General features: G+C 44.8%; 1 protein-coding gene across 2 annotated transcripts; it reads right to left on the minus strand.

The window, feature by feature from the left end:
• Positions 1-1024: 1024 nt before the first annotated feature.
• CCR6 (C-C motif chemokine receptor 6) lies at positions 1025-133490 on the minus strand. 2 transcript variants are annotated; one of them, XM_077292791.1, is made up of 4 exons: positions 133397-133490; positions 97433-97509; positions 32936-32969; positions 1025-3132 (listed from the first exon to the last, which is right to left on the minus strand). In XM_077292791.1, exon 4 carries the CDS (start codon positions 3105-3107, stop codon positions 2025-2027), a length of 1083 nt encoding a protein of 360 aa, XP_077148906.1. In that variant the 5' UTR covers positions 3108-3132; positions 32936-32969; positions 97433-97509; positions 133397-133490; the 3' UTR covers positions 1025-2024. The 2 variants fall into 2 exon arrangements, with proteins under 2 accessions (XP_077148906.1, XP_077148907.1); XM_077292792.1 differs by lacking the exons at positions 32936-32969; positions 97433-97509; positions 133397-133490 and adding an exon at positions 3216-3352.
• Positions 133491-288358: the final 154868 nt, after the last annotated feature.

Genomic DNA, 288358 nt, shown 5'->3' on the forward strand with positions numbered 1-288358 from the left:
GTGAGGTCACAGACTGTAGGTTATAAAGTTGCTGGCAGGCTTCCAGGGGGGAGTTGTGAGTTTTTACCTGAAGCGACCTGACTGCGAGTGCTAATGCACTGGGATAGATGGAAACCCCCCTAGCCTGGTTGCCTGCAATGCTCTGAACAACTGTAAGTGTATTTCTCATGTTATTCCCTGTTTTTTTTATAATAACCTTGTACATATTTGCAATTGTCTCATTTGTAACATCTCTGTAAAATATTTTTGTAAAAAGCACTGCCTACATTTTTTGGGGTATATTATTTCATGCCAGTCCTTTCTCCCTGCTCTAAAAACGTACCCTAAGTCTCTTGAAGGGAAATTACGCTACTGTTTTGGGTTAGCTCCAGACCCGTTTACTCGGAGCTGGTGGCAGCTTACCGTGTGCAGGCTTTTGGGGTGTTGTTTCAGCGACTGCGGCTTGATAATTATTGTTCCTGCCTGAGTGGGAGTAGTTATCGCGTCGCTGCAGCGCGCCCCATAGCCAGTACATAGCAGGCAGCCTTTCTGGCGACTAATTACCCTAGGTGCAGTACCTAATCTGACCTGAGAGTAAGGGGGGCGCCAGAGAGCTGCAAGTGTTAAGTGGAACTGTAAGCGGGATATACACAAATCCCTGCAGTTCATGGTATATTGAAGAGCAGTGGGATACCTAAAATAAGCCCCTGCTGTAAACTAAGAGGTCAATAGCATTGTGTGTGTTTTTTTTCATCACATTGTGGCAGTGGAGGGATAACTAGGATAAGCCCCCTGCACATGTGATAGCCGTCTGTTGGTCTAAAGTCACCCCAATCCGTGACATATTGGTGGCAGTGGTCAGGAATCCCTGTGGATTTTCGTGACAAACTGCTGGCCACGGCTAAGGGATCGTGACAATTGGTGACAGTCTCGGTGTGAATCGTGACAGTTACCATTGGTTTCATTTGGTGGGTAACCATTCTATGTGATTAATACATTTCTACATACCAACAGTTGGTCATAATAAAAATTCTATTATAAAATATTCAAAATGACTTCAATCCAGGGCTGCATTTTATGTTTAGTATTGCTTTATTATTTTTTTTGCTCACTTTTATATCGCCATTGATTCTACAGTGCTTTACAAACATCAGCATTAAAGAGAACCTCTCACTTGAGTCATACTGCCATAGGTATCAGGAATCAGAGCCTGGCTTCTGGATTTCAGCCAGGAATGTGTTTCTGGACAAAGCCTTAGCATTTTAGAGAAAACATAGTTTGAAGAGCCATACTCCAGGTGATTGACAGGTCACTTCTGCTGTGTGTACATAGGTAAAGATTTGTCAAAAAAGTAGAGCAAGCATAAGCTGACCAGTAGCCCCTGACGGCCCTTATAGTTGAGTCACAGGAAAAAAGCATGCCTAGTTGCATTTGTCCGGCCAAGCTCTGATTCATGCTGCCTGGGGGTTTGGTAGCGTGATTCAGGTGACAGGTTCCCTTTAACTATTAAAGTACAATCATAGAAAAATCTTTTTTCATCAGTATTATATTGTCTCCAACATTGAAATATTCTGTAACGTTATTATTGTTAATTTTAAAACTTCATTATATCCTCTCCAACTTGAGGCCTTTGGAGCATGCTTGTCCTTCGCTCCATTCAAACAAGTGATGTGGGATCCCTGTCCTCATGATTAGTGGGGGTCAAAGTAAATTGGTGACTATGAAAAAACAGCTATAAAGGTTTCGTTAGTTACATAATATATGAACGCATTGTTTTTCATAAAGGGATTCTTTACATGTCTTAGTTGTCTACCTTAAATTTAGTATTAATCCGTTGTATTGTTTTTTTTTGTACATACTGGGAGACGCTATCCTATGTAAAGACAATATTTTAAACAGCATTTTAATAACATATAATGTGACTTGCTTTTAGAAATCTAGCATGCTAAGAGTTCATACAGGTTCATATGGATTTATTAACTATTTTTCAGTTTGTTTATAATGAAGAAATGCTCTTATTTTTTCATAAAGGTTTTTTTTTCATTTCACATGGTAAAAGATGAGTCACCGTCAATTGCATACACTTCGCTTGTTTTCCTTGAAGAGTATATGTCAGAAGATGCTCTTGACCAATGAGGTCTAAGAATGCAAACTTTTCGAAAGCACCATAGATCTTGCAGAATTTTCAAAAAACTATTTCGAAACTGAACACCGATGAAAGCATAGATCACTGGATTTAGACCACAGTGAAAATAAGCCAATGTCATTGTTATATAAAATGCGTAAGAATTCTGAATTTCCTCCTGACAGCTCAGCGTTTTAAAAGCTTTTCTGAAGAGAAGTACATTATATGGAAGTTGGCACACTAGAAATACGACGACCACAGTGACGACAACATTTATTGCTTTATGTCTTTGAGAATTTTTTGCTTGCAAGAGAGTTTTAATAATAGAGACATAGCAAAAAAGCATGACAATAAAAGGAATTAGGAATCCGACACCGACCTCAACAAGTTTCACAGCTAACTTCCATTTATAAGCTGTTAAACTTTTAGGATAAAAGGCTTCACAAACTAAGCGTTTATTGTTATCCTCATAGCAAGCACTGAAAATATATGTGATCATGGAAAGTATGCCAGAAATAATCCAGACAGAAAAGCAGAGCGCTCGCTTATAAGCCAAAGCCATTGTTCGGAGTCGAAATGACTTTGTAACTTGTACAATGGCAACGTATCGATCAATGCCCACGCATGCCAACAACAGGATGCTGCAATTGAAATTTACGGCGTAGATGAAACTTACCAATTTGCACATAAAGTCACCAAAAATCCATTGCTCGTAGTGAAACACAGCCTTGAATGGAAGGGTGAAAGTAAATAGTATGTCTGCTATGGCCATGTTGAGCAGATATATATCTGTCATGTTTTTTCTTTTCTTGTAACAACTGAATGTTATCACTACTAGTGTATTCCCCACAAGCCCAAATACAAATATAAAAGAAAATACAAGAGGGAAAAAGGTTTTCAAAAACACTCTGACAGTATTCTGATCGCAAGGTACAGCATTAGTGTCGGTCTCAGAGTCGTAATAGTAATCTGTGGTGGTGGTGGTGGTGCTGGTATTTGCCATTTTCTCTGTGGTAATTCACTGGATACTAGAATATACAAGAGAGACAATTACTACATTCTCAAAGCTTAAAATGTACATAAAATGCATTTTGTTAAAATAGGTATTCACATTTTGTATGGTATGAGTGGAGAAGATGGAGTCAATCCATGCGGAATTGGATCCAAGACGATTTTCCTTAAATTTGTAGGTCTCCGTAAGTTCGAACAGTTAGCAATTTGATTCGCAAGTATCGAGAAAAAAATAAATGCTGGTCTTTATTTCACACATTCTGATGAGTCATAAAGCGTGCTAATGAGGCCACACCCAACCAGGTGGGCTTCGCCATAATGCCATGCAGCCATCACATCACATGGTCTAGTACAGCCAATCAGGAAACTATAACAGGTAGTATAAAAGATCGAAGCTGGCCAAGCAGCGCCATTCTCTGCTATCAGAATGTAGGGACAGAGCTCATTCCTCATAGGGTTAGAAAAAGGTACTAGTATTGAAGAGCATTTACTGTAGTTGCCTCTATATGGAGAGAGAGAGGGGTAGTTGGCAGTAGCAGTACGTTTAATTGATTAATATATTCCAATTACACCTGTTCAAAAGTTTGGAATCTCTCTGTCTCTTTGCCTTTCTCCCTTTATCCCCGGCTATATTAACAATAAAACAGATTGGATTCAGTATTTAGCAGGGGTTGGCTGGGCCGGGGTACAGAGGGGCAAATGCCCCCCAGGCCGGTTCCCCAGAAGCTATTCGGGACCACTCTGCAGTCTGTTGTTTTAGAAGCTGGATGCTGGCCCTGTACATTTAAACTTGTACAAGTGCTGGCCAGATCCCTGTACGGCAGACAAGGTCACACTACATGGGCGTGTCTACAGAACTGACGTCACCCAGCGCACCTCTGGCTGGCAGGAGACAGATTTAAAAGCAGCCTGTAAAGGGCCAGCATAGGGCAAAGGTGAGGCAAGAGGTCTTTGATGTTCCCACAGTGACAGGACAAGGCTCACTTTTTTGGTATGTTCACAGCTTCTGGTCTGTCGGCAGTCACCCTGTCTGTGGCACTGTCTGATTTATTGCAACAGCTTAGATCCTCATACATATCAGGTCGCGCCGTCAGTGGGATTGATAGGCTCCAGCGTCACCCGATCTGTATGGAAGATCAGTCTGTAGCAATAACTCACAGGGAGAGTCAGATAGAGACTGTAGGTAATGTATACAGCACCCTGCACCGACTGATCCTCAACCTGCAAGACATATATATATATATATATATATATATATATATATATATATATATATACACAACCCTTGGCAAAATTATGGAATCACCAGTCTTGGAGGATGTTTATTCAGTTGTTTAATTTTGTAGAGAAAAAGCAGATCACACACATGGCACAAAACTAAAGTCATTTCAAATGGCAACTTTCTGGCTTTAAGAAACACTAAAAAAAATCAAGAGCAAAAAATGTAGTAGTCAGTAATGGTTACTTTTTATTAATCAAGCATAAGGAAAAAAAATATGGAATCACTCAATTCTGAGGAAAAAAATATGGAATCATGAAAAACAAACAAACAAAAAAAACACTCCAAAAAAATCACTAATATTTTGTTGCACCACCTCTGGCTTTTATAACAGCTTGCAGTCTCTGAGGCATGGACTTAATGAGTGTCAAACAGTACTCTTCATCAATCTGGCTCCAACTTTCTCTGCTGTTGCCAGATCAGCAGGTTGGAGCCTTGTCATGGACCATTTTCTTCAACTTCCACCAGAGATTTTCAATTAGATTGAAATCTGGACTATTTGCAGACCATGACATTGACCTTATGTTTCTTTTTTCAAGGAATGTTTTCACAGGTTTTGCTCTATGGCAGGATGCATTATCATCTTGAAAAATGATTTCATCATCCCCAAACATCCTTTCGATTGATGGGATAAGAAAAGTGTCCAAAATATCAACATAAACTTGTGCATTTATTGAAGAAGTAATGACAGCCATCTCCCCAGTGCCTTTACCTGACATGCAGCCCCATATCATCAATGACTGTGGAAATTTGCATGTTCTCTTCAGGCAGTCATCTTTATAAATCTCATTGGAGTGGCACCAAACAAAAGTTCCAGCATCATCACCTTGCCCAATGCAAATTTGTGATTCATCACTGAATATGACTTTCATCCAGTCATCCACAGTCCATGATTGCTTTTTCTTAGTCCATTGTAACCTTGTTTTATCTGTTTAGGTGTTAATAATGGCTTTCGTTTAGCTTTTCTGTATGTAAATCCCATTTTCTTTAGGCGGTTTCTTACAGTTTGGTCACAGACGTTGACTCCAATTTCTACCCATTCATTCCTCATTTGTTTTGTTGTGCATTTCCTATTTTGGAGACATATTGCTTTAAGTTTCTGGTCTTGACTAGTGTTGAGCATTCCGATACCGCAAGTATCGGGTATCGGCCGATACTTGCGGGTATCGGAATTCCGATACCGAGATCCGATACTTTTGTGGTATCGGGTATCGGTATCGAAACAACATTAATGTGTAAAATACAACATTAATGTGTAAAATAAAGAATTAAAATAAAAAATATTGCTATACTCACCTCTCCGACGCAGCCTGGACCTCACCGAGGGAACCGGCAGCGTTGTTTGCTTAAAATGCGCGCGTTTCCTGCCTCCCGCGACGTCACGGCTTCTGATTGGTCGCGTGCCGCCCATGTGGCCGCGACGCGACCAATCACAGCAAGCCGTGACGTAATTTTGAGGTCCTGGAAGCCTAATTCTAGGCATTCAGGATTTTAAAATTACGTTCCGGCTTGTGATTGGTCGCGTCGCGGTCACATGGGCGACACGACCAATCACAAGCCGTGACGTCACGGGAGGCAGGACACGCGCGCATTTTAAAATTACGTCACGGCTTGTGATTGGTTGCGTGCCGCCCATGTGGCCGCGACGCGACCAATCACAGCAAGCCGTGACGTAATTTCAGGTCCTGAATGCAGAAATAGGCATTCAGGACCTGAAATTACGTCACGGCTTGCTGTGATTGGTCGCGTCGCGGCCACATGGGCGGCACGCAACCAATCACAAGCCGTGACGTAATTTTAAAATGCGCGCGTGTCCTGCCTCCCGTGACGTCACGGCTTGTGATTGGTCGCGTCGCCCATGTGACCGCGACGCGACCAATCACAAGCCGGAACGTAATTTTAAAATCCTGAATGCCTAGAATTAGGCTTCCAGGACCTCAAAATTATGTCACGGCTTGCTGTGATTGTTCGCGTCACGGCCACATGGGCGGCACGCGACCAATCACAAGCCGTGACGTCACGGAAGGAAGGAAACGCGCGCATTTTAAGCACAGAACGCTGCCGGTTCCCTCGGTGGGGTCCAGGCTGCGTCGGAGAGGTGAGTATAGCAATATTTTTTATTTTAATTCTTTATTTTACACATTAATATGGTTCCCAGGGCCTGAAGGAGAGTTTCCTCTCCTTCAGACCCTGGGAACCATCAGGAATACCGTCCGATACATGAGTCCCATTGACTTGTATTGGTATCGGGTATCGGTATCGGATTATATGCGATACTTTGCCGGTATCGGCCGATACTTTCCGATACCGATACTTTCAAGTATCGGACGGTATCGCTCAACACTAGTCTTGAAGCTTTGATGTCTTCCTTGGTCTACCAGTATGTTTGCCCTTAAAAACCTTCCCATGTTGTTTGTATTTGGTCCACATTTTAGACACAGCTAACTGTGAACAACCAACATCTTTTGCAACATTGCGTGAAGATTTACCCTAAATACATAAAATGAGAATAATGGGGATAGGGGAAAATGTGTAAGTGGGTTAAGAGCTGGCTCAGGGATAGGAAACAAAGGGTGGTTATTAATGGAGCACACTCGGACTCAGTTGCAGTTAGCAGTGGGGTACCACAGGGGTCAGAAATGGCCCCTCTTCTTTTTAACATATTTATTAATGATCTTGTAGGGGGCATACAGAGCAGAATTTCAATATTTGCAGATGACACTAAACTCTGCAGGGTAATCAATACAGGGGAGGACAGTTTTATGTGCTTAATTCTAAAACTCTGGACAAAACTGTCAATGAAAAAGAACGGGGTGTATGGGTGGATGACAAACTGACATTTAGTGGCCAGTGTCAGACAGCTGCTACAAAGGCAAATAAAAAATGGGATGCATTAAAAGAGGCATAGATGCTCATGAGGAGAACATAATTTTACCTCTATACAAGTCATTAGTGCGACCACACTTAGAAAACTGTGTACAGGTCTGGTCTCCGGTGTATAAGAAAGACATAGCTGAACTAGAGCGGGTGCAGAGAAGAGCAACCAAGGTTATTAGAGGACTGGGGGGTCTGCAATACCAAGATAGGTTATTACACTTGGGGCTATTTAGTTTGGAAGAACGCAGGCTAAGGGGTGATCTTATTTTAATGTATAAATATATGAGGGGACAGTACAAATACCTTTCTGATGATCTTTTTAATCATAGACCTGAGACAGGGACAAGGGGGCATCCTCTACGTCTGGAGGAAAGAAGGTTTAACCCCTTAACGACCGCCGATACGCCTTTTAACGGCGGCCGCTAAGGGTACTTAAACCACAGCGCCGTTAATTAACGGCGCTGTGGAAAAAGTGAATAGCGCCCCCCAGAGTCGGATTTTCTCTGGGGTCTCGGTTGCCGAGGGTAGCCGAGACCCCAGAGAACATGATTCGGGGGGTTTTTACCGACCCCCGAGTTGCGATCGCCGGTAATTAACCGTTTACCGGCGGTCGCAACAAAAAAAAAAAAAACGCGATGTGCCGTTTAATTTCTCTGTCCTCCGATGTGATCGCACATTGGGGGACAGAGAAATGTGGTCCTCGATGGCCCCCAATAGCCCCCCAATACTTACCTACCTCCCCCGGTGCTCCTCGTGTCTCCCCATGGGCGCCGCCATCTTTTTTCCGGGAAAAAATGGCGGGCGCACGCGCAGTACGCCCGCCGCCCGGCACCCGGATGTTCTTTGGGGTCTCGGCTGCCGGGGGTAGCCGAGACCCCAAAGAACATGATCGGGGTCGATTTGCACCGACCCCTGCTTTGCGATCGCCGGTAATTAACAGTTTACCGGCGACCGCAAAAAAAAAAAAAAAAAAAAAGCGATCAGTTATTTCTCTGTCCTCTGATGTGATCGCACATCAGAGGACAGAGAAATAGGGGGATTCGGGGACCCTATCATACTCACCCGGGGTCCCTGGGTCCTCTTCTGTCTTCTCCTGCCAGCCGGCTTTTTCATCATGGCGGGCGCATGCGCAGTGCGCCCGCCATCTGCTGCCATCTGCCGGCCGGCAGGAGAAGACAAGTTGGGGCTAAAATTAGGGTTAGGGTTAGGGTTAGGGTTAGAGTTAGGGTTAGGGTTGGGGCTAAATTTAGGGTTAGGGTTAGGGCTAGGGTTAGGGTTAGGCTACTTTCACACTAGCGTTTTTTGGCTTCCGTCGCAATGCGTCGTTGGAGAAAAAACGCATCCTGCAAAAGTGCTTGCAGGATGCGTTTTTTCTCCATTGGCTTGCATTAGCGACGCATTGCGACGGATTGCCACATGTCGCATCCGTCGTGCGACGGATGCGTCGTGCTTCGGCAGACCGTCGACACAAAAAAAACTACATGTAACTTTTTTGTGCGACGTGTCCTACATATTTCAGTGCCACGTGCCACGTATTTAAGTGACACGTGCCACGTATCAAAGTGCCACGTGCCACATATTTCAGTGCCACGTATCAAAGTGCCACGTGCCACGTATCAAAGTGCCACGTGCCACGTATCAAAGTGCCACGTGCCACGTATCAAAGTGCCACGTGCCACGTATCAAAGTGCCACGTGCCACATATTTCAGTGCCACGTGCCACGTATCAAAGTGCCACGTGCCACGTATAAAAGTGCCACGTGCCACGTATCAAAGTGCCACGTGCCACGTATCAAAGTGCCACGTGCCACGTATCAAAGTGCCACGTGCCACATATTTCAGTGCCACGTGCCACGTATCAAAGTGCCACGTGCCACGTATCAAAGTGCCACGTGCCACATCTTTCAGTGCCACGTGCCACATATTTAAGTGACACGTGCCACGTATCAAAGTGCCACGTATCACGTATTTCAGTGCCACGTATTTAAGTGACACGTATCACGTATAAGTGCCACGTGTCACGTATTTAATTGCCACATATTTAAGTGCCACGTATCAAGATTTTCCATGGAGAACAGACACATCCAGAGATATGTCTGCTCTCCACGGCTGCAGCAACACACTGACAGGAGCCATAGTTCCTGTCGGTGTGTCACTGCGCATGCGCGAGCGAGTTTACCGGCGGTCATTGACCCCGGCACTCTCGCTTAACGGCAGTGCTGCGTGGGAAAGTTCAACGCAGCTGTACTGCTGTTAACCGAGACGCCGGAGTCATTGAACTCCGGAACAGTACGCGATACACTGCTAGGAGCTTCGCTCCTGGCAGTGTATCGCCGGAGAGCAGCCGATCGGCGTGGGACACTCGTTTTATGGATTCTGCGGACAGGGAGTATGAATTTGGTTTATTATTTTTGGATTTTTTCCTGGAGGATCGAGGGCTTCACCTACAAGTGTGCTGTTGGTGAGTATATACTCTGTGTTATATGTTGTATGTACTGTGTGTCATGTATGTGTATTGTGTGTAGGTGTTTTGTGTAACTTTACAATTGTGCTAAGTCGCCGGACACAGGGACAACTCTCCCATCCTAATACCGGATGGGAGTAGTAGTCCCATACGGCGACTTAGCACAATGGTGGCACTAGCGTCGCATGGGGACACACACACGCACACACACGCACACACACGCACACACACACACAGAAGGACTCCATGCTGCTTCACTGGGGGGCGGGGGCTTCCCTCTTCCTGTCCGACGTCACGTCCGGTCCTGGGTGTCAACCCCTCCGTACAAAGACGCCGACACCCAGGACAAAGGCGCTGTGTGTGGAAGGTAATATGGGGCCCTAGGGGGATACGCAGACACGCCGCTGCGTAAAGAATTGACATGTCAATTCTTTTTACGCCGGCGTGTTTGCAGACAAAAGCGCCGCGTTTTTTTGCGGTGTGTCTGAACGGCAAAGTGAATTTCTCATTCACTTTGCCGGCAGACGAAAATGACATTGCGCATTTTTGAAAAGCGCCCGCAAAATAGCGCTCAAAAATGCGCTATGTCTGAAAGTAGCCTAAGGCTTCTTTCACACTTGCGTCGGTACGGGGCGGTCGCAATGCGTCGGCCCGATGTACCGACGCACGTTGTGAAAATTGTGCACAACGTGGGCAGCGGATGCAGTTTTTCAACGCATCCGCTGCCCAGTCTATGTCCTGGGGAGGAGGGGGCAGAGTTACGGCCACGCATCCGCGGAAATGGCGGACGCGACGTACAAAAAAAAGGTTACATTGAACTTTTTTTGTGACGACGGGGGCTAAAGTTATGGTTAGGGTTGGGGCTAAAGTTAGGGTTAGAGTTGGGATTAGGGTTAGGGTTTGGATTAGGGTTGGGATTAGTGTTACGTTTGGGATTAGGGTTGGGATTAGGGTTGGGATTAGGGTTAGGGGTGTGTTGGATTTAGGGTTTTGATTAGGGTTATGGTTAGGGTTGAGATTAGGGCTGTTTTGGGGTTAGGGTTGTGATTATCGTTAGGGTTGTGATTAGGATTATGGATCGGGTTGAGATTAGGGTTAGGGCTGTGTTGGGGTTAGGGTTGGAGTTAGAATTGGGGGGTTTCCACTGTTTAGGTACATCAGGGGGTCTCCAAACACGACAGCCAATTTTGCGCTAAAAAAGTCAAATGGTACTCCCTCCCTTCTGAGCTCTGCCGTGCGCCCAAACAGTGGTTTACCCCCACATATGGGGCATCAGCGTACTCGGGATAAATTGGACAACAACTTTTGGGGTCCAATTTCTCCTGTTACCCTTGTGAAAATAAAAACTTGGGGGCTAAAAATCTTTTTTGTTGGAAAAAAATATATTTTTTTATTTTCACTACTCTGCATTATAAATTTCTGTGAAGCACTTGAGCTTTCAAAGTTCTCACCACATATCTAGATAAGTTCCTTAGGGGGTCTAGTTTCCAAAATTTGGTCACTTGTGGGGGTTTCTACTGTTTAGGTACATTAGGGGTCTGCAAACGCAACATAACGCCCGCAGACAATTCTATCAAAGTCTGCATTGCAAAATGGCGCTCCTTCCCTTCCGAGCTCTGCCGTGCGCCCAAACAGTGGTTTACCCCCACATATGGGGTACCAGCATACTCAGGACAAATTGGACAACAACTTTTGGGGTCCAATTTCTCTTGTTACCCTTGTGAAAATAAAAATTTGGGGGCTAAAAAAATCTTTTTTGTGGGAAAAAAAATATTTTTTATTTTCACTACTCTGCATTATAAACTTCTGTGAAGCACTTGGGCATTCAAAGTTCTCACCACATATCTAGATAAGTTCCTTGGGGGGTCTATTTTCCAAAATGGGGTCACTTGTTGGGGGTTTCTACTGTTTTGTTACATTAGGGGTCTGCAAAGGCAACATAACGCCCGCAGACAATTCTATCAAAGTCTGCATTCCAAAATGGCACTCCTTCCCTTCCGAGCTCTGCCATGCGCCCAAACAGTGGTTTACCCCCACATATGGGGTACCAGCATACTCAGGACAAATTGGACAACAACTTTTGGGGTCCAATTTCTCTTGTTACCCTTGTGAAAATAAAAACTTGGGGGCTAAAAAATCTTTATTGTTAAAAAATATATATTTTTTATTTTCACGACTCTGCATTATAAACTTCTGTGATGCACTTGGGCATTCAAAGTTCTCACTACACATCTAGATAAGTTCCATGGGGGGTCTAGTTTCCAAAATGGGGTCACTTTTGGGGGGTTTCTGCTGTTTAGGCACATCAGGGGCTCTCCAAACGCGACATGGCGTCCGATCTCAATTCCAGTCAATTTTGCATTGAAAAGTCAAATGGCGCTCCTTTGCTTCCGAGCTCAGCCATGCGCCCAAACAGTGGTTTACCCCCACATATGGGGTGTCGGCGTACTCAAGACAAATTGTACAACAGCTTCTGGGGTCCATTTTCTCCTGTTACCCTTGGTAAAATAAAAATTTGGAGGCAAAAAGATCATTTTTGTAGAAAAAATGCGATTTTTTTATTTTCACGGCTCTACGTTATAAACTTCTGTGAAGCACCTGGGGGTTTAAAGTGCTCACCACACATCTAGATAAGTTCCTTAAGGGGTCTAGTTTCCAAAATGGTGTCATATGTGGGGGGTCTCTACTGTTTAGGCACATCAGCGGCTCTCCAAACGTGACATGGCGTCCGATCTCAATTCCAGCCAATTCTACATTGAAAAAGTAAAACGACACTCCTTCTCTTCCAAGCTCTGCGGTGCGCCCAAACAGTGGTTTACCCCCATATATGGGGTATCGACGTACTCAGGAGAAATTGCACAACAACTTTTGTGGTCTAATTTCTCCTGTTACCCTTGTGAAAATAAAAATTTGGGGGCAAAAAGATCATTTTTGTAGAAAAAATGAAATTTTTTATTTTCACGGCTCTACGTTATAAACTTCTGTGAAGCACTTGGGGGTTCAAAATGCTCACCACACATCTAGATAAGTTCCTTGGGGGGTCTAGTTTCCAAAATGGTATCACTTGTGGGGGGTTTCCACTGTTTAGGCACATCAGGGACTCTCCAAACGCGACATGGCATCCGATCTCAATTCCAGCCAATTCTGCATTGAAAAAGTCAAACGGTGCTCCTTCACTTCCAAGCTCTGCGGTGCGCCCAAACAGTGGTTTACCTCCACATATGGGGTATCGACGTACTCAGGAGAAATTGCACAACAACTTTTGTGGTCTAATTTCTCCTGTTACCCTTGTGAAAATAAGAATTTGTGGGCGAAAAAATCATTTTTGTGAAAACAAATGCGATTTTTTATTTTCACGGCTCTACGTTATAAACTTCTGTGAAGCACTTGGGGGTTCAAAGTGCTCACCACACATCTAGATAAGTTCCTTGGGGGGTCTAGTTTCCAAAATGGTGTCACTTGTGGGGGGTTTCCACTGTTTAGGCACATTAGGGGCTCTCCAAACGCGACATGGCGTCCGATCTCAATTCCAGCCAATTCTGCATTGAAACAGTCAAACGGTGCTCCTTCACTTCCAAGCTCTGCGGTGCGCCCAAACAGTGGTTTACCTCCACATATGGGGTATCGGCGTACTCAGGAAAAATTGCACAACAAAATTTGTGGTTAAATTTCTGTTTTTACACTTGTGAAAATTAAAAAAAATGGTTCTGAAGTAAAATGTTTGCAAAAAAAAGTAAAATGTTAATTTTTTTCTTCCTCATTGTTTTAGTTCCTGTGAAGTACGTAAAGGGTTAATAAACTTCTTGAATGTGGTTTTGAGCAGCTTGAGGGGTGCAGTTTTTAGAATGGTGTCACACTTGGTTATTTTCTATCATATAGACCCCTCAAAATCACTTCAAAGGTGATGTGGTCCCTAAAAAAAACATGGTGTTGTAAAAATGAGAAATTGCTGGTCAACTTTTAACCCTTATAACTCCCTAACAAAAAAAAAAATTGTTTCCAAAATTGTGCTGATGTAAAGTAGACATGTGAGAAATGTTATTTATTAACTATTTTTTGTGACATATCTCTCTGATTTAAGGGCATAAAAATACAAAGTTTGAAAATTGCAAAATTTTAAAAATTTTCGCCATATTTCCATTTTTTTCATAAATAATCGCAAGTAATATCGAAGAAATGTTACCACTAACTTGAAGTACAACATGTCACGAAAAAACAATCTCAGAATCAGCGGGATCCGATAAAGCGTTCCAGAGTTATAACCTCATAAAGTGACACTGGTCAGAATTGTAAAAATTGGCTCGGTCATTAAGTACCAAATTGGCTCTGTCACTAAGGGGTTAAGCATAATAACAGACGCGGATTCTTTACTGTAAGAGCAGTGAGACTATGGAACTCTCTGCCGTATGATGTTGTAATGAGTGATTCATTACTACAATTTAAGAGGGGACTGGATGCCTTTCTTGAAAAGTATAATGTTACAGGGTATATACACTAGATTCCTTGATAGGGCGTTGATCCAGGGAACTAGTCTGATTGCCGTATGTGGAGTCGGGAAGGAATTTTTTCCCCAATGTGGAGCTTACTCTTTGACACATGGTTTTTTTTGTCTTCCTCTGGATCAACATGTTAGGGCATGTTAGGTTAGTCTATGGGTTGAACTAGATGGACTTCAAGTCTTCCTTCAACCTTAATAACTATGTTACTCTGTTGATAATCCTCTCCTTTGTTTCAATTCACATCTCTCGTGTTGGAGCCATGATTCATGTCAGTCCACTTGGTGCAACAGCTCTCCAAGGTGTGATCACTCCTTTCTAGCTGCAGACTAACAAGCAGATCTAATTTGATGCAGGTGTTATTTTTGGGTATGAAAATTTATAGGGTGATTCCATAATTTTTTCCTCAGAATTGAGTGATTCCATAATTTTTTCCCGACGCTTGGTTAAAAAAGTAACCATTACTGACTACCACATTTTTTGTTCTTGATCTCTTTTAGTGTTTCTTAAAGCCAGAAAGTTGCCAGTTGAAATGACTTTAGTTTTGTGCCAGGTCTGTGATCTGATTTTTTTTCTACAAACTGAATGAACATCTTCCAAGGCCGATGATTCCATAATTTTTTCCAGCGGTTGCATATATATATATGTATGTGTATGTATATATATATATATATATATATATATATATATATATATATATATATACACTCACTGGCCACTTTATTAGGTACACCTGTCCAACTTCTTGTTAACACTTAATTTCTAATCAGCCAATCACATGGCGGCAACTCAGTGCATTTAGGCATGTAGACATGGTCAAGACAATCTCCTGCAGTTCAAACCGAGCATCAGTATGGGGAAGAAAGGTGATTTGAGTGCCTTTGAACGTGGCATGGTTGTTGGTGCCAGAAGGGCTGGTCTGAGTATTTCAGAAACTGCTGATCTACTGGGATTTTCACGCACAACCATCTCTAGGGTTTACAGGGAATGGTCCGAAAAAGAAAAAAAATCCAGTGAGCTGCAGTTCTGTAGGCGGAAATGCCTTGTTGATGCTAGAGGTCAGAGGAGAATGGGCAGACTGGTTCGAGCTGATAGAAAGGCAACAGTGACTCAAATCGCCACCCGTTACAACCAAGGTAGGCCTAAGAGCATCTCTGAACGCACAGTGCGTCGAACTTTGAGGCAGATGGGCTACAGCAGCAGAAGACCACACCGGGTACCACTCCTTTCAGCTAAGAACAGGAAACTGAGGCTACAATTTGTACAAGCTCATCGAAATTGGACAGTAGAAGATTGGAAAGTCTGATGAGTCTCGATTTCTGCTGCGACATTCGGATGGTAGGGTCAGAATTTGGCGTAAACAACATGAAAGCATGGATCCATCCTGCCTTGTATGGAGCATCTTTGGGATGTGCAGCCGACAAATCTGCGGCAACTGTGTGATGCCATCATGTCAATATGGACCAAAATCTCTGAGGAATGCTTCCAGTACCTTGTTGAATCTATGCCACGAAGAATTGAGGCAGTTCTGAAGGCAAAAGGGGGTCCAACCCGTTACTAGCATGGTGTACCTAATAAAGTGGCCGGTGAGTGTATATATATATATATATATATATATATATACACAGTACAAACCAAAAGTTTGGACACACCTTCTCGTTTAAAGATTTTGCTGTATTTTCATGACTATGAAAATTGTACATTCACACTGAAGGCATCAAAACTATGAATTAACACATGTGGAATTATATACTTAACAAAAAAGTGTGAAACAACTGAAAACATGTCTTATATTCTAGGTTCTTCAAAGTAGCCACCTTTTGCTTTGATGACTGCTTTGCACACTCTTGGCATTCTCTTGATGATCTTCAAGAGGTAGTCACCGGAAATGGTCTCTCAATGTACAAAACTGATAGAGACATACCCCAAGCGACTTGCAGCTGTAATTGCAGCAAAAGGTGACAAATCAAAGTATTAAGTTAAAGGGGCCGAATAATATTGCACGCCCCACTTTTCAGTTTTTGAATTTCCACAAAAATTTAAGATCACCAATAAATTTTGTTCAACTTCACAATTGTGTTTCACTTGTTGTTGATTCTTCACCAAAAATTTACATTTGGTATCTTTATGTTTGAAGCATGATATGTGGGAAAAGGTTGAAAAGTTCCAGGGGGCCGAATACTTTCGCCAGGCACTGTATATATGTGTACGTGTGTGTGTATATATATATGTAATATATATTAGCATATGAGGTCCTTTAGCCAGGTGCAGGATCAGTCAGTGTATGTAACTGTATATCTGTGCACAGTATAACACATCCAGTGTACACATTGTTGTTATACATCATCCGAGGTCTGTAGTCACAGTACATCATGCGAGTCTTTATACTGGCTGTGCTGTACTGTGTGCATGGACATTAGATGGTCCCTGGTGTTTTAGGGAACATTTGGACCTGGACCCACCAGCAGTTTGGTCAGGTCCATTGGCCCCTGTAATAAAGTCATCTGTCCTGGCAACATCCTGTAATAATGTCCTCCATCCTGTGATCTGTATGTAATGATGTTCCTTGTCCTGTATCAATGTCTGTCCTGTATGTAATAATGTCACAGTCCTGGGCCCTGCAAGTAATAATGTCCTTGTCCTGGGAACTGCACTTATTAATGTCTCTGTCCCGTAATAATGTCCCCATCCTGGGCCATCTATGCAAGATTGTCCCTGTCCTTGACCTTATATGTAATAATGCCTCCCATCCTGTAATTATGTTACCTTTCTGGGTCCTGAATGTAATAATGTTCTCGCCCTGTAATAATGTCTCTAGCCTGGGCTTTGTATGTAATAATGTCCTGATCCTGAGCCCTATATGATAGAATGCCCCCATCCTGTAATAATGTCACTGTCCTGGGCCTTTATGTAATAATATCCCCTGTCCTATAATAACGTCACCGTCATGAGCCCTATAAGAAAGAATGTCCCTGGCCTATAATAATGGGGCATTGTATGTAATAATGTACCTGTCCTGTGCCCTTATGTATTATTTTACCAGTCCTGGGCCTTTTATATAATAATGTTCACATCATGGGCATTGTGCTTAATATTGTCTTTTGTCCTGTAATAATGTCCCTATTCTGTGCCTTGTTTGTAATAATGTCCACATCCTGTAGTAATGTCCCCATCCTAGGCCCTCTATTTAAGAATGTCTCTGTCCTGAAATAATGTCCCCATCCTAGGCACTGTATGTAGGAAGGCCCCATCCTAGGCCCTGTATGTAGGAATGTCCCTGTCCTGGGCCTTTATATATAAGAATGTCCCCCCTCATGTAATAATCTCCCTTTTCTGGACTCTCTATGTAATAATATCCCCATCTATAATGTCACATCCTTGACACAGTATGTTAGAATGTGCCCATTCTGTAATAATGTCGCCATCCTGAGCCTTATAATTAATAATTAGATGGTGGCCCGATTCTAACGCATCAGGTATTCTAGAATATGTATGCAGTTTATTTATGAAGTTTTCAGAATAATGCAATTTATACACAGGATTCGGTCGGCCAGGCGCGACCAATTAGCGAAGCGTGGTTCAAATTCGGCACCAATTCGCGGCCGGCCGGGCGTGACCAATCAGTGAAGCCAGGGCCTGCTCCAGGTTTTTGAGGGCCCCGGGCGAAAGAGTCTCAGTGGGCCCCCCTCCATAACACTTACTACGATTCATGATGCACAGATACAGCAGAGAAATAAAGCACAGCCACGTAGCATATAACACAGCCCATGTTGTATATAACACAGCCCACGTAGCATATAGCACAGCACATATAGCACAGCCACGTGGCATATAACACAGCCGAGTAGTATATAACAGCCCATGTAGCACATAACACAGGCCACGTAGTATATAGCACAGCCACATAGTATATAGCACAGCCATGTAGTATATAGCACAGCCACATAGTATAATGCACATCCACGTAGTTTATAGCACAACCCATGTAGTATATAACACAGCCACATAGTATATAGCACAGCCCACATAGTATATAGCACAGGCCACGTAGTATATAACACAGCCCACGTAGTATGTAACACAGTTACGTAATATATAACACAGCCATGTAGTATACAGCACAGCCACGTAGTATATTGCCCAGCCACGTATATTGCACAGCTACGTAGTATATAGCACAGCCCACGTAGTATATAACACAGCCACGTAGTATATAGCACAGCCCACATAGTATATATCACAACTCACGCAGTATATAACACAGCCACGTAGTATATTGTTCAGCCACATATATTGCACTGTGACGTAGTATATAGCACAGCCCACATAATATATAGCACAGCCCACGTAGTATATAGCACAGAGATGTAGTATATAGCACAGCCCATGCAGTATATACAGTAACACAGCCCATGCATTATATAACACAGCCCATGTAGTATCTAACACAGCCCATGCAGTATATAGCAATGTGGGCACCAAATCCCTCTTAAAAAAAATAAAAATAAAATATAGCTATATACTCACCTTCCGGCGGCCCCCAGATCCAGGCCAGGCATTTAGCGATGCTCCTCGCGACACTCCGGTCCGAAGAATGCATTGCGGTCTTGCGAGATGATGACGTAGCGGTCTCGCGGGACTGCTACGTCATCATCTCGCGAGACCGCAATGCATTCTTCGGACCGTAGCATAGGCAGCATCAATAGTAAAAAGTTGGTCTCACAGGGTTAATAGCAGTGTTAACGGACTGCCTCACACCATGGCATAATGCGGTGTAACGCAGCCATTAACCCTGTGTGAGCGCTGACTGGAGGGGAGTATGGAGAAGGCACTGACGGAGAGTAGGAAGGGGCAAATTCGTGGCCGGTCTATGCCGGCCGTGACCAGTCAGCGTCGCGGGATTTCCGAGACGGACAAACAGATGGAAGTGACCCTTAGACGATTATATAGATAGATGTCCCCATCTTTTAATATTGTTCCTGTATTGTGCCATGTATCTAATAATGTTCCTACCTTGTAACAATTTCCCTATCCTGAGACCTACATTTAAGAAAGTCCCTGTCCTGTAATAATGTCCCTGTCCTGGGCCTTGCATGTAATAATATCCCCTATCTTGTAATAATGTCTCCATCCTGAGCGATATTTGTAATAGAGTCCCCATCCTGTAATAATGTCCCTGTCTTGTGCCCTGAATGTAATAATGTCCCTGTCCTGTAACAATGTCCCCATCCTAGGCCCTGTATTTAAGAATGTCCCAGTCTTGGGCCCGATATGTGATAATGTTCCCATCTCTGACCCTGTATCTGATAATACCCCTGTTCTGGGCCCTGTTTGTATGTAATAATGTCTTCCATAATATAATAATATCCCTATGCTGTGCATTATATGTAATAATGTCCCCATCCTGTAATAATGTCCCTTTCATTTGCCCTGTATGTACTAGTGTTCCCCATCCTGTAATAATGTCCCCATCATGGGTCTTGTATGTAATAATGTCTGCATCCTGTAATAATGTCCTTGGCCTGGGACCATTTTGTAATAGTGCCCTGCATGTAATAATATCCCAGTCCTGTAATTATGTCCCCGTCATGTAATAATGTCCCCATCCTGGGCCCTATATGTAATAATGTTCCCGTCTTTGACCCAGTATGTGATAATGCCCCTGCCCTGTGCCCTGTTGTAATAATATTCCCCTTCCTGTAATAATGTCCCTATCCTGGGCCCTGTATGTTACAATGATTCCCATCCTGTAAGAATGCCTCCATCCTGGGCCCTGTTTGTAACAATATCCCCATCTTGAGCCCTATATGTAAGAAAGTCCCTTGCATGTAATATTATCCTCTGTCTAGTAATAATGTCCTCATCCTGAGCAATGTTTGAAATAATGTCCCCATCCTGTAATAATGTCCCCGTTCTAGGCCCTGAATGTAATAATGTCCCATCCTGTAACAATGTCCCCATCCTAGGCCCTGTATTTAAGAATGTCCCAGTCTTGGGCCCTATATGTGATGTTTCCGTCTCTGACCCTGTATCTGATAATACCACTGTTCTGGGTTCTGTTCGTAATAATATCCTCCATCCTGTAATAATGTTCCCATCCTGGGCCCTGTATGCAATAATGTTTCCCATCCTGTAAGAATGCCCCCGTCCTGGGCCCTATTTGAAATAATATCCCCCATCTTGCAGTAATGTCCCTGTTCTGGGCCCTATTTGTAATAATATCCCCCATCTTGTAATAATGTCCCTGTCCTTGACCCTGTATGTAATAGTATTCCCCATCCTGTAATAATGTCACCATCATGGGTCTTGTATGTAATAATATTCACATCCTATAATAATGTCCTGGCCTTGGCCCTGTATCTAATAGTATCCCTGTCCTGTAATAATGTTCCCCGTCCTGTGCCCTGTATTTAATGATGACTCCCATCCTGTAATGGTATGTAATAGTGTCCTTATCCAGGCATTTTCCTCAAACACATTTAAATACAAAGAAATAAACAATTCCTCTCAGTTTTCCTTTCTCCTTTCTTTCTGCTCTATAACCGGCGCAGGGGCAGCAAGCGGCTCATGGCAGTGATATCATGCAAAGTACGCAACAGGCATGCCAACATGGGCTGCTGCCTCTGATAGGTCAGAGGTCACTATATCACAGCTGCAGATTAGGCAGGCGTCAGCGGGCCCACTTAGGCTACGTTCACATTAGCGTTAAGCTAATGTGCGTCGGGTTTGCGTCGGCGACGTAGCGGCGACGCATGCGTCATGCGCCCCTATACTTAACATGGGGGACGCATGCGTTTTTTTTGTTGCGTTGTGCGACACATGCGTCTTTTTTGCCGCAAGCGTCGGACCAAGAAAACGCAACAAGTTGCATTTTTCTTGCGTCCGATTTTCGGCAAAAACCGACGCATGCGTCGCAAAACGCAGCGTTTTTGCGTGCGTTTTGACGCGTTTTTGCGTGCGTTGTGCGCTGCGTCGCCGACGCAATGGCGCACAACGCTAGTGTGAACGTAGCCTAACTCCACAGGCCTGGCCGTGGTTGCACCCTCTGTTACAACGATAGCTTATGTACTTTCAGATTATATATACTAGAATATACAGTGTCGGCAAAAAAATCTTTACAAGTTCAATGAAACCACAAAATCTTAATATTCAAGTGGATTCAAGTGTTTTATTGTGGATATTTTATTACAATTAGTATTTTGTCACGTCACCCTTACATTTTATCACCGTCTGCAGTCGTTTAGGCATGGATTCAGCAAGGCTGGCTAAGTATGTGGAGTCCATGTTTACCCACAGTGTCTTCAGCACCTCCTTTAGATTGTTGATGCTGCTGGGTCGTGACTCGGACGACGCACAACCTTTGAGCCTCCCCTGACCAGCCTGAAAGTGCTCTCATCGCTAAACATCACTTTCTTCCACTCTTCAGATGTCCAATCTTGATATTTCTTACAAAAGGCAAGCCTTTTCTTCTTCATTGCTGCTGTGAGCAGGGGCTTCTTTGCGGCACGGCAACTTGGTAGACCCAGGTCCATCTGCAGGCGGTGACGAATTGTCCTAGTTGCGATGTTCTGGAGGAGCATAGGGTACTTGTTTTTTAGTTCAACGCCAGTTATAGAAGGATGTGACATCACTTCACGCTTCAGAAGCTTATCAATCCTTGGTGAAGCCTTCTTAGGTGTGCCAGAGCCTGACTTCCCCTGCGGTACCATCCCAGGAGGCAATGATGCCGCCGACCGCTTAAGTTGATAAATTGCTTCTCTTGACACTCCCGGATCTCTAGCTACAGCAATCACCGAATCCCCCTGCTCGAGCAGAGTCAAGGCACAGGATTTCTCTTCCATTTGAACCTTCTTTCGACCCCTTGTGGGAGATAATAAAAAACTGAGGGAGATAATAAAAGACTGCCTAATAGCAAAACTGGCTGAGCTGCACATAACAACCAATCGGAGTGCAGCTTTCGCTTTACCAGAGAAGTGAAAACTGAGCGTTGATATTTGCAACAAAGCCAGCTTTAATATTAGATAGTTTTTTATTATCTCCCCCATTGTGTACACTTTTAAAAAGTGAAATTATGATGTGGATTTTATATGTAAAGTTTTTTTTTTGCTGCGCAAGTGTAAAGATTTTTTTTGCCGGCACTGTACTACCACAATAATACAGTGACATGTAAAAGTTTGGGCACCCCTGATTAAAATTACTGTTATCGTGAACAGTTAAATAAGTTGAAGATTAAATGATCTTTAAAAGGGCTAAAGTGAAAGATGACACTTTAATTTTAGGCAAAATATACATACACACATGGTCTAAATTGTTGGTACCCCTCGTTTAATGACACATAAACCCACAATGGTCACAGAAATAACTTGAATCTGACAAAAGTAATAATAAATAAAAGATCTATGAAAATGAACAAGTGAAAGTCAGATATGGCTTTTCAACCATGCTTCCACAGAATTTAAAAAAGAAACCTCATTAAATAGGCCTGGCCCCCTTTCCAGGGTCCTGTGAATTAATTCATTCCTCTCTATGCATCAGTCATGTATTCTCCTGTATACTGTATGTGGTATAAAATGTATTTTACCTATGTGCACACATCCGATGTTATATAAAGAATAATATGGGACTGGTATAATGTCTGATGTCTGTTGTCATATTATATCATATTCCAATCATATATTTTCTGGTTTATCTATATATATAAAGCTGAGTGTATGCATGGGTGTGTGCATATATCAGGCCACTCCCACTCCACATAGCCCCTCCCACTCCATATAGCCACACTCATTCCACACGCAAAGGCCTGCTTGCTGCAGGTTCGGGATGCCGATCCTGATGATCACCGCATTCCCCAACATCTCTTCCATCCGCTGGCCGGGTCGGTCTCTGTCTGAGCCGGGGGGGTCTCTGCCTCTGTCTCTCCCCAGGGGGGCTCGGGCAGAGTTCTGCACCAAGTCTGTCTGTCACTTTTAGGGGAGTTGCTGGTCTGGTTCTCTCCGGTGGGGTCGGCGGTGTCTGGAATCAGGGAGCCTCTACCGCCAGTGATCAATGCCAATAGAGGGGCAGAATTTCTGCCTCACAGCGGCTCCGTGCTCTCCGTTATCAGTGTCGACGATGCCAGGATCTTCTCTGCTGTCTGAGTCTGGGGAGACTTTGATGATGTCGGGTTGTCTGTCCCTGGTGATGGGTCTTCTCCCTCTTCGGGGGGGACTGTCCCACTGGCTCTCGGGTCTTTGATTCTCCCCCGGTAGAGGAGCGGAGAGTACAGGGAGCCCCGAGATCCCTCTGGGGGGCTGAGTGAGGGAGGGTCAGGTCCACTCCACGACCTCAGGAACCGGAGACACATCATGAGCAGAAGAAGGGGAGGAGCGGAGAGACTGCATCTCATAGAGAGAGGGGGAGAGGGGGTGAGAGACAGCACACCCTGCATGTAATACAGGGGAGAGCTGCAGGGGCACCATGCCTGAGGGAGAGCATGGAGGCGGCATATCAGTCCTATTGTTAGCTCAGGAGGACACTCCAGTGGCTAATACCACAGCATTTGGGCACACAGTGCCGGTAACAGCCATAGGACTATGTCCAGTCAGAAAGAGCGGGAAGGGAGAAGTCTGCACCTCATGGAGGAGAACAGTGTCACTGGCACCCTGATCATACACTGCAATGCCAGGCCTGGAGCACGGCAGCGGGGGGGGGGTGATACAGAGGGGACCTGTGTATATACAGCTCTGGCAAAAATTGAGACCACTTAAAAATTTTCAGTTTGCCTGATTTTTCTCTTTATAGGTATATTTTTGAGTAAAATGTAAATTGTTCTTTTACTCTAGAAACTACTGATAACATGTCTCCGAAGTTCCAAGCATTACATTTTGTATTTATTTTCTGAAAATGAGAAATGGTCAAAATAACAAAAAATGCATTGCATGCAGACCTCAAATAATGTATTAAAAAACAAGTTCATAATCATTTAGAAACAACAATATTAATGTTTTAACTCAGGAAGAGTTCAGAAATCAATATTTTGTGGAATAACCATGATGGGCTGCCCATGACAGGGATTTGATGTGATATTCCTTTATCCACACCTTGATTGATCTAGCTGTGTGACATGGCGCATTGTCCTGTTGGAAAAAAACAGTCCTCAGAGTTGGGGAACATTGCTTGAGCAGAAGGAATCAACTGTTTTTCCAGGATAACCTTGTATGCGGCTTGATTCATACGTCCTTCGCAAAGATTAACCTGCCCAATTCCAGCCTTGCTGAAGCATCCCCAGATAATCAGCGATCCTCCACCAAATTTCACAGTGGGTACAAGACAATGTGGCTTGTACGCCTCTCCAGGTCTCCGTCTAACCACTAGACGACAGTTGTTGGGCAAAGTTGAAAATTAGACTCATCAGAGAAGATTACCTTTCTCCAGTTCTCTATGGTCCAATCCTTATGGTCTTTGGAAAACTTCAGCCTGGCTCTCCTTTGCTTCTCATTGATGAAAGGCTTTTTTCTAGCTTTATATGACTTGAGTTCTGCCTCTAGGATCTTGTTAGGAACTGTTCTTGCCGTGCACTTCACCCCAGCTGCCATTTGCCATTCCTTTTGTAGATCACTTGATGTCATCATGCAGTTGCTGAATGACATTTAAATAAGATGACGGTCAGTGGAGAGTCGTTTTTGCCCTCTGCCGGTCTGTATCTTTGTTGTCTCCAATGTCTGCTGCTTGACTGTTGTGAATTTGCTTTTTGCTCCCTCTAGTGGTTACTAGTTTTTTTTGACTCTGGTTTTTCTGTCATTCCTTTTATCCGCACCTGGGTCGTTAGTTGGGGGTGTTGCTATATAAGCTCCCTGGACCTTCAGTTCAATGCCTGGCAACGTAGTTATCAGAGCTAGTCTGCTGTGCTCTTGTCTACTGATCCTGGTTCCAGTTATATCAGCTAAGTCTGCCTTTTGTTTTTTGCTATTTGTTTTGGTTTTGTATTTTTGTCCAGCTTGTTCCTAATCTACATCCTGACCTTTGCTGAAGCTCTAGGGGGCTGGTGTTCTCCCCCCGGACCGTTAGACGGTTCGGGGGTTCTTGAATTTCCAGTGTGGATTTTGATAGGGTTTTTGTTGACCATATAAGTTACCTTTCTTTATTCTGCTATCAGTAAGCGGGCCTCTCTGTGCTAAACCTGGTTCATTTCTGTGTTTGTCATTTCCTCTTACCTCACCGTCATTATTTGTGGGGGGCTTCTATCCAGCTTTGGGGTCCCCTTCTCTGGAGGCAAGAAAGGTCTTTGTTTTCCTCTACTAGGGGTAGCTAGATTCTCCGGCTGGCGCGTGTCATCTAGAATCAACGTAGGAATGATCCCCGGCTACTTCTAGTGTTGGCGTTAGGAGTAGATATATGGTCAACCCAGTTACCACTGCCCTATGAGCTGGATTTTTGTATTCTGCAGACTTCCACGTTCCTCTGAGACCCTCGCCATTGGGGTCATAACAGTTTGCCAGGCCAGTATTAAATGTTTAATGCATTGCAGAAGAGGGATTATAAGAAAGAAGATTCTGAGTTTTTTTTTTTTTTTCTTCTTCCCCTTTACCTCAGAGTGGCTATGCTTGCTGCAGACATGAATGTCCAGACCTTGATTACAAGTGTGGACCAGCTGGCTACTTGTGTGCAGGGCATACAAGACTATGTTATCAGAAATCCTATGTCAGAACCTAAAATACTGATTCCTGAACTGTTTTCCGGAGACAGGTTTAAGTTTAGGAATTTCGTGAATAATTGTAAATTGTTTTTGTCCCTGAGACCCTGTTCATCTGGAGATTCTGCTCAGCAAGTAAAAATTGTTATTTCGTTCTTACGGGGCGACCCTCAGGATTGGGCTTTTTCGCTGGCACCAGGAGATCCGGCATTGGCTGATCTTGATGCGTTTTTTCTGGCGCTCGGTTTACTTTATGAGGAACCCAATCTTGAGATTCAGGCAGAAAAGGCCTTGCTGGCTATGTCTCAGGGGCAGGACGAGGCTGAAGTGTATTGCCAAAAATTTCGGAAATGGTCCGTGCTGACACATTGGAACGAGTGTGCACTGGCCGCTAATTTTAGAAATGGCCTTTCTGAAGCCATTAAGAATGTTATGGTGGGTTTTCCCATTCCCACAGGTCTGAATGATACTATGGCACTGGCTATTCAAATTGACCGGCGGTTGCGGGAGCGCAAAACCGCAAATTCCCTCATGGTGTTGTCTGAACAGACACCTAATTCGGTGCAATGTGATAGAAAAACCGCAAATTCCCTCATGGTGTTGTCTGAACAGACACCTGATTTAATGCAATGTGATAGAATCCTGACTAGAAATGAGCGGAAAATTCATAGACGCCGGAATGGCTTGTGCTACTACTGTGGTGATTCTACACATGTTATCTCAGCATGCTCTAAACGTATAGCTAAGGTTGTTAGTCCTGTCACCGTTGGTAATTTGCAACCTAAATTTATTCTGTCTGTAACTTTGATTTGCTCACTGTCATCTTATCCTGTCATGGCGTTTGTAGATTCAGGTGCTGCCCTGAGTCTCATGGATCTCTCATTTGCTAAGCGCTGTGGTTTTACTCTTGAACCATTAGAAAATCCTATTCCTCTTAGGGGTATTGATGCTACACCATTGGCAGCAAATAAACCGCAGTATTGGACACAGGTTACCATGTGCATGACTCCTGAACACCGCGAGGTGATACGTTTCCTGGTTTTACATAAAATGCATGATTTGGTTGTTTTAGGGCTGCCATGGTTACAGACCCATAATCCAGTCCTGGACTGGAAGGCTATGTCAGTCTCAAGTTGGGGCTGTCGTGGTATTCATGGGGATTCCCTGCCTGTGTCTATTGCTTCTTCTACGCCTTCGGAAGTTCCGGAGTATTTGTCTGATTATCAGGATGTCTTCAGTGAGTCTGAGTCCAGTGCACTGCCTCCTCATAGGGACTGTGACTGTGCTATAGATTTGATCCCAGGCAGTAAATTTCCTAAGGGAAGACTGTTTAATCTGTCGGTACCTGAACATACCGCTATGCGTTCATATATCAAGGAGTCTCTGGAGAAAGGACATATTCGTCCGTCTTCTTCCCCTCTTGGTGCGGGATTCTTTTTTGTGGCAAAAAAGGACGGATCTTTGAGACCTTGTATTGATTATCGGCTTTTAAATAAGATCACTGTCAAATTTCAGTATCCTTTACCGCTATTGTCTGACTTGTTTGCCCGGATTAAGGGTGCCAAGTGGTTCACCAAGATAGACCTTCGTGGTGCGTACAACCTTGTGCGCATTAAGCAAGGTGATGAATGGAAAACCGCATTCAATACGCCCGAAGGTCATTTTGAGTACTTGGTGATGCCTTTTGGGCTCTCCAATGCGCCTTCAGTTTTTCAGTCCTTTATGCATGACATTTTCCGGAAGTATCTGGATAAATTTTTGATTGTTTATCTGGATGATATTTTGGTTTTTTCTGATAATTGGGATTCGCATGTGGAGCAGGTCAGGTTGGTCTTTAAAATTTTGCGTGAAAATTCTTTGTTTGTCAAGGGCTCAAAGTGTCTCTTTGGTGTACAGAAGGTTCCCTTTTTGGGGTTCATTTTTTCCCCTTCTGCTGTGGAGATGGACCCAGTCAAGGTCCGAGCTATTCTTGATTGGACTCAGCCCTCGTCAGTTAAGAGTCTTCAGAAGTTCTTGGGCTTCGCTAACTTCTACCGTCGTTTTATCGCTAATTTTTCTAGCATTGTGAAACCTTTGACGGATATGACCAAGAAGGGCTCCGATGTAGCTAACTGGGCTCCTGCTGCCGTGGAGGCTTTCCAGGAGTTGAAACGCCGGTTTACTTCGGCGCCTGTTTTGTGCCAGCCTGACGTCTCACTTCCCTTTCAGGTTGAGGTGGATGCTTCGGAGATTGGGGCAGGGGCCGTTTTGTCGCAGAGAGGCCCTGGTTGCTCTGTTATGAAACCTTGTGCCTTTTTCTCTAGGAAGTTTTCGCCTGCCGAGCGAAATTATGATGTGGGCAATCGGGAGTTGTTGGCCATGAAATGGGCATTTGAGGAGTGGCGTCATTGGCTTGAGGGTGCTAAGCATCGTGTGGTGGTCTTGACTGATCACAAAAATCTGATGTATCTCGAGTCTGCTAAACGCCTTAATCCGAGACAGGCCCGCTGGTCATTGTTTTTCTCCCGCTTTGATTTTGTTGTCTCGTATTTACCAGGTTCAAAGAATGTGAAGGCCGATGCTCTTTCTAGGAGCTTTGTGCCTGATGCTCCTGGAGTCGCGGATCCTGTTGGTATTCTTAAAGATGGAGTTATCTTGTCAGCTATTTCTCCGGATCTGCGACGTGTGTTGCAGAGATTTCAGGCTGATAGGCCTGAGTCTTGTCCACCTGACAGACTGTTTGTCCCGGATAAGTGGACCAGCAGAGTCATTTCCGAGGTTCATTCCTCGGTGTTGGCAGGTCACCCGGGAATTTTTGGCACCAGAGATCTGGTGGCCAGGTCCTTTTGGTGGCCTTCCTTGTCAAGGGATGTGCGGTCATTTGTGCAGTCCTGTGGGACTTGTGCTCGAGCTAAGCCTTGCTGTTCTCGTGCCAGCGGTTTGCTCTTGCCCTTGCCTGTCCCGAAGAGACCTTGGACACATATCTCCATGGATTTCATTTCTGATCTTCCGCTATCTCAGGGCATGTCCGTTATCTGGGTGATATGTGATCGCTTCTCCAAGATGGTCCATTTGGTTCCTTTGCCTAAGCTGCCTTCCTCTTCCGATCTGGTTCCTGTGTTTTTCCAGAACGTGGTTCGTTTGCACGGCATCCCTGAGAATATTGTGTCAGACAGAGGATCCCAGTTCGTTTCCAGGTTCTGGCGATCCTTTTGTAGTAGGATGGGCATTGATTTGTCGTTTTCGTCTGCTTTCCATCCTCAGACTAATGGACAGACGGAGCGAACCAATCAGACTTTGGAGGCTTATTTGAGGTGTTTTGTCTCTGCTGATCAGGACGATTGGGTGACATTCTTGCCGTTGGCTGAGTTTGCCCTTAATAATCGGGCTAGTTCCGCCACCTTGGTTTCGCCTTTTTTCTGCAACTCTGGTTTCCATCCTCGCTTTTCTTCGGGTCATGTGGAGCCTTCTGACTGTCCTGGGGTGGATTCTGTGGTGGATAGGTTGCAGCAGATCTGGAATCATGTGGTGGACAACTTGAAGTTGTCACAGGAGAAGGCTCAGCGCTTTGCCAACCGCCGCCGCGGTGTGGGTCCCCGACTACGCGTTGGGGATTTGGTATGGCTTTCTTCCCGCTTTGTTCCTATGAAGGTCTCCTCTCCCAAATTTAAACCTCGTTTTATTGGGCCTTACAAGATATTGGAAATCCTTAATCCTGTATCTTTTCGTCTGGATCTTCCTGTGTCGTTTGCTATTCACAATGTATTTCATAGGTCCTTGTTGCGGCGGTACATGGTGCCTGTAGTTCCTTCTGCTGAGCCTCCTGCTCCGGTGTTGGTTGAGGGCGAGTTGGAGTACGTGGTGGAGAAGATCTTGGATTCTCGCCTCTCCAGGCGGAGGCTTCAGTACCTGGTCAAGTGGAAGGGCTATGGTCAGGAGGATAATTCCTGGGTGGTCGCCTCTGATGTTCATGCGGCCGATTTAGTTCGTGCCTTTCATGCCGCTCATCCTGATCGCCCTGGTGGTCGTGGTGAGGGTTCGGTGACCCCTCACTAAGGGGGGGGTACTGTTGTGAATTTGCTTTTTGCTCCCTCTAGTGGTTACTAGTTTTTTTTGACTCTGGTTTTTCTGTCATTCCTTTTATCCGCACCTGGGTCGTTAGTTAGGGGTGTTGCTATATAAGCTCCCTGGACCTTCAGTTCAATGCCTGGCAACGTAGTTATCAGAGCTAGTCTGCTGTGCTCTTGTCTACTGATCCTGGTTCCAGTTATATCAGCTAAGTCTGCCTTTTGTTTTTTGCTATTTGTTTTGGTTTTGTATTTTTGTCCAGCTTGTTCCTAATCTACATCCTGACCTTTGCTGAAGCTCTAGGGGGCTGGTGTTCTCCCCCCGGACCGTTAGACAGTTCGGGGGTTCTTGAATTTCCAGTGTGGATTTTGATAGGGTTTTTGTTGACCATATAAGTTACCTTTCTTTATTCTGCTATCAGTAAGCGGGCCTCTCTGTGCTAAACCTGGTTCATTTCTGTGTTTGTCATTTCCTCTTACCTCACCGTCATTATTTGTGGGGGGCTTCTATCCAGCTTTGGGGTCCCCTTCTCTGGAGGCAAGAAAGGTCTTTGTTTTCCTCTACTAGGGGTAGCTAGATTCTCCGGCTGGCGCGTGTCATCTAGAATCAACGTAGGAATGATCCCCGGCTACTTCTAGTGTTGGCGTTAGGAGTAGATATATGGTCAACCCAGTTACCACTGCCCTATGAGCTGGATTTTTGTATTCTGCAGACTTCCACGTTCCTCTGAGACCCTCGCCATTGGGGTCATAACACTTGACCTTGTTGTAATGGACTGCCGTCTTAGAAATTTTAAGGATGGAGGCAACATGACGCTCATTGTGTCCCTCTGCTAGTAAAGCCAGAATTGAGCCCTTCTTTTCCTCACTCAAGACTTTTCATTTCAACTCCTTTGACATGGTTAAAAGTTATTTTTTCATTCCTATTTCTTTTGGGATATTACTAGCACTTGTTTTGCCATCCAGCTTGTCTTATTGCAAGAGGATTGTGAACACCACATTAGTGTTTTTTTTATACTTTCCTTCATTAAATAAGATTTGGTTCAGGTCATCACCTAATCAGAAGCACATTAAAGGGAACCTATCACCCCGTTTTTTAAAGATTAGATAAAAATAGTGTGAAATAGGGGCAGAGCTGGGCTTTACATTAGTGCTTTTTTGGTGCCTTTACACCCCCGTTAGGCTGCCGAAATACCTTTGTGATGTGGCCGTTTTGTCCTGTCACTCAAGTTGGTCAGGTCGGATGGGCGTGGTCACAGCGCTGTTTGTCCCCCAGGATCCTGCTCATCATTACGTTGGTGGCGTAGTGGTGTGCGCATGTCCAGCAGGCGAATCCACTGCCCAGGAGATGAATAACAGCGCGGTCTTCGCTATTCAGCCGTTTACCGGTGGGCGCGGCCATCTTTCCTGTGGCCGCGCCTGCGCAGATGGAGCGCTCTGCTGCCCGGGGCTTCAGGAAAATGGCCTGCGTGTGCAGATGGAGATCGCGGCGGCCATTTTCCTGAAGCCCCGGGCAGCAGAGCACTCCATCTGCGCAGGTGCGGCCACAGGAAAGATGGCCGCGCCCACCGGTAAATGGCTGAATAGCGAAGACCGCGCTGTTATTCATCTCCTGGGCAGTGGATTCACCTGCTGGACATGCGCACACCACTACGCCACCAACGTAATGATGAGCAGGATCCTGGGGGACAAACAGCGCTGTAACCACGCCCATCCGACCTGACCAACTTGAGTGACAGGACAAAACGGCCACTTCACAAAGGTATTTCGGCAGCCTAACGGGGGAATAAAGGCAACAAAAAGACACTAATGTAACGCCCAGCTCTGCCCCTATTTCACACTATTTTTATCTAATCTTTAAAAAACGGGGTGATAGGTTCCCTTTAAGTAGAATGAAGTGTGCTCTGGAATTCAACTGACACTGGAATGGAATGGAATGGCTGTCAGACATGTAGAGAAGCTGATTTTTATAAAACTGTGCAATGGTCTCTTAATTTTTGCCAGAGCTGTATACACACACACTAGAAAATATTGGAGACTGCAATACCACAGCTGAAGCATGACAGTGGGTGAACCACAGTTTGTTACTATGCCCAGGCAATGTCAGGCTCTTCAGCTAGTTTGAACAAAAAACAAAGCAGAAAAGGTATTCAGAGGTACATTTAGTATTTAGTGTCCTATATTTATGTGTGACCACCTCTGCTTCATGTTTATGTCATTTTCACATTGCTGTACAATATGTTTTCTTTTTTGCTGCACTTTTTCAGACGGATTTGACCTGTAAAAGATGTCATGTGCATATACCCTAAGGCTATGTTCACGTGCAGCGTTTTTGCAGTGCCTTTTTATTTCTTTTACATTATCAGCAAAGTCTATGAGATTTCAGAAATCTTATGCACATGCACGTTTTTTTACTGACTGAATTTGAGTACTGCAGCATTTTTTCAATCTGCATCATGTAAATTCTTACAGCATTTTGCAGTGCTTTTTCATCCATAGAAAGTAATGAGAAAGTGAAAAAATACTGCAAAAAAGGAACAGCGTTTTCACAGAATTTTCTAAGTGTTTTGGTGAATAAAATTAATTGTATTAAGTTTGTACTGTGGACAAAGCACCCAAAAATGCTGAAAATGGGTATTTTTACTGCCAAAAGAGCAGGTGTTGGTTGCAGAAAAAAAAGCTGTGAACATAGCCTTTACTTGGTTTTGGTACCATATCTGTGTAGAACACTTGGTTGTTTTACTGCTTCTATGTAGTTAGCTTGATTCTAGTACCACTTCTGTGTAATGAGCTTCAGATCTTTGAAACCATATAAGATTTGCCAGGAATTACACCAGAAAATGTTATTTTTGGGAAAATTTGCTGAACCTGAGAAGTTCGAATTTAAAACAGTTTGATCATCTCTAGGTATGCGGATTTATAAAGGAAACACATCTCTCTGCTTTAATCTATACTAATAGTTAAATGTCCTTGTAATTTATACCAACCTGAATCAGAGCTCCTCTTCAGTTTCTTTTGGATCTGAAAAAAAAGAAAAGATACACTTCAATTGGTAGCTATGGGAAACAAGGACAGTTTTTCTATTAGAAAATTTTGATAAATCTCTTTTTGAATTGTGTGCTAAATCCTATCAACCATATTTGATTCATAAATTTCACAACAGTTAATACAATACTATACAATTAACATAATGCTTTCGTCAATACGATGCAAGTGTGCTCTAACACATTCCTCAACAGCCATTTATTTACCTCCCTTCCTTAATTTTAATATTTCTGTTAGTATACTGAAAGCATGCTCCAATAGCTGCTGTAACAGATGACAGCCAACATCCACATTGAGCACGCTCAACTCTTAAGATTGCTACATATTATTATTCATATAGCACCATTGATTCCGTGGAGCTGTACATGAGAAAGAGTTACATATAAATTACAAATATCACTTACAGTAAGCAAACTAGCAATTACAGACTGATACAGAGGGGCGAGGACCCTGCCCTTGCTGGCTTACATGCTACAGGATGGTGGGGAAGGAGACAATAGGTTGAGGGTTGCAGAAGCTCCGGTGTTGGTGAGGCGGTAGCTTCGGTAGTGATGAGGAGGCAGCGGGGTCAGTGCAGGCTGTAGGCTTACCTGAAGAGGTGGGATTTCAGGTTTCGTCTGAAGGATCCGAATGTGGTTGACAGTCGAACGTGTTGGGGCAAAGAATTCCAGAGGATGGGGGATATTCGGGAGAAGTCTTGGAGGCGATTGGATGAGGAGCGAATAAGTGTGGAGGAGAGAAGGAGGTCTTGGGAGGCCCGAAGATTATGTGAGGGAAGATATCGGGAAATGATTTCAGAGATATATGGAGGAGACAGGCTATGGATGGCTTTGTGAGTCAGTATTAGTAATTTGAACTGGATACACTGACGGAATTGGAGCCAGTGAAGAGATTTGTAGAGGGGGGAAGTGGAGGAGTAGCGAGGAGAGAGATGAATTAGTCAGGCAGCAGAGTTAAGGATGGACTGGAGGGGTGCAAGGGTGTTAGCAGGCAGGCCACAAAAAAGGATGTTGCAGTAGTTGAGGTGGGAGATGATGAAGGCATGCACAAGCATTTAAGTAGATTGACGGTTGAGGAAAGGATGGATTCTGGAGATATTTTTGAGCTGAAGGCGACAGGAGGTGGAAAGAGCTTGGATGTGCGGTTTGAAGGACAGGGCAGAGTCAAGCGTTACTCCGAGGCGGCGGACTACTGGTACGGGGGAAAGCGTGATGTTGTTAATTACGATAGATAGGTCAGGTAACGAAGATCTATGAGATGGAGGAAAGATGATGAGTTCAGATTTGTCCACATTGAGTTTGAGGAAGCGAGAGGAGAAGAAGGAGGATATGGCTGATAGACACTCCAGGATTCTGGACAGCAGAGAGGTGATATCTGGGCCAGAGAGGTAGATCTGAGTGTCATCATCAGCATATAGATGGTACTGGAATCCATGGGACTTTATGAGTTTTCCCAGGCCAAGTGTATAGATTGAGAAGACTAGGGGTCATAGAACAGAGCTTTGGGAGACTCCCAACAGAGAGAGGGTGGGATGAGTAGGTAGTGTAGGAGTGGGAGATGCTGAATGTGCAGTTGGAAAGGTATGAGGAGATCCAGGATAGGGAGAGGTTTTTGATGCCAAAGGAGGAGAGGATCTGTAGTAGGAGGCAGTGGTCAACTGTGTCGAAAGCAGAGGACAGGTCTAGATGGAGGAGTACAGAGTATTGTCCTTTAGCTTTGGCTATAAGTAGGTCATTAGTAATTTTGGTCAGCGCTGTCTCAGTTGATTGATGTAGCAGAAACTAGATTGTAGTTTGTCAAAGAGAAAGTTAGATGAGAGGTGGGATGAAAGTTCAGCGTGGACATGCTGCTCCAGGAGTTTGAAAGCGAATGGGAGCATACATAAGGCCAAAGACCGGGCTGTGGGTACCAACAAGGCATCGTCTCCAGAACTGCCGGGGCCACGTCCAGTGTTGCAGGGGGGAAGGAAATGGAGGATGGAAAGGACCCATGACCTGCAGAGAGTGGGCGTGGTAAGTGAAGGAGGAAAAAGGGAGCTTTGCAAGGGAAGGGAAAAAAACTTCATGCCAAATCCACCGGCCATGACAGACAAAGCACGTCAAGTGGGAGATCGGGGAATGGGACTTCGGACTGTAGAGCATGTTGGAGATTACTTGTGGGTGGCTCCCAGCTGCGGAGAGCAGAGTGATAGACTAGGGGCTCAGTGGGTCAGACTGGTGACCGCCCGCAGCCGTCAGAAGAGTTGGAGCAGATCTGTTGGGCCTAAAGACCGCAACACCGGCATCAGCTGGCTTTCAGCTTTTATCTGTGGAGAAGTGATCAACATCAGACTCACGTTTAGTGGAACAGATACTTGTATACACTGTTGCCTTAACTTACCCCGTTCTTTGCACTCTCTAGTTTAACCCCTTTGCGACATGCACGGTATTTGTACTGCGCTGCGGGAACTGCATTTGTGCCAGCAGCAGTACTGGTATGGCGCCACGACCGCCGAGGTCTCACGGTGAGCACCGCGGAGATCACGTGTGCCGCCCGTGTGCGGCCTGAGGACCACATGGACCGTGCAGGAGAGACAGTGCTACAGTAAGCGCTGTCCCCAGCATGTGGTGCGTGTGGTGCTGAAGGCGGCATTCATCTCTTGTACCCTGCAGCGCTCGCAGGAGAGAAGAGATGAAAAATCTTTTTTTTTGGTTAAAAATAAAATTTGGGGTCACCTCCCGCCTCCCACCCCCGTGCGCCCGCCCGCTTGCAGAAGAAATACTCACCCAGCTCCCGCGATGCCTCCTCTCTGCGCCGGCAGCTTGTCCTGTGTGAGCGGTCATGTGGTAATGCTCATTACAGTGATGAATATACGGCTCCACCCCTATGGGAGTTCATGATGTGACACAACCCAACGGGGGGTCGGTCAGCAGACAGCACAACACACACAACGGGATGGAAATGGGGAGAGGAAGACCCTACTGATAGGGAAATGGGGGATTATCACCACCTGAGCTCCAACCAGAGCCTGTCCCTGCACTCCCCTAACACCCTAAGTGGGTCCTTCCATCCACCGCCATCAGGAACCTCATCCCTCGCTGTCACCTAGCATTGCCCTGGCTAGTGCACTGGCCGGCAATGGGCGCTAGCCTCACCACTGCAGATAGTATCATGCAGTGGACAGTGACAAACACGAAAGTGACAAAGAGAAAACACCACACTTAGCTTCCAGACTCCGCTGCCAAGCTCCACACCGCAGATGGTACAGAGACCAGACTCCAAACTCCAGAAACAGCAAGCACCAGAGAGCTGCCATTGCAAGGCTGGTCTGCATAGAGATACCCTATCACCAACAGTCAGCTGATGCATCAGGTGACCATTTAAAAGATGGCGGGAGTGGTAACCATCCACATCAGCTGACCCAGCAACTGCAGTTGCAGCAGATTGCCAGCGAGAGAAATACTCACATTAACCCCCTGCTGGTCCTGAAAGGAAAAAAGCTACATTTAAAACAGAGTGGAACCAGAGCAGCCACAAATCCAAAAATGGATCATGACACCAAGTTTCCTGTGCCTTTGTAGCTCACACATCCCCAAAACATTAGCAATCCACCTCCATGCTTTACAGTAAGAATGGTGTTCCTTTCATTATAGGCCTTGTTGACTTCTCTCCAAAGGTAACCTTTATGGTAGTGGCCAAAAAGTTCAATCTTGGTCTCATCACTCAAAATCACCTTGTTCCAGAAGTTTTGAGGCTTGTCTCTGTGCTGTTTTGTGTATTGTAGGGCAAGATACTTTGAGGCATTTTTGCAGTAATGGCTTTCTTCTGGTGACTTAACCATGCAGCCCATTTTTCTTTCTTTCTGTTTTTTTTGGGGGGACATTGGTAACTTTAAGTGGATACTCAAGGGTATTTGTTGTTGGAAGGTGGCACTTGGGATATTATATCCTTCAAAGGAGCATACAGGCCTTTGCACAGTAGGAGCATTACTGAAGCACTGAATTTTATAAGAAACTCTATAATTCAGCTACTGACCCTTCAATTTCTCCCTATAATTCTGAGAATACTATCGCATTTTTTTTTTACTTAAACTTACCCAAAACTGATACAGCAGAAATGGAAATTTTATCTGCGCCATTTTCAGCTAAAGAAATAGAGGACACAATCAAGAAACTCAAACTACAAAAATCTCCCAGACCGGACGGCTACACCAACGAATTCTATAAAACTTTTTCAAATTTATTATCCTCATGTTTGGCTCAGGTCTTTAACCAAGCAGCAATACTCGGAACATTCCTTAAGGAAATGTTAGAAGTGACGATCATATTAATACCCAAGCCAAAACGTGTTTTAGGTATGGTCCAAAACTACAGACCCATATCACTGATCAACTGCGATATTAAAATCTACTAAGATTATTGCAGACAGACTGAATAATATTCTTCCCCATCTTATCTGACAGTACCAGGATACTACTTAATATTTTAAACATGATTAAATCATCAGGCACCCCCTCAATTTACCTTACACTCAACGCAGAGAAAGCATTTGATAGGCTCAACTGGGACTATTTGAAAGACTCTCTGATCAAATTTGGCTTTAACCATAAATCACTATCCTCAATTTTCGTACTATACTCAAATCCGAGTGCAAATATTTACGTTAACAATCACTTATCCGAATCTTTTCTCATATCCAATGGAACCAGACAGGGTTGCCCTCTCTCCACTCTTATTTATTCTGGCTATTGTACCCCTAGCTGACAAAATAAGAAACAACCCTCCTGCACTACCCCTACGAGACAATTCAAAATCAGCTTATTTGCAGATTATATTTTTCTAACGCTGATAGACACTATCAAATCAACCGACGCTTTATTATCTACTCTTGAATCCTTTTCAACAATTTCATATTTTAAAATTAACTGGCAGAAATCTAAAAGTCTATATTTCTTTATTGATAACCAAACCATCAACTATCTCGCTGATGCAACTAATTTTGAATGGGTGGACAGGTCACTTACCTTGGGATAATTATTAGTGATGAGCGAGTGTATTCATTGCTCGAGTGGTCTCCGAGTATTTGTAACTGCTCGGAGAATTAGTTTTCCTTGCCTCAGCTGCATGATTTATGGCTGCTAGCCAGCCTGAGTACATGTGGGAGTTGCCTGGTTGCTAGGGAATCCTCACATGTATTCAAGCTGTCTATCAGCTGTAAATCATGCAGCTGAGGCAAGGAAAACTAAATCTCCGAGCAGTTACAAATACTCGGAGATCATCATCTGATCTGGAACTTATTACCAAAATTATTGCTAAAGATCTGAAAAGTTTTGGAAACTTTGGTCTTTCTTGGATGGGAAAAATACCAGTTATTAAAACCTTCATTTTGCCAAAAATTTTATAAATCTTTAGGACTCTACCTCTAACTATTCGATAACATTTTCTGGACAAAATTAAAGCGACTATCAACTCTTTTTTTATGGAATGGGAAGAAAGCTAGGGTAGTGTCAGATGTATTATACAAATCCAAAAATAATGGAGGTATTGCCCTCCCCAATATTAAAGCTTATTATCTATCTAGCTTGGTTAAACACAGCATATACTGATTCAACAAAAATAAGCCCCCAGCATAAACCCAATTAGAATATTCATTCAATAATTACCGTCTCCTACAAGAAATAATATTTAATCACCTATTCAAACCATATCTACCTAATCCTAAATTTCTCATCTCCCAGGCACTGATTAATGCTTGGACTACACTAGCCAAACCTGACAAGAAAAGAAATAAACTATCATTCATATTTTCCTGGTGATTAGGAATTCCCTGGCATTGTACTGGATAAGAGTAGATGTACCTAAATTTTTAGATATTTTGGGAAAAATATTGTTACACTACTCATTAGAACTATGGTTTGCCATTATTATTGGCAACCTAAAAAAGCACTCTAAAAAATGGGATAAATGGAAATCAATTTCTGCTATTTCCTAAATACAAGAAATATCTTGGTGTTTAAACTGTTTCTTGACTATTGGAGTCAATGTCTGGCTGATGGATATTACTTGCCAATCTGGTCAATACACAATTTTTGTATTCTTGTTGGTTTAACTTTATATACTGGTCACTAAGAACTTCCAAATCTTAATATAACTTTAAGGTAGATACACTCTACAACTGCTTAAATTCCATATACAAATGTGATGGAATTTTGTATTTACTGAGTTTTCTAGTTTTTATTGTTATCTCCTTCCCCTCTCACTTTCCCTTTCCTCCCTTCTAGTTATACCTCCTCCTCCCATCTCATTGGTTCTTCCCTTTCCCATCCTCATCCCCCCTTTAACAAATTTTAAAATCAATAAACACAGTTAAATAACAGTCCAAGTAACACTGTATGTCTGAGAAATAGAAGCCTACAAAATGTTTGAAAGCTTTTGTTCACTTTTAGAGATCACAGAAATATTCACAAAGTAACACTGTATGTCCGATTGGAAAAATGAAAAATATGGAGATGCTTCTGAGCGATTGTAAAAAAATCCCAATATGTCAAAAAGTCATATAACAATGCATCCATTTGTTGGGGGAGGAGAGGGTAATTGAGCTGCAGTCCATAAGGATTGAATGACCAAAAGTAATAATAAAATGTATTCAGAGTGATTGCAATTACTACTGAGACAGCTACATTGCATATATTAAAAAATGAAATACCTTTATACAATGCGTTTCTGCTTCAGGAGCCTTCATTAGATATATAAAAATACATAACGTGAGATATTTATACTTGTCCCCATTAGTTATGGGTGTGGTTTTCTTGCTCAGAACATCCATCCAACCATCCATCCATCCATCCATCCAACATGGGTGTGGTTTTCGTGCCCTTACTATTGTGAATCCTATAGGATAACGTGTAGCAGGAAATAGTAAACGGTAATATGATACGGTCACCTGGTGAATATTGTAAGGCTTCGTTATACTGTGCACACAGGCCTAGACAAGCACTCTCTCCCTACAATACAAAGTGCCAGAGAGCCGTGCAATGCTGTCAGTGTGAAAGCCGGGCAGCGCCTGTCCTTTTATAACATCTGATGATGTCACACATGTGCTGTTCACTATGAGACTAAGGTATATAATTTAATCGTGATGAACGAACGTGCTGTCCACTACTCGTTACTCGCCCGAGTATTGCTATGCTCAGTGTACTCGGGATTTTCGGTAATATTCGGCGGTAACTGCAGTCTCCACCCAGCAGTTTTGGCGGACTTTAGAGACCCAAACACGGTGCAGGGATTGTCTGCCAGGTCGTGAAACTTTGCAGCCATCTTTGTTGTGGCCGTGCAGGGATTGGCTGGGCAGTACAGCATCATCCCGAGTATAAGAGACCTGGCACCGCCCTGCTCGCCGCATTCTGTTCCTGTTTCAGCTAGAGTAGGGAGAGCTGCTGCCGAGATAGGGTCAGAATCATAGTTTTAGAGTTAGTGTAGGTCTGCAACTCTTACATCCACAACTCCTGAGAAACCAAGTCCTTTTTAGGGCTAATTTGTGGGACCCGATATTGCAGCGCGAGGCAGGCAGGGCACAGCATATCCACATCAGTGCAAGGGCTGCAGTTCCCAAAGCTCCATAGCTGCCTGCTGCAGCTTATTTACTGTCTATATACTTTTTTTTTTCCATAAATTCCCCCCAAAATTTTTTTTTTATAAAAATATATATATATATATATATATATATATATATATATATATATATATATATATATATAGTCTGTTCTGTCAGCCTGAGGCCTGTTGAAAAGTGATAGTTTGTCAGGCCTACGTAGCATAGCTGTGTGTGCTACCCTTGTGCCCCTTTTTTGGTGTTTTAAATTCACCAAAGAAGGCCACATACAGTATATCTGTCTGCTCCAAGTTTGGTCATTGGAGGCCGGTGTACTTATTTTGTGGCTGTGTGATACTCAAATTCTATACAGGGCTATATAGCATCCAAAAAAATTGAAAAGCCACAGATTTGCCAGTGTGGTATTTCCATTACAGCCATCATATATCTCTGTGCTCTAAGTTTGGGCATTGGAGGCCAGTGTACTTATTTTGTGGCTGTGTGATACTCAAATTCTATACATGGCTATTTAACATAAATTAACTTAAAAAAAAATTGAATGCAGTCTGTTAGGTCAGACTGAGGCCTGCCTGGTGTTTGGGTTTGAAAAATCGTTGATTTGCAGGCATACTGATCACATATTATTTTACTAGTAATAAAGACATTTTTGTTGAGCATTTGAAAAAGTGCAGTAGTCCATTTAAAATGGCTAAGGCAAAGGGCAAGGGACGGGGAAGTGGACGTGATGCTGATGGTGCATCCAGAGGATAAGGCCATGGGCCAGGTGAAAGTGGGCAACAGCAAAGACCCACATCTTCTCACTCGACCTTCCTGTCCCAGTTTCTGGGGGACATAGCACACCACTATTGAAGCCAGAGCAGTGTGAAACAGTTGTTGGTTGGATAGCGGATAATGCTTCCAGTCACTTAGCCACCACCACCACCTTGTCTTCCAAACAGTCAAGTCTGAGTAGCCGTGAGTGTGGCCAGGACATTCCTCACCCTGATCCTCCTTCCTCCCACCATGCCGAGTGCCCTGAGACAACTGATCTCACACTTGGACACTCTGAAGAGCTGTTCAGTTTTCCATTTCAAGATTCAGAAATCTCTGCCAGTCAACTTGAAGTGGGGATAGATGAGATCGCATGTAGAGATGCCCAAAGCTTTGACCAGCCCCGGTCACAAGAAGGTGATGGTGGGAAAGTGTCACAAGAGGTTAATAATGATGAGATACAATTGCCAGAAAGAAAGAAGGAGGAGCAGGGTGCGGATGTGGAAGACGAGGTGGTGGATGACATAGTGACTGACCCAACCTGGCAGGAGGACATGCATAGCAAGGACAGCAGCACAAATAAGGAAGGAGGCATATCCTCAACAGGCAGGAATAAGCAGTGTGGTGGCCACAGACAAAAGGCATGCACCCATTCCCCGTAACACCAACATGAGTGAAGTTGCCATTCCACCTGTGAGATATTCCCGAGTCTAGCTATTTTTTAAACACTCTGCCGATAACCCCAAACAGGCCATTTGCTGCACCTGCCATGCCTGCATCAGCAGGGGTAGCAAAACAACCAGCCTGACCACCACCAGCATGATCAGGCACATGAAAGCAAATCACCCGACTTTGTGGGCCGAACCCCAGGCTCCAGGACCACTGCCTGCTAGTCACACCACTGCTTCTTCCACTGTTTTGCGTAGAAGCCAATCCTCAGTACACCGTGCATGTGAAGATGCCTCTAGCCCTGCTCCTGTTATAGCCCACAGTCAAGCAGCACCATCAGCAAGCCCATCAACAACCTTGTCCCAGCACAGCATTCAGTTGTCTATAACCCAGTCTTTGGAACACAAATGGAAATATCCAGCCAACGCCCCACAGGCCACAGTCCTCAATTCTTATATTTATCTTCTGCTTGTGCTTAAAATGCTGCCTTTTATCCTTGTTGAGATGGAAGCTTTCCGCAACCTGATGGCGGCGGCCGTGCCAAGGTACTCGGTCCCCAGTCGCCACTATTTCTCCCGGTGTGCCGTATCGGCATTACACCAGCATGTGTCCCACAACATTACTCATGCCCTCAGCAATGTTGTTACCGGGAAAGTCCACATAACCACGGACACGTGGACAAGTGCTTGTGGGCAGGGACGGTACATCTCAATGATGGCACACTGGGTTAACATAGTGGAAGACGGGACCCAGTCGGACCTTGGGATGGAACACATCCTCCCCACGCCGAGAATTGCTGGCCCTACGTCAATCAGGGTTGCCTCCACAGTCTACAGCTCCTGCACCTCCTCCACCTCCTCCTCTTCATTCTCTGAAATCAACACATCAGTCAGAAGCTGGAAGCACTGCAGCACTGCCTCAGCCAAGCGCAACAGGCTGTGCTGAAGCTAATCTGCATAGGTGACAAACCGCACCATGCAGAAGAGTTGTGGACAGCGCTGAAAGAGCAATCAGATGTTTGGATGACACCACTGAACCTACAGCCAGGCATGGTCATGTCAGACAATGGCCATAACTTGGTGGCGGCTCTGAGGCAAGGTGAGCTCACACACGTACCTTGCTCGACCCATGTGCTTAATCTCGTGGTTGAACATTTTCTGAAAAGCTACCCAGAGCTGCCGGATCTGCTAGTGAAAGTATGCCGTCTGTCTGCCCATTTTAAAAAGTCAGCTACAGCTTCAGCTGCCCTTGTCATGCTTCAGCAGCGGTTTCACCTTCCAGCTCACCGACTGTTGTGTGATGTCCCCATGCGCTGGAACTCTACGCTGCATATGTTGGAAAGGATTTGTGAGCAGAAAGGAGGTTTGTTGACTACCAACATCAACAAAGCCATCGAATTTCAGGTCAGACTCCACACATAAGACCTCAGGAGTGGACATGGATGTCAGACATATGTAACTTCCTATAAACATACTGACCAACTATGCACTTATTAAACTGCGTGTTGAATCAAAGAGTGTTGTTTCTTTTTTTTATAAAAAGTTATAACTTTATTGACACAGACAATACACACATTTAATTAAAATAATGCCTCTAAGCCGTAGAAAAATTGTAATAACAGGTAAGCGTAGAGAAAGTTTACAATAATAGCAGGTAAGCACTAAATAACATTACAAAACAGCTTGATTTGTTAGTATTAATGATAGAGCATGCTGAGATAATATCTCAATTCAATTAAAGCATACTAAGAAAATATCTCAATTAGATTAGAGCATGCTGAGAAAATATCTCAATTCAGGTGAAAAAAAGGCCACAGAATTGCCAGTGTGGTATTTTCGTTAAAGCCGTCATACATATCTCTGTGATCTAAGTTTGGGCATTGGAGGCCGGTGTACTTACTTTGTGGCTGTGTGATACTCAAATTCTATACAGCGCTATTTAGCATCCAAAAAAATTGAAAGGCCACAGATTTGCCAGTGTGATATTTCCGTTACAGCCGTAATATATCTCTATGCTCTAAGTTTGGGCATTGGAGGCCAGTGTACTTATTTTGTGGCTGTGTGATACTCAAATTCTATACATGGCTATTTCACATAAGTTAACTTAAAAAAAAATTTGAATGCAGTCTGTTAGGTCAGGCTGAGGCCTGCCTGGTGTTTGGGTTTGAAATATCGTAGATTTGCAGGCATACTGATCACATATTATTTCGCTAGTAATAAAGACAATTGTGTTGAGCATTTGAAATAGTGCAGTAGTCCATTTAAAATGGTTAAGGCAAGGGGCAAGGGACTGGGAAGTGGACGTGATGCTGATGGTGCATCCAGAGGACTTGGCCGTGGGCAAGGTGAAAGTGGGCAACAGCAAAGACCCACATCTTCTCACTCGACCTTCCTGTCCCAGTTTCTGGGGGACCGCAGCTCACCACTATTGAAGCCAGAGTAGTGTGAAACGGTTGTTTGTTGGATAGAGAATAATGCTTCCAGTCACTTAGACACCTCCACCACCACCTTGCCTTCCACACAGTCAAGTCTGAGTAGCCGTGAGTGTGGGCAGGATATTCCTCACCCTGATCCTCCTTCCTCCCACCATGCCGAGTGCCCTGAGACAACTGATCCCACACTTGGACACTCCGAAGAGCTGTTCAGTTTTCCATTTCAAGATTCAGAAATCTCTGCCAGTCAACTTGAAGTGGGGATAGATGACATCGCATGTAGAGATGCCCGAAGCTTTGACCAGCCCCGGTCACAAGAAGGTGATGGTGGGAAAGTGTCACAAGATGTAGACGATGATGAGATACAATTGCCAGAAAGACAGGAGGAGGAGCAGGGTACGGATGTGGAAGATGAGGTGGTGGATGACATAGTGACTGACACAACCTGGCAGGAGGACATGCATAGCGAGGACAGCAGCACAAATAAGGAAGGAGGCATATCCCCAACAGGCAGTAAGAAGCAGTGTGGTGGCCACAGACAAAAGGCGTGCATCCATTCCCCGTAACACCAACATGAGTGAAGTTGCCATTCCACCTGTGAGATCTTCCCGAGTCTAGCTATTTTTTAAACACTCTGCCGATAACCCCAAGCAGGCCATTTTGAGCACCTGCCATGCCTGCATCAGCAGGGGTAGCAAAAGAACCAGCCTGACCACCACCAGCATGATCAGGCACATGCAAGCAAAGCACCCAAATTTGTGGGCCGAACCCCAGGCTCCAGGACCACTGCCTGCTGGTCACACCACTGCTTCTTCAACTGTTTTGCGTAGAAGCCAATCCCCAGTACACCGTGCATGTGAAGATGCCCTGCACCTGTTGTGGCCCACAGTCAAGCAGCACCATTAGCAAGCCCGTCCACATCCTTGTCCCAGCACAGCGTTCAGTTGTCTATAACAAAGTCTTTGGAACACAAGCGGAAATATCCAGCCAATGCCCCACAGGCCACAGTCCTCAATTCTAATATTTATCTTTTGCTTGCGCTGGAAATGCTGTCTTTTATCCTTGTTGAGAAGGAAGCTTTCCGCAACCTGATGGCAGTGGCCGTCCTAAGGTACTCAGTCCCCAGTCGCCACTATTTCTCCCAGAGTGCCATATCGGCATTATACCAGCATGTGTCCCACAACACTACCCGTGCCCTCAGCAATGCTGGTACCGGGAAAGTCCACCTACCAACGGACACGTGGACAAGTGCTTGTGGGCAGGGACGGTACATCTCAATGATGGCACACTGGGTTAACATAGTGGAAGTCGGGACCCAGTCGGACCTTGGGATGGAACACATCCTCCCCACGCCGAGGATTGCTGGCCCTACATCAATCAGGGTTGCCCCCACAGTCTACAGCTCCTGCACCTCCTCCCCCTCTTCATCCTCCATTTCTGAAATCAACATATCAGTCAGAAGCTGGAAGCACTGCAGCACTGCCTCAGCCAAGCAGCAACAGGCTGTGCTGAAGCTAATCTGCAAAGGTGACAAACCGCACCCTGCAGAAGAGTTGTGGACAGCGCTGCAAGAGCAGTTTGATGTTTGGATGACACCGCTGAACCTACAGCCAGGCATGGTCGTGTGTGACAATGGCCGTAAACTGGTGGCGGCTCTGAGGCAAGGTGAGCTCACACACGTACCATGCTTGACCCGTGTGCTTAACATCATGGTTCAACATTTTCTGAAAAGCTACCCAGAGCTGCTGCATCTGACAGTGAAAGTACGCCGTCTGTCTGCCCATTTTAGAAAGTCAGCTACAGCTTCAGCCGCCCTTGCAGTGCTTCAGCAGTGGTTTCACCTTATAGCTCACCGACTGTTGTGTGATGTCCCCACACGCTGGAACTCTACGCTACATATGTTGGAAAGGATTTGTGAGCAGAAGAGGGCGTTTGTTGACTACAAACATCAACAAAGCCATCAAATTTCAGGTCAGACTCCACACACGTGTCCTCAGGAGTGGACATGGATGTCAAACATATGTAACATCATCCAAAACTTTGTGGACTGCACCAAGATGGTGAGCGGCGATGACGCCATAATTAGCATCACCATCCCGCTTCTCAGCATTCTGAAAAACTTTCTGCTCACAATCAAAGAGGATGGATTGCAGGCGGAGCACGAGGACATGGAGCAAGGATACATACAGGGGGATTACACTCAGCCCAGCCTCATGTCTTCTCAACGTAGATTGGTAGGCAATGAGGAGGAGGAGGAGGAAGAATAGGAGCTACTTTCATGCGCTATAGACGGTACTACAAACACAAAATTTTGGGTGACACTCATTACTGGTTGGTGACACTTCTAGACCCATGCTACAAGAACTTTCAATCTCTTCTGCCTGAAGCAGAGAGGTGTACTAAAATGTTGCAGTACCACAGGGCCCTTGTAGCGGAATTACTTAGAAAATTCCCATGTGAGAACGCTGGCAGCAGATGTCAAAGTTTGTTGTACAACCAAGGACTCCAAGCGAGAGAGACAGAAGTACAATCCAGCTCAGGCAGGGGAACAATGGCAAAGTTCTGGGACAGTTTTCTCAGACCCTCCCATCATGACGGCACAGAGGCAAGAGGTGGTGTCACAAGAAGTGCAATGTTTGGGAAGATGGTGAGGGAGTACCTTGCAGATCGTACGTACGTCCTCCGTGATTCCTCTGTGCCTTTTAATTATTGGATATCCAAGCTGGACACATGGCATGAACTGGCTCTCTACACCTTGGAGGCCCTGGCCTGCCCTGCTGCTAGTGTTCTGTCAGAGAGGGTTTTTAGTGCCGCTGGTGGAATTATAACAGATAATCACATCCGCCTGTCAACTGAAAATGCTGACAGGCTGACTCTTATAAAAACATACAAGGCCTGGATTGGGAAATACTTCTGTACACCACCAAGTGAAAACAACGAAACATAACCTCAAATACATTCTCTCTTTTGGGGAGGTGTATTCTCATGCACCTCTTCACAACCACACATGGGTATACACTTCCAGATTTGGTCTGTTTGTTTTTATCCTCATCCTCCTCATCTAGAACCACTATATCACCAGGGTGAACGTGGTCTGTACGGTGCATTTTGGCCAAGGGTGCTGTGATGGCACTCTTTTATTTTTAAAAAAAGGGTTTTACATTCGGGAATTGGGCATGACATTCCATTGGGCCGACTTCTTAACTCAGTCTCCTGCAATCTGATATGTACCTGCCACTAGATCACCAGGGTGAACGTGCTCAGTTCTGTTATAGGCCGTTGAAGTTTGGGGCATGCGATGGCACTAGTGTATTTTTTAAAAAGGTACCCCCATTGGGGATTCTTAACTCTGCAATGTCTCTTCCTTATCTCCGACGACATGACCAGGGTGCACGTGCTCAGTACTGTTATAGGCCGGTGATTTTTGGGCATGGCGGCTGTGAAGGCACTATTTCATTTTGTAAAAACAGGACCCCACATTGGGGAATTGGGCAGTACATTACATTGGGCCTAGTTCTTAAGTCTGTGTCCTGCAATGTGTCCTTTAAGTGCCACTAGATGACCAGGGTGCATGTGCTCAGTACTGTTATAGGCCGGTGACTTTTGGGCACGGGGGCTGTGAAGGCACTATTTCATTTTGTAAAAACAGGACCCCACATTGGGAAATTGGGCATAACATAACATCGGGCCTACTTCTTAAGTCTGTGTCCTGCAATGTGTCCTTTAAGTGCCACTAGATGACCAGGGTGCACGTGCTCAGTACTGTTATAGGCCCGTGAATTTTGGGAAAGTGGGCTGTGATGGCACTATATTTTTAAGTCCAAAAAGGACAACACATTGGGGAATTGGGCATGACATTTCTTTGGGCCTACTTCTTAACTCGGTCTCCTGCAATCTGTCCGGTACCTGCCACTAGATCGCCAGAGTCAACGTGCTCTGTACAGTGCATTTTGACCAAGGGGGCTGTAATGGCACTATTTTAATCCAAAAAGGACACCACATTGGGGAATTGGGCTTGGCATTCCATTGGGCCTACTTCTTAACTCTGTCTCTTGCAATGTCTCTTGTTTAACTGCCATTAGATCACCAGGGTGAATGTGCTTTGTACTTTGTTATAGGCCGGTGAAGTTTGGTCAAGGGGGACTGTGATAGCACTAGTCTATTTTTACAAAAGGTACCCCCCATTGGTAAAACCACATCCTTGTTGGCAAACACTTCATAACATTTGTGTACCTTACAGAGCTCACTTGAAAAGCTCCTTTTTGTGTTGCCTGGTTGCTAACACTGGACACAATACACTTCATATAAATTTGATAAAGCAATGCTGTTACTTTGCCTCAGTAGTTCACTAAAAATATAGCTTTGTCCACTATATTAGTTTCTCTCCTTGGCAGCCTTAACTTTGTCTGCCTCAAATGTACAAATGGAGAATATACAAATGGCGATTTGTAAACAAGATTGAAATACTGTATACCGAATGCATTCAGACAATCATATAGCTGCATTTCTTGTAAAACATTTAGAGATGTGACAGACAATGTTCATAGTGACACAATCTTGATAAATGCTTGTTTATTCACTTCACAAACAGTTCTAAGCCTCTATATGTTTGTTGTTTGCCATTGCAAAACATTAAGGTTTACTGAAACTATGTTGGTGGTGGTTTGATCTAAATCCTTGTGGCTTTTATTTTCTAGGGGTTTATGGCCCCTCGTCTGATGACTCCACAATATCTCAGTTTCATCCAACCTTGAAAAGTGGCCACTTGAAGGTGTGGGTGAAACTAGAGTTCCTACATAGTGTAAATCACTATATAAGACCAGAGAAACATGACTAAGACAGATGCCAAAACTGGGGTACCTGTACATGTACATTGGGCTGATACCTGCATAATTGGGGACACTCATGCAGTGTAGGTAATCTCCCAGGGGTTCTTGTCATGGTTCCCTGTTATGACCCCAATGGCGAGGGTCTCAGAGGAACGTGGAAGTCTGCAGAATACAAAAATCCAGCTCATAGGGCAGTGGTAACTGGGTTGACCATATATCTACTCCTAACGCCAACACTAGAAGTAGCCGGGGATCATTCCTACGTTGATTCTAGATGACACGCGCCAGCCGGAGAATCTAGCTACCCCTAGTAGAGGAAAACAAAGACCTCTCTTGCCTCCAGAGAAAGGGACCCCAAAGCAGGATAGAAGCCCCCCACAAATAATAACGGTGAGGTAAGAGGAAATGACAAACACAGAAATGAACCAGGTTTAGCACAGAGAGGCCCGCTTACTGATAGCAGAATAAAGAAAGGTAACTTATATGGTCAACAAAAACCCTATCAAAATCCACACTGGAAATTCAAGAACCCCCGAACCGTCTAACGGTCCGGGGGGAGAACACCAGCCCCCTAGAGCTTCCAGCAAAGGTCAGGATACAGATTTGGAACAAGCTGGACAAAAATACAAAACCAAAACAAATAGCAAAAAGCAAAAAGCAGACTTAGCTGATATAACCGGAACCAGGATCAGTAGACAAGAGCACAGCAGATTAGCTCTGATAACTACGTTGCCAGGCATTGAACTGAAGGTCCAGGGAGCTTATATAGCAACACCCCTAACTAACGACCCAGGTGCGAATAAAAGGAATGACAGAAAAACCAGAGTCACAAAACTAGTAACCACTAGAGGGAGCAAAAAGCAAATTCACAACAGTACCCCCCCCTTAGTGAGGGGTCACCGAACCCTCACCACGACCACCAGGGCGATCAGGATGAGCGGCATGAAAGGCACGAACTAAATCGGCCGCATGAACATCAGAGGCGACCACCCAGGAATTATCCTCCTGACCATAGCCCTTCCACTTGACCAGGTACTGAAGCCTCCGCCTGGAGAGGCGAGAATCCAAGATCTTCTCCACCACGTACTCCAACTCGCCCTCAACCAACACCGGAGCAGGAGGCTCAGCAGAAGGAACTACAGGCACAATGTACCGCCGCAACAAGGACCTATGAAATACATTGTGAATAGCAAACGACACAGGAAGATCCAGACGAAAAGATACAGGATTAAGGATTTCCAATATCTTGTAAGGACCAATAAAACGAGGTTTAAATTTGGGAGAGGAGACCTTCATAGGAACAAAGCGGGAAGAAAGCCATACCAAATCCCCAACGCGTAGTCGGGGACCCACACCGCGGCGGCGGTTGGCAAAGCGCTGAGCCCTCTCCTGTGACAACTTCAAGTTGTCCACCACATGATTCCAGATCCGCTGCAACCTATCCACCACAGAATCCACCCCAGGACAGTCAGAAGGCTCCACATGACCCGAAGAAAAGCGAGGATGGAAACCAGAGTTGCAGAAAAAAGGCGAAACCAAGGTGGCGGAACTAGCCCGATTATTAAGGGCAAACTCAGCCAACGGCAAGAATGTCACCCAATCGTCCTGATCAGCAGAGACAAAACACCTCAAATAAGCCTCCAAAGTCTGATTGGTTCGCTCCGTCTGTCCATTAGTCTGAGGATGGAAAGCAGACGAAAACGACAAATCAATGCCCATCCTACTACAAAAGGATCGCCAGAACCTGGAAACGAACTGGGATCCTCTGTCTGACACAATATTCTCAGGGATGCCGTGCAAACGAACCACGTTCTGGAAAAACACAGGAACCAGATCGGAAGAGGAAGGCAGCTTAGGCAAAGGAACCAAATGGACCATCTTGGAGAAGCGATCACATATCACCCAGATAACAGACATGCCCTGAGATAGCGGAAGATCAGAAATGAAATCCATGGAGATATGTGTCCAAGGTCTCTTCGGGACAGGCAAGGGCAAGAGCAAACCGCTGGCACGAGAACAGCAAGGCTTAGCTCGAGCACAAGTCCCACAGGACTGCACAAATGACCGCACATCCCTTGACAAGGAAGGCCACCAAAAGGACCTGGCCACCAGATCTCTGGTGCCAAAAATTCCCGGGTGACCTGCCAACACCGAGGAATGAACCTCGGAAATGACTCTGCTGGTCCACTTATCCGGGACAAACAGTCTGTCAGGTGGACAAGACTCAGGCCTATCAGCCTGAAATCTCTGCAACACACGTCGCAGATCCGGAGAAATAGCTGACAAGATAACTCCATCCTTAAGAATACCAACAGGATCAGCGACTCCAGGAGCATCAGGCACAAAGCTCCTAGAAAGAGCATCGGCCTTCACATTCTTTGAACCTGGTAAATACGAGACAACAAAATCAAAGCGGGAGAAAAACAATGACCAGCGGGCCTGTCTCGGATTAAGGCGTTTAGCAGACTCGAGATACATCAGATTTTTGTGATCAGTCAAGACCACCACACGATGCTTAGCACCCTCGAGCCAATGACGCCACTCCTCAAATGCCCATTTCATGGCCAACAACTCCCGATTGCCCACATCATAATTTCGCTCGGCAGGCGAAAACTTCCTAGAGAAAAAGGCACAAGGTTTCATAACAGAGCAACCAGGGCCTCTCTGCGACAAAACGGCCCCTGCTCCAATCTCTGAAGCATCCACCTCAACCTGAAAGGGAAGTGAGACATCGGGCTGGCACAAAACAGGCGCCGAAGTAAACCGGCGTTTCAACTCCTGGAAAGCCTCCACGGCAGCAGGAGCCCAGTTAGCTACATCGGAGCCCTTCTTGGTCATATCCGTCAAAGGTTTCACAATGCTAGAAAAATTAGCGATAAAACGACGGTAGAAGTTAGCGAAACCCAAGAACTTCTGAAGACTCTTAACTGACGAGGGCTGAGTCCAATCAAGAATAGCTCGGACCTTGACTGGGTCCATCTCCACAGCAGAAGGGGAAAAAATGAACCCCAAAAAGGGAACCTTCTGTACACCAAAGAGACACTTTGAGCCCTTGACAAACAAAGAATTTTCACGCAAAATTTTAAAGACCAACCTGACCTGCTCCACATGCGAGTCCCAATTATCAGAAAAAACCAAAATATCATCCAGATAAACAATCATAAATTTATCCAGATACTTCCGGAAAATGTCATGCATAAAGGACTGAAAAACTGAAGGCGCATTGGAGAGCCCAAAAGGCATCACCAAGTACTCAAAATGACCTTCGGGCGTATTGAATGCGGTTTTCCATTCATCACCTTGCTTAATGCGCACAAGGTTGTACGCACCACGAAGGTCTATCTTGGTGAACCACTTGGCACCTTTAATCCGGGCAAACAAGTCAGACAACAGCGGCAAAGGATACTGAAATTTGACAGTGATCTTATTTAAAAGCCGATAATCAATACAAGGTCTCAAAGATCCGTCCTTTTTTGCCACAAAAAAGAATCCCGCACCAAGAGGGGAAGAAGACGGACGAATATGTCCTTTCTCCAGAGACTCCTTGATATATGAGCGCATAGCGGTATGTTCAGGTATCGACAGATTAAACAGTCTTCCCTTAGGAAATTTACTGCCTGGGATCAAATCTATAGCACAGTCACAGTCCCTATGAGGAGGCAATGCACTGGACCTGGACTCGCTAAAGACATCCTGATAATCAGACAAATACTCCGGAACTTCCGAAGGCGTAGAAGAAGCAATAGACACAGGCAGGGAATCCCCATGAATACCACGACAGCCCCAACTTGACACTGACATAGCCTTCCAGTCCAGGATGGGATTATGGGTCTGTAACCATGGCAGCCCTAAAACAACCAAATCATGCATTTTATGTAAAACCAGGAAACGTATCACCTCGCGGTGTTCAGGAGTCATGCACATGGTAACCTGTGTCCAATACTGCGGTTTATTTGCTGCCAATGGCGTAGCGTCAATACCCCTAAGAGGAATAGGATTTTCTAATGGTTCAAGAGTAAAACCACAGTGCTTAGCAAATGACAGATCCATAAGACTCAGGGCAGCACCTGAATCTACAAACGCCATGACAGGATAAGACGACAGTGAGCAAATCAAAGTTACAGACAGAATAAATTTAGGTTGCAAATTACCAACGGTGACAGGACTAACAACCTTAGCTATACGTTTAGAGCATGCTGAGATAACATGTGTAGAATCACCACAGTAGTAGCACAAGCCATTCCGGCGTCTATGAATTTTCCGCTCATTTCTAGTCAGGATTCTATCACATTGCATTAAATCAGGTGTCTGTTCAGACAACACCATGAGGGAATTTGCGGTTTTTCTATCACATTGCACCGAATTAGGTGTCTGTTCAGACAACACCATGAGGGAATTTGCGGTTTTGCGCTCCCGCAACCGCCGGTCAATTTGAATAGCCAGTGCCATAGTACCATTCAGACCTGTGGGAATGGGAAAACCCACCATAACATTCCTAATGGCATCAGAAAGGCCATTTCTAAAATTAGCGGCCAGTGCACACTCGTTCCAATGTGTCAGCACGGACCATTTCCGAAATTTTTGGCAATACACTTCAGCCTCGTCCTGCCCCTGAGACATAGCCAGCAAGGCCTTTTCTGCCTGAATCTCAAGATTGGGTTCCTCATAAAGTAAACCGAGCGCCAGAAAAAACGCATCAATATCAGCCAATGCCGGATCTCCCGGCGCCAGCGAAAAAGCCCAATCTTGAGGGTCGCCCCGTAAGAACGAAATAACAATTTTTACTTGCTGAGCGGAGTCTCCAGATGAACAGGGTCTCAGGGACAAAAACAATTTACAATTATTCTTGAAATTCCTAAACTTAAACCTGTCTCCGGAAAACAGATCAGGAATCGGTATCTTAGGTTCTGACCTAGGATTTCTGATAACATAGTCTTGTATGCCCTGCACACGAGTAGCCAGCTGGTCCACACTTGTAATCAAGGTCTGGACATTCATGTCTGCAGCAAGCATAGCCACTCTGAGGTAAAGGGGAAGAAGAAAAAAAAAAAAAAAACTCAGAATCTTCTTTCTTATAATCCCTCTTCTGCAATGCATTAAACATTTAATATTGGCCTGGCAAACTGTTATGACCCCAATGGCGAGGGTCTCAGAGGAACGTGGAAGTCTGCAGAATACAAAAATCCAGCTCATAGGGCAGTGGTAACTGGGTTGACCATATATCTACTCCTAACGCCAACACTAGAAGTAGCCGGGGATCATTCCTACGTTGATTCTAGATGACACGCGCCAGCCGGAGAATCTAGCTACCCCTAGTAGAGGAAAACAAAGACCTCTCTTGCCTCCAGAGAAAGGGACCCCAAAGCAGGATAGAAGCCCCCCACAAATAATAACGGTGAGGTAAGAGGAAATGACAAACACAGAAATGAACCAGGTTTAGCACAGAGAGGCCCGCTTACTGATAGCAGAATAAAGAAAGGTAACTTATATGGTCAACAAAAACCCTATCAAAATCCACACTGGAAATTCAAGAACCCCCGAACCGTCTAACGGTCCGGGGGGAGAACACCAGCCCCCTAGAGCTTCCAGCAAAGGTCAGGATACAGATTTGGAACAAGCTGGACAAAAATACAAAACCAAAACAAATAGCAAAAAGCAAAAAGCAGACTTAGCTGATATAACCGGAACCAGGATCAGTAGACAAGAGCACAGCAGATTAGCTCTGATAACTACGTTGCCAGGCATTGAACTGAAGGTCCAGGGAGCTTATATAGCAACACCCCTAACTAACGACCCAGGTGCGAATAAAAGGAATGACAGAAAAACCAGAGTCACAAAACTAGTAACCACTAGAGGGAGCAAAAAGCAAATTCACAACAGTTCCCAATGGCAAGAGAACGTAAGAAACATATAAATAACAAACGAGCTCTCGGGTGATGGAAACTCAAGTTGACCGTGAGCTAAATCTACCACACAACTAATAGTGGCCAGGGAGCATACCTACGACTTCCTAGATGCCACGCGCCAGCCGGAGGACTAACTACACCTGGTAGAGGAAGAAACAGACCTGGCTTACCTCTAGGGAAATACCCCAAAAGATGATAGCAGCCCCCCACATGTAATAACGGTGAATTAAGAGGAAAAAACATACACAGTATGAAAGTAGATTTAGCAAAGAGAGGTCCACTTACTAGATAGCAGAAGGATACAAAAGAGGACTTCACGGTCAACTGAAAACCCTTTCAAAAACCATCCTGAAATTACTTTAAGACTCCTGTGTCAACTCATGACACAGGAGTGGCAATTTCAGCCCGCAAGAGCTTCCAGCTACAGAGAATTACAAAAACTGCAAACTGGACAAAAGATACAAAACAAAAGGACAAGGTCCACTTAGCTGATCAGCAGACTAGTAGCAGGAACATGCAACCGAAAGCTCTGGTTACAATGATGACCGGCAAGGAAATGACTGGAGAGCAAGGCTAAATAGGAAACTCCCAAACACTGATGGAAGCAGGTGAACAGAAGCAGCAAAGGCAAACAAGTCACCAGTACCACCAGCAACCACCAGGGGAGCCCAAAAAGCGGATACACAACAGTACCCTCCCCTTAAGGAGGGGGCACCGAACCCTCACAAGAACCGCCAGGGCGATCTGGATGAGCCCTATGAAAGGCACGAACCAAATCCGAGGCATGAACATCAGAGGCAGTTACCCAAGAATTATCTTCCTGACCATAGCCTTTCCATTTAACCAGATATTGAAGTCTCCGTCTGGAAATACGGGAGTCCAAGATCTTCTCTACGACGTACTCCAATTCACCCTCCACCAGCACAGGAGCAGGAGGTTCAGTAGAAGGAACCACCGGTACCTCATATCTCCGCAACAACGACCGATGGAACACATTATGGATAGCGAAAGATGCCGGGAGGTCCAAACGAAAGGAAACAGGGTTAAGAATCTCCAAAATCCTATAAGGACCGATGAACCGAGGCTTAAACTTGGGAGAAGAAACCCTCATAGGGACAAAACGGGAAGACAACCACACCAAGTCCCCAACGCGAAGGTATGGATCAACACGACGACGACGGTTAGCAAACTGCTGAGTCCTCTCCTGGGACAATTCCAAATTATCCACCACTTGTCCCCAAATCCGATGCAACCGATCCACCACCGCATCCACTCCAGGACAATCCGAAGATTCAACCTGACCAGATGAAAACCGCGGATGAAACCCTGAATTGCAAAAGAAAGGAGAAACCAAAGTGGCAGAACTAGCCCGATTATTAAGAGCAAACTCCGCCAACGGCAGAAAGGCAACCCAATCATCCTGATCCACAGACACAAAACACCTCAAATAAGTCTCCAAAGTTTGATTAGTTCGCTCCGTCTGGCCATTGGTCTGAGGATGGAATGCAGACGAAAAGGACAAATCAATGCCCAACCTGGCACAGACTGCCCACCAAAATCTAGACACGAACTGGGTACCCCTGTCAGAAATGATGTTTTCCGGAATACCATGCAAGCGAACCACATTTTGAAAAAACAGAGGGACCAACTCAGATGAGGAAGGCAACTTAGGCAATGGCACCAAATGAACCATTTTAGAAAAACGGTCACACACCACCCAGATGACAGACATCTTCTGAGAAACAGGGAGATCCGAGATAAAGTCCATAGAGATGTGCGTCCAAGGCCTCTTAGGAATAGGCAAGGGCAACAACAACCCACTAGCCCTAGAACAACAAGGCTTGGCCCGAGCACACACATCGCAAGACTGCACAAAAACACGCACATCTCGAGACAGGGAAGGCCACCAGAAGGATCTAGCCACCAAATCTCTGGTGCCAAAAATTCCCGGATGACCTGCCAGAGTAGAAGAATGAACTTCCGAGATGACTCTAGTGGTCCAATCGTCAGGAACAAACATTCTACCAGACGGACAACGATCCGGTCTATCCGCCTGAAATTCTTGCAAAGCACGTCGCAGATCTGGAGAGACAGCAGACAAAACCACCCCATCCTTAAGGACACCAGCAGGTTCAGAATTCCCAGGAGAGTCAGGTTCAAAACTCCTAGAAAGAGCATCTGCCTTCACATTCCTAGAACCCGGTAAGTACGAGACCACAAAATTAAACCGGGAAAAGAACAACGACCAACGTGCCTGTCTAGGATTCAGGCACCTGGCAGACTCCAAATAAATTAAATTCTTGTGATCAGTCAAAACTACCACCTGATGTCTGGCACCCTCAAGCCAATGACGCCACTCCTCAAATGCCCACTTCATGGCCAAAAGCTCCCGATTACCAACATCATAGTTTCGCTCGGCAGCCGAAAATTTTCGCGAAAAGAACGCACAAGGTCTCATCACTGAGCAGTCAGAACTTCTCTGCGACAAAACCGCCCCCGCTCCGATCTCGGAAGCATCGACCTCAACCTGAAAGGGAAGAGAAACATCAGGCTGGCGCAACACAGGGGCAGACAAAAAGCGGCGCTTAAGCTCCCGAAAGGCCTCCACAGCAGCAGGGGACCAATTGGCAACATCAGCACCCTTTTTAGTCAAATCCGTCAGAGGTTTAGCAACGCCAGAAAAACCAGCTATAAATCGACGATAAAAATGAGCAAAGCCCAAGAATTTCTGAAGACTCTTCAGAGAAGTAGGCTGCGTCCAGTCGTAAATAGCCCGAACCTTGACAGGGTCCATCTCAATAGAAGGGGAAAAAATGTACCCCAAAAAGGAAATTTTTTGAACCCCAAAAACACACTTTGAACCCTTTACACACAAAGAATTCTCCCGCAAAACCTGAAAAACCCTCCTGACCTGCTGAACATGAGACTCCCAGTCATCAGAAAAAATCAAAATATCATCCAAGTACACAATCATAAATTTATCCAAATATTCACGGAAACTATCATGCATTAAGGACTGAAAGACAGAAGGTGCATTAGAAAGGCCGAAAGGCATTACCAAATACTCAAAATGGCCCTCAGGCGTATTAAATGCGGTTTTCCACTCATCCCCCTGCTTAATTCGCACCAAATTATACGCCCCACGAAGATCAATCTTAGAGAACCACTTAGCCCCCCTTATGCGAGCAAACAAATCAGTCAGTAAAGGCAACGGATACTGATATTTGACTGTAATTTTATTCAGGAGTCGATAATCAATACAAGGCCTCAGAGAGCCATCCTTTTTAGAGACAAAGAAAAAACCGGCTCCTAAAGGTGATGACGAAGGACGAATATGTCCCTTTCCAGGGACTCCTTAATATACTCGCGCATAGCAGCATGTTCAGGTACAGATAGGTTAAACAAACGACCCTTTGGAAATTTACTGCCAGGAATCAGATCTATGGCACAATCACAATCCCTGTGAGGAGGGAGTGAACCAATTTTAGGCTCTTCAAAAATATCACGATAATCAGACAAAAATGCCGGAATCTCAGATGGAATAGATGACGAAATGGACACCAAAGGAGTGTCCCCATGAGCCCCCCGACATCCCCAGCTTAACACAGACATAGCTTTCCAGTCAAGGACTGGGTTATGAGACTGTAGCCATGGTAATCCAAGCACCAAAACATCATGAAAATTGTACAACACAAGGAAGCGAATCACCTCCTGATGGTCTGGAGTCATACGCATAGTCACTTGCGTCCAGAACTGTGGTTTATTACAAGCCAAAGGTGTAGAATCAATACCCTTCAGAGGTATAGGGACTTCCAGAGGCTCTAAATCAAACCCACAGCGCCTGGCAAAGGACCAGTCCATAAGACTCAGAGCGGCGCCAGAGTCCACATAGGCATCCACGGTAATAACTGATAATGAACAAATCAAGGTTACAGACAAAATAAATTTGGACTGTAAAGTGCCAATTGAAATAGACTTGTCAACCTTCCTAGTACGTTTAGAGCATGCCGATATAACATGAGCAAAATCACCACAATAGAAGCATAACCCATTTTTACGCCTATAATTCTGCCGCTCGCTTCTGGACATAATTCTGTCACATTGCATTTTCTCTGGCGTCTCTTCAGAAGATACCGCCAAATGGTGCACGGGTTTGCGCTCCCGCAAACGCCGATCAATCTGAATTGCCATTGTCATGGACTCATTCAGACCTGTAGGCGCAGGGAACCCGACCATAACATCTTTAACGGCATCAGAAAGGCCCTCTCTGAAATTTGCCGCTAAGGCGCACTCATTCCACTGAGTAAGCACAGACCATTTACAAAATTTTTGGCAGTATATCTCTGCTTCATCTTGCCCTTGAGATAGGGCTATCAAAGCTTTTTCAGCTTGAATCTCCAAATTAGGTTCCTCATAAAGCAACCCTAAAGCCAAGAAAAACGCATCCACATTGAGCAGCGCAGGATCCCCTGGTGCCAATGAAAATGCCCAATTTTGAGGGTCACCTCGCAGCAAAGAAATTACAATCTTGACCTGCTGGACAGGATCTCCTGAGGAGTGAGGTCTGAGAGAAAGGAATAATTTACAATTATATTTGAAATTCAGAAACCGAGATCTATCTCCGGAAAATACCTCTGGTGTAGGGATTTTAGGTTCAGAAATAGGAGTATGCATAACAAAATCTTGTAAATTTTGAACCTTCGTAGCAAGATTATTTAAACCTGCAGCCAAACTCTGAGGATCCATCTTTAAACAGGTGAGCTCAGAGCCATTCAAGGATTATAAGGAGAGAAAGGCAAAGGCAGTAATTAGAGCTGAAATACAACTGATCCAACAATGGGGCAAGCATAGGGAAAAAGAAAAAATTTTTTTACAGACTTCTTTTTTCTCTCCTTTCTTCTGCCAATAAGTTTAACACTGGCCAGTCATACTGTCATGGTTCCCAATGGCAAGGGAACGTAAGAAACATATAAATAACGAACGAGCTCTCGGGTGATGGAAACTCAAGTTGACCGTGAGCTAAATCTACCACACAACTAATAGTGGCCAGGGAGCATACCTACGACTTCCTAGATGCCACGCGCCAGCCGGAGGACTAACTACACCTGGTAGAGGAAGAAACAGACCTGGCTTACCTCTAGGGAAATACCCCAAAAGATGATAGCAGCCCCCCACATGTAATAACGGTGAATTAAGAGGAAAAAACATACACAGTATGAAAGTAGATTTAGCAAAGAGAGGTCCACTTACTAGATAGCAGAAGGATACAAAAGAGGACTTCACGGTCAACTGAAAACCCTTTCAAAAACCATCCTGAAATTACTTTAAGACTCCTGTGTCAACTCATGACACAGGAGTGGCAATTTCAGCCCGCAAGAGCTTCCAGCTACAGAGAATTACAAAAACTGCAAACTGGACAAAAGATACAAAACAAAAGGACAAGGTCCACTTAGCTGATCAGCAGACTAGTAGCAGGAACATGCAACCGAAAGCTCTGGTTACAATGATGACCGGCAAGGAAATGACTGGAGAGCAAGGCTAAATAGGAAACTCCCAAACACTGATGGAAGCAGGTGAACAGAAGCAGCAAAGGCAAACAAGTCACCAGTACCACCAGCAACCACCAGGGGAGCCCAAAAAGCGGATACACAACAGGTTCTCTGTCTTGGTGTTGCTTCTCTGATATTCCAGACGGATGATGTTTAAAAGCCTCTTGGTGATGATCTTACTATAATGTAATGGGGTGCATATGACTGACTATGCAGCAGTGCTCGCCTTCCTGCCAATGTATAAAACAAAGGAGTATGGAGTACACAATGCATATTGTGAAGTGGATTTTCATGGGCCCATCCAGTTTGTGGGTTCCAAGGCCTAATGGGATGCATATGACTATGCAGCAGGGCTCGCCTTCCTGCCAATGTATAAAACAAAGGAGTATGGAGCACAAAATGCATATTGTGAAGTGGATTTTCATGGGCCCATCCAGTATGTGGGTTCCAAGGCCTAATGGGGTGCATATGACTATGCAGCAGGGCTCACCTTCCTGCCAATGTATAAAACAAAGGAGTATGGAGCACAAAATGCATATTGTGAAGTGGATTTTCATGGGCATATCCACTATGTGGGTTCAAAGGCTTATTGGGGTGCATATGAATTGGTAGAAGGGCAGGCATTGAATTCAATGCAACACTTTTTCAGGAGTCCCCCCTGGACATCTTATGACAGGGGTATTGTGGTGTGTCGTAATTCTTGGCAGCCCATCCACTCACAGCATAGGCTACACAGTTTAGGAGAGCCACTATTTCATAATGGCCCTTTAAGAAGATTAATGCTGCCTGACGCACCAATAAAAAATAGGCTCTGTGACTTTAAGAGTCCCTCCTTCATAAATGAAACAAGATGGGTCTGCTTTTGTGTCACACACCACATGGCCAGCTAGGGGTGTTAAATGTTACAATGACATCTCCCAGTGAATGCATTTGTAGTGATTGAACACAATTTTAAAGTTGAAAAACGCTTAAAAACGCTGTGTCTAAGCTAAGCCTAAGTGGGGGAGGAAATTTTCGGTCTGGGGTTAAATATTTGGCCTTACAGGCAAGTCATTAACCTGCAAAGGATGTACCTTCACATATTTCCAAGCAAAACTCGTTTTGGTTTCGTTTTCCATGATGTCCCTTTGTCATTTGAGCAGTGTTTCCATCATTTTCAGACGTTTTTAGACCTTAAAAGGACCCCCGGGGGGATCGTGGTAAGAATACTAGGGTCTCCCATAGACTTACATTGGGCTCGTTGTTCTGGCCGAGTACCCGAGTATTCCAATTTGCTCGACTTGAGCAACGAGCACCCGAGCATTTTAGTGCGCGCCCATCACTATTAATATTTACCTGATATAATAATTGTGTAAATTATTAATTTGCCAATATTCATTATTTAAGACGAAACCTTCAGTAGGCACACTACCCCTGAAGAAATGGGGACGGTGATACGCGAGGGGTTTCTGTGGTTCACGACCTAAGGACTCATTCAGACATCCAATTTCACCTACTTATTCTATCCATGTTATTCTCAGATAGAACACACATTCATTATATTCTATGGGGCTGTTCACACCTCAGTTTTTTTGCGGACCATGGACTGCAAAATAGATACGAATCTACATCAATTTTTGATACGAGTCACAAATCAAAATTCCCTCCTCTATTTATTGTCATTGTACTTCTCAGTTACTGACCTAGTATTTTATTATTATATGGGTCACTTTGTTGCAGGATTGTGTAATTAGGAGATTATGGGCCCATTCTATTCACCTTTGTGCCGTACGTATGTTTTATTTGCATGTTTTTTGCTTCTGATATGTATTTATTTATCAGAAGGAGGAAAACATGCAAATAAAACTTATGTACGGCACAAAGGTGAATAGAATGGCCCATAATCCCCTAATTACCCAATCCTGCAGATTAATCCCAAATCTGCAAGTTAATAACGTTTTTCATGTGACAGGTACCCTTTAAACTGGCACCCTTTATAGCATAAATATATATGTGTATGTCTTTTAATTTGATATGTATTTGAGTATCATTGCTTGCCTTGGCTATACGTAAATACATATTAATGTAGAATTAGGTTGTCAACCATTAAATATGATATTAAAGTGCTGAGTATTTAGTATGGTATTGAAATGTAGATTATCAGTCACCCAATGTGACATCTCTAATATAATGGTAGGAGCGTCACTCTGTCCAAAGCCTTTATAGACTACGCAAGCGTGATGTGTCTGCGCAGTCTGGACCCCACAGAGTTAAGCATCCGGGGATGAGGATTGTGGCCCAGGAGGGTTGAGGCGCCTGAGCAGTCTGCGCTTTCTGGCATCATTTTTATACTGAATCTATATATAAAATACGTCAGAGGAGCAATCCAGCCCCTTTCCACTGAATATATACATATAGAAAATAGAGCAGCAAGCGAGTGACTTTTTACTGCACATGACAGAACGGGGGTGCAGGATGGGAGCAGCACATGACAGAATGGGGGCGCAGGATGGGAGCAGCACATTACAGAATGGTGATGCAGGATGAGAGCAGCACATGAGAGGATGGGGACGCAGGATGGGGGAGCAGCACATTACAGAATGGGGGCCCAGGATTGGAGCAGCACATTACAGAATGGGGGCGCAGGATGGGAGCAGCACATGATAGAATACGGGCGCAGGATGGGAGCAGCACATTACAGAATGGGGCGCAGGATGGGAGCAGCACATGACAGAATGGGGGCGCAGGATGGGAGCAGCACTTGACAGCATGGGGGTGCAGGATGGGAGCAGCACATGACAGGATGGGGGCGCAGGATGGGAGCACCACATGACAGGATTGGGGCACAGGATGGGAGCACATGACAGGATTGGGGCGCAGGATGGGAGCACATGACAAGATGAGGGCACAGGAAGAGAGTAGCACATGACAAGATGGAGGCACACAAAACAGGATGAGGGTGCAGGATGGGGGCTACACATGACAGGAAGGGGGCGCAGGAATGGGGGCTGCACATGACAGGAAGGGGGTGCAAGATGGTAGGAGCACATGTCAAGATTAGGGCGCAGGATGGAAGCAGCACATACCAGGATGGAGACCATATACCAATATAAATGCTTGCCACCCAGGCGTAGAACGGGTTTAATAGCTAGTTACAATATATTGGAACATTGATCATCTGATGTATTAGGATATTTGTCATTCATTATGACATAAGAATGTGGATCGTGATATTAGAATGTTAGTCATAATATTAAAGTAAAATCATCAAATAAAGGGTAAGTAGATTAGCACATCTAGAAGTAGATAAAAATCTTTAAAAAGACCGTGAAAAATCGGTATTGTTGGAAAATCTTTCAATAAAAACTTCTTTAATTTATCATTAAATGTACCCATATTTTTTTCCTCTTGAATGAGTCACAATAGCGCATTTTTACAACTAATTGAGGGTCTAATGGAACTCCTTTAAAAGTGTCATTATCATTCAGGATTAAATATACCTGTTTTTCATAACACTGGCGTACACAGACAGAACAGGCCCCTATGCAAGGACACTACACTGCGTGTAGAATTATTAGGCAAGTTGTTTTTTGGATCACATGATACTTTTTATACATGTTGCCCTACTCCAAGCTGTTCAGGCTTGAGAGCCAACTACCAATTAAGTAAATCAGGTGATGTGCATCTCTGTAATGAGGAGGGGTGTTGTCTAATGACATCAAAACCCTATATAAGGTGTGCTTAATTATTAGACAACTTTCTTTCCTTTGGCAAAATGGGTCAGATGAGAGATTTGACGGGCTCTGAAAAGTCCAAAATTGTGAGATGTCTTGCAGAGGGATGCAGCAGTGTTGAAAATGCCAAATTTTTGAATCGTGATCACCGAACAATCAAGCGATTCATAGCAAATAGCCAACAGGGTCACAAGAAGCGTGTTGGGCAAAAATGGAGCAAAATAACTGCCCATGAATTGAGGAAAATCAAGCGTGAAGCTGCCAAGATGCCATTTGCCACCAGTTTTGCCATATTTCAGAGCTGCAACGTTACTGGAGTAACAAAAAGCAGAAGGTGTGCGATACTCAGGGACATGACCAAGGTAAGGAAGGCTGAAAACCGACCACCTCTGAACAAGAAACATAAGATAAAACGTCAAGACTGGGCCAAGAAATATCTTAAGACTGACTTTTCAAAGGTTTTATGGACTGATGAAATGAGAGTGACACTTGATGGGCCAGATGGATGGGCCAGAGACTGGATCAGTAAAGGGCAGAGAGCTCCACTCTGACTCAGACGCCAGTAAGGTGGAGGTGGGGTACTGGCATGGGCTGATATAATCAAAGATGAACTTGTGGGACCTTTTCGGGTTGAGGATGGAGTGAAGCTCAACTCCCAGACCGAATGCCATTTTCTGTAAGACAACTTCTTCAAGCAGTGGTACAGGAAGAAGTCGGTATCATTCAAGAAAAACATGATTTTCATGCAGGACAATGCTCCATCACACGCCTCCAACTACTCCACAGCATGGCTGGCCAGTAGAGGTCTCAAAGAAGAAAAAATAATGACATAGCCCCCTTGTTCATCTGATCTGAACCCCATAGAGAGCCTGTGGTCCCTCATAAAATGTGAGATCTACAGGGAGGGAAAACAGTCCACCTCTCGGAACAGTGTCTGGGAGGCTGTGGTGGCTGCTGCACGCAATGTTGGTCGTAAACAGATCAAGAAACTGACAGAATCTATGGATGGAAGGCTGTTGAGTGTCATCATAAAGAAAGGTGGCTATATTGGTCACTAATTTTTTTTGGTTTTGTTTTTGCATGTCACAAATGTTTATTTCTAAATTTTGTGCAGTTATATTGGTTTACCTGGTGAAAATAAACAAGTGAGATGGTGTTATATTTGATTTTTATTAAGTTGCCTAATAATTCTGCACAGTAATAGTTACCTGCACAAACAGATATCCTCCTAAGATAGCCAAATCTAAAAAAAAAACCACTCCAACTTCCAAAAATATTAAGCTTTGATATTTATGAGTCTTTTGGGTTGATTGAGAACATAGTTGTTGATCAATAATAAAAATAATCCTCTAAAATACAACTTGCCTAATAATTCTGCACGCAGTGTAAATGGGCCCGTAGCAACCCAATAGTCAATCCTAATGCACAATTATCCCTGCTCTGGAGGTGGAACTGGGCCCCATTACCAATGGTATGTCAGCCTTCTTACATATCTTGCAGCATGCATCACCAGAGTGCAACCAGCTTTGTTTGATTCCTTAAGGATTCAATCATGATTTTTCATTAAATCTGTCAACACAACATTGTTTTCAAATTTTGTGTGACAAGAATGTGCCAATATCTGAATATAACAATTTAAAAATCCTTTCAAACAGAGATTGTAATAAATCTAAAGCTTGCACGTGCGATGCCTTAGGATAAGAAAAAGGTTAAGAGGTTTTTACAGTTACACGTTTCATCAATTAATTCAACACTTGTATTTTCTCTAAATGATTCATCAAGGGTTGTCACGCCATTTGATTCAGGAAATGAAAGTTCAGCATATTCATTAACCTGCTCAACAACAGAAAATATATCATGATATAGAATAACAGAACAAAAATGTCTTTTCACAGCAAGCGCTCTTGCGACTTTATTCACATCCATTAGAACCCTTTCTGAAATGGTCCGTAATAATACGTCCATGCGCCGTGGTAATTATGGATGCGGGAAGGATTATTGCATTTTTTTTAATGCGGCACTGTGACTGAAGTTGTGATGATCGCATTAAAGTTCCGATGTCATCTTACATCAGGGTAGATGGCGTCATCATCCTGGTAGGTGTCACCCCATCCTGCAACTAGGATCGCTGTGATGTGCTGTTCAATTCTAGCAGCAAATTGCAGCACTTCTCAGTGTTTCAGCTCTGTTTGGTGTGATTGAAGATTACATTGCACCAATCATAGGGCACAAACGTGGTGTGACCGCACTTTGAACACCCTGTGACCTGCCTAGGATCGGAGCTGTAAGAGCACCGACCCTAAGCTGGTGCCCGGCAATGCCAGTGTCACCTCAGCCATCACTGATTGGTGCAATCGACGATGACATTTGATTGCACCAATCAGACGTGGTGTGATCTCTCTGTGACCACCTGCACGTCCTCATAGTAGCTGTGGATTTGAACAAGGCGATCACGCTATCCGATCTGCTCTGTGCTGGGCCTTATGGTGCTGTGAGCAGGGTGGGGATGCAGTGACATCCAGCGCTAGTGGATTGGACAGAGGTATCAGATGTGAGGGAAGGCTGGGAAGGTGCAGAGGGTTCGGGTCTGTTGAAGTGTCCGGCAGTGGTAATCTCCTGAGGAATCGCCCCAGAAGGGTTCAACACTGCAGGCTCCCGAGTGCTGCAGACGGTGCTGTGGAATAAAGAAAAAAATATATAACTAATATATTGATATTGCATGGCCCTGGCTGAAACGCAAAAAAACAGTTAGACATGTAAACATTTTTTATTAAATGGGGTGAGTAATATTTACCTTCTGCTCACCATCGTTGACCGGAGGAACGACAGGGTCATTGCATACTTGTACTTGCTCCTGCATCCTCCCAATCCACTCGGGGCCTGCATCTCCTTGTTAAACTCCTTCTTGAAGCTATCTCTGATTGACCGCCACCGCTTGACAACTCTCTCACCTGAAAAGTGAAAGCACAAATTGGTTAGTATACAACACATTACATCCACCAACATAACTGAACTGTGAATACTTATGTGCTTGATTCTGAGCCCGAACATCGATGTCCTCCCTGTTGTCCACAACTTCATGGCACACTTGCTCCCAGAGTCGATGGGTCACAATGATATCGGCGTGGCGGCGGTCCCCCATGTTCCACAGCGGCTCCCGCTCTCGAATTAGATCGATGAGGAGGTCGATGTTTAGCCCGGCCTCCTCACTGTCTGAGTCAGGAGCATGCTGTGAAGCAAAAAACAAGGACATTAGACTCAAAAAACGGCATAAGTTTGAAACCAAAAGTTACTTACTCGATGGCAACCGCCCTGACGCTCAAGTCGACGACCCTGGGAGGTGCCTTGAGGACCTCTAGATTGAGCCGCAGAATCAGAAGACTAAACGAAAAAAAAATACTCTGCTTGGATGTAGGCTATGTGTTGTCCGTACGGTGATGTCTGTAATAATCTGTTTTTGTGTTGTGTGAACTGTGATGTGTGTGATGATGTGGTTCTGCGATGCATGTAAACTTACCAATTGCGAGCCCACTCCGGGTATCTCTCCACCCTTTACGTCTCCTTCTGGAAGCACCTCTTCTGCAGCTTCCTATATCAAACATGATATATTTATATATATATGTATATATAACGTCAACATCACAACAATAAAAAAATGTGAACATCACCCAAAAAAACAAGAAAGCATTTTACCTCACAGCGCTGACGGCACGGGGGAGGGCTCCCAGATGAAGACATGGCTGTAGCTGGCTGTGGTTGAAGCTAGCTGTGGCTGGAGCTGGCAGCTGGCTGGAGCTGGAGCTGGCTGTAGCTGGCTGGCTTGGAGCAGATTCAGCTCTGGCTCTGTTGGCAGATTCAGCTCTGGCTCTGGTGGCAGGTTCAGCTCTGGCTCTGGTGGCATGTTCAGCTCTGGCTCTGGTGGCAGGTTCAGCTCTTGAGGCAGGTGTTCTCTGTCTTGCCGGCTGGTAAATGGATGAGTGAAGGCCTCACTGGCAGTGTTTATATCTGCTTCCTGGGGACTTGCCAATTGTATCGGAGCATGCTCAGTTAAAAAAACGGAATCCGGCGCCGGATACGTCATTTTCAGGATCAGGCGCCTTCCGGCGCCCATAGGCTTCCATTACAGCAAAAAGCTGGAAGCTTTCCGACAAAAAAAACGTTACTGTCTACGTGTTTTCCAGACGCCGGAAAAACAATTTTCGCCAGATAGCGACAACCGACCTCAACGTGAGGCCATCCGATGCAATCCTCCACTAATACAAGTCTATGAGAAAAAAACGGATCCGGGCGGCAGCTTTCGCCGGTTCCATTTTTTTTTTTTATTCACCTGATATGTTAAAGCACTCCAGAGTTATTACCTCATAAAATAACAGTGGTCAGTTTTGTAAAAATTGGCCTGGTCATTAATGTGCAAACCACCTTCGGGGGTAAAGGGGTTAATATTTGAAAAAAGTCAAACTTCAGACTTGTTACAAAGTCCTAACCTTTGGAAGAATCTTAGAAGTGATGCCATGCTTATTTATTAAACATGGTATCATCAAATAATGTCATACTTTTGTATTAACTTTGTCATAATAATGCATTTTATTGTAACTTAGACTGTGTATGTTGAACTGCTTTATATTTTGTGATGCAGTGACCCATGTTGCAGCCAGGGGACGCTGTATGTGCTCCTCAGGATGTGCTTGGAGGCATAATTGTGATGGTGAAATAGTGACCAGCAGTATTGTGAATGGCTGGTATGTGTCGCAGAGGAAGTCTGCGCTGAAAGCCAGTAGTGTTCTTCTGGGACCTGTAGTCCCACAAGTATTTGCTCAGTTTTAAAGAGAGGCTTACAGGGCTAGTTTGAGAGCTGGGTGGGTCGAACTAGCCACAGATACCTGCCACCTATGGGAGTGGTTACAACTACATAATGTGACCAGGGTTTGGGTCATATGGTTCAGAGTGTTTGGACCTGAATGATCTGTGTTGTAGGTCCTGAAAGAGGTCAGGTCTGTGTTTGAAGCTCCAGCGAGTGGAGATTTCCTGAAGAGCATGTGGAGAGACAGTGGACCTGGATGGTCGGTGTTGGAAGCTCCTGTGAGACTGGAGACTTCCTGGAAGCACCTTGTGAGACCATGTATCTGCAGAGTCTGGGACAGCTTCTGTGTTGGCAAAGCCAGGACTGACAAGGAGTCAGCTTGTGGAGTGGAGCTCCTGGAAGGTAACCCTGGACAATCGGGGTTGTAATATACAGCAGAGAAGTTTATCTGCTACATGAACAGACTGGTGGTCATGACATGTTCGTGGATGTAATATATGCGGAGTTAATAAACCAAATAGACTGGTTTATGTGAGAAAACCCCTTCTGTGTGCTTTTAATCCTGTGTAAAGCGAGTGTCCCCAGCACACACTCAGGTAGCGCTATCTTACAATTTGCATAATGATGATTGGTATTTCTAAGTGATTGGAAGTGGAGGGTTATTTTTAAAAGCTTGCATCCACAACATCTATTTATTCTCTATGACTAAGGCCAGGGTCACACTTGCGAGTGCAATGCGAGAAACTCATGCTTCAATACCCGGCACTGCCGCCGGCACTCGGGACCGGAGCGTTCAAGTACATAGAAAAACATGCAGCCGCACGCTCCAGTCCCGAGCGCCGGCGTCAGTGCTAGGTATTGATGAGAGAGACTCACGCAAGTTTCTCGCATTGCACTTGCACATGTGGCCACGGCCTAAAGGCGCAACAAGCTCCAGAAATGTGTCAATAGTGTTTTTTGCTACCACCAACATTAATTGTGTAACTTGTGAAATAAAATTTGGATATTTTATCTAATTCTGGATGTGCCAATATGCTTACACTTTTTTTGTTGGATTCTTCAGCAGTTTTGGAAGTGGCATCTGACAATTTCATTTTTTCACTGCACGGTCAGCAACCAATTTACTTGTTTGCTAGTAAATAATTATCTATAATTATATATAATATGATAAGTGTTTCACTGAAATTTATAACGCAGAGCCGTGAAAATAAAAAAAAATTTCCACAAATTATTTTTTTAGCCTGCAATTTTTTATTTTACCAAAGGTAACAGGAGATATTGGACCCCAAAAGTTGTTGTCCAATTTGTTGTGAGTACACTGATAACCCATATGTGGGAGAAAACTACTGTTTGGGCACACGTCAGGGCTTGGAAGGGAAGTAGTGATGTTTTGGAATGCAGACTTTCATGGAATGGTCTGCGGGCATCATGTTGCATTTGCAGAGCCCTTGATGTCCCTAAATAGTAGAAACCCCCTACAAGTCACCCCATTGTGGAAAATAGACCGCCCCATAAATCTTATCTAGATGTGTTATGAGCACTTTGAACGCCTAAGTACTTCACAGAAGTACATAACGCTGACCCGTGAAAATATAAAATATTTTTTTTTCCACAAAAATGATTTTTTTAGCCCGCAATTTTTTATTTTACCAAGGGTAACAGGAGAAATTGGACCCAAAAAGTTGTTGTCCAATTTGTCCTGAGAATGCTGATGCCATATGTGGAGGTAAAGCACTGTTTGGGTGCACAGCAGAGCTCAGAAGGGAGGGAGCACCATTTGACTTTTTGAACACAAATTGGCTGGAATCAATGGTGGTGCCATGTCGCGTTTGGAGACCCCCAGATGTACCTAAACAGTGAAAACCCCCGATTCTAACTCCAACCCTAACCCCAACACACCCCTAACCCTAATACCAACCCTAACCATAACCCTAATCGCAACCCTAATCCCAACACACACCTAACCCTAATCCCAACCCTAACCCTAATCACAACCCTAATCGCAACCCTAATCCCAACACACACCTAACTCTAACCCCAACCCTAACCCTAATCACAACCCTAATCAAAACCCTAATCCCAACCCTAAACATAACCCTAACCACAAACCTAACCCTAATCCCAACCCTAATTCTAATCCCACTAATCCCAACTCTAACCCTAATCTCAACACTAACCCTAATCCAAACCCTAATCCCAACCCTAACCCAAATCCAGCCCTAACCCTAATCCCAACTCTAACCCTAACTTTAGCCCCAAATCTAAGGGTATGCTTCCATGGGGCATAATTTCTGTGCTTTGGATGCAGCGGATACCCTGCTCCGCCCAAAGCACCACCCCCTGTTTTACACGTGGTTATTTCGGATGTGTTCATTGAACACATTCGGAATCACCGCATCATATTCATAGACTGTTATTTATCTTGCATAGATGGAGTGTCTCTGCAAGATAAATAAACATGCTGAAGTCTAGAAAGACGTGCCACATGTCCGGTTACACAGGGCCACAGGATGTGGCCCTGAACGCATGGTGGAGACAGGATTTCATAAAATCCCCTCCACTATGCTGTAAAATCTGGACACTGTGGATTGGATGCAGCGCACAATCCGTAGCAAATCGTGAACGAATCCTTAATGTGGATACATACCCTAATTGTAGCCCCAACCCTAACACTCACTTTAGCCCAACTCACTTTAGCCCAACTGTAAACCTAATGGGAAAATGGAAATAAATGCATTTTCTTTATTTTATTATTTTTCCCTAACTAAGGGGGTGATAAAGAGGGGGGTTATTTACTATTTTTTTATTTTGATCACTGTCATAGGGTCTATCACAGTGACCAAAATGGACCAATAGGAAAAATCTTCCTATTCTTGCTGGGTGCCGGCTGTCAGATTTTCTTACCGGAAGAAGACGCCGGCAGCTGTGTGGGGAAGCAGGAGGATCCAGGGACACCGGGAGACATTGGTACGTATGGGGGGAGATCGTAGACCCTATTTCTCTGTCCTCTGATATGCCATCACATCGGAGGCCAGAGAAATTAAATTACAACTCTCATCAGAGCCGCTGGCTTAACGCTGTACTCACTATGGTGTGCATAATGTGTACTGTCATGTGTCAGGCAGGGAGCAGAGACAGAGTGCTGATTCACACATGTCAATGTTTGTGCAGTATAAGCCTTGGCATTGCAGAATGTTGATTATTTGATATTTGTAAAAAATATAGTAGTTTCAAATGTTTGTTATATCTTCACTATGTTAATCCAAGTATACAAAGCATCACAATATGATGCTGTAAAAATCTATGTTACAAGACACAAAATGTAAAATATTATCACAGTTTAGATATTGATAAACAATGTCCTGTGAGGGACAGGGCATTGTGTGCATGTGGCAGAAGGCCAGGGGGCGCGTAAACAGTCTCAGCCACGACTACGGCCCTGGCCTTCTGCCACATGCACACAATGCCCCCTTTTCAGCATAACTTCAGCTACATCATCTGCACCATCAGGGTCCCATCTGAGTAGCAGAAGTTCTGCTGCTGGCGTTGTTGCACAAATAGAGACATAGTTCATGTTCAACTTAAACAGATAACTTTGCTGGTTTCTTCTCTCAGCACATCCATGTCTTTTGCAGCATCAACATAGGGTTCCACACAGTTTATATCCTTTGCTTTCCCTGTGATCTTCCCTATGCCCTTCACTTCATATCTGGGACTCCCCTTCCGGCATGGTACCGCAGCGTCCTCCCCTTGACTACCCTTAGGAGTTCCCTTGTCTGTTTCAATACAGACATGAGGGCGTCTGCCCAAGTAACAAGCTGTGGCTCCTGCTCTCACTACCGCTGTCACCATTTCTTTCTTGCCTAACTTTTGGCCTACTGGCCCTGGATAGCTGGGTCCCTTGCTTCAAACGTTAAGGGGCCCACTATATTGCTCTGGGCTCTAGGGCCCTTTGAGACTGCCTGGGCTCTCTGGCTCTCCTGAGCTGTCTCAGCTTGCTGGTTTCACTGAACTGCAACAAGGAAATACTCCTATCTTATCCAAGGCTGACCCTCCTACATTAACTACTAACAATGTGCTGGCTACTAAACTATAAGGTGCTCTCTCTAGTGGACCTCTGTTCTCCCTAGCCAAATAACATACCGTACATATATTTATACAGCACATTACACATAGCAGCATAGAGTAAAACAAGATTTAAATAACAATATTTACAGACCAATAAAATAACCACTTAACTGGGATATGTTAAAGGGAATATACATAACAGTTGATACAACCCCTTACAGTCCTGTCTACAATATAATCCTACTGATTGACGAGTAGCCAGGTTGAAAATCCAGAGTGTGCATTCCTGGCATCTGTGATATGCATCCTGATTTTATTTCCTCTGAAAGTAAAGCCAGCCATTATACATTATGAATAGCGGTAAAATGATGAAATACAGTGGAAGAGGTAAGTGCATGTGTATTGCCTATGTCAGACAAATGCTGATGGCAAAAATGGAATGTTTCCCTTCTAGGCGGACTGCGATGCAGTAATGAAGAGTCTTGGGATTCCAAATAGTTTTTTAGTAATAGCAAAGCGGTTCTGTGCTGGACCGGTGATTTCTCAAGGTAAAATGCCAAGTGTGCAGGGTACAACAATTGGACACTTTAAATACCGTATATACTCGAGTATAAGCCGACCCGAGTATAAGCCGACCCCCCTAATTTTGCCACAAAAAACTGGGAAAACTTATTGACTCGAGTATAAGCCTAGGGTGGAAAATGCAGCAGGTACCGGTGAATTTCAAAATTAGAAATAGATACTCCATACCATTCATTATGGCCCCATAGATGCTCCACATAAAGCTGTGCCATATATAATGCTCTGCACCGTTCATTATGGCCCCATAGATACTCCACATAAAGCTGTGCCATATATACAATGCTCTGCACCGTTGCCCCATAGATACTCCACATAAAGCTGTGCCATATATACAATGCTCTGCACCGTTGCCCCATAGATACTCCACATAAAGCTGTGCCATATATACAATGCTCTGCACCGTTGCCCCATAGATAGCTGTGCCATATATATATATGCTCTGCACCATTGCCCCATAGCTGTGCCATATAGTGCTCTGCACCGTTGCCCCATAGCTCTGCCATATATAGTGCTCTGCACCGTTGCCCCATAGCTGTGCCATATATATAATGCTCTGCACTGTTGCCCCATAGCTCTGCCATATATAGTGCTCTGCACCGTTGCCCCATAGCTGTGCCATATATATAGTGCTCTGCACCGTTGCCCCATAGCTGTGCCATATAGTGCTCTGCACCATTGCCCCATAGCTGTGCCATATAGTGCTCTGCACCACTGCCCCATAGCTGTGCCATATAGTGCTCTGCACCATTGCCCCATAGCTGTGCCATATAGTGCTCTGCACCGTTGTCCCATAGCTGTGCCATATAGTGCTCTGCACCGTTGTCCCATAGCTGTGCCATATAGTGCTCTGCACCGTTGCCCCATAGCTGTGCCATATAGTGCTCTGCACCGTTGCCCCATAGATAGCTGTGCCATATATATATATGCTCTGCACCATTGCCCCATAGCTGTGCCATATAGTGCTCTGCACCGTTGCCCCATAGCTCTGCCATATATAGTGCTCTGCACCGTTGCCCCATAGCTGTGCCATATATATAATGCTCTGCACTGTTGCCCCATAGCTCTGCCATATATAGTGCTCTGCACCGTTGCCCCATAGCTGTGCCATATATATAGTGCTCTGCACCGTTGCCCCATAGCTGTGCCATATAGTGCTCTGCACCATTGCCCCATAGCTGTGCCATATAGTGCTCTGCACCATTGCCCCATAGCTGTGCCATATAGTGCTCTGCACCATTGCCCCATAGCTGTGCCATATAGTGCTCTGCACCGTTGTCCCATAGCTGTGCCATATAGTGCTCTGCACCGTTGTCCCATAGCTGTGCCATATAGTGCTCTGCACCGTTGCCCCATAGCTGTGCCATATAGTGCTCTGCACCGTTGTCCCATAGCTGTGCCATATAATGCTCTGCACCATTGCCCCATAGCTGTGCCATATAGTGCTCTGCACCGTTGTCCCATAGCTGTGCCATATAATGCTCTACACCGTTGCCCCATAGCTGTGCCATATAGTGCTCTGCACCGTTGTCCCATAGCTGTGCCATATAATGCTCTGCACCATTGCCCCATAGCTGTGCCATATAGTGCTCTGCACCGTTGTCCCATAGCTGTGCCATATAGTGCTCTGCACCATTGCCCCATAGCTGTGCCATATAGTGCTCTGCACTGTTGCCCCATAGCTGTGCCATATAGTGCTCTGCACCGTTGCCCCATAGCTCTGCCATATAGTGCTCTGCACCGTTGCCCCATAGCTGTGCCATATAGTGTTCTGCACTGTTGCCCCATAGCTCTGCCATATAGTGCTCTGCACTGTTGCCCCATAGCTCTGCCATATAGTGCTCTGCACCATTGCCCCATAGATGCTCCACATAAATATGTGCTGCTGCTGCCGCTGCAATAAAAAAAACAAAAACACATACTCACCTGTCTTGCTTGCAGCTCCTCGGCGCCATCTTCCCGGCGTCTCTCCGCACTGACTGATCAGGCAGAGGGCGGCGCGCACACTATATGCGTCATCGCGCCCTCTGCCTGAACAGTCAGTGCAGACTGCAGAGAGACGCCGGGAAGATGGCGCCGACGCCCGGCGTGTGGAACGAGGACAGGTGAATATGTCATACTTACCTGCTCCCGGCGTCCCGCTCCTTCCCCCTGCCTGTCTTCGGTGCCGCAGCCTCTTTCTCTGTCAGCGGTCACCGGCACCGCTTCATTAGAGAAATGAATAGGCGGCTCCGCCCCTATGGGGGGCGGAGCAGCCTATTCATTTCTCTAATGAGCGGTCCCACGTGACAGCTCAGGGGAAGAGGCTGCGGCACCCGGAGACAGTGGGACGTGCAGGGGGGGCGCCAGGAGCCCCGGAAGCAGGTAAGTATATGACAGTGCTCACCCGCCGACCCCACCACCGATCATGACTCGAGTATAAGCCGAGGGGGCACTTTCAGCCCAAAAATTTGGGCTGAAAATCTCGGCTTATACTCGAGTATATACGGTAGAAAAAAATGACTCTAAGTAGTATGAGAAACACCCCTAAAGGGGAGCAGAAGGGAGTCAATGAAAAAGTATTTATACAGAGTGTGTGAAGTGTTTAATAAAGTCAGAAAAAGTGGGGAAGGAGAGAGGTGTAGGGAAGACAATTAAAATCTGATCACGTAGATTGATAAGTAGAGGAGTGTGATAGAAAGAAGTGAATGTTAAGAATTGTGAAAGGCTATAAGTGAAAAAGTAATTTGAAAATGATAGAATAAATAGCAGAAAATAAAAAGAAAGTAAGACGAGATTAGAACTTGTCTCAATGTGGGACTGATTTGAGCTAAGACGGGATATTCATATTTGTGTGCCTATATATGAATACAGAGTGAAGGGACAAGATAAATTTATATGGAGAAAAGTAACCAAAGTGGCGCTGGTGAGATTGTGGCTCCACTTTGTATCTCTGTGACTAATTTTCTATATATACAGTATATATTTATTTCTACTTGACAGTTTTTATTTCTGCAAGCCATGGGACAGCAGCATCTGCTTTCCTCGCTTTTTGTGCCCATGTGAACACAAAACCCTTCAGGTCAGCAAAGCTTTGAAACATCCTGGATTCAGTGGGACTGACCTTTGTGGGGTCAGTCCCACTGTCCCAGCTCATCAGGTCTTTGTCCCAACATCCAATATACACTTCTTTATCTGACGTCTTTATCACTCCATAGCTCCTCCTTGAGGTAGGGCCAGCATCTCTCTGCTGCGCATTTGTACAAATTGAATAAACATTTCTCTTCTTCTCTTGAGATCTGGTCTCACCTGGAAATGAACTCGCAACTCCTCTCAATGCAGGCAACAGCTAAATCTATGAGCCACAGACTATACTGGGAAAATTTTGTATACTTGAAGCTGCATTGCAGGCATTGAAGCCAGAAACAAATTATACTGGTACATAAAGATACATCTGTATATAGCAGTGTATCTCTATGCACCTGTATTTTAGACGTGAAGAAAAAGTCAGATTTTTTTGTTCTTATAAAACAATTATAAAAATTAAATTTTCTCTCTTTTGTGAGTCTCCCCAGGAATTGAACCCACAACCTATATCATTGCAGGCATCAGGTAAGACTATGAACCACAGCCTTCAGTAATATCACTTGGAGATATAACTTATATATGTGAAGCTGCATTGCTTCCTCTGGGCCCACAGGCAGATTATGCTGGCGCCCAGAGACTCATTTGTGCATAGCAGTGCATTTCTATGTCACTGTATTCTAGAGGGGAAATAAAAAATATTTTTTCCTACTAAATTTAATTAAAAAAATGAAAAACAATTACATAAATTAAATTTTTTCTGTACTTTTTTTAAAAAATATAAACAGTACAGATCAGCAAATATTTCTGGCCCAGTAATCGTTACAACCAGCACAACACAGCAACAGATTATTTATGGTGATCTGTATCTGGAGTAAAAAAAATTGCATTTTTTATTCTTTCTCTATTAAATCCATAAAATATGTAATACTGAAGGTGTCAGCACTAGAGATGGGCGACTCTGAACAGTAGAGTTCATCATCCATGAACACCGAACATGGACTTCACCAGGAAGTCTGTGTTACTGTTCAGGCCCCTGAACACCGGATTTTTGTCACGCTGTCATGTGCATAACAATGAGGAAAACACTGCTTCTGATCGGCGGGTAAATCATCACTGCCGGTCAGACAGCTGCGGTTCCCACGCTGTCAAATGACGGCGTGAGCAGACAACTGTGATCAGAGGTATAAAGTTTACCTCTGGTCATTGGTGTCGCCTGATGGGACTACTGTTCAGATCAGCTGACGCCTACACAGCCAGAATACAGTCTTTTATTTGAAAGACAAAAACACTTTTACTTTTTTATTTAAAAATCACAGTTATGCTCACCTGATGCTTAATTCCACTGAATTCCTTGTCTCCTGTAATAAAACAAAATAAAAAGCAACAATATCCCTCACCAGTCTGTCATTTTTTCCCACTCCATAGTCCATGTCTGGCGGTGTGAGGCAGTGACCGGTGTCACAGGTAGGGGTCGCTGTGTGTTCTCCCCAGGATGCGCACAGAGGCGTATTGAGGCCACGAGGGTGCATTGCAGTCACAGGCGTAGCTGTGATTGCAATTGAGAGGCAATGACTGATGTCACAGGTAGATATAAAATAAAAAAAATAAAGTAAAAACTTTACTTTACTTTAAACTAAAATAAGTGTTAAGGCCCCGTCTCACTAAGCGATTTACCAACGATCACGACCAGCGATATGACCTGGCCGTGATCGTTTGTAAGTCGCTGTGTGGTCGCTGGGGAGCTGTCACACAGACAGCTCTCTCCAGCGACCAACGATCAGGGGAACGACTTCGGCATCGTTGAAACTGTCTTCAACGATGCCGAAGTCCCCCTGCAGCACCCGGGTAACCAGGGTAAACATCGGGTTACTAAGCGCAGGGCCGCGCTTAGTAACCCGATGTTTACCCTGGTTACCAGCGTAAATGTAAAAAAAAAAAAAACAATACATACTCGCCTTTCGGTGTCCAGGTCCCTTGCCGTCTGCTTCCTGCTCTGACTGAGATCCGGCCGTACAGTGAGAGCAGAGCGCAGCAGTGACGTCACCGCTGTGCTCTCACTTCTCACTGTACGGCCGGCAGTCAGTGAGAGCAGGAAGCAGACGGCAAGGGACCTGGACACCGAAAGGCGAGTATGTACTGTTTGTTTTTTTTTACATTTACGCTGGTAACCAGGGTAAACATCGGGTTACTAAGCGCGGCCCTGCGCTTAGTAACCCGATGTTTACCCTGGTTACCAGTGAAGACATCGCTGGATCGGTGTCACACACACCGATTCAGCGATGTCAGCGGGGCCTCAACGACCAAAAAAAGGTCCAGGCCATTCCGACACGACCAGCGATCTCGCAGCAGGGGCCTGATCGCTGGTACGTGTCACACATAGCGAGATCGCTATGGAGGTCGCTGTTGCGTCACAAAACTTGTGACTCAGCAGCGATCTCGCTAGCGATCTCGCTATGTGAGACGGGGCCTTTAGTCTTGGGCATGCTAGTGTCTGGGGCAGAGATTGGAAAACCTGCTCTGGGATTTTTGTGTTTGGAAACAGACTGCAAAATGGTAGTCGTGCAGTCCGTTTCATTCCAGTCCAGGCACAGGTTTTCCAGGTGGCTGAAGGCCACAGATTCCAGTTAATATCCCTGCAGTAAAGGGTTTGGGTGTGTCAAGGTCAGAGTAAGTATCAATCTACAAAAAACACACAAGTAATACAAGTAGTCAGCTCACCTAAAAATCTGCCACCTCTCATCAGTTTCTGCACTGAGGTAGGAGCACACAGTCCACAGGAAGAAATACAATAGATCCAGCAGGAAATTCAAGTAAAAATTCTTGTTTATTTCTTCATATTTAAAATATAGATAATAGTAAACCACTCAAAAAGTATTGCACAGCATCACGCATAAAAAATTCATGGAATGGCAGCGTTATTCCGACGCATTTCGACTTGATGGCTTAATCATGGCTTGTCTGAACTGGGACTGAACAATGTCCTATATCCCTCATTCCTTGAGGCAGCATCTCTGCAGCCCATTACCTTGATGGTTTCCCAGTATAACACCTATGGTACGCTGCAATGTTAGGCCATGTTCACACGCTGCGGGTTCCTCTGCGGGTTAATCCCGCAGCGGAATTGAAAATCTGCAGGGCAAAACCGCTGGGGTTATCCCTGCAGATTTATCGCGGTTTGTTCCGCGGTTTCCGCTGCGGGATTACTGCTGTACTATTGATGCTGCATATGCAGCAATATGCAGCATCAATAGTAATGTAAAAAATAATAAAAATTGGCTATACTCACCCTCTGACGTCGCGATCTCCCCGGCGCTGCAAGCGGCTGTGCCGACAAGGACCTTCGTGACGTCACGGTCATGTGACCGCGGCGTCATCACGGTCATGTGACCGCGACGTCACCACAGGTCCTGTTCGGCACAGCAACTGAGACCGGACGGCCGCGGGCAGCGCTGAGAGGTGAGTATAGCTTCATTTTTTATTTTAATTCTTTTTTTTACACTATTTTATGGTTCCCAGGGCCTGGAGGAGAGTCTCCTCTCCTCCACCCCGGGTACCACCCGCACATTATCCGCTTACTTCCCGCAACGTGGGCACAGCCCCATGCGGGAAGTAAGCGGTTCAATGCATTCCTATGGGTGCAGAATCGCAGCGATTCTGCACAAAGAAGTGACATGCTGCGGGTTGTAAACCGCTGCGTTTCTGCGCGGTTTTTCCCGCAGCATGTGCACTGCGGTTTGCGGTTTCCATAGGGTTTACATGTTAATGTAAACGCTATGGAAACTGCTGCGGACCCGCAGCATCAAAATCGCGGCGGTTCCGCGGTAAAAACTGCAGCGTGTGAACATGGCCTTAAATGTTCTATATTAAGAATCATACAACATGGAAAAGAAAAAAAGAAACAATGAAAATACAAGCTGTATTAAGCACAACACAATTAAAAACCTTAGAATATTTTAAGATGTAAAAATAAAAATAAAAATAAAGAAAAATGGAACAAAATTATAATCAGAAACGTCATTGATATTGAAGTATCGTATCTTGCTTGGAATTCAGGCCATGTGGGTTTCTTGTTTCTAATGTGAAAATCCAGAAGGATTTTCTATTTAGCAGTTTTCTTCTGTGATCACCACCTCTTGGTGGCTTGTATACCTTTTCTATGGCACAGAAAGAAAACGCTGTAGTATCTCCTTTGTGCACACTGGCAATTTGTCAGATACTAACAACCCAGCAGCTTTTTCTTCTTCATCAGTGTCTAAACACTTTGCCAGTGTGCACAAAGGAGATACTACAGCGTTTTCTTTAACCACAGTGAAATTCTCACATTGAACTGCGGTGAACTCACCTCTGTACCATGAGACTTTCTGGGGGGGCAATATCTATGGCCTCTTGCCAGCCTGAGAATACCAGCCCCCAGTTGTCTACTTTAGCTTGGCTGGTTATCAAAAATGGAGGACCCCACGCTATTTTCTTAAAGTATTTATTTAAATAATTTAAAAATATGGTGTGGGGACCCCTCTATTCTTGACAACCAGCCTTGCTGGAGCTGATAGCTGAGAGTCCTAGCCCACAGTTGTAAGTTTTGCCTTGCTGGTTATCAAAAATACAGGTGAGCCCACGCTGTTTTTGTTTTAATTATTTATCTACAGTGCAGGCACCGGCTGGTGAATACTCTCATCAGCCGCTCCTGCTCTCACCATTATTAGCAGCAGCAGAACTTGACTCATCGGAGCAGTTGTCTCATCAGCTAACACCAGTAACCGAAGGTAAATTTGATACTTCCGATCACAGCTGCATGCTCATGCTGTCTTTTAACAGTGTGGGAACTGCAGCTGTCTGACCCGCGGTGATGACTTTACCACCGATCAGAAGCAGTGTCTGCCGCACTGTCAGGCACATAACAGCGTGGCAAACACTGGATGTTCAGACCCCTATTCAAGTGAATGGGGTCCAGTACTGTTCTGGTACCTGAACTTTTTTTAACTGTTCGACTGAACCCGCCGGACCCAAAGATCCAGGTGTCCGCCCATCTCTAGTCAGCACCACACTGCGCAATTTCAATATTCTCTTATTATTGCGTGTTTGTAGGCTGTTTTTTTTTTGCATTTTCCCCCTTATTTGATGTATTTGTTGCAGATTTGAAGCAGCATTTTTAATTGATTTTTAATAGCACAGAAAAGCTTTCATTCTGCTCTCAAAAATGCAACTTTTTTTAACATGCCTTTTTTTTCCCAAGCTTCACAGAGCCCAGTGGTGGAGATTTCATGAAATCACATCCACTTTGCTTGGACATCTTTACATAAAAAACATTTAAAAAATGCTGCTTCATAAGCACCAAAATTGCATCAAATATGGATTCGTTGTCTGAAAAGTATTCTCGACAAAGTATTAAAATTTACATTTTATTTATGATAAAGTAAATTTGTCCAATTACTTTTGAAACTCCAAGCGTCTCCCACACGGACGCATCTGCAAACCAAGAGATGTCGCCACCTACTGCCGACAAGGTAACTTCCAGCACTAACCCACAATTTAGACTGCAGCCAGCAGACCCTATAGAGACTAAACTGCAGCTTAACCCTTATGCCACATCTTTTTGTCCTCATTCGTCGCAGTTATGTCAGCCAGAGAACTTCCCCAGGGATGCCACAAGTTAATTCTGCAACTAAGACCAGGAGATCGGACATGTCTGACTTCGCAAGATACATTATTCACAACCGAAAACTTCAAGACCTGAGCGACCTGTTAAAAGAATTATAATTGACAAAATTAGACCCACGTCTTTCATGACTGAGTTACCTTGATACTGCTCATGGCGTGAATCCAGTAGTGTCCAGGTTGCCATACAGAACGCAGGGTAAATTTGCAGACTATGGCTCACGGTATAAAATACAGGTCCTTCTCAAAAAATTAGCATATAGTGTTAAATTTCATTATTTACCATAATGTAATGATTACAATTAAACTTTCATATATTATAGATTCATTATCCACCAACTGAAATTTGTCAGGTCTTTTATTGTTTTAATACTGATGATTTTGGCATACAACTCCTGATAACCCAAAAAACCTGTCTCAATAAATTAGCATATTTCACCCGTCCAATCAAATAAAAGTGTTTTTTAATAACAAACAAAAAAACCATCAAATAATAATGTTCAGTTATGCACTCAATACTTGGTCGGGAATCCTTTGGCAGAAATGACTGCTTCAATGCGGCGTGGCATGGAGGCAATCAGACTGTGACACTGCTGAGATGTTTTGGAGGCCCAGGATGCTTCAATAGCGGCCTTAAGCTCATCCAGAGTGTTGGGTCTTGCGTCTCTCAACTTTCTCTTCACAATATCCCACAGATTCTCTATGGGGTTCAGGTCAGGAGAGTTGGCAGGCCAATTGAGCACAGTAATACCATGGTCAGTAAACCATTTACCAGTGGCTTTGGCACTGTGAGCAGGTGCCAGGAAGCATGAAGTGCTCCAAAATCTCCTGATAGCTAGCTGCATTGACCCTGCCCTTGATGAAACACAGTGGACCAACACCAGCAGCTGACATGGCACCCCACACCACTGACTGTGGGTACTTGACACTGGACTTCAGGCATTTTGGCATTTCCTTCTCCCCAGTCTTCCTCCAGACTCTGGCACCTTGATTTCCGAATGACATGCAAAATTTGCTTTCATCAGAAAAAAGTACTTGGGACCACTTAGCAACAGTCCAGTGCTGCTTCTCTGTAGCCCAGGTCAGGCGCTTCTGCCGCTGTTTATGGTTCAAAAGTGGCTTTACCTGGGGAATGCGGCACCTGTAGCCCATTTCCTGCACACGCCTGTGCACGGTGGCTCTGGATGTTTCCACACCAGACTCAGTCCACCGCTTCCTCAGGTTCCCCAAGGTCTGGAATCGGTCCTTCTCCACAATCTTCCTCAGGGTCCGGTCACCTCTTCTCGTTGTACAGCGTTTTCTGCCACATTGTTTCCTTCCAACAGACTTACCATTGAGGTGCCTTGATACAGCACTCTGGGAACAGCCTATTTGTTGAGAAATTTCTTTCTGGGTCTTACCCGCTTGCTTGAGGGTGTCAATGATGGCCTTCTTGACATCTGTCAGGTCGCTAGTCTTACCCATGATGGGGGTTTTGAGTAATGAACCAGGCAGGGAGTTTTTAAAAGCCTCAGGTATCTTTTGCATGTGTTTAGAGTTAATTAGTTGATTCAGAAGATTAGGGTAATAGGTCGTTTAGAGAACCTTTTCTTGATATGCTAATTTATTGAGACAGGTTTTTTGGGTTATCAGGAGTTGTAGGCCAAAATCATCAGTATTAAAACAATAAAAGACCTGACAAATTTCAGTTGGTGGATAATGAATCTATAATATATGAAAGTTTAATTGTAATCATTACATTATGGTAAATAATGAAATTTAACACTATATGCTAATTTTTTGAGAAGGACCTGTACATCATACTGTGTCTTTTCCTTCCTTTTCACATTATTCTTGATTTGTCAGTGAAGAAGAACAATAATCCCAGCTTAGATTTGACTGAATCTACTCCAGCTTCTTAATCATCATCTACAAGGTATGATAATATTATCATCAAAAGGAAAGAGATAAGAGGCACAGTATCTATGAAAAAGACTGATGCACCACTTACTGCACTGGCCTTCACAAAAACAAGTGCTGTTGCTCCAAAGGTTATGGACAGTAACCATATGTGCATTATTCACAAAAGACCTCACCCACTTAAGGAATGTCATTGACTCAGGGCAAAGACTTTGCAAGAGCACAGAGATACTCTCAAGGGGCTTGGGATATGTGATAAGTGTTGCACCTCCTCAGACTACCTTGCTAAGGGCTGTAAGGCTGTCATTAAGTGCACTAAATGCAGTAGTGACAAACACGTTAAATGTATGCATCCCACATCAGCTCCACACAATTCACAGCATCCAATCCAGCTCAAAAGCATGGTGGGGAACCACAAGTTCCCGGTCCAAATGCTGTTTCCTCCTCATGTACTGAAGTATGTGAAGAAAGAACTGGTCCTAAATGCTGTTCCAAAGTATGTCTTCCAAGGTATATCCAGAAGACAACCAGACAAAGCCTCTAGAATGTATACCATAATAGATGATCAAAGCAACAGGTCTATAGCAAAGCCAAAACACTTTGAGATCTTCAATATAAAGGACAAACTACTTCCTACACCTTCAACACCTTTTCTGGTCATATTGAGACTTCTGGCATAAGAGCCTCTGGGTACATTGTCTCTTCAATCAAAGGGAACATGCACATACCCTTCCCAACTTTAAATGAATGTGACTAGATACCTGATAACAGAGAAGAAATGCCTACTATGGAAGCCATGCTTCATCATCCCCACTTGAGGCACCTAACTAACGAGATTCCTCCTATGGACACGAATGCTGATATTCTAATCCTACTTGGGAGGGACATTCTGAAGGTCCACAAGGTGCACCAACTATGCAACAGCCGACATCATGCTCCATACAACCAAAGACTTGATATAGGCTGGATAATAGTGTGCGATGTATGTCTGAATAAGAGTCACAAAGCATCTGAGGTCAACTCCTTTATGTTCTCCAAAATGGTCACACAACTCACTTTAAGCCATGCTCTCTTAACTTTGAAGTGAAAGAAAGGTTCACCGACTTCATCCAAGAGCCTGACATCATTCCTACACCCTATGGTGATGACTTAGGAAGAACGGTGTTTCACACAACATAAGATGACCACAAAATCGCCTTATCTATAGAACACAAGGAATTTATTAAAATAATGAACAGTGGATTCTTTACGAATTAACCTGACCACCGGGTTGCTCCCTTACCCTTCAATGTTTCAAGGACCAAGCTTCCTAACAACTGAGAACAGCCTTACCAGGTTTTACCAGGTTCAACACACTGCATAGAACATTAAGAAATGATGGACCATTTTGTAGCCTTTATGGACAAGATATTTTGCAATGACCAGTCAGAGCCAGCTCAACCTTTGCAAGAGAATGAAGATTGCTGGTATCTACCTTCCTTTGGAGTATATCATCCGAGAGAAAATAAACAAATCGGAGTGATGTTACATCCAAGCATCCCAGTATATCTCTGAATAACATTCTCCTCTCTGGCACCAACCTGACAAATAATCTGGTGGGAGTGTGTTATGACCCCAATGGCAGAGGGTCTGAGGAATAATGCTAAGTCAGTAAATACAGAAAACCAGCTCATAGGGCAGTGGTAACTGGGCTGACCATATAACTAATCCTAGCACCACAAATACCAGCAGCCGGGGAACGTTCCTACGTTGATCCTAGACGTCTCGCGCCAGCCGGAGAGCTAACTACCCCTAGAAGGGAAAAGAAAGACCTTTCTTGCCTCCAGAGGAAATACCCCAAAAAGTTGGATAGAAGCCCCCCACAAATAATAACGGTGAGGTAAGAGGAAAAGACAAACATAAGAATGAGCTAGGAATTTAGCAAAGAGAGGCCCACTAGCTAATAGCAGAATATAGAAAGATAACTTATATGGTCAGCAAAAAATCCTATCAAAAATATCCACACTGGAAATTCAAGAACCCCCGAACCGTCTAACGGCCCGGGGGGAGAACACCAGCCCCCTAGAGCTTCTAGCAAGGTCAGGAATCACATTTAGTACAAGCTGGACAAAAATGATAGCAAACAAATAACCCAAAAAACAAAGAAGCAAGACTTAGCTTAATTTAGCACGAACCAGGACCAGCAAACAGGAGCAAACAGAATGTGTCTGATAACACCGATGCCAGGCACTGGACTAAGGTTCCAGGAGGTTTATATAGCAACACCCCTGAAGTAACGACCCAGCTGGGTGCAAACAGAGGGAAGGAAATCCCAGAGTCATATCACTAGTAACCACTAGAGGGAGACAAAAAAGTCTAATTCACAACAGGAGTGCTCATGAAATTAAAAAAAAGAGCCAGTCGCTATTAGTGCTGACATTGGACAAATGTTCCATTGTTTCATCGGGCGACAATATCACAGAAATTATCTCCATTTTCTATGACATCGAGACAACAACACTGACAAGGAATTGGTTGAATACTGCATGAAGGTGCACGTTTTCAGAAACAGTCCTCTTCCTGCAGTTTCTACATATGTCCTACGTAGAACTGCCTCTGGCAAATCAGAGTTCGGGATAGATGCCCAACAGTTCATTGAAAAGGACTTTTACATCGATGATGGTCTCATCCCTGCCCACAACAGAAGAAGCCATATGTCTGCTTAAGCGTACACAAAGTATGCTTTCTAAAGTTCATTTAAGATAATCCACCAGAACAGAGACGTCTGGACTTGAGATGGAATTTGTTAAAGGACTTTCAGGTTAGTGGTGCAGAAAAAACATTTGATAAGCGTTGGGTTCTGTCAGTGGTGAACAGTCTATATGATTCACTCGGGTTTATTGCACCCTTGACTATAAAAGGCAAGCTTCTGTTAAGACAACTCTCAGAGTCTAATAAGGACTAGAGATGAGCGGTGTTCAAGTCGAACTGTTCGCCAATTTCAAATTCGAGCTGTTTTGGGCGGTGTTCCAGTCGTTGGACGAACCCGAACAATTTGCTTAAAATTCGTCTGTTCGAGTTTCTGTTCGATAACTGTTTGTTCACCAAAAGCCTAGCTTGATTTGCACATTAAAACTGTTTATCATTGTTAATGGACTGTTTCAGTGTATAGTGGGTGGGGGCGGGGGATAGATCTGTGCTGAAATAATGACGATCTCCATTTTTTTTTCTTTCCCGCATTTACAGAGGGGCGGTGCAGTCCCTTAGCCTATCAGCAGTGCGCACACACACAGCAATGTGCATGTGATGCAGACAAGCAAGGGCATGTGTCATTGGCTGTGTATGTCACATGTCACTCTTTGCCCAATGAGAACCAGCCATTTGCCCCGTCGTCACCATTTCCTCACTGCTGCAGCTTAGTGTTAGATGGCACCGCTGCTGCTGTGGGCGCTATACAGTCAAAGAGTCTTTTTTTGCCAGCGAATTTTCTGAGAGATAGGTTTAGGGAGTTGGGACTGGTTGTAAAATCAGCCCTTTTCAGGGTAGGTTACAGCAGTTCATAGCACTATTTGCCGGGCAGGTCTGAGCCAGTGCTGTGCAAGTGTTAGTCACAGCATTTGGTGTAATCTAGCTCAGCCAATCCTTTTGGGCTAGTAGCATTGTCTGATAGTCATCTGAGTAGCCCACCTGTGAAGCTAGCTACACCGCCTGTGTATCTCAATTTTTACGGCATCTAACCCAGTAAATCGTTTTGGGGTTTTGGGCTTAGTAGCAGTATCTGTACGTCAGCAGAGTAGCCCGCCTGTGAAGCTAGCTACACCGCCTGTGTATCTCAATTTTTACTGCATCTAACCCAGTAAATCGTTTTGGGGTTTTGGGCCTAGTAGCATTGTCTGCATGTCAGCAGAGTAGCCCGCCTGTGAAACAAACTATAACGCCTGTGTATCTCTATTTTCACTGCATCTAATCCAGTTGATAGTTTTGGGCCTAGTAGCATTGTCTGCACGTCAGCAGAGTAGCCCGCCAGTGAAGCTAGCTACACAGCCTGTGTATCTCAATTTTTACGGCATCTAACCCAGTAAATCATTTTGGGGTTTTGGGCTTAGTAGCAGTGTCTGCACGTCAGCAGAGTAGCCCGCCTGTGAAACAAACTATACCACCTGTGTATCTCTATTTTCACTGCATCTAATCCAGTTGATAGTTTTGGGCCTAGTAGCATTGTCTGCATGTCAGCAGAGTAGCCCGCCTGTGAAGCTAGCTACACCGCCTGTGTATCTCTATTTTCACTGCATCTAATCCAGTTGATAGTTTTGGGCTTAGCATCACAGTTTGGCCACTCAGTTCTGCTCGGTTTTCATCCATCGGTTGTTGTGCCAACAACTTCAGATACAGAGTTGCCAATTAAGCACTAAAATGAGTGGCAAAAGGCCTGCTGCTGGTGGAAAGGGGAATAGGCATGTTGGAAATGGAAAAAAAGGTTGTGTCCGTGGGGTAGGTGGTAAAGCAACAGTAACATCTGCAGAAGAAAGACCATCTTCCAGCCAAAGAAAGATGTCTACTTCTTTTCGTGGACAATCTGATATGATCCCTTTCTTACGACCATCGCTACAAGCATCGCCAAAAATTCCAGATGAGGCACAAAAACAGCAGGTGCTTGAACGGATATCAAGTGCTCGTTCAAGTGGGCTGTCCTCCATGTCAACTTCAACATCACAACTACTCCAGTCCTCAGAGTTGTCACCCCAATTGCACTTGCTTCCTCACAGCTCCCAAGTCTCCAGCTGCCCGTCTGAGCGTGGGGTAGCACACATGGTTGAGTCTGTAGAGCTGTTTACGCATACTATAGCCTGGGAATCAGAGGTCTGCTCCAGAGCTTCTGTGAATCCAGACGAGGAAATGATCTGCACTGATGCCCAGAATCTTTGTGAGTCAGATCCAGGCCCAGATGAAGAAGGTTCTGAGCATAATGTAGACCCTCGTTCCCAAACTGTAACTCCTGTTGGTGGAGACAATGAGGAAGATGATGATGAGACTGAGATACCTGATTGGAACGAAAACTTGACTTTTCGGTCGGGGCAGGAAGAGGTTGGCTCTGAGGACGACGGGTGTAAGAACACACAGGATGATGATGACGAGGTTGTAGACCCCACTTACTGTCAACCCCCAGTCCGCCAGTCCATGAGGTCAGCAGAGGAGGTGGAGGAGGATGCTAGTGACGAGTCTGACAACGAGGTAACCTGAACAGAGACGGAGTACTGGAAGCACGTCAACAACTGCATCCTCAACAACAATTGTGCCTCAGACCAGAAGTCGTGGTGGCTCTTCAGGTCGCACGGGCTCTAAGCCTTGCATAGCCTGGGCATTTTTTGACATCGCAAAGGATGACCCAACTCATGTTGTCTGTAAGATTTGTCAACAAAATCTCAGTAGAGGCCAAAAAATCACTAGCTTGAGTACTTCATGCATGAACCGTCACATGGATATGAGGCATAAGTTGCAGTGGGAAGCTCACTGTGCTACAATGCGGCCTAGTGGGCCGGGTCAACCATTGTCTGCCCCATCAAGTGCATCCGCGTCCTCTTCATCCTCTGTGACTGTGGGGACAGCAGTCGCACATGGTTTTGGAAGCAGACCTTCCACCTCTTTACCCGCAACAGCCAGTGTGATTGGCAGGTCGTCAGGACATTTGCAAGTGGAAACACCTGCTGGTGTTGAGCGCTCTCCGACATTGATACCACATTTTGATCAAGGCAACATAACATCTCCGCCTGCACCTTCCTCACAGACCAGCAGTTTGCCGGGGACACCCTACTCAACTCCGTCTAAGCACGTCAGCCAGCCCTCAGTCCCTCAGATGTGGACAAGAAAAAGACCATTTCCTCCTAGCCATGACAAAGCTAAGAGGTTGAATTTCTCCATCTGCATGCTGTTGGCTACAGAAATGCAGCCTTTCCACCTGGTGGACACAGAGGATTTTTGAGACCTTATGTCCGTCACAGTGCCCCAGTACCAGATGCCCAGTCACCACTACTTCTCAAAGAAAGCTGTGCCTGCGCTACACCAGCATGTCGCACACAACATCACTGCTTCCTTGAGAAACTCTGTGTGTGACAGGGTGCATTTCACCACAGACACTTGGACGAGTAGACATGGACAGGGGCGTTACATGTCAGTGACTGGGCACTGGGTAACTACGGCGACATCAGAAGGGGCTGCTGTCCAAGTCTTGCCATCCCCACGAGTTGCTCGTCGATCCTCTGTATCTAGAAGTTCCTCCACTGCTTCTGCCTCCTCAACCTCCTCTTGGTCCTTCACCTGCACCCAAAGCCTGTCTGGTAATGCCACCCGCGTTGTAACTACGCAGAAGGAATCCTGCACACCTCCTCACTATGCTGTCACCAGGGCTCAACGGCATCAGGCAGTGTTTATATTGAAATATCTGGGAAATGTGAGTCACACAGCTGAGGAGTTGTGGTCAGCTCTGGAGACCGAGTTCCATCAATGGTTGTCTCCACTCAACCTGCAGCCAGGGAAGGCCATGTGCGACAATGCTGCAAACCTGGGTGCGGCCCTTCGCCAGGGCAATGTCACACACGTGCCTTGTATGGCTCACGTTTTGAACCTGGTTGTCCAGCAATTTTTATCCCACTATCCTGGACTAGATGGGCTTCTGCAGAGGGCACGGTTGCTATGTGCTCACATCTGCCGTTCGCATCCCGCAGCTCGACGAAGTCGTTGGGCCTGCCAGTTCACCGGCTGAAATGCGATGTGCCCACACGGTGGAATTGAACTCTTCACATGTTGCAGCGACTGTGGCAGCACCAACGAGCCCTGGTGCAATACGTTATGACGTATAGCCTGGGCCAACGAGATCAAGAGGTGGGACAAATCACGCTGCAGGAGTGGTCTCAGATCAGGGACCTATGCACCCTTCTGCACAGTTTTGAAATAGCAACGAAGATGTTTAGTGCAGATGATGCCATTATCAGCATGACCATTCCGGTGATTTACATGCTGGAGCACACCTTACACAGTGTTCGGAGTCAGGTGGTGGAACAAGAGGAGGAGGAACAGGAGGAGTTGTATGCGGAAGGGATCATATCTCCAAGGTCAAGAAGGTTGGCAGCACCCAGGCGGCTGGCATTGGAGGCTGGGGGAGAGGGATTACCGAGGGCGCATGGTAGCAGCCAAACTGTTGAGGAAGGTGCAGGAGGCGAGGAAGAAGTGGAGGACGAACTGGCGCTGGGCATGGAAGACTCATCAGATGAGGGAGACCTTGATCAAATTTCTGTTGTGCGAGGTTGGGGGTTGGGGGGAGAGGGCAGACGATGGAAGCATGATTCTCACCTCGCCACCACCAAGACAACAAGGACTTGGTCCTCCCGGATGCGCAAGACACATGAGTGCCTTCTTGCTGCACTACCTGCAACATGACCCTCGGATTGTCAGAATCCGAAGTAATGCTGACTACTGGGTTGCCGCACTCTTAGATCCCCGGTACAAAAGCAAATTTGGCGAAATAACTCCTGCCATAGAAAGGGATTCATGCATGCAGGAGTATCAGCAGAGACTGTGACAGAATCTAACATCTGCTTTTCCACAAAACACTAGTGGTGCACATAGTGAATCTCTGAGTTCTAACTTGCCAACTGTGGGACTATCGAGTCATCACTCAAACCGTAACAGTAACATCGTATCTGATGGTAACAGCAATTTTTTCCAATCGTTTCAAGATTTTTTTAGACCATCCTTTGCAAGGCCACAGGAGACAAGAAGTCTGACGCACAGCCAACGCCTAGAGAGGATGGTACAAGAGTATCTCCAAGTTAACATCGATGCCATGACTGTGGAACTGGACCCTTGCTCATTTTGGGCTTCCAATCTTTAAAAATGGCCTGAGCTCGCCACTCACGCCTTGGAAATCTTGTCGTGCCCCGCAGCCAGCGTTCTCTCTGAACGTGTGTTCAGCGCTGCTGGTGGTGTGCTGACAGATAAGCGCACGTGGCTGTCCAGTGACAATGTAGACAGACTAATGTTCATCAAGATGAACAAATCCTGGATCCGCAAGGACTTTTCTACCCCTGTGTCATCTTGGGGAGACTAAAAGCTTGATGTTTTTTGAAAATCACCTCACCAACCGTTTTAAATAACTCTGGCGAAATTGATGCCACTTAAGTGGTGTCTGTGGATGAATTTTTGGAAAAAATGGAGACTCTTTGATTTAGTCTCCTTGCTGAGTTTTACATGACGTTGCCCTCATCAATTCCAGGTGGGTGGGGTCGTTGCAGAGTTGTTTACTCATACTATGGCCTGGGATTCAGAGGTATGCTCCAAAGCTTCAGTGTCTGCTAGTCAGCAGAGTAGCCCAGCCACCCACCGCCTGTTTACCTAAGTACTATTTTTAACAGCATCTGGCCCAGGAAATCCTTTGGGGCCTAGTAGAATTTGGTGCTACTCAGCAGCGTACTTCACCCATGAAGCAAGCTACACCGCCTGTTTACCTAACTACTATTTTGTAACGGCATCTAGCCCAGGAAATCCTTTTGGATCTAGTAGAATTTAGTGCTACTCAGCAGCGTACCCCACCCATGAAGCAAGCTACACCACCTGTTTACCTAACTACTATTTTGTAACGGCATCTAGCCCAGGAAATCCTTTTGGGCCTAGTAGAATTTAGTGCTACTCAGCAGCGTACCCCACCCATGAAGCAAGCTACATCACCTGTTGATCTAATTACTAATTTTTAACTGATCTAGCCCAGGAAATCATTTTGTACCTAATAGCATTTTGTGCTACTCAGCAGAGTACCCCACCTATGAAACAAGCTATGCCGCCTTCTTTCTCAATCTAAGCCCTCGGCTCTGGGGTGTCCACTCTCCCTCCAGCTCTCTCCTTCTCACAGGTGGACTACCACGTGTTTTCACACTGTGGCGAATCTTTTGGTCCCAGGCATAAGAAGTCGTTGAGGTAATGGATAATATGTGCCGCCTTACAAACGTCCATGACGACACATTCGAGGAAGCAACTAAACACCTCAAATAGTGAGCAGGATATGGAGCACCCCATGGGCAAACAGCGATCTATGTAGTATGCGCCTTCATAGAAGCAGCCCAATGGGAGGACACTATTCGGAGGCACAGGTAGTAACCGGAACGCCCCCTCAATGTCTGTTTTGGCCATTAGGGTGCCCCTTCCCAACTTCTTGACCCACCTGATTGCCTCATCAAAGGAGGTACAGTACATAGTACTGTACTTGGTTCCGCGTCAATGTTGTCGTTTACTGACCTGCCCCTTGGATATGACAAATGGTGGATTAGTCTGAATGTATTGGGTTCATTTTTTGGCACAACTCCCAAGGGGGGTACCACTACGTCTTCTAAGGAAAGTGTTCTGAATGGCCATTCTACCTAAAGATATTTCTTTTTTTTTTTGTCAAGACGTCTGGGTGTTGGTAGAGTGAGTTTAGATTTTTACTCCAGCCTTTCTTAACTTTAGAAGGACATGACATGCCTATATCTGTGTCTCCTCCTCCTTTTACTCCTCCACCTCTTTTCTTTTCGCATGACTATGTGTAGTTGTGACTTTTTCATGTGTTTGTTGTGTCTTCTGAGCAGTTTGTCAGCTTTTGGACACCTTTTAAGGTGTTTTCTATGTGTTTCTATGTGTTTTCCATGTGTTTGTATGTGTTTGTGTTTGCCTGCCATTGGTTTCAATGGGGTTCGACGGTGTTCGTCGAACAGTTCGACGAACAGTTCGGCGAACATCTCCCTGTTCGACGAACCGAACCCGAACACTAGGGAGGTGGCTCATCTTTAATAAGGACTGGGACGTACCACTCCCTGCTGAAAAACAACTAAAGTGAAAGTTATGGAATGAATCTCTTGGATAAGATCCACATACCACTTTGTTACACTCCAGCAATCCTTGCTACGAGTGAAAACAAAGATCCATATATTCACTGATGCCTCTAATGGAGCTATTGCAGCTGTTGCTTATTTGAAGATTATAGACTCTAACAAAGAAGCACATGTTGGATTTCTATTTGGAAAGGCTAAATTGGCTTCTAAACCCTAGCACGCCATACCCAGAACTCTGTGGGGCTGTGCTAGCAGATTTCATACAGAGCGACCTAGCTATTCACGTGGATGACACAAGATTCAACACAGACAGCAAGGTTTTTCTGGGCTATATATACAACCAGTGAAAACGCTGCTATGTCTATGTCAGTAATCGCGTTGATAGGATCAGGAAATCTTCTAAACCTGAGCAGTGTAGTTTGTAAAATGGGGTCATTTATGGAGGAATTGCTGTTCTGGCACCAAAGGGACTCTACAAATCTGACATGGCACCCTCAAACCAGTCCAACAAAGTCTGAACAACAATATGGCATTTTTCTCTTCTGATCTTTGCACTGTACCTCAAAAGTATTTTGTTCGACCACACATGGGGTATCATTGCACCCCATTGAAGAAATTGCACAATCATTTTTAGTGTCTATTTTGTCCTGTTACCCTCATGAAAATGAAAAAAATTGGGGCAAAAGTAACATTTTTGTGGGAATTTTATTATTTTTTTTTTTATGGCTCAAGGTGCACATCACACATCTAGATAAGTTCCTTGAGGGGTCTAGTTTCTAAAATAGTGTCACTTCTGGGAAGTTTCCACTGTTCAAGCCCATCCAGGGCTCTCCAAATGTAACATGGCATCCTCTAATTATACCAGAAAAGTTTGCATTAAAAAAGTCAAATGGCACTCCTCTCCTTCCGAGCATTGCTGTGCGCCAAAACAGTAGTTTTTTCCACATATGAGGTATTGGCTTGCTCACAAGAAATTGCACAACAAATTATATGGTGCAATTTCTCCTGTTATCCTTGTGAAAATGTAAAATTTGGGGCTAAAAATATTTTTGTGGGAAAAATGAGATTTTATAAGTTTTCATGGCTCAATGTTATAAACTTCTGTGAAGCACCTGGTGCTTCAAGGGGCTCACCACACATCTAGACAAGTTCACTGAGTGGTCTAGTTTCAAAATGACGTCACTTGTGGGCGGTTTCCACTGTTTAGGCACATAAGGGACTTTACAAATGCGACATGGCATCAGCTAATTATTTCAGCAAATTTTACATTCAAAAAGTCAAATGGTGCTGCTTCCCTTCAGAGCCCTGCCATGTGCCCAAACAGTGGTATTCCCCCTTTTATTGGGTATCGTCATGATCAGTAGAAATTGCACAAAAAAAAGTTTGCCTTGTGAAAATTAAAAAATTTGGGTCTACATTAACATTTTGGTAAAAAAAAAGTTAAATGTTAATTTTTCACTTCCACATTCTAATAATTCCTGTGAAGCACCTGAAGGGTTAATAAAGTTCTTGAATGTGGTTTTGAACACTTTGAGAGGTGCAGTTTTTTTTAGAATGGTGTCACTTTTGGGTATTTTCTGTCATACAGGCCCTTCAAAGTGACTTCCAATGTGATGTGGTCCCTGAAAATATGGTTTTGTAAATTTTGTTGGAAAACAATGATCAACTTTTAACCCTTCTAATTTCCTAACAAAAAAAATGTTTAAAAAATTGTGCTTATGCAAAGTAGACTTGTGGAAATTGTATTCAGTAACTATTTTGTGTGACATAACTCTCGGGCATAGAAATTGAAAGATTGAACATTTTAAAATTTTCCCCAAATTTCCTTTTTTCACAAATAGAGTCAAGTCGTATCGAAGAAATTTTAACACTATCATGAAGTACAATATGGCTAGAAAAAAAAAATCAGAATCAATGGGATCCGTCAAAGCATTTCAGAGTTATTACCACATAAACACTCTCGCACCCCCCCCAATCTATTCTAAACTCTGCTGCCCGACTAATCCACCTGTCCCCCCGCTATTCCCCGGCCTCTCCCCTCTGTCAATCCCTTCACTGGCTCCCCATTGCCCAGAGACTCCAGTACAAAACCCTAACCATGGCATACAAAGCCATCTACAACCTGTCTCCTCCATACATCTGTGACCTCATCTCCCGGTACTTTCCTGCACGCAACCTCCGATCCTCACAAGATCTCCTTCTCTACTCCCCTCTTATCTCCTCTTCCCACAATCGTATACAAGATTTCTCTCACGTATCACCCCTACTCTGGAACCCTCTACCACAACACATCAGACTCTCGCCTACCATCGAAACCTTCAAAAAGAGCCCGAAGACCCACCTCTTCCGACAAGTCTACAACCTGCAGTAACCACCGATCGACCAAACCGCTGTAAAACCAGCTCTACCCTCGCCTACTGTATTCTCACCCATCCCTTGTAGATTGTGAGCCCTCGCTGGCAGGGTCCTCTCTCCTCCTGTACCAGTTATGACTTGTATTGTTTAAGATTATTGTACTTGTTTTTATTATGTATACCCCTCCTCACATGTAAAGCGCCATGGAGTAAATGGCGCTATAACAATAAATAATAATACTAATAATAATAAATAATAATAATAATAAAGTGACACTGGTCAGAATTGTAAAATTTGTCCTGGTCATGAAGGTGAAAACAAGCTTGGGGTACAAAGGGATTAATCAGCAGTGCTGTGATATTCAATAAAATGTACATCACTCCCATACATGGACTATTGTGTAGCTTATTTGCAGTGTGTTGGCTTACAAGTTCCTGTTTTATAAAGTAAAATGTATGAAAGTACTGTCATGAGCAGTTAATGTCAAAGATTGATAATGTTAACCATACTTTCATATGTAAGAATCTGCCCTTCTATGTTAACCACAATTGTGTTTCCAAACGTAAGCTTGTTCCAGATTGTGTCTACCAAGGCAGACTATGACACACTTAGAATTCAGAACAAATGTTCTTTGGTTTTCTTACAGCCACATTGTTCTCATTTATCATTGAAGACACAAATAACTCAAGACTGCAGTTATACATTATTGAGCCAAAGATCATATCTTTCAAGAAGTATCTTACCGTAAATTAAATATCTTTAAATTGTTGCTGAAAATTATAGCTTCTGAGAACCTTCTTTTGCTTTATTAGTTAAGTCCCTAAAAAAAGAAGACATAATGCAATTTATTACACTATAATGAGGTCTTCAATGCTGTGATCTACAAAAACCCAAAGAGAACAAAAAAGTCATGTAAAGGTACTTGGAGATAAAAGATAAAAAAAAAAAAAAATATGGAAAATTTATTGAAAAAATATTCTAAAAATTATGTTCAAACAACAGATGACAATAATATATAAAGGACGCAATGAAAAAGGAAAAAGACAGCAACCTAGTACCACATACAGGTGAAAATAATAGCAGGACTATTATACCAGCCACTTCATATTGCATTGAAACTATATATGTAGCAGAATAGATAGTATCAGATTAATATCTCTCAAAGGATAATACAATACCGCATGTAGGCTAAAGGACCAAAAATATCATGACGGATCAATGTATAACACTAGATACTGGGAATATATATAAAGTGCCAATAGTGCAAAATATGTGATCCCAAAGGGGTTTCACAGTAACAGCTATAGTAAATCAATCCCTCACTGGGGGTACATAATAGAAAAAGCAATTCCCATATATTATAAATAAATACAGTATCTCTACAATTTAATTCACCTTCTTATAGTTACATATGTGCATTAGCAGAGAGATCTAGCGGCTAACATAACAAAATAAATAGTTATAGTATGTGGCCAAAGCATATACATATAGAGAGTATACATATAGAGAGTAGCATCGCTTATGAGGCCTGCAATCAAATGCACATAGAGAAAATCAGACACGATGTAGTGGGGAGAGATAATGAACCAACATGGTATATGGACCGACCTACTCCTGGATGTGGGTAGAGAAGACCCCCAATATACTTCTCATATAACAAAAAGAAACATCACTGCATGGGCTATTTGGAAGAAGTCATAGGTGGGATTCAAATTTTTATCAGGTTTCCTGTTATGTAAAGGAAGCCATGGATCTTTCTGCAGAGCACACCCAATTACATGCCCCTTTCACAACCATAAAATAAAAAGTAATGGTGGCCAAAATTAAAGGCACATTTTGCTTCAGTCATTTTTAACACCACAAATAACACATAGTAATACCTTTTGAGTACTGGCAATGTAGTAGATGTCATATCGGTATTTTACAAAACTGCAGAATATACTCAGATTTCACAGCACAATGAGGTTGGAGTCTTTCTGCCCCCTACCAAAAACAAAGGTTTAATACCCCTAACAAACAGATGTAGTAGTCCTTCCTATATAGTAATATAGAACGGATAATCAGGGGCACCATCAGGTCTTACTGACATATGGGGTCTAGTGAGCAGAGGGGGCCCGGAGACGAGAGACACACGAGCAGTATGGAGAGACAATGAGGGACCATGGAGAGACACCGGGGTAGTATGGAGAGGCATTGGAGACACATTCGCATAATGACCCCTTCTGCCACAAAAAAAACATGCACCTCCCTTACGTCGTACTACTGCAGCCCCCTTAGAACGAGAAGCGCCACCCAACTGCATAGGTTCCCCTAGAGACTCAGGTTCTGGTAAGTCCAAATCTGAGTTACCCTTGAATAGCGGCGATTCATTAAGTCTCTGGCGCAGGCAGCGGTCCACATGCATTGCTAGAGACATAGCTGCCTCCAGTGTGGTTGGTGTCTCCTGTAGGGCGAAGGCATCTTTTATCTTATCAGATAGTCCCTGATAAAATTGACTGCGGAGTGCAGGGTCATTCCACTTTGTGTCAGTAGCCCATCTCCGAAACTCAGAGCAGTACTCCTCTACTGGCCGGTCTCCCTGCTGAAGGTGGCGTATTGTGGACTCAGCGAGGGAGACGCGGTCAGGATCATCATACACTTGACCTAAGGCTCGAAAAAACTCCTCCACAGTCCGTAACGGCAAAGCGTCAGCGGGAAGTGAAAAAGCCCAGGCCTGGGGATCACCCTGTAGGAGCGATACTACAATTCCAACCCTCTGCTCCTCTGAACCTGAAGTGTGAGGACGCAACCTAAAGTATAATTTACAGGCCTCCCTGAATGTAACAAATTTGTCGCACCCCCAGAGAACCTGTCAGGTAATGCAATTTTAGGCTCCAGCGAAGCTTGTGGAGTTGTAGCAACCCCTGCAGTGGCCACTGGAGTGCACTGTACAACCGCCCGAGCGGAGGTCAGCCACCTCTAGACTGAGTTGCTGCAATTGTCCAGCTAAGGCTGGTTTCACATTTGCGGTTGTGTCCGCAGCGTTTGTACCGCATATATCCGCATGCGTTGTGTATTCCTATATTTAACATTAGGGACGCATGCGTTTTTGTTTGTTTGCATTTTGCTGCGTTTGACGACGCATGGGTCGCTTCATCGTTTGCGGCTTGGCGCGAAAATGCAACATGTAGTAATTTTTAGAGGTGTCAATTTGCCGCCTGGAAACACATGCGGTCGATTGCGCAAGGCTTGCAGCAAAAAAACGCATTGCTGTCTATATGATCGCATGCGTTTACAAGCACATGCGTTTGGTTGCGTTCATGAACGCATGCATTCCACAAGAGAAAAACATGTCTAGACACTGATAAGCCACCCCCCACATACAAGGTGATAAAGGGAGGGTGTGGACAGTTGCAGGTCACTTCTCAGCAGATAGCCAAGCAGAGCAGACAGACCACAGCGGACAGCCAAGCAGAGCATACAGACCACAGCACCTTTGAGAAAACAAGCCTCTGAACAATGTGAGTATATCCTAGCCAATGCCTTTATTTTCTATTTTTTTTCTCTACATGTCCTAATTTATGCCATTTCTTTCTTTCTACATGCATCAGAATGTCTTCTTCGGATTCTTCTCATGAGGAGTTTCTTCCTGGGCCGTCTGAAGTCGAGCATGTCAGTGTGGTGAGTACTTGCCTCGTCAGATTGGTAAGTATTCACTGTAACATCTACACATGTGACAATTTGAATTTTTCTTTTTTTAGAGCTCTTTTTCTACTGCGGCAGAGACAGGGCAGGAGCAGCGGAGTCAAGGTCCAGGGGAAAGACGGCAGCGGGTACGTATACAAGGCTGACTGTTTACTGTATCCTCAGTGTAATATTCTTGAATCTTCCTTTCTTTCCATTCGTATTTCTTTACTTTTTTCTTCTGGAATCCTTTTGTATGTTGACTTTCCTATTCATGCCATTTCTCAGCATCATTTTTCTTTCTTTTCCTTATGTTAATTGAGCAAACTTTAATGACTTTATTTAATTTTTAGGTTTCACAATGGGAGGATGATCTTATTGAGACCTTGGCCGTGCTCACTCGAATGTGTGTGATGAAAGAAACTCTCAGGAGTTTTTGTCATCACAGACAGTTGTGTGAGCACGGCCAAAAGTCCTTTTTCTGACCACAATTTTTATTTTTTTTAACAGTGGCCAAAGTCAAAACACGTTGGCGTTCGATGAAGGACCGCTTCAACAAGGACCTGCGTCAAGAGAGCCGTGTTCCAGTGGTTCAGGAGCAAGGATCAGAAGATACAAATACCATCGAGTTCTGGCATTTTTAAGACTGGTCCTTGCCCAGAGAACATAAGTATTTATCACGTGCATTAGGTTGTTGTATTGTATTGCCATAATCTGTATTTTTCTATTCCACAGGATTTTGCATCTGGTTAATTTTTGGTATGAATTTTCTTTTTCCTTTTTTCACAGCACATACAGCATTACTGTTGGCCCAGGTTCTGGAGCGGTCCTTCACCCGACAGCCACAGACCCGTCCCAGCCATCCAGCAGCGCAGCAGCAAGTGGGTATTCCACACTAACTGGAGACCAGGGAGCTGGTCCATCAGGTCTTCCCCTTTCGAAGTCCTCTTCCACTGCCCCTTTTCTTTTGGGCTCCTCCCGGCAGCGGCAGAGGGCTTCAGACAGGTCACTCATGCCCGAATTTTTGCACTTGAGCTCGGTTTTACACAAAGCAATCAAGGCTTTGGATGACCGAATGGATGTTAGCCTCTTGAATGCACGTATCCAGGAGGTCAGCAAAAGCCTTGATCAAGTGAAAGCCGACCTCCAGAGGCCAGCGCATCATTTTTTTAACCAAATTGAGCAGGGCATGTCGGAACACCTTACTCCTGATCTCCAACTGAGTGTCATGCAGGCCTGCAATGCTGCTTACGTGCAGGCTATGCAGCAGAGTCGGAATTTCCAGCAGACAGTGGCGGCATATCCACCTGTGCCTTCACTGTCACGATTGACCTTAATGCCGACCTCTGCTGCATCCCACTGCACGGCCACCTTAATTCCTTCCATAGCCGGACACCTCTACAGCACCACCACCATGCCGAGTGCAGATGGACATCCCACCGCCACCACCATGACAACCGCTGCTCCTGCTTGGACCTCCTCCACTGACACCATGATGCAGCAGGACCCTGGCATGGCCTTCCGTACCGCCACCACCACAATGCAGCAGGACCCTGGCATAGCCTTCCGTACCTCCACCACCACGATGCAGCAGGACCCTGGCATGGCCTTCCGTACCGCCACCACCACGATGCAGCAGGACCCTGGCATGGCCTTCCGCTCTACAAGCGCTATGGACTCTGGCATGGCTGCACGCTCTACGAGCACTATGGACTCTGGCATGGCTGCACGCTCTACGAGCACTATGGACTCTGGCATGGCTGCACGCTCTACGAGCATTATGGACTCTGACACAGTGCAGCCGGACCCTGACAGGTCACCCACCATCACGCCACACCATATGAGACCACCAAGACCTCCCACAACCAGGCAAACCAAAAAAAACCCACACAAAAAAAAACAGAGGACTCTTAGCATTCCTCCCCCTTCACCTCCCAATGTGTCTGTAATGTCAGGTTTGTCTCACCCTTCCAGTGCTTCTCAAGCCTCTCATGTGTCAAGCCCCATCCCCGAACTTCTAGACCCTTCTAGTTTCATTGCCCCTTCTCCTGCCACCTCTGCGTCGTCCACGGTTAGCCAGGCCTCAGTGCTTCACACCCCCCGTTTACATCACTCTACCCCAAGCCGGCGCAGTAAATACATTTTTTGGTTGTTAAAAAATAAAAAAAATTTGATTTGCCACAATTATGTTTGGTTTATTGTGTCTTCTGCCGCCGGCAACACACACCGTGCGCCAACTAAGAAACTTCGCCACACACTTACTTTTTGGGCCACATCATATCTCCAGTAGTTATAAAAAAAAAAAATGCAGCTTTGTGTGTCTTTAGTATACAGATATGAGGTGGGCCCAAAAATATTAGATGTATTATCTCCATAATCTCTTCTTGTCTGTAACTAGTGTGGCAGTCTGAAGAGAAAATGGTGGAAATACAGTGCAGAACTCTACTGAACAGGTCAGGTGTCAAAAAACTCATTAGTTAGGACACCTGACCTGGTGAGTAGAGAACTGCCTTGTATAACCACCATTTTCTCTTCTTTGTACATAATCTATTACACACAAATTGAAGGGACAATGGTGGTCACACACTGCATATCTATGCTCACCTGCACAGGTGTCAGAAATAGTGAATTAATGAGGCTGTTAAGCATATGTGCATGATGAATTCATTATTTCTGACACCTGACTTGATGAGTATAGATCTCTTTAGTGTGACAGTCATTGTCTCTTCAGTCTGTGTCCAATGGATACAGCAGAACAGAATCAGGATGCAATGACGTCAACAAGCTTACCAATAAAGCAACATGGCTGCCATAACACTAGCAGTATGTGGCCAGTGTTTTATATCAGTATTTGTAAGCCAAAACAAGGAGTGGAACAATTAGAGGTAAACTATGATATTAACATAATAACTAGCACCTCTGCCTTTATCACCCACTCCTGGTTTTGGATTACAAATACTGATATTAAATACAGACCAAATACTGCCAGTTTTAGGACAGCCTTGGTTTGTAGAAGAAAAACGTAGGAGACACGGTCAACACAACCAAAACTAAAGTTTATTAATGAGAAATATTATTTTCATATCAGAAAATTACTGGTACAGATCTAATTACAACAGGACATTTACAAAACATTGTCCTGCCATGACACACGTCCAATATCTGAATCAAAAAAGGAAGCAAATTGGTCCCGCATGTGACCAACTGCTGCAGTTGACCGCATCCAGTTCAATGTTGGGTTGCTCCTTAGCCATTATATTATTGTGCAGAACCACACAGGCTTTGACCACCTCGTCGACTGTTTCCACTTTTAGATTTATGGCTGATGCAAAAATGCGCCATTTAGCGACCAGAATGTCAAAGGTACACTCTACTGTTCTTCGGGCCCTGGTCAGTCTGTAGTTAAAGATTAGTGTTGAGCATTCCGATACCGCAAGTATCGGGTATCGGCCGATATTTGCGGTATCGGAATTCCGATACCGAGTTCCGATATTTTTGCGATATCGGGAATCGGGATCGGGATGCATATTCATGTGTAAAATAAAGAATACAAATAAAAAATAGGGATATACTCACCCTCTGACGCACCCTGGTTGTAACCGCTGCAACCGGCAGCCTCCGTTCCTAAGAATGAGCGAGTGAAGGACCTGCGATGATGTCGCGGTCTTGTGATTGGTCGCGTGAGCGGTCACATGAGCGGTCACGCGACCAATCACAAGCCGCCATGTCATCGAAGGTCCTTCACTCGCTCATTCTTAGGAACGGAGGCTGCCGGTTGCAGCGGTTACAACCAGGGCGCGTCAGAGGGTGAGTATATCCCTTTTTTTTATTATTCTTTATTTTACACATGAATATGGATCCCAGGGCCTGAAGGAGGGTTTCCTCTCCGTCAGACCCTGGGAACCATCCAGGATCACTTCCGATATTTGTGTCCCATTGACTTGTATTGATATCGGGTATCGGTATCGGCGATATCCGATATTTTTCGGATATCGGCCGATACACTCTGATACCGATACTTTCAAATATCGGAAGGTATCGCTCAACACTATTAAAGATCCTTCTAGTGTGGTTCAATTCCCGACTGGAATAGGGCTTCAGTTCGGTTTTCACACATCTGAAAGGCCTCATCCCCAACCATAACAAATGGCATCGGTGGACCTTGAGTGTTGGGGAGAGGTTGTGGCGGGGGAAAATTGAAATTTTTGCCATACACACGGCGGCCCATATCCAAATTCTTGAAAGTCTGGGAATCGTTGCCACAGCCAAAAGCTCCAATGTCCACGGCGATGAAGCGACAGTTAGCATCGGCTATTGCCATGAGCACAACAGAAAAATATTTTTTATAGTTGAAATACTCCGATCCTGTTCTGGCAGGTTTGATAATGCGGATGTGCTTTCCATCCACCGCTCCTAAACAGTTGGGGAAATCACACACACTCCAGAATTTTTTTGCAATTTCAAGCCACATGTCCAAGGTGGGTAGGGGTATAAACTCATCCCGGAGTACATTCCACAAAGCCCGGCAGGTGTCCACAACTTTTCCGGACAGTGTGGATATTCCAAGCTGGTATTGGAAGTGGAGGGATGATAAACTCTCTCCGGTTGCCAGAAATCTGTAAGAAAAACAAACCCAAAAAACATTATATTCTATTCTATTTATGGTGTGGTTACGCTAAAGAAAGAAAGGAAAATACCCAAAATATATATGTCAGAAAACACAAAATTTGGACTGTCATTGGTTTAGATTTGGAACGTACCTTAATGTAACCAGCAGACGTTCCTCTGGTGGAATCGCTCTACGGAGCTGGGTGTCCTGTCGCTGTATGGCTTCTTGGACACGAGCAATCAAATCCCAGAACAAGTCTTGCGACATCCTTGTGTATTCCTGGAATTTCTCCGGGTTGGCATTAAGCTCGGCATACAGCGTGTGATAGGCTCCACGGCTCTCACGTAATTCGATAATGGGGTGTCTCCAAAAATATCTACGTTGTCTCCTTCTCCATCTTTCGCGATTTCTGTCTTGCTCCCAAGCAAAAGCACAGGCAAGAAACAGCTTGATGCTTAAATCCAGGTTGAAATAAAAGCTCTCCATTCGAAGATCCATCATGACACAGGATACAGTAGCAAACTGTTAAGATTTCAGTAGCCCTAGGGTCTATATATAGAGATCCCATAATACACGCCCTCTGTAGTCCCATTGGCGGTGTCTGGTTATCTTGATTTTTCTCTTGTGAAATTTCTCATCATGGGAAAAAAAACGCAAACACAGGAAAAACGCATATAAACGCGTACAAAGGCGGCGTTTTTTTTTAACCGCATGCGATACCGCATGCTTCTAAAAAACGCCGTGTTTATATGCTTTTTTTCCACCACTGCGGATTTAAACGCAAATGTGAAACTAGCCTTAAGCAGCAATGGGGTCCATATTGGACCAAGAAAATTTTATAGGTCAGTGATACTGTCACGCCGTTAATGGTGATAAAGGGGCAGAACGGCGTACCTATAATGGCTAGGAGGCCTGAACCACCAGCGTATCCCTGTCTCCTGTGCAGGGCCTATCAGTGGCCCCCTCTCCCCCCCAGGGAGGAGGACTGCACCAGTGTATTAATATGACAAGTAAACAGGGTATGCAGACAAGGTAACTAAAATCTCAAACTCACCAAATGCTCACACAGTCACAGAGGAAACACAGAGAAGGGAAGAGGGGGAAAAAGAAACTAGGAAGGAAAACAGGTTTAACATGCAACCAAAACAGCAGACAACAATCTCTGTAGATAAACCTCCAAGCTCCTAACACCATGCTTCTTCCCACTTCAAGCCAGGCAGCAGAACTGATCACTGACAACAGTTGTAGTCAAAGCTGAGTCTATATAGGAGAGGAGATTACAAAAACCAATTCAGCTGAGAGACCAAGCTCTCAGCAACTTCAGCAACAAGGTTTAATTCCTGCCCTGCTGGCACAAGACAGCCAGGTCAGAATTCAGGAGAAGAGCTTCTGTTTACCGTGTGTGAACGAGGCCCAGAGCACTGCGGGTCTCTGGAACCTTTCTGTCGTGGTATCCCCGTGACAGGGGCAGTATGGAGAGACATCGGGCAGTATGGAGAGACACTGGGGCAGTGTGGAGAGACACTAGGGCCAGGATGGAGAAACACTAGGGCCAGGATGGAGAAACACTAGGGCCAGGATGGAGAGACACTTGGTAGAGTGGAGAGACACTGGGGCAGTAAGGAGAGACACTGGGGCAGTATGGAGAGACACTTGGGCCAGTAAGGAGAGACACTGGGGCAGTATAGAGAGATATTGGGCAGTATGGAGAGACACTGGGGCAGTGTAGAGAGACACTGGGGCAGTGTGGAGGAACACTAGGGTCAGGATGGAGAGACACTGGGGCAGTATGAAGATACACTGGGGCAGTAAGGAGAGACATGGGGCAGTATGTAGAGACACTGGGCAGTGTGATGAGACTATGGGCCAGGATTGAGAGACACTGGGCCAAGATGGAGAGACACTAGGGCCAGGACAGAGAGACATGAGGGCAGATTGGAAAGACACTGGGGCAGTATTGAGAGACATGGGGCAGTATGGAAAGACACTGGGGCAGTATGGAAAGACACTGGGCCAGGATGGGGAGACACTGGGCCAGCATGGAGAGAAACTGGGGCCAGTATGGAAAGACACTCTAGACAGAACTCCTGTGTATAATATCACCAGTGATCTCTGTATTACCTGTACACTGACACCAAATAAAAAGCTCCTGGCTATAATGTTACTGGTGATCTCTGTACTACCTGTACACTGACTATATACAGAGCTCCTGTGTATAATGTCACTGGTGATCACTGTAGTACCTGTACACTAACTGTTACGCTCATGCCCTGGCTGGGTGGCATGAGCAAGAGGATTGTGGCCCCACTGTGCCACAAACCAGACTACCCTGGAAGGGGCATGACTAAGCAGCTACCTTGGTGTTCACTGGAGCCTTTGATAGTGAGGTCAGGCTTGTGCGGCAGGTGGCTGCCAGGTGCCACTCCAGGGCGGTGTCTGGCTGTGGCAGCTGATGCTACTGAGGGACAAAACACAAGAGACAGGTGCGAGCAAGTATGGATAAGCACGACTGGTACTCTGGCAGGCAGGTGGGCACTTTGGCAGGCGGGCACGGCTGGCATTCTGGCAGGCAAGTGGGCAGGCTAGCAGGACTGGAACTGGTTCAGGTAGGACAGAAATAAAGGCAGCTACGAGTAGGGAACAGATAGGAACCAGTTCAGACAGGAGAGACAAGGACACACAGAGTGCAGAGCAGGGGCAGAGCAAAGCCGCATGATGCAGAGAGCAGGACAGAGTCGCAAGAGGACTGGAGTAGAGCAGAGCCGCAGGAGGCAGAGCCAAGAGCATAGCCGCAGGAGGCAGAGCCAAAAGCAGAATCGCAGTAGGCGGAGCCAAGAGCAGAACCGCAGGAGGTGGAGCCAAGAGCAGATGGAGTGAACACAAGGAAACACTTGGCGGAATAGGAAAGGCTACAGACAGGGATATAAACAGTCCCAGGTATAGGACTAAGTTCAGACAGCATCAGGAATGGGACAAGGCACAGAAACAAGGACTCAGACCAGGGTACGTAGCCCCTCTGGGTGGCTGACACAAAAGACACAGGACACAGGTACAGGCCAGGATATGGAGCTCCGCTGGGTGGCAGAAAGGAGAGACAAAGCAAGACAGGACCTGACACCTCAGCAGCAAGACACTAACTGAGGAAATACATTGCTCATGCATTCCCCTAGGGGTGGGAATGCCTTAAGTACCTGATGCCTCTTGGCAATTGTCCGGGGACACCTTAGGAAGGTGCACACTGTCAATATAAGAAGCGGGAAGTGCCGGGGCCACCGCCCTAAGCATACAGCCAGGAGGTATGCAACAAGCAAGGACACGCAGCCCAGAGCATGGAGCCAGCAGAGGACAGAACTCACAGCATGGCTTGGAGTGGTGAGTAAGAGGGGAGATGGGAAGCCATGCAGTAATGCTGGCAGGAATGTTACAGTACCCTCCTTTACGCTCACTCTTTCTCAAGCCCGCTAAGATGATCTGCAAGAGGAGTATAGGACCACACACAGTCCATCCAAACACGACATCTTTAGGGAAGAATGAAGCAGGCATGATATCAGGAGTCCCGGAGTGCCAAGTCTCTGTGTGCCCAACAGGGTCATATTCCACCAAAGAAGATTAAACTATCAGAACCTCTTCCTCCTGGTTGGTAGAAAGCAGAGACCTAAAAGCTTCCATCTTGGTATCTTCACCAACCGGCCACAAGGAAGCTGAAGGTACTCTTACAAGATCCATCTTCTGCCTAATATCCTGAGAAAAATTCCCTAGTGTCAGGGATGTCCCTGGGTACTGGTCACTGGTCCAGTCACTGGAGATGAGTGGAGAGAATGCCACCTCCTCCTGGTTGGTGGAAAGCAGGGACGTGAAAGCCTCCATTTTTTCAACTTTAACAGACGGCCATATAAAAATAGGAGGTACCTTCACAGGATCCGTTTTCTACCCATTGTCCAGAGGAAAAAGGTCTAGAGACAGGGATGTTCCTTGGAACAGGTCACTGGTATAGCTGTTGGGGATATGTGGAGAGAACGTCAATGCTTCCCCATCTTTGGAGACGTCAGCACACCTTGACTCGACGACTAGCAGACCATTAGAAGAAGACGACACTGCTGACGGACTTTGACGTAAGGGAACCAGACACTTCTCACAACTTGTAGTTTCAAATGAAGCACCTTACTGGGTCTCCAGACCAAAATGGGTGGTAGAGTCTTTGGCTCAGAATGACCCATGGGAATACGATACAGCATGTGGATGATAAACTTCTTAGAGTATAATGCTCCAACTTGGAGCTGTGGATGTCCCTGCAGGACTAGACTGCTCTTAAGTAGGGCTCAGCTATCAACAGACAACACCCTCACCAGTTTCTGCAGCTGTAGAACAGAGATCACACACCAACTCTGTATGGCAGGCGGCTTTAACACACCAAAGCACCAAGAAGGTATAAAGACAGTTGTTGACTTTATTGGAGAGGAAGTACTCTCACCAAGGGCAGCCTCTCCTACTGACCCAAGGTTCTGGAGTATAGACTTCTCAGGGCAGAGACCGTCAGGATGTTCTTCACTAACGCAGCGAAACCGCATTCCCTTCTCAAGACTGGTTTCAGGCTGCTGCTCTGCCAACCCACTTTTATCAGTCTTCTTGGATTTTACTTGGGTAGCTGCATTTGCAGGTTGAGGAACAGGTGGGTTTTGGACGGTCGTGGATGGACGTGATGGCTTCCTCACAGGTTTCTTACATCTGGTCTGTCTCTGGAAGTTTGGGGGGGAAGACTTTTGCAGAAGAGGCTGAAGTAGGCTCATTGAAGACCTTACAAAAGGCTACCAGGAAGGCCGGAAGGTTCGAGGTGATGGGATCCCCTGCTTCCCAGAGGGGGTTGAACCACTCCAAAGCATCTTCTACTAGGTAAGAAATTAAGAATCCCACCTTTATCCGATCAGTAGTGAAATAGGGAGCATGCCATTTAAAGTGTCGCAAGCACTGCTCTAAGAACATACAGCACTGCTTTTGATCCCCATCATAACTAGGCAGATCCGCTGGGATCTCCTCAACTCTTGGAGTGCAAATCAGATGTGCTGGGACTATGATTGTGGGTGGTGCAGTGAAGGTCCGTATTTCTGATCGGGTAAAGAAACTATCCAGTTGCTCACGCTGGCAGGGAAAAAGTTCATCTTGCTCTAAGAGCAAAGATGATGGGATTCAGCAGGGACCATGGCCTGAGCAAACTGTTAAGCTCATGCCCTGACTGGGTGGCATGAGCGAGGGCATTGTGGCCCCACTGTGCCACAAACCAGACTACCCTTGAAGGGACGTGACTAAGCAGCTACCTTGGTGTTCACTGGAGCCTCTGTTGGTGAGGTCAGGCTTGTGCGGCAGGTAGCTGCTAGGTACCACTCCAGGGCGGTGTCTGGCTGTGGCAGCTCATCCCACTGAGGTACAAAACACAAGAGACAGGTGCGAGCAAATACAGATAGGCCCGACTGGTACTCTGACAGGCAGGCGGGCTCGTCTAGCAGGCACAGCTGGTATTCTGGCAGGCAGGCGAGCACGGCTGGCACTCAGGCAGGCAGACAGGTTGGCACGGCTGAGACACTGGCAGACAGGCGGGCACGGCTGGTGGGACTGAAACTGGCTCGGGTAGGACAGGAATATAGGCAGGTACGAGTAGGGAACAGATAGGAACCAGTTCAGACTGGAGGGATGAAACTGTTTCAGGAGATACGGGAACACGGACTGGAATGAGTAGGATAAGGGAGCTGGTAGGAACCAGTACAGACTGGAGGGACAAGGACACACAGGGCGTGGAGCAGGGGAAAAGCAAAGCTGCATGATGCAGAGAGCAGGACAGACCCACAGGAGGTGAGACAGGAGTAGCGCAGAACCACAGGAGGTGGAGCAAAGAGCAGAACCGCAGGAGGCAGAGCAAAGAGCACAACCAAAGGAGGCAAAGCAAAGAAAAGCTGCAGGAGGCGGAGAAAAACAGAGCTACCGGAGGTGGAGCAGAGCCACAGGAGGCGGAGCAAAGAGCAAAGCCGCAAAAGGCGGAGCAAAAAGCAGAGCCGCAGGAGGCAGAGCAGAGCCGCAGGAGGTGGAGCAAAGAGCAGAGCTGCAGGAGGCGGAGCCAAGAGCAGAGCCACAGGAGGTGGACCTAAGAGCAGAGCCGCAGGATGCGAAGCCAAGAACAGATGGAGTGAACACAAGGAAACACTCAACAGAATAGGAAAGGCTAAAGACAGGGATACAAACAGACACAGGTGTAGGACTAAGTTCAGACAGGGTCAGGAACGGGACAAGGCTCAGAAACAAGGACTCAGACCAGGGTACAGAGCCCCTCTGGGTGGCTGACACGAGAGATACAGGACACAGGTACAGGCCAGAGTACAAAGCCCCACTGGGAAACGAGAGACAAAGCAAAACAAAACCTGGCACCTCAGCAGCAAGACACTAACTGAGGAAATACATTGCTCAGGCGAAAATTCCCCTAGGGGGTGGGAATGCCTTAAGTACCTGATACCTCTTAGCAATTGGCCGGGGACACCTTAGAAAGGTGCACACAGTCACTATAAGAAACAGGAAATGCCGGGGCCGTCGTCCTAAGCATACAGCCAGGAGGTATGCAACAAGCAAGGACAAGAGGCCCAGAGCATGGAGCCGGCGGAGGACAGAACTCACAGCATGGCTTGGAGTGGTGAGTAAGAGGGGAGATGGGAAGCCATGCAGTGATGCCGGCAGGGATGTTACACTAACACTCCACGCACTATACACTGTATACCTAGTACAGAGCTCCTGTGTGTAATGACACTAATGGTAATATTAGTATTGTGGGTTTTTTTTTATTAATGATCAATATTACAGTATTCGGCCATGTGGTGGTAAATTGTGGTCTGGTAATGGTGTGGTGCTATTTATCCCTTCTATATGGTATTATTCATTCATTAAGTGGTGGTGATATGTGGTTTAGTCATTGTGTGGTGATATTTGTTCCTTGTATGTGGTGGTAATATAAATTAACATTACCCACCCCCCATGGACCTTGCTATACTCGAAGGCAGCAATGAGCTGTGGAGCTCAAATGTGCTCAGCAGGCTCCCAGGACCTGTCCTCTGGGCCATAACCCTTCCAATCTACCAAATAGAATTTTTTGCCACATACAACTTTGCACCCCAAAATAGCGTTCACCTCGTAATCTTCCGTAGAAGAACCCGATGTCCTGGCAGATGACTCGGAAAACCAGGACATGTATACGGGCTTCAAGAGAGACACATGAAAGGTGTCGGTGATACCTAGGCGTGGAGGAAGAGCCAGACGGTAGACCACAGGGTTAACCTGTTTGAGGACCTTGAAGGGACCCAAGCAGCGAGGTGCAAACTTAGTGGACTCAACTTGCAGCCTGATGTTATGGGCGGAGACACACACCAAGTCGCCAGGAGCAAAGGTCGGAGGGGGGTGCCGATGTGTATCGGCGGAGGTCCTCATTCTCTCCTTAGAGGCGCGAATGGCATCCTGATGCGGTCCCAAATATCCCGTGCCTCCACAGCCCAGTCTGCCACCCTGGAGTCGGCGGAAGACACAGGCATGGGCACAGGGACACACGGATGCTGGCCGTAATTTAGGAGGAATGAAGTCTGACCGGTGGAGTCGGCTACGGCGTTGTTAAGCGCAAACTCCGCCCATGGTAGCAAGGATGCCCAGTCATCCTGCCTGGCAGAAACAAAATGTCATAAATATGTGACCAGGGTCTGATTGGCCCTCTCAACCAACCCATTCGTCTCGGGATGATATGCCGAGGAGAGATTCAGCTCAATACTGAGTGGACGGCAAAGCTCTTTCCAGAATCGAGACGCAAACTGGGGACCCCGGTCACTGACAATTTTGTCTGGCATACCATGTAGGTGAAAGATAGGAACAGATGAATGACCTCGGGGAGACCAAAACATCCAACACTGTGGAGACACCATCACGTGTTTCTCAACGCAGTGATCCAGAAGAGTGTTGGATGTTTTGGTCTCCCTGAGGTCATTCATCTGTTCCTTCATAGCCTTTCACCAGGCACTGCTCCTAATAGCCAGTTTCCTACTCCACACTGATGAGGGGCAAAAACCCCGAAACAGCTGTTTGTGGATGGATACCATGCTTGGCATAGGTGGTCTTCCTTTATTGGATATTCTCCTTTATTGGATGCTGGCCTTCCCGTGGTTGTTCCTTCCCGGAGAAAGGCCTGGCTATTCATTGCTTGCGTTGAGAAACACGTGATGGTGTCTCCGCAGCTTACTTTACATGCGTTTGCATATTTCCCATAAGGGATGGGGGCAGTGTTCTGGATCACTGCGTTGAGAAACACGTGATGGTGTCTCCGCAGTGTTGGATGTTTTGGTTTCCCCAAGGTCATTCATCTGTTCCTTCATAGCCTTTCACCAGGCACTGCTCCTAATAGCCAGTTTCCTACTCCACACTGATGAGGGGCAAAAACCCCGAAACAGCTGTTTGTGGATGGATACCATGCTTGGCAAAGGTGGTCTTCCTTTATTGGATATTCTCCTTTATTGGATGCTGCCCTTCCCGTGGTTGTTCCTTCCCGGAGAAAGGCCTGGCTATTCATTGCTTGCGTTGAGAAACACGTGATCATGTCTCCGCAGCTTACTTTACATGCGTTTGCATATTTCCCATAAGGGATGGGGGCAGTGTTCTGGATCACTGCGTTGAGAAACACGTGATGGTGTCTCCGCAGTGTTGGATGTTTTGGTCTCCCCGAGGTCATTCATCTGTTCCTTCATAGCATACATATAAGAAAGTCAGCGACCCACACCACAGATCCTGCACTATGCGAGCCTGTGGATGAATGAACTCCCGCTGTCCTGCTAGGTATCGGGTGCCAAAGCCAGAAGAGACCAAATGGATGCATACGATAATGAAGAAAACGGCTGCACTCACCAACCTTCTGTTGCAGGTCACTTTTTTCAGTCCATTAGAACACGGCACGGGGGTGTGTACATAGGGTAATGCGGCGGCTGAACGACGGCCGTTTCGCACCTGTCCGGTGCTTCAACGGGTTCAGTGAATGTGCAGGAAATGACGCTTTAAGAAGAACACACAACATGTGCGCCTCCCTCCAACATCAATCCGCCCACCACCGGTACACTAAACACTAAAAATGCTTAAAAACAATAGATAAAAACAAGACACTTCACCATTGGCATAAATCATTCCATTACATCTGTCTGAACATACTTTTATTACTAAACAGGGCCTGTATGGTAGGACCACGATTAATATAATTAACCCTCTATTCTCATTCATTATAAGTACAATATACTAGTCCCAGAAAAAACTGCGCTATTCGTCGGTCTAAACCGGAGATACTGGTGAGGGGGTACACTATATATATTTCGTTTATATGCTATGTTATCACCCTACCATCTCATTACGGTTACATCTAATGGACACGGGCTCTCATATCTCTGTGCGGGGCCACTACTAGGGCTATCCCCTCCTTCTGATATAAATATATTTTATAGGAATATTGACATGTCTTTTTTGTCATTAAGCCCTGCAGGACCCACAGCTCCCGTCCGCATGATCCATATAGCTTTGCGCTTCAGTAGGGCATTATGATGGTCTCCTCCCCTTCTGGCCATATTGACCCTCTCTATACCAGCAAAAGACATTAAATCTGGGTTACCATTGTGGTTTTCACGCATGTGACTAATTAGTCTGGGCACCCCTTTTCCGGTTACCACCGACCTACAATGCTCTCTAAAGCGTATATATAGACATCTGATTGTTTTGCCTATGTAGAACCTGCTACAAGGACACCAAACCACATAGACAACATACTTGGTTTGGCAAGTAATCAATTGCATTACTCTATGTTCAATGGGACCGATATTCAACACCTTACTTGTGACATGTTTATCGCAATATGAGCAGTGCCCACATCGATGATTGCCTACAGGGGTACTACGTTCTAGCCAGTTACTCTCCCTCTCATTTGTGACCTGGTTGTGCACTATCAAGTCCCTAACCCGGGTACTTCTTCTGTTAGAAATTAAGGGACCCCGTGCTACTACTTCAGCCAGTTCTCTCTCATTGTCAAGCAAGTGCCAGTTGTTTCTGATTGCCGCTCTGATTTGTTGGTCCATCGGACCATACTTAAAACAAAATGTGAATCTTTTGTCCATGGGATTATGTCTATCTCTGACCATATTACTGCGGCTGTCCATTTTCCTACGGGCCCCTTGCCAAATATGATCAGGGTACCCCCTGTATTTTAGCCGTTGTTCGAGATCTCTAGACTGCCGTAAAAATCCCTCCGATGTGTTATTGGCTCTTTTTGCTCTTACTAGTTGTCCATAAGGTAATGCCCGTTTAGTATGACTGGGGTGGTAGCTTTCAAAGTGCATTAGTGCATTAGTGGCTACTTCTTTCCGATACAATGAGGTCTTGATCTCTCCATCCACTATATCTATGGCCACATCTAAGAAATCCAGATGTGTGCCACCAAATACAGAGGTGAAGGCCATACCCATGGTATTATCATTCAACAGGGTGACAAATTCTTCAAAAATTTCCCTTGGTCCGTCCCAGACCAGGAACATATCATCGACATAGCGTAAATATAATCTAATATGTTTGAAAATCTATTCTTTGTTGAATACATGTAAAGCTCCTCAAAATGCCCCAAAAAGAGATTTGCGAATGTGCATGCTGCCGGAGTCCCCATAGCAGTGCCAACCGTCTGAAGGTACCAGAGGTCCATGAACGTGAACGCGTTGTGAGTGAGAATAAACATAAGACCGCTGCAAATAAATTCTATAACATGGTTCCCTTTCTGTGTGGTCTGCAGAATTTGGCGTATTGAATCCACTCCCAGTTGCTGCGGGATCCGCGTATACAAATTTACGACATCGATGGATGCCAAACTAAAGCCGGGTTGCCACGTGAACTGCTGTATTTGTGTTAGAAATGCCCCAGTGTCTCTAATGTAAGAAGGAATTTGTGCCAATAGGGGGCGAAGTAACCAGTCTATGTATTTAGAAAGTGGTTCCGTGAGAGAACCCACCCCCGACACAATGGGTCGGCCTGGTGGGTTGTCTATGGCCTTATGAATCTTGGGGACATGGTACTAATGCGGCCTTATGGGGAACTCCGGCAGCAGCTTCTCAGCAGTGTTACTCGAGAGAACCCTATTTACAACCGCTTGTCTTAGCAGGGACCTTAATTCCCCTTTAAATTTGCTTGTGGGGTCTCCTGCCAATCTCTTGTAGGAGTTAGCATCTTGTAACTGCCTATAAGCTTCCTTCACATACTGCTCTTTGGGGATGAGTACCGTTTTTCCCCCCTTATCCGCAGGTCGAACTACAGTGTCCTCCCAACTGGCTATGTCTTTTAGAGCTTTGTTCTCCTGGGGTGTAAGATTGGGTGGAGCTGTTGGATAAATCTGGGCTTCAACGTCCCTAAGGACTTGCGCCTCGAACAAGTCGATAACGTTCCCTGGAGATATTGGGGGCATATACCGGGATGTCGTCCCTCCTGTGAAAGGTGCGGTGGGTCCTGTGTGGTATTTGGGGGCATGTGGCACCTCATCAGTGATGCTCAGCAGCAGCTCTGCATCACTGTAGGTGTCCGCTAACACTTCCAACCCCACCCCCGCCATGAAGCCCAATGGGCCTATACTACATGGTTGTTCCCCTTCCAACACCTGTGTAGACCTTGGTTTATTCAAAAAATGCTTAAATAAATGGATCTTACGGATGGATTTGAATAAGTCAATTTTAAATTCAATAAAGTCAAACTCATTTGGGATACAGAAGTTTAAGCCTTTTGCAGGTAGTGACAGGTGTGCACTGCTCAATGTGTGGCTAGTGAGATTCACCACATGTTGTTCGTGGTGCAACCTCAACGCCTCTGTCTCCATGACACATATTTCCTCTTGCGTTCTTGTGCTGACGCGCCGCCTCTTGCCTCCTCGGCGCGTCTTTCTCCGCCTAAAGGGATAGTCTCCTCTGTATTACGATCCTCTGCTGGATTCCTCGGAGCGGCCGCCTCTTCACTCTGGGTCGAGTCAGACTCGGTGGTAACATAGTCTTTCCTCTGAGGGATCTTGCGTTTCCATGATCTTTTCCTATATCTGCCAGCTCTTTCTGAATCATAATTCTGTTTCTCGGCGTTCTGTTGTTTGTGCCATGTAAATACCTGTCCTATATCAAAGTCTTTCTTATCTCTTATAAACTTGACGCGCTTTTTTTGCTTAATTTCCGCTTGTATGGGAATAAGTTTAGTCTCCATTTTTTTATTAAGCAAAGTCCATTGATTATCAGTTAGTCTGGTTTGCAATTCAGCTTTAGTTTTCTGTATATCGGACTCAATCGTCTCATAGTTCTGAATATTAGACGCTAGTACCAACTGTAAAAGCTCTTGTGAGCATTTGAGCATAATTCGCTCCCATTGGGTCTGAAACTCTGGGTCATGTGAAAAATGTGAAATGTCCTTCCACACCCTTAACCCTCGTGGTACTCGCCCACTATCCACATATGATGTAAGAGAATTATTAGTCCAAAATAATTTTACTTCGCGCTCAGATAGATTTTGCAACTTGTATTCCAATGCCTTGGTGCTTAGTGTGTGTACCTCATCAGCCTGCTCGCATTCCCTGAAGTAGTTAATGACATCCACCCGGCCGGCTTTCAGACCTGAATTCGCAGATACAGCGTCCGCCTCCATGGTAATAGCTGTGATTTATTCACTGAACTCTGGGTACGCGGTTCCTCCACGCTCTCTGGTCCGTCTGTGTGCTGGGTCTATGTAGATCACAATAAGTATACATATAAGAAAGTCAGCGACCCGCACCACAGATCCTGCACTATGCGAGCCTGTGGATGAATGAACTCCCGCTGTCCTGCTAGGTATCGGGTGCCAAAGCCAAACCCTGATCATATTTGGCAAGGGGACCATAGGAAAATGGACAGCCGCAGTAATATGGTCAGAGACAGACATAATCCCATGGACAAAAGATTCACATTTTGTTTTAAGTATGGTCCGATGGACCAACAAATCAGAGCGGCAATCAGAAACAACTGGCACTTGCTTGACAATGAGAGAGTACTGGCTGAAGTAGTAGCAAGGGGTCCCTTAATTTCTAACAGAAGAAGTACCTGGGTTAGGGACTTGATAGTGCACAACCAGGTCACAAATGAGAGGGAGAGTAACTGGCTAGAACGTAGTACCCCTGTAGGCAATCATCAATGTGGGCACTGCTCATATTGCGATAAACATGTCACAAGTAAGGTGTTGAATATCGGTCCCATTGAACATAGAGTAATGCAATTGATTACTTGCCAAACCAAGTATGTTGTCTATGTGGTTTGGTGTCCTTGTAGCAGGTTCTACATAGGCAAAACAATCAGATGTCTATATATACGCTTTAGAGAGCATTGTAGGTCGGTGGTAACCGGAAAAGGGGTGCCTAGACTAATTAGTCACATGCGTGAAAACCACAATGGTAACCCAGATTTAATGTCTTTTGCTGGTATAGAGAGGGTCAATATGGCCAGAAGGGGAGGAGACCATCATAATGCCCTACTGAAGAGCGAAGCTATATGGATCATGCGGACGGGAGCTGTGGGTCCTGCAGGGCTTAATGACAAAATAGACATGTCAATATTCCTATATAATATATTTATATCAGAAGGAGGGGATAGCCCTAGTAGTGGCCCCGCACAGAGATATGAGAGCCCGTGTCCATTAGATGTAACCGTAATGAGATGGTAGGGTGATAACATAGCATATAAACAAAATATATATAGTGTACCCCCTCACCAGTATCTCCGGTTTAGACCGACGAATAGCGCAGTTTTTTCTGGGACTAGTATATCATACTTATAATGAATGAGAATAGAGGGTTAATTATATTAATCGTGGTCCTACCATACAGGCCCTGTTTAGTAATAAAAGTATGTTCAGACAGATGTAATGGAATGATTTATGCCAATGGTGAAGTGTCTTGTTTTTATCTATTGTTTTTAAGCATTTTTAGTGTTTAGTGTACCGGTGGTGGGGGGATTGATGTTGGAGGGAGGCGCACATGTTGTGTGTTCTTCTTAAATAGTGTTGAGCATTCCGATACTGCAAGTATCGGGTATCGGCCGATACTTGCTGTATCGGGATACCGAGATCCGATATTTTTGTGGTATCGGGTATCGGTATCGAAACAACATTAATGTAAAAATGTGTAAAAGAAAGAATTAAAATAAAAAATATTGCTATACTCACCTCTCCGACGCAGCCTGCACCTTACCGAGGGAAGCGGCAGCGTTCTTTGTTTAAAATTCGCACTTTTCTTTCCTTTACTGAAGTCCCGGCTTGTGATTGGTCGCGTGCCGACCATGTGGCCGGGACGCAACCAATCACAGCAAGCCGTGACGTAATTTCAGGTCCTTCAGGATTTTAAAATTACGTTCCGGCGTTGTGATTGGTTGCGTCGCAGTCACATGGGCAACGCAACCAATCACAGCAAGCCGTGACGTAATTTCAGGTCCTTAAGGATTTTAAAATTACGTCCCGGCTTTGTGATTGGTTGCGTCGCAGTCACATGGGAGACGCAACCAATCACAAGCCGTGACGTCACGGGAGGCTGGACACGCGCGCATTTTAAAATGGGCGTGTGTCCAGCCTCCCGTGACGTCCCGGCTTGTGATTGGTTGCGGCGCGGTCAACCAATCACAAGCCGGGAAGCCATTTTAAAATGCGCGCGTGTCCAGCCTCCCGGCTTGTGATTGGTTGACCGCGATGCAACCAATCACAAGCCGGGACGTCACGGGAGGTTGGACAAGCGCTCATTTTAAAATGCGCGCGTGTCCAGCCTCCCGGCTTGTGATTGGTTGATCGCGACGCAACCAATCACAAGCCGGGACGTCACGGGAGGCTGGACACGCGCCCATTTTAAAATGCGCGCGTGTCCAGCCTCCCGTGACGTCACGGCTTGTGATTGGTTGCGTCTCCCATGTGACTGCGACGCAACCAATCACAAAGCCGGGACGTAATTTTAAAATCCTTAAGGACCTGAAATTACGTCACGGCTTGCTGTGATTGGTTGCGTTGCCCATGTGACTGCGACGCAACCAATCACAACGCCGGAACGTAATTTTAAAATCCTGAAGGACCTGAAATTACGTCACGGCTTGCTGTGATTGGTTGCGTCCCGGCCACATGGGCGGCATGCGACCAATCACAAGCCGGGACTTCAGTAAAGGAAAGAAAAGCGCAAATTTTAAACAAAGAACGCTGCCGCTTCCCTCGGTAAGGTGCAGGCTGCGTCGGAGAGGTGAGTATAGCAATATTTTTTATTTTAATTCTTTCTTTTACACATTAATATGGTTCCCAGGGCCTGAAGGAGAGTTTCCTCTCCTTCAGACCCTGGGAACCATCAGGGATACCGTCCGATACATGAGTCCCATTGACTTGTATTGGTATCGGGTATCGGTATCGGATTGGATCCGATACTTTGCCGGTATCGGCCGATACTTTCCGATACCGATACTTTCAAGTATCGGACGGTATCGCTCAACACTATTCTTAAATCGTCATTTCCTGCACATTCACTGAACCCGTTGAAGCACCGGACAGGTGCGAAATGGCCGTCGTTCAGCCGCCGCATTACCCTATGTACACACCCCGTGCCGTGTTCTAATGGACTGAATAAAGTGACCTGCAACAGAAGGTTGGTGAGTGCAGCCGTTTTCTTCATTATCGTATGCATCCATTTGGTCTCTTCTGGCTTTGGCACCCGATACCTAGCAGGACAGCGGTAGTTCATTCATCCACAGGCTCGCATAGTGCAGGATCTGTGGTGCGGGTCGCTGACTTTCTTATATGTATACTTATTGTGATCTACATAGACCCAGCACACAGACGGACCAGAGAGCGTGGAGGAACCGCGTACCCAGAGTTCAGTGAATAAATCACAGCTATCACCATGGAGGCGGACGCTGGATCTGCGAGTTCACGTCTGAAAGCCGGCCGGGTGGATGTCATTAACTACTTCAAGGAATGCGAGCAGGCTGATGAGGTACACACACTAAGCACCAAGGCATTGGAATACAAGTTGCAAAATCTGAGCGCGAAGTAAAATTATTTTGGACTAATAATTCTCTTACATCATATGTGGATAGTGGGCGAGTACCACGAGGGTTAAGGGTGTGGAAGGACATTTCACATTTTTCACATGACCCAGAGTTTCAGACCCAATGGGAGCGAATTATGCTCAAATGCTCACAAGAGCTTTTTCAGTTGGTACTAGCGTCTAATATTCAGAACTATGAGACGATTGAGTCCGTTATACAGAAAACTAAAGCTGAATTGCAAACCAGACTAACTGATAATCAATGGACTTTGCTTAATAAAAAAATGGAGACTAAACTTATTCCCATACAAGCGGAAATTAAGCAAAAAAAGCGCGACAAGTTTATAAGAGATAAGAAAGACTTTGATATGGGACAGGTATTTACATGGCACAAACAACAGAACGCCGAGAAACGGAATTATGATTCAGAAAGAGCTGGCAGATATAGGAAAAGATCATGGAAACGCAAGATCCCTCAGAGGAAAGACTATGTTACCACCGAGTCTGACTCGACCCAGAGTGAAGAGGCGGCCGCTCCGAGGAATCCAGCAGAGGATCGTAATACAGAGGAGACTATCCCTTTAGGCGGAGAAAGACGCGCCGAGGAGGCAAGAGGCGGCGCGTCGGCACAAGAACGCAAGAGGAAATATGTGTCATGGAGACAGAGGCGTTGAGGTTGCACCACGAACAACATGTGGTGAATCTCACTAGCCACACATTGAGCAGTGCACACCTGTCACTACTTGCAAAAGGCTTAAACTTCTGTATCCCAAATGAGTTTGACTTTATTGAATTTAAAATTGACTTATTCAAATCCATCCGTAAGATCCATTTATTTAAGCATTTTTTGAATAAACCAAGGTCTACACAGGTGTTGGAAGGGGAACAACCATGTAGTATAGGCCCATTGGGCTTCATGGCGGGGGTGGGGTTGGAAGTGTTAGCGGACACCTACAGTGATGCAGAGCTGTTGCTGAGCATCACTGATGAGGTGCCACATGCCCCCGAATACCACACAGGACCCACCGCACCTTTCACAGGAGGGACGACATCCCGGTATATGCCCCCAATATCTCCAGGGAACGTTATCGACTTGTTCGAGGCGCAAGTCCTTAGGGACGTTGAAGCCCAGATTTATCCAACAGCTCCACCCAATCTTACACCCCAGGAGAACAAAGCTCTAAAAGACATAGCCAGTTGGGAGGACACTGTAGTTCGACCTGCGGATAAGGGGGGAAAAACGGTACTCATCCCCAAAGAGCAGTATGTGAAGGAAGCTTATGGGCAGTTACAAGATGATAACACCTACAAGAGATTGGCAGGAGACCCCACAAGCAAATTTAAAGGGGAATTATGGTCCCTGCTAAGACAAGCGGTTGTAAATAGGGTTCTCTCGAGTAACACTGCTGAGAAGCTGCTGCCGGAGTTCCCCATAAGGCCGCATTGGTACCATGTCCCCAAGATTCATAAGGCCATAGACCACCCACCAGGCCGACCCATTGTGTCGGGGGTGGGTTCTCTCACGGAACCACTTTCTAAATACATAGACTGGTTACTTTGCCCCCTATTGGCACAAATTCCTTCTTACATTAGAGACACCGGGGCATTTCTAACACAAATACAGCAGTTCACGTGGCAACCCGGCTTTAGTTTGGCATCCATCGATGTCGTAAATTTGTATACGCGGATCCCGCAGCAACTGGGAGTGGATTCAATACGCCAAATTCTGCAGACCACACAGAAAGGGAACCATGTTATAGAATTTATTTGCAGCGGTCTTATGTTTATTCTCACTCACAACGCGTTCACGTTCATGGACCTCTGGTACCTTCAGACGGTTGGCACTGCTATGGGGACTCCGGCAGCATGCACATTCGCAAATCTCTTTTTGGGGCATTTTGAGGAGCTTTACATGTATTCAACAAAGAATAGATATTTCAAACATATTAGATTATATTTACGCTATGTCGATGATATGTTCCTGGTCTGGGACGGACCAAGGGAAATTTTTGAAGAATTCGTCACCCTGTTGAATGATAATACCATGGGTATGGCCTTCACCTCTGTATTCGGTGGCACACATCTGGATTTCTTAGATGTGGCCATAGATATAGTGGATGGAGAGATCAAGACCTCATTGTATCGGAAAGAAGTAGCCACTAATGCACTAATGCACTTTGAAAGCTTCCACCCCAGTCATACTAAACGGGCATTACCTAATGGACAACTAGTAAGAGCAAAAAGAGCCAATAACACATCGGAGGGATTTTTACGGTAGTCTAGAGATCTCGAACAACGGCTAAAATACAGGGGGTACCCTGATCATATTTGGCAAGGGGCCCGTAGGAAAATGGACAGCCGCAGTAATATGGTCAGAGATAGACATAATCCCATGGACAAAAGATTCACATTTTGTTTTAAGTATGGTCCGATGGACCAACAAATCAGAGCGGCAATCAGAAACAACTGGCACTTGCTTGACAATGAGAGAGAACTGGCTGAAGTAGTAGCACGGGGTCCCTTAATTTCTAACAGAAGAAGTACCCGGGTTAGGGACTTGATAGTGCACAACCAGGTCACAAATGAGAGGGAGAGTAACTGGCTAGAACGTAGTACCCCTGTAGGCAATCATCGATGTGGGCACTGCTCATATTGCGATAAACATGTCACAAGTAAGGTGTTGAATATCGGTCCCATTGAACATAGAGTAATGCAATTGATTACTTGCCAAACCAAGTATGTTGTCTATGTGGTTTGGTGTCCTTGTAGCAGGTTCTACATAGGCAAAACAATCAGATGTCTATATATACGCTTTAGAGAGCATTGTAGGTCGGTGGTAACCGGAAAAGGGGTGCCCAGACTAATTAGTCACATGCGTGAAAACCACAATGGTAACCCAGATTTAATGTCTTTTGCTGGTATAGAGAGGGTCAATATGGCCAGAAGGGGAGGAGACCATCATAATGCCCTACTGAAGCGTGAAGCTATATGGATCATGCGGACGAGAGCTGTGGGTCCTGCAGGGCTTAATGACAAAATAGACATGTCAATATTCCTATATAATATATTTATATCAGAAGGAGGGGATAGCCCTAGTAGTGGCCCCGCACAGAGATATGAGAGCCCGTGTCCATTAGATGTAACCGTAATGAGATGGTAGGGTGATAACATAGCATATAAACAAAATATATATAGTGTACCCCCTCACCAGTATCTCCGGTTTAGACCGACGAATAGCGCAGTTTTTTCTGGGACTAGTATATCGTATTTATAATGAATGAGAATAGAGGGTTAATTATATTAATCGTGGTCCTACCATACAGGCCCTGTTTAGTAATAAATGTATGTTCAGACAGATGTAATGGAATGATTTATGCCAATGGTGAAGTGTCTTGTTTTTATCTATTGTTTTTAAGCATTTTTAGTGTTTAGTGTACCGGTGGTGGGCGGATTGATGTTGGAGGGAGGCGCACATGTTCTTCTTAAAGCGTCATTTCCTGCACATTCACTGAACTCGTTGAAGCACCGGACAGGTGCGAAACGGCCGTCGTTCAGCCGCCACATTACCCTATGTACACACCCCCGTGCCGTGTTCTAATGGACTGAATAAAGTGACCTGCAACAGAAGGTTGGTGAGTGCAGCCGTTTTCTTCATTATCGTATGTTCCTTCATAGCCTTTCACCAGGCACTGCTCCTAATAGCCAGTTTCCTACTCCACACTGATGAGGGGCAAAAACCCCGAAACAGCTGTTTGTGGATGGATACCATGCTTGGCATAGGTGGTCTTCCTTTATTGGATATTCTCCTTTATTGGATGCTGCCCTTCCCGTGGTTGTTCCTTCCCGGAGAAAGGCCTGGCTATTCATTGCTTGCGTTGAGAAACACGTGATGGTGTCTCCGCAGCTTACTTTACATGCGTTTGCATATTTCCCATAAGGGATGGGGGCAGTGTTCTGGATCACTGCGTTGAGAAACACGTGATGGTGTCTCCGCAGTGTTGGATGTTTTGGTCTCCCCGAGGTCATTCATCTGTTCCTTCATGTCCAAGAGGAATAACCTGTCCCCTTTTAAAGACTTATAGATAATACATCAGAGCTATAAGCACACTTCGGAGAATCTAGAAAGTCTGATGACTGCAAAGGCGGGCGATGTACTTATAGGACTTATAGGATAGTACTTATACAGAATTGACAAAGGATAAAATGTATGTGAAAGATGAGTAATCTGCGCAGTCTGGAGATGAGTATGACAAAGCAGACAGAGCAGTCTGTACTTCTGATTCACAACACACAGTAAAAAGGTGACAATATAGAGACATACTTTATTTGATGTGGTAGATCAGTCACCTCAGCTGTGCACTGAGGTAGAAAAGGGAATACTTGGCAGCACGGTGGCTCAGTGGATAGCCTTGCAGCGCTGGAGTCCTGGGTTCAAATCCCATCAAGGACATCTGCAAGGAGTTTGTATGTTCTCCCCTTGTTTGCGTGGGGTTCCTCTGGGTACTCTGGTTTCCTCCCACATTCCAAAGACATACTGATAGGGAATTTAGATTGTGAGCCCCTTCAGGGACAGCGATGATAATGTGTGCTGTAAAGCGCTGAGGAATATGTTAGCGCTATATAAAGATTATTATTTGTTATTATTATTATCTTTAAGATCTTCACTAGTTTGTTATATATGTTGCACAAACCATGTTGGAGTAAAAATAAACACGGAAAACATGGAAAACAAAATAAAGTGGTAACACAAAGCACAGTCCTTGTGGTAGCGAGGATCCACCCAATCAGGGTTAGCAAAAACACATGGTTCAGGTTAGCATAAATGCCAACACTTCTCTGGAGTTACCTTCTCCAGACACACTGAGCACTGAATGCCTCAGGAGGCCGATTTTTTAAACCCAAGACCACACCCTGAGTTGGAGATAAGGTGGACAACCTCCCACCAGCTCTATTGTTGTCCACAAAAACCCAGACCTTAAAATGGCCGAATAACTCCTCTCAGCACATAGCGTGCTAGAGCACAAATCACTGGGTTTCAAATCACTTAAGCCAATAGCCTCAGTGAAACGTTTCTCCCCTTCAGCACCTTGCCAGTAACTTTGTCCCACATCTCCCCCTCTGCCCAAAGCAAGGTGTTTACACACCTTCAATCACTAAGCAGGGAAGTGTGGACAGATCATCTGCATTACCATGTAATTCCCCTGGCTTATGCTCCACGTAGAGGCTGAGGTCCTGGAGCACCAGAAACCCCCTAGTCACCCAGGCATTCTTTCCATTCCTTTCGCTCATTCATTTCAGGAGTGCATGTTCTGACACTAACCTGAACTTCTGGCCTAACAGGTAGTACCTCAGTGTGTCAATAGCGCATTTGATGGCAAAGCACTCTTTTTCCAAGATGGCATAGTTTTTCTCACAGGCAGAGGGTTTTATGCTTAAATATAGGATGGGAAATGTATCCCCATTTACTTCCTAGGATAACATGCCCCCAACCCCACCTCTGAGGAGTCCAACCAGACCACGAATTCCCTACTGAAGTAAGGTGCAATCAAGACTGGCTGCTTACACATGGTGAGCTTCAACTCCTGGAACGTTGTCTCTGCTTCATAAGAATCGACGTCTTTGTGCTCCCAAGAAAATCAGTCAGGGGGGCAGCTATCATGGTGAAATTTGGAATAAATCGCCAATAGTATCCCACAATTCCCAGAAACATCCGAACTTGTTTCTTGGAGTTCGATTGCAGCCAATTCTGGAAAGCCCCTAACTTACCTACTTGCTGCTTGATTTTGCCTATATAGCCCAAGTATTTAGCCTCTTCTTTCCCCATGGCACACTTCTTTGGGTTTATGGGAAACCCTGCCTTCCTCAGCTTATCCGGTTCCACCCGGATCTTCTGTAGATGACTTCTTCAATCTGGGCTGAAGATCACAATGTCGACCAGATAAGCTGCAGCATACTTTTTATGAGAGATTAGGATCCGATACATGGCCCTCTGGAAAGAAGCTTAGGCTCCCTGCAGACCGAATGGCATCCTGGTGTATTGAAAGCACCTGTCGGGTGTAGAGAAGGCGTCTTCTCCTTGGCACTTGGGGACAGGAGAATTTGCCAGTACCCTTTTATTAGGTCCAGAGTGGTGTGATACCTGGCTGACCCTAGCCTCTCAATGAGTTCATCGACCTGGGGCATTGGATATGCATCGAACTTGGACACCTCATTCAGCCTCATCTAGTCATTACAAAAACACCACTTTCAATCGGGCTTCGGCACAAGGACAAAGTGGCTGGACCAGCCAGCCGCTCTTTGACTCCTCGATGACGCCCAGACACATTACTCAGCTCTTTGGAGATCAGCTCATGGCCAGCTTCGGGACTCCGATACGGCTTTTGGTTCATCCTCCATGCAGTTCTGTTGGGACTTCATGCTCCACACCCTGTGTACAACCTGACAACTCGGAATACAAGTCCCGGCTCTACTGAAGCAACTCTCGGCATTATTGTTTCGGGGTCAGTGACAGTGTCTTTGCCACTTTTACATCATCGACCCTGGCTTCAGGATTTGCCCGTAAGAATATCACTTCCACCGGTTCCCTGTCTCACCATATCTTGAGCAAGTTATTGTGGTGCACCTGGTATGGCTTTCTTCTCCCTGGCTGGTGGACTTCGTAGTTGACGTCACTCAACTTTTCGACCACCTCATATGGCTCTTGCCACTTGGTGATGAACTTACGTTCCACTGTGGGAATCAACACCAACACCCAGTCTACAGGGCTAAATTGTCTCAGTCTTGCTGACTGATTGTGGACCCTTCCCTGGGCCTCTTGTGCTTCAAGGATGCTCTCCCTCCAAATCGGCATCACCCTTGCAATCCTGTCCTACATTTGGGCTACATGTTCAATGATGCTTCATTTAGAGTATTACCTCCATTTCCCAGGTTTTCTTTGCAGTGTTTTGAGACTTGCCATTTAGATAGGGGGCCAGCACCTCTGCCCAGTGGCGATAGTTTCTCACGCTCTGCTACCTGCTCAAAAACAGTCAAAAAAACTTCCACATCATCACCCGGGTCATTTATTGCATCGCTTGTCTTACCGGCTTCTGGATGTACAGTATATGTGTAGTCACCTGGACTTTGGGGAGGGGCTGCAAGCCTTCCACAAACCACCTCTGAGAGCAACTCAATTTGTTGCTGCTGTTGTGGCATCTCTTGTATAAGCAGCTAACTGGTCTCTTGTTGTGCCATCTGTTGCTGCTATAACGGTTGCTGGTGCTGTTGCTGCTGCGCTTGTACCAGATCTTTAATCGAGTCCTCCATTTTGCCTGATGTCATTTGATGACTTTTGACCGCCTTCACCCTGGACATGCAGTACCTCTTGTAGCAGTCACAAGAACACTGCGCACATTTCTAACACCACCTGTGGTAGATTGACTCACTCAGCTGGGCATGGAGATAGACACTGGAACACTGTCTCTAAGATCTTCACTGGTATATTATACAGCTAAACAGCAAAGCCACTAAAGACTCTATATAAATATAAAAAAATAGTCTAAATATATTATACAGCTCTGGCAAAAATGATTTTTCTCTTTATAGGTATGTTTTTGAGTAAAATGTATATTGTTCTTTTATTTTATAAACTTCTGACAACATGTCTCCAAGCAATAAATTTTGTATTTATTTTCTGAAAATGAGAAATGGTCAAAATAACAAAAAATGAATAACCATGATTTTTAATCACAGCTTTCATGCATCTTGGCATGCTTTCCACCAGTCTTTCACACTGCTTTTCGGTGACAAAATAGATATAGAATCACTGCACTCAATGGAAAAGTGTGCTTTCAAGTGAATAAATTTTATTTACGGTGGTGGGTGAAGCGACAGTTTGACGTTTCGGCCGGACCTCGGCCTTTATCACATAGTCGCCTTTATGGTCACCGAAAGATTATTGGCACCGTTTTTTGGAATATCTCAAATTGATCATGTATATCCAATTAAATGGACGGTCCAGGAGAAGTTTGCGGCAAGCCACGGGAGCGCTGTCCTGACTGTGACCACTGAGAAAGATTGGTGGCGCAGTAGTCCTGCAGGCGCAACGGCGTGCTAGTGCAGTATATGCGTACTGCGAGGAACAGGAGCAGCAAGCCAGGGGAGCGTTGTCCTGCCTGTGGCAGCTGTGTGGGATTGGTGGCGCAGTGGTCCTGCGGAACAAAGGCGCGGTGGTGCAGCGTGCTTTTCGGTGACATTATGCCACTCCTGGTACAAAAATTCAAGCAGTTTTTCTTTGTTTGATGGCTTGTGACTATCCATTTTCTTCTTGATTACATTTCAGAGGTTTTAAATGTGGTTCAGGTCTGGAGATTGGGCTGGCCACGACAGGGATTTGATGTGGTGGTCCTTCATCCACACCTTGATTGACCTATCTGTGTGGCATGGCGCATTGTCCTGCTGGAAAAAACAGTCCTCAGAGTTGGGGAACATTGCCTGAGCAGAAGGAATCAACTGTTTTTCCAGGATAACCTTGTATGCGGCTTGATTCATATGTCCTTTGCAAAGTACAACCTGACCAATTCCAGCCCAGACTTGCTGAAGCATTCCCAGATCAACAGCTGGTCGTCTAATGGTTAGACAGAGACCTGGAGAGGTGTACAAGCCACAGTGTCTTGCATCCAATGTGATATTTGGTGGAGGATCGGTGATGAAAGCTGTGAAAAATAAATGGTTATTCCACAAAAACATTGATTTTTAAACTCTTCCTGAGTTAAAAAGTACATTAACGTTGTTTTAAAATGATTATGAACTTGTTTTTTTTGCATTATTTGAGGTCTGCAAGCAATGCATTTTTTTTGTTATTTTGACCATTTCTCATTTTCAGAAAATAAATACAAAATGTATTGCTTTGAACTTCAGAGACATGTTGTCAGTAGTTTATAGAATAAAATAACAATTTACATTTTACTCAAAAATATACCTACAAAGAGAAAAATCAGACACACTGAAAATTTTGCAGTGGTCTCTTAATTTTTGCCAGAGCTGTAAATGCGACATGATGGTGAAGTAAAAATAAACACGGCCTTTTGGGCAAAAAAAAACAGGAAAACAAAACAAAGTGGTAACACAAAAGCACAATCCTTGTGGTAGCGGGCATCCGCCCGCTCAGGATTGCCTAAAACACACAGTTCAGGTTAGCACAAACACAAACACTTCTCTAGAATCAGCCTTTCCAGATACACTGAGCACTGAATGCCTCAAGAAGCTGACTATGTAAACTCCAAACCACACCCTGGGGTGGAGATAGGGTGGACAACCTCCCACCCTCTCTATTGTTGTCCACAAAAAAACCAGCCCTGAAGCAAAATTCTGGTGTTACGACTCTGTTGTTGGGTGTCCTGGGACAGGAGCTCCTTCCCTGTCCCTAACGATAGAGGGCACCCTGGTTTGCCCTGCTTCGCAAACTACTTCTGATGGTGATGATGCCGAGGCCACATGCCTTGCCTTAGCTCCTGAATCCGCCTTAAGTCTGTACAGTTCCCCACCCAGTGAAGAGGGGAGTAGTAGTGTACCTTAATCCACCAACCAGAATAACAAGGTAATATGAACCGGGGTAATGAAAAATACCAATCATACAAATATACTCACACATACAACAGACGAATGCAGTGGGGAATGGAGGATGGGGCTAAACCAAACTAAGAGAAGAAAGGGAATTATCACACACTTAAAACCTAGCAAACGTCACAGATAAATCCACTAAGCACCTTCCTATAAATGCCAACAACTACCAGCCAAGTAGCATAAGCTACTCTGACAATGAGTGCTAGCCAGGACCCAGTTTATATAGGAGATGGGAGAAGCTAACAGTGCGTGGCTGAGAGCCTTAATGCAGCTAGAGCTCTCCATTGAGCAGATTAACCCCTGCATTGCTAAAAGAAATTTACACCATTTAATAAGAAGGAGAATGGCTTCTAATCAGTGCACAAGTAGGAGAATTCAGATGCTGCGGTCTTATAGCTCCTCTCTGTCGTGGTAAACCCGTGACATCTGGTAATCAAATCACTGAAGCTAATAGCCTCAGTGAAATGTATCTTGCCTCCAGCACTTTGCCAGTGACTTTGTCACAGTGAGTAATGGTAAACTGACTGAACAGTAAACTAGTCTGAACTGGTGCATAACCAAAAACAAATTACATAGCAAATAGATGAAAGGCTGCACTCAATTGTACTAAAGCAAGGGAATGTGTGATACATGAAATGTGAATAGCATAATGGCTTGTGAAATTTATGAAAAAACACATGAGATGCTTAGCACAAAATTTGGCCAAAAAATGTGAGCCCATCCACCAACTTCAAGGTAATCTCATGGTTCAGTCAGTTTACCATTACTTACTATGTACTATTTTTTTCTGACTTGAACGCCCCGCCCTTCACCATGCTGTGATTTTAATTACATCCAAACACATTTGGTTCCGACCTTCCTATAAATGCAGGCTTTACCATGATATTAGCCAGAGGTAAGTGTTCACACTAGGCAGTCAGGTCAGGGACCCATCCGATCCATGAGATTACCTTGATGTTGGTGGATGGGCTCACATTTTTTGGCCAAATTTTGTGCTAAGCATCTCATGTGTTTTTTCACATATTTGTCACAGTGGTTACAGCTGTGGTGTACACCTTTGTGCCACCCACAGTACAGGGAAACAGCCTTAAAACAATCATCAGCACAGGAATGCATCACGAGAACCACCATCAGAACAATAATACAGCACCAAAACCTTCATATATGAATCCAGCACCAGAATCATCATCAGTAACTGAATATATCACCAAAGCCACCATCAGTATATGAATGGAGAACTGGAAGCACCATAAGTAAATGAACACAGCACCAAAATCACCATCAAAACAGGAATGCAGCACTAGAGCCATCATTAGTACATTTATTCAGTACTAAAACCATCAACAGCACATGAATTCAGCATCAAAACCATCATCAGGACATGAGTGAAATATGAATGTAACACCCGAACCGCAATTAGTACAAGAGCACTGTACCAAAACCACCATCATAATATGAATAACGCACCAGAACCATTATCAATACTGGAATAAAGCACCAGAAGCATCATCAGTACATGAACATAATACAAAATCAAACATCAGCATATGAATACACCATCAGAACCATCATCAGTACATGAACACAGCACCCAAAGCAACATCTGTATATGCATACAGCTGGAAACAATTATAAATACAGGAATACAACACCAGAACCTCCATCAGGATATTAATAAAATTTCAGAACCATCATCATCACATGAATACAGTACCAGAACTATCATCAGTACAGGAATACATCACCAGAACCAACATCAGTACATGAATTAACAGGAGAACCACCATCAGTACATGAATACATCATATAACCATCATCAGCATAAAAATACAGCCCTAGAGACAACATTAATACATGAAAAAAGCACCAGAAACACTATCAGCACATAAACTCAGCACTAGAACCATCATCAGTACATTAATTATGACGGAAAACCATCATCAGAACAAGAATACAGCACCATGATATTGCTACAAAATATGTTTTTAATTAATAAACAATTGACTATATGCCTAAAAATAATGAAATTGCAAATTAGCAGTGTAGATGGTCTTTCACGTATATTGTACAAGATGAATGCATTATTGGTGTTACCATAATTAAATATGCACCCTGTCATATGCAAAATAAGATGCATGCAATCTAAAGCTAAATTTACAAACTGCTTATTTATTGAAGACATTTCTGTGATAGTATAATTTATCAGAAATATACAAATTTTAGTCACAGCAATTTCTGCTACAAATCTGTCAAAAGTGTATACATTATACACTGATATTAACAGTAACATTAAATAAGATTAAAATCGAGTATGCAAGAAAATATATGAAAAAAACAGCAATCAGGTTTCCAATCTAATACATACTATTCATACACATACATGAACTCCACTGTCATTGAATTGCATCGTGTTGGCTTGCAAGTTCATGTGTTGTAAAATTATAATGTATGAAAGTACTGTAATAAACACTTAATGTTTAACACTAATAATGTTAACCAGATACGTTACATTTATATGAAAAACTACAGTTTCATGCTAACCACAACAGTGTTTTTATGTGTAAACGTGTTTACAGATGGTGTGCGAAAAAGGTTAACTGTGGTTACAAAAATGTTCATTGGTTTTCCTACAGGCACATTGTTCTTCTTGAATTTTGAATACTCGAGTAGCTCAAGACTGCAGGTATGTATTTTTGAGTGAAATGTCATATGTTTCATGAAGTTCCTTACCGTAAATGAAATATCTTTAAGAATCTTTAAATTGTTGTTGAAAATGAAATGATTGCTTGCGAAAAGCTTCTTTTGCTTTAATAGTAAAGTTGCTAAAAAAAGAATAAATAATAATTTATTACACCGTAACATGATATCAAGGTTTTCAATACTGAGAAATATAATAAGCAAATTACAACTAACCCATATAGTTTTTATTTGCTTCCTTATATGGCACAGGATAAAAGTGTATTACCAACAAATAGAATGCTGTGCTAAGGAACATAGCACATTGAATGCTTTAATAAAACACTAATTGTATTCAATAGTTTTCTTTAAAACCAAATAGCATGCTATATATTTAGCGCAAACAAACTAGTGGCAGGCACAGACCGCCAAGAAAATTAGTAATACAAAGTACCCCGAAACACAATGTCTGCAAATTGAGATTCTGGTTTTGACTTTTATCCTAAGTCATGTGACAAGGCTAGTTAAAGGGTCGACATTGACTTTTAGGATTCCTACTTTCTATAGGTGTTCTATAGAACTATAGAGTTCTAGTCCTCTTCCTCTCTGAAGAGACAATTTGCATATTTCCCAGAGGAGCCTTGCAGTTTAAAAGTCTCCTTATCTCGGCATGCTTAACATGTCACTCTCAGCATGATTAACATGTCACACTCCGCAAGGAGAAACACTACCACATGGATCCCGGTCAGATGCCTCTCACACAGTCAAATCAGATCTCACAATTTGCACTGATGAGAGTAGTACCCTGAAACACAGTATCTGCAAATTGAGATTCTGGTTTTGGCTTTTATTCTACGTCATGTAACAAGGCTTGTTAAAGGGTCAACATTGACTTTTATAATTGCCACTTTCTTTAGGTGGTACTAGAGTTTATCCATGAAGAGACAGTTTGCATATTTCCCAAAGTCTCCTCATCTTGGAATGCTTAACATGTCACTCTCTGCAAAGAGAACCGTTACCCCTTGGATCCCAGTCAGACGCCTCTCATACAGCCAAATCAGATGTCACAATTTGCACTGGTGAGGAGCAATACCCCAAAACATAGTTTCTGCAAAATGAGAATCTGATTTTGGCTTTTATCTTAAGTTATGTGAAAAGACTTGTGAAGAGTGTTGACATTGACTTTTAGGATTGCTGCTTTTAAGGTTCCCATAGGTGGCACTAGAGTTCTAGTCCTCTTCCTCTCTGCAGAGTCAATTTGCATATTTCCCAGAGGAGCATTGCTGCTTAAAAGTCTCCTCATCTCTGCATGCTTAACATGTCACTCTCTGCAAGGAGAAATGTTACCCCTTGGATCCCAGTTACACACAATTTTTATTGAAGCAATCAGCAGATGCATAAAAACAAATAGAAATGAGAAGTCATGCTGAAAAATATATATATACTGTAAGGATTTCGTACTCACTCAGGTGCAGCAGGAGGATGACAGGAGACATGTAGTCTTAAAACTCCATGTGAGTTTATTTGCTTCACAAACCTGGCAGCAGCAACAAAAGGTTCATGGCCTTTAGAGCAGGCAAAATAACACAAATGTCCTTAGCTGGTATCATGCTGCTGCAGTGCAGTATAGCGCAACCTCCACCAGGGGGAGCTTAAGAGGGAAGTGAGATTGCACACAAAGAGCAGCAGCACAGATGCCACCAATTTTCGAGAGAGTGGTCAGACAAGCCGAGTCAAAAAACCATTAGAAGCAGAAGTACCAATAGTAGCGGCAGTATACATGGTCAGGAACAAGCCAGGGGTTCAGCAATGGTCAGAGGCGGATAAGACAAAGACAGAAGGCAGAAGCGAGTCCGAATATGAGCCAACTCAGAAACCAGAGAATCAAGCCAACAAACAGGGAAACACTGGGAAAAGGGCAGACAGAGGGAGTCAACAGACACGGGGCAAGTCAGGGATCACAGCAGGACAGATCAAGAGCTACCAGAGTCAGGTTCACACCCCAAAGGCAGAACTATAGCTGACACCGCCAGCAAGATTCATTGGAGCTAAATAGCACACCTGAACCCAGAATGAGGCAGAGCAAAGTTAACTCTTGACATGATCCACCCGGAAAAAGGGCAGACAGGATAAAATCCTGGAACGTATCATGATAGCCACATTGTGATCCCTCAGGCCTGTGGGCACACAGGCTGGGCAAGGTGCAGCACGCAGGCTCGGTCTGGAGCCCCACACACAGGAAGGCTTCTCCTCTCTGCACAAAGACCATGTGCCAAACAACAGCCCCCTTTATGTAGGCTGTAACCAAACCCACAGGTGAGGTATGTGGGTAGCCAGACCCACGCATCTCTCATAGCTACCCACAACACGGACCCAGGTGCACTAAAAGAAAATACTCCGGGTTGCATCTCTGCCACACATACCTCCCATTGATTACACGGCCACTAGCCTCCTTACAATACATATATAAGCAGCTTTATATTATAGGGCTGCCTGGCCAGAAGCCGCTGTGCCCCGCAACGTTTAAGACGGGGCCCAGGATAGAACAGCTGCAAGGAAAAGATTCCTCTAGGAGGAAAAGAGAACTGAAGCGCTGCGGATGCAGCTGAAGTAAGTCTGTCCCTATAGAGCAAGAAGGCAAGAAGACAGGTCAGCACGGTCACTACACACAAGATGTGGCAGATCTTTGCCAGGGTGGCAGTACTTAGTACCGGGGCAAAACGGTATAGGACTCCCTGATGTGAGGCAAGAATTCCGGATGGAATAGATTCTGCAGGACCGAAAGAAGTGGTCCAGGGCTGAATATAGAAAAGGAAAGGAAAGAGCAGGGGCAGAGAAGAATGTGTTGTATGCATTATCCGAAGTGCCTGTAATTGACCAAGCTTTGCTGAGTAAAGAAGTTGTAGTTGAAGTTAACCTGGAGTGTGTCTCTTTTATTTCGGAGCCGTCTGTGAAGAAACCATCCCCATACTGTGCAAGTCCAGATGGTGCAGAAAGCCAGCACAGAAGTAACACAGTGGAGAAATGTGAACTTTTATGGGGAAGGGGCCAGGGAGCCATACAAGGATTACTGACAGCCATGACTATAACTCTAGCACCCCCTGGCCCTTCCTTCACATACTCACTCGGGTGTGACAGGAAGAAGACAGGAGACACGCTCTCTTAAAGGTCCATGTGGGTTTATTTGCTTTATAAACCCGGCAGCAACAACAAAAGGTTCATGGCCTTTAGAGTAGGCAAAACAACACAAATGTCCTTAGCCGGATTCTGATCCCTCAGTCCGGTGGGTACATAAGCTGGGCAATGTCCAGCACGCAGGCTCTGTCTGGAGCCCCACACACAGGAAGGCTTCTCCCTTTCTGCACATAGACCATGTGCCAAACAACATCCTCCATTATGTAAGCTGTAACCACACCCACAGGTAATTTATGTAGGTAGCTAGACCCGCCCATCTCTCATAGCTACCCGCAACCCGGACCCAGGTGCACTAAAGCAAAATACTCCGGGTTGCATCGCAAGGAGCAGCCATCTCTGCGACACATACCTCCCATTGACTACACAGCCATTAGCCTCCTTACAATCTAATATATAAAGCTGAATGTGTGTATGTGTGTATGTCCGGGATTGGCATCTGAACCGTCGCAGCTACAGCCACAAAATTTTGCACAGTCACACGTCTGGACCCCGAGAGCGTCATAGGCTATGTTGTGAGGTGAAATTTTAACCCCGCATGTTCCAATTCACCAAACAATTTTGCCCCTATCTACATAATGGGGAAAAAGTGAAAGGAAAAGTGTTGGAGGCGTCGCAGCTACAGGCACAAAATTTTGCACAGTCACACATCTGGACCCCGAGAGCATCAAAGCTATGTTGTGAGGTGAAATTTTAACCCCGCGCTTTCCAATTCACCAAACAATTTTGCCCCTATCTACATAATGGGGAAAAAATGAAAGGAAAAGTGTTGGAGGCAAATTATAACAGCTGCCAGATGTGAACAAGTGGGACTTAAAGAATGAGAGCGATGGCGCCAAAGAGTATATACTGTACACTTGCTAAGGTGGGGCCCCGACATGGGATAATCACCACACCACCACGGGGATATGAACACACACACAAAATGCGCCACACACTACCACGTGCTCGAACACATATACCACCCTCAGCGCACATTTCACCACACATACACCAACCTCGCCACATAAAAGTCGAAACACAAAAGTCGCCGCTCAAAACTCGCCACGCGCAAAACTCTCCACATGCAAAACTCGCCACACGTGCAAAACTCACCTCATGGAAAAATCGCCACACGCAAAACTTGCACACGCGGAAAAATTGCCACATGCACAAAAGTTGCAACACATGCAAAAGTTGCCTCACACAAAACTTGCACATACTCAAAAGGCACCACACATAAAACTCGCCACGCACAAAACTCGCCATGCGCAAAACTTGCTGCACACAACTTGCTACACTAACCTGTCACATGCAACTCGACACACAAAAAGTTGCTACACGCATGTCGCCACACAAAACTCATCTCACAAAAGTCGCTACATGCATGTCGCCACATGCAACTCAACACACACAACTTGACACACGAAACTCGCACTAAAACACACACAAGTCTGGTATTATCCTTCAAAAATAAAAATCTGATTAATAAGCAGACAAACTACAAGAGCAACAAATGTACCATATAGGAATCCGGCAGCTGTCAGTCACATGACCTGTCTATTATGTGTATGTGTGAGCTAATATATAGTGCCAGGGGGTGGGCTTACTGTTGGCTGGGGATTTATCAGGCTGCCAATTTAGCTTACAAATACTGAGGTAAAAATACTGACCAAATAACGTGTGAATGAGGTCTAATACAGGAGGAGATGACATACAGATATATACTATTTACAGGGGAGATGACACACAGGTATATACTATATACAGGAGATGACACACAGATATATACTATATACAGGAGAGATGACACACAGGTATATACTATATACAGGAGGAGATGACACACACATATATACTATATACAGGGGGGAGGACACACTGGTATATACTACATACAGGGGAGATGACATACAGGTATATACTATATACAGGAGGAGATGACACACAGGTATATACTATATACAGGAGCAGACTACCTACAGGTATATAGTATATACAGGAGGAGATGACATACAGGTATATGCTATGTATAGGAGGAGATGACATACAGGTATATACTATATACAGGAGGAGATGACACACAGATATATACTATATATAGGTGAGATGACACACAGGTATATACTATATACAGGAGGAGATTACATACAGGTATATACTATATATAGGAGGAGATGACATACAGGTACATACTATATACAGGGGAGATGACACACAGCAGGTATATACTATATACAGGGGAGATGACATACAGGTATATACTATATGCAGGAGATGACATACAGGTGTATACTATATATAAGGGAGATGACAAACATGTATATACTGAGGTGAAAATGAGAGGTGTGAGGTGAAAATGAAAATGAGTGCAAAATGAGAGGAGTGAGGGAAAATAGTGGAGTGATCGGAAAATGACAGATGTGGGGTCGAAATGACAAGTGTTAGGGGGGAATGAGAGGAGTGAGGGGGAAAATAAGAGGAGTGAGGGGGAAAATGAGAGGTGTGAGGGAGAAAATGAGAGATGTGAGGGGGGAAAATGAGAGATGTGAGGGGGGAAAATGAAAGATGTGATGGGGAAAATGAGAGGCGTGATGGGAAAATAAGAGAAGTGAGGTGCTATAACTAACCACAGATATTTACTATGCCCAGGCAACGCCGGGCTCTTCAGCTAGTATATATATAAGCAGCTTTATATTATTACACCTAGTATGCTCATGTGGAAAATATAGAGATCACACTGTTAAATAATAACAGATTTTTTTCCTACATATTTATATACACTCAGGGTTTCACGTCTATGTGTTTATATGCAGCATTATATGATGATGCCTAATATGTCCATATAGAAAAAATATAAGTACTTCCAAACACATATATGATATAAAAAGTGCATACGAGTGACTTATCAAATTCAAGCAGGATAAAGTGACAGTGCGTACATAATTGTATCCATGGAGTACATATGGCATTAGGAGTATAAGATAGTCACTGACAGTAATAACACAGATCTACAAATAATATTTTTTGTAATCATCGCAGGTGACTTTGTACTTTTCTGAAACATCTTTTTGTCTTGATTTCAAAAATGCATATAGTTTTTCTGCAGCACTCATAGTTTCCATGGAGCAGCATCATTATTATAAGGTATAGCAAATATACTGGCGACATTAAGAAAACAGTAATCTACATATCAGAAAAAAACGCTTCACCTTACAAAACTGTTTTTATTGAACTAAAATAATTTCACATGCAAAATAGAAACCAAAATATGAGCAGAAATTAAAAGTGCTTGACATTAGACTGTCGTTGATGCGATTTTTACCATCTTACCATAGAATGCAGCAGAACCAGCGAACATATGCAGCAACCTGGAATGATCTCTGGGCCGTAATGGAAATAAAAGCAGGCAATGCATTCTGGCCTATCATGAAGGAACACTTCAAACTTCCAGCAGGATTAGATGTACATGCTTGGGAGTCGGGGTCAAAGCTAATTGAACAGCTCATAGAGTGGGCCAAAGGTAGACTGGCAGGGCAAGCTCTCAGCTTACATGATATGAGCCAAGACAAGACAGAGTCTGTGGAGAAGTTTCATGGCAGAGTGATGCAAGTATTCCAAGATTTAGGCTTCACCATTCATGATCAGGGCCGGCTTTAGACAAAGTGGGGCCCTAGGCAAAAATTTAAAGTGGGGCCCCAAATGCTAACATTGTAAAAATCACACAAACATTTAGGTTACATTAGATGAGCAGGATGCGGATACAGTTGGTGGAGGGGCCTGGAGCCAGTGCTCACACTGTGGCCCCCATATTTAGGGGCCTTATATAGGCCAACAGGTCTGCCACTATTAGCTGTATGCAGGGGCGTTGCTAGGGTCAGAAAAGATTGGGGGCCCAAGCCCCAAGACAAAGAGTTGCCCCCAACCCCCTCTTAATTTTTTTTTAACACCACAGATAATACAGTGATAACTCTCTGAGTACAGATAATTTAGTAGATGTCATCTGCAGTCCTATGTAACACCACAGACAGACATAGCGTTTCAGAGTAAGACTATGTTCACATGCAGCATTTTTCTCAGTAGCCAAAACCTTTTCTATTAGCAGTAAAAACATTGCGTTCAAAACACCTGTTTTTCAGCTTGTTTTGTGGTGTTCTTCACACTTTTTTCAGCTTTATTTTGGAGTGAGGATGTTTGCTTTGTCTACAGTATGTTTAAGACCACATTCATACGCTCAGTATTTGGTCAGTATTTCACATCAGCATATGTAAGCCAAAACCAGGAGGGTGAAAAATACATAAGTGGTGACGTGTTTCTCAGGGTATGTGCACACGCTGCGGATTTTGCTGTGGATCTGCAGCAGTTTTCCATGCGTTGTACAGCACCATGTAAACATATGGATAACAAAATCCGCCGTACACATGGTGTGGAAAATACAGTGCGGAAACGCTGCGTTGTATTTTCTGCAGCATGTCAATTCTTTGTGAATATTCCGCAACGTTTTACACCTGCTCCATAATAGGAATCCGCAGGGGTAAAAACGCTGTTGAAAACCGCACAAAAACCGCGGTAGTTGCGCTGTAAATCTGCAGGTAAAACGCAGGGCGTCTTACCTGCAGATTTTTAGGAATCTGCGTGGAAAAATCTGTGGCAGATTCCGCAACGTGTGCACATAGCCTCATTGTTCCACTGCTGTTTCTGCATTAGGACGCCGTCACACATGCGAGTTTTACGGACGTAAGAGCGCAGAAACTACGTGCGTAAAACTCGCATAACATACGGCACAATGATTCTCAATGGGTCTAGTCCTATCAGCCGTATATTACGGATCCGTAATATACGGCGTTCTACAGCCGTACAAAATCGCAGCATGCTGCGTTTGTCAGCGTATTGCGCAAAAAAATCGCCAATGAAAGTCTATGGGGGCGAGAAAAATACGGATTCCACACGGACCAGCAGTGTGACTTGCGAGAAATACGCAGCGGTGTTAGTGAAAAGTCGGTAATTCAATTGCCGGCTTTTCATTTCTCCTGCCTAAACCCGACAGGATATGAGACATGGTTTACATACAGTAAACCATCTCATATCCCCTTTTTTTTGCATATTCCACACTACTAATGTTAGTAGTGTGTATGTGCAAATTTTCAGCGCTGTAGCTGCTAAAATAAAGGGTTAAATGGTGGAAAAAATTGGCGTGGGTTCCCGTGCAATTTTCTCCGCCAGAGCGGTAAAGCTAGTGACTGACAGCAGATATTAATAGCCTACAGAGGGTCCATGGTTATTGCCCCCCCCGTGGCTAAAAACATCTGCCCCCAGCCACCCCAGAAAAGGCACATCTGGAAGATGCGCCTATTCTGGCACTTGGCCACTCTCTTCCCATTCCCGTGTAGCGGTGGGATATGGGGTAATGAAGGGTTAATGCCACCTTGCTATTGTAAGGTGACATTAAGCCAGATTAATAATGGAGAGGCGTCAATTATGACACCTATCCATTATTAATCCATTTGTCTGAAAGGGTTAAAAAACACACACATGATTAAAAAGTATTTTAATGAAAGAAACAAACAGGTTGTTTTAATAATTTATTGCTCTCTCAATCCATCAGCAACACCCTCGCTTGGCAATATAATAAACACACAATATACATACCTTCTGATGTCCTATCACGTCCCACGAGGTAATCCATCTGAAGGGGTTAACTAATATTACAGGCACGAGCTGCGATAAACCACTCGCTCGTGCCTGTAATCCCCGGGTGCTGAAAGGAAAGCAGAGTGATCTATACTTACATTCAGTCGCGGTGATGCGCCCCTGCTGGATGTTCTCATGAACTGCAGCCTGGGAACTTTTTCCCACGCTCCAGGTCATACGAGGACATCCACCAGGGGGCGCATCACCGCGACTGAAGGAAATGTAGGTCAATGACCTACATTTCCTTCATTCGCCGGGGAATTACAAGCACGAGCACAGCTGCATTTGCAGGGCTCCTGCTTGTAAATTATTTTAACCCCTTCAGATGGATTACCTCGTGGGACGTGACGGTTCAACAGAGGGTATGTATCTTGTGCATTTATTGTTTTGCCAAGCGAGGGTCTGCAAATGGATTGAGAGAGCAATAAAATATTAAAACAACCGCTGTGTTTATTTCATTAAAATACTTTTAAATCACGTGTGTGTTTTTTAACCCTTTCAAACAAATGGATTAATAATGGATAGGTGTCATAATTGACGCCTCTCCATTATTAATCTGGCTTAATGTCACCTTACAATAGCAAGGTGGCATGGTCGGCCGCCGCCTGAATCCCCAGTACATGTTCCCGGACACGTACGTTCAGTTAACGGGTAGTCATCCCAATGTAAGTTAATCTACATGGGCATAAAGCGAAATAGATCACATATCGAGAGGTGTGTGAAATATGTTTCCTAATCTCATATACTCTCGTCTCTGCCGAATTGAAAAATGTCATTGTACGGTCAATGTTGAGACAGACAACGCACCGACCACAAGGAACACAACCACACCTAGGACATCCCCCATCAAGTAAAGTGGGCTTGGGTTCACCCTGATAATGACTATGTACGAGGTAGTCTCTAAGATTTTTTGCCCGTCTGATGGTAATGCTTGGTGTCGCAGGAAGAAGTTGATATAGAACAGGATCAGTGTGGAGAATGGGCAAAGCCCTCTGGAGACACTTTTTCATCTGCGCAAATTGAGCATGATAATTGGTGATAAATCTTACTATTTGATTTGTTTTTTTTTATATTGTTTCTATATAACAGGGATTGACGTGTAGAGTATTTTGCTCTTTTGTAGGCTTTCTTAATCGTCCGCCTGCTATATCCTCTTTCCCAAAATCTTTCAGAGAGGTCCTGTGCTTCTCTTTCAAAATCATGATCATTGGAACAAATTCTGCGTAAACACAAGAATTGTCCAATGGGAATGAAATTGATCAAAGGCTTCGGATCCGCAGAGGAGGCGTGTAGCAAAATGTTGGATGATGTTTCCTTCCTAAAGATACTGGTCTGCAGAATATCTTCTGAATCTCTCCATACCTTTACGTCTAAAAAAATCAATCTTCTCCACATCAGAATGATAAGTGATGTGAATTTTTTTATCATTAAGATTGTTTCCCTCCATGAACTCAACTAACTGCATTGAATTCCCCGGCCAGATCAGGAATATGTCATCGATGTACCGCACACAAAAGGGAATACGGTCCATCAACGAACCCCGAACCGACAGGGAGAGGTCCCTCTCCCACAGCCCCAGAAACAGATTGGCGTATGCCAGGGCAAAGGAAGCACCCATAGCTGTGCCCTGGAGCTGCAGGAAGAAGGACCCCTGTTATGACCCCAATGGCGAGGGTCTCAGAGGAACGTGGAAGTCTGCAGAATACAAAAATCCAGCTCATAGGGCAGTGGTAACTGGGTTGACCAAATATCTACTCCTAACGCCAACACTAGAAGTAGCCGGGGATCATTCCTACGTTGATTCTAGATGACACGCGCCAGCCGGAGAATCTAGCTACCCCTAGTAGAGGAAAACAAAGACCTTTCTTGCCTCCAGAGAAGGGGACCCCAAAGCTGGATAGAAGCCCCCCACAAATAATGACGGTGAGGTAAGAGGAAATGACAAACACAGAAATGAACCAGGTTTAGCACAGAGAGGCCCGCTTACTAATAGCAGAATAAAGAAAGGTAACTTATATGGTCAACAAAAACCCTATCAAAATCCACACTGGAAATTCAAGAACCCCCGAACCGTCTAACGGTCCGGGGGGAGAACACCAGCCCCCTAGAGCTTCCAGCAAAGGTCAGGATATAGATTTGGAACAAGCTGGACAAAAATACAAAACCAAAACAAATAGCAAAAAGCAAAAGGCAGACTTAGCTGATATAACTGGAACCAGGATCAGTAGACAAGAGCATAGCAGACTAGCTCTGATAACTACGTTGCCAGGCATAGAACTGAAGGTCCAGGGAGCTTATATAGCAACACCCCTAACTAACGACCCAGGTGCGGATAAAAGGAATGACAGAAAAACCAGAGTCAAAAAACTAGTAACCACTAGAGGGAGCAAAAAGCAAATTCACAACAGTACCCCCCCCTTAGTGAGGGGTCACCGAACCCTCAACACGACCACCAGGGCGATCAGGATGAGCGGCATGAAAGGCACGAACTAAATCGGCCGCATGAACATCAGAGGCGACCACCCAGGAATTATCCTCATGAATACCACGACAGCCCCAACTTGAGACTGACATAGCCTTCCAGTCCAGGACTGGATTATGGGTCTGTAACCATGGCAGCCCTAAAACAACCAAATCATGCATTTTATGTAAAACCAGGAAACGTATCACCTCGCGGTGTTCAGGAGTCATGCACATGGTAACCTGTGTCCAATACTGCGGTTTATTTGCTGCCAATGGTGTAGCATCAATACCCCTAAGAGGAATAGGATTTTCTAATGGTTCAAGAGTAAAACCACAGCGCTTAGCAAATGAGAGATCCATGAGACTCAGGGCAGCACCTGAATCTACAAACGCCATGACAGGATAAGATGACAGTGAGCAAATCAAAGTTACAGACAGAATAAATTTAGGTTGCAAATTACCAACGGTGACAGGACTAACAACCTTAGCTATACGTTTAGAGCATGCTGAGATAACATGTGTAGAATCACCACAGTAGTAGCACAAGCCATTCCGGCGTCTATGAATTTTCCGCTCATTTCTAGTCAGGATTCTATCACATTGCATTAAATCAGGTGTCTGTTCAGACAACACCATGAGGGAATTTGCGGTTTTTCTATCACATTGCACCGAATTAGGTGTCTGTTCAGACAACACCATGAGGGAATTTGCGGTTTTGCGCTCCCGCAACCGCCGGTCAATTTGAATAGCCAGTGCCATAGTGTCATTCAGACCTGTGGGAATGGGAAAACCCACCATAACATTCTTAATGGCTTCAGAAAGGCCATTTCTAAAATTAGCTGCCAGTGCACACTCGTTCCAATGTGTCAGCACGGACCATTTCCGAAATTTTTGGCAATACACTTCAGCCTCGTCCTGCCCCTGAGACATAGCCAGCAAGGCCTTTTCTGCCTGAATCTCAAGATTGGGTTCCTCATAAAGTAAACCGAGCGCCAGAAAAAACGCATCAAGATCAGCCAATGCCGGATCTCCTGGCGCCAGCGAAAAAACCCAATCCTGAGGGTCGCCCCGTAAGAACGAAATAACAATTTTTACTTGCTGAGCAGAATCTCCAGATGAACAGGGTCTCAGGGACAAAAACAATTTACAATTATTCACGAAATTCCTAAACTTAAACCTGTCTCCGGAAAACAGTTCAGGAATCGGTATTTTAGGTTCTGACCTAGGATTTCTGATAACATAATCTTGTATGCCCTGCACACGAGTAGCCAGCTGGTCCACACTTGTAATCAAGGTCTGGACATTCATGTCTGCAGCAAGCATAGCCACTCTGAGGTAAAGGGGAAAAAGAAAAAAAAAAAAAAACTCAGAATCTTCTTTCTTATAATCCCTCTTCTGCAATGCATTAAACATTTAATACTGGCCTGGCAAACTGTTATGACCCCAATGGCGAGGGTCTCAGAGGAACGTGGAAGTCTGCAGAATACAAAAATCCAGCTCATAGGGCAGTGGTAACTGGGTTGACCAAATATCTACTCCTAACGCCAACACTAGAAGTAGCCGGGGATCATTCCTACGTTGATTCTAGATGACACGCGCCAGCCGGAGAATCTAGCTACCCCTAGTAGAGGAAAACAAAGACCTTTCTTGCCTCCAGAGAAGGGGACCCCAAAGCTGGATAGAAGCCCCCCACAAATAATGACGGTGAGGTAAGAGGAAATGACAAACACAGAAATGAACCAGGTTTAGCACAGAGAGGCCCGCTTACTAATAGCAGAATAAAGAAAGGTAACTTATATGGTCAACAAAAACCCTATCAAAATCCACACTGGAAATTCAAGAACCCCCGAACCGTCTAACGGTCCGGGGGGAGAACACCAGCCCCCTAGAGCTTCCAGCAAAGGTCAGGATATAGATTTGGAACAAGCTGGACAAAAATACAAAACCAAAACAAATAGCAAAAAGCAAAAGGCAGACTTAGCTGATATAACTGGAACCAGGATCAGTAGACAAGAGCATAGCAGACTAGCTCTGATAACTACGTTGCCAGGCATAGAACTGAAGGTCCAGGGAGCTTATATAGCAACACCCCTAACTAACGACCCAGGTGCGGATAAAAGGAATGACAGAAAAACCAGAGTCAAAAAACTAGTAACCACTAGAGGGAGCAAAAAGCAAATTCACAACAGACCCCTTAAACATAAAGAGGTTATGTTTAAGAGAGAACTCAAGGAGTTCAACAATCAGGTGGATGATCTCCACTGACAAGTTAGACATGTTTAAAAAATATTTGGTGGCTGTCAACCCATCCTCATGTCTAATGTTGGTGTATAGGGATTCAACATCACCTGTTACCAACATGGTATCGGGGCCAATATGGAGACCATCCACCCTCTTGAGAAACTCCCCAGTATCCAGCAAAAACAAAGGAAGACTCTCTACAATAGATTGTAACTTGGAATCAATGCAACATTTTACTTTTTCCAAGTAATTCCCTGAGCCGGAAATGATTGGACATCCTGGGGGAACCTCCATATTTTTATGTACCTTAGGCAAAAGATACATTGTAGAGATGGTACGTTCCTGTACTTGTAGTTCCAAAGACAGTTCCTTTGTAATCACCCCATTTTGAACAGCCACATTTAAGATTTTAAGCAATTGGCCCATAAAAGATGTCAGGGGATTAAATGTAAGGCGTTTATAGCATGTTTTATTGTTAAGTTGTCTAAAGTCCTCTTTTTCATAGAGGGACTTTGGCCATATTATGATGTTGCCCCCTTTGTCCGCTGGCTTCAGCACCACGTCAGGAAGCTCCTGCAGGACCTCCAATCTACTACTCACTTCTTTGGTCAAATTGTCTCTAACCACACCCTTAGGAATATTCATAAAATCCTTCGTAACAACCTGTACAAACAGATCAATTGGTGTACATGTGGAAAGTGGGGGAAATTTTTTGGAATTCACTCTTATAGACACAGGGATCTTACTTCCCTCACCTCATCTGTGCTCCATAGACAAGTCCTCCAAATCTTGCAATGCTAATTGTTCCTCCTCTGTAGGAAACAAAGTTTGCAAATGAGGATAAAAAAATGTCTCTTGAAGATCAAGGACCTAGCAAAAATATGTAGATCCTTGATTGCTGTAAAGACATCAAACTAAGATTTGGGAGAAAATGTGAGTCCCTTACTCAATAATGACAAGTCAGTATCAGTTCTCCATTTTTGTAGAAATATATTTTCTGGTGTTGATCCACTGGCTTTTTGCGCATGTTGGCTTTTATATTAGTTTTAGTTTGTATATATTTCTTTTATTTAGTCATCATTCACCTTTTGCATTTCCATCTATGAGTCATCTAACAGAAGTGATCAGGATGTATACAACTATGCTACTCTGGAGGAATGGTCTTGGATTTCATCCAGCATCACATCAATTATTGTGAAATGGAAATTGTTCCATCCATATATATAAAGTCAGCCGATTGATTAACTGTATAGATAGCTAGGATATATTTATGATGTTATGCGATGTATGTCATAACATGTATGATTGTTAATTAGATACTGTGTTTATTCCAGAAGATCGTCCCTCATATGTAAAAAAAAGTTGTACATTCCTATTCTGTTATCAATAGTATGCTCCATATGAGATCTTGCTCATAGGAATTGTTCAAATATTGTAATGTTGGCTGTATATATCAATTTTATGCCACTATATGCACCGATGATTGTTATTGAATATGTACTTCCATATCCAGCCTGCCCAACGCCGGTACGCATGCGTGCTATGGCTTCTGGTGTACTGGACGGCTTTCGGCGCTTATCGTCGCTCTGGTGATTGGTCTCCTCCTCTCGCCTCGCGCTGACGCCGACGCTGTCTCACTTCCTAGGTTGCCATGGTGACGCATGCATCATCAGAGGTGGACTTGGCGCTACATTTTACGTAGCGGGGGATGTCACATGACTTGGCCACTGATCTGTGATGCTATGACAGCGGGTAAATCCTGGAATGAATTGTTGTTTATATCTGTAATTTCATTGGTGCGGGGAATCACATGAGCATACTATTGGTGTTGATTGGTGGCTGTGGTATTTTTATACTTGCACTTCCCTTTTCCCATCACCCCTTGAAAAAGGCCATCATGCAGAAAAGTGCGTCGGGGTGGGTGCACTGCGTGGTATTTCACTAAAACAGCCTGCATAGGTAATTATGCAATCTATTAGTGTGACTTTACTATATCTATTAATTTGAAACCTGATGTCCACTGTATAACTTAGGTAGGCTGTATGCAATATGTTACTTCATGTATTTGAAGCTACATTGGTAGTGATTCACTGGATGTGAAATCCATATAATATCCTTTATGTCTCACCCATGTATGTGCACCCTTGCGTTTCCCAAATGTGCAGTGTGGCTTTAATCCATTCCCCCTTTTTGCTTGCCAGATGTCCTGGATATTTTTTCAAATATTATTTTGTTTGGGTGTTTTTGTGATCGTATTTTTCTGCGGTTTTTTCAAGGACAGAAGAAATGTCAAGTGTTACAACTGTGGCAAGTTTGGCCATTTCTGGAACCAGTGAAGAGCACCTACGTAACTCAAGAGTTTGCCCAGAGAAACAGGTCAGGGAAGAAACACAAAAAAGCAGTGAAGAGCTCCGCCCATAGGACAGGGGCAAGCCAGGCCAACAAGACATTCCAGACATCGGTCCAGTCCGATGGGCGTCGTGGTCCTGGTCTGGCGCCTCCCATCTTCATAGATGACGTCCTTGCTTCCTTGCTTTCTGTCGTGGCTCCAGCGCAGGCATACTTTATCTGCCCTGTTGAGGACAGAGCAAAGTACTGCAGTGCGCAGGCTCTGGGCCTCTCTGAGCTTTCTTGGCCCCTGCGCACTGCAGTACTTTGTGCTGCCTTCAACAGGGCAGATAAAGTATGCCTGCACAAGAGCCGGGACAGGAAGCAAGGAAGGGGATGTCATCGCATGAAGATGGGAGGCGCCGGACCCGGACCGCGATGCCCATTGGACTGGACCACACCGGACTGCCCCCCCCCCCTGGTGAGTATAGTCTAACTTGTTTTTTTTATCTTTCAGGTTACATCAGGGGCTTATGTACAACATTACAGAATGCTCCACATGGGATGTGCACATGGGATGTGCAGTGACCAGTGATCAAGAAATCATATGGTTCAGAAGTCTGCCGCCAAGCCTGTCAGCCCAAGAAGCAGAACTGATAGCGCTGATGAGAGCCTGCCAGATTGCAAAAGGCAGAGCTGTGAACATTGATACAGATTCCAGGTACTCACATGACATAGCACCCAACCTTGGACCCATCTGGGCTGCAAGGGATTTCATCACGGCAAGCTGGACAACCGTGAAGCATCATGGAGCTATCAGAAACTTGCTGTATGCACTCCAACTTCCAAAGGTGGTAGCAGTATTAAAAGTCAAAGCACATGAAAAACTGAACACAGAAGAGGCACGGGGCAATAACATGGCAGACATGGCAGACAAAGAAATAGCCAAAGGAAGACAATATGGAGAGGTAGGAGAGGTCCTAGAGCCGGACAGGTACTACATGACGATTGAAGGCAAAACATCTAACAAACTGACGTCCTGGGATCTGTTCAAGAAATTGCAGGACCAGGCTCCAAAGGAGGAGAAGGAAAACTGGATGCAGAAGTCAGCAACACATGAAGAAGAAAGTTTTCATGCAATGGACTCCAATCCCTGTCTACCTCGAAGCATGCACCCTATGGTGGTTCAATGGGCACATGGGCCCACACACAGATCAAAGACACTGATGAAAGATCTGATCGGTGCTCACTGGTTTGCTCCGGGGATTTCCACGCTAACAGCCAAATTTACTAGCAGCTGTTTGACTTGCGGCAAATGCAACACTGGACGAGTGGAGAAAGTTCCTCCACATCATCTGGCCAGACCACTGTACCCCTTTCAGAGCAGGGGCGGACATACCGCCGGTTCATCCGGTGCAACCGCACCGGGGCCCAGAGCGGGAGGGGGGCCCAGAGTGGGAAGGGGCCCCCGACGGCGACGGACATACACGGCATTGTTGTGATACACTGTGTGGATCCTGTAATGAGCGGTACCCAGTGACCGCTGGTGAAGAAGCTGCCGTGCCCGGAGTCTGCAGAGACCATCTGTCCACAGTCCGGGAGAAGGAGCCAGGGACGCCGGGAGCAGGTGAGTATCATATTTACCTGTCCACGATCCACATGCCGGGCGCCGCTCTGTCTTCCGCATCCTCTGCTGTGACTGTGCAGGTCAGAGGGCGTGATGACGTATAGTGTGCGCACCGCCCTCTGCCTGAACAGTCAGTGCGGAGAGATGGGACGGTGAGGACCAGCGGGCAGAGACGAGAGGTGAGTATGTCATTTTTTTTTTTTATTGCAGCAGCATTTATATGTGGCACAGCGTTATATGGAGCATCTATGGGGCCATAATGAATTGTATGGAGCATTATATGTGGCGGCAGGGCAGTTTCTAGCCCAAAAATGACACAGGGCGAGAGTAGGAAATTTCTCCCCCCCCCCCCCCCCCCCGGCACCGAAAATAATAAACATTATTTTTGTGGGCTTGAGTAATAAATAGAGAGCAGGCTTGTATCTTCCCTTTTTTTAATAAATTATAATTTGCCTTTAACTTATATAGAACTTGGGGAAAAGGGACAAGTATGCTAATTATTAACGGTGAGAACAAAGTTGTAGGTAAATAATATCTATTAATTATTTTGGAAACAGATCCTAAAAATTGTAGGTTGCAGATTTATGAGAAACTGACTCTTCTAGATTTAGCCGCTGCAAAAGCATTAATAGCTTCCGAATAATTCAGCTTTTCTGCCAGTTCATTTTCTATTGATAAAATAGCAAGAGATGATAACCTCTCATCTGTCATTGTGGTACGAAGATATGTTTTTATCAGCTTCAGTTTGCTAAAGCTTCTCTCACTGCTTGCAACTGTAATCGGAATAGTTAGTAATATCCTCATGGCAATCCATATGTTTTTAAACAGGTCATGAGAGTGCGTGTAATTTATGTGCTTCAAAACCTCCAGTGGTGTTATAGAAGAATTTGAAATCATTGGCTGAATATGTTTTAATTCTTCCAGCAATTCATTGCCGTCAATGTCACATTGTAGTTTGTCTACCTCTGCAGTATGGCTTAGCATATTTTCCAACGATTTGCACATATTTTTAAGTTGTTCTTTTTCTGGCAAATCTTTAATGTTGTATAGAAAGCCCCAACATTTATTATGCTCAGACAGTTGTGAGAAACGCCTCTCCAGTGATGCAACCATGTTATCTACAAGAGGGTAGAAAACAGAAATCTTAAAATGTTGCTCTGCATCTGTAATTAACTCATCCTGACTTTCATAGTCAAACAATTTTTTTTTTTTACTGGGCCTTTTATTTATTGTAAATTTAGCTTCGATGCCCAAGTCTGTAGCCATTTCAGTGGCCACGGTCTTTGCAGATTCATAGCCAGAATCACGATATTCTTTTACAAATATGGTACACTTCTTCAACAAATCGTTGCATCGAGTCATCTCCATATTTTTTGACTGCATAGATTTACTTACGATTTGTACCTGAAATAAAAGGTCATACCATACTACCAGTGTGATTAGAAAGGCAAAGTCTTCCAACATCACTGACAGTGACTTTGCTTCAGAAGCAAGAGTGGGATCATCAACCTTTTGCTCCAAATCTAGGAGAGCCTCGTGAATTTCCGGATATTGATAGCGTACTGCCTTTAAGCTTTCAACACGGCATTCCCAACGAGTAGCACATACCTTCTTCAGCGTAAGATGCTTCACATGTTCACTTATTATACACCATCGTTTAGAAGATGATGCAAACAGGTTATAAAGCCTTTGTAACACACCGAACAGATTTACAGATTTTACCGATGATTTGGAAGCGTCACCTATAACCAAGTTTAAACTATGGCATCCACAGGGGTTAAAAAATGCCCGAGGATATTTTTTTAAGATTCTAGCCTGAACTCCTTTTTGCATGCCTATCATGTTGGCACCATTGTCATATCCTTGTCCTCGACAATTGTTCATGTCCAGGTCACATTTACTAATCTCTTCTAAAAGGAGATTGGCGAGACTTTCCCCAGATGTATCAGTAGCAGGACGATAGCCAATAAAATGTTCCTTTATTGCTACGTGATCATCATCTATATCAACAAATCTTAAGGTGTATGACAACTGTTCAGTGTGACCTGCATCTTGTGTGCAGTCCAACATTATTGAAAAATACTTAGATCTTTTGGCTTTTTCTAGAATACATTTCTTCACCTGAGAGGCCATCAAGCAGATAATTTCATTTTGAATTAAATTTCCACAGTAATGTGTATGGATTTCCTGGGAAGTAATTCGTTTTAAATGATCTCTCATTACTGGTTCAAATTTTCCAAGAAGCTCTATAAGCCCAAGGAAATGTCCATTATTTGGTGTAAACAATGTATTTGACGATCCTCGAAAAGCTAAATTATTGGTTGCCAGGTATACAGTTACTGCCATAACTCTTTCCAACACTTCTCGCCAGCGGTTATGTTCCTGTGTAATCTGGGTTTGCAAATCTTTATCAATTCCTGTATTTTTTTTAAGATTATTCTGTGCATCAATCCATGCATGACGTGAATTTACATGTGCAGCAGACAATTCATGTGTAGATAGGTATTCCCCAATATGTGCCCAGTTGCTGATGCCTATAGTCCCAAGCTTGGATTTTGGATTGTGATCAAACAACTTACAGCAGAAGCAGTACACTCTGTCTGCAGAAACAGAATATTGTAGCCATCGTCTGGGTACCTTCTCTCGATTTGGCAGCACAAGGAATCCATAAAATGAGGAAAAATGACGCTTTTCATTGTCCCTGGGGTATATGAAATCAGAGGCAGGCAGAGGTTGTGGTCCTTGGAGGACAATATGGTCTTTTACTTGACCCTTGATTGGTTTTGGCCACAATGCTATATCTTTATAGGTAAAGACATCCTTATTTGAACACTCTGAGTTATCTTCGGAAATGTCTGTAGAAAGAACATCATTTGTACTTCCAGACTCATGCGATGACACAGCTGTAACAGCCTCTGCAGGTTTAGGTGCAGTCTGCTCATTTTCAGATGTATTTATTGAACAAGATGTTTCAGACTCCAGTGTTGAAGACATCATTCTTGATTTGTGATGTTCATCTCCAGATTTGGGATCACGTTCTTCATGTGAAAAGTAGCTCAGACTTTGAGAGCCTGAACCTTGTGGTTCCGTTTCTGAAGAAACATATCCTGGGTGTGGTACTGCACTTTCTGTCTGCAAGTACATTGCCATTAATTTTGCACCTTTTGCATCTTCACTCTTCTTTTTTTGCTTTCTTTTTCGAAATTGTGCTCCTGAAGGCTTAGGAGGTGGCATTATAACTGGTCTTTAAAAAGAAAAGACAAAAATTTGACAGTAAAAGATATCATTTTATGTTATGCAATCATACAAGCAGAATGTTGAAATGTTTGTCTGGTGCAAAGAGTGCGCTGGGTGAGGATGCCACCAGACTGCCAAAGATGAGGTAAGTCAGCTGGGCCCCCTCCCGGGTTTCATGCTGTGGGGCATGCCAAATCAGCATGCCCCAAGGGTGGTTGGGGGGGGGGCAGGTGTGGGGGTCCCCATCCAAAAAAAAAGGCTAGCCCAACCCATCCCATCCCTCAGACCCCCTCACCTGTTCAGTGTGTCAGTGCCCTCTGCCCTCTGAGTCTGAGCGCGCTCAGACTGCTAAATGGGGCTGCTGGGAAGGGAAGGACTAATCCATAGGCAGGGGGTGGGCATTTTTGCTATACTGCTACCACTGTCAGACTAGACTGCAGCCTGTCCTGTCCAGCATTGAAATTGGCAACAGCCAGGCAGCCTAGTCTGACAGTGATAGTGTGTGTGCTTAGCTCTTTGATCACTGTCTCAGGGAGCGCCCGTGCTCAGCCGAGAGCGCGGCGCCCCTGCTATCAGTGTGGGAGTGGCCGAGCTGCCTCATCCTGGCTGTTCATTCTCGCTGTTCATCCAGCGCGGAGCGGAGGTGAGTGGCGGCGCCGAGGTGGCCGCAACCATTATGTGCGGTGCGGGGGGGGGGGCGCGGCGACGCGAGGCGATGATCTGACCGCTCAGCTGTCAGATTTGCAGCTGAGTTCGGGCAGGGCGCGCCCGCGCTCAGCACTGAGCGCGGCATCCGCGCCCCTGACAGCCCTTAAACAGCAGCAGCAGCGGGCAGGGGACCACCGGGGCCCGAGGCCTCTCCTGCGCCCCCCGGCCCCACGGCGCCCCGTGTGGCCGCCCTGCCCGCCCTGTTGAAGAAACGGCCCTGTGTGGCGGCACAGCTTTATATGGACTCCATATAAAGCTGTGCCGCCACATATAATGCTCCATACAATTCATTATTACCCCATAGATGCTCCATAATATGGACTCCATATTATGGAGCATCTATGGGGTAATAATGAATTGTATGGAGCATTATATGTGGCGGCACAGCTTTATATGGAGCATCTATGGGGCAATATTCAATAATGAATTGTATGGAGCATTATATGTGGCGGCACAGCCTTATATGGAGCATCTATGGGGCAATATTCAATAATGAATTGTATAGAGCATTATATGTGGCGGCACAGCCTTATATAGAGCATCTATGGGGCAATATTCAATAATGAATTGTATGGAGCATTATATATATATTATCCCAGCAGCCAGGCTTGCAGACTGCGCCTGTGCGGGCATTGCGGCCACCCACCTTGGGAATCCCAGCCCCGCAGTGTGTTATGCATTATGCACAGTGCGGGGCTGGAAGGCAGGGGTCCTGGGGGAGCGTCTGACACACGCAGTGTGCATGCCCAGGAATCCTAGCCCCGCACTGTGCATAATGCATAACACACTGCGGGGCTGGGTGTTGTGAATTCCGTTCTCGGGCTCCCTCCTGTGGTCATGAGTGGTACTTTGTGAGTTCTGTTCTTGGGCTCCCTCTGGTGGCTTTTAGTGTTACGGCTGGTCTGTAGCTGGACTCCAGCTGCCTCGTTTTCTGCTAGGCTTGCTGCCTAGTTAACTCCACCTGGACCTTTACTTGTTGCCTGCTGTCGTTGTATTCAGTACTGGTTCAGATCTCTCTGGGACTTCCCTTGTGACCTGTCTCCTCGTGGAGAAGCTAAGTTCATCCTAGTCTATTTTTCCTCATTGCTATTTGAAAATGTTTCTCAGTATATGATGAGTTCAGTCCAGCTTGCTTATATGCTATTTGATTGCTAGCTGGAAGCTCTGGGGTGCGGAGTTGCGCTCCTCACATCGTGAGTCGGCGTGGGGGTCTTTTGTATTCTCTGCGTGGATAATTTTTGTAGTATTTTATACTGACCGCACAGATTCCTTGCTATCCTCTGACTATTCAGTTATTAGCGGGCCTCATTTGCTTAAACCTATTTCATTTCTATGTGTTTTCCTCTTAACTCACCGTCATTATTTGTGGGGGCTGCTCTCACTTTGGGGAAAAATTCTCTGAGGCAAGTGAGGCTTTGTTTCTCTCTAGGGGTAGCTAGTTTCTCAGGCTGTGCAGAGGCATCTAGGCCGAGTTAGGAACGCTCCACGGCTGCCTATAGTGTGTGTGTTGATAGGATCAGGATTGCGGTCAGTAAAGTTCCCACATCCCCAGAGCTTGTCCTATGTTTTGGTTTACCTATCAGGTCAGTTCATGTGTTCTTACCACCAGAACCATAACAGTACAGCAGGCCTAGCAGAAAACGAGGCAGCTGGAGTCCAGCTACAGACCAGCCGTAACACTAAAAGCCACCAGAGGGAGCCCAAGAACAGAACTCACAAAGTACCACTCATGACCACAGGAGGGAGCCCGAGAACGGAATTCACAACAGTGAGCAAATGAGGCCCGCTAATAACTAAATAGTCAGAGGATAGCAAGGAATCTGTGCGGTCAGTATAAAATACTACAAAAATTATCCACGCAGAGAATACAAAAGACCCCCACGCCGACTCACGATGTGAGGAGCGCAACTGCGCACCCCAGAGCTTCCAGCTAGCAATCAAATAGCATATAAGCAAGCTGGACTGAACTCATCATATACTGAGAAACATTTTCAAATAGCAATGAGCAAAAATAGACTAGGATGAACTTAGCTTCTCCACGAGGAGACAGGTCACAAGGGAAGTCCCAGAGAGATCTGAACCAGTACTGAATACAACGACAGCAGGCAACAAGTAAAGGTCCAGGTGGAGTTAAATAGGCAGCAAGCCTAGCAGAAAACGAGGCAGCTGGAGTCCAGCTACAGACCAGCCGTAACACTAAAAGCCACCAGAGGGAGCCCAAGAACAGAACTCACAAAGTACCACTCATGACCACAGGAGGGAGCCCGAGAACGGAATTCACAACAGCTGGGATTCCAAAGGTGGGTGGCCGCACTGCCTGCACAGGCGCAGTCTGCAAGCCTGGCTGCAGACGGCCAGAGCTTACTGCGCCTGCGCAGCACAGTGGTACACAGTGCAGGCGCCGGTTTTGAAGCGTAAACAGCGCTGAGGGGGCGGCCCGAAAGCCCCTGAAGATTGGAGTGACGGCAGAGTAGCGGTTCAAGCTGGGGAGTGAGGACCCGCCTCCCTGTCTAAAGACAGGTATTTTGGATAAGTTTCAAAACGCTTTATTTTGGGAATACTTGAACCAAAAACTAAAAGAGCCACCTTGTTAGAATGCAGCATTACTGCTGCACAAGGTGGCTCTTTTAGTTGATAACGGCTGGAGGGGGGTGACAGTGGCCCTTTAAGAACAGGATGTTGAAAGTTTTCCAAGAGACAAACAAACCATGGCATGAGACACTCCCAATCACACTATTTAGTGTAAGGCACACTCCCAGAGGCCCTGAAAAGCGGTCACCATATGAAATTTTGTTTGGGTCCAGTCCCAAAAGGTTAGGGGTATTCATTCCTCAGCAGCTGACTATTCAATATGATACTTTGTCTCTTCATTGCCAGATCCAGATTCAGTAGCTGGTACACACTCCTTGAAGCCAGGAGACTGGGTGTTGGTGAAGAAGTTTGCAAGGAGAACACTCGATGCCAGATTTCATGGTCCTTTCCAAATGCTGCTAGCGTCACGAACCTCTGTGAAGCTCGAGGGGAGATCCACTTTGATCCACGCATCACATTGCAAGAAAGCTTCCATACCACAAGATCCACTTAAGCCAGAATGATGCTGTGGGTGCCTCACCTGTCTGGAAAGAGATCCTACCTTACTGACCTGTCTGATGAAGAACACAAACCTTTGACTGAGCATGCTGTTGAATACGAGACTATGATTGCAATGCCATGAACCCCATTAGGTACAGATCTCTGTTATGATCCGGTGACCTTGGAGCCGCATGAGACTTTCTCAGGAGTAGGTGGTACCTGTACTGACCGCAAACCCTAAACTGACACCGCAACTAGAAGTAGCCGTGGGGTGTACCTAACACGTCCTAGACACCTCGACACAGCCGGAGGACTAAATACCCCTATAGATGGAAATGGGAATTCTATCTTGCCTCAGAGCAGAACCCCAAAGGATAGGCAGCCCCCCACAAATATTGACTGTGAGTATAAGAGGAAAGACACGCAGGCAGAAAACAGGATTTAGCAAAAGAGGCACTTCTAGCTAAATAGAAAAGGATAGGACAGAATTCTAAGCGGTCAGTATTAAACCCCTAAAAATATCCACAGCAGATAATACAAATATTCTACATCTAACTAAAACATAGAATGTATATCTGCATCTCCAGAGAATCCAGCATGACTGAAAAATCCAAACAAAGTCTAAGCTGGACAAAAACACAATGAATTGCACTGAATTGTAAAGCACACTGCATGTGTGCTGCAGAGACAAAAAACAGACACTTATCTTAGCTGAATTGACAGCAGGGCATGAGGAGCCAGACAGAGATGCAATCCCTCCAAGAACAATGGACAACTGGCAAGGACTAATGGATCCTGCACACCTAAATACCTAGTAGAGCTGCAATCAGCAGAAACACCTGCCCTGGATTACAACCCAGAGACAACTGCACTACCACCAACAACCACTAGAGGGAGCCCAAGAGCAGAATTCACAACAGTACCCCCCCCCCTTGAAGAGGGGTCACCAAACCCTCACCAGAGCCCCCAGGCCGATCAGGACGAGCCAAATGAAAGGCATGGACCAAATCAGCAGCATGGACATCAGAGGCAAAAACCCAAGAATTATCCTCCTGGCCATAACCCTTCCATTTGACAATGTACTGAAGCCTCCGCCTCGAAAAGCGAGAATCCAAAATCTTCTCAACAACATACTCCAACTCCCCATCAACCAACACAGGGGCAGGAGGATCAACAGAGGGAACAACGGGCACCACATATTTCTGCAATAAAAATCTATGGAAGACATTATGGATAGCAAAAGAGGCCGGAAGGGCCAAACGAAAAGACACCGGATTGATAATCTCAGAAATACTATAAGGACCAATAAACCGAGGCTTAAACTTAGGGGAAGAAACCTTCATAGGAACATGACGGGAAGACAACCAGACCAAATCCCCAACCCGAAGCCGGGAACCAACACACTGACGACGGTTAGCAAAAAGCTGAGCCTCCTCCTGAGACAACACCAAATTGTCTACCACATTAGCCCAAATCTGCTGCAACCTGTCAACCACAGAATCCACACCAGGACAATCAGAAGGCTCAACCTGCCCCGAAGAAAAACGAGGATGAAAACCAAAATTACAAAAGAAGGGTGAAACCAAGGTAGCCGAACTAGCCCCATTATTAAGGGCAAGAAAGCCACCCAATCATCTTGATCAGCAGACACAAAGCATCTCAAATAAGTTTCCAAAGTCTGATTAGTTCGCTCGGTCTGGCCATTTGTCTGAGGATGAAATGCGGAAGAAAAAGACAAATCAATGCCCAGCCTAGCACAAAAGGCCCGCCAAAACCTAGAAACAAACTGGGAACCTCTGTCGGACACAATATTCTCCGGAATATCATGCAAACGAACCACATGCTGAAAAAACAAAGGAACCAAATCAGAAGAGGAAGGCAATTTAGGCAAAGGCACCAAATGAACCGGTCACAAACCACCTAGATAACCGACATCCTCTGGGAGGCCGGAAGATCTGAAATAAAATCCATAGAAATATGTGTCCAGGGCCTCTCAGGGACCGGCAAAGGCAAAAGCAACCCACTAGCACGGGAACAACAAGGCTTGGCCCGCGCACAAGTCCCACAGGACTGCACAAAACAACGCACATCACGTGACAAAGAAGGCCACCAAAAGGACCTACCAACCAAATCTCTGGTACCAAAAATACCAGGATGGCCAGCCAAAACAGAACAATGAACCTCAGAAATCACTCTACTAGTCCATCTATCAGGAACAAACAGTTTCCCCACTGGACAGCGGTCAGGTTTGTCAGCCTGAAATTCCTGAAGAACCCGTCGTAAATCAGGGGAAATGGCAGAAAGGACCACCCCTTCCTTCAGAATGCCGACCGGTTCAAGGACCTCAGGAGAATCAGGCAAAAAACTCCTAGAGAGGGCATCAGCCTTAATATTCTTAGAACCTGGAAGATACGAGACCACGAAATCAAAACGGGAGAAAAACAGGGACCATCGAGCCTGTTTAGGATTCAGCCGTTTGGCAGACTCGAGGTAAATCAGATTTTTATGATCGGTCAAGACCACAATACGGTGCTTGGCTCCCTCAAGCCAATGTCGCCACTCCTCAAACGCCCACTTCATAGCCAACAACTCCCGATTGCCGACATCATAATTGCGTTCAGCAGGCGAAAACTTACGGGAAAAGAAGGCACACGGCTTCATCAAGGAACCAACAGAATTCCTCTGAGACAAAACGGCCCCTGCCCCAATCTCAGAAGCGTCAACCTCAACCTGAAACGGAAGAGAAACATCCGGCTGGCGCAACACCGGGGCAGAAGTAAATCGGCGTTTAAGCTCCTGAAAGGCAGAGACAGCTGCAGAGGACCAATTAGTCACATCAGCGCCTTTCTTCGTCAAATCGGTCAGGGGTTTAACCACACTGGAGAAGTTAGCAATGAAACGGCGATAAAAATTAGCAAAGCCCAAAAATTTCTGAAGGCTCTTCATGGATGTGGGCTGAATCCAATCATGAATGGCCTGAACCTTAACCGGATCCATCTCTATAGATGAGGGAGAAAAAATGAAGCCCAAAAAAGAAACCTTCTGCACTCCAAAGAGACACTTAGACCCCTTCACAAACAAAGCATTATCACGAAGGATCTGAAATACCATCCTGACCTGTTTCACATGAGACTCCCAATCATCGGAAAAAATTAAAATGTCATCCAAATACACAATCATGAATTTATCAAGATAATTCCGGAAGATATCATGCATGAAGGACTGAAAAACAGATGGAGCATTAGAGAGCCCGAATGGCATCACAAGGTATTCAAAATGGCCTTCGGGTGTATTAAACACAGTTTTCCATTCATCACCCTGCCTAATACGAACAAGATTATATGCCCCCCGAAGGTCAATCCTAGTAAACCAACCAGCCCCCTTAATCCTAGCAAACAAATCAGAAAGCAAAGGCAAAGGGTATTGAAACTTGACTGTGATCTTATTCAAGAGGCGATAATCAATACAGGGTCTCAAGGAGCCATCCTTCTTAGCAACAAAAAAAAATCCCGCTCCCAACGGTGAAGAAGATGGCCGAATATGCCCTTTCTCCAAAAACTCCTTAACATAACTCCGCATGGCGGTATGTTCAGGCACAGACAGGTTGAAAAGTCGGCCCTTAGGAAACTTACAGCCTGGAATCAAGTCAATAGCACAATCACAGTACCTATGCGGTGGAAGGGAACTGGACTTGGGCTCATCGAATACATCCTGAAAATCAGACAAAAACTCTGGAATTTCGAAAGAGGAGGAAGAGGAGATTGACATCAAAGGAACGTCATTATGAACCCCCTGACAACCCCAACTAGTCACAGACATAGACTTCCAATCCAACACAGGATTATGTACCTGCAACCATGGAAAACCCAGCACAATAGCATCATGCAAATTATGCAACACCAGAAAACGACAATCTTCCTGATGGGCTGGTGCCATGCACATGGTCACCTGTGTCCAAAACTGGGGTTTATTTTTAGCCAAAGGTGTAGCATCAATGCCCCTTAAAGGAATAGGGTTCTGCAAAGACTGCAAGGGGAAACCACAACGCCTGGCAAATTCAAAGTCCATTAAGTTCAAAGCGGCGCCTGAATCCACAAACGCCATGACAGAAAATGACGACAATGAGCAGATCAAGGTCACAGATAACAGAAATTTAGGTTGTACAGTACTGATGGTAACTGAACTAGCGATTCTCTTTGTACGCTTAGGGCAGACTGAAATGACATGAGAAGCATCGCCACAATAAAAACACAACCTATTCTGACGTCTGAATCCTTGTTGTTCTGTTCTAGACAGAATCCTGTCACAATGCATAGGCTCAGGCATCTGCTCTGAGGACAACGCCACAGCGCGCACAGTTCTGCACTCCCGCAAGCACCGATCAATCTGAATGGCCAGAGACATAGAATCACTCAGACCAACAGGCGTGGGAAACCCCACCATAACATCTTTAACAGATTCAGAAAGACCCTTTCTGAAAATTGCCACCAAAGCATCCTCATTCCATTTAGTCAGCACAGACCATTTTCTAAATTTCTGACAATACAATTCTGCCACTTCTTGACCCTGAGACAGGGCCAACAAGGTCTTCTCCGCTTGATCCACAGAATTTGGTTCATCATATAATAATCCTAGAGCCTGAAAAAAGGCGTGTACATTAAGCAAGGCCGGATTCCCAGATTCCAGGGAAAATGCCCAATCCTGAGGATCGCCACGCAGCAGGGAGATGACAATTTTAACCTGCTGAATGGGATCACCAGAGGAACGAGGTTTCAGAGCAAAAAACAGTTTACAGTTGTTTTTAAAACTCAAAAATTTAGACCTGTCCCCAAAAAACAAATCAGGAGTAGGAATCCTAGGCTCTAAAACCGGAGTCTGAACAATACAATCAGAAATACCCTGTACCCTAGCAGCAAGCTGGTCTACACGAGAAGCTAATCCCTGAACATCCATGCTAGCACAAAACTCCTCAGTCACCCAGAGGAAAAGCGGGAAGGAAAGACAAAACAGGCTACAGAAAAAAAAATGGCTCAACACCTTTCTTCCCTTCTTCTGAGATGCATTTAACTCATTGTTGGCCAGTTGTACTGTTATGATCCGGTGACCTTGGAGCCGCATGAGACTTTCTCAGGAGTAGGTGGTACCTGTACTGACCGCAAACCCTAAACTGACACCGCAACTAGAAGTAGCCGTGGGGTGTACCTAACACGTCCTAGACACCTCGACACAGCCGGAGGACTAAATACCCCTATAGATGGAAATGGGAATTCTATCTTGCCTCAGAGCAGAACCCCAAAGGATAGGCAGCCCCCCACAAATATTGACTGTGAGTATAAGAGGAAAGACACACGCAGGCAGAAAACAGGATTTAGCAAAAGAGGCACTTCTAGCTAAATAGAAAAGGATAGGACAGAATTCTAAGCGGTCAGTATTAAACCCCTAAAAATATCCACAGTAGATAATACAAATATTCTACATCTAACTAAAGACATAGAATGTATATCTGCATCTCCAGAGAATCCAGCATGACTGAAAAATCCAAACAAAGTCTAAGCTGGACAAAAACACAATGAATTGCACTGAATTGTAAAGCACACTGCATGTGTGCTGCAGAGACAAAAAACAGACACTTATCTTAGCTGAATTGACAGCAGGGCATGATGAGCCAGACAGAGATGCAATCCCTCCAAGAACAATGGACAACTGGCAAGGACTAATGGATCCTGCACACCTAAATACCTAGTAGAGCTGCAATCAGCAGAAACACCTGCCCTGGATTACAACCCAGAGACAACTGCACTACCACCAACAACCACCGGAGGGAGCCCAAGAGCAGAATTCACAACAGATCTCCTGAGTGCACATTTGCGAAAGTCTGTATGGGTGGGGCGTGTGCACTAGGCATATGTCAGCTCACCAACAACACATATAGAGTTCTAGTGCTTTGGGACAGGAGGTTCAGATCAGGGCAAGTGATATCTAAGGGGGAAATTGTGATGGAAATATATATATATTTCATATAGCTCTCAATTGCATATATATATATATATATATATATATGTATATATATATATACTCATATATACTCACAGCTAATATATATACAGTACAGACCAAAAGTTTGGACACACCTCATTTAAAGATTTTTCTGTATTTTCATGACTATGAAAATTGTATGTTCACACTGAAAGCATCAAAACTATGAATAAACACATGTGGAAGTATATATTTAACAAAAAAGTGTGAAACAACTGAAATTATGTCTTATATTCTAGGTTCTTCAAAGTAGCCACCTTTTGCTTTGATGACTGGTTTGCACACTCTTGGCATTCTCTCGATGAGCTTCAAGAGGTAGTCACCGGGAATGGTTTTCACTTCACAGGTGTGCCCTGTCAGGTTTAATAAGTGGGATTTCTTGCCTTATAAATGGGGTTGGGACCATCAGTTGTGTTGTGCAGAAGTCTGGTGGATACACAGTTGATAGTCCTACTGAATAGACTGTTAGAATTTGCATTATGGCAAGAAAAAACAGCTAAGTAAAGAAAAACGAGTGGCCATCATTACTTTAAGAAATGAAGGTCAGTCAGTCTGAAAAATTAGCAAAACTTTGAAAGTGTCCCCAAATGCAGCTGCAAAAAACCATCAAGTGCTACAAAGAAACTGGCTCACATGAGGACCGCCCCAGAAAAGGAAGACCAAGAGTCACCTCTGCTTCTGAGGATAAATTTATCCGAGTCACCAGCCTCAGAAATCGCAGGTTAACAGCAGCTCAGATTAGAGACCAGGTCAATGCCACACAGAGTTCTAGTAGCAGACACATCTCTACAACAACTGTTAAGAGGAGACTTTGTGCAGCAGGCCTTCATGGTAAAATAGCTGCTAGGAAACCACTCATAAGGACAGGAAACAAGCATAAGAGACTTGTTTGGGGTAGAGAACACAAGGAATGGACATTAGACCAGTGGAAATCTGTGCTTTGCTCTGATGAGTTCAAATTTGAGATTTTTGTTTCCAACCACCGTGTCTTTGTGTGACGCAGAAAAGGTGAACGGATGGACTCTACATGCCTTGTTCCCACCGTTCTTGAAGCATGGAGGAGGAGGTGTGATGGTGTGGGGGTGCTTTGCTGGTGACACTGTTGGGGATTTAATCAAACTTGAATGCATACTGAACCAGCATGGCTACCACAGCTGTCATGATTCCCAATGGCAGGGAAACATCAGAACTAGTGTTGAGCATTCCGATGCTGCAAGTATCGGGTATCGGCCGATACTTGCTGTATCGGAATTCCGATACCGGGATTCCGATACTCTTGTGGTATCGGGTATCGGGTATCGCAACAACATTAATGTTAAAATGTGTAAAAGAGAGAATTAAAATAAAAAATATCGCTATACTCACCTCTCCGACGCAGCCGGGACTTCAGCGAGGGAACCGGCAGCGTTGTTTGTTTAAAATTCGCGCTATTACTTGGTTACGTGAATTCCCGGCTTGTGATTGGTCAGGTCGGCCACGTTGCCGGGACGCGGACCAATCACAGCAAGCCGTGACGAAATTACGTCACGGCTTGCTGTGATTGGTCCGCGTCCCGGCAATATGGCCGCCCTGACCAATCACAAGCCGTCACGGGAGGCTGGACACGCGCACATTTTAAAATGAGCGCGTCCAGCCTCCCGGCTTGTGATTGGTTGACCGCGGCGCAACCAATCACAAGCCGTGACGTCACGGGAGGCTGGACACGCGCCCATTTTAAAATGAGCGCGTCCAGCCTCCCGGCTTGTGATTGGTTGACCGCGGCGCAACCAATCACAAGCCGTGACGTCACGGGAGGCTGGACACGCGCCCATTTTAAAATGAGCGCGTCCAGCCTCCCGGCTTGTGATTGGTTGACCGCGGCGCAACCAATCACAAGCCGTGACGTCACGGGAGGCTGGACACGCGCCCATTTTAAAATGAGCGCGTCCAGCCTCCCGGCTTGTGATTGGTTGACCGCGGCGCAACCAATCACAAGCCGTGACGTCACGGGAGGCTGGACACGCGCCCATTTTAAAATGAGCGCGTGTCCAGCCTCCCGTGACGTCACGGCTTGTGATTGGTCAGGGCGGCCATATTGCCGGGACGCGGACCAATCACAGCAAGCCGTGACGTAATTTCGTCACGGCTTGCTGTGATTGGTCCGCGTCCCGGCAACATGGCCGACCTGACCAATCACAAGCCGGGAATTCACGTAACCAAGTAATAGCGCAAATTTTAAACAAACAACGCTGCCGGTTCCCTCGCTGAGGTCCCGGCTGCGTCGGACAGGTGAGTATAGCAATATTTTTTATTTTAATTCTTTCTTTTACACATTTATATGGTTCCCAGGGCCTGAAGGAGAGTTTCCTCTCCTTCAGACCCTGGGAACCATCAGGAATACCGTCCGATACTTGAGTCCCATTGACTTGTATTGGTATCGGGTATCGGTATCGGATTGGATCCGATATTTTGCCGGTATCGGCCGATACTTTCCGATACCGATACTTTCAAGTATCGGACGGTATCGCTCAACACTAATCAGAACACAAAAATAACGGACGAGCTCTGGGTGATGGAATCTCGAGCTGACCATGAGCTAAATCTACCACACAACTAATAGTAGCCAGGGAGCATACCTACGACTTCCTAGATGCCACGCGCCAGCCGGAGGACTAACTACGCCTGGTAGAGGAAGGAACAGACCTGGCTTACCTCTAGGGATATACCCCAAAAGATGATAGCAGCCCCCCACATGTAATAACGGTGAGTTAAGAGGAAAAGACATACACAGTATGAAAGTAGATTTAGCAAAGAGAGGTCCACTTACTAGATAGCAGAAGGATACAAAAGAGGACTTCACGGTCAACTGAAAACCCTTTGAAAAAACCATCCTGAAATTACTTTAAGACTCCTGTGTCAACTCATGACACAGGAGTGGCAATTTCAGCCCGTAAGAGCTTCCAGCTACAGAGAATAACAAAAACTGCAAACTGGACAAAAGATACAAAACAAAAGGACAGAGTCCACTTAGCTGATCAGCAGACTAGTAGCAGGAACATGCAACCGAAGGCTCTGGTTACAATGATGACCGGCAAGGAAATGACTGGAGAGCAAGGCTAAATAGGAAACTCCCAAACACTGATGGGAGCAGGTGAACTGAGACAGCAAGGCACACACAAGTCACCAGTACCACCAGCAACCACCAGGGGAGCCCAAAAAGCGGATTCACAACAGTACCCCCCCCTTAAGGAGGGGGCACCGAACCCTCACGAGAACCGCCAGGGCGATCTGGATGAGCCCTATGAAAGGCACGAACCAAATCCGAGGCATGAACATCAGAGGCAGTTACCCAAGAATTATCTTCCTGACCATAGCCCTTCCATTTAACCAGATACTGAAGTCTCCGTCTGGAAATACGGGAATCCAAGATCTTCTCTACAACGTACTCCAATTCACCCTCCACCAGCACAGGAGCAGGAGGTTCAGTAGAAGGAACCACCGGTACCTCATATCTCCGCAACAACGACCGATGGAATACATTATGGATAGCGAAAGATGCCGGGAGGTCCAAACGAAAGGACACAGGGTTAAGTATCTCCAAAATCCTATAAGGACCGATGAACCGAGGCTTAAACTTAGGAGAAGAAACCCTCATAGGGACAAAACGGGAAGACAACCACACCAAGTCCCCAACACGAAGGCGAGGACCAACACGACGACGGCGGTTAGCAAACTGCTGAGTCCTCTCCTGGGACAACTTCAAATTGTCCACCACTTGTCCCCAAATCTGATGCAACCGATCCACCACCGCATCCACTCCAGGACAATCCGAAGATTCCACCTGACCAGATGAAAAACGAGGATGAAACCCTGAATTGCAAAAGAAAGGAGAAACCAAAGTGGCAGAACTAGCCCGATTATTAAGAGCAAATTCTGCCAACGGCAAAAAGGCAACCCAGTCATCCTGATCCGCAGACACAAAACACCTCAAATAAGTCTCCAAAGTTTGATTAGTTCGCTCCGTCTGGCCATTAGTCTGAGGATGGAATGCAGACGAAAAAGACAAATCAATGCCCAACCTGGCACAGAATACCCGCCAAAATCTAGACACGAACTGGGTTCCCCTGTCAGAAACGATGTTTTCCGGAATACCATGCAAGCGAACCACATTTTGAAAAAATAGAGGGACCAACTCAGATGAGGAAGGCAACTTAGGCAATGGTACCAAATGAACCATTTTAGAAAAACGGTCACACACCACCCAGATGACAGACATCTTCTGAGAAACAGGGAGATCAGAAATAAAGTCCATAGAGATGTGCGTCCAAGGCCTCTTCGGAACAGGCAAGGGCAACAATAACCCACTAGCCCTAGAACAACAAGGCTTGGCCCGAGCACACACATCACAAGACTGCACAAAAACACACACATCCCGAGACAGGGAAGGCCACCAGAAGGATCTAGCCACCAAATCTCTGGTACCAAAAATTCCAGTATGACCTGCCAGCGAAGAAGAATGAACTTCCGAGATGACTCTACTGGTCCAATCATCAGGAACAAACAGTCTACCAGGCGGACAACGATCAGGTCTATCCGCCTGAAATTCTTGCAAAGCACGTCGCAGATCTGGGGAGACAGCAGACAAAACCACCCCATCCTTAAGGACACCAGCAGGTTCAGAATCCCCAGGAGAGTCAGGCTCAAAACTCCTAGAAAGAGCATCTGCCTTAACATTTTTAGAACCCGGTAAGTATGAAACCACAAAATTAAACCGAGAAAAAAACAACGACCATCGTGCCTGTCTAGGATTCAGGCGCCTGGCAGACTCTAGATAAATCAGATTCTTGTGATCAGTCAAAACTACCACCTGATGTCTGGCACCCTCAAGCCAATGACGCCACTCCTCAAATGCCCACTTCATGGCCAAAAGCTCCCGATTACCAACATCATAGTTTCGCTCGGCGGCCGAAAATTTTCAAGAAAAGAACGCACAAGGTCTCATCACTGAGCAGTCGGAACTTTTCTGCGACAAAACCGCCCCCGCTCCGATCTCGGAAGCATCGACCTCAACCTGAAAGGGAAGAGAAACATCAGGCTGGCGCAACACAGGGGCAGACAAAAAGCGGCGCTTAAGCTCCCGAAAGGCCTCCACAGCAGCAGGGGACCAATTGGCAACATCAGCACCCTTTTTGGTCAAATCCGTCAGAGGTTTAGCAACGCCAGAAAAACCAGTTATAAATCGACGATAAAAATTAGCAAAGCCCAAGAATTTCTGAAGACTCTTAAGAGAAGTAGGCTGCGTCCAGTCACAAATAGCCTGAACCTTGACAGGGTCCATCTCAATAGAAGAAGGGGAAAAAATGTACCCCAAAAAGGAAATCTTTTGAACCCCAAAAACACACTTTGAACCCTTTACACACAAAGAATTCTCCCGCAAAACCTGAAAAACCCTCCTGACCTGTTGAACATGAGACTCCCAGTCATCAGAAAAAATCAAAATTTCATCCAAATACACAATCATAAATTTATCCAAATATTCACGGAAAATATCATGCATTAAGGACTGAAAGACTGAAGGTGCATTAGAAAGGCCGAAAGGCATTACTAAATACTCAAAATGGCCCTCAGGCGTATTAAATGCGGTTTTCCACTCATCCCCCTGCTTAATTCGCACCAAATTATACGCCCCACGAAGATCAATCTTAGAGAACCACTTAGCCCCCCTTATGCGAGCAAACAAATCAGTCAGCAAAGGCAACGGATACTGATATTTGACTGTAATTTTATTCAGGAGTCGATAATCAATACAAGGCCTCAGAGAGCCATCCTTTTTAGATACAAAGAAAAAACCAGCTCCTAAAGGAGATGAAGAAGGACGAATATGTCCCTTTTCCATGGACTCCTTAATATACTCTTGCATAGCAGCATGTTCAGGTACAGATAAGTTAAACAAACGACCCTTTGGAAATTTACTGCCAGGAATCAGATCTATGGCGCAATCACAATCTCTGTGGGGAGGGAGTGAACCAATTTTTGGCTCCTCAAAAATATCACGATAATCAGACAAAAATGCCGGAATCTCAGAGGGAATAGATGACGAAATGGAAACCAAAGGTATGTCCCCATGAGCCCCCCGACATCCCCAGCTTAACACAGACATTGTTTTCCAGTCAAGGACTGGGTTATGAGATTGTAACCATGGTAATCCAAGCACCAAAACATCATGCAAATTGTACAACACAAGGAAGCGAATCACCTCCTGATGGTCTGGAGTCATACGCATAGTCACTTGCGTCCAGAATTGTGGTTTATTACAAGCCAAAGGCGTAGAATCAATACCCTTCAGAGGTATAGGGACTTCCAGAGGCTCTAAATCAAACCCACAGCGCCTGGCAAAGGACCAATCCATAAGACTCAGAGCGGCGCCAGAGTCCACATAGGCATCCACGGTAATAACTGATAATGAACAAATCAAGGTTACAGACAGAATAAATTTAGACTATAAAGTGCCAATTGAAACAGACTTGTCAACCTTCCTTGTACGTTTAGAGCATGCTGATATAACATGAGCAGAATCACCACAATAGAAGCATAACCCATTTTTACGCCTATAATTCTGCCGCTCGCTTCTGGACAGAATTCTGTCACATTGCATTTTCTCTGGCGTCTCTTCAGAAGATACCGCCAAATGGTGCACGGGTTTGCGCTCCCGCAAACGCCGATCAATCTGAATAGCCATTGTCATGGACTCATTCAGACCTGTGGGCGCAGGGAACCCGACCATAACATCTTTAACGGCATCAGAAAGGCCCTCTCTGAAATTTGCCGCTAGGGCGCACTCATTCCACTGAGTAAGCACAGACCATCTACGAAATTTTTGGCAGTATATCTCAGCTTCATCTTGCCCTTGAGATAGGGCTATCAAAGCTTTTTCAGCTTGAATCTCCAAATTAGGTTCCTCATAAAGCAACCCTAAAGCCAGAAAAAACGCATCCACATTGAGCAACGCAGGATCCCCTGGTGTCAATGAAAATGCCCAATTTTGAGGGTCACCTCGCAGCAAAGAGATTACAATCTTAACCTGCTGGACAGGATCTCCAGAGGAGTGAGGTCTGAGAGAAAGGAACAATTTACAATTATATTTGAAATTCAGGAACCGAGATCTACCTCCGGAAAACACCTCTGGTGTAGGAATTTTAGGTTCAGACATCGGAGTATGTATAACAAAATCTTGTAAATTTTGAACCTTGGTAGCAAGATTATTTAAACCTACAGCCAAACTCTGAGGGTCCATCTTTAAACAGGTGAGATAAGAGCCATTCAAGGATTAGAAGGAGAGAAAGGCAAAGGGTGTAATTAGAGCTGAAATACAACTGATGCAACTATGGAGCAAGCATAGGGGGAAAAAAAAAAAAAAATTCTACGGACTTCTTTTTTCTCTCCTTTCTTCTGCCAATAACTTTAACAAGGGCCGGTCATACTGTCATGATTCCCAATGGCAGGGAAACATCAGAACACAAAAATAACGGACGAGCTCTGGGTGATGGAATCTCGAGCTGACCGTGAGCTAAATCTACCACACAACTAATAGTAGCCAGGGAGCATACCTACGACTTCCTAGATGCCACGCGCCAGCCGGAGGACTAACTACGCCTGGTAGAGGAAGGAACAGACCTGGCTTACCTCTAGGGATATACCCCAAAAGATGATAGCAGCCCCCCACATGTAATAACGGTGAGTTAAGAGGAAAAGACATACACAGTATGAAAGTAGATTTAGCAAAGAGAGGTCCACTTACTAGATAGCAGAAGGATACAAAAGAGGACTTCACGGTCAACTGAAAACCCTTTCAAAAAACCATCCTGAAATTACTTTAAGACTCCTGTGTCAACTCATGACACAGGAGTGGCAATTTCAGCCCGCAAGAGCTTCCAGCTACAGAGAATAACAAAAACTGCAAACTGGACAAAAGATACAAAACAAAAGGACAGAGTCCACTTAGCTGATCAGCAGACTAGTAGCAGGAACATGCAACCAAAGGCTCTGGTTACAATGATGACCGGCAAGGAAATGACTGGAGAGCAAGGCTAAATAGCAAACTCCCAAACACTGATGGGAGCAGGTGAACTGAGACAGCAAGGCACACACAAGTCACCAGTACCACCAGCAACCACCAGGGGAGCCCAAAAAGCGGATTCACAACACACAGCATCTTGCAGCTGCATGCTATTCCATCTGGTTTGCGTTTAGTTGGACCATCATTTATTTTTCAACAGGACAATGACCCCAAACACACCTCCAGGCTGTGTAAGGGCTATTTGATCAAGAAGGAGGGTGATGGGGTGCTATGCCAGATGACCTAGCCTCCACAGTCACCAGACCTGAACCCAATGGAGATGGTTTGGAGTGAGCTGGACTGCAGGGTGAAGGCAAAAGGGCCAACAAGTGCAAGGCATCTCTTGGAACTCCTTCAAAATTGTCGGAAGACCATTCCGGGTGACTACCTCTTGAAGCTCATGAAGAGAATGCCAAGAGTGTGCAAAGCAGTCATCAAAGCAAAAGGTGGCTACTTTGAAGAGCCTAGAATATAAGACATAATTTCAGTTGTTGCACACTTTTTTGTTAAGTATATAATACCACATGTGTTAATTCATAGTTTTGATGCCTTCAGTGTGAATGTACAATTTTCATAGTCAGGAAAATACAGAAAAATCTTTAAATGAGAAGATGTGTCCAAACTTTTGGTCTGTACTGTACATTTGATTATATGGAAAAATCCAATATTTTGGTTTCTAGATTTAAGGACAAAGGGTATCATCATTCTCTAATAAAAAAAAAAAGGTTATCAGAAACATCTAGTCCTTTCACAAAGTGAGTGTTTAAAAAAGTCAGCTACCAAAACCAATACAACAGAGCAGACAAGTAAATGAAAATATAGTTTTATCACAAACTAAAACAGGAGCAACCAAACTATCCAGGGTATTCTAAACAAGTATTGGTACCGCCTCAAAAAAGACCCAATAATAAAAGAATTTGTTCCCCCACAACCCACGATTGTTTTCCGAAGAGGTAAAACAATTATAAATAATCTAGCTTCTAGATTTGTACGAACCTCAGAGGAAATGGTTAAAAATAAAAATGGAGAAAACAACAAGGAAAAGATCACTAAAACAGGTGTGTACAAGTGTGGAAACAAGCGATGCGGGACTAAACAAGTTCTTACAAAAAACTCTGGAACCTTGTTCACAAATATGCAAGAATTATCCTGCAACTCTGATTTCGTTGTGTATGTGGTCATTTGTATATGCGGACTCTGTTTCTGAAACAAAGGTTATCAAAACATCTTACTATTGAAATATTTCCAAGTCATTACAGTGACCCTTTTGGAACAAATACCCTTTACAACAAGAAATTGAAAATCCACCCTTTACAGTAAGGAGTCCTTTTGGATATCCAAACTTGGTACCCTTTTTCAGATTGTTTGGATGAAACGATGAATTGAAACGGTACAATTTGAGCACTTCATTCCCATTGTATTTTTATTATTGACAATCCAAAGTACTAATATAACTCACGAAGAGTATCCCAATGAAAAATAACTACCGTATTTTTCCGACTATAAGACGCATTTTCCCAAAAAAAAATTGTGAGGAAAATGGGGGGTGCGTCTTATGGTTGGAATGCAGGCTTACCGGCATTGTGGCAGCGACAGAGGTGCGGGGATGATGTGGCGCGGTGAGCGGTATGGCGTGAGCAGGGTCCCTTCCACATTTGCGGTGACGCCGCGGCCTGGTATTGAAGGAGAGCAGCAGAGCTGGGTGAGTTACGGCTTTTCCGGTGGCGGCGGCCATCTTCCTGAGGCTGCACGTGCGCAGATTGAGTTTTCTGCTTCCTGGGGCTTCAGGAAAATGGCCGCGGGAGGCCGCGCGTGCGCAGATTGAGATAGCGGCGGCCATTTTCCTGAAGCTGTGTTCGCAGATTGAGATCTCGGCTTCAGGAAAATGGCCGCCGCAATCTCCATCTGCTCACGCGCGGCCTCCCGCGGCCATTTTCCTGAAGCCCTTGGAAGCAGAGTACTGAATCTGCGCATGCGCGGCCTCAGGAAGATGGCCGCTGCCACCGGGAAAACCGTGACTCACCCAGCTCTGCTGCTCTCCTTCAATACCGGGCCGTGGTGTCACCTTAAATGTGGAAGGGACCCTGGCCGCCACCACCTGAGGAAGTGACCGCACATCTGCCGCCGCCACAGCACTGCCACAACCTCCCCATGGACACCAGGCCATGGCGTTGCCCACCTAAGCAGGATGGGACCCTGCTCAGGTGCACGCCGTTCCGCCCACCGCACCTCAGCATCACCTCACCTCTGCCCCCACCATGCTTCCTGTGACCCTGCTCTGCCACTGCCTGCCCTCAGGTAAGAGATCTTAAATAAGACAGACCCCCATCTTATAAAAAATCTTTTTTTCTGCAATTTTCACCTCAAATTTGGGATGTGTCTTATGGTACGGTGCGTCTTATAGTCCGAAAAATACGGTACTTTAAAGGAATGGGAAGGAAAACTCAAATTGCCTGACCTTGAGGTCTCCTTCCTGGGGGGTCTATTCAACGCCGTTTGTAATCTGCTCTGCATCTGAGGAAAGTTATGCAGTAAGACAAGGACATTCCTCCCTTGTGGAGCGCTGAAAATGAACAAGTGTTATTTATCTCCAAATATAAGCTTTAGGATAATGATCGCAATTGCATGTGATGAGTGCTTAATCCCAACAGCTTTCCTGCTACTGTTAATAGGTCACAACATCGCTCATACCTGCAGGGTTAATTTTGCAAGTAGAACAATACATACAGTGGGTAAAAAAGCATTTAGTCAGCGACCAATTGTGCAAGTTCTCCCACTTAAAAAGATGAGAGAGGCTTGTAATTGACATCATAGGTTGACCACAACCATGAAAGTCAAAATGAGAAAACAAATCCATAAAATCACCTTGTCTGATTTGGCAAGATTTATTTTGCAAAATATGGTGGAAAATAAGTATTTGGTCACCTAAAAACATGCAAGATTTCTGGCTCTTACAGACCTGTAACTTCTTCTTTAACCCCTTTACCCCCAAGGGTGGTTTGCACGTTAATGACTGGGCCAATTTTTACAATTCTGACCACTGTCCTTTTATGAGGTTATAACTCTGGAATGCTTCAACGGATCCTTATGATTCTGACAAAGTTTTCTTGTGACATATTGTAATTCTTGATAGTGGTAAAATCTCTTTGATATTACCTGCGTTTATTTGTGGAAAAAAATGGAAATTTGGCTAAAATTTTGAAAATTTTGCAATTTTCCAAATTTGAATTTTTATACCCTTAAATCACAGAGATATATCACATAAAATACTTAATAAGTCACATTTCCCACATGTCTACTTTACATCAGCACAATTTTGGAAGCAAAATTTTTTTTTGTAAGGGAGTAATAAGGGTTAAAAGTGGACCAGCAATTTCTCATTTTTACAACACCTTTTAGGGACCACATCACATTTGAAGTCATTTTGAGGGGTCTATATGATAGAAAATACCCAAGTGTGACACCATTCTAAAAACTGCACCCATCAAGGTGCTCAAAACCACATTCAAGAAGTTTATTAACGCTTCAGGTGTATCACAGGAATTTTTGGAATGTTTAACAAAAAATGAACATTTAACTTTTCTTCACAAAAAATTTAATTCTGAGTATGCCGATACCCCATATGTGGGGGCAAACCACTGTTTGGGGGCATGGCAGAGCTTGGAAGGAAAGGAGCGCCATTTGACTTTTCAATGCAAAATTGGCTGGAATTCAGATAGGACGCCATGTCGCATTTGGAGAGCCCCTGATGTGCCTAAACAGTGGAAACCCCCCAATTCTAACTGAAACCCTAACCCAAACACACCCCTAACCCTAATCCCAGCGCTAACCATAACCCTAACCACACCCCTAACCCAAACACGTCCCTAACCCTAATCCCAACCATACACCTAACCCCAACACACCCCTAACCCTAATCCCAACCCTAACTACACCCCTAACTCCAACACACCCCTAACCCTCTTCCCAACCATAACCCTAACCACACCCCTAACCCTGACACACCCCTAACCCTAATCCCAACTGTAAATGTAATCCAAACCCTATCCCTAACTTTAGCCACATTCCTAACTTTAGCCTCAACCCTAACTTTAGCCCCAACCCTAACCCTAATTTTAGCCCTAACCATAACTTTAGCCCCAACCCTAACCCTAACTTTAGCCACAACCCTAACCCTAATGGGAAAATGGAAATAAATACATTTTTTTAATTTTATTATTTTTCCTTAACTAAGGGGGTGATGAAGGGGGGTTTGATTTACTATTCATAACAGGTTTTTTAGTGGATTTTTATGATTGGCAGCTATCACACACTAAAAGACGCTTTTTATTGCAAAAAATTGTTTTCTCCAACTCCACATTTTGAGAGCTATAATTTTTCCATTTTTTGGTCCACAGAGTCATGTGAGGTTTTGTTTTTTGCTGGACAAGTTGACGTTTTTACTGGTACCATTTTCGGACACGTGACTTTTTTTAATCACTTTTTATTCTGATTTTTGTGAGGCAGAATGACCAAAAACCAGCAATTCATGAATTTCTTTTGGGGGAAGCATTTATACAGCATTGAAGTCTCCATAGGTGAGTGCTGCCTCCTTCTTTTCTTCCATGTCGTTGCATTTTATATGTATTATCTTCTAAGGCTGAGCACCACCGGAACTTAAAACGGAAGCATTATCCCCTAAGCATTACCACTCCGCAGACGCAGCAGCTGCATATGGACTATTATAGTACGTTCAGTGCCAACCATCTTTTTTCTTTATACTGGAAGCATTTATACCGTTCCACGTTTGGTTAAATTGATAAAGAAATTTTATTTTCCAGGTCAGTACGATTACAGCGATACCTCATTTATATAATTTTTTTATGTTTTGGCGCTTTCATACGATAAAAAAATTCTTATATCAAAAATCAATATTTTTTGCATCACTTTATTCTGAGGTCTATAACTGTTTTATTTATTCGCTGATGATGCTGTATGGCGGCTCATTTCTTGCAGGACAAGATGACGTTTTCAGCGGGCCCATTTTTTTAATATCCCTCTTTTTGATCACGTGTTATTCCACATTTTGTTCAGTGGTATGATAATACAGTGTTTTTTGCCTCTTTTTTTTTACGGTGTTCACTGAAGGGGTTAACTAGTGGGACAGTTTTATAGGTCGGGTCGTTATGGACGCGGCGATACTAAATATGTGTACTTTTATTGTTTTTTTTATTTAGATAAAAAAATTTATTTATTGGAACAATATATATATATTTTTACACTTGTAAATATTTTTTTTTTACTTGTTTACTTTGCCCTAGGGGGGACATGACTATATATTGTCAGATCGCTGATCTGACACTTTGCAGTGCACAGTGTCAGATCAGCGATCTGACAGGCACTGCATGGAGACTTGCCAGCACCTGCTCTGAGCAGGTACTTGCAAGCCACCTCCCTGCAGGACCCGGAAGGCTCCCCGTGGCCATTTTGGATCCGGGGCCTGCAGGGAGGAGGAGGTAGGAGACCCGCGGAGCAACGCGATCACATCGTGTTGCTCCGAGGGTCTCAGGGAAGCATGCAGGGAGCCCCCTCCCTTCGCGATGCTTCTCTATGCCGCTGGAAGGCTGCAATCATGTTTGATCGCAGTGTTCCCTGTGAGCGCAGCTGATCGGTGATGACGTACTATCCTGTCGGTGGTCATACGGGCCTATACCACCTCGACGTGATAGTACGTCATATGTCAGAAAGGAGTTAAGAGGTTCCTCTGTCACTATAGTATTAGCACCCGTTTGAACTTGTTATCAGTATAAAAGACACCTGTCACACCTCAATCTCCAGTATAGTGAAGACCAAAGAGCTGTCGAAGGATTCTAGAAACAAAATTGTAGCCCTTCACCAGGCTGAGAGGACTGAATATCCAATAGGCAAGCAGCTTGATGTGATGAAATCAACTGTGGGAACAATAATAAGAAAATGGAAGACATACAAGACCATTGATAATCTCCCTCGATCTGGGGCTCCACACAAGATCTCACCCGGTTGGGTCAAAATGATCGCAAGAATGGTGAGCAAAAATCTCAGAACCACTCGGGGGACCTAGTGAATGACCTGCGTAGCGCTGGGACCACCATAACAAAGGCTACTATCAGTTACACACTACGCCACCAGAGACTCAGATCCTGCAGTGCCAGATGTGTTTCCCTGCTTAAGCCTGTACATGTCCGGGCCCATCTGAAGTTTGTTAGAGAGAATTTGGATTATCCAGAAGAGTATTGGGTGAATGTCATTGGTCTGATGAAGCCAAAGTAGAACTGTTTGGTAGAAACAAAACTCGTGTTTTGAGGAGACAGAATGCTGACTTGCATCCAAAGAACACCATACCTACTGTGAAGCATGGGGGTGCAAACATCATGCTTTGGGGCTGCTTCTCTGCCAAGGGACCAGGACGACTGATCCGTGTACATGAAAAAATGAATGGGGCCATGTATCATGAGATTTTGAGTGCAAACCTCCTTCCATCAGCGAGGGCATTGAAGATGGAACATGGATGGGTCTTTCAGTATGATAAGGATCCCAAACACAATGCCACCGTCAAGCACACCGCAACAAAGGAGTGGCTTCGTAAGAAGCACATGAAGGTCCTGGAGTGGCCTAGTCAGTCTCCAGATCTCAACCCCATAAAAACTTTTGGAGGGAGTTAAAAGTCCATGGTGGCCAGTGACAGGCCCAAAACATCACTGCTCTAGAGAAGTTATGCATGGAGGAATGGGCTAATATACCACAAACAGTGTGTGCCAATCTTGTTAAAACTTACAGAAAACGTTTGACCTCTGTCATTCCCAACAAAGGATATAAAACAAAATATAGAGATGAACTTTTGTTAATGACCAAATACTTATTTTCCACCATAATTTGCAAAATAGATCTTGCCAAATCAGAAAAGGTGATTTTCTGGATTTTGTTTTCTTATTTTGACGTTCATAGTTGTGGTCTACCTATGATGTCAATTACAGGCCTCTGCCATTTTTTTAAGCGGGAGAACTTGCACAATTGGTCACTGACTAAATACTTTTTTTCCCCACAGCATTATGCACAAAATATTATAAAACAAATTATATATTTTTTTATAATTACATATTTATTTACAAAATAATACAAGCACCTTGAGAATAAACAAGGAGCAAATTGAGGAAAGGGTTATAAAACAAAACAAAATCAATTGATACTGTTTTTTTTATAAAAACATAAAAACAAGAAAACTAAAAGAACATCATAAAGACAAAATGGGCTGTTTGGGATTTATTTGAAGTAATGGATTTGTACAGAGAGGGAGATGACTTTTCTTTTTGTCTAGTAGGTTGTGTATATTTGAACAGAAAACAATTTGAAAATTTTCTTAGAATGCTACAATTTAATATATTGCTCTATATATACTGTATATATATATCCATAACCTGTTTTTAACAATAAAGGAAAGATGAGTTTTAAAGATTGAAACCATACCCAATCTGATGGGGTTGTATATCAAATTCCCCATATTCCACATCACTTCATACACCTGAGGAAGGCTCATTCAGAGCAGAAACTCATTGTGTTTTTTAAAAGTTGTTTAAAAGCTTTTTATTTTGTTAATGCATAAGCACGTAAAAAATATTTTTAGTATAAATTTAATTTTAAACACGCAAGTGTAATATTGTTACTCTGGAACACCACCTGGAGGTTGTTCCAGAATCAAGGTCTTCTTGGGATTCCAGCTACTAGAGGGAAGCCCTCCAAAAAAGCTTTTTCCACTATATTTCCATTAGGAGCAGTGAATGGAACAGGACTTATACTTCTTCACCCTATTCGGATGGGCAGCAAGTCACGAAGTTGGAATTCAACGCCTAACAAAATCATTCATAGAGTTGTGCCTAGTCTGCAGAACCCCTACAAATGAGCATATACAAATGCATCACCTTTGTCATTTTAAAGTTTTTTTTACTGCGCTTAGGTAGCGCTCTCTTGTTTTATCTCTCCCCCTCTTCAGCTTCCTGCTATCATACATGTTTCCTCAGTACATCTCCGAACTAATCTCCCGTTATCTTCCCTCATGTAATCTCCTGTCTTCCCAAGTCCTCCTTCTCACCTCCACACTTATTTGTTCCTCACCCAATCACCTCCAAGACTTCTCCCGAATATCCCTCATCTTCTGGAATTCTGTGCCCCAAAACATCTGATTATTCACCATATTCGGATCCTTCAGACAGAACCTGAAAACCCATCTCTTCAAGAAAGCTTACAACCTGCAATGACACGCTGCCAGCTCAACACCATCGGAGCTACTGTATCTTTCTTCATCGTCCTGTAGAATGTAAGCCCACAAGGGCAGAGTTCTCTTCCCTCTGTACCTGTCTATCATTGTTAGTTTGTTTACTGTAAGTGATATCTGTATTTCGTATGTAACCCCTTCTTATGTACAGCACCATAGAATCAATGGTGCTATATAAATAAATAAATAATAATAATAATTATAATAATAATAATAATAATAAAAAGTATCTCTATGAAGACAATCTGCTTCTGTGTTCACCGCTTGCAATACAGGTCAAGATTACCAAATTTTCCAATCTACATCATTGTGGGCTGTGGCTCATAGAGCTGTGAGTTTGCGTTCCAGGGAGACCTGATCACAGGAGATGGGGGAATATCATAATTTAATGTATGCACTGAGCAGAGAGATGCATCCCTGCCCCTGAGGAGTAGGAACTACGGAGCAGTGAAGTTGTTATAGAGAGGTGAGTATTGGAAGCCAGGACAAAATCCCTGACATGGCTGGACTGAGCCCTCAAATTGGAACAGTCTCGCTGAATCCGGGATGGTTGGAAGCTTTAGTTTCAGGGGTGTAGCTAAGGGTTCAGCACAGGGAACAAAACACATCTGGGTAAGCCCCTAAGCTAGCTAACCATGTTTCACGACTCTGTTGTCGGGTGTTCTGGGACCAAGGGCTCCTTCCCAGTCCATAACGCTAAGGACGCCCTAGCTTGCCCTGTTCCATGGATTACTTCTGATGGTGAAGATGCTGGGGCAACGTACTTTGCCTAAGCTCCTGAATCCGCCCTCAGTCTGTACCCTTCCCCCTCCCAGGGAAGATGGGAGTAGCAGTGTGCCATAATGCACCAACCAGACTAACTAGATAACGCAAACAGGGATAAAGGAAAATACCAATCATACAAATTTAATCATACCAAAGTAGGAGAAGGAAGGGAAGTAGCAAACACCCAAAACTTAGCAACAGTCTCAGATAAATTGACCAAACACCTTCTCAAACAATAACCAGAAAACACCATCTCCTAGCAATGCAGCATAAGCTATCTATGTCAATGATTGCTAGCCAGACCCCAGTATATATAGAGGAGAGGGAACTGGTCAACAGTGAACAGCTGAGAGCCTTAATGCAGGAAAGCTTTCAAGACCTCTCAACTGAGCAGATTAAATCCTGCACAGCTAAAAGAAATTCGTTCTGGAGTGTCTGAATTTTCTTTTGACAAAAAATGTCCTTGTGTTTGACAACAAGTAGGGTGGAAACAGTTGTATTTGCTGAGGAAATCACACCGGGAAGTGAGTGCATCATCATATGGCTTAGATATATTGACAATGTCTTCATCTTCTGGCGGAGCATGAATTACAGTTTTAAGAGCTTTGTTGACATCCTTAATGTCAATGAATTGGGTCTTACTTTTACTTTTGAGATAAGCAGTACTAAATTGTCCTTTTTGGACATTCTTATTGAAAGCATGCCGGATGCCACCCTGTGCACCAGTACTTTCAGAGAGCCAACATTGACAAATTCCTTACTCAGTTGGGAAAGTGGTCACCCTTCCCTACAAAAGAGAGGAAGCTCTAAAAGTCAGTATCTTAGAACAAGAAGGAAATATACTGACATGGAGAAAAGTAAAGATCAAGCAGGAGACCTGAGAAAGAGAATCCTAGAGATGCAAAATCCCTATAAAGTTTTAAGAGAAGCATACAAGGTGACCCAGAATAAATAGAGAATAGATTTATTATCAAAACCCCCATGTAAGATGAATCCAGTCCAGGCTCACATTTTATTACAACTTTCAATAATGGGGCTCAGGGTGTGAGATCAATTCTTGAAAGACACTGGTCAATACTCAAAAATGGACAATGACATTGGGGAACTCATAGCACCATATAGACAAATTACCTACAGTATATGAAATGAAAGTCCCTAAAAGATCACCTTGTCCATAATAATTTCTCCAATCCATGCAAGTCCATGTGGCTTTCTTCGGGAATAACAAGTGGCTACAGGTGCAGTGGCTGTGTGGCATGAACTACAATTAATGTAGGTAAAACCATCCTGAACAAAGCTACAGAAAAAAAGTATAACATCAAGTCCTTTTTAAATTTCAGAAGTGAGGGGGTCATCTATAAAGCCACATGTTCCTGTGGTCTGCAATTTGTTGGGAAAACAAAGAGTGAATTTAGTAGAAGGATTGGGGAGCACCTCAGGGTTATCAATAAAAACAGATACCCTAATAGCAAGAGATATGAACAATGTACATGTTGGGCTCACTTCTGCAGTTAAGTTTATGGGAATTCAAAATATTGAGAAACCATCATGAGGGGATGAATGGGTTAGATCCATCTTGCAGTATGAGGCAAGATGGATCTATGAGCTAAAAACTGTGTTTTCGGTGGGTCTAAATGAACAGCTGACATATGACTGTTTTCTCTAGGTGGTAGTCTATAGGGTAAGTTATGGAGGGTGAGATGACGAGAAGTAGGGGCGCCATTGCACAGGAATTTAGGGTGCCAACTTCCACTGATAGGTAGGGTAATTCCTAATGAGCTTGGCACAGTTTAGGATCTTCTCCTCCTCAGGATTATCTGTCCTTATTCCAAATGAATGCAGGTAAATTTCTCCTTAGGTCTACTCACTTGAAGAGCCAATGGTCTCATGTTTTCCCTGTGGGAACTGTCAAAAATTCTTAATTGAGGGCCTCATTGAGCTCCTCAAATTAATGTTTGAGCTGTATGGTAATTGAAACAATTTTGCACAGCTGAAGCGTTAATGACACACTGTATTACATATTACCCATGGCCCAGAGACTGCCGTACATCTCCAGGTATACCATGAGCGCAGTGGCTTTGGAGACTGTGGAGATGAGGTAAGCGGTCCCACCCCCTGACTCATGCGTTCCATGAATGTGGTATACCAGAAATGAGGTATCACAATGATGCTTGCAGTGCATGAAATAAGGAGCGTGTGCTCCAATGAGCGGAAGTGACGTGTACAGCGTATATCTCCAAGGATATTATGAGTGCTTCAGCGGTTGGAGAGTGTGGAGATGACGTTGGTGGTCCTGCCCCCTGAGCCGTGTGTCCCATGAATGTGATGCACCGAAAAGGATATATCACAATGATGCACGTAGGTCAACAAAGAGGGATCATGCGCTTCAATAGGCGGAAGTGATGTGTACGGTCTGGGAGGAAGGAATTTGCCGAGCACTTTTGAAATATTTAAGGGACATTAGGGAAACAAGTGATTAATAGGAGGTGAGTGTGCAGAAGGAGACTACTGGATCCCCTGATGAATTCCAAGCAGGGAATAAACGCGTCTGGAGTTGGTTGGTATTAAAAAATCAGGATCCCTGACATGGCCCTTTAAAAGGAGGATAAATATGCTATGGATCGCTTCCATCCTGATGGGTCTGAGAAGAGTTGATACCTGATATCTGGTGAACTGCCAGCTTTTGGGTGAGAGTGTTCCGTTTATTATTACATTTTGATGTTTGATGTATTTGGTGTCAATTATATCAGTCTGGTTTTGATGTGATAAACTGTACCTCATTCATACTTGATGCTGTAGGGTTCGTACTGGGTATACTTATCTCAAAGAATCTTACGGCAAAGTAACTTACATATTTACCTACCTGGTACTCTCACTCAGGTGTATCTATATGTTTGTGTGTCTCTTTTTTAATTAATAGTTTTATTTTAATTGGTTAACTAAAAGCTGTACCTATTCTCTGATTATTCGGGAAGCATTTTTTCAGCTTTTTTTCTCATGAAAAGCTGATTTGCTAAATTTGACAGCTAAAAGAAACCAGTACCATTTAATATGAAGGTGAAGTGCTTCTAAACAGTGCAGTAATATGAGAAATCAGACGCTGAGGTTTTCTGGCTCCTCTCTGTCGCAGTAAACCCGTGACAGTAGCCCACTTCTACGAGGGACCCCCGAAACCTCAAAACTGAGGTTATCAGGGTGTGCCATTTGAAAATACCAGATCAACCTGGCTGCATGGATGCCAGATGCTGGTACCCACATCCTCTCTTCAGGACCGTATCCTTTCCAATGTACCAGATACTGAAGTGACTGCCGAACTAAGCGAGAATCATCGATCTTAGCTATTTGAAATTCCAAATTTCCATCCACAATGTCCGGAGATGGCAGTAACAGTGATGCTACAGAGGACTCAACTTATTTTCTGAGTAGAGATCGATGAAACACATTATGAATCCTACAGGTGGGTGGCAAATTCAGCTAGAGGTAAGTAGGTAACCTAATCCTCCTGATTCTCAGACTCAAAACACCTAAGATAAGTCTCAAGATTCCCGTTTAGTTAGACTGTGGGTGAAATGTTGAAGTGAATGACAAATGGATCCCCAAAACGCCCTCCAAAATTTGGAAATAAACTGCACCCCCGATCAGAAACAATTAGCGATGAGCGAATAGCATTGTTGTTCGGGTGGTCTCCGAGTATTTGTTAGTGCTCGGAGATTTAGTTTTGTCGACCACAGCTGCATGCATTACGGCTGATAGACAGGCTGAATACATGTGGGGATTCCCTAACAAACAGTAAATTTGCAAAAATTACTACATTTCTCTTTATTTATCAGTCAAGATAGAGTGCAGAGTGCACATTAATGAGAAAAAATGAACTTTTTTGAATTTACCAAATGGATGCAATGAAACAAAGAGTGAAAAACTGAACGTGGTATGAATACTTATCGTACCCACTGTATATGTGAAGTAACATGTGTCTAATGTAATAATGTATTATGGTGATGTACAGTATATAAAGCATTAAAGAATAATGTGGATATAGCATAGGATAAGATTAAGACAGCATAGGATAAAGAACAGGTTCACATGTAGATAGGAAATGGTTATGATTAGGATTAACCCAGTGGGAGGGCACTAGTGCTGATAAGAAGGGGGGCACTTCCTGGTTTGTGGAAGTTCAGTGTCAGCCAGTGAAGTGTGGAGGAGAGTTCAGGTTCAGGTGGGGTGGTGAGTTGCTAGGGGCAGCATGTGCCAAATATTCATGGCAGTAGGCGACCAAATGGAGATCCCGGATGGACATTCCAACAGTGTCTGGAGCCTAGGGCTCTGGCTAGGCACCATGGAGCTGGCTTGGCCTTCCAACATCACAAGGTCGATGGACATGAAGTTTCATGAGGGGCAGGTTGTTGGTCCCCGATGCACTGCTGGAGTGGACAACGAATTTCTGGAGCTGATGGAGTCAGTGGGTTTAAGGGTAGTCCAGAATGAACATGTGGCAGAACAGAAGAGGAGTAGTGCTAAGGAGGAAGGAAGTCTGCATTGTTTTGCCCTTTGCCAGCTGTACCTACTTGATGAACCTGGACTGTTTATTAAAAGTTTGACTGTTTCAAAGAACCCGGTGTCCAATTCATTGTGTGCGGTGGCGGCTCCTGAGGACAGAAGCCTTCAGGCAGTGGAGGCCTGTGTGCACCCCACACCCTACAACACAGTAGGACTGGGACACCCATTGTCTGCAAAGTGCCAGATCACAACTGGACAGCAGCTCGGTTGCGACAACCGCACTTTACAGCTGTACTACAGTACATCATATACCAGGCTCACAAACTTTCACAAACCTGAACCTGTTCACATCACATCCCATGCTAAACTATATGGCTCTGTATATGGATATGTATTAGGCCGGTGTTACACTTGCAAATGCAATGCAAGACACTAGAATGAGTCTCTCGCCTCAATACCCGGCATTGCCACCGGCACTCGGGACTGGAGCGTTCAGCTGCATAGAAATACATGCAGCTGCACGCTCCGGTCCCGATTGCCGGCGGCAGTGCCGGGTTTTGAGGGGAGAGACTCGCACGAGTTTCTCTCATTGCAGTTGCAAGTGTGACACCGGTCTTACACACATATACACATAATATCTGATGTCCCACATTCAGGTTTGTTTAGTGCAAGAGTCTGTATAACTGTGTCGTCTTTCATGTAGATCGTTTGACACTGAAACAAGAAGACCTCACACTAACAGAACGACCCTGATCTGTATGAAGACTCAGTCCTGCAATAATTCACACCATACTTCAGATTGAACAGGCTGTGGACACAATAGAGGATCCTGCCCTAGACATACCAATAGGTGAGCCGCGCCCTGCTACTTCTTCTCCTAGCCCCCTGCATTATGCTGAGAACATACTTATAAGTTACAGAAATGCAATGATGACTCTTTTCCATCCTGCCCATCTCCAGCAGGATGGAAAATGCGCGCGTGTCCAGCCTCCCGGCTTGTGATTGGTTGACCGCGACGCAACCAATCACAAGCCGGGACGTCACGGGAGGCTGGACAAGCGCGCATTTTAAAATGCGCGCGTGTCCAGCCTCCCGGCTTGTGATTGGTTGACCGCGACGCAACCAATCACAAGCCGGGACGTCACGGGAGGCTGGACAAGCGCGCATTTTAAAATGCACGCGTGTCCAGCCTCCCGGCTTGTGATTGGTTGACCGCGACGCAACCAATCACAAGCCGGGACGTCATGGGAGGCTGGACAAGCGCGCATTTTAAAATGCGCGCGTGTCCAGCCTCCCGTGACGTCACGGCTTGTGATTGGTTGCGTCGCCCATGTGACTGCGACGCAACCAATCACAAAGCCGGGACGTAATTTTAAAATCCTTAAGGACCTGAAATTACGTCACGGCTTGCTGTGATTGGTTGCGTCGCCCATGTGACTGCGACGCAACCAATCACAAAGCCGGGACTTCACGTAAGGAAAGAAAAGCGCGAATTTTAAGCAAACAACGCTGCCGGTTCCCTCGCTGAGGTCCAGGCTGCGTCGGAGAGGTGAGTATAGCAATATTTTTTATTTTAATTCTTTCTTTTACACATTAATATGGTTCCCAGGGCCTGAAGGATAGTTTCCTCTCCTTCAGACCCTGGGAACCATCAGGAATACCGTCCGATACATGAGTCCCATTGACTTGTATTGGTATCGGGTATCGGTATCGGATTGGATCCGATACTTTGCCGGTATCGGCCGATACTTTCCGATACCGATACTTTCAAGTATCGGACGGTATCGCTCAACACTAATAAAGACTATACATATTGTATTTAATTTAGTTTTATTTAAGCAAAAAAGCACTGAAACAATGAATCATTTTTTATATATTTTAAATAGAGAATTAGAAATTTTAGAGCAAGGTACAGCTGTGAGTAATGACCAAAAGCATTTGTGCCTAAGGCCTCAAACACACTAGCGAAAAAAATAGCGCGAAAATCGCACAAGAGGACTGAAATGTCAGTGTGAAAAATATACAAAACAACAACTGTTATTTGCTTCCATGCTTTTTATTTTTGTTATAAAAATATTTAAAAAAATACAAGGAATAAAACAATTCCACACATATTTACAATAGGCTGCAGTGGGGGGCTGTGTGTGTGTGTGTGAGTGGCATGTCCTTCTTGTGTGACTAGCATTTCAGCACTCACTCAGCAGTCTGTCTGCACTGTCGGAACATACCTGGCACTGCCTGGGTATGTCCCTGGTACATTTGCCACACGTGTATTTGTAGCAGTCAACACATCTCTCAGTTGCACAATTGTTTGTGCATGGATGGTTGACCTGACACTTCGCCCTTTTGCCAGGGCTGGGTGTGGAAGGTTGTTGCCGAAGGAGTTTCTCCTTGCGTGCCTTCTTTTCAGTCACATGAGAGCCACCTAACTCTTTTGCAAGCTCAACCAGGAAATCCACCCCAGTGCATGCCTGATAAAGAACATGATGTCTTCAAAAGGAAATACCACACCAAGGAGATTTGTAGTTAAATTTCCGCGCTGCCGCTAAGATGAATTTCAGGAGAGTATAGTTGATTCACAGTGGTTTTATTCAACGCGTTTCAGGGGTCTCATGCCCCCTTCATCAGGAAATACCACACCATACTCATGCCCCCTTCCTGATGAAGGGGGCATGAGACCCCTGAAACGCGTTGAATAAAACCACTGTGAATCAACTATACTCTCCTGAAATTCATCTTAGCGGCAGCGCGGAAATTTAACTACAAATCTCCTTTTGAAGACATTAATTTCTCTGGTCAGTGAAGACCTGTGGATCTGCAGCAGCCGCTATCTACATGCTCTAATCTCATCCTAACCAGGTGAGCAAATTTGGTGTATATTCTCCTCTATGTAACGTGGATAAGACCCTATTGCGCTTTTTGTCTCCCCATTGTTTTGCAATGATAAAGAACATGAGCATTCAGTGCTGCCATGTCAATCATGTTGTAGAACACGGCGACTGGCCATCTCCGTGTTCCTGCACGCACGCTGTACTCCCCCACCATTTGGTCCATTACATCCACACCACACTTTGTATGGTTGTATTGTGTGACCGTGTTTGGCTTCCTTTTGTTGGTATCCTCAGTCTCAATCACGCTGTGCATGCTGCTGAGAATGTAGACGGCCTTCTTTTGTTTATGTGTATACACTGCCAGTGTGGCACCAGTGGTTGAAAACACCTGAGTGGTGAATTCAGTGCAGTCCATCTGTCTAGCAGATTGAGGAATTTCCTGGCGACTCTTGTTGACTGTGCCGAGGATAGTGGTTTTCCAGCTAAGCAGTCGTTGTGCAAGTGACAATGATGTAAAGAAATTGTCCGTGGTTACAGTTCTGCCCTTGTCCATGCATGGTTCCATCAGCCTCATCACTACAGTTTCGGACAGTCTCTCCCCGCTGGGACGACTGGGGTCCTTGCCAAGATATGGGAGGACATTACAGATGTACTTTGATTTCAAGTCACAAGCCACCCAAAACTTGATGCCAAACTTGTCTGGTTTTGTCGCAATGTATTGCAGAAAACAGCAGCGAGTCTTTGACGGGAAAAGCTGTTCATCAATAGTGATGTGTTGACCAGGTTTGTAGGATGCGATGCAGTTGGTGACAAACGATCTCCACACATCGGAGATTGCAGAAAACTTATCGGTCTCCACTCGCTCACTGCGTGTGAACATGTCATCAAAGTGCAGGTGTTGCATGATGTCTTGGAAGCGGTTTCGGGTCATAGTTGCAATGATCCTTGGGTTTGCCAGGTTTGCTGACCAGCTGTCACATAGTGATGGAACCTTGGTCACCCCTCGCAAGAGAAAGACTGAAATAAATGCCATTAGTTCCGGGAGACCCATGAACCAATCCACCTGCTCCGTGTGACGTGCATGTTGAGTAGTCCATTCTTGAATGCTACGAAGCATGTCAAGAGTGCTAAAACAGAGGAAGCTCTGAAGGCGACTCCGGACACTTAGTCTGGCCTTAGCACTTGGCCCTCCATCTGTAGGGTACGGTTCTATTGGGGTGAAATGGAGACATTTCCCCACTTGTACTTCACGCCACACTGTGCCATCTTTTGCGGTCTCTGTCGGCTTACTCGCCAACCGAGCTCTCTTTTTAGTAGAGGAGGAGTCTCCTCATCTGCAAGATAAATAATTTCATATTAACATTTTGTTTTGGTTCTAAAGGCTAGGTTCACATTTGAGAGAATTTCAGTTCCCTATGAATCCAGCAGGAAACTTAGAAATTTTCTCAGCCTCCGCATGTTCCCGCATGCGGGAGAGCGGGGAATGCGGTCCCTAGCAACCCGCTGTGTTTACTGGATGCCAGCTACATAGCGGGCTGTGGGGAGTGCGATTCACACCCCCGCATCCCCCCGCACAGAGAACTCCTCAAGATGCGTTCCCTGGGGAGGGGGGATGCAGGGGTGCGAATCACACTCCCTGCAGCCCACTGTATAGCTGGTAACCAGTAAACACAGCGGGTTGCTAGGGACCGCGTTCCCCACTCTCCCACATGCGGAGGCAGTTCCCTGCTGGATTTGTAGGGAACTGAAATTCTCTCAAATGTAAACCTAGCCTAAAAAAGATAGTCAGGAAATAAAAATAGGTAATTTGAAAAATCTAACCTGAAGACAGCTTAGAGTCCGAATCCGGTTGAAGGACTATGTCTTCTCCATCTGAGTCAGAAGGGTTGGTGTTGCTCAGGATCAGTTCCAATGCCTGTTGAATGGTGTGCCTTCTCTGCATTTTTTTCTTGTGAACAAAATAGGTGAAGCAGTCACCTATTTATCCCCCACAGCACAAAAGGCTGCATGCAAATTTGCTAAGGTGTTAGCAACCTTATGCATGTCCCCTGCACAACAATGAAGCTGGGGGATGGGCAGACACACTCAGGAGCAGCTTACATTCTTTTGTTTACACTCTCTCACAAGACCTTTGTTGAGGTGGATCAACATAATTGCCCCCTGCAGATTCCTCTGGCAATGGCCACATTTACAAATGAAAGGATGCTAATTGGAGCCATCAGAGTTGTCAGTTTGGACTAAGGGTACCGTTACACAAAACGATTTACCAACGATCACGACCAGTGATACGACCTGGCCGTGATCGTTGGTAAGTCGTTGTGTGGTCGCTGGAGAGCTGTCACACAGACAGCTCTCCAGCGACCAACGATGCCGAAGTCCCCGGGTAACCAGGGTAAACATCGGGTTACTAAGCGCAGGGCCGCGCTTAGTAACCCGATGTTTACCCTGGTTACCATCGTAAATGTAAAAAAAAAAAACAGTACATACTCACATTCCGGTGTCCGTCAGGTCCCTGGCCGTCTGCTTCCCGCACTGACTGTGAGTGCTGGCCGGAAAGCAGGGCACAGCGTTGACGTCACCGCTGTGCTCTGCTTTTACTTTACGGCCGGCGCTCACAGTCAGTGCGGGAAGCAGACGGCCAGGGACCTGACGGACACTGGAATGTGAGTATGTACTGTTTGGTTTTTTTTACATTTACGATGGTAACCAGGGTAAACATCGGGTTATCCAAACGATCTGCTATGACGTACGATTTATCAGCGGGGTCCCTGATCGCTGCTGCGTGTCAGACACAGCAATATCGTATGGATATCGCTAGAACGTCACGGATCGTGCCGTCGTAGCGATCAACGTGGCACTGTGAGACGGTACCCTAAGGGTCATTTGACCCTCTTTCAGGACTTCAGGGGGGAGCTCGAAATTTCTGGGACTTCTAGTGTTAAGCCAACGCCTGAATGCCTTGCTAGTGACACGCACTGCCTAAACTGAAGCAGAATGGATGCCGATAATGAAAAAATTCCAGTTGGGGAGGTGTGATTAAATGAAAACCTGAAGCACCTAATTTAACAACTTTTATATGTGTGGTTCCATTATTAATCCTTCTAAAAATGTTTGAAAACTTTAGCAAATTATTTGCTTTCTCCACATGCACAGCAGCACCACTTTTGTCTATGAAATGTTTAGCAGCTCCAACTTTTCACTGCCATAATGCAGGACAACCTTGCAGAGTGAACTTCTTTCTACAGGAGCATCCCACTCCTAGCCCGTACCTTTCTGCATTGCAGGGGGTGGTGTGCTCCTGAAGATTCACAGTTTGGATCAGCGGCATGGTTAACTGATCAAAACTGGGCACTTTCCAATATGCAAGAAGAGCTAACTTTGCCTCTGTATCAGGGTCGGAGGCTTGTCGGATCCACTGACCCAACGAGATTTAGAGAAAAATGAGTAAGATGCGAAGCAACTAGTGACATTCTCCTGCGTAGGTAACCTGCCATAAAGGTGGCTATCCTGCCTCTTATCTGCAGGGTAGCCTATAACCTATGCAATGAGCTGTACAAAAAGGAATTCAAAATCCCTCTGTTGCTGAGAGCTGAGGATTTTTAAAGAGAAGTAAATTGCAAAGTTGCTTGTTTTAGCAAGCACATTGCAATTTTAACCACTCAATAACTTGGGACAACCCTTTTATAACATGGGGTTACTGCATGAAATCAGTCCGAATTTTTCATTATTCATTTACTTTATCTTATATTGATCAGTTTTAAATTTATGTATTTAAAGTATGTCTTTACATATTCTGCAAAGCTCTTATAAAAACTTACAACATTTAGATACCGTAATATAACAAAATGCAACATATGACTTTATAATGTAAGGTATAATATATAGTATTACCTGTTTAGAAGCCGTTCTTCTTTTTGCAGTATCAAAGTTAAGATAATTGTATGAAATGGGTCAGGAAACCACCTGCCAATTTAACACTTCCTTAGAATACTCACGAAAGTAACCATTTATGGCTTTGTGCCTTAAATTTCAGTTGTTTTGCACTCTCAAATTTAACATGCAATCTAGTAAAATTATAGCTACAGATATTCAGTTTTAGTTTGTGATATTACGAGATTTACTAATATAAGTCCCTTAACTCAAACCACCAGACACCAGTGAGTTTTCATTATATGGATCTTGTGATGTATTCTGCAATTTTTTACAAGTATCTTTTTAAAACATTCAGTTTTCTATTCTATTTTTAGAGGTTTTGAATACGTCACGTAGAGAGCAAAATGTAAAATGATGTTCTACATCTACACATACAAGCATGTTAAAAAGAACAAAAATAGTAAGACAGTATATCGATTTTTGATTAAAGCTCTGTTATGGTATTTAACTCATTCTATCTCCTGAATTGAATCCTGAATGTATCCAGCCACTGCTAGCCATCTTAGCAAGTTTATGTTATGGTATATAGCTTGTTCAACTTACTCTGCTTGTCCCCTTATGCTGTGAGGACATGTAACTTTTTTCAAAGTTGTTTATGATCTATGTAGGCCTGGATACTTGTTTATCTGTTCACTACATTTATTGTGTCCTGCTGTCTCAACTTAGTTTTGATTGATTGCTAACGACGTAAATTAGTGAGAGATCATAAGGTACCTTCACACTAAGCGACTTTACAATGATAACGATAGCGATCCGTGACGTTGCAGCGTCCTGGCTAGCGATATCGTTGTGTTTGACAGGCAGCAGCGATCAGGATCCCGCTGTGAGATCGCTGGTCGTTGCTGAAAGTCCAGAACTTTATTTCGTCGCTGGATCTCCCGCTGACATCGCTGAATCGGTGTGTGTGACACCGATCCAGCGATGTCTTCACTGGTAACCAGGGTAAACATCGGGTTACTAAGCACAGGGCCGCGCTTAGTAACCCGATGTTTACCCTGGTTACCATTGTAAAAGTAAAAAAAAAAAACACATACTCACATTCCGGTGCCCGGCGTCCGCTTCCCTGCACTCCTCCTGCATCCTGTGTAAGTGCCGGCCGTAAAGCAGAGCGGTGACGTCACCGCTCTGCTCTGTGGGAGATGCCGGAGATGTTCGGCGCTGACACAGGATGCAGAAGAAGTGCAGGGAAGCGGACGCCGGGCACCGGAATGTGAGTATGTGTTTTTTTTTTTACTTTTACAATGGTAACCAGGGTAAACATCGGGTTACTAAGCACGGCCCTGCACTTAGTAACCCGATGTTTACCCTGGTTACCCGGGGACTTCGGCATCGTTGGTCGCTGGAGAGCTGTCTGTGTGACAGCTCTCCAGCGACCACACAATGACTAAACAGCGACGCTGCAGCGATCGGCATCGTTGTCTGTATCGCTGCAGCGTCGCTTAGTGTGAAGGTACCTTTAGAGCTAGCCTCCTCTTTATTGAGACATAGCCTGGGGAGGCATTTATGCAGGGGTTAGCATTTATGTACATTTATCTAAGTACATTTTATCAAAGTACTGGCAGTTATACCATGGCAGTTAGACAGGGCAGGAGACAGGTAAGCAATTAAACAAACCTACTCCCAGTACATTTGGATTACAACAATTATTACCATATGCATTTGTATAATTTATATACTGGCTGGTGCATTCACTCACATCCACCGTCATTGCATTAACTCTTTATACTCCATCCATATCGGCCCCTCACTCTTCTCCTATGTATAGCAATCATGCTCTTTTCACATTGCTAAACTGCACAGATCCATTCAGTCCCACCATCCAACACAAGAGAAGCTCTCAAAAAAAACACTTAACCATATGCTCACTCTTTCTATCCTCCTCCTAGTTGCAGGAGATATCTCTCCCAACCTCAGCCCCTCATGTTATAGCAAGTCAAACCCCCCAACTGCTACACTCAGAAACCCCATCTAGGCTTATTAATATTCCCTGCATGCCTTCTGTCTCTTTCAATTGTGCCCTTTGGAATTCTCACTCAGTGTGTAATAAACTCTCCTTCATCCATGACTTCTTCCTTTCTAATTCTCTTAACCTCCTGGCCCTTACTGAAACCTGGATCCAGCAGTCAGACACCACCGCTGCTGCTGCTCTCTCATATGGTGGACTAAACTTCTCCCAGACCCCAAGATCAGACAGCAGAGCAGGTGGAAGTGTTTGTCTGCTCCTATCACCCAAATGTACCTTCCAGGTTATCCCTCAAGTACCATCACTTGTTTTCCCTTCTTTTGAGGTCCATGCTGTCCGACTCTACATCCCCTTCTCCATGCGAGTGGTGGTGGTGTATCGTCCTCCGGGCCCCTCCCATCAGTTCCTGGATCACTTTGACATCTGGCTTCCACACTTTCTCTCCTGTGATATCCCCACCCTTATCATGGGAGATTTTAATATCCCCATTGCTTTTCCCCTCTCCTCATCTAACACTCACCTTTTGTCTATGACCTCCTCCTTCGGCTTTCACAGCTTACTAACTCCCCAACGCATGAAGATGGAAACTTCCTCGACTTGGTTTTCTCCCGGCTTTGCTCAGATGATTTCACAAACTCCTCTTTCCCACTCTCTGACCACAACCTTCTTTCATTCTCCATCAAGAACTGCCATCCCGCTCAGGTCACCCCTACTTTCCACACATATAGAAATATACAGGCAATTAACACCCAGAAATTTATGAAAAACTTGCAGTTATCACTGGCCTCTTTCTCCTCCCTCTCATGTCCTGATTCTGCACTGAAGCATTACAAAGAAACAATGTATTGTGCCCTTGATGAAACTGCACCTCCTATACATAGAACTACCCGGCACAGACAACAATGGCACACGATGCAAACACGTTTCCTGCAGCAGTGCTCCAGGTGCGCCGAATGTCTGTGGAGAAAGTCCAATCTACCCGAAGATTTCAACCATTATATGTTTATGCTTAAAACATACAACACTGCCCTTCACCTCTCCAAACAAACCTATTTCAACACCCTCATCACCTCACTATCCAATAACCCAAAACGTCTCTTTGACACTTTTCATTCCCTACTCAAACCAAGAGTGTAGGCCCCAACCAGGCATCTCCGTGCTGACGACCTGGCCAAGTATTTCAAAGAAAAAATTGATCATATATGACAGGAAATTATCTTCCAAACCCCTCATACCATGCACTGTCCTCCCTCCCCCACTGCATCTAGCTCACTCTCTGACTTTGAACCAGTCACAGAAGAAGAAGTAATCAGGCTCCTTGCATCTACTTGCCCGACCACTTGCACCAGTGGCCCCATTCCATCACATCTCCTCCAGTCCCCTTTTGCCAGCTGTCAACACTCACCTAACAAAAATATTCAACCTCTCTCTCCCTTCTGGTATCTTTTGCTCCTCATTTAAGAATGCCATCATACATCCATTACTTAAAAAAACATCCCTCCATCAAAACTGTGCCGCTAACTATAGACCTGTCTCTAATCTTCCCTTCATCTCTAAACTACTGGAACGCCTGGTCCACTCCCATCTTATTCGTTATCTCTCAGATAACTCTCTTCTTGACCCTCTACAATCTGGTTTCCACTCTTTACCCTCTACCTAAACTGCCCTTTCTAAAGTCTCTAATGATCTACTAACAGCTAAATCTAATGGTCACTGCTCCCTGCTAATTCTCTTGGATCTCTCTGCAGCATTCAACACTGTGGATCATCAGCTCCTCCTCACTTTGCTCTGTATCATTGGCCTCAAGTATGTATGATTGTCCCCACCCCAGTCCTGGTTTGCTTGGTCCCATCCTTATTCTGCTATAATTGGCTCCATCCCATTCCTGGTATGATTTGTCCCATCCTTATTCTGGTATATAAATGGCCCCATCCTGTTCCTGGTATGATTGGTCCCATCCTTTTTCTGGTATAAATGTCCCCATTCTGTTCCTGGTATGATTGGTCACATCCTTTTTCTGGTATAAATGGCCACATCCTGTTCCTGGTAGGATTAATCCCATCCTTTTTCTTTTATGATTGGCCCCATCCTGTTCATGGTATGCATGGCCCCATCAGGAAAGATTAAAAATTACCATTACACTCACCTTCCTCGGCTCCCTTGCAATCGCAGCATCCTGCTCCGGTGCCAGCAGCTGCTTAATGCTTGTAAGCAGCGCATGGCAGGAACGTCACGTGCTGCTCACAAGCAGAGCACAGCTGCCAGAATACTCGCCGGAACCGTTCATCGCAGAGAGAGGAGAGTATCCATTTCTTTTCAATAGCGGCAGTGTCAGACAGCGGCTTCCTGCTGCTGCGGCAGTCACGTGTGCCGATACGTAAGAGAAATGAATATTCATAATATTAATTTCTGTTAAGTATCTGCACACATGACCGCCGGCAGCAGCAGGAAGGCTCCGGTTGACACTGCATGCTACTGAGGAGGAATGGATACTCCCGCTCTCTGCGATGAATGGTCCTGGTGAGTATTACGGCAGTTACTGGCACCAGAGCAGGACACTGCGAGGGAGCGGAGGAAGGTACATGTATTTTTTTTTTTTTTTATCATTTATGATGGGACCAATAATGCCAGCATCAGGATGGGGCCAATCATACCAGGATGCCAAAAAGAAATGCATATTCATTGCCCTCCACGCCCATGGGCGTGGAATGCAGTGCATATTGATTTCTCTTTAGCAGCAGGCACAGGAGTTAGCCAGGGCCATGGGCTCTAGCCTCCTGTGACCCGATGCTCCGCCGAAACCAGTCTGCCACCTCCCCACCACAGCCAGAGCCCATACATCCACACTATAAGACGCACCCCCCATTTTCCTCCACATTTTGGGAGGAAAAAAGTGTGTCTTATAGTCCGAAATATATGGTAGTTAATCACCTTGGTATATTCAAGTGACCCACCCAGCATGTTTGGCACTTTATATGCAGCCAATGAACATGCTGGGTTGGCATGCCAATCACAGTAATGCCGCTGCCATCTTTGGTGTGGCATTACTGTGATTGGCTGGCCTTCCAGCATCATAGGGACTATTTAAAGGCTGCCACTGCCAGCACCATCTTGCGCACATTGCAGTCGGAAACAGAGTAGGGAGTGCGTAATTTCAACATAGGGAGAGTGAAAGGAGCGTAGGGAGAGTGACAGAAAGTTATAGCGAGTGTTATTTATTCCAAAAAGCTCTATTAAGAGCTGAAGATTATCAGGAGATTACTTGTTTGTTAGGTGGGGATTTAAGTAGGGAGAGATTTAATAGGAGGGAGAGTGAAAGGTAGGCAGGCACCTGGGTGTTCTCATCATTGCAAGTATATGCTGCAAATCTCTGCTATTTTCCACTGCATTGTATAGTAAGGAAAAAGGAAAGGAGTTTCCAGCACGTCCATCCAGTTTGAATAAAATTTATTTTTTATTTGAACATTTTAAAAAACTATTTTTAAAATTGAGAGAGAGACTCTCTGCCTGACGCGTTTCTGGCGCACCATAGCACCCTTAGTCATAGGATCTAATACAAAGTAAATGGACAGGCATATATATAGCAAGAACCTAATCACAAGCATAGCAATTAATGACATTGGAAAAATGACAGCTGGACACACATAGCATAAATCTCTCATTTGAAAGCATACAAAAATTGCAAAAACGTGTGATTTGTATGACCACATAGTTTTAGTGAGTGTCTTTCAGTTTAATAGATATAAAAAAGGTAATTCCTATAATTCATGCCATGTGGGTGTTTGGTATCTAAGGTCAAAATCCAAAAGGCTTCCCGCAGTGCTAATTGTTTCTTCTAGTCACCACCTCTTGGTGACTGATTATTCCTTTCCATGCCAAGAAATGAGAAATTTGATAAATCCCCCTTGTGCACAGAAGTAAAATGTTTAGTAGCTCCAGAATAACCTGAATTATTACTATTTATATTAGCTATATGTTCTGAAATTATTTTCTTAATTTTACTTGTGGTATAACCTATGTAACGAATGTTGCATGTCTGGCACTCTATGCAATATATAACATGATCAGAATCACAGTTAATACATGATTTTATTTTATTAATGGTATTGTGAGTGGAAGAAAAGGTAGTTCTCTTATTTTCTGCAAATTGGCAGATATTACTTCTATTACCAGAGAATTTGTAAAAGCCTTTTATTGATAGCCATGATGAGGGAGTTTTATCTTGACTCACCATACTGGGAGACAGTATATTTCCCTGTGTGCAGCCTCTCCTAGCCACTACTCTGCATCCATTCTGGAGGATTGTACATAAAGATTTATCCTGATTGACTACAGGGAGATATTTGAGTTTTATCTGCCTAATTTTATTATACTGACTGCTATAAGCGGTAGAAAACGTAACCTGTGTTTCAGGAATAACATTTAAATTTGTGTTGTCAGAATATAATAAATCAGCACGTGGGATTTTGGAAACATTCCTGAGTGCATGTTTTATGTTACAGGAAAGATATTATTATTATTATTTATTAATATAGCGCCATTTATTCCATGGCGCTTTACATGTGAGGAGGGGTATACATAATAAAAATAAGTACAATAATCTTGAACAATACAAGTCACAACTGGTACAGGAGGAGAGAGGACCCTGCCCGCGAGAACTCACAATCTACAAGGGATGGGTGAGGATAGAGCTGGTCGTGCAGTGGTTTGGTCGATCGGTTTGTTACTGCAGGTTGTAGGCTTGTCAGAAGAGGTGGGTCTTCAGATTCTTTTTGAAGGTTTTGTTGGTAAGTGATAGCTTGATATGTTGTGGTAGAGAGTTCCAGAGTAGGGGTGATGCACGAGAGAAATCTTGTATGCGATTGTGGGAAGAGGAGATAAGAGGGGAGTAGAGAATGAGACCTTGTGAGGATCGGAGGTTGCGTGCAGGAAAGTACAGGGTTTTTGCAGATTCTTGGTTTAGGAATGTACGGATCCGTGAAATATTTTTGAGTTGAAGGCTGCAGGAAGTGGTAAGGGCTTGGATATGTGGTTTGAAGGAGAGATCAGTATCAAGGATTACCCCGAGACAGCGAGCTTGTGGGACTGAGGACAGTGGGCAGCCGTTCACTGTAATGGATAGGTTCATTGGGGGGTCGTATGAGATGGGGGAAAGATGATGAATTCTGTTTTGTCCATGCTAAGTTTTAGAAATCTAGCGGAGAAGAAGGATGAAATAGACATTAAGGGATTCTGGTTAGTAGGGAGGTGATATCTGGTCCAGAGATGTAGATCTGTGTGTCGTCAGCATAGAGTTGATACTGAAAACCATGAGATTCTATGAGCTGTCCCAGGCCAAACGTGTAAATGGAGAAAAGCAGGGGCCCTAGAACTGAACCTTGCGGGACTCCGACAGATAAGGGGCGAGGTGAGGAGGTGGTGTGTGAGTGGGAGACGCTGAATGTCCGGTCAGTTAGGTATGACGAGATCCAGGATAGGGCCAAGTCTGTGATGCCATGGGATGAGAGGGTCCGCAACAACAGGGAATGGTCCACTGTGTCAAAGGCAGAGGACAGGTCCAGGAGGAGGAGGATAGAGTAGTGTCGTTTGCTATTGGTGGCTAATAGGTCATTGGTGACCTTAGTTAGAGCAGTTTTAGTGGAGTGGTGTGACCAGAAGCCTGATTGTAAGTGGTCGAAAAGGGAGCAGGAAGATAGATGGGAGGACAGTTCAAGATGTTTGTGTTGTTCCAGTAGTTTTGAGGCATAGGGGAGAAGTGATAAAGGGTGATAGCTAGATACAGAGGATGGGTCAAGAGAGGGCTTTTTGAGGATAGGTGTGTTAGGGATCGAGTTCCCGCCTCTGCACAGGAGGAATCTCGAACCATCTCCGCTGCGGTCTCCCATTCTTCTCCTGCCGCAGTGGAGCCTGCTCAGTGGAGGCGTCAGTCCCAGCGCTTCGCTTAGTTTGACACTGTGCAAAGGGTTACTGCTGCCTTTCCAGCTTCAGCCATTGTAGCCAGTACTGGTCAGCAGCGAGCAGATGTCTTTGGGACTAAGTCCTATTTTTCCCCTTCTGAGCATGCCCAGGGTAAGATCTCTCATTGGAGATCAAGGGTCGCATGCTCAGGTACTGCAGCAACTGCCATTGGTCCTCTAGGATGGTCCTGAAGTTGCTCAATTTCTGTGGCAACCTCCCATTGGTCCTTCTGGGAAGGTCCTGTAGTTGCTGCAGCTATAAAAGGTTCGCATGACCACTTGGCCATGCGCTAGTATTAATCCTTGTTATGTGCTTTGCGCCAGTGTGGTCATGTATGCCTGTGGTCAGGGTCAGCTGTAAAAGCCATTAGAATACCAGCACCTCCAATCAGGAGTTTGGTTGCATGTATTCAGGGCCCGGCTGAAATAAGCCACTAGAATGCCGGCTCCTCCGGTGAGGAATTGGTTGTGTGCTTTTCTGACTGCATGACCACTGACTGCTGTCTGCTCAGCAGTTATCTGTGTGCTTCTGTGATCTTAACAGGACACAGTCCTTTTCTATATCAGCGACTCTGTGAGGTAAAAGAGTTCATGTATACCGCCATATAGTGCCATTTACTAGCAGCATTTTCCTCCTGCACGGTGGACCCCGGGCTGTGAACGCACCAATAACTTCATCTATTTACTCGGTGCGTTCCCCTAGCCTTAACAAGGTGTGATTAAGGCATGTTTAAAGTTGGAGGGGAAAACACCAGCTGTGAGTGATAGGTTGAAGAGATGGGTTAGGGTTGGGATGAAGACTGTGGCTAGGTTTGGGATGAAGTGGGAAGGGATCGGGTCAAGTGCACAGGTGTGAGATGCGATCTTGAGAGTAGAGTGGAGAGTCGATCTTCTGTAATGGTCGAGAAGTTGGTTTTGGAGGTGGAGGGCTGGGTAGTTGGGAGGAAGGGCTCTGGGAGTTGGTGACTAAAACTGTCTCTGATGTTCTCAATCTTCTGCTTGAAAAATGAGGCAAAGTCTTCAGCTGAGATGAGTGGAGAGGGAGGAGGTGCTGGGGATGGAGGAGAGAATTGAAGGTGTTGAATAACTGTTTACGGTTGTGAGACAGGGAGGATATGAGAGATGAGAAGTAGGTTTGTTTTGCTGTGGCGAGTGTGGTCTTGAAAGTAGTGAGGGACTGTTTGAATGTGATTAAGTGCTCGTTGGAGTGGGATCTTTTCCATCTCCGCTCCGCAGCCCTGGAAGCTCCCCTCAGATCTTTGGTCAGGCTGGTGTGCCAGGGCTGCCTGTTGATTTTGGGAGCTTTGGTATGTGTGAGAGGGGCCAGAGATTCCAAAGCTACAGCTATTGTGTTATATAGAGTGGCAGCGTCATCTGCATTGTGTAGGGAACTTATGTATGTGAAAAGGAGGAGGGATTCAGAGAGTGAGTGTAGATCAAGGTGTTTAAGATTTCTGCAAGGGTGTGCAAGTTTGTGGGGTAGGGATTGTAGACAAGGAGTGGAGAGGGAAGAGAATGTGAGCAGATTGTGGTCAGAAAGAGGAAGAGGTGAGTTAGAGGTTAGATAGGGAGCAGAGATGGGTGAAGATGAGGTCCAGTGTGTGACTATCTTTGTGAGTAGCAGCAGAAGACCATTGAGTGAGGCCGAAGGAGGAAGTGAGAGATAGAAGTTTAGTGGCAGCTGAGAGGGAAGTGTCAATGGGGATGTTGAAGTCGCCCATGATGATAGTGGGGATGTCCGCAGAAAGGAAATGAAGCAGCCAGGTGGTGAAGTGGTCAAAGAAGGTGGTGGCTGGCCCTGGGGGGTGGTAAATGACAGCCTGTTGGAGGTTGGAGGGGGAGTAGATGCGCACAGAGGGCACCTCAAAGGAAGGGAGGGTAACAGTGAGTGGCAGTGGAATTTGGGTGAAGGAGCAGTTATCTGACAGGAGAAAACTAACTCCTCCGCCATGCTTGCTGCTGGGGCGGGGTGTGTGAGAAAGATGGAAGCCACCATACGAAAGTGCAGCAGGAGAGGCTGTGTCAGAAGGGGTGAGCCAGGTTTCGGTGATGGCGAGGAAGGAAAGTTTGTTAGTAATAAAAAGATCATAGATGTAGGAAAGCTTGTTGCAGACAGAGCGAGCGTTCCATAGAGTTCCTGTTAGTGGGACTGGGGAAGTGGGGGCCGGACAAATGGGTATAAGGTTAGAGAGGTTACGGAAATTTGTGATAAAGTGTGGATGGGAGGTAGAACTGACTGTGGGGATGTGGTGAGGAGGACCAGGATTTTTAGAGATATCACCTGCAGTGAGACAGAGCAGAGAAAGTGTTAGCAGGTGGGAGTGGGTGGTAGGCGGGAAAGATATACAGTATATCTTTGCACCGTTTTAGCCAGTGGAAAGAAAAATATTTAGAATTGAGAGTCCTCAGTTGTTGATACCTTTTAATGGCTAACTGAAAAGATGGTAAAGATGGTAACAAACAGCTGCGTCACTTCTAATGTGGTGTACTTAACTATTTGTACTAAATGTCCAACTGAGGGTCTGTGTGTAGGGGAGACAGGGCAGAAACTGGATGAACAAGGATGAACTCTCATCATCATACAGTAACAAAAAAAAAGAATGGATCTACCTGTGGCAATACATTTTTGTCTCCCTGATCATAGCATTATGGACATGAAATTACTTGTATTAAAAGGTAACTTCAAATCTCAGAGAGACAGAAGGGTCTGGTAATATAAGCTGATGATGACCTTTGACACTCTCAGTGCAGGAATTAATGTGTCACATGGATTTATGTCTTTTTACATCAACTGAGGAATTTGCTCCTCAGACCATGTCGGGTCACCATAGCATAGAACCAGACCCCAATCAGAGGACAATAAAACATTAACACTCCTTATTTTTGAACTGTTCCAATATTTATGGACATAACTGTTTATCACTCACATAATGGCAATTCTGCTTATCGTCACCTGTCTTATCTATGGCATTTTTCTGTGCTGTGTTGTGCATAAATATGTGATTCTTCAGAATTTGTATTAGTCTATGCCTGATGAAGAGACCAGAGTAGTCTCGAAAGCTTGCAATTTGTTACCATCTTTTCAGTTAGCCATTAAAAGGTATCAACCACTGAGGACTCTCAATTCTAAATGTTTTATGTTAGGTTTTTTTGCATTCCCTATCAAGCAGCCTATTACTAATGGCACTGCTTTCCTTGTGAAAACTTTCCTCGCTGGAGCAGATTTTTCTCGCTCCAGTGCTCTAGTGAGCTCTTCCCTAGGAATAGCATGAATGGTGTGGCAGAGATGTGCGCTTGAAGACATCAGGGCCCTGTAACCAGAATTACTTTTTTGATAAAAAGAAGTATTAACCCTATGTATTGTGCTGCTACCTGTAAGAAGCAGGTCTAGAAAGGGGACCTCATTAGATGGAATACCGCAAGTGAAACACAAGTTACATTTGTTATTATTCAAGTCAAGTATGAAATTAGAAAATTGAGTCACATCATCTTGCCAAATTATGAAAATATCATCAACATATCTCCCATAACAATTAAGGTATGAGAGAAATGGATTATCCTCTGTAAATGTGTAAATTTCTTCCCACCACACCATAAATAAAATGGCTAGAGATGGGGAGAATTTAGACCCCATAGGAGCGCCTAGGGTCTGAATGAAGAATTCATTTTGAAGCATGAAGAAATTGTAAATAAATAATGTAAAGATGCAAGAATAAATTGTTTTAATGACTCAGAATAACTGCTATACTTGTTTAGCTGATGTTCAATAGCTGTCATGGCCAAGGAGTGGGGAATGCATGAGTATAGATTTGTGACATCACAGGTTACAAAAAAAAATTATGACACCATTGAAATGTGTCAAAAAACCTTCAAAACTCAAAGTATCTTTGCGATAACCAGGAATTCTTGGGATAAGAGGTTGAAGGTATTCATCAATTAAGAGACTAAGGTTTTCATTAAGAGAACCTATCCCAGAGATTATAGGTCGTAGGGGTGGGGAAAAAATGTATTGGGGGTAATTGAATGTTCAGGCAATAACCATTTGTAAACTTTGCTTTTAATAACCCCCAATCTCTGTGCTTCATTAATTATTACATTCATGTTGTATCTAAATGATAAGGTAGGATCAGATCTTAAGGGTGTGTATGTGCTGTTGTCTCGTATGATTGACCATATCAGTTTACAATGCAAAGCAGTATCCATAACTACCACACAGGCCCCTTTGTCCGACTGGCGAACTGTCAATTTGTGATTATGTTGTAAGTCTTTGATAGCCTGGAATTGATCTCTGTTTAAGTTGCTCTGATGGTTGGTACTCTGGATTTCAGCATGCATTTTTTTAAAACTTGTTCGTTCAAAGTCTGAAAGAGGTCTAAGGAGGGAACCCTTGATTAAAGGGGATAGTATGCTGGATTGGATGAAATCATCTGTATGTCTTTAGCATTTATTTTGTCTTTATCAAGGTTTTCCTCTTGGAGAGAAGTTAACGTGAGTAAAATACATTGTTCCATGAAGGAAAAAGTTGCATTATTTTCCCTGGTGCAATCCAATTTCCTACTCCTAAAATTAGAATTATTTGGATTGTCCTTAAGAAAATGTCTTTTAACAGTAAGAAGGCGAGTAAATTTGTTAACATTCTTGATAGTTTCAAATAAATTGAAATTACAAGTAGGAACAAAATTTAAGCCTTTGGCCAATATTTCAATTTGTGTAGATGATAGAATAGTGGGAATTAGCATTATAACACTATCCAGGTGCTGATTAAATAGTATTGCCTGTGTTTCCTTTCCCTCCTAGGATACCTTCTCCATTCTTCTCTTGCAGGCTCTCCTGCCCCCTCCCTCCTACTGCGTTTTTTGACATAGTAGTGCTGTGAGCGTGTCTGGTGTCTGCGCTGGAAATAGACATGTCTGTTTCACAGTCTGATGGCTTATACTCTGATGCGGAAAAAGACACAGATTTCCTGCGTGCATACTCCTATTGACGCCAATGAGGTTGATTTCTGAGCTTAGGTGCATTTTCCATGCTTTTTCTCCATGAAAATTTTTTATCATTTTTATAATCAGATTAGTATCTAATAAACTTTTTTCATTTTTATGATGGAATCTTCCATAGCATTTAAATGATTACTCATTATTTTGGAAAGTTTATTGAAATCAGGCTGGTTGGCATATTTAGCCCCTTCCCGACCTTTAACGTATACGCTGCGTCATGAAAGTCGGTGCCAATCCGACCTGTGACGCAGCGTATGCGTCATGGAGGGATCGTGCTCCTGCAGATCGGGTGAAAGGGTTAACTCCAATTTCACCCGATCTCCAGGAACAGGGGGAGTGGTGCTTCAGCCCAGGGGGTGTGGCTTCACTGTTGTGATTCGGTTCGTGGGCTCCCCCGGTGGTCTCTTGTGGTACTGGTGTCCTGCAAGCTTTGCCTTCTCAGTTCACCTGTTCCTATCAGGATGTGGGAGTATCCTATTTAACCTTGCTCCTCAGTCATTCTAATGCTGGCCATCAATGTATCCAGAGTGATTCTGTTGCATGTTCCTGCTCCCAGTTTTCTGCTCAGCTAAGTTGGACACTTTAGTCCTTAAGTCTATTTTTGTATGTTTTGTCCAGTTTGCACTTATGTGAATCTCTGCAGCTGGAAGCTCTTGTTGGGCTGAAATTACCACTCCGGTGTCATGAGTTGTCACATGAGTTAAGGTAATTTCAGGATGGTGTTTTGAAGGGTTTTGCAGCTGACCGCGAAGTCCTCTGTTGTATCTTTCTGCTATTTAGTTAGCGGGCCTCTCTGTGCTAAATCTGCTTTCATACTACGTGTGTCTTTTCATCTGCTCTCACCGTTATTATATGTGGGGGGCTGCTATCTCCTGTGGGGACATTCTCTGGAGGCAAGCCAGGACTGTGTTTTCTTCTACCAGGGGTAGTTAGTTCTCCAGCTGGCGCGCGGCATCTAGAGACAACGCAGGAATGCCCCCTGGCTACTTCTAGTGTGGTGTGTAGGTTTAGCATCGCGGTCAGCTCTAGTTTCCATCACCCGAGAGCTTGTCCGTTTATTCTATGCTTCTGATGTTTCCTTGCCATTGGAAACCATAACAGTATGGCCAGCCCAAATGTTTAATCTATAGGCTGAAGCAGGAGAGAAAAGGAACTGTGTGAAACCTTTTTTTTTTTTTTTTTTTTTTTCCTTCCTCTGAAGTTGCACTCCAGCTCTAATTGCAGTTTCCTGTTTTCCTCTCCTCTTAACCCTTGAATGGCTCAGACTTTATCCGTTGAAATATGGATCCCCAGAGTCTGGCTACCAATTTGAATAATCTTGCCTCTAAAGTTCAGAATATACAAGATTTTTTGTTACATGCTCCTCGGTCTGAACCTAAAATTCCTATACCGGAGTTTTTTTCTGGAGATCGATCTTGTTTTCTAAATTTTAAATACAATTGTAAATTGTTTCTTTCGCTGAGATCTCATTCTGCTGGAGATCCTGCCCAGCAAGTAAAAATTGTTATTTCTTTACTGCGGGGTGACCCCCAAAATTGGGCATTTTCATTGGCACCAGGGGATCCTGCGTTGCTCAATGTGGATGCGTTTTTTCTGGCTTTGGGGTTGCTTTATGAGGAACCAAATTTGGAGATTCAGGCTGAGAAAGCCCTAATAGCCCTCTCTCAGGGGCAAGATGAAGCCGAAATATATTGCCAAAAATTTCGAAAATGGTCTGTGCTTACTCAGTGGAATGAGTGCGCTCTGGCGGCAATTTTCAGAGAAGGTCTCTCTGATGCTGTAAAAGACGTCATGGTGGGGTTTCCTGCGCCTACTGGTCTGAATGAGTCCATGACAATGGCAATTCAGATTGATCGGCGTTTACGGGAACGCAAACCTGTGCACCAGTTGGCGGTGTCTTCTGAAGAGGCACCACAGAGTATGCAATGTGATAGCTTTCTGTCCAGAAGCGAACGACAGATTTATAGGCGCAAAAATCATTTGTGCTTCTATTGTGGAAATTCTACTCATGTTATATCAGCATGCTCTAAACGAACAAAGAAAGTTGATAAATCCTCTGCTATTGGCACTTTGCAGTCCAAGTTTATTTTGTCTGTAACTCAAATTTGTTCGTTATCTTCTATTGTTGCGGATGCGTATGTGGATTCTGGCGCCGCTTTGAGTCTTATGGATTGGTCCTTTGCCAGGCGCTGTGGGTTTGATCTAGAGCCTCTGGAAGTTCCTATACCTTTAAAGGGTATTGATTCTACACCATTGGCTAGTAATAAACCACAATACTGGACACAAGTGACTATGCGTATGACTCCAGACCATCAAGAGGTGATTCGCTTCCTTGTACTGTATAATCTACATGATGTGTTGGTGCTGGGATTGCCATGGTTGCAAACTCATAACCCAGTCCTTGACTGGAAAACAATGTCTGTACTAAGCTGGGGATGTCAGCGAAATCATGGGGACACATCTTTGGTCTCCACTGCTTCATCTATTCCCTCTGAAATTCCTGAGTTTTTGTCTGATTATCGTGAGGTTTTTGAGGAATCTACTCTTAATTCTCTTCCTCCTCACAGAGATTGCGATTGCGCCATAGATTTGATCCCTGGCAGTAAATTTCCTAAGGGTCGTCTATTCAATCTGTCTGTACCTGAACATGCTGCCATGCGAGAGTATATTAGGGAGTCCTTGGAAAAGGGACATATTCGTCCTTCTTCGTCTCCTCTTGGAGCGGGGTTCTTTTTCGTAGCTAAAAGCGATGGTTCTTTGAGACCTTGTATTGATTATAGACTCTTGAATAAGATCACAGTCAAGTATCAGTATCCTTTGCCATTGCTGACAGATTTATTTGCTCGCATTGAGGGGGCGAAGTGGTTCTCTAAGATTGATCTTCGCGGTGCGTATAATTTGGTGCGAATTAAGCAGGGGGATGAGTGGAAAACCGCATTTAATACGCCCGAGGGCCATTTTGAGTATTTGGTGATGCCTTTTGGTCTGTCAAATGCCCCTTCGGTCTTTCAGTCTTTTATGCACAATATTTTCCGTGAATATCTGGATAAATTTATGATTGTGTATTTGGACGATATCTTGATTTTTTCGGATGACTGGGAATCTCATGTTCAACAAGTTAGGAGGGTTTTTCAGGTTTTGCGGACCAATTCTCTGTTTGTTAAAGGTTCAAAGTGTGTTTTTGGGGTTCAGAAGATTTCTTTTTTGGGGTACATTTTTTCCCCCTCTTCTATTGAGATGGATCCTGTGAAGGTTCGGGCTATTTGTGACTGGACGCAACCGACTTCTCTTAAGGGCCTTCAGAAATTTTTGGGCTTTGCTAACTTTTATCGTCGATTCATAACTGGTTTTTCTAGCGTTGTCAGGCCTTTGACTGATTTGACTAAAAAGGGTGCTGATGTTGCAGATTGGTCTCCTGCTGCTGTGGAGGCCTTTCGGGAGCTTAAGCGCCGTTTTTCTTCTGCTCCGGTGTTGTGCCAGCCTGATGTTTCTCTTCCTTTTCAAGTGGAAGTTGATGCTTCCGAGATCGGAGCGGGGGCGGTTTTGTCGCAGAAAAGTTCAGATTGTTCAGTGATGAGACCTTGTGCGTTCTTTTCTCGAAAATTTTCGCCCGCCGAGCGAAATTATGACGTCGGTAATCGGGAGCTTTTGGCGATGAAGTGGGCATTCGAGGAGTGGCGTCATTGGCTTGAGGGTGCTAAACATCAGGTGGTGGTCTTGACTGATCACAAAAATTTGATTTATCTTGAGTCGGCCAGACGTCTGAATCCTAGACAGGCGCGCTGGTCGTTGTTTTTCTCCCGGTTTAATTTTGTGGTTTCGTATCTGCCAGGTACTAAGAATGTGAAGGCGGATGCCCTTTCTAGGAGTTTTGAACCTGATTCCCCTGGTGATTCTAAACCTACGGGTATACTTAAGGATGGGGTGATATTGTCTGCTGTCTTCCCAGACCTGCGACGTGCTTTACAAGAGTTTCAGGCGGATCGGCCTGATCGTTGTCCGCCTCGTAGATTGTTTGTGCCGGATGAGTGGACCAATAGAGTCATCTCGGAGGTTCATTCTTCTGCGTTGGCAGGTCATCCGGGAATTTTTGGTACCAGAGATTTGGTGGCTAGGTCCTTCTGGTGGCCTTCCCTGTCTCGGGACGTGCGTACTTTTGTGCAGTCTTGCGATGTTTGTGCTCGGGCCAAGCCTTGTTGTTCTCGGGCTAGTGGGTTGTTGTTGCCCTTGCCTGTTCCTAAGAGGCCTTGGACACACATCTCTATGGATTTTATTTCTGATCTCCCTGTTTCTCAGAAGATGTCCGTCATTTGGGTGGTGTGTGACCGCTTTTCTAAGATGGTTCATTTGGTGCCCTTGCCCAAGCTGCCTTCCTCATCTGAGTTGGTGCCCCTGTTTTTTCAGAATGTGGTTCGGCTGCATGGTATTCCGGAGAATATCGTTTCCGACAGGGGATCCCAGTTTGTGTCCAGATTTTGGCGGGCGTTTTGTGCCAGGATGGGCATTGATTTGTCTTTTTCGTCTGCATTTCATCCCCAGACAAATGGCCAGACGGAACGTACTAATCAGACCTTGGAGACTTATTTGAGGTGTTTCGTGTCTGCTGATCAGGATGACTGGGTCTCCTTTTTGCCGTTGGCTGAGTTTGCCCTTAATAATCGGGCCAGTTCTGCCACTTTGGTCTCCCCTTTCTTTTGCAATTCAGGGTTCCATCCTCGTTTTTCATCTGGTCAGGTGGAGTCTTCGGATTGTCCTGGAGTGGATACCATGGTGGATAGGTTGCATCGTATTTGGGGGCAGGTGGTGGACAATTTGGAGTTGTCCCAGGAGAGGACTCAACGTTTTGCTAATCGCCATCGTCGTGTTGGTCCTCGTCTTCGTGTTGGGGACTTGGTGTGGTTGTCCTCCCGTTTTGTCCCTATGAGGGTCTCTTCTCCTAAGTTTAAGCCTCGGTTCATCGGTCCTTATAAGATTTTGGAAATTCTTAACCCTGTGTCTTTTCGTTTGGACCTCCCAGCATCCTTTGCTATCCATAATGTCTTCCATCGGTCATTATTGCGGAGGTATGAGGTACCACTTGTGCCTTCTGTTGAGCCTCCTGCTCCTGTGCTGGTTGAGGGTGAATTGGAGTACGTGGTGGAGAAAATCTTGGACTCCCGTGTTTCCAGACGGAGACTTCAATATCTGGTGAAATGGAAGGGCTACGGTCAAGAGGATAATTCTTGGGTTACAGCTTCTGATGTTCATGCTTCTGATTTGGTCCATGCCTTTCATAGGGCTCATCCAGATCGCCCTGGTGGTTCTTGTGAGGGTTCGGTGCCCCCTCCTTAAGGGGGGGTACTGTTGTGATTCGGTTCGTGGGCTCCCCCGGTGGTCTCTTGTGGTACTGGTGTCCTGCAAGCTTTGCCTTCTCAGTTCACCTGTTCCTATCAGGATGTGGGAGTATCCTATTTAACCTTGCTCCTCAGTCATTCTAATGCTGGCCATCAATGTATCCAGAGTGATTCTGTTGCATGTTCCTGCTCCCAGTTTTCTGCTCAGCTAAGTTGGACACTTTAGTCCTTAAGTCTATTTTTGTATGTTTTGTCCAGTTTGCACTTATGTGAATCTCTGCAGCTGGAAGCTCTTGTTGGGCTGAAATTACCACTCCGGTGTCTTGAGTTGTCACATGAGTTAAGGTAATTTCAGGATGGTGTTTTGAAGGGTTTTGCAGCTGACCGCAAAGTCCTCTGTTGTATCTTTCTGCTATTTAGTTAGCGGGCCTCTCTGTGCTAAATCTGCTTTCATACTACGTGTGTCTTTTCATCTGCTCTCACCGTTATTATATGTGGGGGGCTGCTATCTCCTGTGGGGACATTCTCTGGAGGCAAGCCAGGACTGTGTTTTCTTCTACCAGGGGTAGTTAGTTCTCCAGCTGGCGCGCGGCATCTAGAGACAACGCAGGAATGCCCCCTGGCTACTTCTAGTGTGGTGTGTAGGTTTAGCATCGCGGTCAGCTCTAGTTTCCATCACCCGAGAGCTTGTCCGTTTATTCTATGCTTCTGATGTTTCCTTGCCATTGGAAACCATAACACTTCACCCCCTCGTGGCTACGATCGCTCTGATTGGCTGTTGAAAGTGAAACTGCCAATCAGAGCGATTTGTAATATTTCACCCAAAAAAACGGTGAAATATTACAATCCAGCCATGGCCGATGCTGCAATATTATCGGCCATGGCTGGAAAACCTAATCTGTCCCCCCCCACACCCACCGATCTCCTCCCCAGTGCTCCGTTACGTTGTCCGCCCCCCTAAGTCGTCCTGTCCGCTCCTCCGTCCTCCTGTCCACTCCCCCCGTGCTCCGGTCCCCCCTCCCTGTGCTCCGGTCCCCCCCCCCCCCCCGTGATCCGATCACCCCCCTTTCATACTTACCGGGCCTCCCGGTGTCCGTCCAGCTTCTCCATGGGCGCCGCCATCTTCCAAAATGGCGGGCGCATGCGCACTGCGCCCGCCGAATCTGCCGACTGGCAGATTCGTTTCAGATGTATTTTGATCACTGCGATATAGCCTATCACAGTGATCAAAATAAAAAAAATAGTAAATGACCCCCCTTTATCACCCCCATAGGGACAATAATAAAAATAAATAAAATATATATATTTTTTTTTTCTACTAGGGTTAGGGTTAGAACTAGGGTTAGAATTAGGGTTAGAATTAGGGGTAGGGTTAGGGTTAGGGGTAGGGTTAGGGCATGTGCACACAGTGCGGATTTGGCTGCGAATCCGCAGCGGATTGCCGCGGATCCGCAGCGGATTGGCCGCGGATCCGCAGCGGATTGGCCGCGGATCCGCAGCGGATTGGCCGCTGCGAATTCATAGCAGTTTTCCATCAGGTTTACAGTACCATGTACAATTATGGAAAACCAAATCCGCTGTGCCCATGGTGCGGAAAATACCGTGCGGAAATGCTGTGTTGTATTTTCCGCAGCATGTCAATTCTTTGTGAGGATTCCGCAGCGTTTTACACCTGTTCCTCAATAGGAATCCGCAGGTGAAATCCGCACAAAAAAACACTGGAAATCCGCTGTAAATCCGTAGGTAAAACGCAGTGCCTTTTACCTGCGGATTTTTCAAAAATGGTGCGGAAAAATCTCACACGAATCCGCAAAGTGGGCACATAGCCTTAGGGTTAGGATTGGAATTAGAGTTAGGGTACCGTCTCACAGTGGCACTTTGATCGCTACGACGGTACGATCCGTGACGTTCCAGCGATATCCATACGATATCGCTGTGTCTGACACGCAGCAGCGATCAGGGACCCTGCTGAGAATCGTACGTCGTAGCAGATCGTTTGGAACTTTCTTTCGTCGCTGGATCTCCCGCTGTCATCGCTGGATCATTGTGACAGCGATCCAGCGATGCGTTTGCTTGTAACCAGGGTAAACATCGGGTTACTAAGCGCAGGGCCACGCTTAGTAACCCGATGTTTACCGTGGTTACCAGCGTAAAAGTAAAAAAAAAAAAAACGTACATACTCACATTTCGGTGTCCTTCAGGTCCCTTGCCGTCTGCTTCCCGCTCTGACTGTCTGCCGGCCGGAAAGTGAGAGCACAGCACAGCAGTGACGTCACCGCTGCGCTCTGCTCTCACTGTACGGTGGCGCTCAGTCAGAGCGGGAAGCAGACGGCAAGGGACCTGAAGGACACCGAAATGTGAGTATGTACGGTTTGGTTTTTTTTACTTTTACGCTGGTAACCACGGTAAACATCGGGTTACTAAGCGCGGCCCTGCGCTTAGTAACCCAATGTTTACCCTGGTTACCCGGGACCTTGGCATCGTTGGTCGCTGGAGAGCGGTCTGTGTGACAGCTCCCCAGCGAGCACACAACGACTTTCCAACGATCACGGCCAGGTCGTATCGCTGGTCGTGATCGTTGGTAAATCGTTATGTGAGACGGTACCCTTGGGGTTGGAATTAGGGCTAGGGTTGGAAATAGGGTTAAGATTAGGCTTGTGGTTAGGGTTAAGGATAGGGTTAGGGTTGTGTTGGGGTTACAGTTGTGGGTAGGGTTGGGATTAGGGTTAGGATTAGGGTTAGGGTTGGATTTAGGGTTACGGGTGTGTTGGGGTTAGGGTTGTGGTTAGGGGTGTGTTGGGGTTAGGGTTGTGATTAGGGTTATGGCTACAGTTGGGATTAGGGTTAGAGGTGTGTTGGGGTTAGTGTTGAAGTTAGAATTGAGGGGTTTCCACTGTTTAGGCACATCAGGGGTCTCCAAACGCAACATGGCGCCACCATTGATTCCAGCCAATCTTGCGTTCAAAAAGTCAAATGGTGCGCCCTCCCTTCCAAGCCCCGACGTGCGCCCAAACAGTGGTTTACCCCCACATATGTGATACCAGCTTACTCAGGACAAACTGGGCAACAACTATTGGAGTCCAATTTCTCCTGTTACCCTTGCAAAAATAAAAAATTACTTGCTAAAACATAATTTTTGAGGAAAGAACAATTATTTTTTATTTTCACGGCTCTACGTTATAAACTTATGTGAAGCACTTGGGGGTTGAAAGTGCTCACCACACATCTAGATAAGATCCTTTTGGGGTCTAGTTTCCAAAATGGGGTCACTTGTGGGGTGTTTCTACTGTTTAGGCACATCAGGGGCTCTGCAAATGCAACGTGACGCCCGCAGACCATTCCATCAAAGTCTGCATTTCAAATGTCACTACTTCCCTTCCAAGCCCTGATGTGCGCCCAAACAGTGGTTTGCCCCCACATATGGGGTACCAGCATACTCACAACAAACTGGGTAACAAATATTGGGGTCCAATTTCTCCTGCTACCCTTGTGAAAATAAACAATTGCTTGCTAAAACATCTTTTTTGAGGAAAGAAAAATGATTTTTTATTTTCACGGCTCTGCGTTGTAAACTTCTGTGAAGCACTTGGGGGTTGAACGTGCTCACCACACATCTAGATAAGTTCCTTGGGGGGTATAGTTTCCAAAATGGGGTCACTTGTGGGGGGTTTCTACTGTTTAGGCACATCAGGGGCTCTGCAAACGTAACATGATTCCCGCAGACCATTCCATCAAAGTCTGCATTCCAAATCGTCACTACTTCCCTTCCGAGCCCCGGCATGTGCCCAAACAGTGGTTTACCCCCACATATGGGGTATCAGCGTACTCAGGAGAAACTGGACAACAACTTTTGGGGTCAAATTTTTCCTGTTACCTTTGGGAAAATTAAAAAATTCTGGGCTAAAAAAATATTTTTGAGGAAAGAAAACACATTTACTATTTTCACGGCTCTGCGTTATAAACTTCTGTGAAGCACTTGGGGGTTCAAAGTGCTCACCACACATCTAGATAAGTTCCCTTGGGGGTCTAGTTTCCAAAGTGGGGTCAATTGTGGGGAGTTCCTACTGTTTAGGCACATCAGCGGCTCTGCAAACGCAACGTGACGCCCGCAGAGCATTCCATTAAAGTCTGCATTTCAAAACGTCACTACTTCCCTTCCGATCCCCAATGTGTGCCAAAACAGTGGTTTACCCCCACATGTGGGGTATCAGCGTACTCAGGAGAAACTGCACAACAACTTTTGGGGTCCAATTTCTCCTGTTACCCTTGTGAAAATAAAAAATTGTGGGTTAAAAAATCATTTTTGAGGAAAGAAAAATAATTTTTATTTTCATGACTCTGCGTTATAAACTTCTGTGAAGCACTTGGGGGTTCAAAGTGCTCACCACACATCTAGATTAGTTCCTTGGGAGGTCTAGTTTCCAAAATGGGGTCACTTGTGTGGGAGCTCCAATGTTTAGGCACACAGGGGCTCTCCAAACGCGACATGGTGTCCGCTAATGATTGAAGCTAATTTTCCATTCAAAAAGCCAAATGGCGTGCCTTCCCTTCCGAGCCCTGCCGTGCGCCCAAACAGTGGTTTACCCCCACATATGGGGTATCATCGTACTCAGGACAAACTGGACAACAACATTTGGGGTCCAATTTCTCCTATTATCCTTGGGAAAATAAAAAACTCCGGGCTAAAAATAATTTTTGAGGAAAGAAAAATAATTTTTTATTTTCATGGCTCTGCGTTATAAAGTTCTGTGAAGCACCTGGGGGTTTTAAGTGCTCACTATGCATCTAGATTAGTTCCTTGGGGGGTCTAGTTTCCAAAATGGGGTCACTTGTAGGGGAGCTCCAATGTTTAGGCACACAGGGGCTCTCCAAACGCGACATGGTGTCCACTAACGATTGGAGCTAATTTTCCATTCAAAAAGTCAAATGGCGCGCCTTCCCTTCCGAGCCTTGCCGTGCACCCAAACAGTGTTTTACCCCCACATATGAGGTATCAGCGTACTCAGGAGAAATTGCCCAACACATTTTAGGATCCATTTTATCCTGTTGCCCATGTGAAAATGAAAAAATTGAGGCTAAAAGAAATTTTGTGTGAAAAAAAAGTACTTTTTCATTTTTACGGATCAATTTGTGAAGCACCTGAGGGTTTAAAGTGCTCACTATGCATCTAGATAAGTTCCTTGGGGGGGTCTAGTTTCCAAAATGGGGTCACTTGTGGGGGAGCTCCAATGTTTAGGCACACAGGGGCTCTCCAAACCTGACATGGTGTCCGCTAACGATGGAGATAATTTTTCATTCAAAAAGTCAAATGGCGCTCCTTCCCTTCCAAGCCTTACCATGTGCCCAAACAGTAGTTTACCCCCACATGTGAGGTATTGGCATACTCAGGAGAAATTGCCCAACAAATTTTAGGATCCACTTTATCCTGTTGCCCATGTGAAAATGAAAAAATTGAGGCTAAAAGAAATTTTGTGTGAAAAAAAAGTACTTTTTCATTTTTACAGATTAATTTGTGAAGCACCTGGGAGTTTAAAGTGCTCACTATGTTTCTAGATAAGTTCCTTGGGGGGTCTAGTTTCCAAAATGGGGTCACTTGTGGGGGAGCTCCAATGTTTAGGCACACGGGGGCTCTCCAAACGCGACATGGTGTCCGCTAAAGATTGGAGCCAATTTTTCATTCAAAAAGTCAAATGGCGCTCCTTCCCTTCCGAGCCCTGCCGTGCGCCCAAACAGTGGTTTACCCCCACATATGAGGTATCAGCGTACTCAGGACAAATTGGACAACAACATTCGTGGTCCAGTTTCTCCTTTTACCCTTGGGAAAATAAAAAAATTGTTGCGAAAATATCATTTTTGTGACTAAAAAGTTAAATGTTAATTTTTCCCCTCCATGTTGCTTCTGCTGCTGTGAAACACCTGAAGGGTTAATAAACTTCTTGAATGTGGTTTTGAGCACCTTGAGGGGTGCAGTTTTTAGAATGGTGTCACTTTTGGGTATTTTCAGCCATATAGAACCCTCAAACTGACTTCAAATGTGAGGTGGTCCCTAAAAAAAATGGTTTTGTAAATTTTGTTGTAAAAATGAGAAATCACTGGTCAAATTTTAACCCTTATAACTTCCTAGCAAAAAAAAAATTTGTTTCCAAAATTGTGCTGATGTAAAGTAGACATGTGGGAAATGTTATTCATTAACTATTTTGTGTCACATAACTCTCTGGTTTAACAGAATAAAAATTCAAAATGTGAAAATTGCAAAATTTTCAAATTTTTCGCCAAATTTCCGTTTTTTTCACAAATAAACTCAGAAATTATCGACCTAAATTTACCACTAACATGAAGCCCAATATGTCACGAAAAAACAGTCTCAGAACCGCAAGGATCCGTTGAAGCGTTCCTGAGTTATTACCTCATAAAGGGACACTGGTCAGAATTGCAAAAAATGGCAAGGTCATTAAGGCCAAAATAGGCTGGGTCATGAAGGGGTTAGAAAGTGCACTGTTGGTATTATCAATATCCATCTTGAGTTGATGAAGTTTAATTTCTTCATCTATAATATAGCGCTGGGAGATTCACTCTGTCCACCACTTTATAGACTGAGCAAGCGCAAACGCCTGCGCAGTCTGGACCCCACAGAGTGACGCAGCCCAGAGTATATTGCGGCATGCGTAAGCACTGAACGCATACTGTGATCTCCGACAGAGAGGCAGGGACGTGCCAGGAGGGTGAGTATGCTATATTCACCTGTTCCCCGTTCCACCGCTGCGCGCCGCCTTCTTCCGCGTTCTCTGCCTGTGAAGTTCAGGTCAGAGGGCACGATGACGCGATTAGTGCGCACTGGCGCCGCCCTCTGACTGAAAAGTCACAGTCAGAGCACCTGGAAGAAGGAGCAGCGCGGCACGCTGCGGTGGAATGGGGGACAGGTGAATATAGCAAGTGCCAGGGGCCTGAGCCAGTGGCGATACCTGCACCTGACCTTCATAGCGCGCCAGTGTCCCCGCCTGCTCAGGCCCCCGGCAATCGATGCCCAGCGACGATAGGTGAGTATGTTTTTTTTTTTATTTTAGATCGCAGCAGCATACGGGGCATATAATACTATGGAGCATCTTATGGGGCCATCAATTTTTTTGGAGCAGCATACAGGGTATATACTATGGAGCATCTTATGGGGGCCATCAACCTTTATGGAGCAGCATACGGGGCATATATTATGGAGCATCTTATGGGGGCCATCAACCTTTATGGAGCAGCATACTGGCTCTATACTATGGAGCATCTTATGGGGGCCATTAACCTTTATGGAGCAGCATACAGGGCATATGGATGGGAGCAGCACATGACAGGATGGGGGCGCAGGTTTGGAGCAGCATATGGCAGAATGGGGGCACAGGATGGGAGCAGCACATGACAGAACGGAGGCGCAGGATGGGAGCAGCACATGACAGCATGGGGGCGCAGGATGGGTGCAGCACATGACAGGATGGGGGCGCAGAATGTGAGCAGCACATGACAGAATGGGGGTGCAGGATGGGAGCAGTACATGACAGAATGGGGGTGCAGGATGGGAGCAGCACATGTCAGCATGGGGCTCAGGATGGGAGCAGCACATGACAGAACGGGGGTGCAGGATGGGAGCAGCACATGACAGAACAGGGACGCAGGATGGGAGCAGCACATGACAGAATGGGGGAGCAGGATGGGAGCAGCACATTGCGGGATGGGTGCAGCACATGACAGGATGGGGGCTCAGGATGGAAGCACATGACAGGATTGAGGTGCAGGATAGGAGCAGCACATGACAGAACGGGGGCGCATGATGGGAACAGAACATGACAGAACGGGGGTGCAGGATGAGAGCAGCACATGACAGCATGGGGGCTCAGGATGAGAGCAGCACATGACAGATTGGGGGCGCAGGATGGGAGCAGCACATTACACAATGGCGGTGCAGGATCTGAGCACATGACAGGATTGTGTCGCAGGATGGGAGCAGCACATGACAGAACGGGGGCACAGGATGGGAGCAGCACATGAAAACGTGGGTGCAGGATGGAAGCAGCACATGACAGAATGGGGGTGCAGGATGGGAGCAACACATGACAGAAGGGGAGCGCAGGATGGGAGCTTCACATGACAGAACAGGGGCACAGGATGGCAGCAGCACATGACAGGATGGGGCACAAGATGAGAGCAGCACATGACAGGATGGGGCGCAGGATGGGAGTGCCACATGACAGAATGGGGGCGCAGGATGGGAGCAGCACATGACAGAATGGGGGCGCAGGATGGGAGCTACACATGACAGAATGGGGGAGCAGGGTGGGGGCAGCACATGACAAAATGGGGGCACAGGATGGGAGCATCACATGACAGAATGGGGGAGCAGGATGAGAGCAGCACATGACAGGATGGGGGTGCAGGATGGGAGCAGCACATGACAGGATGGGGCGCAGGATGGGAGCAGCACATACCAGAATGGGGGTGCAAGATGGGTGCAGCAAATGACAGCATGGGGGTGCAGGATAGGAGCACTACATGACAGGATAGGGGTGCAGGATGGGAGCAGCACATGACAACATGGGGGTGCAGGATGGGAGCACCACATGACAGAATGGGGGTGCAGGATGGAAGGAGCACATGACAGTATGGGGGTGCAGGATGGGAGCACCACATGACAGAATGGGGGCGCAGGATGGGAGCAGCACATGACAGGATTTGGGTGCAGGATGGGAGAAGCACATGACAGCATGGGGGTGCTGGATGGGAGCACCACATGACAGAATGGGGCGCAGGATGGAAGGAGCACATGACAGTGCAGCACCCCAGGGTCCTGGTCATTGCAGTAATATAATTCTCCTCTAGGGGGAGTGATGTTACGTTTGGAGGCAATAAAGGAGATCTCTTTACCAAGTATCACAAACATGCAACACACTTCATACTCCAGTCCACCAGGGGGAGCTATGCTCCTATTTATTAGGGCACTCTTCACAATTAGGTAAAACTGGTGGTCTGGATAGGAAGTCAGGCAGGAGCTGGCTGGGCTTCACCCAGTGAGCTGCTATTTGAGCTTCCCTCAGGTAGTTGGTCCCTGACAGGGGTGAGATCCTGTCAGAGGCCTAGACAGAAGGCCACGGAGCTGCCCCTGCCCGACGTGCAGCAGCTCCCAAGAAAGAGACACGAACAGAGAACTGTATTGTAGAGAGTGAGAAACAAAGTCATAGCAAAAGGAGAGGAAACCAGAAGGAGTTCTGCCCTGCACAGGCTGCCTCCTTCTGAGGTGCAGGATCCGGGAACACCGAGGGAGCAACAGTCCTTTATGCCTTGCTCCAGAGACCGTCAGGACAGCTAATTTCAAGTTACTGATCCGCCCTATACCCAGGAGGCACGGTGGCAACTTGTGGGGGCCGGGGCGTGCTAGAGTCCCTGTAAAAATCCTCAGGCCACCAGTCTCACGGGTTTTTTCCTATCCATCTGGGGGTCAGAGAGAAAGTGACATAACATCTAGAACATCTAAAACAGTTGTGAGGACCTTATGACAGGCTCAGCAGTAAGGTACTACAACACCCAGGCGCTAGAGGAAGGCTACTGATTTCCACCTGGATAAAGGGACTCTGGATTTGCCTTCAGACCGGCCGGACTCTGCCTGCCCTGTGATCTGGTGCTCTGGACTGTGGATGCTGAAGCCTTCAATAAAAAGGTAAAGAGACTGCCCCATTGTTTCCTCGTTCTTCACTGCGCCTCACACCATCCACCATCTACACACTGGGAAGCCCTGGGGACACATTTCACCTGTGGGAAGGTATACCATCTAGCTGCCATAACATCACCCCAGCGGACCCCTAAGCAGCGTCGGTCACCCTGACCGAATACCACAGGTGGCGTCACGAACATTTCCCCTTTAAATACCTTTCCCCCATTTTCAATGGACGTCCCTAGGGCCACGGACTGGGTCAGCCACCATGACATCCCCCTTGAGAACCGAAGGACCCGGTACCGAGTACCCCACTGCCCTCCGGGGGCGCTCCAACAGCATGGGGGTGCAGGATGGGAGCACCACATGACAGAATGGGGGCGCAGTATGAGAGCAACACATGACAGGATTGGGTGCAGGATGGGAGCAGCACATGACATCATGGGGGTGCAGGATGAGGAGCACCACATGACAGGATGGGGGCACAGGATGGGAGCAGCACATGACAGCATGGGGGTGCAGGATGAGGAGCACCACATGACAGGATGGGAGCAGCACATGACTGCATGGGGGTGCAGGATGAGGAGCACCACATGACAGGATAGGGGCACAGGATGGGAGCACATGACAGGATGAGGGGTCAGGAAGAGAGTAGCACAAGACAAGATGGAGGCACATAAAACAAGATGGGGGCTGCACATGACAGGATGGCGCGCAAGATGGTAACAGCACATGACAAGATTAGGGCGCAGGCTGGAAGCACCACACACCAGGATGGAGACCATATACCAATATAAATGCTCGCAACTCATAAGTTTTAGTGAGCATTGTGAAAGAATCATATTCCATTCTGATAGAAACTTGTCTGACAAAATTTAAGTAGGAGATTTTTTCATACATAAGCCCCTAGGAACCATTTCTTATTCAGCATATTTCTTTAAGGTATTGTGGTCACACCAGGTGCGTATTTCTTGGTGGGAAAATTTCTCTAATTTTGAAAAAAGATCTTTCAGCTCACTAGGTGGTTCAGAAATACGATCTATGTTGTCAAACTTTTATAAATGCTCTGGTAACAGATGTAATGTCTGCCAATTTTCAGACAATAAGAGAACTACCTTTACTTCCAATCACATTACCATTTATAAAATAAAATCATTTACTAATTGTGATTCTGACCATGTTATATATTGCATAGAGTGCCAGGCATGCAACATTCGTTACATAGGTTATACCACAAGGAAAATTAAGAAAATAATTTCAGAACATATAGCTAATATAAATAGTAATAATTTATAATAATTATTATAATTAATAATAATAGCTACTAAACATGTTATTTCCAAGGGAGATTTATCAAATTTCTCATTTTTTAGCATAGAAAGGGTTAATCAGTCACCAAGAGGTGGTGACTAGGGTTGAGCGACTTTCATTTTTTTAAGATCGAGTCGGGTTTTGCGAAACCCGACTTTGTCCAAAGTCGTGTCGAGTGAAGTCGGCCAATTATCGCGAAAAGTCGGGGATCGACCGAAACATGAAACCCAATGCAAATCAATGGGGAAGCATAGTCGGCAGTGAGTGGAGGCCAGGAAAACACCTACAGTGCCCATTTTTATGCCAAAAACATCCATTCTTGTTTCTGAAGCTTGTCAATCTTAATTAACTTTATAATAATAGCTGGGCATTGGAAATTGGGGGTCATTTGGCAAAAGTTGTGGGGGGTAAGGCTGCTTCAAGGTTTTAGTGGGCCCAGGAAACGTGGACTATGTCACGGCGGTGGAGCAGTGAGAGTTATTTCAACTTTGCAAGTGCTGTGATCCTGAGCAAGCAGGGAGGCCCACTCGTTCGCATTGGCACTGGCACAGGGCCCCTCAAAGTACGGTGATGTGTTTGCACGGCGGGGGCGCCTCCCACCAGCAGCGACACTTTTGCGTACTCTGAGGGGCCCTGGGCCTGTGACGTCGCTAACGAGTATGCCCCCCTACCTGTTGAAGAAACCTGCACTTTCATCTGCACCTTCCTCTTTGTCCCTGTGTAAGGTGGTATAGTATGCGGGAAGGGGAACCTGACTTTCAGCAGGGTCAGATTGTGGCTGTGTAGCGTGCAAGGGGAATGTAGTGGTCTGGGTCAAAGTACCACAAGACTCATCTAGCACCGGCTGGGCAATGGGCAGGATGAGGCGGAAACACTGATATAGGCCCAAATAATAAAGTGGGTAAAATGCAGGTCAAAATTGGTAACAGGACTAACCAGGTGGCATTGCTTAGTTCAGTGGAGTAGAAAACCCAGGAGCGGCAGACAGACACCATTAGTAGGGCCGAACCACACTAGTAGGCCCTATGCAGTTTAATATTACAAATGAAGGCCGAAAGCCTGAAGATTAAAGGTCAGGAAAATAACACAGGACAACACCAAGGTGCGGCACACACCGTTACTAGGCTTCCTGGGCCTAAAATAAATAAAAATAGGCTCTATGCAGTTTTAAATAGGGTACATGGGTACACAGGCAGCATTGGTGTGGTCAGCGGAGGACGATTGCAAGGAGGGACCGCAGACAGGCTTACTGGGCCTAAAATAAATAAAAATAGGCTCTATGCAGTTTTAAATAGGCTACATGGGTACAAAGGCAGCATTGTTGTGGTCAGTGGAGGAGGATTGCAAGGAGGGACCGCAGACAGGCTTACTGGGCCTAAAATAAATAAAAATAGGCTCTATGCAGTTTTAAATAGGTTACATGGGTACAAAGGCAGCATTGTTGTGGTCAGTGGAGGAGGATTGCAAGGAGGGACCGCAGACAGGCTTACTGGGCCTAAAATAAAAAAAATAGGCTCTATGCAGTTTTAAATAGGTTACAGGTCCCCTGTGGAATATGCATCCACCACATTAACCCATTGCGCCGAACTGGACACGTAACCTTCCGTGGCCATGCCTACAGGTCCATGCGTCTGTTGTCAGGTGCACCTTTGTACTCACAGATTGCCAGAGTGCATGGACAATGCGGTCTTTTACATGCTGGTGGAGGGTTGGGATGGCTTTTCTCGCAAAAGAAGTGTTGACTGGTTAGCTTGTAGTGTGTTACAGCGTAGTCCATCATGGCTTTATTAATATTAAATAAAATATATAAATAGGCTCTATGAACTTTTAAATAGGTTCCAGGGGTACACGGGCAGCATTGGTGTGGTCAGAGGAGGACGATTGCAAGGAGGGACCGCAGACAGGCTTACTGGGCCTAAAATAAATAAAAATAGGCTCTATGCAGTTTTAAATAGGTTACATGGGTACACAGGCAGCATTGTTGTGGTCAGTGGAGGAGGATTGCAAGGAGGAACCGCAGACAGGCTTACTAGGCCTAAAATAAATAAAAATAGGCTCAAGGCACTTAGAGTTATCTCGCAGGGGTACACAGGCAGCATTGTTGTGGTAAATGGAGGAGGATTGCAAGGAGGGACCGCAGACAGGCTTACTGGGCCTAAAATAAACAAAAATAGGCTCTATGCAGTTTTAAATAGGTTACATGGGTACACAGGCAGCATTGTTGTGGTCAGTGGAGGAGGATTGCAAGGAGGGACCGCAGACAGGCTTCCTGGGCCTAAAATAAATAAAAATAGGCTCTATGCAGTTTTAAATAGGTTACATGGGTACACAGGCAGCATTGGTGTGGTCAGCGGAGGACGATTGCAAGGAGGGACCGCAGACAGGCTTACTGGGCCTAAAATAAATAAAAATAGGCTCTATGCAGTTTTAAATAGGTTACATGGGTACAAAGGCAGCATTGTTGTGGTCAGTGGAGGAGGATTGCAAGGAGGGACCGCAGACAGGCTTACTGGGCCTAAAATAAATAAAAATAGGCTCAAGGCACTTAGAGTTATGTCGCAGGGGTACACAGGCAGCATTGTTGTGGTCAGTGGAGGAGGATTGCAAGGAGGGACCGCAGACAGGCTTACTGGGCCTAAAATAAAAAAAATAGGCTCTATGCAGTTTTAAATAGGTTACAGGTCCCCTGTGGAATATGCATCCACCACATTAACCCATTGCGCCGAACTGGACACGTAACCTTCCGTGGCCATGCCTACAGGTCCATGCGTCTGTTGTCAGGTGCACCTTTGTACTCACAGATTGCCAGAGTGCATGGACAATGCGGTCTTTTACATGCTGGTGGAGGGTTGGGATGGCTTTTCTCGCAAAAGAAGTGTCGACTGGTTAGCTTGTAGCGTGGTACAGCGTAGTCCATCATGGCTTTATTAATATTAAATAAAATATATAAATAGGCTCTATGAACTTTTAAATAGGTTCCAGGGGTACACGGGCAGCATTGGTGTGATCAGCGGAGGACGATTGCAAGGAGGGACCACAGACAGGCTTACTGGGCCTAAAATAAATAAAATTAGGCTCTATGCAGTTTTAAATAGGTTACATGGGTACACAGGCAGCATTGTTGTGGTCAGTGGAGGAGGATTGCAAGGAGGGACCGCAGACAGGCTTACTGGGCCTAAAATAAATAAAAATAGGCTCTATGCAGTTTTAAATAGGTTACATGGGTACACAGGCAGCATTGTTGTGGTCAGTGGAGGAGGATTGCAAGTAGGGACCGCAAACAGGCTTACTGGGCCTAAAATAAATAAAATTAGGCTCTATGCAGTTTTAAATAGGTTACATGGGTACACAGGCAGCATTGTTGTGGTCAGTGGAGGAGGATTGCAAGGAGGGACCGCAGACAGGCTTACTGGGCCTAAAATAAATAAAAATAGGCTCTATGCAGTTTTAAATAGGTTACATGGGTACACAGGCAGCATTGTTGTGGTCAGTGGAGGAGGATTGCAAGGAGGGACCGCAGACAGGCTTACTGGGCCTAAAATAAATAAAAATAGGCTCTATGCAGTTTTAAATAGGTTACATGGGTACACAGGCAGCATTGTTGTGGTCAGTGGAGGAGGATTGCAAGGAGCGACCGCAGACAGGCTTACTAGGCCTAAAATAAATAAAAATAGGCTCAAGGCACTTAGAGTTATCTCGCAGGGGTACACAGGCAGCATTGTTGTGGTCAGTGGAGGAGGATTGCAAGGAGGGACCACAGACAGGCTTACTGGGCCTAAAATAAATAAAAATAGTCTCTATGCAGTTTTAAATAGGTTACATGGGTACACAGGCAGCATTGTTGTGGTCAGTGGAGGAGGATTGCAAGGAGCGACCGCAAACAGGCTTACAGGGCCTAAAATAAATAAAAATAGGCTCTATGCAGTTTTAAATAGGTTACATGGGTACACAGGCAGCATTGTTGTGGTCAGTGGAGGAGGATTGCAAAGAGGGACCGCAGACAGGCTTACTAGGCCTAAAATAAATAAAAATAGGCTCAAGGCACTTAGAGTTATCTCGCAGGGGTACACAGGCAGCATTGTTGTGGTCAGTGGAGGAGGATTGCAAGGAGGGACCGCAGACAGGCTTACTGGGCCTAAAATAAATAAAAATAGGCTCTATGCAGTTTTAAATAGGTTACATGGGTACACAGGCAGCATTGTTGTGGTCTGTGGAGGAGGATTGCAAGGAGGGACCGCAGACAGGCTTACTGAGCCTAAAATAAATAAAAATAGGCTCTATGCAGTTTTAAATAGGTTACATGGGTACACAGGCAGCATTGTTGTGGTCAGTGGAGGAGGATTGCAAGGAGGGACCGCAGACAGGCTTACTAGGCCTAAAATAAATAAAAATAGGCTCTATGCAGTTTTAAATAGGTTACATGGGTACACAGGCAGCATTGTTGTGGTCAGTGGAGGAGGATTGCAAGGAGGGACCGCAGACAGGCTTACTAGGCCTAAAATAAATAAAAATAGGCTCAAGGCACTTAGAGTTATCTCGCAGGGGTACACAGGCAGCATTGTTGTGGTCAGTGGAGGAGCATTGCAAGGAGGGACCGCAGACAGACTTACTGGGCCTAAAATAAATTAATATAGGCTCTATGCAGTTTTAAATAGGTTACATGGGTACACAGGCAGCATTGTTGTGGTCAGTGGAGGAGGATTGCAAGGAGGGACCGCAATCAGGCTTACTGGGCCTAAAATAAATAAAAATAGGCTCTATGCAGTTTTAAATAGGTTACATGGGTACACAGGCAGCATTGGTGTGGTCAGCGGAGGACGATTGCAAGGAGGGACCGCAAACAGGCTTACTGGGCCTAAAATAAATAAAATTAGGCTCTATGCAGTTTTAAATAGGTTACATGGGTACACAGGCAGCATTGTTGTGGTCAGTGGAGGAGGATTGCAAGGAGGGACCTGTTATGGTTACCCCAATGACCAGGGGAATAAAAATACAAAACGGACTAGCTCTCGGGTGATGGAAACTAAGGTCGACCGTGACCTGAACCTGACCCAACACTTACAGTAGCCGGGGGATGTACCTACGATGCCCTAGACACCACGCGCCAGCCGGAGATCTAACTACCCCTATAAGAGGAATATACAGGCCTGCCTTACCTCCAGTGAGGAACCCCAAAAGATGATAGTAGGCCCCCACAGATATTGACGGTGAGTTCAGAGGAAATGACACACGTAGGATGAACAGCAGATTTAGCACAGTGAGGTCCGCTTACTAGATAGCAGAAGGACAGGAAAGTGTTACTTCACGGTCGACCTAAAAATCACTATTCAAAAACACCATCCAGAAATTACCTTAAACTCCAGTGACAACTCATGCCACTGGAGTAGTAATTTTCTGTCCACAAGAGCTTCCAGCACTGAAGAGTCACATTGCAGATAGCTGGACAAAAATAGCAAAAACAAGAAACAAAATTCAACTTAGCTGAACTGGAACTTGAGGCAGGTGAATGCAACAGAATGCTACTAGCACATTGTTGGCCGGCATGTGACTAACAGCCAAGCAGCCTTAAATAGGAAACTCCCCTAGAGGGTGGCGACAGGTAATCAGAGATGGAGGAAGGCACATAAGAGACACTACCATAACAGACCACCGGGGGAGCCCACAAACCGAATTCACAACAGTACCCCCCCCTTAAGGAAGGGGCACCGAACCCTCACCAGAACCACCAGGGCGACCTGGATGAGCACTATGAAATGCACGAACCAAATCGGGAGCATGAACATCGGATGCTGTCACCCAAGAATTATCCTCCTGGCCATAACCTTTCCACTTAACCAGATACTGAAGTTTCCGTCTGGAAACACGGGAGTCCAAGATCTTTTCCACCACATACTCCAATTCACCCTCAACCAACACAGGAGCAGGTGGATCAGCAGAAGGAACAACCGGTACCTCATACCTCCGCAATAATGACCGATGGAAAACATTATGGATATTAAAAGATGCTGGGAGGTCCAAACGAAAGGACACAGGATTAAGAACCTCCAGAATCCTATAAGGGCCGATAAACCGAGGCTTAAACTTAGGAGACGAGACCTTCATAGGAACAAATCGAGAAGACAGCCACACCAGGTCCCCAACACAAAGACGAGGACCAATACGCCGATGACGATTAGTGAACTGTTGAGTCTTCTCCTGGGACAACTTCAGATTGTCCACAACCTGTCCCCAAATCTGATGCATCCTATCAACCACAGCATCCACTCCAGGGCAATCCGAAGACTCCAATTGACCGGACGAAAACCGAGGGTGAAACCCTGAATTACAAAAAAATGGAGAAACCAAAGTGGCAGAACTAGCCCGATTGTTAAGGGCAAACTCTGCCAATGGCAAAAAGTCAAGCCAATCATCCTGATCAGCGGACACAAAACACCTCAAGTAAGTCTCCAAGGTCTGATTAGTACGCTCAGTCTGGCCATTAGTCTGAAGATGGAATGCAGACGAAAAAGACAAATCGATACCCATCCTGGCACAGAACGTCCGCCAAAATCTAGACACAAACTGAGTACCCCTGTCAGACACTATATTCTCAGGAATACCATGCAAACGCACCACATTCTGAAAAAATAGAGGAACCAACTCAGAGGAGGAGGGCAATTTGGGTAAAGGTACCAAATGAACCATCTTGGAAAAACGGTCACAAATCACCCAGATGACAGACATCCTACGAGAAACCGGAAGGTCAGAAATAAAGTCCATAGAGATGTGCGTCCAAGGCCTCTTAGGAATAGGCAAGGGCAACAACAACCCACTGGCCCTAGAACAGCAGGGCTTGGCCCGAGCACAAACATCACAAGACTGCACAAACATGCGCACATCTCGAGACAAAGAAGGCCACCAGAAGGACCTAGACACCAAATCCCTGGTGCCAAAAATTCCAGGATGACCTGTCAACGCGGAAGAATGAACCTCCGAGATAACTCTACTGGTCCAATCATCAGGGACAAACAGTCTACCAGGCGGACAGCGATCAGGCCTATCCACCTGAAACTCCTGCAAAGAACGCCGCAGGTCTGGGGAGACAGCTGACAATATCACCCCATCCTTCAGGATGCCGGTAGGTTCGGAATCACCAGGCGAGTCAGGCTCAAAACTCCTAGAGAGGGCATCCGCCTTCACATTCTTGGACCCAGGCAGATATGACACCACAAAGTTAAATCGGGAGAAAAACAACGACCAGCGCGCCTGTCTAGGATTCAGACGCCTGGCCGACTCAAGATAAATTAGATTCTTGTGGTCAGTGAGGACCACCACCTGGTGTCTAGCACCCTCAAGCCAATGACGCCACTCCTCAAACGCCCACTTCATGGCCAGAAGTTCCCGATTTCCCACATCATAATTTCGCTCAGCGGGCGAAAACTTTCGGGAGAAAAACGCACATGGTCTCATTACTGAGCAGTCAGGATCTTTCTGCGACAAAACTGCACCTGCTCCGATCTCCGAAGCATCCACCTCAACCTGGAACGGAAGTAACACATCAGGTTGGCGCAACACAGGAGCGGAAGAAAAGCGGCGCTTAAGCTCTTGAAAGGCCTCCACAGCCGCAGAGGACCAATTAGCAACATCAGCACCCTTTTTGGTCAAATCAGTCAAAGGTTTAGCAATGGCAGAAAAACCCGCTATAAATCGGCGATAGAAATTAGCAAAACCCAAGAACTTTTGCAGACTCTTCAAAGAAGTAGGTTGCATCCAATCACAAATAGCCTGGACCTTGACAGGGTCCATCTCCATAGATGAAGGGGAAAAAATATATCCCAAAAAGGAAATTCTCTGAACTCCAAAACTACACTTTGAGCCCTTTACAAAAAGAGAATTAGCTCGCAAAACCTGAAAAACTCTCCTGACCTGTTGAACGTGAGATTCCCAGTCCTCCGAAAAAACAAGAATATCATCCAAATACACAATCATAAACTTATCCAGATATTCACGGAAAATATCGTGCATAAAGGACTGAAAAACGGAAGGGGCATTTGCGAGACCGAAAGGCATTACCAAATACTCAAAATGGCCTTCAGGCGTATTAAATGCGGTCTTCCACTCATCCCCCTGCTTAATCCGCACCAAATTATACGCACCACGTAGATCGATCTTAGTGAACCACTTAGCCCCCTTTATACGAGCAAACAGATCAGTCAGTAAAGGTAACGGGTACTGGTATTTAACTGTAATCTTATTCAAAAGTCGATAGTCGATACAAGGTCTCAATGAACCATCCTTTTTACCTACAAAGAAAAATCCTGCCCCTAGTGGAGACAACGAGGGGCGAATATGACCCTTTTCCAAGGATTCTCTGATATACTCCCGCATAGCAGTATGTTCAGGTACAGACAAATTAAACAAGCGACCCTTAGGAAACTTACTACCGGGGATCAATTCAATAGCGCAGTCACACTCTCTGTGGGGAGGGAGAGAATCAACTTTAGGCTCTTGAAAGACATCATAAAAATCTGACAGAAATGCTGGGATCTCAGAGGGAGTAGATGAAGAAATAGGAACCAAAGGTGCATCCCCATGAATACCCCGACATCCCCAGCTCAACACAGACATAGATTTCCAGTCCAAGACGGGATTATGAATCTGTAACCATGGTAATCCAAGCACTAAGACATCATGTAGGTTATATAATACAAGGAAACGAATAATCTCCTGATGGTCTGGGGTAAGACGCATAGTCACTTGTGTCCAATATTGTGGTTTATTGCTAGCCAAAGGTGTAGAATCAATACCCTTCAGGGGAATAGAAACTTCCAACGGCTCCAAATCAAACCCACAACGCTTGGCAAAGGACCAATCCATGAGACTCAGAGCGGCGCCAGAATCCACATAAGCATTCACAGTCACAGATGATAAGGTACAAATCAATGTCACGGACAAAAGAAATTTTGACTGCAAGGTACCTGTAGAAAAAGATTTATCAACCTTTTTATCAACCTTATTTATACGTTTAGAGCATGCTGATATAACATGAGCTGGATCTCCACAGTAGAAGCACAATCCATTTTTGCGCCTGTAATTTTGACGTTCGCCTCTAGACAAAACACGATCGCATTGCATATGCTCTAATGCCTTTTCAGAGGTCACCGCCAAATGGTGCACAGGTCTTTGCTCAGAAGACACCGCCATATGGTGCACAGGTTTTTGCTCAGAAGATACCGCCATATGGTGCACAGATTTTTCCTCAGAAGACCCCGCCATATGGTGCACAGATTTGCGCTCCCGCAAACGCCGATCAATCTGGATAGCCAATTTCATGGCATCATTCAGACCTGTAGGCACAGGGAACCCCACCATGACATCCTTCACGGCATCAGAGAGACCTTCTCTGAAATTAGCTGCTAAAGCGCACTCATTCCATTTAGTAAGCACCGACCATTTACGGAATTTCTGGCAGTATATCTCAGCTTCATCTTGCCCTTGGGAAAGAGCTATCAAGGCTTTCTCAGCCAAAATCTCCAAATTAGGTTCCTCATAAAGCAACCCCAAAGCCTGAAAAAATGCATCTACATTCAACAACGCAGGATCCCCTGGCGATAATGCAAATGCCCAACTTTGTGGGTCGCCGCGCAGTAGAGAGATAACAATTTTAACTTGTTGAGTCTGATCACCAGCAGAGTGAGATCTCAGAGACAAAAACAATTTGCAATTTTCTCTGAAACTCAAAAACCGGGATCTGTCTCCGGTAAAGTATTCAGGCAGAGGAATCTTAGGTTCAGACATTGGAGCACGTATAACAAAATCTTGTAGGTTCTGTACTTTTGTCGCAAGGTTATTCAAACCTGCAACTAAACTCTGTGGATCCATGTTTCAAATGGGTGTAACCCAAGCATTCAGAGGTTAAGAGGAGAGGAGAAAAAAAAAGGCTGAAGACTGCAGTTTAAGCAAGGAATACAAATGATCAAACTAAGGTGCACTTTCAAACACAGAAAAAAAAAAAAAACCTTTTCTCCTCCTTCCTGCTTTAGTGCATATTTTAACACATAGATTTTTTACAGGCCGGCCAAACTGTTATGGTTACCCCAATGACCAGGGGAATAAAAATACAAAACGGACTAGCTCTCGGGTGATGGAAACTAAGGTCGACCGTGACCTGAACCTGACCCAACACTTACAGTAGCCGGGGGATGTACCTACGATGCCCTAGACACCACGCGCCAGCCGGAGATCTAACTACCCCTATAAGAGGAATATACAGGCCTGCCTTACCTCCAGTGAGGAACCCCAAAAGATGATAGTAGGCCCCCACAGATATTGACGGTGAGTTCAGAGGAAATGACACACGTAGGATGAACAGCAGATTTAGCACAGTGAGGTCCGCTTACTAGATAGCAGAAGGACAGGAAAGTGTTACTTCACGGTCGACCTAAAAATCACTATTCAAAAACACCATCCAGAAATTACCTTAAACTCCAGTGACAACTCATGCCACTGGAGTAGTAATTTTCTGTCCACAAGAGCTTCCAGCACTGAAGAGTCACATTGCAGATAGCTGGACAAAAATAGCAAAAACAAGAAACAAAATTCAACTTAGCTGAACTGGAACTTGAGGCAGGTGAATGCAACAGAATGCTACTAGCACATTGTTGGCCGGCATGTGACTAACAGCCAAGCAGCCTTAAATAGGAAACTCCCCTAGAGGGTGGCGACAGGTAATCAGAGATGGAGGAAGGCACATAAGAGACACTACCATAACAGACCACCGGGGGAGCCCACAAACCGAATTCACAACAGGGACCGCAGACAGGCTTACTGGGCCTAAAATAAATAAAAATAGGCTCTATGCAGTTTTAAATAGGTTACATGGGTACACAGGCAGCATTGTTGTGGTCAGTGGAGGAGGATTGCAAGGAGGGACCGCAGACAGGCTTACTGGGCCTAAAATAAATAAAAATAGGCTCTATGCAGTTTTAAATAGGTTACATGGGTACACAGGCAGCATTGTTGTGGTCAGTGGAGGAGGATTGCAAGGAGGGACCGCAGACAGGCTTACTAGGCCTAAAATAAATAAAAATAGGCTCAAGGCACTTAGAGTTATCTCGCAGGGGTACACAGGCAGCATTGTTGTGGTCAGTGGAGGAGGATTGCAAGGAGGGACCGCAGACAGGCTTACTGGGCCTAAAATAAATAAAAATAGGCTCTATGCAGTTTTAAATAGGTTACATGGGTACACAGGCAGCATTGGTGTGGTCAGCGGAGGACGATTGCAAGGAGGGACCGCAAACAGGCTTACTGGGCCTAAAATAAATAAAAATAGGCTCCATGCAGTTTTAAATAGGTTACATGGGTACACAGGCAGCATTGTTGTGGTCTGTGGAGGAGGATTGCAAGGAGGGACCGCAGACAGGCTTACTGAGCCTAAAATAAATAAAAATAGGCTCTATGCAGTATTAAATAGGTTACATGGGTACACAGCCAGCATTGTTGTGGTCAGTGGAGGAGGATTGCAAGGAGGGACCGCAGACAGGCTTACTAGGCCTAAAATAAATAAAAATAGGCTCTATGCAGTTTTAAATAGGTTACATGGGTACACAGGCAGCATTGTTGTGGTCAGTGGAGGAGGATTGCAAGGAGGGACCGCAGACAGGCTTACTAGGCCTAAAATAAATAAAAATAGGCTGAAGGCACTTAGAGTTATCTCGCAGGGGTACACAGGCAGCATTGTTGTGGTCAGTGGAGGAGGATTGCAAGGAGGGACCGCAGACAGGCTTACTGGGCCTAAAATAAATAAAAATAGGCTCTATGCAGGTTTAAATAGGTTACATGGGTACACAGGCAGCATTGTTGTGGTCAGTGGAGGAGGATTGCAAGGAGGGACCGCAGACAGGCTTACTAGGCCTAAAATAAATAAAAATAGGCTCTATGCAGTTTTAAATAGGTTACATGGGTACACAGGCAGCATTGTTGTGGTCAGTGGAGGAGGATTGCAAGGAGGGACCGCAGACAGGCTTACTAGGCCTAAAATAAATAAAAATAGGCTGAAGGCACTTAGAGTTATCTCGCAGGGGTACACAGGCAGCATTGTTGTGGTCAGTGGAGGAGGATTGCAAGGAGGGACCGCAGACAGGCTTACTGGGCCTAAAATAAATAAAAATAGGCTCTATGCAGGTTTAAATAGGTTACATGGGTACACAGGCAGCATTGTTGTGGTCAGTGGAGGAGGATTGCAAGGAGGGACCGCAAACAGGCTTACTGGGCCTAAAATAAATAAAAATAGGCTCTATGCAGTTTTAAATAGGTTACATGGGTACACAGGCAGCATTGTTGTGGTCAGTGGAGGAGGATTGCAAGGAGGGACCGCAGACAGGCTTACTGGGCCTAAAATAAATAAAAATAGGCTCTATGCAGTTTTAAACAGGTTACATGGGTACACAGGCAGCATTGGTGTGGTCAGCGGAGGACGATTGCAAGGAGGGACCGCAGACAGGCTTACTGGGCCTAAAATAAATAAAAATAGGCTCTATGCAGTTTTAAATAGGTTACATGGGTACACAGGCAGCATTGGTGTGGTCAGCGGAGGAGGATTGCAAGGAGGGACCGCAGACAGGCTTACTGGGCCTAAAATAAATAAAAATAGGCTCTATGCAGTTTTAAATAGGTTACATGGGTACACAGGCAGCATTGGTGTGGTCAGCGGAGGACGATTGCAAGGAGGGACCGCAAACAGGCTTACTGGGCCTAAAATATATAAAAATAGGCTCTATGCAGTTTTAAATAGTTTACATGGGTACACAGGCAGCATTGTTGTGGTCAGTGGAGGAGGATTGCAAGGAGGGACCGCAGACAGGCTTACTGGGCCTAAAATAAATAAAAATAGGCTCTATGCAGTTTTAAATAGGTTACATGGGTACACAGGCAGCATTGTTGTGGTCAGTGGAGGAGGATTGCAAGGAGGGACCGCAGACAGGCTTACTAGGCCTAAAATAAATAAAAATAGGCTGAAGGCACTTAGAGTTATCTCGCAGGGGTACACAGGCAGCATTGTTGTGGTCAGTGGAGGAGGATTGCAAGGAGGGACCGCAGACAGGCTTACTGGGCCTAAAATAAATAAAAATAGGCTCTATGCAGGTTTAAATAGGTTACATGGGTACACAGGCAGCATTGTTGTGGTCAGTGGAGGAGGATTGCAAGGAGGGACCGCAAACAGGCTTACTGGGCCTAAAATAAATAAAAATAGGCTCTATGCAGTTTTAAATAGGTTACATGGGTACACAGGCAGCATTGTTGTGGTCAGTGGAGGAGGATTGCAAGGAGGGACCGCAGACAGGCTTACTGGGCCTAAAATAAATAAAAATAGGCTCTATGCAGTTTTAAACAGGTTACATGGGTACACAGGCAGCATTGGTGTGGTCAGCGGAGGACGATTGCAAGGAGGGACCGCAGACAGGCTTACTGGGCCTAAAATAAATAAAAATAGGCTCTATGCAGTTTTAAATAGGTTACATGGGTACACAGGCAGCATTGGTGTGGTCAGCGGAGGAGGATTGCAAGGAGGGACCGCAGACAGGCTTACTGGGCCTAAAATAAATAAAAATAGGCTCTATGCAGTTTTAAATAGGTTACATGGGTACACAGGCAGCATTGGTGTGGTCAGCGGAGGACGATTGCAAGGAGGGACCGCAAACAGGCTTACTGGGCCTAAAATATATAAAAATAGGCTCTATGCAGTTTTAAATAGTTTACATGGGTACACAGGCAGCATTGTTGTGGTCAGTGGAGGAGGATTGCAAGGAGGGACCGCAGACAGGCTTACTGGGCCTAAAATAAATAAAAATAGGCTCTATGCAGTTTTAAATAGGTTACATGGGTACACAGGCAGCATTGGTGTGGTCAGCGGAGGACGATTGCAAGGAGTGTCTGACACAGTTAGTACTCATAAAAAATAAATAGATGTTAATGTCTCGCAAAACAACAAAACAAAAAAACAAAAGTGTGGCATACTTAGGTACAGGGGTGGGCTCATCTGCTGAGTTTCTGACATAGTAATTTGGTAGTATTTACTGGTGTCAATATAGGACACTGACCCAGACTACTTTAACTAGCATCATAGATGTCAACAAATTGGTATTGTCAGTGCCAGGCATTGAATGATGTCAGCGCATAGACTAAACATTGGTGGAGCTGTGAGAGATAATTTTGCACGTGGTAGAGCACAGTTTGAGCTGGGGGGGTGAACTCTCTTGTGGCCGGCGGTACCGTCCCAGGGCCCCTCATGTTACAACGGTGTGTCTGACGTTGGGTGCACGCCACCACCGCCAGAGACACTTTATTGTACTATGAGGGACCCAGTGGCAGTGCCGTCGACCAAAAGCGTGCACACCCACCTCTTCAGACAAACGGCACTCTAACGGGTGCTTGCGCCAAGTGGCGAGACCACGGCCCCGTGGGGGGAGTTTTCCCATTGAGGGAGGTGTAAACATGTCGTATGCTGGACAAACAGCTGCTGCAAATTAAGAGATTGGAACACTCAGTAAGACCAGTCCACAAGCAAGACCTTTTTATAGGAAAGCTAGGTGTCAGCCGGGAAAGGTGGGGCAAAATAATTTGAAATCCAGGAGTGGTTCATTTTAATGAAGGTTAGATCATCCACATTTTGGGTAGCCAGACGAGTCCTTTTTTCGGTTAATATTGAACCAGCAGCACTGAATACTCTTTCTGATAGCACACTAGCTGCTGGGCAAGCAAGCTCCTGCAATGTATATTCTGCCAATTCAGGCCAGGTGTCCAATTTGGATGCCCAGTAATCAAATGGGAATGACGGTTGAGGGAGAACATCGATAAGGGATGAAAAATTGTTAGTAACCATACTGGACAAATGTTGTCTCCTGTCACTTTGAATAGATGCTGCAGTACCTGTCCTGTCTGCGGTCATTGCGAAATCACTCCACAACCTGGCAGTTACAGGCAAATCTACGTCACTTGTCTCCCTTAAAAAAACAGAACCCGGCCTTGCAACGCCACTAATTTCTGTTGGCCCAGGAGAAGCTTCCTCATTAAAAAAGTACTCATCCCCATCATCCTCCTCGTCCTCCTCATCCTCCTCATCCTCTTCGCCCGCTACTGCGTCCTCTACACGGCCCTGACCAGACAATGGCTGACTGTCATCAAGGCTTTCCTCTTCCTCGGCTGCAGACGCCTGCTCCTTTATTTGCGTCAAACTTTGCATCAGCAGACGCATTAGGGGGACGCTCATGCTTATTATGACGTTGTCTGCACTAACCAGCCGTGTGCATTCCTCAAAACACTGAAGGACTTGACACAGGTCTTGTAGCTTCGACCACTGCACACCTGACAACTCCATGTCTGCCATCCAACTGCCTGCCCATGTATCCTCCCACAAATACATAACAGCATGCCTCTGTTCGCACAGTCTCTGAAGCATGTGCAGTGTGGAGTTCCACCTTGTTGCAACGTCGATGATTAGGTGATGCTGGGGAAGGTTCAAAGATCGCTGATAGTTCTGCATACGGCTGGAGTGTACGGGCGAACGGTAGATATGCGAGCAAAGTCTGCGCACTTTGAGGAGCAGGTCGGGTAACCCCGGATAACTTTTCAGGAAGCACTGCACCACCAGGTTTAAGGTGTGAGCCAGGCAAGGAATGTGTTTCAGTTGGGAAAGGGCTATGGCAGCCATGAAATTCCTTCCGTTATCACTCACTACCTTGCCTGCCTCAAGATGTGCAGTGCCCAGCCATGACTGAGTTTCTTTCTGCAAGAACTCGGACAGAACTTCCGCGGTGTGTCTGTTGTCGCCCAAACACTTCATTGCCAATACAGCCTGCTGACGCTTGCCACTAGCTGTCCCATAATGGCACACCTGGTGTGCAACAGTGGCAGCTGTGGATGGAGTGGATGTGCGACTGTGGTCTGTGGACGAGCTCTCGCTTCTGCAGGAGGACGAGGAAGAGGTGGAGGGGCGGCGAACGCCTACAGCCAACTGTTTCCTTGACCGTGGGCTAGGCAGAACTGTCCCAATATTGCTGTCCCCTGTGGACCCTGCATCCACCACATTCACCCAGTGTGCCGTGATTGACACATAATGTCCCTGGCCTTGCCTACTGGTCCATGCATCTGTTGTCAGGTGCACCTTTGTAGTCACAGACTGCCTGAGTGCATGGACGATGCGGTCTTTAACATGCTGTTGAGGGCTGGGATGGCTTTTCTAGAAAAGAAGTGTCGACTGGGTAGCTCGTAGCATGGTACAGCGTAGTCCATCAGCGCTTTGAAAGCTTCGCTTTCAACTAACTGGTAGGGCATCATCTCTAATGAGATTAGTCTAGCAATGTGGGCATTCAAACCCTGTGTACGCAGATGCGAGGATGAGTACTTCCTTTTCCTAACAAGAGTCTCATGTAGGGTGAGCTGGACTGGAGAGCTGGAGATCGTAGAACTAGCGGTGGTGCCGGTGGACATGGCAGACTGAGAGAGGGTTGGAGATGGTATTCTTGCCGGTGCCCTACATGCAGTGTTTCCTACTACGAACCTGGTGATTCCCTGACTGCTTTGGCCTGGAGACAAAAGCTGCACAGATACTGCAGGTGTTGCGGGAAATGGTGGGCTTACAGTGAGGGAAGGGATGTAGCGTTGCTGACTAGCTTCATTGGCCGAGGGTGCTGCAACCTTTAGGCAAGTTTGGTAGTTAGTCCAGGCTTGCAAATGCATGGTGGTTAAATGTCTATGCATGCAACTTGTATTTAGACTTTTAAGATTCTGACCTCTGCTTAAGGTAGTTGAACATTTTTGACAGATGACTTTGCGCTGATCATTTGGATGTTGTTTAAAAAAATGCCAGACTGCACTCTTTCTACTATCGGATACCTTTTCAGGCATTGCAGACTGAGCTTCTTTAACCAGATGGCCACGCTGTCCTCCAACTGGTTTTGGTTTTGCCACGCGTTTTTGGCCAGATACGGGCCCGACAGATGGAACCTGTTGTGATGTTGATGCCTGCTGCGGCTCCTCCTCCTCCTCCACTTCAGAACTACTGCCGCCTGCACCCTGTTCCCCCAATGGCTGCCAATCGGGGTCAACAACTGGGTCATCTATGACCTCCTCTTCTATCTCGTGTGCAACTTCGTCTGTGTCACCGTGTAAGCCGGTGGTATAGCGTTCATGACGGGGCACCATAATCTCAGCTGCGTTTGATTCTGGCTCAGTACACTGCGAGGGCAATGTTCTGGTCTGAGTCAAAGGAACAGCATAGTAATCTGGCTGTGGCTGTGCATCAGTGCACTCCATGTCCGATTCAACTTCTAATGGGCATGGCCTGTTAACTGTTTCACTGTCTAACCCAGGAATGGTATGTGTAAAGAGCTCCATGGAGTAACCTGTTGTGTCTCCTGACGCATCCTTCTCTCTTGTTCTGGGTGAAGAAGACAAGGAAGCGACTTGTCCCTGACCGTGAACATCCACTAACGACGCGCTGCTTTTACATTTAGCACTTTCAGAAGAGGAGGCAAAAGAGCTAGAGGCTGAGTCAGCAAGGAAAGCCAAAACTTGTTCTTGCTGCTCCGGCTTTAAAAGCGGTTTTCCTACTCCCAGAAAAGGGAGCGTTCGAGGCCTTGTGTAGCCAGACGACGAACCTGGCTCAACAACTCGAGACTTAGGTGCTGTACTGCTTTTACCATGACCACCTGATGCTCCACCACCACAACCATCATTACCAGCTGACAATGACCGCCCACGGCCACGACCTCTTTCACCAGACTTCCTCATTGTTTGCGAAACGTAACCAAAGTAACGGTATTTGTTACTGTAAAACAACTTATAAGGTGAACTCTAACTTCTGTAGGATTTATATACACCTTTATAGGTGGCTGACACTGAAAGGAAAACCAGGCCCAATGTTACACACTAGGTTTTCTGTGCCCCAATAATTTGAGACAGATGGCACACACACGTTCGGCACTCAAGCAGAAATGCCAATCTTAATCTTCCACTATTTTTTGTTTTCAGGGAGAATTAAAAAAAAAAAAAATTAACAGTATGACACACTAGGTTTTCTGTGCCCCAATAATTTGAGACAGATGGCACACACAGGACCGGCACTCAAGCAGAAATGTCAATCTTAATCTCCCACTATTTTTTTTTTTTCAGGGAGAATTAAAAAAAAAAAAAAAATGGCCCAGTATTACACACTAGGTTTTTTGTGGCACACAATGAGAGACAGATGCCACACACAGCACTGGCACAGAAGCAGACTTGCCAATCTTTATCTCCCACTATTTATTTATTTTTTTTCAGGGAGAATAAAAAAAAAAAAAATGGCCCAGTATTACACACTAGGTTTTCTGTGGCACACAATGAGAGACAGATGCCACACACAGCACTGGCACAGAGGCAGACTTGCCAATCTTTATCTCCCACTATTTATTTTTTTTTTTCAGGGAGAATTAAAAAAAAAATGGCCCAGTATTACACACTAGGTTTTCTGTGGCACACAATGAGAGACAGATGCCACACACAGCACTGGCACAGAGGCAGACTTGCCAATCTTTATCTCCCACTATTTATTTATTTTTTTTCAGGGAGAATAAAAAAAAAAATGGCCCAGTATTACACACTAGGTTTTCTGTGGCACACAATGAGAGACAGATGCCACCCACAGCACTGGCACAGAGGCAGACTTGCCAATCTTTATCTCCCACTATTTTTTTTTCAGGGAGAATTAAAAAAAAAAAATGGCCCAGTATTACACACTAGGTTTTCTGTGGCACACAATGAGAGACAGATGCCACACACAGCACTGGCACAGAGGCAGACTTGCCAATCTTTATCTCCCACTATTTATTTATTTTTTTCAGGGAGAATTAAAAAAAAAAAAAAAATGGCCCAGTATTACACACTAGGTTTTCTGTGGCACACAATGAGAGACAGATGCCTCACACAGCACTGGCACAGAGGCAGACTTGCCAATCTTTATCTCCCACTATTTATTTATTTTTTTCAGGGAGAATTAAAAAAAAAAATAAAATGGACCAGTATTACACACTAGGTTTTCTGTGGCACACAATGAGAGACAGATGCCACACACAGCACTGGCACAGAGGCAGACTTGCCAATCTTTATCTCCCACTATTTTTTTTTTTTCCAGAGAGAATTAAAAAAAAATAAAAAAATGGCCCAGTATTACACACTAGGTTTTCTGTGGCACACAATGAGAGACAGATGCCACACACAGCACTGGCACAGAGGCAGACTTGCCAATCTTTATCTCCCTGCAGTAATCTCAGAAAAGTATGGCAGGCAGCTATAAAAAGGACTGCTGCACACAAAAGTGTGGACAAACAAACAAGATAGCTGTGCAGAAAGGAAGGAACAACAGGATTTGTGCTTTGAAAAAAGCAGGTGGTTTGCACAGCGGCGTACACACACAGCAATGCAGCTATCAGGGAGCCTTCTAGGGCAGCCCAATGAGCTACAGTCACGTACCGCATGGCCGACCCCACACAGGGATCGGGTCAGGTTTCATGAGACGCCGACTTTGCCAAAAGTCGGCGACTTATGAAAATGACCGATCCGTTTCGCTCAACCCTAGTGGTGACTGGAAGAAACAATTAGCACTTCAGGAAGCCTTTAGGATTTTGACCATAGATACCAAACACCCACATGGCATGAACTATAGGAATGACCTTTTTTATATCTATTAAACTGAAAGACACTCACTAAAACTAAGTGGTCTTACAAATCACAAATTTTTGCAATTTTGATATGCTTTGAAATGAGAGATTTATGCTATGTGTGTCCAGCTGTTGCTTTTCCAATGTCATTAATTGCTATGCTTCTGATTGGTTCCTTGCTACACATATACCTGTCCATTTTTCTTGCATTAGATCCTATGACTTGTGTTCAGCCACCCCCCTAGTGTTCGAGTTCGGTTCGTCGAATTGGGACGTGTTCGATGAATGTTCGTTGAACGTTCGACAAACACTGTCGAACCCCATTGAAACCATTGGCAGGCAAACACAAACACATACAAACACATAGAAAACACATAGAAAACACTTTAAAAGGTGTCCAAAAGCTGACAAACTGCTCAGAAGACAAAACAAACACATGGAAAACTCACAACTACATATAGTCATGCGAATAGAAAAGAGGTGGAGGAGTAAAAGGAGGAGGAGACACAGATATTGGCATGTCATGCCCTTCTAAAATCAAGAAAGGCTGGAGTAAAAATCTATAATCACCCTACCAACACTCAGACGTCGTGACTAGTGTTGAGCATTCCGATACCGCAAGTATCGGGCATCGGCCGATACTTGCGGTATCGGAATTCCGATACCGAGATCCGATACTTTTGTGGTATCGGAATCGGAAGTTCTCAGTGTATGGTTCCCATTGTCTGAAGGAGAGGAAACTCTCATTCAGGCCCTGGGATCCATATCCATGTAAAAAATAAAGAATTAATATAAAAAATAGGGATATACTCACCCTCTGACGCGCCCTGGTAGTAACCGGCAGCCTGCTTTGCTTAAAATGAGCGTGTTCAGCACCTTCCAAGACGTCACGGCTTCTGATTGGTCGCGTGCTGCTCATGTGACCGCCACGCGACCAATCACAAGCCGTGACGTCATTCTCAGGTCCTAAATTCCTAGAATTAGGAATTTAGGACCTGTGAATGATGTCACGGCTTGTGATTGGTCGCGTGACGGTCACATGAGCGGCACACGACCAATCAGAAGCCGTGACGTCATGGCAGGTGCTGAACGCGCTCATTTTAAGCAACGGAAGCTGCCGGTTAACAGCGGTAAGGTGCAGGGGCCTCCGGACAGGTGAGTATATCAATATTTTTTATTTTAATTCTTTATTTTACACATTCATATGGATCCCAGGGCCTGCAGGAGAGTTTCCTCTCCTTCAGACCCTGGGAACCATCAGGATACCGTCTGATACTTGGTGTCCCATTGACTTGCATGGGTATCGGGTATCGGAATCGGCGAGATCCGATACTTTGCCGGTATCGGCCAATACTATCCGATACCGATACTTTCAAGTATCGGACGGTATCTGTTGTGAACTCTGTTTTCAGTCTCCCTCTTGTGGTCACTGGTGGTATGGTGTGACTTTTGCTTTGGGCTCCCCCTGGTGGCTTTGTTTGTTATCCTGCTGGTCTCTGGCTATCAGCTGGTTCGTTATCCTCTGGGAGGTTCCTATATAGCTCTGTTTTACTTCCACTTGTTGCCGGCTGTCGATGTAATCAGTGCTACTCAGATTCCTTCTGACTACCTTGCTCCCAGTCCATCCAGGACAAGCTAAGTTTTGTTTGCTCATTTTTTGATCAGCAGTATTTATCATGTTTTCTTGTCCAGCTTGCTAAAATGTGATTCCCTCGCTTGCTGGATGCTCTAGTGGACTGAGTTTCTCCCCACACACCATTAGTTGGTGCGTGGGTTCTTGAAATCTCAGGATGGATATTTTGTAAGGGTTTTTTATTGATCGCATAGACCCCTGCTCTATTTTCTGCTTTCTAGTACTAGTGGGCCTCTTTTGCTGAATCTGATTTCATCCCTACGTATGTGCCTTCTTCTTACTTCACCGTTAATATTTGTTGGGGGCTTCTATATCTTTGGGGATTATTTCTCTGGAGGCAAGCGAGGTCTTTCTTTCTCTTTAGGGGTAGCTAGTTCCTCAGGCTGGCTCGAGACGTCTAAGAATTTTTTAGGCACGTTCACCGGCTACCTCTAGTTGTATTGGATAGGTTCAGATTTGCGATCAGTCCAGTTACCATCTCCCTAGAGCTTGTCCTTAGTTTATTCACTTGCTGGTCTATTCGTGATCCTCAGCCACTAAGGATCATAACAGGTATCGCTCAACACTAGTCGTGACAAATTTTTTTTAAAAAGAAATATCTTTAGGTAGAATGATGGCGGGTCCATTCAGAACACTTTCCTTAGAAGACGTAGTGTTATCCCCATTGGGAGTTGTGCCAAAAAAGGAACCCAATACATTTAGACTAATCCACCATTTGTCATATCCAAGGGGCAGGTCAGTAAACGACAACATCGACGTGGAACCAAGTACAGTAGTATGTACTGTACCTCCTTTGACGAGGCAATCATGCGGGTCAAGAAGTTGGGAAGGGGCACCCTAATGGCCAAAACAGACATTGAGGGAGTGTTCCGGTTACTACCTGTGCCTCTGAATAGTGTCCTCCCATTGGGCTGCTTCTCTGAAGGAGCATACTACATAGATCGCTGTTTGCCCATGGGGTGCTCCATATCCTGCTCACTATTTGACTATTTAGTTGCTTCCTCGAATGGGTCGTCATGGACGTTTCTAAGGGGGCACACATTATCCATTACCTCAATGACTTCTTATGCCTGCCCAAAAGATTCACCACAGTGTGAATACACGCGGTAGCCCACCTGTGAGAAGGAGAGAGCTGGAGGGAGAGTGGACACCCCAGAGCCGAGGGGTTAGATTGAGAAAGGAAGAAGGCGGTATAGCTTGCTTCATGGGTGGGTTACTCTGCTGAGTAGCAGAAATTGCTACTAGGCCTAAAGTATTGCCTGGGCTAGATGCAGTTAAAAATTAGTCATTAGATAAACAGGCGGTGTAGCTTGCTTCATGGGTGGGGTACTCTGCTGAGTAGCACAAAATGCTACTAGGCCCAAAAGGATTTCCAGGGCTAGATGCAGTTAAAAATTAGTACTTAGATAAACAGGTGGTGTAGCTTGCTTCATGGGTGGGGTACTCTGCTGAGTAGCACAAAATGCTTCTACGCCCAAAAGGATTTCCTGGGCTAGATGCAGTTAAAAATTAGTACTTAGGTAAACAGGCAGTGTAGCTTGCTTCATGGGTGGGGTACTTTGCTGAGTAGCACAAAATTCTACTGGGCCCAAAAGGATTTCCTGGGCTAGATGCAGTTAAAAATTAGTACTTAGATAAACAGGCGGTGTAGTTTGCTTCATGGGTGGTTTATTCTGCTGAGTAGCACAAAATGCTACTAGGCCCAAAAGGATTTCCTGGCAAAAAATCATCAAGCTTTTAGTCTCCCCAGGATGGCACAGGGGTAGAAAAGTCCTTGCGGATCCAGGATTTGTTTATCTTGATGAACGTTAGTCTGTCTACATTGTCACTGTCCAGCCGCATGCGCTTATCTGTCAGCACACCACCAGCAGCGCTGAACACACGTTCAGAGAGAAAGCTGGCTGCGGGGCATGACAAGATCTTCAAGGCATGAGTGGCGAGCTCAGGCCATTTTTCCAGATTGGATGCCCAAAATGAGCAAGGGTCCAGTTCCACAGTCATGGCATTGATGTTAACTTGGAGATACTCCTGTACCATCCTTTCTAGGTGTTGGCTATGCATCAGACTTCTTGTCTCCTGTGGCCTTGCAAAGGATGGTCTAAAAAAATCTTGAAACGATTGGAAAAAATTGCTGTTACCACCAGATACGATGTTACTGTTACGGTTTGAGTGATGACTCGAAAGTCCCATGGTTGGCAAGTTAAAACTCAGAGATTCACTACGTGCACCACTGGTGTTTTGTGGAAAAGCAGATGTAAGATTCTGTAACAGTCTCTGCTTATACTCCTGCATGCGTGAATCCCTTTCTATGGCAGGAATTATTTCGGCAAATTTATTTTTAGTACCGGGGTTCTAAGAGCGTGGCAACCTAGTAGTCGGCATTACTTCGGATTCTGACAATCCGGGGTCATGTTGCAGGTAGTGCAGCAAGAAGGCACTCATGTGTCTTGCGCATCCAGGAGGACCAAGTCCTTGTTGTCTTGGTGGCGGAGAGGTGAGAATCATGATTCCTTCCTCTGCCCTCTCCCCCAACTCGCACAACAGAAATTTGATCAAGGTCTCCCTCATCTGATCAGTCTTCCATGCCCAGCGCCAGTTCATCCTCCACTTCTTCCTCGCCTCCTGCACCTTCCTCAACAGTTTGGCTGCTACCATGCTACCATGTGCCCTCTGTAATCCCTCTCCCCCAGCCTCCAATGCCAGCCGCCTTGGACCTTGGAGATATTATCCCTTCCGCATACGACTCCTCCTGTTCCTCCTCCTCCTCCTCCTCTTGTTCCACAACCTGAATCCGAATACTGTTTAAGGCGTGCTCCAGCATGTAAATCACCGGAATAGTCATGCTGATAATGGCATCGTCAGCACTACACATCTTCGTCGCTATTTCAAAACTGTGCAGAAGGGTGCATATCTCTCTGATCTGAGACCACTCCTGCAGCGTGATTTGCCCCACCTCTGGATCTCCTTGGCCCAGGCTATACATCATAACGTATTGCACCAGGGCTCGTCGTGCTGCCACAGTCGCTACAACATGTGCAGAGTTGAATTCCACCATGTGGGCACATCACATTTCAGCCGGTGAACTGGCAGGCCCAACGACTTCTGTAGAGATGTAAGTCATTGAGCTGCGGGATGCGAATGGTGGAAGTGAGCACACAGTGACCATGCCCTCTGCAGAAGCCCATCTAGTCCGGGATAGTTGGATAAAAATTGCTGGACAACCAGGTTCAAAATGTGAGCCATACAAGGCACGTGTGTGACATTGCCCCGGCGAAGGGCTGCACCCAGGTTTGCAGCATTGTCGCACACGGCCTTCCCTGGGTGCAGGTTGAGTGGAGACAACCATTGATGGAACTCGGTCTCCAGCACTGACCACAACTCCTCAGCTGTGTGACTCACATTTCCTAGACATTTCAATGTAAACACCGCCAGATGCCGTTGAGCCCTGGTGACAGCATAGTAAGGAGGTGTGCAGGATTCCTTCTGTGCAGTTAGAACGCCGGTGGCATTACCAGACAGGCTTTGGGTGCTGGTGGAGGACCGAGAGGAGGTTGAGGAGGCAGAAGCAGTGGAGGAACTTCCAGATACAGAGGATTGACGAGCAACTCGTGGGGACAGCAAGACTTGGACAGCAGCCCCATCTCCTGATGTCACCATAGTTACCCAGTGCCCAGTCACCGACATGTCACGCCCCTGTCCATGTCTACTCGTCCAAGTTGTCTGTGGTGAAATGCACCCTGTCACACACAGAGTTTCTCAAGGAAGCGGTGATGTTGTTTGCAACATGCTGGTGTAGCGCAGGTACAGCTTTCTTTGAGAAGTAGTGGCGACTGGGCATCTGGTACTGGGGCACTGCGACGGACATAAGGTCTCGAAAATCCTCTGTGTCCACCAGATGGAAAGGCAGCATTTCTGTAGCCAACAGCTTGCAGATGGTGAAATTCAACCTCTTAGCTTTGTCATGGCTAGGAGGAAATGGTCTTTTACTTGTCCACATCTGAGGGACTGAGGGTTGGCTGACGTGCTTGGGTTAAGTAGGGTGTCCCCGGCAAACTGCTGGTCTATGAGGAAGGTGCAGGCGGAGATGTTATGTCGCCTAGAGCAAAATGTGGTCTCGATGTCACAGAGCGCTCTGTTGTGAATTCCGTTCTGGCGCTCCCTCCTGTGGTTGCTAATGGTATTTTTGTGAGTTCTGCCCTTGGGCTCCCTCTGGTGGTTTCGAGTGGAACTGCTGCTCCTTTCGGTGGCTGTAGCAGCTGCCTTCACTAATCGCCTTGCCTGGGTTTGTTATTTAAACCTGCTCTGGGCTTTAGTTCATGCCAGCTGTCAATGTTCTTGGTTGGATTTGGTTCTCTCCTTGGATTTCTCATATGGCCTGTCCTTGTCAGCAAAATATAAGTTTTTGCTAGTCCTTGTTTGTCCATTTGTTTTGGACTTTATTGCTCTGCAAATATGTCTCTTTTTGTCCAGCTTGTCACTATGTCATATTCAGGCTAGCTGGAAGCTCTGGGAAAGCAGATTTGCCCCTCCACACCGTGAGTCGGTGTGGAGTTCACTTTTGTAAACTCTGCGTGGATTTTGTCGTTTTTAATACTGACCGCACAGTATCCTTTTCTCTCTGTCTATCAAGTTTAGTATTGGCCTCCTTTGCTGAAACCTGATTTCATTTCTGTGTACGTCATTTCCCTCTCCACTCACAGTCAATATTTGTGGGGGGCTATCTTTCCTTTTGGGGTTTTCTCTAGGCAAGATAGCTTTCTATTTCCTTCTTTAGGGGTAGTTAGTTCTTAGGCTGTGAAGAGGTGTCTAGGGAGAGTCAGGAACATCCCACGGCTATTACTAGTGTTGTTGTTAGGATTAGGGACTGCGGTCAGTAGAGATACCACCTTCTCAGAGCTCGTCCCATGTTGCGTTTTAGCCACCAGGTCATATCAGTGCGGCCTCTTAACCACCAGGTCATAACAGCGCTCAACACCAGCAGGTGTTTCCACTTGCAAATGTCCTGACGACCTGCCAATCACACTGGCTGTTGCGGGTAAAGAGGTGGAAGGTCTGTGTCCAAAACCATGTGTGACTGCTGTCCCCACGGTCACAGAGGATGAAGAGGACGCAGATGCACTTGATGGGGCAGACGGTGGTTGACCCGGCCCACTAGGCCGCATTGTAGTACAGTGAGCTTCCCACTGCAACTTATGCCTCATATCCATGTGACGGTTCATGCATGAAGTACTCAAACTAGTAATTTTTTTGGCCTCTACTGAGATTTTGGTGACAAATCTTACAGACAACATGAGTTGGGTCATCCTTTGCAATCTCAAAAAATGCCCAGGCTATGCAAGGCTTAGAGCCCGTGCAAACTGAAGAGCCACCACAACTTCTGCACAGGCGCACAGTTGGGGTTGAAGATGCAGTAGTTGACGTGCTTCCAGTATTCTGTCTCTGTCCAGGAAGGCGCAAACTAACCCCGTTGTTAGACTCATCACTAGCATCCTCCTCCACCTCCTCTGCTGACTTCATGGACTGGTGGACTGTGGGTTGACAGTAAGTGGGGTCTCCAACCTCGTCATCATCATCCTGTGTGTTCTCACACCCGTCATCCTCAGAGCCAACCTCTTCCTGCCCTGACCGAAAAGTCAAATTTTCGTTCCAATCAGGTATCTCAGTCTCATCATCATCTTCCTCATTGTCTCCACCAACAGGAGTTACAGTTTGGGAACGAGGGTCTACATTATGCTCAGAACCTTCTTCATCTGGGCCTGGATCCGACTCACAAAGATTCTGGGCATCAGTGCAGATCATTTCCTCATCTGGATTCAAAGAAGCTCTGGAGCAGACCTCTGATTCCCAGGCAATAGTATGAGTAAACAGCTGTGCAGACTCCACCATCTGTGTTACCCCATACTCAGATGGGCGGCTGGTGACTTCGGAGCTGTGAGGAAGCAAGTGCGATTGGGGTGACACTTCTGAGGACTGGAGTAGTTGTGATGTTGAAGTTGACATGGAGGAGAGCCCACTTGAACGAGCACTTGATATCCTTTTAAGCACCTGCTGGTTTTGTGCCTCATCTGGACTTTTTAGCGATGCTTGTAGTGATGGTCGTAAAAAAGGGATCATATCAGATTGTCCACGAAAAGAAGTAGACATCTTACTTTGGCTGGAAGATGGTCTTTCTTCTGCAGATGTTACTGTTGCTTTACCACCTACCCCACGCCAGTTCTCCTTTCCACCAGCAGCAGGCCTTTAGCCACTCATTTTGGTGCTTAACTAATTGGCAACTCTGTATCTGTAGTTGTTGGCACAAAAAACGATGGATGAAAACCGAGCAGAACTGAGTGGCCAAACTGTGGTACTAGGCCCAAAAGGATTTACTGGGTTAGATGCAGTAAAAATTTAGATACACAGGCGGCGTAGCTAGCTTCACAGGCGGCTACTCCGATGACGTGCAGATACTGCTCCTAGGCCCAAAACTATTTACTGGGTTAGATGCAGTAAAACTTTAGATACACTTTAGGCGGTGTAGCTATTTTCACAGGCGGGCTACTCTGCTGACATGCAGACACTGCTACTAAGCCCGAAGCGATTTCCTGGGTTACATGCAGTAAAAATATTAGATACACAGGCGGTGTAGCTAGCTTCACAGCCGGGCTACTCAGATAACTACCAGACAATGCTACTAGCCCAAAAGGATTGGCTGAGCTAGATTACACCAAATGCAATGAAAAACACTTGCACAGCACTGGCACAGACCTGCACCTGGCAAAAAGTGCTAGGAACTGCTGTAACCTACCCTGAAAAGGGCTGATATTACAACTAGTCCTGACTCCCATCTCCCTAAACCTATCTCTCAGAAAATTTGCTCGCAAAAAAAGACTCTTTGACTGTGTAGCGCCCACAGCAGCAGCGGTGCCGTCTAACACTAAGCTTCAGCAGTGAGGAAATGGTGGCGACGGGGAAAATGGCTGGTTCTTATAGGGCAAGGACATGTGACATACACAGTCAATGACACATGCCCTTGCTTGTGTGCATCACATGCATACTGCTGTGTGTGTGTGCACTGCTGATAGGCTGAGAGACTGCACCGCCCCACTGTAAATGCGGGAAAGAAAAAAAAATGGAGATCTGCATTATTTCAGTACAGATCTATCCCCCACCCACTATACACTGAAACAATCTATTAACAATGATGAACAGTTTTAATGTGCAAATCAAGTTAGGCTTTTGGTGAACGAACAGTTATCAAACAGAAACTCGAACAGCCGAATTTTGAGCAAATTGTTCGAGTTCGACGAACGACTCGAACACCGCTCAAAACAGCTCGAATTTGAAATTGGAGAACAGTTCGACTCAAACGCCGCTCATCTCTTCCTAAGACTAAGGGTGCCGTGGTGCTCCAGAAACGCGTCAAGCACAGAGTCTCTCTCTTAATTTTAAAAATTGTTTATTAAAATGTTCAAATAAAAAAGAAATTTTATTCAAACTGGTTGGACGTGCTGGAAACTCCCCTCCTTCTTTCTCACTTCGGCTGAAATCACCAGCAGGACGGCACCCACCAGCTATATTCAATTGCAACGGTTTATGATATATGTCCCAGCATGTCAAGCTTCAACTTATCCCTCTCCCACCTTCTCCCACAGACACTATGCGTTGTATAGTGGTTAGTATTAGGAACAGACTGTGGGATTAGGGTGAAATAAGGAGGGTTTCATCCACTACCAAAATAAAATAATTAGCTATTTTTAGAAGGAAATAATATTAGGTAGTACTAGCATATACAAAACCATTTTTGAGAGTTACATAATATTCCTGGGTAGCAGCCTATAATTTTTATTTTTTAACTGCAAAATAACATTCCTCAGTGACAGAATATAGTAACATTCATTTTAAAATCTATTTGCTAAATAATGTTCCTCGTCTATTGCTTAAAATACCTAATATTTGTATTGCAGTTGTGCAACTGGTGCAACCCGGGTAGAGATAATCGTATGTGACAATTTAGCAGGAATGTGTTGGAGTGTGTCAACAAGGGAATCGATAGGGAGTACAAGTTTCACCATTGCACAATATGCCATGTTTTCACAAAGTACAGCAACGTGGGGTATACATACATTACCACTAAGTACTTGTTGCAGAAGCAAGAGGAGGAGGGGGGGGTGATTTCATGAACAAAATGAGTTTGAATGGTAAGGGTTGGATGTTAAGACAACTTCCCAAACAAAACATTAGGGCTGTTTTTACATTACGTTGCTGTCATCTGTAGGGCTTACAAAGTCACCAAAAATCCAGCCCTTGTTTAATTTTGGAAGAGTCCGGATGGGATACACCCCCGAGTACTGCAGGAATTAAGTACAGTCATTGATAGACCATTATTTTTAATCTTTTAAGACTCCATAGTAACATGGTCTGTACCACAGGACTGGTGTGTAGCAAATGTGGTGCCAATATTCAAAAAGGGGACAAAAACTGAACTTGGAAATTATAGGCCAGTAAGCTGAACCTCTACTGTGGGTAAAATCCTGGAGGGGATTCTAAGAGATGCTATACTGAAGTATCTGAAGAGGAATAACCTCATGACCCAGTATCAGCATGGGTTTACTAGGGACCGTTCATGTCAGACTAATTTGATCAGCTTCTATGAAGAGGTAAGTTCCGGACTGGACCAAGGGAACCCAGTAGATGTAGTGTATATGGACTTTTCAAAAGCTTTTGATACTGTGCCACACAAAAGGTTGATACATAAAATGAGAATAATGGGGATAGGGGAAAATATGTGTAAGTGGGTTGAGAGCTGGCTCAGGGATAGGAAACAAAGGGTGGTTATTAATGGAGCACACTTGGACTGGGTCGAGGTTAGCAGTGGGGTACCACAGGGGTCAGTATTGGCCCCTCTTCTTTTTAACATATTTATTAATGACCTTGTAGGGGGCATTCAGAGTAGAATTTCAATATTTGCAGATGACACTACACTCTGAAGGGAAATCAATACAGGGGAGGACAATTTTATATTACAGGATGATTTATGTAAGCTAGAAGCTTGGGCTGATAAATGGCAAATGAGCTTTAACGGGGATAAATGTAAGGTCATGCACTTGGGTAGAAGTAATAAGATGTATAACTACGTGCTTAATTCTAAAACTCTGGCCAAAACCGTCAATGAAAAAGACCTGGGTGTATGGGTGGATGACAAATTCATATTCAGTGGCCAGTGTCAGGCAGCTGCTACAAAGGCAAATAAAATAATGGGATGTATTAAAAGAGGCATAGATGCTCATGAGGAGAGCATAATTTTACCTCTATACAAGTCACTAGTTCGACCACACTTAGAATACTGTGCACAGTTCTGGTGTCCGGTGTATAAGAAAGACATAGCTGAACTAGAGCGGGTGCAGAGAAGAGCGACCAAGGTTATTAGAGGACTGGGGGGTCTGCAATACCAAGATAGGTTATTACACTTGGGGCTATTTAGTTTGGAAAAATGAAGACTAAGGGGTGATCTTATTTTAATGTATAAATATATGAGGGGACAGTACAAAGACCTTTCTGATGATCTTTTTAATCATAGACCTGAGACAGGGACAAGGGGGCATCCTCTATGTCTGGAGGAAAGAAGGTTTAAGCATAATAACAGAAGCGGATTCTTTACCGTAAGAGCAGTGAGACTATGGAACTCTCTGCCATATGATGTTGTAATGAGTGATTCATTACTTAAATTTAAGAGGGGACTGGATACCTTTCTGGAAAAGTATAATGTTACAGGGTATATACACTAGATTCCTTGATAGGGCGTTGATCCAGGGAACTAGTCTGACTGCCGTATGTGGAGTCGGGAAGGAATTTTTTTCCCCAATGTGGAGCTTACTCTTTGCCACATGGGGTTTTTTGCCTTCCTCTGGATCAACATGTTAGGGCATGTTAGGTTAGGCTATGGGTTGAATTAGATGGACTTAAAGTCTTCCTTCAACCTTAATAACTATATGTAACTATATGTAACTATGTAACTGTATGTCCTGATAATCCTCCACCTCTTCAGACATGAATTGACCTTCCCCAACATGGCTTTCTCCTGGCCATGGGTGCTCAAATGTTTGGGCATTAATGCACTCCACCTCCTTTTTGCCCTCTTTAATGGAGCAAGTTGAGCGGTCAGACAAATTTCAAGGGAACGTAAACAGTTCCTCAGAGTGGCCAGGTTGGTGTCATATTTCTCCTGGGACTCTTGATGGTGAGAGGGAGGAGGATAAGGTTGAAGATTCAGAGGCCCAGCCTCTTGACTACTGAGACTGGATCGTGTGGAAGACTTCGTGGTGCTGCTTGTCAACACACTGGAGCCTTTGTCTGCCATCCAACCCATATGATCCTCTCAATTGTCTGGGTTCAACGGTGGTGTAGTGCTTATAAGGCAGTTCAAATAATATCTTAGCTAAACCAGGGAGGTCTGGGTAATAGTCTCAGTTTCTTGCAGAGCAGAAACAGCTTACATGTCCAGCAAATGCAGATGGAAGCAAACATGAGCAGCAGATGAAGGAGGATTACTGGAACTGGTGTATGCAGCAGGAACTCAGAGCAGAGTAGCAGGATCACCACACAGGTTCACAGGAGCAGGTATATAGCCAGGGAGTCACCAGAGGTCAGGAGCTGGATGCAAGGCAGAATACTCTAGCACAGACTGAAGGCTGGGGTGGAGTTTTATAGCAGGAAGACACAGTGCACATGAGACCAAAGATGCCATCTTGGAAAAGGGCAGTAATGCACAAAAAGGTAATAAAAAATGTTCAGAGTCCTGACATTGCTCCTTCCTTAGAAGCGGCCTCAGGACGATCCTGGACCTGGTTTCTCAGGGAATCTCTGATAAAAATGAGAAATCTTATATTGGGCATTGATGTTTTCCGCAGGTTCCCAAGAGTCTTCCTCAGGGGGATATCCCTGCCATCTTATCAGATATTGGAGCCGATTCCTGCGAATCCTGGAATCAACAATTTCCTCCACCACAAATTGTTCTTGCCCATCAATCAACACAGGCTGCGGAGGTGGCACAACACGTCCCTGGAAGGTATTAGGAGATACAGGCTTTAGTAAAGATACATGAAAAACTGGGTGTACCTTCATAGTCCTAGGCAGTTTCAGCCGGCAGGCCACAGAGCTCACAATACCTTTGATCTTGAAAGGGCCAATGAATTTCTGTCCAAGTTTTTGTGAAGGAACGTTTAACTTCAGATTCTTAGTTGCTAACCACACGGAATCTCCTACCTTAAACATGGGTGCAGGTTTACGGAATCTATCAGCCGATCTCTTATAATGTTCTTGAGCTGTGGTCAGGGATTCCTTCAGAACCTCCAGATTTTGCCTCATCACAGTCAGCCTTTCCTCCACTGCCGGAACCGGAGAATTAATTGGAGACCTAGGTGAGATACACGGATGATAACCCAGATTGGCAAAGAAAGGTGTAAATTTAGTGGAGGCGCTCTGAGAATTGTTATATGAAAATTCGGCTAACGGCAACAACTCCAACCAATCATCCTGGAGATGGCTGACATAGCATCTTAGATATTGTTCCCGCATCTGGTTGGTACGCTCAGTCTGACCATTTGTCTGGGGATGGTAAGCGGAAGAGAGACAGACATTAATATTGAGTGCAGAACAAAACCCCTTCCAGAAACTTGAAGTGAACTGCACTCCACGGTCAGAGATGATCACATCCGGAACCCCATGCAACCGAAAGACATTCTGTATAACCAAGTTCACTGTATCTTTAGCAGAGGGGAGGCCGGTGCACGGAACAAAATGAGCAGCTTTAGTCAGGCGATCAACTACCACCATGATTGTATTCATGCCCCCCGATGTAGGCAGCTCCACAATAAAGTCCATTGATATTGACCCCCAAGGGCGGGACGGAACAGGTAATGGTTGTAGAAGACCCGTAGGTGCCACATGAGGAGTCTTGTAACGAGCACATACCTCGTAAGAGGGAACATAGTCCTTGGTATCCTTCAGGCAAGTTGGCCACCAGAAGAATTGGCTCAGGGACTCTTGTGTCTTCTGTACCCCCTTGTGACCAGCCAACTTGGAGTCATGTACCAACTTGAGGATCTGCAGACGGACGACCTCAGGGACATAGATACGTCGATCTCTGAACCACATGCCACCCTTAAAGACAAGATTAATATCCACAGGTGGGTTGGCCAGAAATACATCACCATTATAGGCCTCCCTGCACTCCTTCCACAAGTCCTGATCGTGGATAACTCGGATGAAATTGACATCAGATAGAATGGTCTTGGACGGGGCTCCAGGTACGGAATCCGCAGCATGGATTCAGGATAAAGCATCAGTCTTCCCATTACGAGAACCTGGACGGTATGAGATAACAAAGTTAAATTGATTTAAAAATAAGTTCCAACGAGCCTGACGAGGAGAAAGACATCAAGCGGATCTAAGGAACTCTAAATTGTGATGGTCAGTTAGCACTATGATCTGTTGTACAGCTCCTTGCAGATGATGCCTCCATTCTTTGAAAGCCGCAATAATAGCCAGCAATTCCTTGTCTCCCACGTCATAATTCTTCTCTGTTGAGGTTAGTCTATGGGAAAAGAAAGCACAAGGATGTAGCAGACCCTTCTCTCCAGTTCTTTGGGAGAGAATAGCCCCCAAAGCATTATGAGAAGCGTCCACCTCCACAATGAAAGAAAGTGTTGGATCTGGGTGTATCAACAGCACTGCTGATGTGAAACAGATCTTAAGCCGATCAAAAGCTTCTTGAGCCTGTGATGACCACATAAAGGGCTTTTCCTTCTTTGTCAAGGCAGTAATGGGACGGACAATATCAGAAAAATTTCGAATGAAGCGTCTGTAGAAATTTGCAAAACCAATAAAATGTTGGACCTCCTTAACGTTCTTGGGTACCGGCCAGTCAAGGATAGCCTGAATCTTACCATATTCCATGTTCAGCCCCTGGGGAGAGATGATATAACCTAAGAGCTGTATCTCAGAACGATGGAACTCGCATTTCTCTGGCTTAATATACAGATGGTTCTCTTTCAGATGTCTTAAAACAGTTTTTACATGTTCTTCATGTTCCTGTAGAGAGGTAGAAAAGATTAGTATATCGTCCAAATAGATCACTACAAACTGGTCCAACAAATCTCTGAAAATGTCATTAGCAACGTGTTGAAATGTTGCAGGGGCGTTACAAAGCCCGATGGGCATCACAAGGGATTCAAAGTGTCCATACCGGCATCTGAATGCTGTCTTCCACTCATCCCCTGGACGAATACGCACCAAATTATAAGCCCCATGAAGATCCAGTTTAGAGAACACCTTAGCATGGTGGACTCTTTCCAATAATTCGGGAATCAGAGGCAAAGGGTAACAGTTTCGTACGGTTACCTTATTGAGTTCCCGATAGTCAACACAGGGTTCCATCCTTCTTCTTTACAAAAAATATTGGTGCCCCTGCTGGTGAGGAAGAAGGACGTATGAAGCCTTTGGCCAGATTTTCATCAATATACTCCATTAAGGCTTGAAGCTCAGGTGCCGCCAAAGGGTATACATTACCAAAAGGAATAGCTGCCCCAGGAAGCAACTCAATGGGACAGTCATAATACCTGTGTGGAGGAAGCTGATCTGCATTCTTCTTGTCACAGATGTCAGAGAACTCTTTATATGCTGGAGGTAAAGAAAATACTTGTACATGTGGTTCCATAGCTGTGGACTCAGGGACAGCCTCTGTTAACACTGAGTTGCTCCTTGTTGGAAAGATAATCTCCTTGGTCTCCCAGTTGATAATTGGGTTCTGAGAACACAACCAAGGAATGCCTAAAATCGCAGGAAAATGATGAGAAGAAATTAGCAAGAAAGAAAGTTGCTCCTGATGATTAGGCTCCAACAAAATTTCAAGGAGTACGGTCTCCTGATCCACAGGCCCAGAGATTAAAGGTGAACCATCCACTGTTTCCATGGTAATTGGAGAGGCTCTTTGCTGAATTTCAATACCATGTTTCTTGGCAAATGCGATATCCATGAAATTGCCACCTGCACCAGAGTCAATCATAGCTGCACTGAAAATCCACTGTCCTGAACACAGGATCTTAATAGGGAGAGAACAGTGAAAGTTTTTTTCCTTAAGCTCCTTGGGGGGTGAACTCATAGAAAGTGAATGGAATACAGCGTTTAAAGGCAGGCTACATTCAGAGATGTCAGATTCATCATCATTGTTATCATACTCCCCTACTGCTGCTAGCACCTTGTTAGGCCGTCTAGGACACTTAGGACAATTGATCAAGAAGTGGTCAGACTGGCCGCAGTAGAAACATAGACTTTCACGAAGGTGATGCTCCCGGCGCTCATTGATCTCGCGCCTCTGAACGGAATCAATTTGCATGGGCACCTCCTCTACCTCCCGAGATGTTTTACCTGCAGTCTCTTTGGAAGGAAGGGAAAAGTTAGAAACACGGTTATATGCAGCAAACTTCTCCTGCCTATGCTCAGTAAGGCGAATGTCAATGCGCACACAATGCTGTATAAATGTCTCTCGCTCTTGTGGTGACTCAGAGCGAGCTAGTTCATCTTTTACAATACTAGACAGACCCCTTTTAAAAATAGGCAATTGTGCATAACTGTCCCAATTGGTATCTACCGTTAATCTCCTGAATTCAGTAGCATACTCAATAACAGAACGTTTTGCCTGGTGTAAAGACAATAAAGCAGATTCAGCGGTTGCACGGCGATTAGTATCATCAAACATTAATGCCATAGCGGCAAAGAAATCGTCCAAGTTATTTAACCGTGGGTCACGAGACTCAATCATCGGATTCGCCCAGGCGAGCGCTCGTGCGGTCAGCAGCATTATTACACACAATACTTTGGATCTATCATTAAGAAAATGGTCAGCATGCACATCAAAATATAGCATACATTGATTCACAAAGCCACGAAATTTGTCGCGATCACCATTAAATCTGAATGGGGGCAACTTAGGTGGGCTAGCTGGTGGCGGTTGCCCAGAGGGAAAAGTCACTTGTGCAGCTATTTGCGTGCTTATGTCCTGAAAAGCCCATCCATACTGGGACTCTATGCCAGCAAGTTTGTTTTCCTGGGCTGCCATGCGGGTGCTTAAGTCCTGCAAAGTCTGTCCAAACACTTGTTGATTGAGTTCAAAGCTTCCAAACTTCTTTTGCAGACCTTCCACATCTTTCTGCAGTGATCTAATTATGGAAAACACCTGCTCTAGTCTACTTTCTGCAGTCTTTGTTCCAGCAATCTCCTTTGTTTTTAGGCTAGAGTATCCTGTAATAGTTATAGGGGATAACTCAGGAGACTCTTTGCGTGGAACAAGGCAACTACAGGACACAGTTTTATAAGTGGTAAAGTCTATATTATCACACGGTGATTCAAACAGGTGCAGAGAGAAACTCAAGTCCACAACACTTGGTGCAAATATCAAATGCAGCTCAGCAGTCTATAGGAAACTTCAGAGGAAAATGCAATCACGCAGAAAGTCTATGAAGCACAATCATTCTTGAGGATACTTGACATGAATAAGTCCTTCCTTAGTCCACAACACAGATAGATATGCTTATAAGGCAGTTCAAATAATATCTTAGCTCAACCAGGGAGGTCTGGGTAATAGTCTCAGGTTCTTGCAGAGCAGAAACAGCTTACATGTCCAGCAAATGCAGATGGAAGCAAACACGAGCAGCAGATGAAGGAGGATTACTGGAACTGGTGTATGCAGCAGAATAACCCCACAGGTTCACAGGAGCAGGAATATAGCCAGGGAGTCACCAGAGGTCAGGAGCTGGATGCAAGGCAGAACTGAAGACTGGGGTGGAGTTTTATAGCAGGAAGACACAGTGCACATGAGACCAAAGACACCATCTTAGAAAAGGGCAGTAATGCACAAAAAGGTAATAAAAAATGTTCAGAGTCCTGACAACAAGATCCAGTCACTTTCTGATCTGTAACAAGACCTTGGCGGGCACCACCACATCCACATCCATTAATGACACCCTTCTCATATTGAATGCTTTACGCTTATGAAAAAAAAAATTCCTGGCTTTATTTTTGTCAAGTACCATCACATAATTGTTATGTGCAAACTCACCATATCTAGCAATGGGTGGCAATTTTTTTAAGATATCACCTTTATTACACTTGGCAACAGCAGACTCATGAAAATTAGAGATAAATAGTCACGTTTGTGTATCTCAGCATGCTTTGCGCCAGTCACACAACTGCTAGACAAAGATACACTATTTATTAAACCAATAGAAAATTATGTTTTTTTATATACCTCTTGTAATAACTGCAAAGTGTATTGTGATGTCCCAATCATAGCTTCTTTCAGTGTGTATAATATAGACCCCTTGGGTTAATTTTTGGAAAAGTTTTGTACAATGTGCAAAGGTCAAATTTCTACTCTCAATCTCTATATAGTCTATTATTATAATTTGTTTACTTTGTTGCACTTCTCACGCTCTCTTTAAGCATGTATCCGGTAGCCTTATGTTGATTTTGGGTTGTGCACTTGGAGATTTTGGTACAGGAATTCATTAATATGCTCCACACAATTCTTCAAGTTTCAGCCTTACACAGAATAATATTATGAGTAATGAAACATGCTCACTCTATATATATACTGCTAGTTTTAAAATCTTACCCACACATCCCTTAATAAAGGGAAATTCAACATAATATCTCTGTTAGCATACGCCATATACTGCTTATATACGCAGCACCACAGTATGTGGGCGGAAGGCCCAGGTACAATATCTGTGCCTGATGGTGAAACAACTCGCCCTTCCCCTGTGTTCCATAATTCCCACTCTACTGTCAATGAAGCAGGCGCTGAGGCCACCTGTCCACAACCTGCATTTGCACAGACACAACAGTCAGCAGCCACGTCCATTTAATTGCCCCAGCGCAGCGTTCAGTTGTCCCTTATCAGCTTATATGTCTGTTCATGAATTGTTAGTTAGATAGGGCATACATATTCGGTAGAAATTTACATTGTCCGCTGCAGGACAAAGACCATTGCTGACTTTTCCAGGCTCTTAAATGACACTTACGCCTCCTTATTAAACTGTCGCTTCCCTTACATGTTCTACATTTGGGTCCTTACAAAAAAATGGTGGTGGGGTATTGGCCAGTTTCTGTACATTTTAAGCACATCTAAGAGACTGGGTTAATATGTTCCACAGACCTATTCAGACTGCAGCCTTTCACATATTGGAACATGAAAATTGATATGCTAAGGCCTTTACTTGAGCTCTGTAGCACTGCCTGTAACTTGAGTAATACACTCCACAGACCTCGACACTCTCTGGGATATATCCTGTAATTACTCCATTGTTAGTCAAAACCATGCAAAATATACATTCTGCCTGGTTGGATAGTTTCCAGAAGAAGTACTTGATCTTGTGCAGATTGGTCAATTAAAAAACTATAGGAGAGAAGAAGCACATAGGGTCTTATCTGACAATTTCAGAATCTGTTATTCAGAAAACTGCTTACCTGGTGCCCCTTTGATAGGGCATACAAACGTCAGCTGCCGCAGATCTACGGGTCAAGGATTGACCATATCAGGAACCATATAAAGGATTTTTGTGGATATTTTCCGCACTGCTGAACAAATGGAAATCCGGACGTATTGATGAAAAGGAATGGTGGTTTTATTCAACGCGTTTCAAAGTCTATATATGACTTCTTCCTCAGGAAATACTTCAGTTTACTTCAGTAAGTAAAAAAGCAAGTGCATTAAATAATTAACATAGGGTACTTAGTAAACACTGTTTTTGATCAAAAAAAGCATAAAGCTGTCCCACCGTGACAAGGTGTACCCAATTAGGTCAGTAACTATGTAAGGAGGAAGACCGGGTGGCGGGTACCTGCATCATGCCGGGTCCGGAACTGCTCAGGCTGCGTCCCATGTTGCCCAGGGAAAAATATAGGGGACCGGAGAGGCATCATAACCCGGGGAGTGGAGGCGTGGCTAAGCTGGGCCGTGAGGAGAAAGTGCACGAAGGAGCAGTTAGTTTCCCGCCATCAGGGAGAGTGCAGCAGGGTGTGCAGCCCTCTCCGCAATTAGCGCAGCAGAGCCAAGACATGCCGCAATCAGGCTTACCCAGCGGGGCAGTGACAGAGGAGAGCGCTGGGCGCCCAGATAAATGTTGGGCAGCGCTCGTACGGAAAAGTGTGGGCTGGTTACAGGACACTGAGGTGTGGTTCCCTTTGCAGGCCAGCACACATCAGCTCATTCGCAATACCGGGACTCATGCAGCTTCCTTCACTTCGGCTGCATGGGCTTATGGACTGGGGGCTCAGCGGATAAAACCAGAGACCGCCCGCTGCTGCCAGAAACTGGACCATTAACAGAGGACCCCATGTCAGGACTCTATTCTGGCCGTTGCTGGTACCACAACCCCCCATCGGACTATATATCAAGGAGAACCAGTGGGAGTCACGATAAGTGCCGTTTAAACCTCAGATTGTCTCATTAATCCTTGTTCTCCCTTTAATTCTTGTTTACTGTTTATAAACTCCATGCAAGGAGATTACTTCCATGTTTAATGTTAAATTAAATAATATTGTAATACCACATTGCTTTGCAATCTCTGCGTACTGCATCTCAGCACCTGCTTATAACTACACTCTCTAATGTTAAAACCTACCTAGTGTGAATAGTGGCAGAGAGTTACTGGGTCTCAGCCGGACACCCAGCTTTGAAGGGACTATATATGAATTGCCCAGCTAAGTGAAAAGGGGGCCACGCCCTATTTGTACTGAATACAAAAATACTGAAGAAAAACAGAAAACTGAGCCGGAGTATGAGTTGAAAATATGCATGATGTAAAGGCATGTTCACCCTGGCCATAGAAACAAGCAAAACCAAAGAAAAAGCAATGTGTGCATATACCCTAATAAAAATAAATAAGTGAAAAAGCAAGTGCATTAAATATTTAACATAGGGTATTTAGTAAACACGGTTTTTGATCAAAAAAGCATAAAGCTGTCCCACCATGACAAGGTATACCTAATTGGGACAGTACCTACACTCTCTAATGTTAAAACCTATCTAGTGTGAATAGTGGCAGAGAGTCACCGGGTCCCAACCAGGCACCCAGCTTTGGAGGGACTATATATGAACTGCCCAGCTCAGTGAAAAGGGGGCCACGCCCTATTTGTACTGAATACAAAAATACCAAAGAAAAACAGAAAACTGAGCCGGAGTATGACTTGAAAACATGCATTTAATTCACGTGTTTTTTTACTTACTTATTTTCATTAGGGTATATGCACACATTGTCTTTTCTTTGGTTTTGTCTGTTTTCATGGCCAGTGTGAACATGCTTTTACATCATGCATGTTTTCAAGTCATACTCCGGCTCAGTTTTCTGTTTTTCTTCAGTATTTTTGTATTTAGTACAAATAGGGTGTGGCCCCCTTTTCACTGAGCTGGGCTGTTTATATATAAATCAACATGGGTGAAGGGGAAAAAGCAAGACAACGAGGACTCTACATCACCGCCTGGAACTGGATCATCAATCCCTGCAGGACGACACCGGAAACAACACGTGCTAACCGCGTTGGCACCACCATATGAAACTCTGCAACCAGGAAGCCGTCATACTGATAAGTTCATCTTCGTGAACATTTGTTATACTGTTGCCCCGCTATCTCCCCCAGCATACCCTTTGTGCCCATACCATCTACCATACCTCTGCCTTTCTTTTCCCACTCCCTTCGTGGAGTATTCCCTGTTCAAGTAAAAGTTTATGTTAACCCTTGCTCTGCCTCCTTTCCATAACTGCATCCAGCAACCTGCTCACATATACAGAGAGGGAGTATAAGTATTTGATCCCTTGCTGATTTTGTAAGTTTGCCCATTGACAAAGACATGAACAATCTATAATATTAAGGGTAGGCTAATTTCAACATTGAGAGATAGAATATAAAAAATAATGTCCAGAAAATCACATTGTACAATTTATAAATTTACTTGCATTTTGCAGTGAGAAATAAGTGTTTGATCCTCTACCAACATTTAAGAGTTCTGGCTCCTACAGACCAGTTAGACGCTCCTAATCAACTCGTTACCTGTATTAAAGACAGCAGAGGAGGCCCGCATCGGGTCCCAGACCCAGGATTCTGCCAGCTCAGTAACTGCCCATGCAACAGTTAATGGCTGCCAATCACAGGCCAGCAGCTGACGTCAACAGGCACGTCGTCAGCGCATGACATCACTGTCATACGCCGGAACTACGCTGCACGCCTCAGATGCATAGACCGTAGGACACTGCTGGAGCTCGGCCAGGTGAGGAGAAACTTTTTTTTTTTATAAAGCTCAGTATGGGGTGCATTGCACTGCTATGGGGGTGCATTATACTATGGGGTGCATTATATTATTGTAGTGCATTATACTGCTATGGGAGTGAATTGTACTACTCTGGGGCTGCATTACACTACTATAGGGTGCATTATACTATGTGGGTGCATTATATTATGGGTGCACTATACTAAGTGGTGCATTATACTACTATGGGGTTGCATTATACTGCAGATAACTGTGTTATTTTCTGCAGAGACGAGTCCTGGCTGGAAGAAGTGATGGTGATTTGAACTGGATAAAGAAGAAAACCGAAGATGAAGGACTTCAACTAGAGACGTCACCGGTGAGCAGGGCCAGTGTTAGTGGCAGGCAGACCAGGCAGCTACCTAGGGCCCCCCTCCCCCAGGGGGAGGTGGGCTGTATTATATTCTATGGGGTACATTTTATTCTATGGGGAGGTGGGCTGTATTACATTCTATGGGGTATATTATATTCTATGGGGAGATGGGCTGTATTACATTCTATTGGGAGGTGGGCTGTATTATATTCTATGGGGAGGTGGGCTGAATTATAGTCTGTGGGGGGTTACAATTTATTCTGTGGGAAGGTGGGCTGTATTATATTCTATGGGGGTACATTATATTCTATGGGGAGGTGGGCTGTATTATATTCTATGGGGGTACATTTTATTCTATGGGGAGGTGGGCTGTGTTGTATTCTATAGGGGCTACATTGTATTCCATGGTGAGGTGGGCTGTATAATATTCTAAAGGGGCTATATTATATTCTATGGGGAGATGGGCTGTGTTGTATTCTATGGGGGTACATTTTATTCTATGGGGAGGTGGGCTGTGTTGTACTCTATGGGGGTTACATTATATTCTATGGGGAGGTGGGCTGTATTATATTTTATGGGGGTACATTTTATTCTATGGGGAGGTGGGCTGTTTTATATTCTATAGGGGCTACATTGTATTCTATGGTGAGGTGGGCTGCATAATATTCTAAAGGGGCTATATTATATTCTATGGGGAGGTGGGCTGTATTTTATTCTGTGGAGGGTTACATTTTATTCTATGGGGAGGTGGGCTGTATTATATTCTAAGGGGGTACATTTTATTCTATGGGAGGGGGGCTGTATTATATTCTATGGGAGCTACATTTTATTTTATGGGGAGGTGGGCTGTATTATACTCTATAGGGGCTGCATTATATTCTATGGGGAGGTGGGCTGTATTATATTCTATTGGGGTACATTATATTCTATGGGGAGGTGGGCTGTATTATATTCTTTGGGGGGTACATTATATTCTATGGGGAGGTGGGCTGTATTATATTCTGTGGGGGGTACATTATATTCTATGGGGAGGTGAGCTGTATTATATTCTATGGGGAGGTGGGCTGTATTATATTCTACATACAAACAGAGAATACACTGGCACAGAAGTAGCATCTACTTATGAACTGTCTTAGCGTGAAGATCTTTCTTTTAGCTACAGGGATATAGCAATCCAAAGAAGAATAAGGTGGTGCCGTGCAGGAACTAACAGCGATCCAAACGGGTATATGAGAGACGTTCCTGCACAACCCCGCTCCCCTCGTGACGCCCAAGCCTTTCAAGTGCCACAACCTATAATGGTGTGTTTTATCTAATAAAGAAATGAAGATTTGCTGGTGAGTGCTGCAACTTTTTCTTCTCTCATATACCCGTTTGTATTATATTCTATACTATATATATATATATATATATATATATATATACTAGACTGTGGCCCGATTCTAACGCATCGGGTATTCTAGAATATGCATGTCCCCGTAGTATATGGACAATGATGATTCCAAAATTTGCGGCAGACTGTGCCCGTCGCTGATTGGTCGAGGCAACCTTTATGACATCATCGTCGCCATGCTGTGCCCGTCGCTGATTGGTCGAGGCCTGGCGGCCTCGACCAATCAGAGACGCAGGATTTCCAGGACAGACAGACAGACAGACAGACAGACAGACGGAAAAACCCTTAGACAATTATATATATAGATATATATATATACAGTGCCTACAAGTAGTATTCAACCCCCTGCAGATTTAGCAGGTTTACACATTTGGAATTAACTTGGCATTGTGACATTTGGACTGTAGATCAGCCTGGAAGTGTGAAATGCACTGCAGCAAAAAAGAATGTTATTTCTTTGTTTATTTATTTTTTTTAAATTGTGAAAAGTCTTTTCAGAGGGTCATTTATTATTCAACCCCTCAACCCACCAGAATTCTGTTTGGTTCCCCTAAAGTATTAAGAAGTAGTTCAGGCACAAAGAACAATGAGCTTCACATATTTGGATTAATTATCTCTTTTTCCAGCCTTTTCTGACTATTTAAGACCCTCCCCAAACTTGTGAACAGCACTCATACATGGTCAACATGGGAAAGACAAAGGAGCATTCCAAGGCCATCAGAGACAAGATCGTGGAGGGTCACAAGGCTGGCAAGGGGTACAAAACCCTTTCCAAGGAGTTGGGCCTACCTGTCTCCACTGTTGGGAGCATCATCCGGAAGTGGAAGGCTTATGGAACTACTGTTAGCCTTCCACGGCCTGGACAGCCTTTGAAAGTTTCCTCCCGTGCCGAGGCCAGGCTTGTCCGAAGAGTCAAGGCTAACCCAAGGACAACAAGGAAGGAGCTCTGGGAAGATCTCATGGCAGTGGGGACATTGGTTTCAGTCAATACCATAAGTAACGTACTCCACCGCAATGGTCTCCGTTCCAGACGAGCCCGTAAGGTACCTTTACTTTCAAAGCGTCATGTCAAGGCTCGTCTACAGTTTGCTCATGATCACTTGGAGGACTCTGAGACTGACTGGTTCAAGGTTCTCTGGTCTGATGAGACCAAGATCGAGATCTTTGGTGCCAACCACACACATGACGTTTGGAGACTGGATGGCACTGCATACGACCCCAAGAATACCATCCCTACAGTCAAGCATGGTGGTGGCAGCATCATGCTGTGGGGCTGTTTCTCAGCCAAGGGGCCTGGCCATCTGGTCCACATCCATGGGAAGATGGATAGCACGGCCTACCTGGAGATTTTGGCCAAGAACCTCCGCTCCTCCATCAAGGATCTTAAGATGGGTCGTCATTTCATCTTCCAACAAGACAACGACCCAAAGCACACAGCCAAGAAAACCAAAGCCTGGTTCAAGAGGCAAAAAATCAAGGTGTTGCAGTGGCCTAGTCAGTCTCCTGACCTTAACCCAATTGAAAACTTGTGGAAGGAGCTCAAGATTAAAGTCCACATGAGACACCCAAATAACCTAGATAACTTGGAGAAGATCTGCATGGAGGAGTGGGCCAAGATAACTCCAGAGACCTGTGTCGGCCTGATCAGGTCTTATAAAAGACGATTATTAGCTGTAATTGCAAACAAAGGTTATTCCACAAAATATTAAACCTAGGGGTTGAATAATAATTGACCCACACTTTTATGTTTAAAATTTATAAAAATTTAACTGAGCAACAAAACTTTTTGGTTTGTAAGATTTATGCATCTGTTAATAAATCCTGCTCTTGTTTGAAGTTTGAAGGCTCTAACTTATTTGCATCTTATTAAACCTGCTAAATCTGCAGGGGGTTGAATACTACTTGTAGGCACTTTATATATAGTATAGGTAGTATATAAACTGCATGCAGAATTATTAGGCAAGTTGTTTTTTGGATCACATGATACTTTTTATACACGTTGTCCTACGCCAAGCTGTTCAGGCTTGAGAGCCAACTACAAATTAAGTAAATCAGGTGATGTGCATCTCTGTAATGAGGAGGGGTGTTGTCTAATGACATCAAAACCCTATATAAGGTGTGCTTAATTATTAGGCAACTTCCTTTCCTTTGGCAAAATGGGTCAGAAGAGAGATTTGACGGGCTCTGAAAAGTCCAAAATTGTGAGATGTCTTGCAGAGGGATGCAGCAGTCTTGAAATTGCCAAACGTTTGAAGTGTGATCACCGAACAATCAAGCGTTTCATGGCAAATAGCCAACAGGGTCGCAAGAAGTGTGTTGGGCAAAAAAGGCGCAAAATAACTGCCCATGAACTGAAAAAATTCAAGAGTGAAGCTGCCAAGATGCCATTTGCCACCAGTTGTGCCATATTTCAGAGCTGCAACGTTACTGGAGTAACAAAAAGCACAAGGTGTGCGATACTCAGGGACATGGCCAAGGTAACGAAGGCTGAAAAACGACTACCTTTGAACAAGAAACATAAGATAAAATGTCAAGACTGGGCCAATATAAACTGTGCACGAGGTGTGGGTTAAATCCGCGCTGCCTTAATGATGAAGTTCCAAGGATAATAAATTTAGACGGTGGTTTATTCAACGCGTTTCAAGGTCAGTGCGACCTCTTCTTCAGGAAATTCCACATACATGTTATGGATGGAAGGCTGTTGAGTGTCATCATAAAGAAAGGTGGCTATATTGATCACTCATTTTTGGGGGTTTTGTTTTTGCATGTTAGAAATGTTTATTTCTAAATTTTGTGCAGTTATATTGGTTTACCTGGTGAAAATAAGCAAGTGAGATGGGGATATATTTGGTTTTTATTAAGTTGCCTAATAATTCTGCCCAGTAATAGTTACCTGCACAAACAGATATCCTCCTAAGATAGCCAAATCTAAAAAAAACACTCCAACTTCCAAAAATATTAAGCTTTGATAATTACGAGTCTTTTGGGTTGATTGAGAACATTGTTGTTGATCAATAATAAAAATTATCCTCTAAAATACAACTGCCTAATAATTCTGCACGCAGTGTATATATAGTATATATATGTATATACTACCTGTACACGGACACTGTATACAGAGCTCCTGTGTATAATGTCACCGGTGATCACTGTACTACCTGTACACGGACACTGTATACTAAGTACAGATGTCCTGTGTATAATGGCACTAGTGTGTTTTTTTATTAATAATCAGTATTGTAGTATTCGATCGCTATGTGGTGATAATATGTGATCTGGTCATAGTGTGGCGGTATTTGTTCTTTGTATGTGCTATTATTCGGTTACTGTGGTGGTAATATGTGGTCTGGTCATGGTGTGGCGGTATTTGTTCCTTGTATGTGGTATTATTCAGTCACTATGTGGTGGTAAAATGTGGTCTGGTCATGGAGTGATGGTATTTGTTCCTTGTATGTGGTATTATTGGTCACCATGTGGTTGTAATATGTGATTCCGTCATGGTGCAGTGGTATTTGCCCCTTTTAATATCATTGGTCATTTTAAAAATTGAAAAATAAATATAAATATACCTAAATTGCATTGGATATTTTAACAAATATTTAGTAAGTTACAGTAGCATACACCCCTGGCCAGGAGAGTCTACCTTGTTGTGGTGGCGGATTAAAAAATCTTTTGGCTAAAACAAAAGCTGCTGTTTATTTATGTGGTGATGGGAACTGTTGTGAATTAGACCTTTTTGGCTCCCTCTTGTGGTCACTAGTGATATGACTCTGGGATTGTCTTTCCTCAGTTTGGCACCCACCTGGGTCGTTAGTCCAGGGCTGTTGCTATATAAACTTCCTGGTTTCTCAGTCCAGTGCCTGGCATCGTTGTAATCAGTTCCTTTCTGTTTGCTCCTGTCTGCTGGTCTTGGATCTTGCAAAATTAAGCTAAGTCCTGCTTCCTTGTTTTTTGGTTATTTGCTTGCTCTATTTTTTGTCCAGCTTGTACTAAATGTGATTCCTGATTTTGCTGGAAGCTCTAGGGGGCTGGTGTTCTCCCCCCGGGCCGTTAGACGGTTCGGGGGTTCTTGAATATCCAGCGTGGAAATTTTGATAGGGTTTTTGCTGACCATATAAGTCATCTTACTATATTCTGCTATTAGTCAGTGGGCCTCTCTTTGCTAAATATCTAGTTCATTCTTACGTTTGTCTTTTCTCCTTACCTCACCGTTATTATTTGTTGGGGGCTTGTATCCTACTTTTGGGGTCTTTTCTCTGGAGGCAAGAAAGGTCTATCTTTTCCCTTCTAGGGTTAGTTAGTTCTCCGGCTGGCGCGAGACGTCTAGAACCAACGTAGGCACGTTCCCCGGCTGCTGCTATTTGTGGTGCTAGGATTAGATATATGCTCTGCCCAGTTACCACTGCCCTATGAGCTGGTTTTTTGTGTTTGCAGACTTGGTATGTACTTTTGAGACCCTCTGCCATTGGGGTCATAACAGTATGCCAGGCCAAGGTTGAATGTTTAATGCATTGCAGAAGTGGGATTACAAGAAAGGAAAGTCTGAGTTTTTTTTTTTTTCTTTCCTCTCTTTATTCCTCCCCTTTACCTCTGAGTGGCTTGTGCTTGCTGCAGACATGAATGTCCAGACTTTGATTACAAGTGTGGATCAGCTTGCTGCTCGTGTGCAGGGCATACAAGATTTTGTTACCAGTAGTCCAATGTCTGAACCTAAAATACCTATTCCTGAACTCTTCTCTGGAGACCGATTTAAGTTTAGGAATTTCAGGAATAATTGTAAATTGTTTCTATCTCTGAGACCCCGTTCGTCTGGAGACTCAGCTCAGCAAGTAAAAATTGTTATCTCTTTCTTACGGGGCGACCCTCAGGATTGGGCCTTCTCGCTAGCGCCAGGAGATCCGGCATTGGCAAATATTGATGCGTTTTTTCTGGCGCTCGGATTGCTTTACGAGGAACCCAATCTTGAAATTCAGGCAGAAAAAGCCTTGCAGGCTATTTCTCAGGGTCAGGATGAAGCTGAAGTGTATTGCCAAAAATTTCGGAAATGGTCCGTGCTTACTCAGTGGAATGAGTGTGCTCTGGCCGCAAATTTCAGAAATGGCCTTTCTGAAGCCATTAAGAATGTGATGGTGGGTTTCTCCATTCCTACAGGTCTGAATGATTCCATGGCGCTGGCTATTCAAATTGACCGGCGTTTGCGGGAGCGCAAAGCCGCGAATCCTCTGGTGGTGTTGTCTGAACAAACACCTGATTTAATGCAATGTGGTAGAATTCAGACTAGAAATGAACGGAAAAATCACAGACGTCAGAATGGGTTGTGTTTTTACTGTGGTGATTCTACACATGTTATATCAGCATGCTCTAAACGCCTAACTAGGGTTGTTAGTCCTGTCGCCATTGGTAATTTGCAACCTAAATTTATTTTGTTTGTGACTTTAATTTGCTCATTGTCCTCCTACCCTGTTATGGCGTTTGTGGATTCAGGTGCTGCCCTGAGTCTTATGGATCTGTCGTTTGCCAAGCGCTGTGGTTTTGTTCTTGAGCCGTTGGTAAATCCTATCCCTCTTAGAGGTATTGATGCTACGCCATTGGTGGAAAATAAACCGCAGTTTTGGACACAGGCAACCATGTGCATGACTCCTGAACATCGGGAGGTGATTCGTTTTCTTGTTCTGCATAAAATGCATGATTTGGTCGTTTTGGGTCTGCCATGGTTACAGACCCATAATCCAGTCTTGGATTGGAAGGCAATGTCTGTGTCAAGTTGGGGCTGTCAGGGAATTCATGGTGATTCCCCGCCGGTGTCTATTGCTTCCTCTACTCCTTCGGAAGTTCCTGAGTATTTGTCTGATTACCAGGATGTATTCAGCGAGTCCAGGTCCAGTGCTCCTCCTCCTCATAGGGACTGTGACTGCGCTATAGATTTGATTCCAGGTAGTAAATTTCCTAAGGGAAGATTATTTAATCTGTCTGTACCTGAGCATACCGCAATGCGTTCGTATATCAAGGAATCTCTGGAGAAGGGGCATATCCGTCCATCCTCTTCCCCTCTTGGTGCGGGATTCTTTTTTGTGGCCAAGAAGGACGGATCTTTGAGACCTTGTATTGACTATCGGCTTCTGAATAAAATCACTGTTAAATTTCAGTATCCTTTGCCTCTGTTGTCGGACTTGTTTGCCTGGATTAAAGGTGCCAAGTGGTTCACCAAGATAGATCTTCGTGGTGCGTACAACCTTGTGCGCATTAAGCAAGGAGATGAATGGAAAACTGCATTTAATACGCCCGAAGGTCATTTTGAGTACTTGGTGATGCCTTTCGGGCTCTCTAATGCTCCTTCAGTGTTTCAGTCCTTTATGCATGATATTTTCCGGAAGTATCTGGATAAATTTATGATTGTTTATCTGGATGATATTCTGGTTTTTTCTGATGATTGGGACTCGCATGTAGAGCAGGTCAGGATGGTGTTTCAGGTTTTGCGTGAGAATGCTTTGTTTGTTAAGGGCTCAAAGTGTCTCTTTGGAGTACAGAAGGTTCCCTTTTTGGGTTTAATTTTTTCCCCTTCTGCGGTGGAGATGGATCCAGTCAAGGTCCGAGCTATTCATGATTGGACTCAACCCACGTCAGTTAAGAGTCTTCAGAAGTTCTTGGGTTTTGCTAACTTCTACCGTCGTTTTATCGCTAATTTTTCTAGCGTTGTTAAACCTTTGATGGATATGACCAAGAAAGGTTCTGATGTTGCTAACTGGGCTCCTGCAGCCGTGGAGGCGTTCCAAGAGTTGAAGCGCCGGTTTACTTCGGCGCCTGTTTTGTGCCAGCCTGATGTCTCACTTCCCTTTCAGGTCGAAGTGGATGCTTCTGAGATTGGGGCAGGGGCCGTTTTGTCGCAGAGAGGCCCTGGTTGCTCGGTAATGAGACCATGTGCTTTCTTCTCTAGGAAGTTTTCGCCTGCTGAGCGGAATTATGATGTTGGCAATCAGGAGTTGCTGGCCATGAAGTGGGCATTTGAGGAGTGGCGTCATTGGCTCGAGGGTGCTAAGCATCGTGTGGTGGTCTTGACTGATCACAAAAATTTGATGTATCTTGAGTCTGCTAAACGCCTGAATCCTAGACAGGCCCGCTGGTCATTGTTTTTCTCCCGTTTTGACTTTGTGGTCTCGTATTTACCAGGTTCAAAGAATGTGAAGGCTGATGCTCTTTCAAGGAGCTTTGTGCCTGACTCTCCTGGAGTCGCAGAACCAGTTGGTATTCTCAAAGAGGGAGTTATCCTGTCAGCCATTTCTCCGGATTTGCGACGTGTGTTGCAGAGATTTCAGGCTGGTAGACCTGACTCTTGCCAACCTGACAGACTGTTTGTTCCTGATAAGTGGACCAGCAGAGTCATTTCCGAGGTTCATTCCTCGGTGTTGGCGGGGCATCCGGGAATTTTTGGCACCAGAGATCTGGTGGCTAGGTCCTTTTGGTGGCCTTCCTTGTCACGGGATGTGCGGTCATTTGTGCAGTCCTGTGGGACTTGTGCTCGAGCTAAGCCTTGCTGTTCTCATGCCAGCGGGTTGCTCTTGCCCTTGCCTGTCCCGAAGAGACCTTGGACACACATTTCCATGGATTTCATTTCAGATCTTCCGGTGTCTCAGGGCATGTCTGTCATCTGGGTGGTATGTGATCGCTTTTCCAAGATGGTCCATTTGGTATCTTTGCCTAAGCTGCCTTCCTCTTCCGATCTGGTTCCTTTGTTCTTTCAGAATGTGGTTCGTTTACACGGCATTCCTGAGAATATTGTGTCTGACAGAGGATCCCAGTTTGTTTCCAGGTTCTGGCGATCCTTTTGTGCTAAGATGGGCATTGATTTGTCGTTTTCGTCTGCCTTTCATCCTCAGACTAATGGACAAACGGAGCGAACTAATCAGACTCTGGAGGCTTATTTGAGGTGTTTTGTTTCTGCAGATCAGGATGATTGGGTGACCTTCTTGCCGTTGGCTGAGTTTGCCCTTAATAATCGGGCTAGTTCCGCTACTTTGGTTTCGCCATTTTTTTGCAACTCTGGTTTCCATCCTCGTTTTTCCTCGGGACATGTGGAGCCTTCTGACTGTCCTGGGGTAGATTCCGTGGTGGATAGGTTGCAGCGGATCTGGAATCATGTGGTGGACAACTTGAAGTTGTCACAGGAGAAGGCTCAGCGTTTTCCCAACCGCCGCCGCGGTGTGGGTCCCCGACTTCGTGTTGGGGATTTGGTATGGCTGTCTTCTCGATTTGTTCCTATGAAGGTCTCCTCTCCTAAATTTAAGCCTCGCTTCATTGGTCCTTACAAGATATTGGAAATCCTTAATCCTGTGTCCTTTCGCTTGGATCTTCCGGTGTCGTTTGCCATTCACAACGTGTTCCATAGGTCTTTGTTGCGGCAGTACCTGTGGTTCCTTCTGTTGAGCCTCCTGCTCCGGTGTTGGTTGAGGGCGAGTTCGAGTACGTGGTGGAGAAGATCTTGGATTCTCGTCTCTCCAGGCGGAGGCTTCAGTATCTGGTCAAGTGGAAGGGCTATGGTCAGGAGGATAATTCCTGGGTGGTTGCCTCTGATGTGCATGCGGCCGATTTAGTTCGTGCCTTTCACGCTGCTCATCCTGATCGCCCTGGTGGTCTTGGTGAGGGTTCGGTGACCCCTCCTTAAAGGGGGGGTACTGTTGTGAATTAGACTTTTTTGGCTCCCTCTTGTGGTCACTAGTGATATGACTCTGGGATTGTCTTTCCTCAGTTTGGCACCCACCTGGGTCGTTAGTCCAGGGCTGTTGCTATATAAACTTCCTGGTTTCTCAGTCCAGTGCCTGGCATCGTTGTAATCAGTTCCTTTCTGTTTGCTCCTGTCTGCTGGTCTTGGATCTTGCAAAATTAAGCTAAGTCCTGCTTCCTTGTTTTTTGGTTATTTGCTTGCTCTATTTTTTGTCCAGCTTGTACTAAATGTGATTCCTGATTTTGCTGGAAGCTCTAGGGGGCTGGTGTTCTCCCCCCGGGCCGTTAGACGGTTCGGGGGTTCTTGAATATCCAGCGTGGAAATTTTGATAGGGTTTTTGCTGACCATATAAGTCATCTTACTATATTCTGCTATTAGTCAGTGGGACTCTCTTTGCTAAATATCTAGTTCATTCTTACGTTTGTCTTTTCTCCTTACCTCACCGTTATTATTTGTTGGGGGCTTGTATCCTACTTTTGGGGTCTTTTCTCTGGAGGCAAGAAAGGTCTATCTTTTCCCTTCTAGGGTTAGTTAGTTCTCCGGCTGGCGCGAGACGTCTAGAACCAACGTAGGCACGTTCCCCGGCTGCTGCTATTTGTGGTGCTAGGATTAGATATATGGTCAGCCCAGTTACCACTGCCCTATGAGCTGGTTTTTTGTGTTTGCAGACTTGGTATGTACTTTTGAGACCCTCTGCCATTGTGGTCATAACAGGGAACTGTAAATGTGTGATTGGTGAGGATGTGGTGCAGAAGTGTAGTTTTTCCAAGAGAGGACGGTGGGACTGTGGACAGTTTGAGAGGTGGAGGTGGGGCTAGGGTGGAGCCTGGGTGGAGTCTCAAGGAGGCCCCCAAAATTTTGCCAGTATGAGCCCCAAAATTCCTAGTGGCAGCCCTGGAGACATCTGTTGGTGTAATAGTAAGAAAATGGAAGAAATACTAAATGACTGTCAATCGATATCGATCTGGAGCACCATGCAAAATCTCACCTTGTGGGGTATCCTTGATCAAGAGGAAGGTGAGAGATCAGCCTAAAACAACACGGGGGAACTTGTTAATTATCTCAATGTAGCTGAGACCACTGTCACCAAGAAAACCATTGGTAACAAATTATGCCATAAAGGTTTAAAATCATGCAGTGCCAGCAAGGTCCCCCTACTCAAGAAGGCACATGTGCAAGCCCATCTGAAGTTTGCGAATGAACACCTGGATGATTCTGTGAGTGATTGGGAGAAGGTGCTGTGGTCAGATGAGAAAAAAAATTGAGGTCTTTGGCATTAAATCAACTCGTCGTGTTTGGAGGAAGAGAAATTATTCCCATGACCCAAAGAACACTGTCCCCACTGTCAAGCATGGCGGTGGAAACATTATGTTTTTGGGGTGATTCTCTGCTAAGGGCACAGGACTACTTCATCGCATCAATGGGTGAATGGATGGAGCTATGCACCTTGAAGTCCTGAGTGACAACCACCTTCCCTCCACCAGGACATTAAACATGGGTCGTAGCTGGGTCTTCCAGCAGGACAATGACCCAAAACATACAGCAAAGGCAACAAATTAGTGGCTCAAAAAGTAGCACATTAAGGTCATGGAGGGACCTAGCCTGTCTCCAGACCTTAATCCCATAGAAAACTTAAGGAGGGAGTTGGAGCTCTGAGTTGCCAAGTGACAGCCTCAAAATCTTAATGATTTATAGATGATCTGCAAAGAGGAGTGGACCAAAATTCCTCCTCACATGTGCGCAAGTACAAAAAATATCTGACTGCTGTGCTTGCCAACAAGGATTTTGCACCAAGCAAGTCAGTTTGCCAGAGGGATCAAGTACTCATTTCTCACTGCAAAATGCAAATAAATGTATATAATTTATTCAATGTGATTTTTTTAATTTTCTTTTTGATATAATAGCTTTCAGTGTTAAAATTAACCTACCCTTAAAATTATAGACAGTTCATGTCTTTGTCAGTGGGCAAACTTACAAAATCAGCAAGGGATCAAATACTTATTTCCCCATAGTATACATATACAGTTGTGGCCAAAATTATTGACACTCCTGCAATTCTGTCAGATAATACTCAGTTTCTTCCTGAAAATGATTGCAAACACAAATTCTTTGGTATTATTATCTTCATTTAATTTGTCTTAAATGAAAAAACACAAAAGAGAATGAAGCAAAAAAAGCAAAACATTGATCATTCCACACACAACTCCAAAAATGGGCCAGACAAAAGTATTGGCACCCTCAGCCTAATACTTGGTTGCACAACCTTTAGCCAAAATAACTGCGACCAGCCGCTTCCGGTAACCATCAATGAGTTTCTTACAATGCTCTTTTGGAATTTTAGACCATTCTTCTTTGGCAAACTGCTCCAGGCCCCTGATATTTGAAGGGTGCCTTCTCCAAACTGCCATTTTTAGATCTCTCCACAGGTGTTCCATGGGATTCAGGTCTAGACTCATTGCTGGTCACCTTAGAAGTCTCCAGTGCTTTCTCTCAAACCATTTTCTAGTTCTCTTTGAAGTGTGTTTTGGGTCATTGTCCTGCTGGAAGACCCATGACCTCTGAGGGAGACCCAGCTTTCTCACACTGGGCCCTACATTATGCTGCAAAATTTGTTGGTAGTCTTCAGACTTCATAATGCCATGCACACAGTCAAGCAGTCCAGACAGAGGCAGCAAAGCAACCCCAAAACATCAGGGAACCTCTGCCATGTTTGACTGTAGGGACCGTGTTCTTTTCTTTGAATGCCTCTTTTTTTCTCCTGTAAACTCTATGTTGATGCCTTTGCCCAAAAAGCTCTACTTTTGTCTCATCTGACCAGAGAACATTCTTCCAAAACGTTTTAGGCTTTTTCAGGTAAGTTTTGGCAAACTCCAGCCTGGCTTTTTTAGGTCTCGGGGTAAGAAGTGGGGTCTTCCTGGGTCTCCTACCATACAGTCCCTTTTCATTCAGACGCTGACGGATAGTACGGGTTGACACTGTTGTACCCTCGGACTGCAGGGCAGTTTGAACTTGTTTGGATGTTAGTCGAGGTTCTTTTTCCAACATCCGCACAATCTTGCGTTGAAATCTCTTGTCAATTTTTCTTTTCCATCCACATCTAGGGAGGTTAGCCACAGTGCCATGGGCTTTAAACTTCTTGATGACACTGCACACGATAGACACAGGAACATTCAGGTCTTTGGAGATGGACTTGTAGCCTTTAGATTGCTCATGCTTCCTCACAATTTGGTTTCTCAAGTCCTCAGACAGTTCTTTGGTCTTCTTTCTTTTCTCCATGCTCAATGTGGTACACACAAGGACACAGGACAGAGGTTGAGTCAACTTTAATCCATGTCAACTGGCTGCAAATGTGATTTATTTATTGCCAACACCTGTTAGGTGCCACAGGTAAGTTACAGGTGCTGTTAATTACACAAATTAGAGAAGCATCAGATGATTTTTCGAACAGTGCCAATACTTTTGTCCATCCCCTCTTTTATGTTTGGTCTGGAATTATATCCAATTTGGCTTTAAGACAATTCTTTTTGTGTTTTATCATTTAAGACAAATTAAATGAAGATAATTCATACAAAAAAGCAAGAAAAAATATGATGGTGCACTCACCGGTCTTGCGATAATAGTCCTTTTTATTACGGCATGTGCAGGAAAAGACAAGGGAGAACGGAGACAAGAAGGACAACGGCCGTTTCACATGGCTGCGCTTCCACGGGTCCTAATGGCGAAAGGAACTGGGAGGGCACCCTTAACTGATCAGTAAACAAGGGGCCGCCCAACTCTTTACGTCATTTTGATACGATAACCCACCTACCACCAATGAAAATAAATAAAACAACCATGTGAATATAAAAACGATGATAAAATACAATGCAATAAGCTGAGAATGCAACATATTGAAAACAGCAATAAATAATAAATACTTACTGCAAAAAATATAAACATAAGAAAAATATTATTTTCAACAAATAATAAGAAAAAGAAGACAATCATTTCTAGAAACCAATTACAGAAACACTGCCATATCAATTTTATCGTTTAAACCCAATGGTCCCATTGCCTCTGAACGCAAAATCCATTTTCCTTCCCTCCTTAGGAGCAATCTATGAAGATCCCCGCCACATGGTTGTTTTATTTATTATCATTGGTGGTAGGTGGGTTATCGTATCAAAATGACATAAGGAGTTGGGCGGCCCCTTGTTCACTGATCAGTTAAGGGTGCCCTCACCTGTTCCTTTCGCCATTAGGACCCGTGTAAGCGCAGCCACGTGAAACGGCCGTCGTCCTTCTTGTCTCCGTTCTCCCTTGTCTTTTCCTGCACATGCCGTAATAAAAAGGACTATTATCACAAGACCGATGAGTGCACCATCGCATTTTTTCTTGCTTTTTTGTATGAATCATCGTTTACTATTGGATGCAGTGAACCCGAGGGTCCGTATAGGCAGTTTTGGCACAATAGCAGTGGCAGCATACGGTGGTGACTATGACTATTTGAGGTTCAGCAGTGCCACGTATCTTCTTCTACACATGATTCTTGGACTTGCTTCACGTTGAGCACGCTACCTGGAGTTTTTTTGTCCCACTTGGATAGTCTGCCCCACAGGTGATTAATCACCAACTGCTTGCTCCGATCATGGAGTTGAATGCCCTGCCTTTATCCGACGGCTTATTAGCAGGACGGGAGAACGTGGAGTCGTATTTTTCTGAATGCGAAACCCACGATGATATTTTTTGTTTGAGCACGAAAACATTGGAACACAAATTGACTACTATTGCTGAAAGAGAAGTCAATTTATTTTGGACCAACAATTCTTTAAAATCTTACATGGACTGTAACAGAGTGCCCCGAGGTCTTCGTGTAATGAAAGAAATGTCTCAGTTCAAAGACAATCCCAAATTTATAAAGGAATGGGAAAATATATTACTGAGATGTTCACAAGATTTTTTGGCCCTTGTTTTTCAACAAAATGTAAAAAATTATGAAACCATTAAAATGGATTTAGCCAAAACAAAAGATGAACTCAAAACTAGATTATCAGAAACCCAGTGGTCCGCTTTTGAAAAGAAACTGGATAGCAGATTCGTCAACTTACAAACAGAAATAAAACAACGGAAAAGAGACAAATTCATCCATGATAAAAGTGACTTCGAGTCTGGTAAAATATTTTCCTGGAATAAATCGCACTATCCAAAGGGTAATTATAGGTACAGCAGAAATAATTACAGGAATAAAAATTCTTTTAAAAAAAACAAAAAAGATTACCTTACTATGGACTCTGATTCAAGTGGTAATGACGATACCCAAGGAGCTACAGGTTTCTCTGCAAATCCCGACTTTTCTTCATCATCTTTATCAACTGCCCCTTTAGACACAGAATGCGCCGGGGCGGCAGGAGGCATAAGAAGAAGTCTTCAACAAAAGAGGAAGCATGTCTCGTGGAGACCGTCAACTCAACCGTGATGACAGTTGGTTCAGTGATCAATCTCACAGATCGTGTTCTCAGTCCAGCCCATTATTCTGTCCTATCCAAAGGCCTTAATTACTGTTTACCTGAGAATTTTGATTTTGTGGACTTCAAAATTGATTTATATAAAGCAGTGAGGAAAATTCATCTTTTCAAACATTTTGCAACAAATAAAAAGCCTCCACAGACGTCAAGCCCAGCTGATACCCCTGTTACGGTGGGCCCTTTCTCGGTGGGGACAGATTCAGTTGATACTATCAAAGAAGATGCTCAGCTATTATTAAGTCTAACTGATTCTATTTCTTGTCCTACTAACATTGAGACTTTCCCAAGTACAATTTTTGGAGGCGGGGTAAAATCCACATTTATGCCTCCTGTTTCTCCGGGCAACCTTATTGACGTTTTTGAGTCCCAAATCAATAAAGATATGGAAGCACTTATTTATGATAAATCTTCTCCTAATTTAACGCATAGTGAAATGGCTGCATTAAAAGATATAAAAAGTTGGTCAGATGTCATCATAAGAGTGGCAGATAAGGGGGGTAATACTGTGCTTTTGAAAAAAGATTACTATATAGCAGAAGCCCTTAGACAATTAATGGATAAAAACAATTAAAATGGAATTAAAAAGTGATCCCACCTTAAAAATAAAAACTAGCTTGCGTTCCTTTTTGAGAAATTATACAGAAATGGAAGTATTATCAACAAAACAATCAGAGAAACTCTTCCCTGAGTTTCCTTTGAAGCCCTTCCTTTACCATATACCGAAACTGCATAAATCTTTAAATTGTCCCCCAGGTCGCCCTATCGTGTCCGGGATAGGCTCTGTTACAGAGCCGTTGTCACGTTACCTGGATTGGCTATTGAGGCCATTATTACGTGACGTTCCATCTTATGTAAAAGATACGAAGGAATTTGAATGGCAGGAGAGCTTCTATTTAACCTCCATCGATATAGAAAGCCTCTACACGAGGATTCCACAAGTTATGGGGGTAGAAGCCATAAGAGACATTCTAGTTAATACACCCACAGAAATGAATACCATCAATTTTATTTGTGAAGGTCTGTCTTTTGTATTAAAAAATAATGCCTTTAAGTTTGACAAAACCTGGTATAAACAATTAGAGGGGACCGCGATGGGGACGCCAGTAGCTTGCACTTTAGCCAATCTTTTTTTAGCGGTTTTCGAAGAAAGATTTATTTATTCATCCAGTAACCCTTTCCTCAAACATTTAAAACTTTATTTGAGATATGTGGACGACATATTCGTGGTGTGGGATGGGTCCCGGGAGTCCTTCACACAATTTGTGGAGTTCCTGGGCCACTCTAACACCATGAATATGAAGTTCACATCATGTTTTGGAGGTGATGCATTAGAATTTCTCGATGTTAGATTAATGGTACAGGAAGGGGTTGTGCATACTGAAGTGTTTCGAAAACCGTCGGCGTCTAATGCGCTTCTGCATTTCAATAGCGCTCATCCCTCCTATACTAAACAATCTCTCCCATTCAGTCAATTTTTAATAGTTAGGAGAATTAATAGAAAAACTAGCTGATTCTTGAAACAGTCACAAGAACTGTATAAAAGATGTATAAAAGATTTGAAGAACGGGGTTATCCCCGCCCGATTCTCAATAAAGCTCTTCAGAAAGCCGCTAACAATACAACTTCTTCCACTATAAAGAAAAAAGGAAAAAGTAATAACTTTGTTTTTTCATTCAAGTTTGGCCCTATGGACAGTTACATTAGGTCCATTATTAGAAAAAATTGGCATATTTTGGGTAAGGATTCAAACCTATCACAAATGGTTGAGAATGGTCCCTTGTGTGCAACTCGCCACAGCAAAAACATAAAAGACTTGTTAGTCCATAATTGTTTGAGGAGTGAACAAGACAATTGGTTGGAAAAGGCAGTGTTAACCCCTTAGGCCCCGATGGTTTGCACGTTAATGACCGGGCCAATTTTTACAATTCTGACCACTGTCCCTTTATGAGGTTATAACTCTGGAACGCTTCAACAGATCTTGGCGATTCTGACAATGTTTTCTCGTGAGATATTGTACTTCATGTTAGTGGTAAAATTTATTCGATATAACTTGCGTTTATTTGTGAAAAAAAACGGAAATTTGGCGAAAATTTTGAAAATGTCACAATTTTCCAACTTTGAATTTTTATGCCCTTAAATCACAGAGATAGGTCACGCAAAATACTTAATAAGTAACATTTCCCACATGTCTACTTTACATCAGCACAATTTTGGAACCAAATTTTTTTTTTGTTAGGGAGTTATAAGGGTTAAAAGTTGACCATTTCTCATTTTTACAACACCAATTTTTTTTAGGGACCACATCTCATTTGAAGTCATTTTGAGGGGTCTATATGATAGAAAATATCCGTGTGACACCATTCTAAAAACTGCACCCCTCAAGGTGCTCAAAACCACATTCAAGAAGTTTATTAACCCTTCAGGTGTTTCACAGGAATTTTTGGAATGTTTAAATAAAAATGAACATTTAACTTTTTTTCACACAAAATTTACTTCAGCTCCAATTTGTTTTATTTTACCAAGGGTAACAGGAGAAAATGGACCCAAAAAGATGTTGTAAAATTTGTCCTGAGTACGCCGATACCCCATATGTGGGGGTAAACCACTGTTTGGGCACATGACAGAGCTCGGAAGCGAAGGAGCGCCATTTGACTTTTCAATGCAAAATTGACTGGAATTGAGATGGGACGCCATGTTGCGTTTGGAGAGCCTCTGATGTGCCTAAACATTGAAACCCCCCACAAGTGACACCATTTTGGAAAGTAGACCTCTTAAGGAACTTATCTAGATGTGTGGTGAGCACTTTGTCCCAACAAGTGCTTCACAGAAGTTTATAATGCAGAGCCGTAAAAATACAAAATCATATTTTTCCACAAAAATGATCTTTTCGCCCACAATTTTTTATTTTCCCAAGGGTAAGAGAAGAAATTAGACCACAAAAGTTGTTGTGCAATTTGTCCTGAGTACAACGATACCCTATATGTGGGGGTAAACCACTGTTTGGGCGCATAGCAGAGCTTGGAAGGGAAGGAGCGCCATTTGACTTTTCAATGCAAAATTGACTGGAATTGAGATGGGACACCATGTCGCGTTTTGGAAAGCCCCTGATGTGCCTAAACATTAAAACCCCCACAAGTGACACCATTTTGGAAAGTAGACCACCTAAGGAGCTTTGAACCCCCAAGTGTTTCACTACAGTTTATAACGCAGAGCCGTGAAAATAAAAATTCTCTTTTTTTTTCAGAAAAATGATTTTTTAGCCCCCAGTTTTGTATTTTCACAAGGGTAACAGGATAAATTGGACTCCAAAAGTTGTTGTCCAATTTGTCCTGAGTATGCTGATACCCCATATGTGGGGGGGAACCACTGTTTGGGCGCATGGCAGAGCTCGGAAGGAAAGGAGCGCCATTTGGAATGCAGACTTAGATGGATTGGTCTGCAGGCGTCACGTTGCATTTGCAGAGCCCCTGATGTACCCAAACAGTACAACCCCCCCACAAGTGACCCCATATTGGAAACTAGACCTCCCAAGGAACTTATCTAGATGTGTTGTGAGAACTTTGAACCCCCAAGTGTTTCACTACAGTTTACAACGCAGTGCCGTGAAAATAAAAAATCCTTTTTTTCCCACAAAAATGATTTTTAGCCCCCCAAATTTTTATTTTCCCAAGGATAACAAGAGAACTTGGACCCAAAAAGTTGTTGTCCAATTTGTCCCAAGTACGCTGATGCCCCATATGTTGGGGTAAACCCCTGTTTGGGCGCACGGGAGAGCTCGGAAGGGAAGGAGCACTGTTTTACTTTTTCAACGCAGAATTGTCTGGAATTGAGATCGGACGCCATGTCGCGTTTGGAGAGCTCCTGATGTGCCTGAACAGTGCAAACTCCCCAATTGTACCTGAAACTAATCCAAACACACCCCTAACCCTAATCCCAACTGTAACCCTAACCACACCCCTAACCCTGATACACCCCTAATTCTAATCCCAACCCTAATCCCAACCGTAAATGTAATCCAAACCCTAACCCTAACTTTATTCCCAACCCTAACCCTAACTTTAGCCCCAACCCTATCCCTAACTTTAGCCCCAACCCTAACTTTAGCTCCAACCCTAGCCCCAACCCTAACCCTAGCCCTAACCCTAACCCTAGCCCTAACCCTAACCCTAGCCCTAACCCTAGCCATAATCCTAGCCCTAGCCTAGCCCTAACCCTAGCCCTAACCCTAACCCTAATGGGAAAATGGAAATAAATACATTTTTTTAATTTTATTATTTTTCCCTAACTAAGGGGGTGATGAAGGGGGGTTTGATTTACTTTTATAGCATTTTTTATATTGGATTTTTATGATTGGCAGCTGTCACACACTAAAAGCGCTTTTTATAGCAAAAAAGTTTTTGCGTCTCGACATTTTGAGACCTATAATTTTTCCGTATTTTGGTCCAGAGAGTCATCTGAGGCCTTGTTTTTTGCGGGATGAGTTGACGTTTTTATTGGTAACATTTTCGGACATGTGACAGCTTTTGATCACTTTTTATTCCGATTTTTGTGAGGCAGAATGACCAAAGACCAGCTATTCATGAATTTCTTTTGGGGGAGGCGTTTATACCGTTCCACGTTTGGTAAAATTGATAAAGCAGTTTTATTCGTCAGGTCAGTACGATTACAGCGATATCTCATTTATATCATTTTTTTATGTTTTGGCGCTTTTATACGATAAAAGCTATTTTATAGAAAAAATAATTATTTTGGCATCGTTTTATTCTGAGGACTATAACTTTTTTATTTTTTTGGCTATGATGCTATATGGAAGCTCGTTTTTTGCGGGACAAGATGACGTTTTTAGCGGTACCATGGTTATTTATATCTGTCTTTTTGATTGCGTGTTATTCCACTTTTTGTTCGGCGGTATGATAATAAAGCGTTGTTTTTTGGCTTGTTTTTTTTTTTTTTTCTTACGGTGTTCACTGAAGGGGTTAACTAGTGGGACAGTTTTATAGGTTGGGTCATTACGGACGCGGCGATACTAAATATGTGTACTTTTATTGTTTGTTTTGTTTTTTTTTTTAGATAAAGAAATGTATTTATGGGAATAATATATATTTTTTTTTCTTTATTTAGGAATTTTTAATATTTTTTTTTATTTTTTTTTTTACTTTTTTACTTTGTCCCAGGGGGAGACATCACAGATCGCCGATCTGATAGTTTGCACAGCACTCTATCAGATCGGCGATCTCACTCACATCGCTGCAGACTTACCAGCGCCTGCACGGCACCCGGAAGTACTCCCTGCAGGACCCGGATGCAGCCCCGCGGCCGTTTTGGATTCGGGGCCTGCAGGGAGGAGACGCTCGTTACAAGGTGAGTACATTCCCTTGTACCGATCGTCTCAGGGAAGCACGCAGGGAGCCCCCTCCCTGCGCGATGCTTCCCTGTACCGCCGGTACACTGTGATCATGTTTGATCGCAGTGTGCCGGGGGTTAATGTGCCGGGGGCGGTCCGTGACCGCTCCTGGTACATAGTGCCGGATGTCAGCTGCGATAGGCAGCTGACACGTGGCCGCGATCGGCCGCGCTCCCCCCGTGAGCGCGGCCGATCGCTATGACGTACTATCCCGTCGGTGGGAATTAAGGCCCACCCCACCTCGATGGGATAGTACGTCATATGGGATTAAGGGGTTAAAAGGCAATTATAGAAGTGGCCATTGTAATTTTTGTTCCTTCCATATGACCAACAATAAGATACAATTAGGTGCTATTTCCCATCAGGTACGTCAATTTATTTCTTGCAGGACGACACATGTTGTTTATGCCATTATATGTCCATGCGGGTTTTTTACGTTGGCAAAACCATTCCCCGTTGTTTATAAGAATTAGAGAACATTTCAATTCAATTCGGACAGGCAAGGGTGCACCACGACTGATTAAGCATGTTAGACAGGTTCATGCAGGCAATGTGAATGTGTTGCGGTTCGCAGGTCTAGAGCAGGTCAGTCTACCTCCATGGGGCGGGGATCTTCATAGATTGCTCCTAAGGAGGGAAGGAAAATGGATTTTGCGTTCAGAGGCAATGGGACCATTGGATTTAAACGATAAAATTGATATGGCAGTGTTTCTGTAATTGGTTTCTAGAAATGATTGTCTTCGTTTTCTTATTATTTGTTGAAAATAATATTTTTCTTATGTTTATATTTTTTGCAGTAAGTATTTATTATTTATTACTGTTTTCAATGTGTTGCATTCTCAGCTTATTGCAATTGTATTTTATCATCGTTTTTATATTCACATGGTTGTTTTATTTATTTTAATTGGTGGTAGGTGGGTTATCGTATTAAAATGACGTAAGGAGTTGGGCAGCCCCTTGTTCACTGATCAGTTAAGGGTGCCCTCCCAGTTCCTTTCGCCATTAGGACCCGTGGAAGCGCAGCCGTGCGAAATGGCCGTCGTCCTTCTTGTCTCCGTTCTCCCTTGTCTTTTCCTGCACATGATAATAAAAAGGACTATTATCATAAGACCGGTGAGTGCACCATCATATTTTTTCTTGCTTTTTTGTATGAATCATCGTTTACTATTGGATGCAGTGCACCCGAGGGTACGTATAGGCAGTTTTGGCACAATAGCAGTGGCAGCATACGGTGGTGACTATGACTATTTGAGGTTCAGCAGTGCCACGTATCTTCTTCTACACACAAATGAAGATAATAATAACAAAGAATTTGTGTGTGCAATCATTTTCAGGAAGACCCGAGTATTATCTGACAGAATTGCAGGGGTGTGAATACTTTTGGCCACAACTGTATATATATATATATATATATATATATATATATATATATATATATATATATATATATATACTGTATATATATATATATATATATATATATATATATATACACAGTATATAGATACATATATGAAAATATATGTGTGTATATATATATATATATATATATATATATACACTGCTCAAAAATATAAAGGGAACACTAAAATCTCACATCGTAGATATTACTGAATGAAATATTCAAGTTGTAAATCTTTATTCATTACATGGTGGAATGTGTTGTGAACAATAAAACCTAAAAATGATTAACGTAAATTACAACTAATACCAAACGGAGGTCTGGAGTTGGAATGATGCTCAAAATCAAAGTGGAAAATGAAGTTACAGGCTGATCCAGTGGAAATGCCTCAAGGCAAGGAAATGATGCTCAGTAGTGTGTGTGGCCTCCACGTGCCTGTATGATCTCCCTACAACGCCTGGGCATGCTCCTGATTAGGCGGTGCATGGTCTTCTAAGGGATCTCATCCCAGACTTGGACTAAAACATCCGCCAACTCCTGGACAGTCTGTGGTGCAACGTGACGTTGGTGGATGGTGCGAGACATGATGTCCCAGATGTGTTCAATCGGATTCAGGTCTGGGGAACAGGCGGGCCAGTCCATAACTTCAATGCCTTCATCTTGCAGGAACTGCTGACACACTCCAGCCACATGAGGTCTGGCATTGTCCTGCATTAGGAGGAACCCAGGGCCAACCGCACAAGCATATGGTCTCACAAGGGGTCTGAGGATCTCATCTCAATACCTAATGGCAGTCAGGCTACCTCTGGAGAGCACATGGAGGGCTGTGCGGCCTTCCAAAGAAATGCCACCCCACACCATTACTGTCCCACTGCCAAACTGGTCATGCTGAAGGATGTTGCAGGCAGATCCCTCTCCATGGCATCTCCAGACTCTGTCATGTCTGTCACATGTGCTCCGTGTGAATCTGCTTTCATCTGTGAAGAGCACAGGGTGCCAGTGGCGAATTTGCCAATCCTGGTGTTCTGTGGCAAATGCCAAGCGTCCTCACAGTGTTGGGCTGTGAGCACAACCCCCATCTGTGAACGTCGGGCACTCAGACAATCCTCATAGAATCGGTTTCTAAACGTTTGTGCAGACACATGCACATTTGTGGCCTGCTGGAGGTCATTTTGCAGGGCTCTGGCAGTGCTCCTCCTGTTCCTCCTTGCACAAAGGCTGAGGTAGCTGTCCTGCTGCTGGGTTGCTGCTCTCCTACGGCCCCCTCCACATCTCCTGGTGCACTGGCCTGTCTCCTGGTAGCGCCTCCAGCCTCTACACACTACGCTGACAGACACAGCAAACCTTCTTGCCACAGCTCACATTGATGTGCCATCCTGGATGAGCTGCAGTACCTAAGCCAGTTGTGTGGGTTGTAGAGTCCGTCTCATGCTACCACGAGTGTGAAAGCACAACCAACATTCAAGTGACCAAAACATCAGCCAGAAAGCATTGCAGAACCACTCCTTTATTGAGTGTGTCTTGATAATTGGCAACAATTTCCATCTGTTGTCTATTCCATTTGCACAACAGCATGTGAAATTGATTGTCAAACAGTGTTGCTTCCTAAGTGGACAGTTTGACTCCACAGAAGTTTGATTTACTTGGAGTTATATTCTGTTGTTCCCCTTTATTTTTTTGAGCAGTGTAAATAAATATATATATATATATATATATATATATATATATATATATATATATATATATATATATATATATTGTACATTTTGGGGCACTTCCCTCTACAATCACCCTGTTGTAAAGAACATGACAGTGGAATCTGAGTGAAGTGTTTTGCGCCAGGATTTATTTGCCTACTCAACCCCACTTATAACTTGTTACAGTTCAGGATGGATTGAAGCATCGACTTTTCTTTTTAACTTTGATTTTTGTTACATTTTTTAGTTTTAACATTCAAAAGCAAAAATTTAAAGTTACATAAAGTAAACAACTTTAAGAAACCTCAAAGACAGCTTCAATAAAGATGGGTTATTGGGGAACACTGCCCCCTAGTGGCGGCAGATCAAATTGCATAGTAAAACAGTAACGGCTAACCTTCAAGCAGGTCTCCATAAAGGTTGTATTTAGTAGTAATCTAGTTCTTCCCCATCGCTCTAGGAGAAATGTTTAGTAGGTAGATAGCAGGATCCTACCCAACCTCCACATAAACCCTGTGAATTGAGACTTTCACATTCTCCCAAAATTTAATCAATCTCAGGAAGTACCAGAAGACATGATATTAGGAACCCAGCAATATTTTATACTGATTCTCCTTATAGAAAGTGCAGATAGAAGACTTGGCCGCTTTTCCCCAAATACTTTGCCAACTTTGGGGGACAGCACCTTCCTAAGTAGAGACTCCTA

Source organism: Ranitomeya variabilis, chromosome 2, assembly GCF_051348905.1.
Source record: "Ranitomeya variabilis isolate aRanVar5 chromosome 2, aRanVar5.hap1, whole genome shotgun sequence".
NCBI lineage: Eukaryota > Metazoa > Chordata > Amphibia > Anura > Dendrobatidae > Ranitomeya > Ranitomeya variabilis.

Bases quoted from the DNA above. Each gene is read 5' to 3' on its own strand.
- CCR6 (XM_077292791.1), bottom strand. From the start codon at position 3,107: ATGGCAAATACCAGCACCACCACCACCACCACAGATTACTATTACGAC.